Genomic DNA, 288358 nt, shown 5'->3' on the forward strand with positions numbered 1-288358 from the left:
TTACTCACACAGCTACCTCATTGCGCCTCTTTTTTTCTTTGCGTCATGTGCTGTTTGGGGAGGGTTTTTTGGAAGGGACATCCTGCGTGACACTGCAGTGCCACTCCTAGATGGGCCAGGTGTTTGTGTCGGCCACTAGGGTCGCTTAGCTTAGTCATCCAGCGACCTCGGTGCAAATTTTAGGACTAAAAATAATATTGTGAGGTGTGAGGTATTCAGAATAGACTGAAAATGAGTGGAAATTATGGTTTTTGAGGTTAATAATACTTTGGGATTAAAATGACCCCCAAATTCTATGATTTAAGCTGTTTTTTAGGGTTTTTTGAAAAAAACACCCGAATCCAAAACACACCCGAATCCGACAAAAAAAATTCGGTAAGGTTTTGCCAAAACGCGTTCGAACCCAAAACACGGCCGCGGAACCGAACCCAAAACCAAAACACAAAACCCGAAAAATTTCCGGTGTTCATCACTAGTTCAAAGACCTGCTGGTGAGAAAATTGTCAAGTCAAGCGGAACGTGACCCGTCAACAGCTCCTCCTTCACATTCTCTCGCAACTGGGGGTGCGAGGAAAAGGCTAAGAATTCCGAGCCCACCCGCTGGCGGTGATGCAGAGCAGTCTGGAGCGAGTGCTGACATCTGGTCCGGACTGAAGGACCTGCCAACGATTACTGACATGTCGTCTACTGTCACTGCATATGATTCTGTCACCATTGAAAGAATGGTGGAGGATTATATGAGTGACCGCATCCAAGTAGGCACGTCAGACAGTCCGTACGTATACTGGCAGCAAAAAGAGGCAATTTGGAGGCCCTTGCAGAAACTGGCTTTATTCTACCTAAGTTGCCCTCCCTCCAGTGTGTACTCCGAAAGAGTGTTTAGTGCAGCCGCTCACCTTGTCAGCAATCGGCGTACGAGGTTACTTCCAGAAAATGTGGAGAAGATGATGTTCATTAAAATGAATTATAATCAATTCCTCCGTGGAGACATTCACCAGCAGCAATTGCCTCCAGAAAGTACACGGGGACCTGAGATGGTGGATTCCAGTTGTTATGCACACCAGTGCCTGCAGGAAAGTACTAGTGTTTGAACTGTTATGCAAAACAAATGGACTCACAGACAAACTGGGGAATATGACATAACGTACACAGAAGGTGATAGGGTAACAAAATACACACACAGTGAACAGAGAAGCCCAGAGGCTAAGGAACTGGGTATCTCCCTTGTATTAGAACTGCTCAGATGTAAAAAGCAAGATGTTGTGTTTTAATACGTAGAGAACCCGAAATGCTGTTGCTAAGGGCAACAGCAAAACCCTAAAGGGTTACCAACGGGTGTGGCAGTAAACTCCTTGGTCAGAGATGGAATGATAGACACAAGGAGAGCCTCCACAATCCTGATTCTCACTTGCAGTGCACAGGTTTAAGCTTACTGCCACTAAACTGACCCCTGACACCTAGCACAGTGAGACAGGATTAGACAGGCAAGTGTTAGAATACAGCCGCAAACTTGCTAAGTTCACAGAGTAATAACAGAACCCCAGCAAGCTAAACGACTGACTCCAGTCTTACTGCTAGGTCTGGATTGGCAGAGTGTAATACCAAATCCCCAGGCCTATTTGCAGTAAGCAACAAACAAATACAAAGCTACACAGTACTGGCTAACTTTCATGAACTGACTAACCAACAGAGATTCAGCAGCATCTGCTTACCCTGAAAAGAGGCCTTAAAAAGCAGGTGCTGTCCACGCCCCACTCAGACCTCACAGACTGTGAGCACAAAAACCAGCACCGGATCCCCTGCCGTGCACAGAGCCTATAACCACTGCACAGCAAAAGACCCGAACCGGAGTATCAGCTGCGCTCAGGTTACTCCACTAGCACTTGTCTCCCGGTTGCCATGACGACGTGGCAGCACAGGGCAGGAGACCCTAACAGTACCCCCCCTCTGACGAGGGGTCAAAGAACCCCTACCACCGGGTTTATCGGGGAACTGCGAGAAGAAAGAGCGTATCAGTCTGGGGGCATGAAGATCACAACTGCGCACCCACGACCGCTCCTCCGGGCCATACCCCTTCCAGTGCACCAAAAATGACAGCCGACCCCGAACCACCTTGGAGTCAAGAATCCTTTCAACAACAAACTCCCTCTGGCCACGTATCAGAAGAGGGGAAGGTCTTCCACTGGAAGAAGGATTACTAATCGCCCGTTTTAAAAGGGAACAATGAAATGTTTTATTGATACCCAAAGAACGGGGCAGATCTAACTGAAATGCCACCGGATTGATAACCCTGGTGATCTTATAAGGGCCGATGAACCGGGGCCCTAACTTATGAGATGGCTGTCTCAACTTCAAATTCTTGGTAGACAACCAGACGAAGTCTCCTAATTTGAAGCTGCAGGGTCTTTTCCGCTTATCAAAAACCCTTTTGGTCACTAATGACACAGACACAAGGGCTTTCTTCACTTTCCGCCAAATACCTCTAAGGACCGAAACCACAGAGGAACCACCAGGCGTGGAGTCCAGGGGGTCAAAAGAATTGGCCTTAGGATGATGCCCATACACACAAAGGAAGGGAGAGATCCCTGTAGCAGAGTGAGCCGCGTTGTTATAGGCAAACTCCGCCATGGACAGATGAGCAACCCAGTCAGTCTGACACTTGGAGACATAACACCTGAGGAACTGCTCCAAGGACTGGTTCACCCTTTCAGTCTGCCCATTAGACTGCGGATGGTAGCCTGACGACAAGCTGACAGAAATCTGGAGATCGGAACAAAATGCCCTCCAGAATTTGGCCACAAACTGGGATCCGCGGTCAGAGACCACATCAAGTGGCAACCCGTGGAGACGCACAACATGCAGCATAAATAATTCAGACAGGCGTCTGGCTGATGGCAGCCCAACCAGTGGAACGAAGTGCGCCATCTTCGAAAACCTGTCAACGACAACCCAGATGGCTGTCATCCCCGAGGATTTGGGCAAGTCCACCACAAAATCCATTGAAATGTGGGTCCATGGCTTAGATGGGATAGAGAGTGGATGTAATGGGCCAACAGGAACCCCTCTAGGAGTCTTATTTCGGGCACAGATGTCACATGCCCGAACCCACTGATCCACATCCTTAGCCACCGAGGGCCACCACACCGCCCTAGATAGCAACTCCCGAGTTCTGGCAATACCCGGGTGACCTGCCGACTTCTTGGCATGGAATTCCAGGAACACTCGCTGTCTTAACCTAGGAGGCACAAACAAAAGACCTACCGGAAGGTCTGGAGGAGCCTGCTCCTGTGCTCTAAGGACTAATGATAAGAGGTCCTGGGTAATGCCCACTTTAATACATGATGGGGAAACAATGGGCAACGGCTCCTCGGTGGTCTCCTGGATTGGAGCAAAACTCTGCGAGAGCGCATCAGCCTTGATGTTTTTTGACCCAGGGCGATATGTTATCAAAAAATTAAAGCGAGCAAAAAACAAAGCCCATCGTGCCTGCCTGGCATTGAGACGCTTCGCTGACTCTAAATATGCCAGATTCTTATGGTCAGTGAGAATTGAGACCACAAACTTAGCCCCCTCAAGCCAGTGTCTCCACTCCTCGAGTGCATCCTTAATAGCCAACAATTCCCGGTTACCCACGTCATAATTCATCTCGGCAGGCGAAAATTTACGGGAAAAGTAAGCACAGGGATGAAGGCGATTATCAGACACTCCCATCTGAGAAAGCACTGCCCCAATACCCATCTCAGAGGCATCCACCTCCACCACAAAAGGACGCTCTGGATCTGGGTGTCGCAGCACCTTGGCCGAAACAAATGCCCTTTTGAGACGGGCAAAAGCCGCTTTAGCCTCACAAGACCAGTGAGCAACATCCGCCCCTTTCTTAGTGAGTGCCACCAAGGGCGCCACTATAGACGAAAATCCAGTGATAAATCGTCTATAAAAATTCGCAAAGCCCAGGAAACGCTGAAGCGCCTTCAAACTAGTGGGCTGCACCCAATCCAGGACTGCCTGTACCTTGGAACCCTCCATTTGGAAACCTTCTGGGGAGATAATATATCCTAGAAATGCGATTTGCTGAACTTCAAATTCGCACTTCTCCAGCTTCGCCCCAAGCCGGTGGTCTCTGAGTTTCTGGAGGACTAAGCGTACATGCTTCCGATGTTCCTCCAGGGAATGGGAGAAGATTAGGATGTCATCTAAGTATACAACTAAGAATCTATCCAAATATTCCCTGAGCACATCATTCATGAAATCCTGGAAGACTGCCGGGGCATTACAGAGCCCAAAAGGCATCACCAAATATTCATAATGCCCTGAGTGGGTATTAAAGGCAGTCTTCCATTCATCCCCCTCTCTTATTCGGATTAGATTGTACGCACCGCGTAGGTCAATCTTAGAAAAAATGGTGGCAGTACGAAGCTGGTCAAACAAGACCGAAATGAGAGGCAGTGGGTATGAGTTTTTAATCGTGATACGGTTCAATTCCCTGAAGTCGATGCAGGGTCGCAACGAACCGTCCTTTTTACCCACGAAGAAGAACCCCGACCCAACTGGAGACTGTGAAGGTCTGATAAATCCCTTAGCCAAGTTCTCCTGAATGTACTCTGCCATAGCCTGAGTCTCAGGACGTGACAGGGAGTACAACCTGCTCTTGGGAAGCTTAGCATTTGGCAACAAATCAATGGCACAGTCATAGGGGCGATGGGGAGGTAGTACCTCTGCAACTTTTTTGGAGAACACGTCCGCAAAATCTGCATAACACCCTGGCAATCCTGGCAAACTTAGCTGCGAGAGCCTGACTGGAAGGCTCAAGCAACTCCTGAAACAATCAGTACCCCAACTAAGAATCTCCCCAGAGACCCAGTCAAATTGAGGATTGTGGGCCCTTAACCAGGGTAACCCCAACACCAATGGGGCAAAAGTACAGACAGTCACATAAAAGGACAATTTTTCAGAGTGTGTGGCTCCAATAAACAAAGAAATCTGGCTAGTGCAAGAGGTAATTTTACCTTGGGATAATGGTTCCCCGTTTAACCCACAAATCTCAATTTCCGATGCCAAGGGTACTAAGGGAACAGAGTGTTTTAGGGCGAATTGGCGGTCCATAAAAACCCCGTCGGCCCCACTGTCCACAAAGGCCTCAGTCTTGACAGTTTGACCGAGGATCTTCAAGGTCACCGGAATGATAAAAGTCTTCTTGGGAAATTCTGACTTCTGGCCTGACAGGATATTTCCCATCACCCTCAGGCCCTGAAGTTTTCCGGCTTTTCTGGGCATGATACTACCACATGACCTTTATTCCCACAGTACAAACACAACCCCTGCTGTCTCCTCCGCGTCTTCTCACGCGAGGAGAGGCGGGTAGCCCCAATCTGCATAGGCTCCTCAGAAAATTCCTCAGAGTCTGAGGTTCCCTTGGGAAGGAAGGAAATCTCAGTCTCCCTTTCAAGCCTACGCTCTCTCAGCCGTCTATCCACCCGGATGGATAACTGCATGAGCTGATCCAAGCTATCAGGCAAGGGATATTGTACCAGTTGGTCCTTTATCTGGTTAGAAAGACCTCTTCGGTACTGGTGTCTCAGGGCTGGGTCATTCCACTGGGTATCATGGGCCAACCTCCGAAACTCCGTACAGTAAACCTCAACTGGCCTTCGCCCTTGCTTAAGGATCGAAATCTGAGCCTCGGCTGAGGCCGTCTTGTCAGGGTCATCATACAACATGCCCAGTGCCGTAAAAAAAGCATCAACACTTTTAAGCGACGGACAGTCAGGCTGCAACCCATATGCCCAGACCTGTGGGTCTCCTTGTAGCAAGGAAATCACTATGCCCACCCGCTGAATCTCCGACCCAGAAGACTGAGGCCTAAGCCGGAAGTATAGCTTGCAGCTCTCCTTGAAACAAAAGAACTGCGAGCGATCTCCAGAAAAACGATCCGGGAGATTTACTTTCGGCTCCTTAACCCCTGCAGGTGCTGCTGCTGCGGGAGCTCCGCCAGCAGCCTGGGAGGTGTGCATTTTAATGGACAAATCATTAAATTGCCGAGTCAGGACCTGCACCTGATCGACCACCTGTTGCAACGTATTTTGAGGGGTATGCTCCATATTCCCACAAAATTTCAACAGGAGTATTAGGCTGCTGAATATGTTATGCACACCAGTGCCTGCAGGAAAGTACTAGTGTTTGAACTGTTATGCAAAACAAATGGACTCACAGACAAACTGGGGAATATGACATAACGTACACAGAAGGTGATAGGGTAACAAAATACACACACAGTGAACAGAGAAGCCCAGAGGCTAAGGAACTGGGTATCTCCCTTGTATTAGAACTGCTCAGATGTAAAAAGCAAGATGTTGTGTTTTAATACGTAGAGAACCCGAAATGCTGTTGCTAAGGGTAACAGCAAAACCCTAAAGGGTTACCAACGGGTGTGGCAGTAAACTCCTTGGTCAGAGATGGAATGATAGACACAAGGAGAGCCTCCACAATCCTGATTCTCACTTGCAGTGCACAGGTTTAAGCTTACTGCCACTAAACTGACCCCTGACACCTAGCACAGTGAGACAGGATTAGACAGGCAAGTGTTAGAATACAGCCGCAAACTTGCTAAGTTCACAGAGTAATAACAGAACCCCAGCAAGCTAAACGACTGACTCCAGTCTTACTGCTAGGTCTGGATTGGCAGAGTGTAATACCAAATCCCCAGGCCTATTTGCAGTAAGCAACAAACAAATACAAAGCTACACAGTACTGGCTAACTTTCATGAACTGACTAACCAACAGAAATTCAGCAGCATCTGCTTACCCTGAAAAGAGGCCTTAAAAAGCAGGTGCTGTCCACGCCCCACTCAGACCTCACAGACTGTGAGCACAAAAACCAGCACCGGATCCCCTGCCGTGCACAGAGCCTATAACCACTGCACAGCAAAAGACCCGAACCGGAGTATCAGCTGCGCTCAGGTTACTCCACTAGCACTTGTCTCCCGGTTGCCTTGACGACGTGGCAGCACAGGGCAGGAGACCCTAACACCAGTGGGGACGAATTAATAATCTGTGAGGAGGGGGATGTACACAGTGAAAGGGGTGATGAATCGGACGATGATGATGAGGTGGACATCTTGCCTCTGTAGAGCCAGTTTGTGCAAGGAGAGATTGATTGCTTCTTTTTTGGTGGGGGCCCAAACCAACCAGTCATTTCAGTCACAGTCGTGTGGCAGACCCTGCCGCTGAAATGATGGGTTCGTTGTCCTGTTTATACAACATAAGGGTGGGTGGGAGGGCCCAAGGACAATTCCATCTTGCACCTCTTTTTTCTTTCATTTTTCTTTGCATCATGTGCTGTTTGGGGACTATTTTTTTCAAGTGCCATCCTGTCTGACACTGCAGTGCCACTCCTAGATGGGCCAGGTGTTTGTGTCGGCCACTAGGGTCGCTTAGCTTAGTCACACAGCTACCTCATTGCGCCTCTTTTTTTCTTTGCATCATGTGCTGTTTGGGTACTATTTTTTTCAAGTGCCATCCTGTCTGACACTGCAGTGCCACTCCAAAACTCTGCACTGTACTCCTCCTATATAATACTGCTGGTCCCCAGTCCCCACAATAAAGCAGTGTGAGCACAGATATATGCAGCACACTGAGCACAGATATGGAGCGTTTTCAGGCAGAGAACGTATAATACTGGTGGTCACTGGTCAGCAAAACTCTGCACTGTACTCCTCCTATAATACTGCTGGTCCCCAGAATAAAGATATTTGCAGCCCCCTGAAAGTTCTGAAACAAAGTGAGAGGACGCCAGCCACGTCCTCTCACTATCATTTCCAATGCACGAGTGAAAAATGGCGGCGACGCGCGGCTCCTTATATAGAATCCGAATCTCGCGAGAATCCGACAGCGGGATGATGACGTTCGGGCGCGCTCGGGTTAACCGAGCAAGGCGGGAAGATTCGAATCTGCCTCGGACCGGTGTAAAATGGGTGAAGTTCGGGGGGGTTCGGATTCCGAGGAACCGAACCCGCTCATCACTAGTACACACTGGCCGATATATTGGCCGTTCTCTTGAACGGCCGATATATCGCGGGTCCGTCGGCCAGTGTGTACGGCTGATACGTCTGTGAACTCCGTCTTTCACAGACGTATTGAGTCGGCCCCGCAGCACAGCCGACAGCCAATATATCTACCAATATATTGGCGCGTCGCTGTGTGTGTATGGGCGGTCGTCCGACCACCCGTACACATGCTGCGGCGGGCGGCGGTGATTGACAGCTGAACTGGGCGGGCGTGTGTACACGCCCGCCCAGTTCATGACATCAGTCCCCGATGGATCGGGCAGTGTGTATGCTCAAAACACTGCCCGATCCGTGCATAGATATATCAATATCAATTGATCGGCAGATATATCTACCAGTGTGTACCCACCTTAAGAGTCTTTTATTACAAGTTGTGTGGCGTGCCGCCCTGGTGGATCTACTTGTCGGTCAGAGCCCGACATTGGGAGGCACCAGTGCAAGTTTATTACAGTAAAAGGCAGCTGGGAATGCCACCTTACAGTATACATATTTACACACACACACACACACACACACACACACACACACACACACACACACACACACACACACACACGTGTGTGTGTGTGTGTGTGTGTGTGTGTGTGTGTATATATATATATATATATACATACATACACATGTATATATGTATGCATGTTATATATGTATATATATATATATATATATATATATATATGTATATATATGTACATAATACAGCCATACAGCCAGCCTTACATTTTTTTTATGTACTTTTGTTCCTGGCAGGCTGCACAGCCACAGATAATCTTCTGCCTAGGAGAGCTGGCTGAGACTCGGTGCTGGCTGCTGCCTCCACGCGCCGTCCTCCAGTTCTTCCCTGCACCCTGCGCGGCCAGCCAATGACTGAGCCGCAGGCTGCTGCTCCTCAGATTATTGGACAGCTGAGCCGTCGCTCAGCTGTCCTTCTCTTTACAGGCACTCCCTGCGTGAGGTCGCGGCCAGCCTTTTCAATGCAGTGGAGCCGGGAGCCGGAGCCAGAGCCATCAGGGACAGCTGAGCTGTCCTGCGGCTACACGTGGCGCCGGCTCCAGGGAGCGTAGCGCAATACCGCAGATCGGAACACAGATCCGATCTGCGGCGGGGGGCCCTTTTAAAAAAGGGGGCCCGGGGTACTTATCCCCGGGGCCCCCCTCTTAATCCGGCTCTGCCAACAGCCATACTCACCTAAAGTCGGAGGTCCTGCCAGCTTTCCTTACCTGGAGGCTGGGATCCAAATGCTTTTGCTGACATACTCCTTTGAGCTCGGCAGCCATACTCACCTAAAGGCAGGGGTCCTGTGTGCTTTACTTACCTGCAGGTTGGGATCCAAACAGTTTTATTTACCTCCTTGGATCACGGAAGCCATATTCACCTAAAGGTGTGGGTCAGGTCTGCTTTCTTCCCTAAATGCTGGGATCCATGTTGTTTTGCTTACCTATTCCTTGGAGTCCGGCAGCCATACTTACATAAAGGTGGGGGTTCTGTCCGCTTTACTTAGCTGGAGGCTGGGATCCAAACAGTTTTACCTACCTCCTTTGATCCCAGCAGCCATACTCACCTAAAGGCGGGGGTCATGTCAGCTTTTTCTTGTTTTCTAAATGCTGGAAATCAAATGGTTTTACTTACCGCCTTGTAGACGGCAGCCATACTCACCTAAAGGTGAAGAGTCCTGTCCGCTTCACTTACCTGAAGCCTGATCTCCAAGTGCTTTTACTTACCTACTCTTGGAGCCTGGTAGCATACTCAAGTAATGCAAGTGGTCCTGTCCGCTTTATTTACCTGAGTGTTGATATCCTTGCGGTTTTACTTACCAACTTGGAGCAGGTAGCAAAAATCACGTAAAGGAAGAGGTCCTGTCCGCTTCACTTACCTGAAGCCCAAAATCCAAATGCATTTACTTACCTACTAAATGGAGTCTGGCAGCCATACTCACCTAAAGGCGGGGGTCAGGTCTGCGTTTCTTACCTAAATACTGGGATCCAAATAACTTTACTTACCTCCTTGTAGCCTGAAGCAATACTCACCTAAAGTTGGGGATCCTGTTAGCTTTTCTTACCTGGAGGATGGGGTCCAAATAGTTTTACTCACCTTGTTGTAGCTGGCAGCAATACTTCCCTAAAGGCGGAAGCCCTGTCTGCTTTACTAACCTAGGAGCTGGGATCCAAATGCCTTTACTTTAGTGATGAGCGGGTTCGGTTTCTCGGAAACCGAACCCCCCCGAACTTCACCCTTTTTACACGGGTCCGAGCCATACTCGGATTCTCCCGTATGGCTCGGGTAACCCGAGCGCGCCTGAACATCATCATCCCCCTGTCGGATTCTCGCGAGATTCGGATTCTATATAAGCAGCCGCGCGTCGACGCCATTTTCACTCGTGCATTGGAAATGTTAGGGAGAGGACGTGGCTGGCGTCCTCTCCGTTATTGTTGAACTTGATTGTGCACTATTGCTTAATTGTGGGGAGGGCTGGGGAGCAGCTGTATAATATAGGAGTACAGTGCAGAGTTTTGCTGATCAGTGACCACCAGTTTTATCCATTCTCTGCCTGAAAAAAATGCTCCATATCTGTGCTCAGTGTGCTGCATATATCTGTGCTCACACTGCTTAATTGTGGGGAGGGCTGGGGAGCAGCTGTATAATATAGGAGGAGTACAGTGCAGAGTTTTGCTGATCAGTGACCACCAGTTTAATCCGTTCTCTGCCTGAAAAAAACGCTCCATATCTGTGCTCAGTGTGCTGCATATATCTGTGCTCACACTGCTTAATTGTGGGGACTGGGGAGCAGCTGTATTATATAGCAGGAGTACAGTGCAGAGTTTTGCTGACGGTGACCACCAGTATACGTTGTCTGCCTGAAAAATACTCCATATCTGTGCTCAGTGTGCTGCTTTATTGTGGGGACTGGGGACCACCAGTATAATATTATTTAGGAGGAGTACAGTGCAGAGTTTTGCTGACCAGTGACCACCAGTATATAATATATAGCATTACGGTACAGTAGGCAACTGCTGTACCTACCTCTGTGTCTTCATTAAGTATACTATCCATCTACATTCTATACCTGTGGTGCATTTTAGTTTTGCAGTTTGCTGACACAGTGACCACCAGTATACTATATATAGCAGTACGGTACGGAAGGCCACTGCTGTACCTACCTCTGTGTCGTCATTAAGTATACTGTCCATCTACATTCTATACCTGTGGTGCATTTTAGTTTTGCAGTTTGCTGACACAGTGACCACCAGTATACTATATATAGCAGTACGGTACGGAAGGCCACTGCTGTACCTACCTCTGTGTCGTCATTAAGTATACTATCCATCTACATTCTATACCTGTGGTGCATTTTAGTTTTGCAGTTTGCTGACACAGTGACCACCAGTATACTATATATAGCAGTACGGTACGGAAGGCCACTGCTGTACCTACCTCTGTGTCGTCATTAAGTATACTATCCATCTACATTTTATACCTGTGGTGCATTTTAGTTTTGCAGTTTGCTGACACAGTGACCACCAGTATACTATATATAGCAGTACGGTACGGAAGGCCACTGCTGTACCTACCTCTGTGTCGTCATTAAGTATACTATCCATCTACATTCTATACCTGTGGTGCATTTTAGTTTTGCAGTTTGCTGACACAGTGACCACCAGTATACTATATATAGCAGTACGGTATGGAAGGCCACTGCTGTACCTACCTCTGTGTTGTCATTAGGTATACTATCCATCTACATTCTATACCTGTGGTGCATTTTAGTTTTGCAGTTTGCTGACACAGTGACCACCAGTATACTATATATAGCAGTACGGTACGGAAGGCAACTGCTGTACCTACCTCTGTGTCGTCATTAAGTATACTATCCATCTACATTCTATACCTGTGGTGCATTTAAGTTTTGCAGTTTGCTGACACAGTGACCACCAGTATACTATATATAGCAGTACGGTACGGAAGGCCACTGCTCTACCTACCTCTGTGTCGTCATTAAGTATACTATCCATCTACATTCTATACCTGTGGTGCATTTTAGTTTTGCAGTTTGCTGACACAGTGACCACCAGTATACTATATATAGCAGTACGGTACGGAAGGCCACTGCTCTACCTACCTCTGTGTCGTCATTAAGTATACTATCCATCTACATTATGTACCTGTGGTGCATTTTAGTTTTGCAGTTTGCTGACACAGTGACCACCAGTATATATAGCAGTACGGTACGGAAGGCCACTGCTCTACCTACCTCTGTGTCGTCATTAAGTATACTATCCATCTACATTCTATACCTGTGGTGCATTTTAGTTTTGCAGTTTGCTGACACAGTGATCACCAGTATATATAGTAGTACGGTACGGAAGGCCACTGCTCTACCTACCTCTGTGTCCTCAAGTATACTAGCTTAGTCACACAGCGACCTTGGTGCGCCTCTTTTTTTCTTTGCATCATGTGCTGTTTGGGGACAATTTTTTTGAAGTGCCATCCTGCCTGACACTGCAGTGCCACTCCTAGATGGGCCAGGCGTTTGTGTCGGCCACTTGTGTCGCTTAGCTTAGTCACACAGCGACCTTGGTGCGCCTCTTTTTTTCTTTGCATCATGTGCTGTTTGGGGACAATTTTTTTGAAGTGCCATCCTGCCTGACACTGCAGTGCCACTCCTAGATGGGCCAGGTGTTTGTGTCGGCCACTTGTGTCGCTTAGCTTAGTCACACAGCGACCTTGGTGCGCCTCTTTTTTTCTTTGCATCATGTGCTGTTTGGGGACAATTTTTTTTGAAGTGCCATCCTGCCTGACACTGCATTGCCACTCCTAGATGGGCCAGGTGTTTGTGTCGGCCACTTGTGTCGCTTAGCTTAGTCACACAGCGACCTTGGTGCGCCTCTTTTTTTCTTTGCATCATGTGCTATTTGGGGACTATTTTTTTGAAGTGCCATCCTGCCTGACACTGCAGTGCCACTCCTAGATGGGCCAGGCGTTTGTGTCGGCCACTTGTGTCGCTTAGCTTAGTCACACAGCGACCTTGGTGCGCCTCTTTTTTTCTTTGCATCATGTGCTGTTTGGGGACAATTTTTTTGAAGTGCCATCCTGCCTGACACTGCAGTGCCACTCCTAGATGGGCCAGGTGTTTGTGTCGGCCACTTGTGTCGCTTAGCTTAGTCACACAGCGACCTTGGTGCGCCTCTTTTTTTCTTTGCATCATGTGCTGTTTGGGGACAATTTTTTTGAAGTGCCATCCTGCCTGACACTGCAGTGCCACTCCTAGATGGGCCAGGTGTTTGTGTCGGCCACTTGTGTCGCTTAGCTTAGTCACACAGCGACCTTGGTGCGCCTCTTTTTTTCTTTGCATCATGTGCTGTTTGGGGACTATTTTTTTGAAGTGCCATCCTGCCTGACACTGCAGTGCCACTCCTAGATGGGCCAGGTGTTTGTGTCGGCCACTTGTGTCGCTTAGCTTAGCCATCCAGCGACCTCGGTGCAAATTTTAGGATAAAAATAATATTGTGAGGTGTGAGGTGTTCAGAATAGACTGGAAATTATGGTTATTGAGGTTAATAAAACTATGGGATCAAAATGACCCCCAAATTCTATGATTTAAGCTGTTTTTTAGGGTTTTTTGTAAAAAACACCCGAATCCAAAACACACCCGAATCCGACAAAAAAATTTCGGTGAGGTTTTGCCAAAACGCGTCCGAATCCAAAACACGGCCGCGGAACCGAATCCAAAACCAAAACACAAAACCCGAAAAATGTCCGGTGCACATCACTACTTTACTTACCTACTCCATGGAGTCCGGCAGCTATACTTATCTAAGGGGGTCATTCCGACCCATTCACACGCAGCGGTTTTTAGCTGCGGTGCGAATGGGTACGGAATGTGCATGCGCTGTGGCAACAGTGCGCGTGTGCACCGTTGCGGGTTACGTCGCTGCTAATGAAGGAAGCAGTCGCAGAGCCGACCACAAAGAAAATTGACAGGAAGAAGGCGGTCCAGGGTGGATCCGGACCATTTGGAGCCGTTTTCGGGGAGTGGTGAGGAAAATGCAGGCGTGTCAAGGAGAACGAAGGGCGGATGTCGGACGTCAAAGCCAGCTCCAGCATCACAGGGATCGTCGCACAGGGTAAGTAGGTATAGTCCTAGACTGCTTTTGCTTCAATTTTTTTTACCTTAGCAGGGCTGCACAAGCGATCGCAGCCCTGATAAGCTAAAATACACTCCCCCATAGGCGTGTACTAGTTGATCGCAGCAGCAGCAAAAAGTTGCTGGCTGCAATCAACTCGGAATGACCACCTAAATATGGTGGTTGTGTCCACTTTTCTTACCTTGGCGCTGGGATCCAAACAGTTTTACTTACCTCCTTGGAGCCTGCAGCCATACGCACGTAAAGAAGGAGGTCTTGTCTGCTTTACTTAGCTGAAGACTGAGATCTAAATGCTTTTACTTACCTTCTTAGAGCCCTGCTGCCATACTCACCTAAAGTTGGGGGTCCTGTCCGCTTTGCTTACCTGCAGAATGGGATCCAAACAGTTTTATTTACCTCCTTGGAGCCCAGCAGCCATACTTACATAAATGCAGAGCTCCTGTCCACTTTACTTACGTGAAGTCTGGGATACAAACAGTTTTACCTACCCGCATAGAGCCCAGCAGACATACTCACCTAAATGCGGGGGAAGGGGGGTGGTCAGGTCTGCCTTTTCCCCCCTCAATGCTGGGATCCAAAAGGTTTTGCTTACCTCCTACTAAACGGCAGCCATACTCACCTAAAGGTGAGGAGTCTAGTCCGCTTTACTTACCTGAAACCTGATTTCCAAATGCTTTTACTTTCCTATTTTTGGAGCTCAGCAGCCATACTCACCTAAAGGCAGGGGACCTGTCCACTTTTTTTTAACTGAGTATTGATATCCATGCGGTTTTACTTACCTTCTTGGAGCCGGCAGCAATACTCACCTAAAGGCGGAGGTCCAATACGCTTTACTTACCTGAAATCTGAGATCTAAATGCATGTAAATACCTATCCACGAAGTCCGGCAGCCATACTCACCTAAAGGCAGGGGTCAGTTCTGCTTTTTCCCCCTAAACGCTGGGATCCAAAAGGTTTTGCTTACCTCCTACTAGACGGCAGCCATACTCACCTAAAGGTGAGGAGTCCAGTCCGCTTTACTTTCCTGAAGCCTGATTTCCAAATGCTTTTACTTACCTATTGTTGGAGCTCGACAGCCATACTCACCTAAAGGCAGGGGACCTGTCCACTTATTTTAATTGAGTATTGATATCCATGCAGTTTTACTTACCTTCTTGGAGCCCATAGCAATACTCACCTAAAAGCGGAGGTCCTGTCCGCTTTACTTACCTGAACTCTGAGATCCAAATGCTTTTACTTACCTACTCCATGGAGTCCGGCAGCCATACTTACCTAGAGGCAGGACTTCTCTCCACTTTACTTACCTGGAGGCTGGGATGCACACAGTTTTACTTGACTCCTTGGAGCCCAGCAGCCATACTTACCTAAAGGCGGGGGTCAGGTCTGCATTTTTTACATAAATGCTGGGATCCAAACGGTTTTACTTACCTCCTTGTAGATGGCATGCGTACTCACCTAAAGGCATGGAGTCCAGTCTGCTTTACTTACCTGAAGCCTGAATTTCAAATACTTTTGCTTACCTACTCTTGGAGCCCAGCAGACATATTCACCTAAGGCAGTGGTCCTGTCCGCTTGATATACCTGAATGTTGACATCCATGTGGTTTTTACTTACCTCCTTGGAGCCGGCAGCAATACTCACCTAAAGGTGGAGGTCCTATCCGCTTCACTTAACTAAAGCATGAGATCCAAATGCTTTTACTTACCGACTCTATGGAGCCCAGCAGCCATACTCACCTAAACTCGGGGGTCCTGTCAGCTTTTCTTACCTGGAGGCTGGGATCCAAATGCTTTTACTTACATACTCCTTTGAGCCTGGCAGCCATACTCACCTAAAGGCAGAGGTCCTGTGTGCTTTACTTACCTGCAGGTTGGGATCCAAACAGTTTTATTTACCTCCTTGGATCCCGGCAGCAATATTCACCTAAAGGTGTGGGTCAGGTCTGCTTTCTTCCCTATATGCTGGGATCCATGCTGTTTTACTTACCTCCTTGGAGCCAGCAGCCATAATCACGTAAAGGAGGTGGTCCAGTCCGCTTTACTTACCTGAAGGCTGAGATCCAAATTCTTTTACTTACCTACTCCTTGGAGTCCGGCAGCCATACTTACATAAAGGCGGGGGGATCCTGTCCGCTTTACTTACCTGGCAGCTGGGATCCAAACAGTTTTACCTACCTCCTTTGAGCACAGCAGCCATACTCACCTAAAGGCCGGGGTCATGTCAGTTTTTTTGTTTCCTAAATGCTGGAAATCAAACAGTTTTACTTACTGCCTTGTAGACTGCAGCCATACTCACCTAAAGGTGGGGAGTCCAGTACGCTTTACTTACCTGAAGCCTGGCAGCTATATTCATGTAATGCAAGTGGTCCTGTCCGCTTTATTTACCTGAGTGTTGATATCCTTGCAGTTTTACTTACCTACTTGGAGCCGGTAACAATACTCACCTAAAGGAGGAGGTCCTGTCTGCTTTACTTACCTGAAGTCCGAAATCCAAATACATTTACTTATCTACTGAATGGAGTACGGCAGCCATACTCACCTAAAGTCTGGGATCAGGTCTGCTTTTCTTACCTAAATGCTGGGATCCAAGTAGTTTTACTTACCTCCTTGTAGGCGGCAGCAATACTCACCTAAAGTTGGGGATCCTGTTAGCTTTTCTTAACTGGAGGCTGGGATCCAAATAGTTTTACTCACCTCCTTCTAGCTGGCAGCAATACTTCCCTAAAGGCGGGAGTCCTGTCTGCTTTACTTACCTAGGGTTTGGGATCCAAATGCTTTTACTTACCTACTCCATGGAGACCGGCAGCCATACTCACCTAAATGCGATGGTTGTGTCCGCTTTTCTTACCTTGGCGCTGGGATCCAAACAGTTTTACTTACCTCCTTGGAGCCTGCAACCATACGCACGTAAAGAAGGAGGTCCTGTCTGCTTTACTTACCTGAAGACTGAGATCCAAATGCTTTTACTTACCTCTTTAGAGCCCAGCTGCCATACCCACCAAAAGGCGGGGATCCTGTCCGCTTTGCTTACCTGCAGAGTGGGATCCAAACAGTTTTATTTACCTCCTTGGAGCCCAGCAGCCATACTTACATAAATGCAGAGTTCCTGTCCACTTTACTTACGTGAAGTCTGGGATACAAACAGTTTTGCCTACCCGCATAGAGCCCAGCAGACATACTCACCTAAATGCGCGGGGGGGGGGATGGTCTGCATTTCCCCCCCTCAATGCTGGGATCCAAAAGGTTTTGCTTACATCCTACTAGACGGCAGCCATAATCACCTAAAGGTGAGGAGTCCAGTCCGCTTTACTTACCTGAAACCTGATTTCCAAATGCTTTTACTTACCTATTCTTGGAGCTCGGCAGCCATACTCACCTAAAGGCAGGGGACCTGTCCACTTTTTTTTAACTGAGTATTGATATCCATGAGGTTTTACTTACCTTCTTGGAGCCGGCAGCAATACTCACCTAAAGGCGGAGGTCCAATACGTTTTACTTACCTGAAGCCTGAGATCCAAATGCATGTACATACCTATCCACAAAGTCCAGCAGCCATACTCACCTAAATGCAGGGGTAAGGTCTGCTTTTTTCCCCTAAATGCTTGGATCCATGCGGTTTTGCTTACCTCCTACTAGACGGCAGCCATACTCACCTAAAGGTGAGGAGTCCAGTCCGCTTTACTTACCTGAAACCTGATTTCCAAATGCTTTTACTTACCTATTGTTGGAGCTCAGCAACACTCACCTAAAGGCAGGGGACCTGTCCACTTTTTTTACCTGAGTATTGGTATCCATGCGGTTTTACTTACCTTCTTGGAGCCGACAGCAATACTTATCTAAAGTCGGAGATCTAATCCGCTTTACTTACCTGAAGCCTGACATCCAAATGCATGTACTTACCTGTCCACGGAGTCCGTCAGCCATACTCACCTAAAGGCAGGTTTAGGGTCTGCTTTTTCCCCCCTAAATGCTGCGATCCAAAGCTTTTACTTACCTATTCTTGGAGCTCGGCAGTCATACTCACCTAAAGGCAGGGGACCTGTCCACTTTTTTTAACCGAGTATTGATATCCATGCGGTTTTACTTACCTTCTTGGAGCCGGCAGCAATACTCACCTAAAGGCGGAGGTCCAATACGCTTTAACTACCTGAGATCCAAATGCATTTACTTACTGTACCTACTCCATGGAGTCCAGCAGCCATGCTCACCTAAAGCTGGGGTCAGGTATGCTTTTTTACCTACATGCTGGGATCCAAATAGTTTTACTTACCTCTTTTTAGCCGACAACACTACTCACCTAAAGGCGGGGGTCCTGTCTGCTTTACTTACCTGGAGGCTGGGATCCAAATGCTTTTATTTAACTACTCCTTGGAGCTCGGCAGCCATACTCACCTAAAGGTGGTGTTGGAGGGACGGGGGGGTTCTGCATTTCTTACCTGGAGGCTGGAATTCAAACAATTTTACTTAACTGCTAGAAGCCCAGCAGGCATACTTACCTAAATGCAGGAGTCAGGTCTGCTTTCTCACCTATATGCTGCTTTACTTACCTCCTTGGAGCCGACAGCCATACTTACCTAAATGTGGTGTTGGAGGGAGGGTGGGGGGGAAGTTCTGCATTTCTTACCTGGAGTCTGGGATCCAAACAGTTTTACTTACCTCCTAGGAGCCCAGCATCCATATTTACCCATAGGCGGGGGTACTGACCACTTTTCTTACCTGATTGTTGATATCCATGCAGTTTAATTTACCTCCTTGAGCCAGCTGCCATATACACCTAAAGGCGTAAAGTCCTCTTTACTTACCTAAATTCTGAGATCAAATGCTTTCGCACACCATGGAGTCCGACAGCCATACTTACCTAAAGGCAGTGGTTGTGTCTTCTGTACTTACCTGACATCTGAGATCCAAATGCTTTTACTTACCTACTCCATGGAGTCCGGCAGCCAAACTTACCTAAAGGCAGGGGTGAGGAGGGTGGGGAGTGGTTGGAGGGTTAGGTCTGCTTTTCTTACCTGAATGCTGAGATCCAAACAGTTTTACTTACCTCCTAGGAGCCCAGGATCCATATTTACCCATTGTTGATATCAATGCAGTTTTACTTACCTCCTTGTAGACGGCAGCCAAACTCGCATAAAGGCAGGGAGTCCAGTCCGCTTTACTTTCCTGAAGCCTGATTTCCAAATGCTTTTACTTACCTACTCTTGGAGTACGGCAGCCATACTCACCTAATAGCTGGCATCCTGTCCGCTTTATTTACCAGAGTGTTGATATCCATGCGGATTTACTTATCTCCCTGAAGCCGGTAGCAATACTCACCTAAAGCCATGGGTCCTGTCCGCTATACTTACCTGGAGGCTGGGATCCAAATGCTTTTACTTACCTACTTCTTGGAGCTCGAGAGCTATACTCATCTAAAGGCGTTGGTCGTGTCCACTTTTCTTACCTGGATGCTGGGATCCAAACAGTTTAGCTTACCTCCTTGTAGCCCAAGAGCCTACTTACCTAAAGGTGGTGGTGGTCATGGGGGGTGAGGTCTGCTTTTTTTACCTGGAGACTAAGATCCACGCAGTTTTACTTACCACTTAGGAGCTCAGCAGCCATACTGTAAGTAAAATACTTTTACTTACCTACTCTTGGAGCCCGGCAACATACTCTCCTAAAGGCAGGGGTCCCGTCCGCCTTTTAACCTGAGTATTGATGTCCATGCGGTTTTACTTACCTTCTTGGAGCCGGCAGCAATACTCACCTAAAGGCGGAGGTCCAATACGCTTTCCTACCTGAGATCCAAATGCATTTACTTACTGTACCTACTCCATGGAGTCCAGCAGCCATGCTCACCTAAAGCTGGGGTCAGGTATGCTTTTTTACCTACATGCTGGGATCCAAATAGTTTTACTTACCTCTTTTTAGCCGACAACACTACTCACCTAAAGGCGGGGGTCCTGTCTGCTTTACTTACCTGGAGGCTGGGATCCAAATGCTTTTATTTAACTACTCCTTGGAGCTCAACAGCCATACTCACCTAAAGGTGGTGTTGGAGGGACGGGGGGGTTCTGCATTTCTTACCTGGAGGCTGGAATTCAAACAATTTTACTTAACTGCTAGAAGCCCAGCAGGCATACTTACCTAAATGCAGGAGTCAGGTCTGCTTTCTCACCTATATGCTGCTTTACTTACCTCCTTGGAGCCGACAGCCATACTTACCTAAATGTGGTGTTGGAGGGAGGGTGGGGGGGAAGTTCTGCATTTCTTACCTGGAGTCTGGGATCCAAACAGTTTTACTTACCTCCTAGGAGCCCAGCATCCATATTTACCCATAGGCGGGGGTACTGACCACTTTTCTTACCTGATTGTTGATATCCATGCAGTTTAATTTACCTCCTTGAGCCAGCTGCCATATACACCTAAAGGCGTAAAGTCCTCTTTACTTACCTAAATTCTGAGATCAAATGCTTTCGCACACCATGGAGTCCGACAGCCATATTTACCTAAAGGCAGTGGTTGTGTCTTCTGTACTTACCTGACATCTGAGATCCAAATGCTTTTACTTACCTACTCCATGGAGTCCGGCAGCCAAACTTACCTAAAGGCAGGGGTGAGGAGGGTGGGGAGTGGTTGGAGGGTTAGGTCTGCTTTTCTTACCTGAATGCTGAGATCCAAACAGTTTTACTTACCTCCTAGGAGCCCAGGATCCATATTTACCCATTGTTGATATCAATGCAGTTTTACTTACCTCCTTGTAGACGGCAGCCAAACTCGCATAAAGGCAGGGAGTCCAGTCCGCTTTACTTTCCTGAAGCCTGATTTCCAAATGCTTTTACTTACCTACTCCTGGAGTACGGCAGCCATACTCACCTAATAGCTGGCATCCTGTCCGCTTTATTTACCAGAGTGTTGATATCCATGCGGATTTACTTATCTCCCTGAAGCCGGTAGCAATACTAACCTAAAGCCATGGGTCCTGTCCGCTATACTTACCTGGAGGCTGGGATCCAAATGCTTTTACTTACCTACTTCTTGGAGCTCGAGAGCTATACTCATCTAAAGGCGTTGGTCGTGTCCACTTTTCTTACCTGGATGCTGGGATCCAAACAGTTTAGCTTACCTCCTTGTAGCCCAAGAGCCTACTTACCTAAAGGTGGTGGTGGTCATGGGGGGTGAGGTCTGCTTTTTTTACCTGGAGACTAAGATCCACGCAGTTTTACTTACCACTTAGGAGCTCAGCAGCCATACTGTAAGTAAAATACTTTTACTTACCTACTCTTGGAGCCCGGCAACATACTCTCCTAAAGGCAGGGGTCCCGTCCGCCTTTTAACCTGAGTATTGATATCCATGCGGTATTACTTACCTTCTTGGAGCCGGCAGCAATACTCACCTAAAGGCGGAGGTCCAATACGCTTTACCTACCTGAGATCCAAATGCATTTACTTACTGTACCTACTCCATGGAGTCCAGCAGCCATGCTCACCTAAAGCTGGGGTCAGGTATGCTTTTTTACCTACATGCTGGGATCCAAATAGTTTTACTTACCTCTTTTTAGCCGACAACACTACTCACCTAAAGGCGGGGGTCCTGTCTGCTTTACTTACCTGGAGGCTGGGATCCAAATGTTTTTATTTAACTACTCCTTGGAGCTCGGCAGCCATACTCACCTAAAGGTGGTGTTGGAGGGACGGGGGGGGGGTTCTGCATTACTTACCTGGAGGCTGGAATTCAAATCATTTTACTTAACTGCTAGAAGCCCAGCAGGCATACTTACCTAAATGCAGGAGTCAGGTCTGCTTTCTCACCTATATGCTGCTTTACTTACCTCCTTGGAGCCGACAGCCATACTTACCTAAATGTGGTGTTGGAGGGAGGGTGGGGGGGAAGTTCTGCATTTCTTACCTGGAGTCTGGGATCCAAACAGTTTTACTTACCTCCTAGGAGCCCAGCATCCATATTTACCCATAGGCGGGGGTACTGACCACTTTTCTTACCTGATTGTTGATATCCATGCAGTTTAACTTACCTCCTTGAGCCAGCTGCCATATACACCTAAAGGCGTAAAGTCCTCTTTACTTACCTAAATTCTGAGATCAAATGCTTTCGCACACCATGGAGTCCGACAGCCATACTTACCTAAAGGCAGTGGTTGTGTCTTCTGTACTTACCTGACATCTGAGATCCAAATGCTTTTACTTACCTACTCCATGGAGTCCGGCAGCCAAACTTACCTAAAGGCAGGGGTGAGGAGGGTGGGGAGTGGTTGGAGGGTTAGGTCTGCTTTTCTTACCTGAATGCTGAGATCCAAACAGTTTTACTTACCTCCTAGGAGCCCAGGATCCATATTTACCCATTGTTGATATCAATGCAGTTTTACTTACCTCCTTGTAGACGGCAGCCAAACTCGCATAAAGGCAGGGAGTCCAGTCCGCTTTACTTTCCTGAAGCCTGATTTCCAAATGCTTTTACTTACCTACTCTTGGAGTACGGCAGCCATACTCACCTAATAGCTGGCATCCTGTCCGCTTTATTTACCAGAGTGTTGATATCCATGCGGATTTACTTATCTCCCTGAAGCCGGTAGCAATACTAACCTAAAGCCATGGGTCCTGTCCGCTATACTTACCTGGAGGCTGGGATCCAAATGCTTTTACTTACCTACTTCTTGGAGCTCGAGAGCTATACTCATCTAAAGGCGTTGGTCGTGTCCACTTTTCTTACCTGGATGCTGGGATCCAAACAGTTTAGCTTACCTCCTTGTAGCCCAAGAGCCTACTTACCTAAAGGTGGTGGTGGTCATGGGGGGTGAGGTCTGCTTTTTTTACCTGGAGACTAAGATCCACGCAGTTTTACTTACCACTTAGGAGCTCAGCAGCCATACTGTAAGTAAAATACTTTTACTTACCTACTCTTGGTGCCCGGCAACATACTCTCCTAAAGGCAGGGGTCCCGTCCGCCTTTTAACCTGAGTATTGATATCCATGCGGTATTACTTACCTTCTTGGAGCCGGCAGCAATACTCTCCTAAAGGCGGAGGTCCAATACGCTTTACCTACCTGAGATCCAAATGCATTTACTTACTGTACCTACTCCATGGAGTCCAGCAGCCATGCTCACCTAAAGCTGGGGTCAGGTATGCTCTTTTACCTACATGCTGGGATCCAAATAGTTTTACTTACCTCTTTTTAGCCGACAACACTACTCACCTAAAGGCGGGGGTCCTGTCTGCTTTACTTACCTGGAGGCTGGGATCCAAATGTTTTTATTTAACTACTCCTTGGAGCTCGGCAGCCATACTCACCTAAAGGTGGTGTTGGAGGGACGGGGGGGGGGGGGGGGGGTTCTGCATTACTTACCTGGAGGCTGGAATTCAAATAATTTTACTTAACTGCTAGAAGCCCAGCAGGCATACTTACCTAAATGCAGGAGTCAGGTCTGCTTTCTCACCTATATGCTGCTTTACTTACCTCCTTGGAGCCGACAGCCATACTTACCTAAATGTGGTGTTGGAGGGAGGGTGGGGGGGAAGTTCTGCATTTCTTACCTGGAGTCTGGGATCCAAACAGTTTTACTTACCTCCTAGGAGCCCAGCATCCATATTTACCCATAGGCGGGGGTACTGACCACTTTTCTTACCTGATTGTTGATATCCATGCAGTTTAACTTACCTCCTTGAGCCAGCTGCCATATACACCTAAAGGCGTAAAGTCCTCTTTACTTACCTAAATTCTGAGATCAAATGCTTTCGCACACCATGGAGTCCGACAGCCATACTTACCTAAAGGCAGTGGTTGTGTCTTCTGTACTTACCTGACATCTGAGATCCAAATGCTTTTACTTACCTACTCCATGGAGTCCGGCAGCCAAACTTACCTAAAGGCAGGGGTGAGGAGGGTGGGGAGTGGTTGGAGGGTTAGGTCTGCTTTTCTTACCTGAATGCTGAGATCCAAACAGTTTTACTTACCTCCTAGGAGCCCAGGATCCATATTTACCCATTGTTGATATCAATGCAGTTTTACTTACCTCCTTGTAGACGGCAGCCAAACTCGCATAAAGGCAGGGAGTCCAGTCCGCTTTACTTTCCTGAAGCCTGATTTCCAAATGCTTTTACTTACCTACTCTTGGAGTACGGCAGCCATACTCACCTAATAGCTGGCATCCTGTCCGCTTTATTTACCAGAGTGTTGATATCCATGCGGATTTACTTATCTCCCTGAAGCCGGTAGCAATACTCACCTAAAGCCATGGGTCCTGTCCGCTATACTTACCTGGAGGCTGGGATCCAAATGCTTTTACTTACCTACTTCTTGGAGCTCGAGAGCTATACTCATCTAAAGGCGTTGGTCGTGTCCACTTTTCTTACCTGGATGCTGGGATCCAAACAGTTTAGCTTACCTCCTTGTAGCCCAAGAGCCTACTTACCTAAAGGTGGTGGTGGTCATGGGGGGTTAGGTCTGCTTTTTTTACCTGGAGACTGAGATCCACACAGTTTTACTTACCACTTAGGAGCTCAGCAGCCATACTGTAAGTAAAATTCTTTTACTTACCTACTCTTGGAGCCCGGCAACATACTCTCCTAAAGGCAGGGGTCCCGTCCGCCTTTTTACCTGAGTATTGATATCCATGTGGTATTACTTACCTTCTTGGAGCCGGCAGCAATACTCACCTAAAGGCGGAGGTCCAATCCGCTTTAGTTACCTGAAGCCTGAGATCCAAATGCATTTACTTACCTACTCCATGGAGTCCGGCAGCCATGCTCACCTAAAGGTTAGGGTCAGGTATGCTTTTTTTCCCTAAATGCTGGGATCCAAATAGTCTTACTTACCTCCTTTTAGCCGGCAGCCATACACACCTAAAGTTGGGGATCCTGTCTGTTTTACTTACCTGGAGGCTAGAATCCAAATGCATTTATTTACCTACTCATTGGAGCTTGGCAGCCATACTCACCTTTAGCACATCTACAATCTACAATCAGATTCTCTGACATGCGGGGGGATGCCTAGCACAGGGCTAGTCTGCCCCGTCTGTAAGGCCCTACACCCCCGCACAGGTGCGAAAGCATTGCACGATAACGATGCTTTTGCACCTGCCGAGTAGCTCCCTGCCTGCGCAGCCTAGCTGTGCTGTCAGACGGCTACCCACCATGCTTTGGATCGCAGCGACTGCATGTGATGTCACGCAGCCATCACAGCCCGCCCCAGCAACGGTCCGGACACGTTTGCATTGTTCTATGCAGGCCCATAGAAATCTTTTTATGGCAACCCTAGGCCAAAAAAGAGATTTAGTTAGTGGAAAGTTCCCATCACAGTATCATATGGATTATCTGGCAGCAAAAACATGATTGTGTTCAAGGGCATAGCTACCATAGGTGCAGGGAGTGCAGCTGCTATGGGGCCCAGAGCTGAGAGGGGCCCGCCTTCCCTGTCACAGTTATGTGTTATATACATTTATCATTATTGGGTGATACATAGGGACCTTTACATATTTTTCCCTTAGAGGCTACAATATATTTGGACCTGTTCATGTAATGTTGTATAAAATGAACAGGCAGACATTATAATGTTACATAATATGAACTGGGGCACTGTATTGTGGCACAATATTACATGGGGGCACTGTAGTGTGGCATAATATGAACTGGGGACACTGTATTGTGGCACAATATTACATGGGGGCACTGTAGTGTGGCATAATATGAACTGGGGACACTGTATTGTGGCACAATATTACATGGGGGCACTGTAGTGTGGCATAATATGAACTGGGGACACTGTATTGTGGCACAATATTACATGGGGGCACTGTAGTGTGGCATAATATGAACTGGGGACACTGTATTGTGGCACAATATTACATGGGGGCACTGTAGTGTGGCATAATATGAACTGGGGACACTGTATTGTGGCACAATATTACATGGGGGCACTGTAGTGTGGCATAATATGAACTGGGGACACTGTATTGTGGCACAATATTACATGGGGGCACTGTAGTGTGGCATAATATGAACTGGGGACACTGTATGTCATAATGTGTATTAGGGATACTGTGTCACATAATATGTACTGGCAGCCCTACAGTGTGCCATAACTTACTAGGGCACTACTTTGGTTCAGAAAATGAACTAGGGCCACTGGCGTTTCTATAATGGGTGCAGTGTGTGCGGTGCACACGGGCCCCTGAGTCCAGAGGGGTACCCCACCGCACACGCTGCACACATTTTTAAAATACTCACCCCTCCGGAGTCCAGCACCGGCAACCGCAGCGCTGTGAAAACACAGTGAAAATGGCTCAGCTGCCATTTTCATGGAGTTTTGCGCATGCGCAGTAGAGAAATCTCAGGGAAAATGGCCACCGCGCCATTTTACCGGAGATCTGCGCATGCGCAGTAGAGTCTGAGCCCTCTAGTGCTCAGACTCTACAGCACTCCAGGCAGAGAGGAGGAGACCCGAACGGAGGAGGCTGAACACGGGCCTCCTCCTCTCTTAAAGCGCCCCTGACTAGGGCACTACTATGGGGCAAAACATTAACAACTGCTGCGGAGAGGTGCCTCTCTAGAAGCACTGGGACAGGGGCCCCTTCAAAATGTTGCTATGGGGCCTATAAAGTTCTGGCTACGCCCCTGATTGTGTTGACGAGATTTTCCTAACATAACATGCTGAATCTCCAGCCAATGGGATGCGTTCATGATGTTGATAATCAGGAGATAGGCGGGACTATGTCAGCAGCACTATGCAGACAACTAAAAGTATTGTTCTGGTGACTGCAGTATAACTGGAACATGCTGCTTTATCTGTATGTTTAGACTTAGAGTATACTGCCGGCACCATCCGCATATATATAAAATATTGTATATATCCAAAAAGCATCAATCTGTCTAGAAGACCGCAATAAAATCACACATTTGTAAACAATGTCCAAGGTGCGTGACAGAGAAATGTTATTTTCCTTGGTAGCTGTTAGAACACGTGTACTTTCTCTATGGCAAAGGTTAAAAAATATGGTCCCCGAAAGAGCGGAGAAGCTACATTCTAAGCACAGTCGTGTTTTAAGCTCAATTAAGCAGAGGTCAGACCAAGCAAAAGTTTCTGTGGTTTCTGGAATATTAGGCATTAACATCATGGATTTTCTATAGCAAATACTAAGGCAGGGGTATAATCTGTCCTTGCGGGCTCCGCAGCAACATTTGTAAGGGCCCCATGATCCACTGAATGATAAAAAAAAGTCAAATAGAAACATGGGCAGGCCGAGCAACAGGGGGGGGGGGGGGAGTAAAGGGGACACCTGTACAGTACCCCGATGTTCAGGGGGCACCAAGGATCAGGGACAACAAAATACGGGTCCGCAGAGGCAATATTGCTTTTTTGTATGCTCCAACTGCTCAATTTAAGTAAGAAAACAATTAATAGGCCCCAAACCTGACTCTAACCCTGATCCCTAAACTAACCCTAAGGCCTTAAGGCAGACTGGATGGACCATGTGGCTGTTCTCTGCTGTAAAATTCTGTTTCTATGTATATGGTGTATTGCAAGAAAATATCTGTGAATCCAACAGTATTGTCAGTGCGGTATATACTTGCACTTACTCGCAGGGCAAGAACATCTCCCCTAATTGAATTCAGCCCTATGAGGTTGTGTGATCCTTGTACAGCAGTCACAGAAAGGGTATTCTCACCACATGTGGGACTCCCACTCTGGTGACACTGCACTGAAGGAGACATTTATGTGAAACTCTGCATTTTTACTTAATTTTTTTCATTTTCGGACTTACGTTTTTTCAATTATTGTTTTTTATTGTTATTCACTTTTTAAGATGCCTACACCCTAACGGGATAAAACTCAAGATATTTTCGTGTTTCTTACATTTGTCTCATTTTCTCAGAACCTAACACTTCCTCCCTCCCCCACCACAACCCTAATGGGCCCTACACACACAGCGATATGCCGCCGAGGTTCCCAGACGGACGATACGGCGGACCTTTCGGCAGGGGAGTGAAGGGGGGAGTGAAGTTTCTTCACTCCCCCGTCACCCGGCCCCATAGCCCTACATGCTAATATGGACGAGATTCTCCATATTGGAATGCATGTATAAGCGACTCGGCACCAACGATGAACGAGCGCGGGGCCACGCATCGTTCATCCTTAGTGCCTACACACTGAACGATATGAACGAGTTCTCCTTCATTAATGAACGAGAGCGTTCATATCGTTCAGTTAGATCTTTAAGTGTGTAGGGCCCTTTAGAGAAGCACTGTATACCTATCATATCCATAAATTGTTAGTGAATGCAGGGAGCAGCCTGGTTGTGGTATCTTCTCCCCATTTTTGTACCAAGTTTTTAAAGCAAAACAAATACAGCTATACAAATGAAAATATGTAGATAACTAATTTATAGTGATACAACCTCTCTTCTTCAAAGGCTCCGCACCTTTCACACATGGCACTGTACTGTCTATCCTGACTGGTACACCATACACACTGTCATCCGCATTATTCTGCTGTCATTTCTCAGTCTCCAATATTTCTCCACTTATTTCAAAGGCAAACTTGACACCATGCATCACCAAATCTCTTCTCATCATATCTATCCTCTGGGATGCGGTAATGTGACCGGCGGTGGGGAGACCGCCGGTCATTATTACGACGCCGGAATTCCACCCGGTGTAAAGCTCCACAGCCCGCTGTGGCAAAAACCGCAAGCCCACAAGGGGCATTGTTGTGCTGCCCCCCCCCCGACGGTAATCTAAACACCGGGATCCCGGCGTCGGTATGGTGACCGGCGGTATCCCAACCGCCAGTCAGCCATACCCAACCCCATCCTCCCGCCCTCCCTCTCTTCCATACTGTTCTTCCCCTCTTATACTGAGTGCAAGTTAAACTTTCCTCTCTCCTTCTCACATAGCTGTCCTGTCCCCTGTTCCCTCCCACCTCCACTCTAATTGGCCAATGTTTGCTAGCCACTAGCTCACCTCTACAATCAATGGAGCAGATGTATTAACCCTGGGGAATTGATAAAGCAGTGATAAGTGCATGGTGAAAACGCACCAGCCAATCAGCTCCAATATGTAAATTTACAGTTAGGAGATGATTGGCTGGTGCGTTATCACCTTGCACTTATCACTGCTTTATCACTTCTTCAGGCTTAATACATCTGCCCCAATGTCTCCACCAGCGTCCTCTACAGACAAATATGCACTATGGTCCTCATTCAATATTGGTCACTAAATTTAAAAAATAGCAGACGGTAGGGGGCAGCGAAGTTAGGGGGTAGTGGTCTGGACAACGCAGGTGTGTCTGGACCTTTTTAGGGGCAGATGTGTGACGTCACACGCGGGCGCTGCAGGAAGAAACATGGCGCTGGTGCGCCTGCATACACAGCCATGCTGTGTATGCAGAAGGGGGGGCTACTAATATGTCCGGCACCTGCGGGGTGATCACATTTTTAAATGCAATCGCAATGCAGGGAGGAACTTCTCTACTGACACTGAATGTGCATTGTCCACTCCTATTCCTCAATTTATCGGCGTTCACCAAGGCTGTACAACTATCTCCCCTAGCTGGCCCTCACCTAAATTTCCCTTTTAAAACAGATAGTGAATGCATGGGCAGACGTGTGACGTCACACGCGGGCGCTGCAGGAAGAAACATGGCGCTGGTGCGCCTGCATACACAGCCATGCTGTGTATGCAGAAGGGGGAGCTACTGATATGTCCGGCACCTGCGGGGTGATCACATTTTTAAATGCAATCGCAATGCAGGGCGGAACTTCTTTACTGACACTGAATGTGCATTGTCCAATCCTATTCCTCAATTTACTGGCGTTCACCAAGGCTGTACAACTATCTCCCCTAGCTGGCCCTCACCTAAATTTCCCTTTTAAAACAGATAGTGAATGCATGGGCGTGACGTTCTCTTCAACCACGCCTCATCTACTGACCTATTCTGCAAATTCCATCAGTGGTTCTCCATTCCCTCCAGCATGCAATTCAATCTGCTCATCATCACCTCCAGAGCACTCACCAGTGCCTCCCCAGTGGCAAACGCAGGATTTCTAGAGGGTTGTTTCTAAATACAGTCCACAATCTCCCACTCTGTGGAACATTGGAGCAAGTGCATGAGTCTGGGGAAGCAGTATAGGAACCTAGTAATGACCCTGGACCTATAACATTGGTCTTTTTATTAGAGATGAGCGGGTTCGGTTCCTCAGGATCCGAACCCCCACCCGAACTTCACCCATTTTACACAGTTCCGAGGCAGCCTCGGATCTTCCCGCCTTGCTCGGTTTACCAGAACGCGCCCGAACGCCATCATCCCGCTGTCGGATTCTCGCGAGATTCGTATTCTATATAAGGAGCCACGCGTCGCCGCCATTTTCACTCGTGCTTTGGAGATTGAACGGAGAGGACGTGGCAGCGTTCTCTGCCTGAAAAGCTCCGTAATCTGTGCTCAGTGTGCTGAAAATATCTGTGCTCAGTGTGCTGAAAATATCGGTGCTCAGTGTGCTGAAAATATCTACGTTCTCTGCCTGAAAACGCTCCATATCTGTGCTCAGTGTGCTGCAAATATCTGTGCTCAGTGTGCTGAAAATATCTGTGCTCAGTGTGCTGAAAATATCTGTGCTCAGTGTGCTGCAAATAATCTGTGCTCAGTGTGCTGAAAATATCTACGTTCTCTGCCTGAAAACGCTCCATATCTGTGCTCAGTGTGCTGCAAATATCTGATCAGTGTGCTGCATTGTGGGGACTGGGGACCACAGTATATAATATATATACTTTTCTATAGCTTCTATACTGCTTGTCAGGACACACATGGGTCACAGTTACACAGGTCTGTACTGATATATACAATAATATATATACTTTTCTATAGCTTCTATACTGCTTGTCAGGACACATGTGTTACAGTTACACCGCTCTGTATTGATAATGATATACAGTAATATTATATATACTTTTCTATAGCTTCTATACTGCTTGTCAGGACACACATGGGTCACAGTTACACAGGTCTGTACTGATATATACAATAATATATATACTTTTCTATAGCTTCTATACTGCTTGTCAGGACATATGTGTTACAGTTACACCGCTCTGTACTGATATACAGTAATATTATATATACTTTTCTATAGCTTCTATACTGCTTGTGAGGACACACATGGGTCACAGTTACACCGCTCTGTACTGATATACAGTAATATATATACTTTTCTATAGCTTCTATACTGCTTGTCAGGACACACGTGTCACAGTTACACCGCTCTGTACTGATATACAGTAATATTATATATACTTTTCTATAGCTTCTATACTGCTTGTCAGGACACACGTGTCACAGTTACACCGCTCTGTACTGATATACAGTAATATTATATATACTTTTATATAGCTTCTATACTGCTTGTCAGGACACATGGGTCACAGTTACACCGCACTGTACTACTACTGATATACAGTAATATATATACTTTTCTATAGCTTCTATACTGCTTGTCAGGACACACGTGTCACAGTTACACCGCTCTGTACTGATATACAGTAATATTATATATACTTTTCTATAGCTTCTATACTGCTTGTCAGGACACACGTGTCACAGTTACACCGCTCTGTACTGATATACAGTAATATTATATATACTTTTCTATAGCTTCTATACTGCTTGTCAGGACACATGTGTCACAGTTACACCACTCTGTACTGATATACAGTAATATTATATATACTTTTATATAGCTTCTATACTGCTTGTCAGGACACACATGTGTCACAGTTACACCGCTCTGTACTACTACTGATATACAGTAATATATATACTTTTCTATAGCTTCTATACTGCTTGTCAGGACACACATGTGTCACAGTTACACCACTCTGTACTACTACTGATATACAGTAATATATATACTTTTCTATAGCTTCTATACTGCTTGTCAGGACACATGGGTCACAGTTACACTGCTCTGTCTGTACTGATATATACAATAATATATATACTTTTCTTATTTTCTATAGCTTCTATACTGCTTGTCAGGACACATGTGTCACAGTTACACCGCTCTGTCTGTACTGATATATACAATAATATATATACTTTTCTATAGCTTCTAGTATTACAGTGCAGCATTTTGGTGACTAACAGTATATAGTTGTACAGTAGGCCATTGCTGTATCTTGCAGCTCTGTGTCACTGCAAGTATCCATCCATTCCATTTTCTTCCAGAAATTTGGACCAATAATACCATTGATTAGAACGAATAATTCCAGTGATTTTGTCATTTTCTTCCAGTGATTTGGACCAATAATACCATTGATTAGGATGCATAATTCCAGTGATTTTATCATTTTCTTCCAGTGATTTGGACCAATAATACCATTGATTAGAATGAATAATTCCAGTGATTTTGTCATTTTTTTCCAGTGATTTGAACCAATAATACCAATGATTAGAACGAATAATTCCAGTGATTTTGTCATTTTCTTCCAGTGATTTGGACTTATAATACCATTGATTAGAACGAATAATTCCTGTGATATTGAGGTGTTTGTGTCGCTTAGCTTAGACGTCCAGCGACCACAGTTCACCTCTTTTTCTCTTTTCTTTGCATCATGTGCTGTTTGGGGCCAATTTTTTTAAGTGCCATCCTGTCTGACACTGCAGTGCCGCTCCTAGATGGGCCAGGTGTTTGTGCCGCCCTCTTGGGTCGCTTTGCTTAGTCATCCAGCGACCTTGGTGCAAATTTTAGGACTAAAAATAGTATTGTGAGGTATGAGGTGTTCAGAATAGACTGGACATGAGTTGAAATTGTGGTTATTGAGGTTAATAATACTATAGGATCAAAATTACCCCCAAATTCTATGATTTAAGCTGTTTTTGAGGGGTTTTTGGAAAAAAAACACACCCGAATCCAAAACACACCTGAATCCGACAAAAAATTTTCAGGGAGGTTTTGCCAAAACGCGTCCGAATCCAAAACCAAAACACAAAACCCGAAAAATGTCCGGTGCACATCTCTACTTTTTATACACTGGGCAATGTATGGAATACACAGTATTAATATTTAACACAATAGATGGTCTAGGTCATAGGTTCTTAAACTCTATAAATATCTACACAAATATAATAGAACCAGTACTACATTTTCTAAACACACATTCTCCCACCTCATGGTAAGGCTCCTGTCTTTTCTTCCTGGTAGCTACTCTCTGGTCCAGTGTACTGCATGAAAACTCAGATCCACACACACAGCAAACTTGGTAGAAGAAGCTGCTACCACTAGGCATGTGCAGCAGCTCTGCTAGGTCCCTTAAAGTGCACGATGTGGTGGCCGCCCTAGTAATCATATTATATACCATTGCTATTGTTGTCATAATTTGAGCCACATTCCAAGAGGAGGGGGGTTTCTGGGCAACCGGAAACCCCTCCTGCGTATGCCTATACTCCCCATAATACAGCTCTGACCTTCTCATGAGACATGCAAGAACAATTCCCGCCCTGCTGCCCACTTTTAGATCACAGTGCCTCACCTCACACAGGACCTGATTATCACTTGGGGGTAAAGCAACAAAGAGCAAGTGACTGTGCTCCTGGGCAAACCATGTTACAATACAAGGGTGCATATATAGTTTGCATGCAGAGTAAATAATAGCTGATTTTGCATGTAGCCCAGACATATTGGGCAGCTTTATTTCTCCTACGTCCTAGAAGATGCTGGGGTTCCAAAAGGACCATGGGGTATAGACGGAATCCGCAGGAGACATGGGCACACTATAAGACTTTGAATGGGTGTGAACTGGCTCCTCCCTCTATGCCCCTCCTCCAGAGTTCAGTTAGACTTTGTGCCCAGGAGTGACTGGACACACACTAGGGGAGCTCTACTGAGTTTCTCTAAAAGACTTTATGTTAGGTTTTTTATTTTCAGGGAGACCTGCTGGCTACAGGCTCCCTGCATCGTGGGACTGAGGGGAGAGAAGTCAGACCTACTTCTTCTTAGTTCAAGGGCTCTGCTTCTTAGGCTACTGGACACCATTAGCTCCAGAGGGTTCGATCACTTGGTTCGCCTAGCTGCTTGTTCCCCTCACAGAAGCCAGAAGAAAGAAGCCGGGTGAGTATTGGAAGAAAAGAAGACTTCAGTGACGGCAGAAGACTTCAGTAACGGAGGTAACCGCAGCGGTAGCGCTGCGCTCCATGCTCCCACACACATCACCAACGGCACTTGCAGGGTGCAGGGCGCTGGGGGGGAGCGCCCTGGGCAGCATGTTACTGAGGTTCTTTGTTTTACACAGGCATTCTCGGGGCCCGGACACCCGGTACGATACCCGCGTCATTGATCCCGCACACGCCAGCCTTCACTTGGGTGCAGGGCACTGGGGGGGGGGGGGGCGCCCTGGATAGCAATATATATGTGTTTTGTGTAGGTATATAGTGCCTAGACACTATATACGGACCCCTGCCTGCATGTTACACTTATTATAATGAGGCTGAAGCGCGCCAAAAAGGGGGCGGGGCTTAGCCTTCACAGCAGTGTTCAGCGCCATTTTTCTCTCTGTCCCCGCCAAAAAGGTGATGCAGCACAAACGAGGGGGGGCACAGAGTTTTTAGTGGTATATTGAGATATGTATAACACTATTTGTTTAGTAATGGCCATATAATCATTGTTGTGCATATTTCTGTGTGAGTTCCCTGTCAGTTATACCCACTATAGTCCACATGTGTCTACATGAGGGAGTGAACGGTCACAAACCGATATGGGGTCACTGTCGACATCGCCGACGCCTGTTGGTACTTGATAGTCAACAGGTCGGTAGTGGTATGCTTGTCATAAGTACACACTGTATGGGAAACACAGTAGTATGTGGGTGACTCTGTCGGCACCAACTATGATGACTGGGTGTAAAAATATATAAGAAACCTATACCTGTAGGTGTATATATGTATGGTACGTTGCAGTGGGCTGTAGCTCGAGCACAGACGTGATAGTATTTTGTGGGGGCGTCCTAGTGAAATTAGGTATGTGTTTCCCTCAGATCCCTCAGGGTCACTAAAATGTTATTTTGCCCAGTCACTACTCCCTGTCGTCATTATTTTAAATAAAGGAATAATAAAGGTTATATTTTAAACAACTTCTTCTCTTTCCCAATGCGTCAACAATACAGATTCCCTCTCTCTTTTTCCCAAAATTGTGAACAGAATAGAATAGTGACTTGCTCAGGGTCGGACTGGCCCTCCTTTAGGAATCAGGTTCCAGACTGCGCACTTGATTATAAATTATACATGTGTTTAATTATACTGTACAAGACTTTAGTATATTTTCTGCAGTGCATTGCTGTTATTAATCTGGTACATTAGCATGCATGGACTAGCAGTATTTACTATATATATTAATAAAGGGGCCCAAACAATGCACTCTCTAATGTTTAGCTACGCCTCTATGGTAACTGGCCACATGGGCCCCTACCACTGCATTCCCTTGGTGGGCCTTTCATGCCCAAGTCCGACACTGGACCTGCTGTATCACTTCCCCAGCCAATGACATCCTTAGGTCTAGCCTTATGAAATGTTTTCAATCCGTTATGTGAATTATGGAGACTTCCAGTTAAATAATTTGCTGCTGTAGATAAGTCAGAAGCTCAGTCACTCAACTTTTCTTTAATTCCAAGCCAGTTTGCTGACCACCTATTGTGGGTTTTGGTTTTATATTTTGATATTTCTGTGTGTGGTTTTAAAGCCATAATCTTTTCATCTTCCCAACTATTTGCCAAAAAAGCTGCGGTTGATATAAGCTGTAAAGGATGTTTCTGTAGCCCAGTGTAACGCTTGTGTTTTACCTCTGGCACTGTAAGGGTTGTCAGAGCCGACCTTAACCAATATGATGCCCTAGGCAAGATTTTGGCTGGTGCCCCCTAGCACCGCCGCTAGTTCTTCAGGAGATGCCTGGCTTGAATCAGCTGGCAGCTCTGCTAAAGTCGGGCACCTATTGTTTATGAAAATGCATCTTATTTGCATTACTATGTGGCTAGGATGCACAAGCAGCTTCTGCTGATTAAATGATATGCAGCATGCCTATATTCTGTGTGTGACTGCAGCTGTATCTGCATACGAAATGCTACATTTCAGTGACTTCCAGGAATACACTGAAATGTAGCATTTCATATGCAGATACAGCCGCAGTCAGACACAGAATAAAGGCATGCAGCATATCATTTTAATCAGCAGAAGCTGCTGGTGCCCCTAAGCATACCAAATGCCCTAGGCATTTGCCTAGTTTGCCTATGCCTAAGGCCTTCTCTGAGGGTTGTCATACTGCTGAGTTACTGTAAGCCTATTTACTGTATGTGGCCAATGCTGTCAGGGGGCTGTATATGTGCATCCCTTTATTTACCACAAGCTGAGCGGCAACGGGAAATGTACTGTGTGTTGTCATACCATAACAAGGATTTGGTTTTGTCCTTTTTAAAAAAAAATTGCCCTTAATAGCAGCTGTGTTCCCCTATGCTCATGGTCTTTGGTCGCAATGGCAGTGTAGATGGAGTCCAGATCAGACCCCCCTGCCCCTAGAATGGTTGTTATCTAGATCTGCCAGCAAACTGCTATTTGGTCAAGACAGCACCAGACGTGATTTTGTTAGTGCGCAGGGAGATCTGCCAGATTGTGTTCAGGACTTATTAAACATGCTAAAAAGTGATGAAAATTAAATCCCCGATTTCCTGCCTGAGCTACACCTCTGCATCCTGTGTTTGTGTAATACACCTGCACAAATATGTGTAACTGCCTCCATGTCTGTCCTGGCCCCTCAGGTCGCCCTTTATTCACACTTAGAGCGTAGGTACATGGCAGCAATGTGCCAAATTAGCATATTCAGAAAAATATTATCGTCTTTTAAAATACTTCTTGACTATAACATGGATAAATCCATTTAATTTAACCATTTTGTCTGAGCAACAGTGTCCGATTTCCAGCATTTGGGAGTACAGTAAATGGACGATTGTTGTCTGCTGCCATAAATTAACATATCCTGGTCACAAATGGAGTAAAAACCACATATAACCACTATATATTCCTCCACTACATCCCAATCTCCACCAGGATCCAAGTCAGCTCCTCACCTTCTCTGTCTCCACCTGGAGAGGATGGACCATAGGGCTCATCAGGAAGATTCCTGGTAGGCCAACGTGTCTGTGGGATCTGTTTTATGTGTTGTCATGTGACACCCACCTCCCACATGACAGGCAGACCACCGCACTCGGTACACTGCATTGTCCCATTTAATTCTGTTATTACATCCCTGCAGTACAGCAACTCTGCCATCCAGTGATGCTGCCATGGCTACACGCTATGTTATACCTCTTGTGCTGCCCAGGTTGGGCCACTTCTACAAAATTTTACATGGCCAATTTTAGTTCCAATCTGCCCCTGGTCTCTGACACAACTGAAGCAAAAGACACATGGAAGGCCCCAACTGTGTACAATCCAGCCCTATGAGGAGGGATCCCACCCCCCTCAACAGACCCCACCCTCTCATCAGACCACACCCCAATTAGGGCTGCTTCCATAAATTTTTGATTATCGGTTTTCCACTCTAATCCGCCTCGCTGGTTGTTATAATAATGTTGTACTTGACAATCTAATCATTATTAGACATATTGCAAAAAAATACCCATCAAATCTACAGGTAACATACCAACTAGTCATAGTTAATCATAATGAAAAATAAAAGGAGTTAACAGCCTCTGGATGGCTCAATCAGGCCAGTGGCCTTCAGGGGTTCTGATGCAGGGGGCCTGCTGTGCCACTCCAGCAAGTCGCACCCCTAGATATGTCACCCCAGAGATGCATTTTTTAGGACCAAGGACATGACATTTACATTACTCAATACCAAAGGGTGGTTCCTTGCCCACACTAGAGACATTAGTAGTAATAACTGTACCTCTATGGAATTCAGGAAAATGCTGTATCCTTTATAAGGGTTGGTTACGGGAGACCGGCAGTGTGGATGCCAGAGGTAAGAATACAGACACCGTTATCCTGACTACCAAAATCCCGGCAGGTGGGATAAAGTGAATTAACCCATTCTGGCTGTCGGGATTCCGGTGCCGGTATTCTGACATATGTTGGGATTCCGGCATTGGTATTCTGACCGCCATCATCCCGTATGTCGGGATGCCAACTACATCCCCTTTATATACTGTTTAGGCTTATTCTTACAGTGTGATTCCCAAGGACGTCTCTTTAGATCCTTTTAATGCTTGAAGATAATTTCAGTTTATTTTCAAGCGAGGTCCCGCTTGCTGGAGCCGGGTGGACGCTGCCGTGAGGTCTGGCAGCTGTGCCCCATCCTCTGGTCTACGCTGCTGTAGCCGCTGTTCTCCCACGTCTACCCGCTGCTCTTCCCTGTCTCCTCGTCTCAGCACCCTCATCTCAATCCTGTCGGATTTGGCCGTTCATTGGGGTGTGGTTCGTTTTATCGACAGTATCTGGGTCGACAATGTTTAGGTCGACCACTATAGGTCGACAGTCACTAGGTCGACATGGATGGAAGGTCGACAGGGTTTCTAGGTCGACATGTGCTAGGTCGACAGGTCTAAAGGTCGACATGAGGATTTATTTATTTTTTTGTCGTTTTCTTCGTAAAGTGACCGGGATCCCAAATTAGTGCACCGCGTCCCCTCGCATGGCTCGCTTCACTCGCCATGCTTCGGCATGGTGCCTTCGCTCCGCTACCGCTTCGCTCGGCACACTTTACCGTTCCAATCGTAGTCCACGTGCATCGTTAAGTATGAATAAATAAATAAAAAAATGTGAAAAACTCATGTCGACCTTTAGACCTGTCGACCTAGCACATGTCGACCTAGAAACCCTGTCGACCTTCCATCCATGTCGACCTAGTGACTGTCGACCTATAGTGGTCGACCTAAACATTGTCGACCTAGACACTGTCGATCTTCAGACCGGATCCCGTTCATTGAATAGGTCCTGTCGGATCCATTCCGACAAATTCATGTCGGAATGGATCAGACTTTAATTGAATATACCCCATAGAGTGCTAGGACACTTGAGGAGCCTCAATTTTCTCTTTTATTTTTAAAACAAAGGTTTCTTTACAGTATTGCTTAACATCTTTATCAGTTACTGGAAAACAAATAATATACAGATGATGGAAAAGTTAGTTCAAACACAGACTTTGTTCTCCAGCTGTGTACATTCATTGTTATTCTTAGTATATAAGGAAGTTGTTCTAACAACAAGTGATCGTCACTGGCTTGCATTTGTAGCCAATAAAGTTCCAGGCATCCGTCATGACATAAATGCAACACTGCTTATTGCACATCTTCAAGCTTTTTTGCCGACAAAACCACAGAATCCTTCATGAATAATAGTTATAAATCACTTAATCACAAAGCATTTTTACCAGGTATGGCACTTCATTTTTTTTTTTAAATATAATTGTATTTTGTATTCCTAATCCACATTTTAACATAGCATATATTTGTGTTATACAGTTTCATTAAAAAAATAATTAAATGGATAAATCCTCTGAATTGATGGATTGATTTCCCTTCTGGACATTTTATTATTATATTTTATAATAAGTTATAATTTTATCACAGAATACAGCTACAGTATAATACAGTACAGTACTATAATAGCATTAATGATGTCTGGTAAGTACAGATGATTAATGTGGTTGCTTATACAATGTTGCCACATCCCACTTACACCCCAATTTGCTTTTACTTTATTTCTTTTCATTTTATTAAATACTTATGGTAGAACACAACATTGTATAGTCTTGGTGGGAGATTTATCAAAGCTTGGACAGAGATCAAATGGAGAGAGAAAAAGTACCAGCCAATCAGTTTCTGTCATTTTACAGCCCGTGGGAGAGATGTAGTAAGCCTTAGAGAGTGGTATTGTGGACGGAGATAAAGTACCAGACAACCAGCTCTCTAACTGCTATGTTACAGGCTGTGTCCGAAAAACAACAGGAGCTTATTGGTTGGTACTTTATCTCTCGACCATTCATACCGGAACCAGCGAAAACAGTGCATATTTTACGTAGAATTGTTATTGGAGTCATACATACATATGCTCATATAATGGGTAAGATTTATTAAACCTTGGAGAGAGATAAAGTACCAACCAATAAGCTCCTGTTGTTTCTCAGACACAGCCTGTAACATAGCAGGGTTCCGGTATGAATGGTCGACCATGTTATGGTCGACAGTCATTAGGTCGACCACTATTGGTCGACATTGACATGGTCGACATGGACACATGGTTGACACATGAAAATGGTCGACACATGAAAGGTCGACACATGAAAAGGTCGACATGAGTTTTTTTACTTTTTTTGGTGTCGTTTTTTGCGGAATGTGACTGGGAACCCCAATTAGTGCACCGCGTCCCCTCGCATGGCTCGCTTCGCTCGCCATGCTTCGGGCATGGTGCCTTCGCTTCGCTCGGCACAGATTACCGTTCCAATCGTAGTCCACGTGGATCGTAAAGTATGGAAAAGTTCCCCAAAAGAAAAAAAAGTTAAAAAACTCATGTCGACCTTCCCATGTGTCGACCTTTCATGTGTCGACCAGTTTCACGTGTCGACCATGTGTCCATGTCGACCATGTCAATGTCGACCAATAGTGGTCGACCTAATGACTGTCGACCATAACATGGTCGACCATGTGAACGGATACCGTTTTCGCTAGGGCGCCACAAAAATACATAGGTCTGGGAACTTATCCCAGATCCTATGTACTTTCACCCAAAAATGGATAATTTTTCAGGCACAAAAAACAGGGAATAATTGAGTTCTCAGGAGAAAAAAAATTGGCAAAACAGATTTTATTTTTTTTATTTTCAAAATAAATTTTTTACACCTGAAAAAATTACCACGGCTAATTTAATATCTCCCTTTGTGTTAACTGCACTTGCAATTTGTATTAATGTTGTTTTACATAATGCAGATTATACATTTTGTATCTGATGGTAAAAACACCTCAATAAACAGTAACATTTTAGCATAAACAAAGCTACATGTTTTTGTGTGTGATTTCTACTTCAATTCTGTAGTAAACAATTTGTTATTTTCTGGCTAGCCTACAGGTAAGCGGCAAGCCAATTTCACTATATTTATATTAGGAACATTCTATATTATATCGACTAACTTTTTTTCCAATCAGACGTTCCTTACTGTTTAAGTCTGGTCTTATCAAAATAATATAACACTTCGGGAGGAATATACAACTCAGAAGTCCACTACTGGAAGCTAAAATGGCAAACACTTCAACAGCCACCATGTATTTGCCTTTGGTGCTGAGGTATGCTGGGAAAAAAGACAGCCACACGCTGCAGAATATGAACATGCTAAAGGTTATATGGGTTGCTTCGTTAAAGCTGTCAGGTAACTTTCTTGCTAAAAAAGCCATAATAAAACTCAGTGCAGCTAACACTCCCATATAACCCACAACACAGTAAAATGCGATAGCAGACCCTTGATTACATTGCAATATCATATTAACAGATCTTTCACTTGTGTCAAAATAGGGAAATGGCGGATTGAACAGGAACCACGTGAAGCATATTATAACTTCGCCAAGTGCGCAAAGGCACACTACATATACAGAGACTCTGGATCTTATCCATTTCCGTGACTCAGCTCCAGGCTTTGTCGCATTGAACGCTATAACAACCGTTATGGTTTTAGCCAGAACTGAAGAAACGGCAACGGCAAAAATGATCCCAAAAGCGGCTTGCTGGAAAAAGCAAATGACAATGTCTGGGCGGCCAATGAACAACAGAGCGCAAAGAAAGGACAATGTAAGGGAAAGGAGAAGAATGTAACTGAGATTCCTGTTGTTGGCTTTCACGATGGGGGTGTCTTTGTGTTTAATAAAGATTGCCAGAACTCCCACAGTCACAACAGAAAGGAGAACAGTAAGGCCAGATAATGAAATGCCCAGAGTATCTTCATACGAAAGGAAGTCTATGGTCCTGGGAGTGCACTTGTCTTTCTTCTCGTTAGGCCATTGGATTTCAGGGCACTTGATACAGTTCTCCATATCTAACAAGCAAATAGATTTAGAATTAGAAATCAGATATGTTTTTTGTGGTGAAGTATTGCACATAATGATATGAAATCATTGACCGAAGGTATAGATTATGAATAGGTTAGTAGTAGTAGTAGTAGTAGTAGTAGTAGTAATGATAATAATAATAATAATAATAATAATAATAATGGGGATAATTTCTGAAGTAGATATAATGAAAATGTGTACATTCCTCTTTATAATCTATGACTAGGGGGCCATTTATCAACGAGTTTTAGCTATTTAAAACTTGTTGCATGTTATAAATGGTTCTACAGCCAATCAGCTTCCAACTGTTATTTTTCGAACACATGACAGAAGCTGATTGGCTGGAGCACCATTTATTATACTCAACACATTTTAAAATAGCTAATACTCATTGATAAATGGGCCCAGGGGCGGATCCAGAAGAAAATGAAAGTGGGGGCACCATGATAGAGGAACAGTAATAGTTATATTTACATGCACCTAAGGCACGCGTGCTCCCAGATAAGGGGTGTGGTATCACAGGGGGTGTGGCCTCACAGAATACGCCATCGGGTAATGATTGGCTGTAGGAGCGCATCCTGGTTTATTGCCAATGTTTCACCCTGATGAAAAGGCTGATTGGGCCTTGAAATGTTGGTCACCTGTTCCATTAGTTATGGGAGCCTGGAAGGCACCCCAGCACAATATAATTATTATAGTTTTTAGTTGGTGGTGGCAGGTGCAGCATACCTTGTTTTGGGCACTGCAGTGAGACTCAGACTGCAGGACACAAACTGCCCATCTTTGATTAGCAGAAGCAGCCAGCTGGATCTCCAACAAGCAGCATAAGACATCTGCAGGACAGCCCTGTCACAATCACACAGGCTGCCTTCTCAAAGCTGAGGCTGAGTTTGACTGCACCTAGCATGGTGGTAAAGGAAGTGGAGGAGTAAGTGCTGGGAAATGAAGCCTTCTGCACCGTCATAAGTAACAGTCTTACTCGATGCTGGCATTTGAACTCCGCGCCTGGGCTGGGCTCTGGCTGGCTGGCAGTGGGGGAGGTAGGTTGCAGTGTGAGCAGGGGGAGGCTGGAGCTGCAGCTAGAGATGAGCGGGTTCGGTTTCTCTGAATCCGAACCCGCCCGAACTTCATGGTTTTTTTCACGGGTCCGAGCAGACTCGGATCCTCCCGCCTTGCTCGGTTAACCCGAGCGCGCCCGAACGTCATCATGACGCTGTCGGATTCTCGCGAGACTCGGATTCTATATAAGGAGCCGCACGTCGCCGCCATTTTCACACGTGCATTGAGATTGATAGTGAGAGGACGTGGCTGGCGTCCTCTCCATTTAGATTATAAGAGAGAGAGATTTACTGGAGCTTAGGACTAGGAGGAGTACTGTAGAAGTGTAGAGAGTGCAGAGAGTTTACTAGTGAGTGACCACCAGACAGTGCAGTTTATTTAATATATCCGTTCTCTGCCTGAAAAAAGCGATACACACAGTGACTCAGTCACATACCATATCTGTGTGCACTGCTCAGGCTCAGCCCAGTGTGCTGCATCATCTATATATATTATATATCTGTCTGACTGCTCAGCTCACACAGCTTATAATTGTGGGGGAGACTGGGGAGCACTGCAGTGCCAGTTATAGGTTATAGCAGGAGCCAGGAGTACATAATATTATATAGTGAGTGACCACCAGACAGTGCAGTTTATTTAATATATCCGTTCTCTGCCTGAAAAAAGCGATACACACAGTGACTCAGTCACATACCATATCTGTGTGCACTGCTCAGGCTCAGCCCAGTGTGCTGCATCATCTATATATATTATATATCTGTCTGACTGCTCAGCTCACACAGCTTATAATTGTGGGGGAGACTGGGGAGCACTGCAGTGCCAGTTATAGGTTATAGCAGGAGCCAGGAGTACATAATATTATATTAAAATTAAACAGTGCACACTTTTGCTGCAGGAGTGCCACTGCCAGTGTGACTGACCAGTGACCTGACCACACTGACCACCAGTATAGTTAGTAGTATACTTATATTGTGATTGCCTGAAAAAGTTAAACACTCGTCGTGTGACTTCACTTGTGTGTTGTTGTTTTTTTTATTCTATAAAAATAAAACTCATTCTGCTGACAGACAGTGTCCAGCAGGTCCGTCATTATATAATATATAATATATACCTGTCCGGCTGCAGTAGTGATATATGTATATTTTTTATATCATTTATCATCCAGTCGCAGCAGACACAGTACGGTAGTTCACGGCTGTGGCTACCTCTGTGTCTGCACTCGGCAGGCAGTCCGTCCATAATTGTATACCACCTAACCGTGGTTTTTTTTTCTTCTTTATACATACATACTACTACGACATCTCTTTATCAACCAGTCTATATTAGCAGCAGACACAGTACAGTACGGTAGTTCACGGCTGTGGCTACCTCTGTGTCTGCACTCGGCAGGCAGTCCATAATTGTATACTAGTATCCATCTCCATTGTTTACCTGAGGTGCCTTTTAGTTGTGCCTATTAAAATATGGAGAACAAAAATGTTGAGGTTCCAAAATTAGGGAAAGATCAAGATCCACTTCCACCTCGTGCTGAAGCTGCTGCCACTAGTCATGGCCGAGACGATGAAATGCCAGCAACGTCGTCTGCCAAGGCCGATGCCCAATGTCATAGTACAGAGCATGTCAAATCCAAAACACCAAATATCAGAAAAAAAAGGACTCCAAAACCTAAAATAAAATTGTCGGAGGAGAAGCGTAAACTTGCCAATATGCCATTTACGACACGGAGTGGCAAGGAACGGCTGAGGCCCTGGCCTATGTTCATGGCTAGTGGTTCAGCTTCACATGAGGATGGAAGCACTCAGCCTCTCGCTAGAAAAATGAAAAGACTCAAGCTGGCAAAAGCAGCACAGCAAAGAACTGTGCATTCTTCGAAATCCCAAATCCACAAGGAGAGTCCAATTGTGTCGGTTGCGATGCCTGACCTTCCCAACACTGGACGTGAAGAGCATGCGCCTTCCACCATTTGCACGCCCCCTGCAAGTGCTGGAAGGAGCACCCGCAGTCCAGTTCCTGATAGTCAGATTGAAGATGTCAGTGTTGAAGTACACCAGGATGAGGAGGATATGGGTGTTGCTGGCGCTGGGGAGGAAATTGACCAGGAGGATTCTGATGGTGAGGTGGTTTGTTTAAGTCAGGCACCCGGGGAGACACCTGTTGTCCGTGGGAGGAATATGGCCGTTGACATGCCAGGTGAAAATACCAAAAAAATCAGCTCTTCGGTGTGGAGGTATTTCACCAGAAATGCGGACAACAGGTGTCAAGCCGTGTGTTCCCTTTGTCAAGCTGTAATAAGTAGGGGTAAGGACGTTAACCACCTCGGAACATCCTCCCTTATACGTCACCTGCAGCGCATTCATAATAAGTCAGTGACAAGTTCAAAAACTTTGGGTGACAGCGGAAGCAGTCCACTGACCAGTAAATCCCTTCCTCTTGTAACCAAGCTCACGCAAACCACCCCACCAACTCCCTCAGTGTCAATTTCCTCCTTCCCCAGGAATGCCAATAGTCCTGCAGGCCATGTCACTGGCAATTCTGACGATTCCTCTCCTGCCTGGGATTCCTCCGATGCATCCTTGCGTGTAACGCCTACTGCTGCTGGCGCTGCTGTTGTTGCTGCTGGGAGTCGATGGTCATCCCAGAGGGGAAGTCGTAAGACCACTTTTACTACTTCCACCAAGCAATTGACTGTCCAACAGTCCTTTGCGAGGAAGATGAAATATCACAGCAGTCATCCTACTGCAAAGCGGATAACTGAGGCCTTGGCATCCTGGGTGGTGAGAAACGTGGTTCCGGTATCCATCATTACTGCAGAGCCAACTAGAGACTTGTTGGAGGTACTGTGTCCCCGGTACCAAATACCATCTAGGTTCCATTTCTCTAGGCAGGCGATACCGAAAATGTACACAGACCTCAGAAAAAGAGTCACCAGTGTCCTAAAAAATGCAGCTGTACCCAATGTCCACTTAACCACGGACATGTGGACAAGTGGAGCAGGGCAGGGTCAGGACTATATGACTGTGACAGCCCACTGGGTAGATGTATGGACTCCCGCCGCAAGAACAGCAGCGGCGGCACCAGTAGCAGCATCTCGCAAACGCCAACTCTTTCCTAGGCAGGCTACGCTTTGTATCACCGCTTTCCAGAATACGCACACAGCTGAAAACCTCTTACGGCAACTGAGGAAGATCATCGCGGAATGGCTTACCCCAATTGGACTCTCCTGTGGATTTGTGGCATCGGACAACGCCAGCAATATTGTGTGTGCATTAAATATGGGCAAATTCCAGCACGTCCCATGTTTTGCACATACCTTGAATTTGGTGGTGCAGAATTTTTTAAAAAACGACAGGGGCGTGCAAGAGATGCTGTCGGTGGCCAGAAGAATTGCGGGACACTTTCGGCGTACAGGCACCACGTACAGAAGACTGGAGCACCACCAAAAACTACTGAACCTGCCTTGCCATCATCTGAAGCAAGAAGTGGTAACGAGGTGGAATTCAACCCTCTATATGCTTCAGAGGTTGGAGGAGCAGCAAAAGGCCATTCAAGCCTATACAATTGAGCACGATATAGTAGGTGGAATGCACCTGTCTCAAGCGCAGTGGAGAATGATTTCAACGTTGTGCAAGGTTCTGATGCCCTTTGAACTTGCCACACGTGAAGTCAGTTCAGACACTGCCAGCCTGAGTCAGGTCATTCCCCTCATCAGGCTTTTGCAGAAGAAGCTGGAGACATTGAAGGAGGAGCTAACACGGAGCGATTCCGCTAGGCATGTGGGACTTGTGGATGGAGCCCTTAATTCGCTTAACAAGGATTCACGGGTGGTCAATCTGTTGAAATCAGAGCACTACATTTTGGCCACCGTGCTCGATCCTAGATTTAAAGCCTACCTTGGATCTCTCTTTCCGGCAGACACAAGTCTGCTGGGGTTGAAAGACCTGCTGGTGACAAAATTGTCAAGTCAAGCGGAACGCGACCTGTCAACATCTCCTCCTTCACATTCTCCCGCAACTGGGGGTGCGAGGAAAAGGCTCAGAATTCCGAGCCCACCCGCTGGCGGTGATGCAGGGCAGTCTGGAGCGACTGCTGATGCTGACATCTGGTCCGGACTGAAGGACCTGACAACGATTACGGACATGTCGTCTACTGTCACTGCATATGATTCTCTCAACATTGATAGAATGGTGGAGGATTATATGAGTGACCGCATCCAAGTAGGCACGTCACACAGTCCGTACTTATACTGGCAGGAAAAAGAGGCAATTTGGAGGCCCTTGCACAAACTGGCTTTATTCTACCTAAGTTGCCCTCCCACAAGTGTGTACTCCGAAAGAGTGTTTAGTGCCGCCGCTCACCTTGTCAGCAATCGGCGTACGAGGTTACATCCAGAAAATGTGGAGAAGATGATGTTCATTAAAATGAATTATAATCAATTCCTCCGCGGAGACATTGACCAGCAGCAATTGCCTCCACAAAGTACACAGGGAGCTGAGATGGTGGATTCCAGTGGGGACGAATTGATAATCTGTGAGGAGGGGGATGTACACGGTGATATATCGGAGGGTGATGATGAGGTGGACATCTTGCCTCTGTAGAGCCAGTTTGTGCAAGGAGAGATTAATTGCTTCTTTTTGGGGGGGGGTCCAAACCAACCCGTCATATCAGTCACAGTCGTGTGGCAGACCCTGTCACTGAAATGATGGGTTGGTTAAAGTGTGCATGTCCTGTTTTGTTTATACAACATAAGGGTGGGTGGGAGGGCCCAAGGACAATTCCATCTTGTACCTCTTTTTTCTTTTCTTTTTCTTTGCATCATGTGCTGATTGGGGAGGGTTTTTTGGAAGGGACATCCTGCGTGACACTGCAGTGCCACTCCTAAATGGGCCCGGTGTTTGTGTCGGCCACTAGGGTCGCTAATCTTACTCACACAGTCAGCTACCTCATTGCGCCTCTTTTTTTCTTTGCGTCATGTGCTGTTTGGGGAGGGTTTTTTGGAAGGGACATCCTGCGTGACACTGCAGTGCCACTCCTAGATGGGCCCGGTGTTTGTGTCGGCCACTAGGGTCGCTAATCTTACTCACACAGCTACCTCATTGCGCCTCTTTTTTTCTTTGCGTCATGTGCTGTTTGGGGAGGGTTTTTTGGAAGGGACATCCTGCGTGACACTGCAGTGCCACTCCTAGATGGGCCCGGTGTTTGTGTCGGCCACTAGGGTCGCTAATCTTACTCACACAGCTACCTCATTGCGCCTCTTTTTTTCTTTGCGTCATGTGCTGTTTGGGGAGGGTTTTTTGGAAGGGCCATCCTGCGTGACACTGCAGTGCCACTCCTAGATGGGCCCGGTGTTTGTGTCGGCCACTAGGGTCGCTAATCTTACTCACACAGCTACCTCATTGCGCCTCTTTTTTTCTTTGCGTCATGTGCTGTTTGGGGAGGGTTTTTTGGAAGGGACATCCTGCGTGACACTGCAGTGCCACTCCTAGATGGGCCCGGTGTTTGTGTCGGCCACTAGGGTCGCTTATCTTACTCACACAGCGACCTCGGTGCAAATTTTAGGACTAAAAATAATATTGTGAGGTGTGAGGTATTCAGAATAGACTGAAAATGAGTGTAAATTATGGTTTTTGAGGTTAATAATACTTTGGGATCAAAATGACCCCCAAATTCTATGATTTAAGCTGTTTTTTAGTGTTTTTTGAAAAAAACACCCGAATCCAAAACACACCCGAATCCGACAAAAAAAATTCGGTGAGGTTTTGCCAAAACGCGTTCGAACCCAAAACACGGCCGCGGAACCGAACCCAAAACCAAAACACAAAACCCGAAAAATTTCAGGCGCTCATCTCTAGCTGCAGCTCCAGCATCCCCATTGGTTACTACATGGACTTGCTGTTAAAGCCACAGTGGGTCCTAGTGCCTGCTGGCTCTTTTATCAAATCTGACTGACGGAAATAGCAGTAGTGCTGCTGCTGTTCTCCTTTTGAAAAAAAATGAAGTCAGAAACGACAGAGGGGGGCATGGGCCCGAGTGCCCTCCCCCCTGGATCCGCCTATAAATGGGCCCCTAGGTGATGTGCGCACATTGTACATTACACATAGCATAAAAGTACTAGATTTTGACAGGACTTGGAAACATGCATTTATAGGTTCTAACATGTAAGATAATCTTAAAGCACCATGGGGTCTATGTACTAGCCTTGGAGACAGATAAAGGTGACGGAGATAAAGTACCAGCCAGTGAGCTCCTAACAGCCTTTTTTTCAAACACAGCCTGTAATATGGCAGTTAGGAGCTGAGTGACTGTTACTTTATCTCTCTACGCTTTATCTCTCTCTAAAGCTTAGTACATAGACCCCCATGCTCGCTGAAATGGGTCAAATGTCGGTACAGAGTACCTGGGCCCAGACCTGTCCAGAGCTCACCATGCTGCTGGGGAAGCACAGCCACACCCACAAGATGGCATAAACATGCCACAGCATATAAAGAAAGACCTGGCATTCTCAAAGATGTGTCACCACCACACCTACACACACTTGGCTATGCCTGTCACAATCAATGCAGTTCCTTCTCCCTGCCTTTGGGTGTTACCTTCTGCTCTGGTGCTTCTGGCACACTCTGGTTTGTGTCTTGCAGTCTGTAGTAATCAGGCAGCAACTGTGGGTGCACATGTGCTTGCTAATTTAAACCTGCTTCACAAGCATTCCTATGCCAGATCATCTAGTCTGTCTGTGGCTGTTATAACTGGCAGTTTTCCAGTGTAGACTTCTTGTCTTTCCATGTATCCTGCTCTCCCTGCGACTTAATCAGTGTGTTCCTGTGTCAAGTTACCTCTGTGACTCTGCTCCAGGTTCCAGCTTTTCAGTATATCCTCTGCCTGTTTTCTGCTTCCGGCCTGATGCCGACTAGGGGGCGGAACAGGGGATGTAACAGCATGACCACGTCATTGTGGCCCCACCCCTGCAACACAAAGCTGAGATTACCAACGTTGTGAGGCAGGGGCGGGCCACAGTGACACTATTCAGAGCAAATCGCATTATCGGACCCCCACGGATCGCGACAACTGGTGGGGTTGTGTTGCCAGATGCGAGGGGCTGTGAACGGGTGGTGTCCGGCTGGGAGACTTGCCCACTTACACAAGAAGCCATAAGTGCAAACTGAATTTTGGGAGCCTCCCAGACGTTCCAGGAGGGTAGGTAAGTATGTTTCAGGGACGTGCGGTGGGGTGAGGCAGGTGAGGCAGAGCCGTTCCTGTCATACTAACATTTGCATCTGAGTTTTGACTGTATAAAGTATATGAAAAATACAAAGAATAAGTTAGAAATATCATCTTTGTATTATTCTAATCAGTTTTATAGTCAAAACTCTATGGCAGGTGAGGCAGTGCCTATCTTTTCTGCAAATCTCACCAAGTTTCCAGGAGTTTATACTGCTGTACCTTTGTATGATGCCCACATGAACTCTTTGGCTAATATATTGTGTGTAAATCTTGCCCTGGTGCTAGCCAGTGCCTCCTGAGCCATTCACCTCACTGCATGGGCCTGGTATGTTTATATATCCATTCCAGTTTAATTTAGCCTGGTGAATGATGGCATGTACAGACCTCACTCGTGAACATCTTCAATAGGTGTCCTTATATCAGAGTCTGTCAGAGGTGATGCACCTCTCTCATTTCAGCTGCGCTGGCCAATGCCTGCATTGTGGGAGGAAGGAAGTCCCTTCTACCGTCTGTTTCCCTGCCACTGCTGCTTGGTCTGCCTCCCGGCCTGGGCTGCTGTCATTCACAGGGACGATATTCCCAGCAGGTACTGCGTTGCAGCTACCGGCACTCTGGGGACTGATCATACGGTTCAGGTGCTCCTCTTAGCCTCAAGGGCTGGCTCATGAACATCATTGCCTGATTGGTCAGCGGCTCCTATCAACACCTCCAACAGACCTCTGGCGTCTCTCATGGACGGCTGCAGATATGGCTCCCCCGAACCACAGGGGTCATCGGAACTCTCAGCGGTGCAGCTCCTCTCACTTCAGAGTTACCTCAGTCTCCCCTAATAGTCAAAGTCCACTCCTAGTTAGCCTCTCTGACAAAGTTCCCAGATCCTTCCAGGCTGCAGTGTGAGCAGTTACCAGTTCTAATTATAGCTATTGCCTCCTCTGGGTCCTAAGGATTAACCCCTGCAGCAGTCTATAATGTGCCATTTTTATTTATACACAGACTATATTAATTATTTACACATACCTCCGAACATGACCCTTTCCAGGAGGGCAGAATACTCTGTTCATGGGCTTCCCTCTTAATTTGTGAGACCTGTGATGAAACCATACCTCCCAACATCACCCTATCCAGGAGGGACAGAATGCTCTGCTTCTGGACTTCCCTCTTAATTTATGATTGCCATCACCTGTGTTGAAACATCTTTCTTATCCATTAACCTGTTCAACACAGGTGCCGGCAATCATAGAGAAAGGGAAAAGTCCAGAAGTAGAGCACTGTGTCCCTCCTGGAGAGGGTCATGTTGGGAGGTATGTTGAAACATCCTTCTGACAGATCATCTGCCAGATCTGGCTGGTTGGAATGACAATCTGGTAATGGATGCGAGGAAATGACAATTGACCATTTGCTCCCAAACACTGGAAAACTGTCAAAAACTGTTGTTCAGACCAATTGGTTAAATCTGTGATTTTGTCCATTTTTCATTGTTTGGGAGCAAATGTGCAATTGTCATTTGCTTACATCCATTACCAGATTTTCATTCTAACCAGACAGATTGGGCAGATAATTGTATAGTGTATGCCAAACTTTAGTAATTAACCTGTTCAAAACAGGTGAAGGCAATCATAAATGAAGAGGGAATGCCAGGAGCGCAGCATTTTGTCCCTCCTGGAACGGATCTTGTTGGGAGGTATGCTTACATGACATAAATGTCTCTGCAAACTTTGGTGGGGTGCCCCACCAGCCAATCTGCTCCTAACTGCCATGTCACAGGCTGTGGTTGAAAAAGGACACTTAGAAGCTGGTTGGTTGGTACTTTATCTCTCTCTCCAAGGCTTAGTACATAAACCCCTGTTTGTTAAGAATCATCAGCATACATCTTGAGAGGCAATAGATTTGCTGCAGGGGTGTATTAAGAGAGGAGGGGGCGTGTGCAGTCTCTATCTGGACCACTTCATCTCTAGCCGGTAGCACAGTAGTTTATGAGCATTGCTGCACTAGGGTAACTAATACCCCTTTCACACCACACAAATAATCCGGTATCAATCCGGAATATTGCCGGGTCGACACGGGTCAGCGTGCGGTGTGAAAGGGGCATAGCCGAAATCCTGGGTCGCCTGACCCGGCAATTCAACCTGGGAATAAAGCAGTGTTATTCCCGGGTTGAATACCGGGTCAATGGCAGCGTAAACGGGCTCCCGCCTGTTCACTACAACAGGGAGAGGCGGCACAGAGATGATCTCATCTCCCAGCTCCGCCTCCACCCCGGATGCTGGCTCCACCCCCATCGCTATGGCAACTCGCCCGGCATATTGCCGGGTCAGGGAAGCCAGCAGCAGCGCCCAATGCAGACTCCCACCCGGGAAGGACCTGTTTCCAATTCCCGGGTGGGATCTGGCATTGGCAGTGTGATAAGAGACCTTAGCACTGTGCCAGAAACTGTGCGCATGTGCAGGACACTGGGAAAAAGGCACAGGGGCCGCTTTCCCAGTGATTTTCCTACAACGCACGTACAAAACGCTGGGAAAACGGCCCATGCATCATTTTCTCTGTGACTTGTGCAGCACAGCTGCCGATGACACCGGTGCAGCACTCAGGAGGGGTAAATACTCAAGAAATGGGTGCAGGGTGTGTTGTGTAGTCCCCCCTTCCCCCTTCCCAGACCCATGGGCCCTTTGCACTGCACACTTTGCACCCATTATAGATATACCACTGATATGCCGCATCAGCAGGCTCTTCACTCTACATCTCTCATAAGCTACATGACCTTACTGTACTCAGGCTACGTCATTTCACCACTTCCCTACCCCACACTGCCTCTGTAGGTGCAAACAGTTGCAAAGGGGAGATATGTTTCTGACAGATATTGTACGCCGGTAGATTGGTACATGGTCTCTGTAGGTGCTGTTTTGTATTATACTTAGGTAAGTATGCAGCAGCAGGAGAGGGAGAGTAGAGAGCAGGATGGGACACAGTGGGGGGAGGGGGGGGGGGACAGAGCCAGACAGAGGGGGATGGCATGGGGAACATCACCATACAGAGCATAGGACGAGCAGAGCAGCCAATGAGAATACTGCTTAACTAGCCATTTAGTCCAATCATGCGTCACAGTTTTTACAATGTGGTGTGCACAAAGGACCTCATTCAGCATCAGTAGCAGTTTTGCTAAGTTTGCAAAAGTGCTACAGATAAAATCGCATGCTGGGGACCCTGTCAATTACATTGCGATCGCATCCTTCCTGGAGGCGATCACATAGTGAAAGCCCGCGCGGTGCATTTGCAGATGGCCAATACAGACCCATTTGCGATTTTATCAGTTCTACAACTGATACTGAATAAGGCCCAAAATTCTGAAATTCTCAGTTACACTCACCAATAGTCACTCACTGTAACAAGACTCACCTGTGCTATTAGAAATCTCCCCATCTGAACAAGCGATGCAGTAATAGCAACATTTTTGCATTGATTTGCTGTATGCCATTCTATATCCAGGAAGACAGGTCTCACTGCATACTGAACGGGGAGTCTAAGAAATAAATCAAAACAATATTTTTTTGGCTAACTAATAAACTAAAGTTTTTATTTTCAAGATCTAAAGTCCCCCACACATCTGAGATATATTGAGGCAATGCCCGATCCTTCAACGGCCGGGTCGGGGAATCAGGAATATTAAACATGTTCCATTTCTGCCCGAGATTGACAAATCAGGCATTTTTAACATGGTTATTATCTCTGACTCCCTGGTGGATCGACAATCATGGTTCATCGGTCATGACGGATCCGGTCAGTGGAATCGCCTCATAGATGTATTGTGGCCTGAACTCTTGAGTGATTATGAGATTTCATTTTATTTTTCCCTAAAATAAAGTGGACTGGGGTTAAGCAAGGTACACACTATACAATGATTGGATCCTGTGGATAAATGACTGATTCAGCCTATGGTCAATAAACTGGGGAGATTATTATGGCCACAGACGCTCTCTGCATTTGGCACGTGTATATGTGTTTCACCTAATTTTGGAATGCTGAATTCAGTGAAAAAATCAGATTTTCTCTATCATGTCACATTTATTAGATACACACAAATAACATGTGGTAATAACTATATCTGGAAAAAGGACATAATTCAAGGTTGATTGCAAAACAACATTTTCCTCTAATGGGCAAAACCATGGGCACAGCAGGTGGGGGAGATAGAACATGTGCAGAGAGAGTTACAGTTGCAATCCACCTTGAATTAGGCCCACAATCAGAGACTTTGGGGGCCGTTCCGACCTGATTGTAGCTGTGCTAAATTTAGCACAGCTACGATCACTTACACTGACATGCAGGGGGACGCCCAGCATGTCAGGCCGCCCCCTTCCCGCACAAGTACAAAAGCATCACACAGCGGCAATGCTTTTGTACTTGTAGAGTAACTCCCAGCCAGCGCAGCTTCTGCGGCTGTCCGGGAGTTACTTGTCGTTGCCCTGGGTCGCAGCGGCTGCGTGTGACGTCACGCAGCCGCTGCGGCCCGCCCCCACACGCCTGCGTTGGCCGGACCTCGCCCACATAACGGCGTCCAAATGCCGCCATGCCGCCCCCTCCCAGCGACCGCCTCTGCCTGTCAATCAGGCAGAGGCAATCGCTAAGCAATGACAGCCGTCGGCGCATGCGCAGTTCTGACCTGAACGCTGTGCTGCGACGAACTACAGCGAGCGTTCAGGTCAGGATGACCTCCTTTGACTCAGTTAAAAAAATTCTATTTTTTTATTCACTTTGCCAAGGACAGCGCTATATTATAGAATTACTCCCCTAGTGCATCCAGATTCCTATTCACTGTTCAATGTCTTTCTGGTTCTTCACACAAATAAAGGGAGAAAAAGAACATACAAACAATAGTGTAATACTGTTTCAACTTTTTATAGTCCACAATAGTGTGTGCCACCAATACTAGCTGTTATGTTGTATATGGTGTCCCCCACCTTAGGATATATGATTATTGGGGTAGCCCCCCACACATTCCACTCACAGCTTTACGTTTAAAATTAGACACCCAAAGGTTTCTTTCAATCAACAAATAAGTATCACCAAATTTAGAATGAGATCGGGGAGCCCTCTGTAAAAGTTGACAATATTTAAAAACCAGTGCAATTATTAATGTAACCGGACACAACTCTGATGAGGAGAAGTGCGGCAGTTTACCTTAAATAAACGACGTTACAAGTGTACTGCGCTCCAACGCGCAAACATTTAATAACGTGAAAAGGGCAAAACAGATACAGATCGCACTAATAATTGATCAAACAATAAACACAAATATGCAGAGAAATGCAAGTACAGTATAATACACTAATAAGGGCTTACAGGTAACAGATCAAATACATACGCTGGCACCACTGGATCCAGGTCTCAGTCGTCTAACAAGATGACCTCTGAGAAAGGTGACTGACTCCTGGGCCAGGTGTGTGTCTTATTATAAAATGTTCCAAAAACAGTACAATGGGGAATGTAAGATCTTCCATTGGTCCAGGGGCGGGACATATTCAGTACACCGTGGGTCGTTGGTCAGTTTGAACACTGGGCGATGCCTAATCTTGGGATGTGATTACAGTTGTTTACCTCTGGGCTCTTGCCTAAAGACCAGTTTAACCCGACCACAGTATAATACAAGAATATACATGAATCCGGTATCGCTAATAACTTGTTGACGCGATATGTGACAATATCCTCACAAACACCGGATTATTATTATGCGACCCTGAACAATTTGATCCCACACACGGTGACCTTATGCAGTTCCATTCCTGTACTACACGTACGGCTGGATATCTAATGAAACAATACCTATATATATATATATATATATATATATATATGCAGTCAAAGAGAGAGTTTCATTGAGGCCGCTGGGAACAACCGTGTTTAGCCGGTGTATCCAGCGAGCCTTTTTTTGCAACAAAATCCTATGTCTATTGCCACCCCGTTTGGAAAACGGAACCTGCTCCAACATTTTATAACGCAAAGTGGATAAACCATGATTGCGTAACTTAAAATGTTTGGCTACAGGTTGATCCACACTTTTGCCTTCCAATATTTGTTTAATAGCACTCCTATGCTGGGACATGCGTTCTTTAAATTGGCAGGTAGTTTTCCCTATATAATACAATCCACATGGGCATCTTATACAGTAAACAACAAACTTGCTGGTGCAGGTGAGAACCTGATGGATCCCAATTTTTTCACCTGTATGGGGATGCATTATATAATCGCCAGTTTCTAAGTATAGGCACGTAGTGCAACCTGTACACTTATAATTGCCCGGTTTCCTTTTCAAAAAAGTACCAATGTCGGGAGAGGTCAACTGGGAGATGTCATTATGTACCACCATGTCACGTATACTGCTCCCCCTCTTATAACTGGGCATAAACCTGCTAGTTTTTAAACTTGAGAGATCGGGATCTGTCTGTATGACAGGCCAGATCCTCTTGGCAGTGTTGGTAAGTTTCTGACTCGAAGTAGTATATTTGGTGACACAGACTACTGCATTATCCAATTTATTCTTATGGGTAGATGTTGTTACAGGTATTTTGGGCTCACGTAGAGCTCGTGCCCTGGCTACCTGCAGTAATCTGCTACTGTATCCTCTTTCTAAAAACTTCTGAGTCATCAAATCCATCTGGTTGGATTCATCTTCCAAATTACTACAAATTCTATGTACACGAAGGTACTGTGAATATGGAAGACCATTTTTTAGGGGTCTAGGATGGTGACTAGATGACATCAGTAGACTATTGACGTCAGTGGGTTTATGATAAATGGAGGTGACAAACTCACCATTGGCCTTACTGATGGTGACATCAAGAAAATGAATACTAGATGCTTGTATGTCATATGTGAATTTAATGGCCTCATCCAACTCATTTACATGCTGCATCATCTCGATGAAACTTTCCTTGGTGCCTGTCCATAATATGAACACGTCATCGATGTAACGTGTGTACAGTGCAATGCATGATGTATATATGGGATTACTCAAAATTAACTTGTTTTCAATTGTAAACATAAATGAATTGGCATACGCCGGTGCGGCACAAGACCCCATGGCACAGCCCTGTGTCTGCTGGAAGAATTCATTGTTAAACAAGAAATAATTCCTATGCAATGTAAGATATAATAGTGATATAAAGAAATCCACTGCTGGACCAGTATAATGGGGATTATCATCTATAAGCGTCTGTACTGCTTCCAATCCTCGTTTATGAGGAATGCTGGTATAGAGGCTGACTACATCAGCCGTACATAACCAGCAGGACTCTGGATCGACATTAATTTCACGCAATTTTTGCAAAAAAGTAGGCGTATCCTTTAAATAAGAAGCCTCATTCTGTATTACCGGCTGCAGAAAAAAATCAATGTACATAGCCACATTGGAATACAAAGATTCCCTAGCTGCTATTATAGGCCGCCCTGGAGGGCAAACACGGTCTTTATGCAGCTTGGGAATCGTGTAAAAAACAGGTACGGACGGAGCCGACAACATCAAAGCCTTATGCGTGTTACTGGATATGATACCATTAGTTACCGCCGTCTCAAGCAACAAATTCAACTCATTTGAGTATTTAACTGTGGGATCAGCGGCCAATCTTATATACACAGTGTTATCCTCTAATTGCCTGTACGCTTCCAGCTTATAATCCACCAAATCCTGAATCACTATACCACCCCCCTTGTCGGCGGGGCGTATAGTGATATCAGGATAGGAGGATAAATTACGTAAAGCAGTTCGTTCCTCAATTGTGAGGTTAGAAACATGTAAATTATTGCTTGCCGTGCAGTTTTCAATACAATCAGTCATAATGTTCGTATAGGATTTTATAGCCGAGTTGGTCGAATATGGATCAAATGTAGATTTGACTTTTATTGGACAGTCAGTATTCTGAGTCAAGTTATCAGATTTAGCTTTGAAGTATTCCTTGAGACGAAGTTGTCTATTAAATCTGGATAAATCAACCTTACTTTCAAATGGTCTATGCAGATTAGTAGGTACAAAATTCAGACCTTTTGATAACACCCTATTTTCCACATCCGTGAGTGTTCGTGAGGATAAATTATAAATTATTTCTTTGGTTTTGCCCCTCTTTTTGCCTTCTCTTTGGCACTGCTTGCCGCGTCTGGTTCGTGTTCGATGGGGCTCTCTCGCTGTGCTCGTGTCTTGACCCCTAAAGGGGCACGTTGAGCCCGCGGACGTTGTCGACCAGATGCCATTTCAGGTTCACTGTTTGAGGTACCACTAGAGGTGTCACCCTCCAGAGGAAACCGACGCCCTCTTCTGTGGGATCTTGGCCGGAAAGATTGGGGTTTGAATGACGGGTTATTTACCCAAAGATATACTTTGTTCTCTGTGTAGTCCTTGGTAACCGTGGTAAGTTTTTTGGACTTAAACTTAACCAGATCTGCCTTATATTTATCCACTTGTAGTGTTAATTTAGATATCCAGTCATTACTCGTGTCAGCCGTGAGAATCGGCAAGATAGTAGTCTCAAGTTCCTTGATTTTATCCCGGATCATGCTCAGTTCTCTCTTCGCTTCCTCCACTACAAGCAGTATTAAATCGAAGGAAGCTTTATTCAGTACTGCTGCCCATTTACGGCAGAATTCCGGATTATATCTGCCAATCGTAGGGGTTTTGCGAATTCTAAAACCCCTAGGCAGCATCCTATCACGGTAATAGTCTGATAAACAGACTCCATGCAAGTAAAAGTCTGTTTCACGGTTTTTAAGTCTTAATAATTGCAGATATAGTTGCTCAGTAGAAACTGCTTCAGCAGCTGAAGAGAATTTTTCTTTAATAAGAATGCGTTCAGCATCAATGTCTGATAGAGAGAGAAATTCCCCCTGTGGTAAATGAGTATGTCTGTATCCAGCAACTTCCTCATGTAAAGTATCCATGTTGTAAGCCAAATCTGTTACTTCCAAAAGATTCCAATAATAGATATGGAAAGTATCAATGAAGTGTTACTGAAGTAGGTGCCATAATCAAATGCAACGTTGTAGCAAACGTGCTATAGAATATATGCAGTTTATATTCGGCACTCTGTAGGAATGAGCAATGTAATCAGCTTACCGGGTGCCCTCCACATGCAAGCGGCAATGTAGAAAATTCAATCAGGCGGCACTCACGGAATTTCAAATAAACAAGAACAGAGATCACTCCATCTTGTGCAGACTTAACGTTTCGGTTTATTAACCTTCGTCAGAAGTAGCAATAACAATATACAAACATTCTTACCTTTAAATACTATACATCCACCACGTGTACTTCCCTTGGATCCCAAAGGATTGATTTCCGGCCACGTCATCTGTTAGAGACAGAACTGCCAATAAGGATGACGTGCGTCGGTGTGAAAAACCATCACCATGACAACATAACAACATAATGGAGCGTTACATGAGGAAAATTCGATCGCATGACTTTATCATGCTATGCGGGATCATATACTTCCCGAACAGATTACCAATTATAATAAAAAAAAGTACTGTGGTTGTACACATTCTTTTGTGAGGGGACGCATCCTTGAGGTGTCCTATATTTATATACGTTAACTCTATGAAATATCTGGACATAAATTCTAACCGTATATATAATGTATTAATTACGTCTGCATAATCAAGTAGTTTGACTCTTCATTTAAGGAATATACATTTTATTATAATTGGTAATCTGTTCGGGAAGTATATGATCCCGCATAGCATGATAAAGTCATGCGATCGAATTTTCCTCATGTAACGCTCCATTATGTTGTTATGTTGTCATGGTGATGGTTTTTCACACCGACGCACGTCATCCTTATTGGCAGTTCTGTCTCTAACAGATGACGTGGCCGGAAATCAATCCTTTGGGATCCAAGGGAAGTACACGTGGTGGATGTATAGTATTTAAAGGTAAGAATGTTTGTATATTGTTATTGCTACTTCTGACGAAGGTTAATAAACCGAAACGTTAAGTCTGCACAAGATGGAGTGATCTCTGTTCTTGTTTATTTGAAATTCCGTGAGTGCCGCCTGATTGAATTTTCTATATATATATATATATATATACTGCACTGTTGGGTCCGGCACTCCTCGTCCCTGCTGGGTACCTGCTCCGGTGCCCTCCTTAAGCGTTGAAAGCTCAATATATAAACCATGGGAGGCGGCACTCGGAGACTTGCATCAGTTCAAAAATAACGTGCTTTAATCGACGTTTCGGGAGTTGAACTCCCTTCCTCAAGACACAGCAACCAAGTGTGCAAACAACACAAAACAACATTTAAATAGCTTACCAGCCCCTGGCTAACCAGTTCCCGCCGCAGGCAGCAGCGTCCCGATCCACGGCGCCCGCACTTCCGGGATCAGATAACTCCGCCCCTCGGAAGGTGACGTCCTTCCGTGGACGGGTGATGCCGCTGCTGCAGGGGTAAACACAGCTAGTAACAACGCGTTACCTTGGGGATATGGCTAAACAGTAACAACACTTATCGAACAAATAAATAATATCTGTAAAATCTGACCACATATGTGGAATCAAGTGGTTAAAACATTAATAAATCCCCACGTGCACGTTAAGACACACACTGCATAATGCTAGGGTGTGATGACAAAAAGTGAAAATATATCTAAAATTCAATTAAAAATTCTCTAAAAAATGTGAAAAATACGTCATCATCGTTAAGTCATGACCCCTATACCCAAGGATACATCACCTGGCTACTGTTTAGCCATATCCCTATGGTAACGCGTTGTTACTAGCTGTGTTTACCCCTGCAGCAGCGGTATCACCCGTCCACGGAAGGACGTCACTGCCGAGGGGATGAGTTATCTGAACCCGGAAGTGCGGGCGCCGTGGATCGGGACGCTGCTGCCTGCGGCGGGAACGGGCGAGCCAGGGGCTGGTAAGCTATTTAAATGTTGTTTTGTGTTGTTTGCACACTTGGTTGCTGTGTCTTGAGGAAGGGAGTTCGACTCCCGAAACGTCGATTAAAGCACGTTATTTTTGAACTGATGAAAGTCTCCGAGTGCCGCCTTCCATGGTTTATATATATATATAGATATATATATATATATATATATACATACATACATACATACAGTTGACCAGCTGTGTAAAGACTATGTGTAACTCATTGTGTAGGGGACAGGTCAGTACTGTGTAAGCCATAAAGCCAGAATACATAATACATTTGACATATCACTATTAATTCAAATATCAATGTCTGGTCTGTATTATATTGAATATCACTTAAGATGCCTGGCTTAGATCACTTAAAAAAAAAAGCACACAGGATTCTGGTATGTGCCGGGGTGTGTTAGAGCACACATTCAGAAATCTGCATTTCCTTAGCAATTTCTATGGTATCTGGTTATATTGCAATTTAGAGACAATGACAGCACAGAATCAATGGGATCATCCCCAAGTCCCAATTGTTCATGCTAACAATTGAGGCAAACAACGGTATTTGCACATCCAATCAGTCAAAGGTCTATCTTCCATGAATAAAATATTTTGGATAAACGGATTCACAAAAATTTTTCTTTATATGTATGTCTGTATCTTTTTTTCTTTCCCTTGTATTTAGATGGACTATAATAAATAAGGAAAGCCTCATATGTTTGATATGAAAAAAATGGATTTGATTACCCACTGGAGGCTTTAAACTAAGAAAAGAATTGATTTGGATTGGACTTTTTTCAATGAACATGCCTTATGTATGAGAATAATGGAACAATGGGGGTGATTCCGAGTTGTTCGCTCGCTAGCTGCTTTTAGCAGCATTGCACACGCTAAGCCACCGCCCTCTGGGAGTGTATCTTAGTTTAGCAGAAGTGCGAACGAAAGATTAGCAGAATTGCGAATAGAAATTTCTTAGCAATTTCTGAGTAGCTCCAGACTTACTCAGCCATTGCGACCAGCTCAGTCCTTTTCGTTCCTGGTTTGACGTCACAAACACACCCAGCGTTCACCCAGACACTCCCTCGTTTCTCCAGCCACTCCCGCGTTTTTCCCAGAAACGGCAGCGTTTTTTCGCACACACCCATAAAACGGCCAGTTTCCGCCCAGAAACACCCACTTCCTGTCAATCACACTACGATCAGCACAGCGATGAAAAGCTTTGTTATGCCATGAGTAAAATACCTAACTTTTGTGTAAAATAACTAAGCGCATGCGCAGTAAGCGACTAATCGCAGTATAACGAAAATCGGCAATGAGCGAACAACTCGGAATGACCCCCATTGTCTCTGGATTGTGCACTTCAAGAAAATAGCCACAGTCCCACTTCCGTCTGCGTCACTTCCGGCGGGAGATCCGTCGAGGCGTGGCATACACATCAAAAGCCAGGTAGAGAATCCCGGTGCCTGGATGATGACTTCCGTGGATGATGCGACCAGAAGTTCGGACACTTCCGGCGTGGTTGACCGAAGCATGCGGCTGGTGAATATGCCCGCCATCCAGATGAATCACTCCTATAAGCAGTCCCGTTTTGGCAGGAAAATGGAAGAGCCAGGAATATGTATATATTAATACTATATCCATCTAGATAAATTAAATGTATGTTGAATACTTGTTACAGGGAAATATAAAATACACCCATTGGTTGAGAATTAAGAGAAGGAGGTATAATTATGGGATTAGGGCCAGGATCCCCTAACAGCTTGAAAAAGATATCGGAAGCCGGGTAGAGAATCCCGGCGCCTGGATGATGACTTCCGGGGATGACGCGACCGGAAGTGCGGGCACTTATGATAGTGGTTGGCCGAAGCATGTGGCTGGTAAATATGCCTGGCATCCAGATGAATCACGCCTATAAGCAGTCCCATTTTGGCGGGAAAATGGAAGAGCCGGGAATATGTATATATTAATACTATATCCATCTAGATAAATGAAATGTATGTTGAATACTTGTTACAGGGAGATTTAAAGTACACCCATTGGTTGAGAATTAAGAGAAGGAGATATAAATATGGGATTAGGGCTAGGATCCCCTTACACCTTGAAAAGAGCCCAAAAAGGATCGAAACGCGTTGGTGGGCATACCTGACATCTGGAGGTGGACACTGAAGGAGTTCCTCTTGCTGTTGGATCCAAGCAAACATCTACAAGTGGACTCTTTTTTGGTTCTTGGTATGAAACCCACCTATCTTTTATATATTCGTTTAAAAAAAATTTTTTTATCTGGAGATACATGTTTTTGTTTGAGGAATAAACTAGAAATGTGCGGCGGGCACTTTTCGTGTTTTGGTTTTGGTTCTAATTCCCTGCTCGTGTTTTGGTTTGGTTTTGCCAAAACCACCCTTTCGTGTTTTGGTTTTGGATCTGGATGATTTTTGAAAAAAACATAAAAACAGCCAATATCAAGAATTTGGGGGTAATTTTGATCCTACGGTATTATTAATCTCAATAACACGCGACACAAATGTGCGGCACAAACAACTTGGGACGTGCTGGAATTTGCCCAAATGTAATACATGCACAATACTGGTGGCACAGGATAGCGTACCCCAAAACCAAACACACATGGCAAAGCCTGTAAAATTAATTTGGATAATAATAACCCTTTTATTTGAAGCTATTATAATAATATGCAGCACAGGTGAGCGTACCCCTACACCACACAGCAAACCCTGTAAAAATTATTTGGATTAAATATTAATAACCCCTTTATTTGGAGTAAATAATATACAGCACAGGACAGCACCACTGAACTTATAAGGCAGCACCACTGGACTGGACTTATACAGAATTCTATGCATTTATATGGAATTATACGGCAGGATCACTTGAATTATATGGCAGGATCACTGGACTTATACGCCAGTACCACTGCAATTATAAAGCAGGATCACTGACTTATACGGCAGTACCACTGGAATTATACGGTAGGATCACTGGAATTATACGGCAGGATCACTGGATTTATATGGCAGTACCGCTGGACATATACGGCAGTACCGCTGGACATATACGGCAGTATCAATGGACATATATGGCAGTATCACTGGACATATACGGCAGGATCAATGGACATATACACGGCAGGATCACTGGACATATACACGGCAGGATCACTGGACATTTACGGCAGGATCACTGGACATATACGGCAGTATCAATGGACATATACGGCAGGATCACTGGACTTATACGGCAGGATCACTGGAATTATACAGCAGGATCACTGGATTTATACGACAGTACCGCTGAACATATACGGCAGTACCGCCGGACATATACGGCAGGATCACTGGACATATACGGCAGTACCACTGAACATATACAGCAGTACCAACGGAGATATATGGCAGCACAGGGACACCACCACTGGACTGATGCAGGACAACACAGCACCACTGCAATGGACTGGACTTATACAGCAGCACTGGACATATGGCAGCAGAGGACACCACTGTGACTGGTCACTGGACTGACTGATGCACAGGACACTACCACTGGTCTGATGCAGGACAACACAGCAACACTGTAAGGGACTTACTATACAGCAGCACTGGACATATGGCAGCAGAGGACACCACCACTGTGACTGGACTGATGCAGCACAAGACACCACCACTGGACTGATGAAGCACAACACAGCACTCTATACAGCAGCACTGGACATATGGCAGCAGAGGACACAAGCACTGTGACTGGACAGATGCAGCACAAGACACGGACACTGAGGACACTGAGAGAACGAAGACACGTCCTCTCTCTGCACTCTCCAATGCCGGAGTGAAAATGGCGGCGACGCGCGGCTCCTTATATGGAATCCAAAGCCCGCGAGAATCCGACAGCGGGATGATGACGTTTTGCCTCGTTCTGGTTTCTGAGTCAGGTGGAATCCGGGCTCGGTTCTCTGAGAACCGACCCCGCTCATCTCTAGAATAAACCCCTTTTTTTGTATAAAGTATTACCACTGGTCATGTTTAAATAAACATCATCGCTTTGGAATTACGAGAACGCAGTTGTGGAGTTTTATGTGCAAAGATCCAAGTGGACAGCAGTGAGTTATATGCATAGGGGGGCTCCCCGATCTCATTCTACATTTGGTGACACTTATATGAAGATTGAAAGAAACCTTTGGGTGTCTAATTTTAGACGTAAAGCTGTGAGTGGAATGTCTGCGGGGGCTACCCCAATAATCATATATCCTAAGGTGGCAGACCCCATATACAACATAACAGCTAGCATTGGTGGCACACACTAGTGTGGACTATAAAAAGTTTAAACAGTATTACACTATTGGTTGTATGTTCTTTTTCTCCCTTTATATGTGTGAAGAACCAGAAAGACATTGAACAGTGAATAGGAATCTGGATGCACTAGGGGAGTAATTCTATAATATAGCGCTGTCTATTTCCAATATTTCTTTTGTATGCATTCCGATTTTTGAGTTGTGGTGTCAACTCACTTTATTGGTTTTGGTAAGCTGCTGTAACTTGAGCACAGTTTGCAATCATCATATTTTGACTTTGCCAAGAACACCTAGACGTTTAGTTACGGCATTATTCCTGAAGAACGAATATGAGAACTACTGATATACTGTAGATCATCACAGGCCTGTGTGAACTGAGGCCTTGTGTGACTTATACACTCTGAGGATGAATTTGATACATATGTATAGAGGTCTATAAAACCTTTACTAGCAATGTAAAATATACCACAATTTAATTAATAAGAACCTCTCACACTGTCTGTGTTACACCTGGAGCTCCTACCAGTAGAACCACTGGTCAGCAGAAGTAGTCACAGAGCAATTTGTTTTTAATAGTAAGATAGCTAATCAAAAATGGAGCTTAAACATATAAAAATTAAATAACAATATGATTTCTTCATTAATTATTGAAATAATACACAATACAGCTTTTTAGTTATTAAAAATACATTTTTGTCAACTACAGATATATTTCGTGCTAAAAAAAAACAACTTTCATGTGTACAGTAGGTGGCAATTGGACTGCTAAAAATGTATCTGGACAACAGAATTATTACAGAATAGAGAACCACTCCATGATAAAGATGGAGTCTGATGTACATTATCTGAATGGCGGTATCCGTTCACATGGTCGACCATGTTATGGTCGACAGTCATTAGGTCGACCACTATTGGTCGACATTGACATGGTCGACATGGACACATGGTCGACACATGATAGGTCGACACGTGAAAAGGTCGACATGAGTTTTTTAACTTTTTTTTCTTTTGGGGAACTTTGCCATACTTTACTATCCACGTGGACTACGATTGGAACGGAAATCTGTGCCGAGCGAAGCGGTAGCGGAGCGAAGGTACCATGCCCGAAGCATGGCGAGCGAAGCGAGCCATGCAAGGGGACGCGGTGCACTAATTGGGGTTCCCAGTCACTTTACGCAAAAAACGACACCAAAAAAGTAAAAAAACTCATGTCGACCTTTTTCACATGTCGACCTTTCATGTGTTGACCATTTTCATGTGTCGACCATGTGTCCATGTCGACCATGTCAATGTCGACCAATAGTGGTCGACCTAATGACTGTCGACCATAACATGGTCGACCATTCATACCGGAACCCTGAATGGCCACATGTGTAAGGTAATGATGACTGATAATGTATAATGCAAATATCTTGTATTGATCAATCTGAATTGCCACAAATATTTTTATAAAATAATATAACAAAACAGTTCAACTCTATTTAATTTTATATCAATAATGCTTTAGATATAGCTAGAAGAAGAGTAAACAATGGTATAATACTGTTTTATACTTCTTAATAATGCCATCACCACCACCATCAGGGGCGCCAGATGTTTTGAGGTTGGGGGGGATGGGGCACCGAAAAAAATTACATATTGGCGCTCCCCCAATCCCAATTGGTGCTTACCCCCAGATCCCTGCGGTGACTTCTCTTTTAAAAAGTGTGCTGCCGCAGCATGCTATACCATGATCTGCTGTCCTTGCTGGCTCTTCATAGATGCATTACTGGGAGGAGGCGTGGCCATGCTGAGCCTGCTGGGACATCTCCACTTCCTCCCAGTAATTCATCTGCAAAGAGCCGGCAAGGACAGCAGATCATGGTATAGCACGCTGCGGCAGCACACTTTTTAAAGGAGAAGTCACTGCAGGGATCCGGGGGTAAGCACACCCCCTCTCCAGTGCCTTCCCCCCTCTCCCCGTTCCAACGCCACTGACCACCACCCATACATTCTATAGGTAAATGGGGATGTAGTTACTTTGCCGGCAGTCGGGATCCCAGCAGTCAGGATACCGATGCTGGAATCCCGACCACTGACAATGCCCCCATAGAGTGGGAATAGAACCTGTTTGCGCTCACCCCCTGCCGGCATTCTAGTGGCCGGAATCCCAGCATCGGTATGCTGACAGCCGGGATCCCAGCCGCCGTCATCCCATACCCATTGAAGGCATTTCTGACTTCATGCAAATGCAGCTTCAAACGCAAGAATTGAGATGCCACCATTAGTCGCATCATCGTAACTTAATAATAATTTTATTTAAATAGTGCTCTTTCTCCCATAGAACTCAAGACGCTTTACAGACATCAAAGACATAGCATATGGTACAAAGGATAAAGTATTACAACAAGTAGAAAAACAACACATAAATAAAAATAAAAATAAACCAAGAGAGCCCAATAGCTATAATGCAGTGTTAGAGCGGTCATTTTGCGTAATAACTGCCACGGGCAGTGGCAAAACTACCGCCAGTGCAGGCAGTGCCTTGCACTGGAGTCCGCCACTGTCCAGGGGCCCAAAGCCAGAGCGGCATGTAATGAGTCAAACTGACTCATTACATGCCGCCTGGCTGCCGCTGTGTGCCGCCGCCGAGGAGAGGAGCGCACCGATTACGGGGGACGGGGGGGTTAAGTAGGAGGAGGGAGGTGGAGGAGGGAGCCGCAGCAACGCTGTGTAATTGGTGGAGGCGCTGCTGCTGCCGGCCCTCTCCTTCACCATAGGCTTCCCTCTGCCGCTGTGAATGCTGGGATGCGCTTTCCAGCATTCACAGCGGCGGAGGGCAGCCAATGGTGAAGGAGTGGGCCAGCAGTGCCTCCACCAATTACAGTGCGCTGCTGCGGCTCCTGAGTCCCCCTCCCTCCTCCTTCTCCCTGGCTGCCCGGGATCTGTCAGAAGCTGCACGAGGAGCCTGAGCCAGTGGAAACAGTAAGTCAGTCTATCTATCTATCTATCTATCTATCTATCTATCTATCTATCTATCTATCTATCTATCTATCTATCCTTATATATTTATTTATTATCTATCTATCTATCTATCTATCTATCTATCTATCTATCTATCTATTCTGTTTGCCGTAATGTGTAAAAAAGGGGATGCTGTCTGCCTAAATGTGTAAAAAAGGGGACGCTGTCTGCCGTAATGTGTAAAAAAGGAGACGCTGTCTGCCGTAATGTGTAAAAAAGGGGGACTGTCTGCCGTAATGTGTAAAAAGGGGAACGCTGTTATGATTCCAGCACTCTGGTCTGAGGAGATCTTATAGCAAGGACCTGAGCACTGGAACGTAATGCTGGGAAAGGGAGCGGGAATGGAAAATAGCCCCTGGCGCCCTAACTCCGTTGTCTCGCCCGTGCTGTCAGAAATCCCTTGCGAGACAATGGTTGCTTGAGCCCATGGCAGCCGCGTTTGAAGGGCAGATTACGTCTGCCCAACTCCGATGCCCCCTCAGGTCTTAATGGGAGACAAAGAGAAATCCGAGACAGGGTGATAACAAGGGGCCCTCTAACTAAGCAACAAGGCCAGGGGCTAAACTAACTTAAAACTAGAATATGTGCGGAAAAACCGCCAGGGAAAAGGACAACCAAAATACCCACTTGTCCTCTCTCCTACCCGGCACCGCGAGTTCCGTAGAGGACTTGTGGAAGCGGAACCCTCCGCGAATGCTCCGAAACAGAATACAAAATAAAGTGGGCTGAGCCGCAGCACACGGCAGAGCCGCAACTCACGAACACCACACGAGATTCTCTGGCGACCGTTGCGGACAAAAGGGGACCAGAAGGCTTCTTGGGATGAGATGACAACTCCAAGATTCAGGAACTCTGAGGAGAGGAATGACCGGACACAGCAGGACTGGAACAGACGTTCAGCAAACCTAAGCAGCATGCAGGAAGCTATTACCGGCGTCTGTGTGAAGCACTGAGAAGGTATTTAGCAAGGAGTCCTCCAATCAGATGTTCAGAGTCTGATTACCCTAAATGCTGTGCAGCTGCCCTGCTGCACGCCCAGAAGACCAGTGTGTGTGTATTAAATTGACCCTGCAACGGGCTAGGGAGCCGGCGGCTACGCGCGCACGGCGTCCCAGCGTTACTAGGGACCCGGCGGCTAGCACGCGCGGCGTCCCTAGTTGCTAGGCGCCGGGCCGCGAGGACATCGCGGACCACGGCGCCTAACAGTACCCCCCCCTTGAGGAGGGGTCAAGGAACCCCTAAAGCCAAGTTTCTGAGGAAATTCCCGAAAAAAATGCCCTCTTGAGCCTAGGGGCATGAAGATCCTTATCCAGGACCCAAGACCTTTCCTCCGGACCATAGCCTTTCCAGTGAACTAAAAAATAAAGCCGACCCCGGGACAATTTAGAATCAAGAACTTTCTCTACAAAGAACTCCTGTTGTCCCTGTACATCCACTGGAGATCTACCCTGAGAGATCCTCCGAGGAAATCTACTGGAAGAAACGTATTGTTTCAACAGGGAACAGTGAAAAGTATTTCCAATCTTGAGAGATCTTGGTAAACATAGCCGAAAGGCAACTGGGTTGACCTTCTCAATAATAAGAAACGGTCCAATAAATTTGGGTCCCAGTCTAGCTGAGGATTGTCGAAGCCTGATGTTGCGAGTTGACAACCACACCTTATCTCCCACCTTAAAAGTGCAAGGACGTCGGAGCCTGTCAGAAAATTTCTTCTCTCGGAAGGCCGCTTTTCTGAGAGCAAGGTGCACTTTTTTCCAAATTGCTCTGAGATGGGAGGTCAAGGTTAGCGAGGAGACTGGAGAATGATGAAAAAAAGAATTGGCTCTGGGGTGAAAACCAAAAACTGAAAAGAATGGAGACTCTTTGGTGGAGGAATGACAAGAGTTATTGTAAGCAAATTCAGCCAAAGGGAGAAACTCGGACCAATCATTCTGGAGTTTGGCTGAATACAAACGCAAATATTGTTTTAATGACTGGTTGACTCGTTCGGTTTGCCCGTTAGACTGTGGGTGGTAACCAGATGTTAAAGACAGTTTCATCTTCAATGAGGCACAAAAACATTTCCAGAATTGTGCGATGAATTGTGGACCCCGATCAGAAACAATATCAGTGGGCAACCCATGAAGCCTGAACACATGGCGGAGGAACAAAACTGCCAACCTTTGAGCAGAAGGCAATCGGGGAAGAGCAATAAAATGAGCCATTTTACTAAAACGGTCCACTACCACCCATATGACTCGGAATCCGGCTGAAAGGGGAAGGTCAACCACAAAATCCATGGAAATATGAGACCATGGCCTGAGAGGAACAGCTAAAGGCATGTGTTGCCCGATAGGCAACGAACGAGGAACCTTATGCTGTGCACAAATCTGACATGAATGGACGAATTCCTTAATGTCTTTAGAAAGACTAGGCCACCACACTGAGCGAGAGACTAACTCCAATGTCTTAGTGATTCCCGGATGCCCTGAGACTTTGTTGTCATGAAATTCAGTTAAAACAGTGGCTCTCAAAAATTCAGGGACATAAAGACGACCAGCAGGAGTAAGTCTAGGAGCTTGGTGTTGAAGCTGGTTTAACTGGGTAAATAAATCCTGTGTGAGGCCTGCCCGGATGACCGAAGATGGAACTATGGGGGTAACAACAGGATTGCTATTATGAACCGGAAGAAAGCTACGTGACAGGGCATCAGCTTTTGTATTCTTGGAACCAGGCCTGAAAGTGATTATAAACCTGAAACGAGTAAAAAATAATGCCCAACGTGCCTGCCGAGCATTAAGCCGTTTAGCTGATTCAATATATTGCAGGTTCTTATGGTCAGTCAAAACCGAAATAGTATGTTTAGCTCCCTCCAGCCAATGCCTCCACTCCTCGAAAGCCCACTTCACCGCCAGTAACTCCCGATTACCAACGTCATAGTTGGATTCAGCGGAGGAGAATTTCCTGGACATAAAGGCACAAGGATGTAACTCCAGAGACTCTGGATCCTCTTGAGAAAGGACAGCCCCCACTCCAACCTCTGAGGCATCAACCTCCACAACAAAGGGCAATTCCGGATTAGGATGTCTGAGGACTGGAGCCGAGACAAAGGCTTGTTTCAAGGCCTGGAAGGACAATTCAGCTGCATGCGACCAGTTGGTAGGATCCGCTCCATTTTTTGTCAGAGCTACTATGGGAGCAACCAGGTCAGAAAAAGAATGAATGAACCTCCTATAATAATTCGCAAACCCTAAAAAGCGCTGAATTGCTTTTAAATTAGTGGGTTGCGCCCAATTAAGGATGGCCTGGAGCTTCTTTGGTTCCATGGAAAATCCCTGAGGAGAAATTATGTACCCTAAAAAAGATACTTCTGTGACGTGAAAATCACACTTCTCCAGCTTGGCATATAAATGATTCTCACGTAACTTCTGAAGAACCAGACGCACCTGGGTAACATGTTGTTCCATCGATTCAGAAAAAATCAAGATGTCGTCTAAATAAACGACCACGAATTTCCCTAGGAAGTCACGGAGAACATCATTAATGAGGTCTTGAAAAACTGCCGGAGCATTAGACAGGCCGAACGGCATCACCAGGTATTCGTAGTGACCCGACTGAGTGCTGAAAGCCGTCTTCCACTCATCCCCAGATTTAATTCGGATGAGGTTGTAAGCTCCTCTAAGGTCAATTTTAGAAAAAACCACAGCAGAACGTAACTGATCAAAAAGTACAGAAATTAACGGCAAAGGATAGGTGTTTTTAACGGAGATCTTATTCAGGGCCCTAAAATCAATGCATGGTCTAAGCGAGCCATCTTTTTTCTCCACAAAGAAAAAACCTGCACTTAAAGGAGATTTTGATGGTCTAATAAATCCCTTCTTTAGGCTTTCCTGAATATAATTATTCATGGCCGTAGTTTCTGGCCCGGACAAGGCATATAATCTCCCCTTAGGCAAAGTGGCACCTGGAACTAGCTCAATTGCACAATCATAAGGCCGATGGCGAGGCAGAATGTCCGCCTTGCCTTTGGAGAAGACATCGGCAAACTCCTGGTATTCCACAGGAATGAGCTCTGGAACGATTGCTGCAACTCTGACTGGATACGAAATACATTCCTTAGCACAAAATGTACCCCATTGGGAAATCTCCCCGGACCGCCAATCAATGGTGGGATTATGAAAGGCAAGCCAAGGGTGACCCAGAACAACAGGAACTGCCGGGCAATGTGTAAGGTAGAATTCAATATCTTCAGAATGTAAGGCTCCTACTGTAAGTACTACTGGAGGTGTACGGTGAGTAATTACCCCATTAGAAAGCGGACCCCCATCTAAGCCGTGCATGGTGATACATCTATCTAATGGTAACTGCGGAATGCCTAAGGCCTTAGCCCAAGTTAAATCCATAAAGTTTCCTGCAGCTCCACTGTCGACAAAAGCCGACACCAAAGAACTGAGGCTGCCAAAGGAAACCTTAACAGGGACTAAAAGAGAGTTGTCCGAGGAGATAAGCTGCAGACCTAAGTGAACCCCCTCACAATTCACCTGGTCAGAGCGTTTCCCGACTTGTTCGGGCAGTTACGAGCAAAATGTCCCTTACCACCACAGTATAAACAAAGACCGGAATTTTGTCTTCTGGTTTTTTCCTCAGGAGACAGCCGGGAGAGACCCATCTGCATGGGCTCCTCGACGTCCTCTGGGAAGGAATATACACAAGGACTAGACCTTACAGATGTTCCTCTTTCAGCCCTCCGCTCTCGGAGACGACGATCAATCTTTATAGCAAGCTCCATGAGTTTATCGAGAGTCTCAGGAGCGGGGTACTGGAGGACACTGTCTTTAATAAATTCAGATAAACCGAGGCGAAACTGACTGCGCAGGGCCGGGTCATTCCAGCCACAGTCGTTCGACCAACGGCGAAACTCGGTACAATATACCTCCGCAGGATGTCTACCTTGTTTGAGAGCGCGCAGCTGACTCTCAGCGGACGCCTCTCTATCTGGGTCATCATACAAGAGCCCTAAAGACTTAAAAAAGGCGTCTACAGATGACAACGCAGGATCCTCTGCTCTTAAACCAAATGCCCAGGTCTGGGAATCCCCCTGGAGTAAAGAAATAATAATCCCAACCTGCTGAGATTCATTACCAGAGGATGTAGGTCTTAAACGAAAATAAAGTTTACAGGATTCTTTAAAATTAAAAAATTCTTTCCTATCACCGGAAAAACGGTCGGGCAAATGCATCTTTGGTTCAGGGACTACCTTCGGGGAGGCTCGCAAAAGATCTTCCTGCGATCTCACCCGAAGCGAAAGATCCTGAACCATCTGAGTAAGTTCTTGAATCTGGTTGACTAAGAGCTGACCGGGATTTGGCCCTAAACCTGTCGGATTCATGAGGCCGATAAACTCTCACAAAAAAACAGAATGAGAAAAAATTAAACCCCGTTTAATTTTAAGTTTTGGTATGGCCGGTAATAAATAATGTTATGATTCCAGCACTCTGGTCTGAGGAGATCTTATAGCAAGGACCTGAGCACTGGAACGTAATGCTGGGAAAGGGAGCGGGAATGGAAAATAGCCCCTGGCGCCCTAACTCCGTTGTCTCGCCCGTGCTGTCAGAAATCCCTTGCAAGACTATGGTTGCTTGAGCCCATGGCAGCCGCATTTGAAGGGCAGATTACGTCTGCCCAACTCCGATGCCCCCTCAGGTCTTAATGGGAGACAAAGAGAAATCCGAGACAGGGTGATAACAAGGGGCCCTCTAACTAAGCAACAAGGCCAGGGGCTAAGCTAACTTAAAACTAGAATATGTGCGGAAAAACTGCCAGGGAAAAGGACAACCAAAATACCCACTTGTCCACTCTCCTACCTGGCACCGCCGAGTTCCGGACAGGACTTGTGGAAGCGGAACCCTCCGCGAATGCTCCGAAACAGAATACAAAATAAAGCGGGCTGAGCCGCAGCACACGGCAGAGCCGCAACTCACGAACACCACACGAGATTCTCTGGCGACCGTTGCGGACAAAAGGGGACCAGAAGACTTCTTGGGATGAGATGACAACTCCAAGATTCAGGAACTCTGAAGAGAGGAATGACCGGACACAGCAGGACTGGAACAGATGTTCAGCAAACCTAAGCAGCATGCAGGAAGCTATTACCGGCGTCTTTGTGAAGCACTGAGAAGGTATTTAGCAAGGAGTCCTCCAATCAGATGTTCAGAGTCTGATTACCCTAAATGCTGTGCAGCTGCCCTGCTGCACGCCCAGAAGACCAGTGTGGAACGCGGTCCGCCCGTGGCGTCCCCGTTGCTAGGGTCCAGGCGGCTCAGCGCGCCTGGCGTCCCTGCGTTGCTAGGGAGCCGGCGGCTACGCGCGCACGGCGTCCCAGCGTTGCTAGGGACCCGGCGGCTAGCACGCTCGGCGTCCCTAGTTGCTAGGCGCCGGGCCACGAGGACATCGCGGACCACGGCGCCTAACAAACGCTGTCTGCCGTAATGTGTAAAAAAAGGGGACTCTGTCTGCCGTAATGTGTAAAAATGGAATGCTGTCTGCCGTAATGTGTAAAAATGGGGCGCTGTCTGCCGTAATGTGTAAAAAAGGGGACGCTGTCTGGCATAATGTGTAAAAGGTTGACGCTGTCTGCCGTAATGTGTAAAAAGGGGAATCTGTCCGCCGTAAGGTGTAAAAGAGGCTGTAACTGGTGTAGTGGTGCTACCGTGCGGCGTAATTTAAATAATGGAGAGCAGCTGTGCACCGTTATATGAATTGGTATTATTTTGTGGCCACACTCCTTCCCCACGAAGCCATGCCCCTATTTTTTTGCGCACAGTGGGGGGGGGGGGGGGGGGGCTCCGATGCCGTTTCTTGCACACAGCGCTAAAATGTCTAATTACGGCACTGTTGCTAAGTATGCATTTCCCTGGCCCTGAGCAGGTCCCCCTCACCAGATCCTCTCCAGGGGTGAGGGGTGGACTTGGATGGGATGAGGGGGGAGGGGGGGGGGGCAAAGCATTTTGTCGCACATGGGCACACCGCTCGCTAGTTCCGCCACTGGCCACGGGTTATATATTCCAACCACAAAAGGTACCAGGTGAGGCAGCCATGTTAGCCACACTACGTAGGATTTCCCTGGGTGGAATAGGTCATGCCTACGAGAGATGACACAAAATGTGAGGTTATATGCTATAGGTAGTGTCCCAACATAGCCATTAGGTCCATGTATTTTTCATCCCATCCACGAGCATACCAGGTGAGGCAGCCTTGTTGTGTGTACTACGGAGGTTACACTGTGAGAAATTAGATACAAGGACCCAGGCATATATGGTGAAGGGCCCACCAGGGGAATGCATTTGTAGGAGCCTATGTCTAGGGGTGTGGCCAGTCTCCAGTGGTTTGCTAACCATTAAAGATGCCATGGTCTGGGTTCCTCGATAAAGATATTTCTGCAGCAAATTCCACTGGGATACCACAGGGAATACATCGGGGTGTAGAGTTGGATCTTGATCCGAGGCACCAACAGGCTAAAGCTTTGACTGTTCCCAGGATGCATTGCACCGCCACCTCTATAACCCCGCCTCTGGACACTGGAGCTCAGTTTGTAAGTTGGTGCCTGCAGAGCAGGTCACTAACAGGTGGGGCTGCAGCCCTGAAAAGTATCCGCATGGCAATGATGGAAGTGTAAAAAATCCTTTGTTGGGCAGAACGCCATCTGTCAGCAATATCGGCAGTGTTCATTCCGGGAGTCCTGGACTGGGAAGCGGATTTCCTCAGTCGTCAGGACGTGCACGCCGGAGAGTAGAGTCTTCATCAGGAAATCTTTCAACTACTAGTGGACAAGTGGGGCCTACCAGATGTAGACCTGATGGCAATTCGACACAATCACAAGGTTCCGGTCTTCGGATTAAGGACAAGGGATCCTCAAGCAGCGTTCGTGGACGCACTGGCAATTCCATGGAACTTTCGGCTGCCCTACATGTTCCCACCAGTGTCACTCCTGCCCAGGGTTCTGCGGAAGTTCAAGCAAGAAGGAGGAATACTACTTTTAGTTGCTCCAGCGTGGCCCAGACAGCATTGGTTCTCAGACCTGCAGGGTCTCTTGATAGAGCGTCCTCTTCTGTTCAACGCCCAGACCTCCTCGTTCAGGGCCCTTGTGTCTACCCAGACCTGGCCGGACTGGCTTTGACGGCGTGGCTCTTAAGCTTCACTCCTGAGGGACAAAGGATTTTCCGAGGCGGTTATCCAAACTATGCTAAAGGGCCGCAAACCAGCTTCTGCAAGGATTTATTATAGGGTCTGGAATTCTTACTTCACCTGGTGTGCTGCTAAGAATTACGATGCTTACAAGTTTAGTACTTCCAGGCTCCTGGCTTTTTTGCAACAGGGCCTGGACTTAGGACTTCGTCTGGCCTCCCTCAGGGTTCATATAGCTGCCTTGTCGGTGTGGTTTCAGGGGAAAATTGCATCTATTCCTGACGTTCATACATTCACTCAGGGCGTATTGCAAATTCAACCTCCCTATGTCCCTCCTGTGGCTCCATAGGATTTGTCTGTTATCCTGCATGCCCTGCAAGAGTCTCCATTTGAACCTCTTGAGATGGTGGACCTTAAATGGCTCACTGCCAAGGTCCTCTTTTTGCTGGCTATTGCCTCTGCTAGAAGGGTTTTGGACTTAGGCGCATTGTCCTGCCGCCCACCCTTTCTGATTTTTCACCGTGACCGGGCGGTTCTTAGAACTTGACCAGGTTATCTGCCTAAGGTGGTGTCATCTTTTCACCTTAACCGAGATTGTGGTTCCGGCCTTTATCTCTTCTGACTTGTCCTCCAAACAGCGGTCTTTGGATGTGGTTGGGCTCCCTGCTCCTGCTGCTATTAAGGCCCATTCTACTCAGGTCTGTTGGACCTTCTTGGGCGACCCGCCGTGGCGCGTCCGCAGAACAATTGTGCAAGGCGGCTACGTGGTCCTCTGTGAACACGTTCATTTGGTTCTATGCCTTTGATACTTCCGCCTCCCAGGATGCTTCCTTTGGACGCCTGGTTTTCATACCCGCTAAGGTGCATCCCCTCCTTTGAGGAACTGCTTTAGGACATCCCCAATGTATTCCATGTGGAATCCCAATGTACCCCGCTGCAGAAAAGGAGATTTATGGTAGACTTACCATGATCAAATCTCTTTCTGCAAGGTACACTGGATTCCACAGGGCGCCCAACCCTGACGCACTTAGCTTCTTTCGGTGTGTATGGCATTAGCCGCTTGTCCCTTCTCCTGTCGTGAGAATGTGGCTCTATGTGACTAACATCTGCCGTCTCTTTTACCTGCTACTGCATTGGACTGGTTAACGAAACTGAGCTCCAGTGTCCAGAGGCGGGGTTATAGAGGAGGCGGTGCAATGCATCCTGGGAACAGTCAAAGCTTTAGCCTGTTGGTGCCTCAAATCAAGATCAAACTCTACACCCCAATGTATTCCCTGTGGAATCCAGTGTACCTCGCAGAAAGAGATTTAACCATGGTAAGTCTACCATAAATCTTCTTATTTAGTAACTATTGCTAGTGCAAACATGAGAATGCACCAGACTAATAACAGCAATGCACTGTAGAAAATATGCCATGGTCATATGCAGTATAAGGTACCACATGAATAATGTATAATTCAAGTGCACATTCTGGAGCCTGATCTCTAGAGGAGGATGTAAGCCCTCAGGTAGTAGGACCCACTGGGGTTTTTCCCTGTACCCTTGTGGGCCAGTTCAACACTGGTCACAAAAGCAGGACAGCGGCTGGGCAGGGTTCGGGGGGATGGGCGATAAGATGGTGGCCACTCAGCAGCAGGGCAGCATTTGAGGCAGCAAGGTGGCGGCTGAAGCCTGATTCCTACACTCTCCCATCTCAGCTCCCTGCTCACCTGGAGGGGAATGTCCACACCTGAGGATGTGGCCGTATATAAATCGCCGTGGACAACCCTGCAAAGGTATATAATACTCTGGATTTTGGCTTTCAGTTCCACTTAGGGAGTAAGGCCGGAAGTGACTGATCCCAATCTTGATGGTCTCTGCTGGAGCGGTAGGCACAATCCTCGTTCTCTGCTCTCTCCTTGGATGATCTGGCAGGTGGAGCCAGGCCTGGATTTCCCACAAGGCAACTAAGGCGCCCGCCTAGGGCCCTGTGGGTCCCAAGGGAGCCCTTGGACAGGCCCCACAAACAAATTTGGCGTGTCCAAAACGTTTCCATAGTAGCACTACACAACTACCGCATGACGTCATTCGTCATAACATCACGCTGCCTTGCCCATACCCCCATAGTCTCATTGTCTGAACTGTGCATGAAAATTACTTGTAATATACGTGTAATATAAGGCAGTCCTGTCCCTCTCCCACCTACCATAAAAACTAAATCCTATAGTGTACTTGCAGTACTTGCAAAACTTGCAACAAAAAAAAGGTGTGTGTGTGTGGGGCGGTGGCCGTCTCACTGTATTCTTACACCGACATCTATTAAATGCAGGGTTGGGTAGTCAGTGTCTAGCGTGTGAAATTGCCCTGACACCCCAGTAGTGTCACTGTTATATTAGGCAGGCACCCAGCGCTTGCAGTGTGAAAATGCAAATATAAGCCCTGGCCACACAGCCCGGGAGAGATGATGACTCATCACCATCGTTATATATAATTGACATTAAGTTGGGCACAGTCAGAGGCGTCGGAACCGGGGGGGGGGGGGGGGGGGGCAAGGGGGCAGCTCGCCCCCCCCAAACATAGAGAGGCGCCGATCAGGGTAGAGGAGGAGCGGAGGAGCGATGTGCGGTCAGGTGATAGACCGCACATTACATTCTCCGCTCCGTGTAGTAAACGTTTTCCCCGTCATTTTCAGGCATTGTTTTGTTTGTTATTGCAGCCGCTGCGCTGCTAGTTACACAGCAGCAGCAGCATCCTTGCAGCCAGAGGATCTCCGCCTCCTTGAATTCTGCTCTGCGAGGTGCGAGCATCCTGGCCGTCAGCTTGAGGGAGGAGGGGATCTCTCCGCGCGCGATGGATGCAGACGACGGCGGACCTACTGAGCCTGGAGTCGGACAGGTGAGCGGGAACGGAGAGGGTGAGGAGCCTGGCTGTGGACTGTGCGGCTGGAGGCATCCCCGGGGACAGCGTGGGGAGAGAGGTAAGAGGCAGCTGGAGGCATCATCCCCTGTGACAGCGGGGGAGGGGGAGGTAGCTGCCTAAGATGCCGCTGGAAGCATCCCCTGTGACTAGGGTTAGAGGAGGCTGGCTGTGCCACTGGAGGCATCCTCTGTGCTCTGTGAAAGGGGGGGTGGGGGAGGAGGCTGTCAGTACTGTTGGGAGGCAACCCCTGCCCCTGTCACCGTGCAGTGGGGGGGAGGGTTAGGAGGCTGGCTGTGCCCTATCATCCACCATCCCCCTGTCACCCTCACCATGTCACCCACTATCCACCTGTCACCCTCACCATGTCACCCACTATCCACCTGTCACCCTCACCATGTCACCCACTATCCACCTGTCACCCTCACCATGTCACCCACTATCCCCGTCACCCTCACCATGTCACCCACTATCCCCCTGTCACCCACTATCCCCCTGTCACCCTCACCATGTCACCCACTATCCACCTGTCACCCTCACTGTCACCCACTATCCCCCCGTCACCCTCACCATGTCACCCACTATCCCCCCGTCACCCTCACCATGTCACCCACTATCCCCCTGTCACCCTCACCATGTCACCCATTATCTCCCTGTAACTCTCTCTTCCTGTCACCGTCTCTACCTGTCACCCACTGTCTCCATCACCTAGTATCTCCCTGTCTCCCTCACCATGTCACCCACTATTTTTTTGTCACCCACTATTTCCCTGACACTTTCTATCTCCCTGTCACACCTCCTTGCTGAGAAGTGCTGCTGTTGCTGCCGGCTGCCAGCGCTTGTCACTCTGACAGGCATCAGCTGCGCTGGCAGCATGAAAAGCCGCTCCCCCCTCTCTGCGTCCTTACTGAGGGAGCCGCACTGTCCTGCCTGTTGCTGCCGCTGCTGCCAGAGCCTGTCTCACTTACCACAGGCAGCGCAGCAGTGGCGATGGCGGCATGAAGAGATGTGCCGCTCACCCGCCCAGGAGGACCACACTATCTCTGTCAGCTCTGAGTCCCGAGCTCCGCCTCCCCAGTGGGCTGCTCTAAATCAAAGGGATAGCCGCAGCACACAGACAGAATCCCACGTGTGACAGGCTGGTGCTTTTTCCTAAAGAAAAGAGGAGGCGCTACTTACACTCCAAATATATGGTAATCAGCAGTCGGGTGGGGGGATGGGGGTGGCTCTCCGTATGTTATACTCTGTATATGAATGTTTAATCCACACTTGGATTTAGAGTATTTTATTTATTCTAATAAAGCTTTTTTTATATGCCCCTTCCCTCACTCTCCCTGTAAGTCCACCCTCGGTGCCCCTGCCCTCGCCCTCCCTGTAACTCCCCCCTCAGTGCCCCTGCCTTCACCCTCCCTTTAACACCCCATCAGCACCCATGCCCTCACCCTCCCTGTAACTCCCCGTCAGCATCCCTGCCCTCACCCTCCATGTAGCTCCCCCCTCAGTGTGCACTCACCCTCCTTCTAACTCCCCCCTCAGCATCCCTACTCTCACCCTCCCTGTAACTCTCCCCTCAGCGTCCCAGCCCTCATCCTTCCTGTAACTCGACCCTCAGTGCTCCTCACGCACCTTCTAACTCCCTGTCAGCGCCCAAGCCCTCACCCTCCCTGTAACTCCCCATCTGTGTCCCTGCCCTCACCCGCCATGTAACTCCCCATCAGTGTCCCTGCCTCACCCACCATGTTACGTCCCGTCAGCGTCTCTGCCCTCACCCTCCCTGTAACTCTCCCCTCAGTGCTCCTCACGCTCCTTCTAACTCCCTGTCAGCGCCCATGCCCTCACCCTCCCTGTAACTTCTCGTCTGTGTCCCTGCCCTCACCCGCCATGTAACTCCCCATAGGTGTCCCTGCCTTACCCGCCATGTAACACCCCCTCAGCATCCCTGCCCTCACCCTCCCTGTAACTCCCCCTCAGCATCCCTGCCCTCACCCTCTCTGTAACTCCCCCCTCAGCGTCCCAGCCCTCACCCTCCCTGTAACTCCCCCCTCGGCATCCCTGCCCTCACCCTCTCTGTAACTCCCCCCTCAGCGTCCCAGCCCTCATCCTTCCTGTAACTCCACCCTCAGTGCTCCTCATGCTCCTTCTAACTCCCTGTCAGCATCCCAGCCCTCACCCTCCCTGTAACTCCTCCTCAGCATCCCTGCCCTCACCCTCCCTGTAACTCCCACGGCCACTACTATCAGTCACCATGACGCCAGCACTGCATTGGTCACTGATAGTGCTTGACCTACTCTCCCTGCTACATGGGGCACATGGTGGGAAACTAGAGTGACATGGGAGAGCTGAAGTGCTTATTTTGCTGTTCTGTGTTCAAATAGTCGCCACCTCCAAGGGGAGTGTATATTTGCCGTGCAAGTGTGCAACTGCATGTGTACGCCGAGCTGCTAAAATCCACTAAAATCCACTTTGTGCAGTCTCTGCGCTGCCTAGGACTTACTCCTACAGTGCGATCACATCAGGCTGATCGGGGCCGGAGCTGACGTCAGACACCTTCCCTGAAAATGCTTGGGCAAACCTGCGATTTTCCGGACACTCCCAGTAAACGGTCAGTTTCCACCCACAAACGACCACTTCCTGTCAATCACCTTGCGAACGCCCATGCCAACGGATTTTTCGCATCATCCTCTCGCTGACCAGCGACACCCTTTGTTGCTGTCCAACGCGCGTGCGCCGTTAATACCTGATTGCCCACTGTGCGAAAACATACAGCAGCGTTCAGATCTGAATGACCCCCTTAGTGTGGATCTGGCCTTCTCAATGTATTTCAGGTGGATCAGGCCTTTAGCGATTCAGCAATTTAGGGGCGACAAAATGAGACTATATCTTGCCCCCCCCCCAACCTAAAAACGTTCTGACGCCCCTGGGCACAGTCACACACATTACTGTGCATGTACCCTAACCCACCACACCACCAGCTCTTTGTGTTCACACCACAGCCCCCACTGCAGATGACTTTATAATCCGTAGCATTCTTTCAGATCAGCATTGTGTGTAGTATTTAAGGATTAATGGGGAGAGGGTCGGTATCCGGTCTCTAGGTCGACGACACTTAGGTCGACGGTCATTAGGTCGACCACTATTGGTCGACAGTCATTAGCTCGACCACTATTGGTCGACATGCATTAGGTCGACAGGGTTTCTAGGTCAACATGGTCCCTAGGTCGACACGTTCATGACAAAAGGTCGACATTAGTTCTTCACAATTTTCATTTTTTGAACTTTTTCATACTTTACGATCCACGTGGACTACAATTGGGAACGGTGACCTGTACTGAGCGCAGCGGTAGTGGAGCGAGGCATCTTGCCCAAAACATGGCGAGCGAAGTGAGCCATGCGAGGGAACACGGTGTACTAATTGGGGTTCCCGGTCACTCTACGAAGAAAATTACACATTTTATTTTACAAAAACCTCATACCGACATTTTGTCATGTCGACCTAATGCTTGTGTCGACCTATTTTGGGTGTCAACTTAGTTAGTGTCGACCAATAGTGGTTGACCTAGACACTGTCGACCTAAGTGTGGTCGACCCTATGAACCACACCCGACAGGGCCATCCAGCTTTATAGTACTAAGAGGGAAAATCTTAGGGTTAGGGTATTAGGGTTAATTTAAAGGTTTGGGTTAGGGGATTAGGGATAAAGTACTAGGGTTGGTGTAGTGGTTTAGGGTATAAAGGTTAGGTTAGGGTATTAGGGTTGGTGTAGCGGTTTGGGTTACGGTATTACGGTTAGTTGAGGGATAGATTATTAGGGTTGTGTAGGGTTTAGTGGAATGGGTTTGGGATAGGGTATCTGGGATATGGTTAGGGTGAGGTTTGGGGTTAGGGATGAGTTAGGGTCAGGATTAGGGTAGGGATGATATGTGTCCAGGATTTACAGTTCTAAATATCTTTGAGTAGATTCAGACCCAAGACTACAGTATACAGTTTTCAACTGCTGTGTAAGGTGGAATTGCAGTCTCCCTTACACACTCATCCATACACCTAGATCCCGTCCAGTCCAAGAAATGCTCGGTCCTGAACCAATAATCTTGAGAATGCAGCCTATCAATTTATATCGACTAGTGACAATTTTGTTAAGCAATGTTCTTTGATAAGATGAGAATGTTTGGAGACACAAAATGGTTTCATCCACTGTATGAGGGCAGTAGGTTTACTTTAAATTTGACACAGGTTTCAAATCTACCTTCAAAAGACCTAGGGCTCGATTTAGATTTGTACGCAACTGAGCAATTATTGGTAGTCTGTGCACGTTGCAAGATCGCACTACATATTCACCAAGGTACTTTTGTGATGCCGCTCACAACCAGGAATGAATATATAGTGCTATGGATTGTTGAAGGAGGAGGCCCCAAACCGGTATCTTGCCTACGGCCCCATGAGGTCTAAATCCGGCTCTGGGCGGAGCGGTTCTAGAACAGGGAGGTGGGAGGAAGTCGCAGCCCAGGAACGTCCATCACTATTTGCACAACATTTCTGATATTGGCACTCATTCAGATGTAGTTGGAGTTGCTATCACTGCTACTTACATAGAACCAGCAGTGAAACACTAATATGATAATGTAGCAGGGGGTGTCACGACTCCTGCATGCATCATTGATCCAGACTGCATCCTAGGACGCAGTATCGGATCATCTCTGACCCCATCGTCTGATTGTGGGACCCATGGGGTGGTGCAAGTCAGCCGCTGCAGTTGTTAGCTAGAGGCCAGGAAATCTCCATCCTCTGACGGAGATCCTGGCCTCTTCCCTCCCCTGCAACGGCGGTGACATGCCTTTGTTTGGAGAAACGAAGGCCATTGCCAACAGCTCCCCACCTGATACCCTTATATCGTCCTGTGTCCGTCGTCACAGGACCCGTTTGCGCATGAGCAGAAGGATCCTACACATGCGGAAAGTACCGATAATCAGTACTTTGCGACAGACAAAGCTACTCCAACCACATCTGAATTACCCCCACCAGGGAAGTAGCCAGAACTTTGTGGGCCCCATAGCAACATTTTGAAGGGGCTCCTGTCCTAATGCTTCTAGAGACACCTATACACAGAAATTGTTAATTTTAAGCCCCATAAATAGTGCCCTAGTTAATTTTCTGAACCATAGTAGTGCCCTAGTTTATTTTCTGAACCATAGTAGTGCCCTAGTTTATTTTATGAACCATAGTAGTGCCCTAGTTCATTGTAGGGCCACCAGTACACATTAACCAACACAATGACCCCAATTCACATGATGACATGCTGTGTGCTCTGTTGGTATTATGGCACATTACAGATTCCCAGTTCAGATTATGAAACATTATAATGCCCTCCAATTCATTTTATACCACATTACAATGAACAAGTCAAGGGGCATAACTAAGCTATATTCAATGCCCCAAGGCCAGGCATGTCCAAACTGCGGCCCTCCAGCTGTTGAGAAACTACACAACCCAGCATGCCCTGACACAGTTTTGCTGTCAGAGAATGCTAAAGCTGTGTCAGGGCATGCTGGGATGTGTAGTTTCTCAACAGCTGGAGGGCCGCAGTTTGGACATGCCTGCCCAAGGCAAAGGTTTGTAAGGGCCCCTCTCAGCTCTGGGCCCCATAGCAGCTGCACTCCCTGCACCTATGGTAGCTACGCCCTTGACCCCCACTGTGCTTCTCGATTGCAACAGCACCTTTGTGTATACACTTTGTGTAAAGCATACGCTGTAGGTTTGGAATTTTCACGCATATGCAGTTCCAAAAAACGCTCAACTACGTGAACCTCTGCAATGCGTGTGGCTCTGAACCAGGTGTGTTTTGGAATTGAGATAAGATTTCCCTTAATACTTGGGGCATGGCCACATCATGTTCAGCACTTATTTAGATAGAACCTAATTGTAAATAATGTAGCTCATATTTACACTAAAACTATAGTAACATCACATCATTACGTCACTAAAAGAAATGTACAGTATTTGTACTAAAAAAGAAATTGGACAGATTATAGGACTCTGTTAGTTACCTCTTTGAACTTTTGATTCCACTGAATCAGCTTGTCATTAATAATCAGCTGTTGCCCTGGAGGGGCAAAACTGGCGTAGCTTCCAATCTGAGTATACTGAATTTTTTTATTGGGAGTGATTATCCAGTTCATGATATCATATTGGCTTGCTGCAGTCTCTCCGTTTTCAAAATAAAACTTCTCACCAGATGTTGATTTGAAATTAACATTTCTGAGATATCGATTTAGCTGGAAAAAAAAGTCTTTTAAAATTGTACTTACACATACAGTACAGTACATACAGTAGCGTTATCTAATACAATTAAGTATGAAAACAACATTTTGCATGATCCTACATTTATCCAGGGAATTATCCCCGCCCCTGATCTGTGCAAAATGAGCCTCACCCCCAATTTACTAAGGTGTAATTAGTGCAATAATTCCTACCTGAAAAAGATGAATTCATTTCACCGGAAGAAAAGTTCCCAGGATGCAATACAAGATTCAAATATTTTTTTAAATACTACGGGCCTAACTCAGACCAAATTTGCAGAGGTCTGCGATCAGATAGTCGCTGCCCTGAAAGAATGAAAACCCACCCCGTCCAAGTGCGCGATTGCATGTGTACGCCGTGTGAAAACTTCGCCTGTCAGCGGACAGCTGCAAATCCGTTCGCAACGCACTCATCATCAAATTATTTTTCCAATCTGTACAGTTTCTGCATAGCCCAGGACTTACTCCTACAGTGCGATACAAACAGGCTGATCGGGTCCGGAGCTGACGTCACACACCCTCCCTGAAAACGCTTAGGCGGGCCTGCGTTTTTCCCGACACTCCCAGAAAACGATCAGTTACCACCCACAAACATCTCCTTCCTGTCAATCACCTTACGTACGCCTAGTGATCAAAATTTTCACACCATCCTGTCGCTGTTTGTCCTCCCGCCTGCGCTTTGTGGTGCATACACATGTGCAGTCATTTGATAATCGTCTGCTCTGCGATTTCGCACAGCAGCGATCAGGTCTGAATTAGGCCCTATATTCTTTGAATAAAGAACAGTCAATAAATAAAGTTGTTTTATTTATTTTTATATTTTTTTTACATTTTTATCATCAATTTAATCTTTTTTTTTTTTTTTTTAAAACATACAGGGGTATATGCAATTGCGGTCGAATTCCGAAATTGTCGAAAAACTGGACTTTTTCGCCAAAAATAAATAAATCGACAATGCAATTCAGTACTTTCCGTCAAAAAAACGGACTTTCAAAATTCGACTTTTTGAAATTAGACATTTGTCAAATTCGACATTTCTGCAATGGTACAAATGCAGCAATTCGCCAAAAGTATATTCAATTGAAGTTTGGAAATTCGACAACAGTGCTTTTAGACAGTAAATTCGTCATTTTCAATCCGCAACACTTTGGTGGGGGAATCTAATAAAAAAAATTAAAACATGTTTTTTTTGGTGTTTTTTTTATTGGTAATAGCATATCTATTTATATTAGAAGGGATTAGGTACTTGGTTTGTCTATTTTGGAGGCACAAGTATTATTTATATATTTTAAAAAATATTATTTTTTTTTATTTTTTATTTTTTTTAAGTGGAATGGTAAAATCCCGAAAAAAAATGGCGTGGGGTCCCCCCTCCAAAGCATAACCAGCCTCGGGCTCTTCGAGCCGGTCCTGGTTCTAAAAATCCGGGGGGGAAAATGACAGGGGATCCCCCATATTATTAAAACCAGCACCGGGCTCTGCGCCTGGTGCTGGTGCAAAAAATACGGGGGACAAAAAGAGTAGGGGTCCCCCGTATTTTTTACACCAGCATCGGGCTCCACTAGCTGGACAGATAATGCCACAGCCGGGGGTCACTTTTATACAGTGCCCTGCGGCCGTGGCATTAAATATCCAACTAGTCACCCCTGGCCGGGGTACCCTGGGGGAGTGGGGATCCCTTCAATCAAGGGGTCCCCCCCCCCAGCCACCCAAGGGCCAGGGGTGAAGCCCGAGGCTGTCCCCCCCCATCCAAGGGCTGCGGATGGGGGGCTGATAGCCTTTGGAAAAATGAAAGAATATTGTTTTTTCCAGTAGTACTACAAGTCCCAGCAAGCCTCCCCCGCAAGCTGGTACTTGGAGAACCACAAGTACCAGCATGCGGGAGAAAAACGGGCCCGCTGGTACCTGTAGTTCTACTGGAAAAAAAATACCCAAATAAAAACAGGACACGCACACCTTGAAAGTACAACTTTATTTCACACCTGCCAACACACACATACTTACCTATGTTGACACGACGTTCGGTCCACTTGTCCAAGTAGAATCCGGGGTACCTGTGAATAAAATTATACTCACCTCAATCCAGTGTCCAGGTTATAATCCACGTACTTGGCAAAACAACAAAACGGCAACCCCGGACCAAACGGACTGAAAGGGGTCCCATGTTTACACATGGGACCCCTTTCCACGAATGCCGGGACCCCACGTGACTGCTGTCACAGAAGGTCCCTTCAGCCAATCAGGAAGCGCTACTTCGTGGCACTCACCTGATTGGCTGTATGCGCGTCTGCTGTCAGACAGCGCATCGCAAAGCCTCTCCATTATATTCAATGGTGGGAACTTTGCGTCAGCGGTGAGGTCACCCGCGGTCAGCGGCTGACCGCGGGTAACCCCACCGCTACCCGCAAAGTTCCCACCATTGAAACTAATGGAGGGAGCTGTGCGATGCGCTGTCTGACAGCAGACGCGCATACAGCTAATCAGGTGAGTGCCACGAAGTAGCGCTTCCTGATTGGCTGAAGGGACCTTCTGTGACAGCAGTCACGTGGGGTCCCGACATTCGTGGAAAGGGGTCCCATGTGTAAACATGGGACCCCTTTCAGTCCGTTTGGTCCGGGTTGCCGTTTTGTTGTTTTGCCAAGTACGTGGATTATAACCTGGACACTGGATTGAGGTGAGTATAATTTTATTCACAGGTACCCCGGATTCTACTTGGACAAGTGGACCGAACGTCGTGTCAACATAGGTAAGTATGTGTGTGTCGGCAGGTGTGAAATAAAGTTGTACTTTCAAGGTGTGCGTGTCCTGTTTTTATTTGGGTATTTTTTTTCGAGTAGAACTACAGGTACCAGCGGGCCCGTTTTTCTCCCACATACTGGTACTTGTGGTTCTCCAAGTACCAGCTTGCGGGGAGGCTTGCTGGGACTTGTAGTACTACTGCAAAAAACAATATTCTTTCATTTTTCCAAAGGCTATCAGCCCCCCATCCGCAGCCCTTGGATGGGGGGACAGCCTCGGGCTTCACCCCTGGCCCTTGGGTGGCTGGGGGGGGACCCCTTGATTGAAGGGGACCCACTCCCCCAGGGTACCCCGGCCAGGGGTGACTAGTTGGATATATAATGCCACGGCCGCAGGGCGCTGTATAAAAGTGACCCCCGGCTGTGGCATTATCTGTCCAGCTAGTGGAGCCCGATGCTGGTGTAAAAAATACGGGGGACCCCTACTCTTTTTGTCCCCCGTATTTTTTGCACCAGCACCAGGCACAGAGCCCGGTGCTGGTTTTAAAAATACAGGGGATCCCATGACATTTTTTCCCCCGGATTTTTATAACCAGGACCGACTCGAAGAGCCCGAGGCTGGTTATGCTTTGGAGGGGGGACCCCACGCCATTTTTTTTCGGGTTTTTTACCGTTTTTTCAAGTTTTTAAAAAATCGGATCAAAATCCATCAAATCGGCCGTTTTTCGTCAGCGGGACTGTCGAATCCGTTTTTTATTGAATATGGTCAATTTCGGCACCCACTTGCCGAAATTAGACGGTCGAATTGTGTCGAATTAAAAAACGGGCGAAAAATTGCCGCGATTCGCCGCTAATTGCATATACCCCACAGTATTTTATTGAAATGTTTGGCATACTGTAGGGTAATAGAAAAATGCACACTATAGTGGTTCCCAAACTTTGTCCTCATGGGACCGTCCTGTCTATTAGGATATCCTTGCTTGAACACAGCTAAGCTAACTTAATTAACTTAATATATAGATTAAATTGATGATAAAAATGTAAAAAAATCTAAAAATACATTTAAAAAACTTTATTTATTGACTGTTCTTTATTCAAAGAATATAGGGCCTAATTCAGGCCCTACATTCGCCCTATGATCGCTGTTGTACGAAATTTCACAGTAGACTATTATCAAATGACTGCACATGCGTATGCACCGCAATGCGCAGGCAGGAGGCCAAACAGAGAGAGGATGGTGCGAAAATTTCGATCGCTAGGCGTATGCAAGGTGATTGACAGGAAGCAGACATTTGTGGGTGGTAACTGATCGTTTTCTGGGAGTGTCAGGAAAAACGCAGGCCTGCCTAAGCGTTTTCAGGGAGGGTGTGTGACGGCAGCTCCGGATCCGATCAGCCTGTTTGTATCGCACTGTAGGAGTAAGTCCTAGCCTACGCAGAGACTGTACAGATTGGAAAAATAATTCGATGATGAGTACCTTATTTATTTTGATTAAACCATAACTTAATTAGTAGTGATGAGCGGGTTCGGTTTCTCGGAAACCGAACCCCCCCGAACTTCACCCATTTTACACGGGTCCGAGGCATACTCGGATTCTCCCGTATGGCTCGGTTAACCCGAGCGCGCCCGAACGTCATCATCCCGCTGTCGGATTCTCGCGAGATTCGGATTCTATATAAGCAGCCGCGCGTCGCCGCCATTTTCACTCGTGCATTGGAAATGTTAGGGAGAGGACGTGGCTGGCGTCCTCTCCGTTATTGTTGAACTTGATTGTGCACTATTGCTTAATTGTGGGGAGGGCTGGGGAGCAGCTGTATAATATAGGAGGAGTACAGTGCAGAGTTTTGCTGATCAGTGACCACCAGTTATCCGTTCTCTGCCTGAAAAAAACGCTCCATATCTTTGCTCAGTGTGCTGGATATATCTGTGCTCACACTGCTTAATTGTGGGGACGGGGGAGCAGCTGTATTATATAGCAGGAGTACAGTGCAGAGTTTTGCTGACAGTGACCACCAGTATACGTTGTCTGCCTGAAAAACACTCCATATCTGTGCTCAGTGTGCTGCTTTATTGTGGGGACTGGGGACCACCAGTATAATATTATATAGGAGGAGTACAGTGCAGAGTTTTGCTGACCAGTGACCACCAGTATATAATATATAGCATTACGGTACAGTAGGCCACTGCTGTACCTACCTCTGTGTCGTCATTAAGTATACTATCCATCTAGATTCTATACCTGTGGTGCATTTCAGTTGTGCAGTTTGCTGACACAGTGACCACCAGTATATATAGCAGTACGGTACGGAAGGCCACTGCTGTACCTACCTCTGTGTCGTCATTAAGTATACTATCCATCTACATTCTATACCTGTGGTGCATTTTAGTTTTGCAGTTTGCTGACACAGTGACCACCAGTATACTATATATAGCAGTACGGTACGGAAGGCCACTGCTGTACCTACCTCTGTGTCGTCATTAAGTATACTATCCACCTACATTCTATACCTGTGGTGCATTTTAGTTTTGCAGTTTGTTGACACAGTGACCACCAGTATACTATATATAGCAGTACGGTACGGAAGGCCACTGCTGTACCTACCTCTGTGTCGTCATTAAGTATACTATCCATCTACATTCTATACCTGTGGTGCATTTTAGTTTTGCAGTTTGCTGACACAGTGACCACCAGTATACTATATATAGCAGTACGGTACGGAAGGCCACTGCTGTACCTACCTCTGTGTCGTCATTAAGTATACTATCCATCTACATTCTATACCTGTGGTGCATTTCAGTTGTGCAGTTTGCTGACACAGTGACCACCAGTATACTATATATAGCAGTACGGTACGGAAGGCCACTGCTGTACCTACCTCTGTGTCGTCATTAAGTATACTATCCATCTACATTCTATACCTGTGGTGCATTTTAGTTTTGCAGTTTGCTGACACAGTGACCACCAGTATACTATATATAGCAGTATGAAAGGCCACTGCTGTACCTACCTCTGTGTCGTCATTAAGTATACTATCCATCTACATTCTATACCTGTGGTGCATTTTAGTTTTGCAGTTTGCTGACACAGTGACCACCAGTATACTATATATAGCAGTACGGTACGGAAGGCCACTGCTGTACCTACCTCTGTGTCGTCATTAAGTATACTATCCATCTACATTCTATACCTGTGGTGCATTTTAGTTTTGCAGTTTGCTGACACAGTGACCACCAGTATACTATATATAGCAGTACGGAAGGCCACTGCTGTACCTACCTCTGTGTCGTCATTAAGTATACTATCCATCTACATTCTATACCTGTGGTGCATTTTAGTTTTGCAGTTTGCTGACACAGTGACCACCAGTATACTATATATAGCAGTACGGTACGGAAGGCCACTGCTGTACCTACCTCTGTGTCGTCATTAAGTATACTATCCATCTACATTCTATACCTGTGGTGCATTTTAGTTTTGCAGATTGCTGACAGTGACCACCAGTATATATAGCAGTACGGTACGGAAGGCCACTGCTCTACCTACCTCTGTGTCGTCAAGTATACTATCCATCCATACCTGTGGTGCATTTCAGTTGTGCGCAGTATATATAGTAGTAGGCCATTGCTATTGATAGTTACTGGCACATAATTCCACACATTAAAAAATGGAGAACAAAAATGTGGAGGTTAAAATAGGGAAAGATCAAGATCCACTTCCACCTCGTGCTGAAGCTGCTGCCACTAGTCATAGCCGAGACGATGAAATGCCATCAATGTCGTCTGCCAAGGCCGATGCCCAATGTCATAGTAGAGAGCATGTAAAATCCAAAAAACAAAAGTTCAGTAAAATGACCCAAAAATCAAAATTAAAAGCGTCTGAGGAGAAGCGTAAACTTGCCAATATGCCATTTACGACACGGAGTGGCAAGGAACGGCCGAGGCCCTGGCCTATGTTCATGGCTAGTGGTTCAGCTTCACATGAGGATGGAAGCACTCATCCTCTCGCTAGAAAAATGAAAAGATTTAAGCTGGCAAAAGCACAGCAAAGAACTGTGCGTTCTTCTAAATCACAAATCCCCAAGGAGAGTCCAATTGTGTCGGTTGCGATGCTTGACCTTCCCAACACTGGACGGGAAGAGCTTGCGCCTTCCACCATTTGCACGCCCCCTGCAAGTGCTGGAAGGAGCACCCGCAGTCCAGTTCCTGATAGTCAAATTGAAGATGTCACTGTTGAAGTACACCAGGATGAGGATATGGGTGTTGCTGGCGCTGGGGAGGAAATTGACAAGGAGGATTCTGATGGTGAGGTGGTTTGTTTAAGTCAGGCACCCGGGGAGACACCTGTTGTCCGTGGGACGAATATGGCCATTAACATGCCTGATCAAAATACAAAAAAAATCAGCTCTTCGGTGTGGAATTATTTCAACACAAATGCGGACAACAGGTGTCAAGCCGTGTGTTGCCTTTGTCAAGCTGTAATAAGTAGGGGTAAGGACGTTAACCACCTCGGAACATCCTCCCTTATACGTCACCTGCAGCGCATTCATCATGTCAGTGACAAGTTCAAAAACTTTGGGTGACAGCGGAAGCAGTCCACTGACCACTAAATCCCTTCCTCTTGTAACCAAGCTCCTACAAACCACACCACCAACTCCCTCAGTGTCAATTTCCTCCTTACCCAGGAAAGCCAATAGTCCTGCAGGCCATGTCACTGGCAAGTCTGACGAGTCCTCTCCTGCCTGGGATTCCTCTGATGCATCCTTCAGTGTAACGCCTACTGCTGCTGGCGCTGCTGTTGTAGCTGCTGGGAGTCGATCGTCATCCCAGAGGGGAAGTCGGAAGACCACTTGTACTACTTCCAGTAAGCAATTGACTGTCCAACAGTCCTTTGCGAGGAAGATGAAATATCACAGCAGTCATCCTGCTGCAAAGCAGATAACTCAGGCCTTGGCAGCCTGGGCGGTGAGAAACGTGGTTCCGGTATCCACCGTTAATTCTGAGCCAACTAGAGACTTGATTGAGGTACTGTGTCCCCGGTACCAAATACCATCTAGGTTCCATTTCTCTAGGCAGGCGATACCGAAAATGTACACAGACCTCAGAAAAAGACTCACCAGTGTCCTAAAAAATGCAGTTGTACCCAATGTCCACTTAACCACGGACATGTGGACAAGTGGAGCAGGGCAGACTCAGGACTATATGACTGTGACAGCCCACTGGGTAGATGTATTGCCTCCCGCAGCAAGAACAGCATCGGCGGCACCAGTAGCAGCATCTCGCAAACGCCAACTCGTTCCTAGGCAGGCTACGCTTTGTATCACCGCTTTCCAGAAGAGGCAAACAGCTGACAACCTCTTACGGAAACTGAGGAAGATCATCGCAGAATGGCTTACCCCAATTGGACTCTCCTGGGGATTTGTGACATCGGACAACGCCAGCAATATTGTGCGTGCATTACATCTGGGCAAATTCCAGCACGTCCCATGTTTTGCACATACATTGAATTTGGTGGTGCAGAATTATTTAAAAAATGACAGGGGCGTGCAAGAGATGCTGTCGGTGGCCCGAAGAATTGCGGGCCACTTTCGGCATTCAGCCACTGCGTACAGAAGACTGGAGCACCACCAAACATTCCTGAACCTGCCCTGCCATCATCTGAAGCAAGAGGTGGTAACGAGGTGGAATTCAACCCTCTATATGCTTCAGAGGATGGAGGAGCAGCAAAAGGCCATTCAAGCCTATACATCTGCCCACGATATAGGCAAAGGAGGGGGAATGCACCTGACTCAAGCGCAGTGGAGAATGATTTCAACGTTGTGCAAGGTTCTGCAACCCTTTGAACTTGCCACACGTAAAGTCAGTTCAGACACTGCCAGCCTGAATCAGGTCATTCCCCTCATCAGGCTTTTGCAGAAGAAGCTGGAGACATTGAAGGAGGAGCTAAAACAGAGCGATTCCGCTAAGCATGTGGGACTTGTGGATGGAGCCCTTAATTCGCTTAACCAGGATTCACGGGTGGTCAATCTGTTGAAATCAGAGCACTACATTTTGGCCACCGTGCTCGATCCTAGATTTAAAACCTACGTTGTATCTCTCTTTCCGGCAGACACAAGTCTGCAGAGGTTCAAAGACCTGCTGGTGAGAAAATTGTCAAGTCAAGTGGAACGTGACCCGTCAACATCTCCTCCTTCACATTCTCCCGCAACTGGGGGTGCGAGGAAAAGGCTAAGAATTCCGAGCCCACCCGCTGGCGGTGATGCAGGGCAGTCTGGAGCGAGTGCTGACATCTGGTCCGGACTGAAGGACCTGCCAACGATTACTGACATGTCGTCTACTGTCACTTCATATGATTCTCTCACCATTGAAAGAATGGTGGAGGATTATATGAGTGACCGCATCCAAGTAGGCACGTCAGACAGTCCGTACGTATACTGGCAGGAAAAAGAGGCAATTTGGAGGCCCTTGCACAAACTGGCTTTATTCTACCTAAGTTGCCCTCCCTCCAGTGTGTACTCCGAAAGAGTGTTTAGTGCAGCCGCTCACCTTGTCAGCAATCGGCGTACGAGGTTACTTCCAGAAAATGTGGAGAAGATGATGTTCATCAAAATGAATTATAATCAGTTCCTCCGTGGAGACATTCACCAGCAGCAATTGCCTCCACAAAGTACACAGGGACCTGAGATGGTGGATTCCAGTGAGGACGAATTAATAATCTGTGAGGAGGGGGATCTACACAGTGAAAGGGGTGAGGAATCGGACGATGATGATGAGGTGGACATCTTGCCTCTGTAGAGACAGTTTGTGCAAGGAGAGATTGATTGCTTCTTTTTTTGGTGGGGGCCCAAACCAACCAGTCATTTCAGTCACAGTCGTGTGGCAGACCCTGTCGATGAAATGATGGGTTCGTTAAAGTGTGCATGTCCTGTTTATACAACATAAGGGTGGGTGGGAGGGCCCAAGGACAATTCCATCTTGCACCTCTTTTTTCTTTAATTTTTCTTTGCATCATGTGCTGTTTGGGGACAATTTTTTTGAAGTGCCATCCTGCCTGACACTGCAGTGCCACTCCTAGATGGGCCAGGTGTTTGTGTCGGCCACTTGTGTCGCTTAGCTTAGTCACACAGCGATCTTGGTGCGCCTCTTTTTTTCTTTGCATCATGTGCTGTTTGGGGACAATTTTTTAGAAGTGCCATCCTGCCTGACACTGCAGTGCCACTCCTAGATGGGCCAGGTGTTTGTGTCGGCCACTTGTGTCGCTTAGCTTAGTCACACAGCGACCTTGGTGCGCCTCTTTTTTTCTTTGCATCATGTGCTCTTTGGGGACTATTTTTTTGAAGTGCCATCTTGCCTGACACTGCAGTGCCACTCCTAGATGGGCCAGGTGTTTGTGTCGGCCACTTGTGTCGCTTAGCTTAGCCATCCAGCGACCTCGGTGCAAATTTTAGGACTAAAAATAATATTGTGAGGTGTGAGGTGTTCAGAATAGACTGGAAATGAGTGGAAATTATGGTTATTGAGGTTAATAAAACTATGGGATTAAAATGACCCCCAAATTCTATGATTTAAGCTGTTTTTTAGGGTTTTTTGTAAAAAAACACCCGAATCCAAAACACACCCGAATCCGACAAAAAAATTTCGGTGAGGTTTTGCCAAAACGCGTCCGAATCCAAAACACGGCCGCGGAACCGAATCCAAAACCAAAACAAAAAACCCGAAAAATGTCCGGTGCACATCATAGTACCTTATTCATTTTGATTAAACTGTCTGTGCTCAAACAAGGATATCCTTAAAACCTGGACTGTTAGAGTGCCTTGAGGACTGAGCTTGGGAACCACTAGCACAATACACAATTCAGAAGTGACAAGAAACAGACATAACTTGAGTCAAGAGGCACTCAAGTCGAAGAAAAAAGCAAATCAGAGTCTATAATCATCAATCATAAAACATAATGGATATTTAGGAGAAATCCACGGTAAACCAGCAAAGCAATACAAGCATTGCAATCTAAATACAGAAAAGTAACAAATCAAATTATAACGATATATCAGCCTGAACGATATATCACGCGATTGTGCATTCACGTTCATGCAGTCATTGCCAGAATTGTCCCACTGGGTGTCCAGTGCGCCTGACAGGATGACACAGCAAACAAACCACGGAAGCGTGCTATCGCCGGTGCACACTAGACAATATGTCCGATTTATCGTTCTGATGTGCATCGGAATGATATATCAGATGATATATCTTATCATGTGTACGCAGCCTTAAACTCTTTATTTACTATCACTGCTATAAGCAGGTAAAAGATCAGCCTTGTAGCTGCGGTCAGGTCTCTTTTGATAGATAGGCCTAAAAGTGCCAAGCCTAGTGCACAGATTTGCCAAAACGCAGACACTGCTGCTGTGTATATCCTGTACATTTTAATTATTATTATTTATTACCAGTTATTTAAATAGCGCACATATATTCAGAGAATTTTTGACCATTCCCTGCTACAGTTAAGCTTACAATTCTTTACCACATGTACACAAACATACATTCACGCTAGGGTTAATTTTGTTGGGGGCCAATTAACCTACCAGTATATTTTTGGATTGTGGGAGGAAACCAGAGTACCCAGAGGCAACCCACACAAGTTCGGGGAGAATATATAAACTCCACACAGTTAGGGTCATGGTTGGAATCAAACCCATGACCTCAGTGCTGTGAGGCTGTAATGCTAAATATGACATCATCGGTACTACTCATAATGTACATACTGCATTAACCAAGTTATCATCTGAGTTGCTTGATATCCATCCATATACATTGCTGATATGATACTATCCAATAAGTCATAGGCCTAATGAATGTGGGAGAAGCGATTAATGCCAGAAAGCAGCTTGAGGAGAAATGAACAGAATTAAACTGAGTACAGAGTTTTGTTAACCTGGCAGGATCAGAAATTTATGCCGCATGGAAGTTTGCCATGAAGATTCAACTTAAACAGTCGAAGCTACAGAAGGTTACAAACAATCCTGGTGACAACTCCAATAAAGATGATGTAGGTAGAGCTAGGGGATCCATTGGTTTTGCTGTAGAACAGCATGTTTATTCTATCATTCATGGGAAAACATTAGCACATTAAATTGGATAAGTTTGCAGACCTCTTATGAAGCCAAAGCGAAGAATCAACCTGAGGTGCACTTTGTATAGTACCAAATTGAGAGCATGTAAAGGCAGTGCCACAGAGGTTGGGACAATAATTGTTCCGTTGAGTCATTGGATGCCAATGACACATGGACTATTGTATACAGACCAAGTAATCGTAAAACTATTAAAACAAATTTGTTTTTTTTGCAAGAATCTCAATACAAATATGTCTCTAGCCCATTAAAAGCCCAACTTGTTGTCAAGGGATACACACAGAGATCCAGCAGTGGTTACAGAGAAATCTTGTTACCTGTTGCGTGAATAACTTGTTGCTTGCAGTACAAGAAAGTCAAATATCCAATGTAAAGTAATTGCTAAGAAAAAAGTTCAAATAAAAAAAAACCTTGGACTAGTGCACTGACTGCTAGGTCTGAGAATTCTGCAAGATCGGCAAGCTGGAATCATTTCAGTTGACCAATAATAATATATTGAAGTGAATCGCGATGCTTGTAAAGTTCATAATGGCAGTGGGTAAACCGTTCAGTATATCCACTGACAAAAGTCCCAAATCCGCAAAGCAATGTTCCCAACCACAGAAGTGAAGATAAAGGAAATTAAAGGAGTTCCATATCTGTTGGGACTTTAGAGTACGCAAGCCAGGAAGGCAGTTTGCAAATAATCCAGGAAGACAATTTTGGATTGTTGCTAAGCATATCCTGAAATATTTAAAAGGGACTAGTTCCTTAAAATTAAACTTTTCATTGAGTGCAAATTTAGTGATGGTGATTTTGGGACTGATGAAGATAATAGATCCTCGTACACTAGATATTTGTTCTCAATGGCAGGTGCAACTGTCAGTTGGGCAAGTAGGAAGCAGGCCACAGTTGCCAAATCACAGCCGAAGCAGCTGTATACAGAGACTGCTAAAGAGTCTATATGGATCAAATAGACTTTGGGGCAAATGTAATAGCTATTAGCCTGCAACATGTTTTCACGATTATTATCTCACTTGACTTATCTTGCTCTTTTGATAGTGCCGTTAGGCTTAGAATACACACTCCTCCTCCCACATCATTAATATATATGCACACTAGGCGGAAGCTAGACCTCGCTAACCTAACATTAATATATATGCACACTAGACGGAGGCTAGACCTCGCTAACGGGGATGGATAAATGGCGAGACACCATTCCAGGGATGGAGTTAAAGATAGTTATTGGGTTCTGTGTTAAAGTAAACAACTAGTTTCTTCTAATTATGCAGAAATGCACTATAATTTACTTCAGAGAGCATATTATACTCCCAAAATTAGATTTTTAATGAGCGTATCTGACAACTCTAAAGGCCCTCACACATGGAACGATATGTCCTCCAGTGAAACGACCCAGCACACACACTTATTATTATTATTAGGTATTTCAGTACTGTATTGAATGTATACTATGCCATATCTTTTGTTATTGTCTTGTGTGACTACCTCAATAAAAATCTTTTGGGGAAAAAAAAAGTAATTTGTTTTTTATCATTTTTTTTAATTCAAGTGGCCTCAAATTAACCCCAAATTACCATTTTTCTACTCTGTTTTGCATTTTTCATATAATTCCTTTGTAATTAAATGCAGTTCATAAGCTTTTCACATTTTTTTTACTTCAAAAAAATGAACAAATCAGCCATTTGACCCCTTTAAAAGGCATGCGGTACTTTTCTTATGTCCACTAACAGCCTTATGTGTGGTCCTGCTAACGAAGTTGTCATTTTTTTGTTGAGATATTATTGTTGGCAGAGTGTACTGGGCTATCTGGTGCAGTGACATCAGTCGACACACTCTGTGACTTAAACAGCAATGCAGGTTTATTTAGTGTACACAGGTGACTCAGATGTAACACTGATAGCGGTAATCAGGAGCCCATATATCACACAAGGTAACAGCATTAGGTAGTGGTACTTATCAGGAAATGTCAGTGGTGGTGAAGCATGGAGGACTGCACAGCTGTGCAGTCTGACTCCTACTGTAGAGAAGATGAAGCATGCACTGGAACACTGTGAGTCTGTGTAGCTGAGATCTGCTCCCAGTCTCAGCTCTGCACACTTGTACAGCAGGACTCTGTCTCTCAGTCTCTGTATGTCACACTCTCCTCACTCTGTCTGAGATGGAGGAATAGGAACTTACATCATATAACTCAGTCTCCGAGGGACTCCTGGCACTACAGTTCAAACACTAGGGGATGCACCCATAGACTAATACACAGAAGGAGACAGGTACAGAGTGCAAAATATCCTAACAATTACAACAGACTGAGATTTTATCAGTGTTGAGTAATTACACTGGAGGGACAGCAGGTAGATCTGATGTTTATGTGTTGATATGTTAACAGTCTGTGATACATATGTGTACTTGTTTGTTATAGGAATCTTCCTGAAGCAGGAAAAGAAGCATGCAGTAATGTTAGTTTGGTTTATGATCTATCAGTTTCATTATAAATAAATTATACCTTTCCAGTGTGTGCCTACTGATTGAATATGTAACAAGAGTTCCTATCTGTGAAGAAACTCTTCTGCTAACATTCTTTTCCCATTTTGATTTTTGGACAAAATTTCACGCGTCCTGTCCCCGTGCTGCGAGTAGTGCAAATTGTCATTTCTAATTGAATTACGCATTTCTCAGGTAAACGCATGAAGGCAAAGTATGCAAGTTTAACAATGCGAGTTTACCTTTTGCAAACTCACACCTTATTGAATCCCCTCCTATGTATAAAAACAGCACAGAAAACACGTGTATTCCACAAAGATTTTGGCCTAAAGTCTATTAATCAGTGTTCCTTCCTTTACCTTAGATGGTTGGAAAGTTATCTTGAAATAAGATTTGTCATCAGATGACGGCTTGTCTTTTGAGAAAAGCATATCATGCAAGCCATGTGCCAAAGCGTATGTAGCGCTATAAATAGCATATGTTAGTCTGAAGTTGTTTACATCAAAAAATGCTTCAAACTTTTGTAGTGTTTCCTCCCCAGTACAATTTTCGGTTTCTCTGACCTTTTTCCTAAATGTGCTTTCGTTTGCAGGTAAGCAGCGAAATGCGTTATGCCACACTACTGCAGTAAAGATGTCATCTGGAAGAGTGAAGGGATTAGCACCGTAAATAAATTCTTTCAGTCCTGGTAACTCTCCTCTATGAAGTGCGAACATGAGGGAGCCATTAAGTGCGCTTAAATAAGACTCCTGAACGACCACAGAAAATGTTGACGGTATAATCCAGACTTTTCCAGCCATAGAGTATTTCTGAATGTGATACATTAGGTGATAAAATGTATCTAAACCACAGAAAATGAAAACAACATTAGTAGATGACTGTACAGTGGTTTTAATCACCGCTCCCAAATTCTTTAATTTTGCGCTTAAAATAATATTAGTGAATGCAATGCATATTCCACTTTTAAGGAGTTGGTTTTTAATCTCATCGCTAGCTTTAATATTGTTCTCATCATCAGAAGAAATAATTCCGACCCATGTCCAGCCAAAGCGCTTGAGGAGCTGTATGAAAGCGTTGTACTGGAAGCGCACATTTGGAACGGTACGGAATAAAGATGGGAACAGTGAGGTATCTTTTAAATCTGGATCCTGAGCTCCGTAACTTACCTGAGAAATGTAAACAGTAATGAGGAAGGTAAAAACAGCTGCAAAAAATAAATAAAAAAAATACAATAGATGGCTCAATTGCGCAACCCTCCTGTGCAGCCTGTGTAAAATACTATGGTCTCCCCGAGACCAAAAAGGATATTGGTAGAAATAGGTAAGTATATACCACTTTGCGCTGGAGTGTTTCTGATTAAAATAATTATTTAATGGCAAAACAACAAAAATATATCAAAAACATTCAATAGATGATGTGGAATATGATGTATATATAAGACAATGAGATAATTATCCCAGAATCAGAATAAAGATAAAAAAGATAAAAATATTGTTCAATAATATTAGTTCCTCCTTGAGATACCATGCAAGGTATATTCATTCCATAGTGCTTTTAGATGCAAAGGGGACCAAGAGTGATCTTACCCAAGTTCCAAGATTGGAGCCGCTGGTGGTAAGGCAGTGTGTCTTCCGGAATGTACACACCGCTGGGCACCAAGGCTTGACAAAGGACCCAAGGAGGTCTGAAACGCGTTGGCACTTGACTGCTGAGGACTATTGAGGACCACCAGCATCCACCCAGTTGTAAGCCTTGGAGCCCAGCGATGTGTACATTCCGGAAGACACACTGCCTTACCACCAGCACCTCCAATCTTGGAACTTGGGTAAGATCACTCTTACATCACATACATACAGTACACTCATATTGATGCCAACTGGATGATAAATGCTCATGTAAAATGAACATACTTGCCATTCACAGTGATGGAATTTGCCCATTACAGTACCCATTAAGTAATGACAACTACATGATATACGAGAAGGAACACTTACAGACTTTGCATAGTGCTAGCAGCAGGTATTAAAGAGTGGACTAGCATTAATAGAAGGACAATTATAAATGAGGTCAAAAAGGTTGTGCCACCTCCTTCAGAACAAGATATACTTACCCCTGAATGGGTGCCAAGAGATTGGGAGATGGCCCTCTGTACAGGTCCAGTATTACTAGGGATGTGCAAGCACCCCCCCCCCCCCCCCCCTGTTATACCCCTTCCCATATAATAATGTATATGAGTGGTGTAGTCGCACCTCATTCAGCTGCCGCAGAGCTCCAGCTCCTCGGCCCACCTGAAGTCTCAGCAGCCCAGAATTCACCATCTCACATTTTTATCTTATTTAAGTAATTTCACAAAACAAAATACAATTTTCCTGTGGCTGCAGGCAGAAAGAAGGAGCAGACAGAGCGAAGGCGCTCTAAGTGGGGTACAGAGTAGGTTCTTCCATTTGTGCAGTGGTGCAGAGTGGGACTATAGAAATGAGATAAGGGTGGAGCAGGAACATTGTCAGAGAATCCCATCTCAGCTCCATAGAACAGCTTATGGTTTGCACCAGGTCAGTTCTGAAAGGCATAGCTACAGGCCCACCGCTAGCAGTGTGATAACATACATCACACACAAAATTGCTGGGGTTGGGTATGGTAAGCCAGCATACGGGATCCCGGCGGTCAGCATAGCAGCATACCAATGCCAGGATCCCGGCCGCCAGAATGCCGGCAGTGGGGCAAGAGCAACAAAGCCCCTTGCGAGATCGCTGCGCTCGCCACACTGCAGGCTCGGTGGTTCGCTGTGCTCGCCACAGGTTCTATTCCCACTCTATGGGTGTCGTGGACACCCACGAGTGTGAATAGCCCCTGTGAGCCGGGATTCCGGCCGTCGGCATTGTCAGTGATCCTGGATTCCTGTGTCGATGTCCTGACCACCGGGATCCTGACTGCTGGCAAAGTAACCGCATCCCAGTTGCTCACTATAATAAAGACAGTCCCCATGCCAGCTGCACTGTTTAAAAACAATAATTAAATAATTGAAGTAAAGACAGTGGGGCTGATGCAGTGTTGCACAGTATTGCGTTTTGCTTATGAATCCTGTGATTTATTATACGCAACTCCCCATTTGGGGCTGAATAGGTATAATTGGGCAGCAATGGGTTTTTCACACATGGGATAAGTTTGGTGAGGACTTAGAAACATAAAAACATAGAATTTGATGGCAGATAAGAACCACTTGGCCCATTTAGTCTGCCCCTTTTTTCTTTTTTTTTTTACCATATTTTTATCTCAAACCTTATTTGACCCTTAATTCTTTGTAAGGATATCCTTATGTCTATCCCATGCATCTTTAAATTGCTCTACTGTCTTGGCCTCTACCACCTCTGATGGGAGGATATTCCACTTGTCCACTACCCTTTCTGTGAAGTAAGTTTTCCTCAAATTTCCCCTGAACCTCCCCCCCTCCAGTCTCAGTGCATGTCCTCATGTCCTATTGCTTCTCTTCATTTGGAGAATGTTTCCCTCCTGGACTTTGTTAAAATCCTTGATATATTTGAAAGTTTCTATCATGTCCCCCCTTTCCCTTCTCTGCTCCAAACTATACATATTGAGATTTCTTAGTCTTTCTGTGTACATTTTGTGATGTAGGCCATGCACCATTTTAGTTGCCCATCTTTGTACAGTCTCTAATGTATTAATATCCTTTTGAAGATATGGCCTCCAGAATTGAACACAGTATTCTAGATGAGGCCGTACCAATGACCTATACAGTGGCATTATTACTTCTTTCTTTCTGCTGCTGATTCCTCTCCCAATGCAGCCAAGCATCTGACTAGCCTTCCTCATTGCTTTGTTACATTGCTTACCTGCCTTTAAGTCACCTGAAATAGTGACTCCTAGATCCCTTTCCTCCTCAGTAGTTTCCAGTATAGTGCCATTAATACTATATTTAGCCTTTGGATTTTTGAGACCCAAGTGCATGATTTTGCATTTTTTGGCATTAAACTGTAATTGCCACACTCTTGACCATTCCTCTAGTCTACCTAGATCCTCAATCATTTGTTTTACCCCACCTGGTGTGTCTACCCTGTTGCATACCTTTGTGTCATCTGCAAAAAGGCATACTTTCCCTTTATTGGTGACATTGCAAATGGCATTAAAGATATTAAAAAGCACTGGTCCAAGTACAGATCCCTGGGGTACTCCATTGGTAACATTTCCCTCCTGTGAATGCACTCCATTTACCACAGCTCAATGTTTTCTATCTAGCAACCAAGATCTTATCCATTCATTAATCCTAGTATCCAATCTCAAGCTTTTAAGTTTATTTAGCAGTCTGCGATGTGGAACAGTGTCAAAAGCCTTACTAAAGTCTAGATAAGCTATATCCATGGCTCCACCTTTATCCATCACTTTAGTCACACAGTCAAAAAAGTCAATAAGATTTGTTTTACATGATCTACCCCCCCGTGAATCCATGCTGTTTGGGATCATGTATATTGCTGTATTTGAGATAATCTACAACTCTTTCTTTTTAGAGTGTTTCCATCAATTTCCCTACTACTGATGTAAGACTCACTGGTCTGTAGTTGTTTGCCTCTTCCTTGCTTCCACTTTTGTGCAGTGGAACTACGTTTGCTCTTTTCCAGCACTCTGAATTACTCCTGTAGCTAATGACTGGTTGAATATGTCTGTCAATGGTGCTACCAGCACCTCTTTAAGTTCTTTTAGTATCCTTGGATGTATCCCATCTGGCCCCATAGATTTGTCTCTTTCAGCTTTGAGAGTTCTGTTAGGATCTTCTCCTCTGTAAATGTACTTGTTTCACTTTCCTGAATATCCCTGAAACTTAACTGTGGCTCCTTCCCCTCTCTTTCAGCAGTGAATACGGAGCAAAAATAATTATTAAGATGATCTGCTATTACATTGTCTCCATCAACAAGACTCCCAGTCTCTGTCTTTAGTTTTATTATTCCACCTTTTGCTTTTCTCCTTTCGCTTATATACCTAAAAAAAAGTTTTGCCTCCTTTACCCACTGACTGGGCCATTTTCTCCTCAGCTTGTTCCTTTGCACAACTGATTACCTTCTAAGGGGGACCTGTACTAAGCAGTGGCAAACGCAGGATTTGCATGGGGGGGTTTCCAGAACTGGGTGGAGCCAATCACGGGGGTGGGGACTGAGGTGACCCAGTATATGCTGGGTCCGTAAAACCAGTGTGTCTGTGTGTGTGTGTGTGTGTGTATGTATATATATATATATATATATATATACACATACACATATCTACACATATATATACCGTATATACACACACACACACACATATATATATATATATATACTGTATATATATATATATATATATATACACATACATATACATAGCATATTAAACATGCATACATATATATATATATATATATATATTCATACAGTACACATATATATACACATGTATATATATCACGTGTGTGTGTGTGTGTGTGTGTGTGTGTGTGTGTTTATATATATGTATGTATGTATGTATGTATATACATGTGTATATATGTATGCACATAGATTTATATGTACTATAATTAAAAGAAAGTAAACTTTTATTAAGCACTTACAAGTGCCACCAGGAAGACAGCAGGCTGCAGAGGACGCTAGACAGCCATTAAAAATACGCATGCAGAAAAAAATAATATTTTTTTTTTGGTGGAGGGGGGTTTCTGGGTGCATTTGCCTATTGTAGCCCATGGGTTACTATAGCAACAGTTTTTCCAGTGAGGGATCCTCCCGACACCTCTCCGTTGCCCCTGATGATGTATGCTTCGGCCGACAGCCACGCATGCTCAGTAGGCACGGAGGTACCACACCAGGAAGTAAAGTGATAGTGTAACTCTGCTATGTAGTAAGGCACCTAACTGTAATTTTTCAAACACAGACAAAGGGAGGTCTACTAAGCCCTGGAGAGTGATAAACTGCAGAGAGATAAAGTACCAGCCATTCAGCTCCGAAATGCCATGTTACAGGCTGTGTTTGAAAAATGACAGTTAGGAGCTCATTGGTTGGTAGTTTATCTCACTCCACTTTATCACTCTCTGAGGCAGATGTAATAGGCATTGGAGAGTAATAAAGTGGTGAGAGATAAACTACCAACCAATCAGCTCCTGTCATTTTTCAAACACAGCCTGTAACATGGAAGTTAGGAACTGATTGGCTGGTACTTTATCTCTCTCCACTGTATCAATCTCCAAGGCATAGTACCCCCCCCCCCCCCCAAGACTTAGTACATCTCCCCCTATTAACATGAAAGTTAGGAGCTGAGGTCCTTGGGTCCTGAGAACCTGCGCAACTGCCCTCTGACTGTGAGGGGTGGTACGCATGGAACAGTGAGCTAATATAGAACTCTTTTATGTCTATGGGGTATAAGGAAGTGATAAAGCAGAAATAAGTGCAAGGTGATAAACGCACAAGCCAATCAGCTCCTAACTGTTAATTTACATATTGGAGCTGATTGGCAAGTGCATTTATCACCTTGCACTTATCACTGATTTATCACTTCCTTATGCCTACTCCAGGTTAATACATCTGACCCTATGTCTGGGGTGTGTGCCGAGCAGGGCATATTGGGGGAGGGCCTGTGAGGTGGCAGACCAGGGCCAATCAGGTAGCACTTTAGCACTTGTACCAACATAGGTCCGATGATGACAGTAAAAGTGCTCCCAGATTGGTAATTTTTGCTCATAGTAGGTGGCGCTTCCATAAATAAGTGAAATTCTGAGAAGAAATAAAGCTGGATACTGACTCCAGGAACCCATAATCTAATTTGACACATATGCAGTGCCCCATCATTTCATACTACAGTGACATATAGGACTCCTGACCCATCCGTCACTTACAGCTATGATAAACAGCATTTGTTATATCTAGAAAATAGAACACATTATATTAGTAGTGTGAACATCTTACCTAAAACATTTTATTATAAAAAACCTTCATTTTATACTAAGATATAATATGTTTCATCAAATTACAGATATTCTGCTTTACATTCCGTACTCACTTGGGGGTATCTATAGATTCCTAAAAGCCTTGCCATGCTTTTAGTTGATGAGGACATCAAGTGTCCAATGATGCCAGCTGGGATTCCTCTGTTTGTACACTGGTAGTTTGGGACAGCATCCTGCAAACCCGTCAGTAACTTCATAGTGCTTTCTAGTGCTTTACTTTCATATGAACAAGAATCAATAATCTCAAATCCCAGTGTGATGTTAGGAAGAAGCACCTGGCTCCGGTTTATTTCCTCAATGGCGAAATGAATGGCCAGGATATGCCTGTAGTAGTGTAGTGTTACTCTGGAAGTACAATGAAATGGTTGTGTTAGAGACAGAGAATAGACCAGAACAGAAAGCAGCACATCCTATTTTTTATCGGTATCCGGTCTCTAGGTCGACCACACTTAGGTCGACAATGTCTAGGTCAACCACTGTTGGTCAACAGTAACTAGGTTGACAGGGTTTCTAAGTCGACATGTTCTAGGTCGACAGGTCAAAAGTTCATCATGAGTTTTCACAATTTTTTTTCTTTTTTTGAACTTTTTCATACTTAACGATCTGCGTGGACTATGATTGGGAATAGTAACCTTGCCCAAAGCATGGCGAGAGAAGCAAGCCATGCGAGGGGACATGGTGCGCTAATTGGGGTTTCCCGGTCACTGTACGGAGAAAATGACACAAACCCCCCCAAAAAACTCATGTCGACCTTTTGACCTGTCGACCTAGAACATGTCGACCTAGAAACCCTGTTGACCTAGAATCCCTGTTGACCTAGTTACTGTCGACCAATAGTGGTCGACATAGACACTGTCGACCTAAGTGTAGTCGACCCTCCATAGCACACCCCTTTTATCTTGCTGTATGTCCTCCACCCTATACACTAACAATATCACATATACTATTAAGCCTCACATATTTCTTTATGTCAAACACTAATATATACACACCATGACACCTCACTTATTATACGATGGACAAAAACTGCCAACAGTGAAATGTTTGCTGCCCCTAAATCCCACACTTTCCACCTTGATCCCCCAACAGTATTAGACAGCCCAAACCCAGTCATTTGGTTATACCCCATCTCATTATTACACTATAGTAATAGTAACCTCAGTTGCCTTCTTGACCACTTGCCACTTGCCTGGCCTGGCCGCATCTTTTGCGACCACACAAGGCAGTGCAATCAGTAAGATACACAGCTTGGGTGGCTGCAGGAAGAGAATCTTCCCACAGCTGCTGCTCTCAGAGGGACCACCCGGTCCCTCTGCTTCCTTGCACCCTCCCCCCAGTGTTTGCCATGCTGCCAATTACTGCTGATCGGCCTGCATAGCAGAACACCCCACCCAGCAGCTGCAGGTAAATTAACCACCCCCCAGCCGCCCCAGTGTGTACTTGGTGGCTGCTCAGATGAGCAGCCGCCGGGAAAATTAAAGCCGCAATTGATGTTCCTAATGTTCCAATGGTGATTATCTGTTGTTCCGATGTTTGGGGGGGAAAACTTTTTTTTGGCAATTTCTTTTCTTTTTTTATAAAATCGCTTTGGATAAATGTAAATACATGTTCTTCACATAATTCACTTAAAATTTCTGAGTTGTTTTTAGAAAAATATTTGTCAGTTAAGTGGTTAATACTCCACACATTTTGCTTCACTTCACATATTATACTGAATACCTACAGTACATTAAAACCTTTATATACAGTACAGTATAGGCACAGCTAAGCACTTACACATTACAATGTCATCCATTCTCTGCACTATTATTGCTAAATACCGTTTAACAATTCTACACACATTCTAAATCCTCCTGTTTAGTATAGCCACCTCATGTACACTTTTAAAACCAACCTCTACCACATACATGCTCACAGTGAGATACAATGGGCCTAATTTAGATCTGGTCGCAGCAGCAAATTTGTTAGCTAATGGGCAGGGCCGGCTCCAGGCCTACTAGCACCCTGAGCGAGAAAATGTATAAAATGTAAGCACCCGCACCCCCCCCCCCCCCAACCCCTATGCGCGTGCTCCAGGAAAAGTGGGTGTGGCCTCTGGAAAATTGGGCGTGGCCTCATAACTTCATATTATTAGACTATAAATAACTATCTTTTCACACCCTCTCTACGCACACAATTAGCAGCCTTACACATAACAGCCACAGTAGTGTTCCTTACACACAATGGGCAATATTTACTAATATTCGTGTTTGAGTCGGTTTGTGTAGTGTTTAAACTTGTTTTGTATCGGGTGCATTTTCATGCAACTTTTTGAATCCATATACGCAAAGTTACGAAGCAGTCGACTTTATGGTTGTCGTGTTTTCCGATGTCGATGGCAGTCGGTTTTTTTTGGCACATTTACGGCCGTCATTGTCGTTTGCGTACGTGTTTTTGTTGTAATTGCTGTTTTTTTTCCTAAGTTAAACGCGGCAGGGTTTTTTTTTCCCCGCGACTGCATTTTCACTTTCAGTTTCGATTTTCATCCCCGTTCGTGATTGGTTGTGTTTCAGATGGTAGGAGTGTCTGTGTGCAACCATATAACTACGCCCCAAACCGTCCGCACCTCGTGGGTTTAGTTAGTGGTGAGGAGGAGGGAGGTTGTGCTGTGGAGGTAGGTGAATTTGTGGTTTGGTGAGGAGTGTTGGTAGCGATTTCTGAGTGTGGTATTGTGTTTGAAAGTCGTCTTGTCATTCTTGTTGTCTTGTGTTTTGTGGTTTTGTCTCATTTTTAGTCCAAGTTATTTTTCTTTATAGTCCCTTGTCAGTGTGTGTGTGTGTGTGTGTGTGTGTGTGTGTGTGTGTGTGTGTGTGTGAGTTGTGTAGTGTTAGTGGAGGAGTGTGTTGTTTGTCTTTTTTTTCCCCTGTGTTAACTGTTTAGACACACAATTATGTGCGACTCAGAGGTGGGTGAGGTGGAGGGTGTGAGTGAGGGGGAGGAGGTTGGTCAGGTGGAGGAGGTGAGTGTTAGTGAGGTTAGTGAGGTGGAGGAGGTGGGTGAGGTTGCTGCAGCAGCCTCAAGTGATAGTGACAGTCAGAGTGCTCCGCAGCCACGCACCACTACTAAGACTGGGCGGAAAGTAAAGTTTAGTTTTGCTGAAAATGTGGCATTGGTGCGTGAGCTGATGAAGTATCAGAGGCAGCTATTTGGCCCTGAGTCCGCCAAGGTGCCAACACGGAGGTAGACGGTGTTGTGGGCGAAAGTTGTTGCTGCGGTCAATAGTGAGGGGGTGGTCAAGCGGACGGAGTACACGTGCCGCAAACGGTACTATGACATAAAGCGACATGTCAAGTCCAAAATGGCCAAGGAGGCCAAGTCGGCTCGGAAAACCGGTGGTGGGGAGCCCTATATTGCAAGATATCTGGAGTATGAGGAGCCCATGCGGAGTGTAATACCTCCAGAAGTTGTCTCTGCAACCCATGTCCGGGATTCAGATAGGCCCAGGAAGAATGGTGAGCATGTGTATTTGTATTTACATTCTATGTTGTTGTTTTTTTTTTAAATGTGTGTCATGTGGCGTTGCATATTGCTCCCATCTTCAAGTGTGTGTCAGCAAATACATTGTTTTGGTTAATGTTTTATACAAAAGCCAATGTAACATCTTACTTTATTGTATGTCATGTGTTTTTCTGACAGATATTTTGCATATGTAGTTTGGACTTGGTGTGTCTCTGAATTGTCCTGCAATAATGTTTTCCTTTTGGGCGTTTTTTAATTAAAAATTGTGACTATGTTTTATATTTAAGTGATCCATGTGCAATGTTTAAAAAACAGTGGTTGTCATGTTAGAGGCTGGAGTACTGGAAAGTGGTTTGGAAACCACTTACATGTGTAATGTCATTATTAGATAATGTTAATTATTAAATTAAAATAACACTATTTTTTTGATAATTTTTTTGCTTGTATTTGTACCGTGACACCACACTGCAGTGTAATTTTTTTTTAAATTGCTACATTTTGTTTTGGCTCATATAGTGGTAATGTGTCTTTGGAGTGCCACATCACAGAGCAATTTATATATTGCATCTGTAATATTTATCCTTTCAATACAAAATGAAGATGTGTGTGTTTTTTTTCTTTAACTTGTGGCCTATGTCAGTGTCCTGTACATGTTTTCCTGTGTTGATGTTGCCATAGTGCATATGTGTATTGGACAATGTTTTTAGTTTTTTGTTTTTTATTTTTGTATTTCCGGGCCTTATGTTTTTTATAAATAAAAACCAAGCATTTCTAAAAGAATAAATGTTTATAAGCATAATGGGTGGATGTATACGCAATAGCATGAAAAAAATGTTTTATTTAATTTTATACAGTGTTAGAAAAAGCAGAACTACTCGTCGGCCAGTAACTCCTATCACATCTGATGATGATGACGCTGCGGAAGCAGGTAAAGTGTCCATTGTAGTATAGGGTATGCTTGTAAAGGAATGGCCATAACAAAATTGCACTTTCATTAAAAGGTCCATCAAAAGAAGTATGGAGCAGCAGAAGTGGCACTTCTGTAAGACATCACCACAAAAAACCTGTGGCCGAAAAGAAAGCAAGGTCGTATGTCCCGGCCCAAACACAGCAGGCTACCCCGCTACAAAGATTATCGTCCGTATGTTCTGTCCCCCCACTCCAAATTTTGGACACACCTCTAAGACGTCATCCACACTCCCCTCATCTTGATTGTGAGTATCAAACTGAAATAAATGTGAAAAATTTCAGAACGTAATCAAAATATTTCATAACCGCATTAAGTCAAAACACATCAAAAACTTAAATACTTACTGCAGTAAGTAAAAGCTGAAATGGAATCCAAGCTAAATGGCCTTGTCCACATCCAGTAAAGATCTGTATGTCCACTTGAGCCATACAGTATGACATTGTGTGTAAGATGCTGCAACAAAAAAGCATGTTGGTTTTATTGCAAAAAGTAAGGTTGTTTTTCCACATTTCACATGTGTGTTTGAGGTAACATTGCAAAATACATATAAAAACATTACTATGTTTGTTTAAACAAAGCTATAAGGTAACACATTATGTATTCCAATGTGTTTTTATGGTGGAGTATGTGTGAGCTACAATAAAACTAAAGTGTTTGCTTTCACAATTAAGTAACCAGACACATTTGCCCCAAACAGGCATATGTATGTATTTAAGCTATGAGTGATGATGTTGCTAGGCAGAATAGTTGAATGCAACAGTGAATGACATGTGTTCCATGTGTAGTGATTTGTTTACATTTCTCAAACATATGGATAGCTAACGGAGATTTGTTTAACATTTCAGCTTCTAGTCCTGGGAACAGCATCCCTCCGCAACAACAGCAACACAGTGACATGGAGGAGACAAACATCTTAGAAATGCAGCCATTAATGCAAGGAATGAGCTCCCCAGCACCTGTGAGTACACTACCACAGCAAAGCACACCACCACCACAACACAGCCCAACAACACCAGGAACACAAGGCCCTGATCAGGTGTTTTGGTCCATTTGGGCTAGACAGCAGGCCACTAATGAAGATTGCCTGCGTAAGCAGACACAAATGTTTGCAAGCCTACCATCTCACCTCAGAAGAATATCAAGAAATCTGAGTAGACAAAATGAACAAACAACCAGAATAGGCAATACCATGGAACTCATGCGTACAGACATTACACAGGTCATGGGCAACTTACATCGCATAATGGTAGAACAGCACAGACAACAGCAAAGTTATATGAGCATTTTTCAAAACAATCAAAAGATTAATGAAAGTTTATTCCGAATAGTAGACAATCAAAATGCTGCTACACATGAACTCAATGCCACCTTCACTAACCTGAATGAAACACTCAGATGCATGCAGCAACAGCAAACAAGCAGCAGTTCTGGTACGACTACTCCAAATATCACGCCAGTCTCATCACCAACAAGACGCTCCACCAGAGCACGACAACATGACAGTGCTAGAGGCAAAGGGCAGGACAAGCAACCACCAAAAAAAACGTAAAAAAAATACAAGTTAGACATTGGTGATAAGTAACTCAAAATAGTTAGTAAGTGTATTTTTGGCAAAAAATATATAACACTTAGCTCCTTGACAATTTTTACAACATCATTAATTATAAGTGGTACAAACAAAAACATAAAAATTTGTACGCACATTTATTCTTGACCATTTTTTATTGGTATTGGAGGAGGGAAATGTTGATGTAGCCACACATACATGTTAGCAGGAAGTAAACTGACCACTTGATTTTTTTCTAATCATTACTCTTTCTAGATTCCAATCATTCTCTTTTCCTGCAGACACAATTATTGCCAGCCAGGCAGAATGTCTTTAGCAGGAAGTAAACTGACCACTTGATTTTTTTCTAATCATTACTCTTTCTAGATTCCAATCATTCTCTTTTCCTGCAGACACAATAATTGCCAGCCAGGCAGAATGTCTTTAGCAGAAAGTAAACTGACCACTTGATTTTTTTCTAATCATTACTCTTTCTAGATTCCAATCATTCTCTTTTCCTGCAGACAATCCAAATTACAATGTTATTGATACATATTTTAGCTTTCTTCTCTATACAACATTACAAGAAGAACACAATTGAGTTGCGTAAAAAGCTTGTAATATGTTGGCTTTGTTTTGTTTTAAAAACATTGACAAAATGAATGTCAGTATTGTTGGGACATGTTTGTGTGTGTTAAAAATTAGTAAGAATGTTTTTACACATGATGCTGAAACAAACAAATATGTACTTTTACAACAAAAATCAAAGAATGTGTATAATAATGTATATGTGTGGCAAACTGTATTTACTTACACATCATCAAGTTTACAGCATCAAACATTAGGAAATAAATTATTCCTGATTACAGTAAGTTTGTGTGTCTTAACTATGATGGTGCATCACACATAGGGACACATATATTCCTCAAGGCTAACATATTATATGTTGAGGAGTGTTTTTTTGGGATCACAGGTTCTCAAACTCGGCCCTCAGGAACCCACACAGTGCATGTTTTGCAGGTCTCCTCACAGAATCACAAGTGACATAATTAGCTCCACCTGTGAATCTTTTAACATATGTCTGTGAGTAATTCATACACCTGTGCTTCTACTGGGTTACGTGAAAAACATGCACTGTGTGGTCCTGAGGGCCGAGTTTGTGAACCTGTGCATTAGGACGTTACACACAATGATAAAGTGAAATACTAAATGGATTATGTGGGCTTGTAAGAAATTAGCACTGCAAGTTTACGATCACTTATCCAGACTTAATGCATGCCACTCATAATCTGTTGTTTTGAGTATAAAAATACACACAATACACATGCGACATTTGTTTTTCATAAAGCGAGGGTATGTTTGTATGTGTCAAGAAGACAGATACATTCTGAGTAATGGTTTTGGGGGGAAAAAGGCAAAACATCTATTTATGATTACACAACAAATGAAATAAGCAAACCAAACTTACCTTAGAAATAGCGATTGATGATCTCTTGCCTAACCTGCCTCCCTACATCTGTACTCCAAGTATCACCAGATGTCTCTAATTCCTCTGCTTGCTGGCTGCTTTCTTCCTCCTCCTCCTCAACATGTGCCAGATGTTGTTGCAAACACATGTTACGAAGAAAGCAGCAGCAGAACACAATTTGAGTCACCTTGGAGGGACTATACAACAAAAGGCCACCAGACTTATCCAGACACCGAAACCTAGATTTCAGCACACCAAAACATCTTTCTATCACATTCCGCGTGGACTTATGTGCATGATTGTAATTGTGTTCAGCAGGGGTATCAGGTCGGGACAATGGAGTTAGAAGCCAAGAGAAACAGCCATATCCTCCATCACCTAAAACACAGATATAGTAACGTGATTCATGTTAAGATACAACAACACATAAGTAACACACTGTGGGGCAGATGTATTAACCTGTAGAAGGCATAAGGAAGTGAAAAACCAGTGATATGTGCAAGGTAATAAAGGCAGCAGACAATCTGTTCCTAAATGTTCATTTACATATTGGAGCTGATTGGCTGGTGCCTTTATCACCTTGCACAGATCACTGGTTTCTCACTTCCTTATGCCTTCTACAGGTTAATACATCTGCACCTGTATTTGGACAAAGTATACGCAGGCCTACACATATCAAATTACATAACCAGCAGCCATCCATCTTGCATTTGTTCGTCCTTAAACTTATCAAAGAGGGATGACTGACTGAGGATGAAGGAGTCATGGCAGCCCCCAGGGTAACCAGCAACAACACTCATTATTTTGAGATTTGCATCACAAACCACCTGCACATTTGTGGAGTGTTCGAAATGGCGATTTGTATATATGTGCTGCCTGCCCCTAGGTGGTCTCAGCTGAATGTGTGTGCAATCTATGGCTCCAAGCACATTGGGCATGCCAGCCAGCTCATAGAAATCTACCCTGATGGCATGCCACTGAGACTCCTGGGTAGGGAAGCAGATTGAGGCCTCGATGTGGGGCTGCAAAACAGCCAACACCTGTGTGTATATTTTAAAGAACAATAAACATGGAATTTTAGGACAGAACTGGCCACCGAGAAATTAAAACAAACACAAAACAGAAGAGGTAGTTAGGTATACATCACCTGGGTTAAGATTCTGGAAAATGAGGGCTGTGAGATTCCTATGACATCCCTAGACACAGCCTGAAAGCTGCCAGTAGCCAGAAAGTGCAACACAGCCAGGAGTTTGTGCAGGCCTGAGACAGAGCAAGAGCGTGCTGTCTCAGGGTCTAGGCCCAGTTTGACAAGGTCATACAGACGGAAAATGTTGTTACGATTTAGACGGAACATCTGTATGACCTTATCATCGGACAATGCGTTCAAGTTTAAACGCCCCCTAAAAAAACGAGGCCTGTGCAGCCTCCGCGGAACCTGTACAACCTGCTGACCATGTTCAGTTTCTTGGCCCTGGTTACTTACAGGCTGATGTCTGAGTCTGAGGAATCCCACACCACACAAAAGATCACTGGCCCACAGTCCTGCTGCCATTTCTGAGTGTAGGTGTATTGAAATGGGCCTAACATCCTTTTATAGGCATCCTAATTCAGGTGTGAGTGATTTTTTATTTGCAACACATGTAAACACGACTGAAAAAAATAAGAATTTACTCACCGGTAATTCTATTTCTCGTAGTCCGTAGTGGATGCTGGGTACTCCGTAAGGACCATGGGGTATAGACGGGCTCCGCAGGAGACTGGGCACTCTTAAAAGAAAGATTAGGTACTATATCTGGTGTGCACTGGCTCCTCCCTCTATGCCCCTCCTCCAGACCTCAGTTAGGGAAACTGTGCCCGGAAGAGCTTACATTACTAGGAAAGGATTTGGAATCCAGGGTAAGACTCATACCAGCCACACCAATCACACCGTACAACTCGTGATAACTATACCCAGTTAACAGTATGAACAATAACTGAGCCTCTCTCAACAGATGGCTCATACAATAACCCTTTAGTTAAGCAATAACCATATACATGTATTGCAGAGAGTCCGCACTTGGGACGGGCTCCCAGCATCCACTACGGACTACGAGAAATAGAATTACCGGTGAGTAAATTCTTATTTTCTCTGACGTCCTAGTGGATGCTGAGTACTCCGTAAGGACCATGGGGATTATACCAAAGCTCCCAAACGGGCAGGAGAGTGCGGATGACTCTGCAGCACCGAATGAGCAAACTCAAGGTCCTCCTCAGCCAGGGTATCAAACTTGTAGAATTTTGCAAAAGTGTTTGAACCCGACCAAGTAGCAGCTCGGCAAAGTTGTAAAGCCGAGACCCCTCGGGCAGCCGCCCAAGAAGAGCCCACCTTCCTCGTGGAATGGGCTTTTACTGATTTAGGATGCGGCAGTCCAGGCGCAGAATGTGCAAGCTGAATCGCGCTACAGATCCAGCGAGCAATAGTCTGCTTTGAAGCAGGAGCACCCAGCTTGTTGGGTGCATGCAGGATAAATAGCGAGTCAGTTTTTCTGACTCTAGTCGTCCTGGAAACATAAAGTTTCAGGGCCCGGACTACGTCCAGCAACTTGGAATCCTCCAAGTCCCTAGTAGCCGCAGGCACCACAATAGGTTGGATCAAATGAAACGATGATACCACCTTAGGGAGAAATTGGGGACGAGTCCTCCATTCTACCCTTTCCATATGGAAGATCAGATATGGGCTTTTACATGACAAAGCCGCCAATTCTGACACACGCCTAGTCCAAGCTAAGGCCAAAAGCATGACCACTTTCCACGTGAGATATTTTAGCTCCACGGTCTTAAGTGGCTCAAACCAGTGGGATTTTAGGAATCCAACACACGTTAAGATCTCAAGGTGCCACTGGAGGCACAAAAGGGGCTGAATATGCAGCACCCCTGTAACAACGTCCGAACTTCAGGCAGTGAAGCCAGTTCTTTTGAGAGAAAAAGGGATAGGGCCAAAATCTTGGCCTTTATGGATCCTAATTTTAGGCCCATAGTCACTCCTGACTGTAGGAAGTGCAGGAATCGACCCCCCTGGAATTCCTCTGTAGGGCCTTCCCGGCCACACACCAAGCAACCTATTTTCGCCATGTACAGTGAACAAGTCTTGCTGTCACGTCTTTCCTAGCCTTTATCAGCGTAGGAATAACTGCATCCGGAATGCCCTTTTCCGCTAGGATCCGGCGTTCAACCGCCATGCCATCCAACGCAGCCGCGGTAAGTCTTAGATCAGACAGGGTCCCTTTTGCAACATGTCCTGACTGAGAGGCAGAGGCTATGGGTCCTCTGAGAGCATTTCTTGCAGTTCCGGGTACCGAGTCCTTCTTGGCCAATCCGGAGCAAAGAATATTGTTCACACTCCTCCGTTTATTACAATTCTCAGCCCTTGGGTCTGACAGGAAGAGGAGGGAATATATAGACCGACTGGAACACCCACGGTGTTACTAGTGCGACCACAGCTATCGCCTGAGAGTCCCTTGACCCAGCGTAAAACCTTTTTTATCTTTTTATTGAGGTGGGACGCCATGTAGTCCACCTGAGGCAGTTTCCATCAATTTGCAAAACTGCGTGTAGACTTCCTGATGAAGTCACCACTTTCCCGGGTGGAGGTCGTGTCCACTCCCGGAATGAACACTGCTGACAGTGCGCTTACTTGATTCTCCGCCCAGCGAAGAATTCTGGTGGCTTCTAACCTCGCCACCCTGCTCCTTGTGCCGCCCTGGCGGTTTACATGAGCCCCTGCGGTCATGAGCCCCTGCAGTTGGTCGCGAAGCAGGAACTCCGCTTGACTTAGGGCGTTGTATATGGCCATTAGTTCCAGGATATTGATGTGAAGGCAAGTCTGTTGGCTTGACCACAAACCTTGGAATTTTCTTCCCTGTGTAACTGCCCCCCACCCTCGGAGGCTTGCATCCGTGGTCACCAGGACCCAGTCCTGAATGCCGAATCTGCGGCCCTCGAGAAGGTGAGCACTCCGCAGCCACCACAGGAGAGACACCCTGGCCCTGGGGGATAGGGTGATTAACCAATGCATCTGAAGATGTGATCCGGACCACTTGTCCAGTAAGTTCCATTGTCCTTGCATGGAACCAGCCGAAGGGGATGGCCTCGTATGATGCCATCATCCTTCCCAGGACTCGAGTGCAGTGATGCACTGACACCTGTTTTGGTTTTCAATAGATTCCTGACCTGTGTCATGAGCTCCTGAGCTCTCTCTATCGGGAGATAAACCCTCTTCTGGTCTGTGTCTAGGATCATGCCTAGGCGAGGCAGATGAGCTGTAGGAACCAACTGCGACTTCGGAATATATAGAATCCAGTCTTGTTGCCGTTTCACTTCCAGAGAAGGTGATACGCTGTCCAGCACCTGCTCTCTTGATCTCGTTTTTATGAGGAGATCATCCAAGTATGTGATAATAGTGACACCTTGCTTCCTCAGGAGCACCATCATATCCGCCATTACCTTGGTGAAATTGGTAATGACAATCCCTTATGTCCCGATTCATTTCAGGCTTGCAATGACCGCTCTTAGCGATTCCACCTTGAACCTGAACCTTTTCAGGTATATGTTCAGGAATTTTAAATGAATATGGGTCTAACCGAACTGTCTGGTTTCGGGATTATAACATGGTCGAATAATAACACCCTCTTGTTGAAGGAGGGGACCCTTGACCACCACCTGTTGAAGATACAATTTACGAATTGCAGTTAACACTGGCTCCCTCTCTTGGGGGGAAGCCCGCCGGGTCCTCGGTGAGGGGGCATCTTCTCACAGTCCAGCCTGTATCCCTGCGATACAATTTCTATTGCCCAGGGATCTAACAGGGAGTGAATCCACTTGTGGCTGAACTTACGAAGGCGTGTCCCCACCGGGCCTAGCTCCGCCTGTGGAGCCCCAGCGACATGCGGTGGATTTTTGTAGAGGCCGGGGAGGACTTCTGTTCCTGGGGACTAGCTGTGTTGTACAGCTTCTTTCCTCTGCCCCCGGCTCTGACAAGAAAGGACGCACCTCAGACTTTCTTGTTTCTTTATTCGAAAAGCTGCATTTAATAATGTTGTGCTTTCCTAGGCTGTGCAGGAATATAAGGCAAAATATCAGAATTACCAGCTATAGCTGTGGAGACCAGGCCCGAGAACCTTTCTCCACACAATCCTCAGCCTTCCATATGCCTCTTAAGTCGGCATCATCTGTCCAATGTATATTCTACAGGACACATCAAGCAGAAATCGACATAGCTTTTGTCTCTAGGACCCAGTATACTCATGTCCCTTTGGGCATGCTTTATAATTATATATCTATCACTTAAGACAGCATCTTAAAATATTTATATGCATACTAGGGTCTCAATCTCTGCTGATAAGGTACCTGTCCACGCTGCCACAGCGCTATAATCCCATGCCGACACAATCGCCGGTCTGGGTAGTATACTAGAATGTGCACACTATCTGCAGGATCCCTGAGAATCGCTAGTGCAAACAGGACACCCAAGGGGAAGATTCTCAACACATCCTGGCCCTAGTGGGGAAAGGATACAGCCTGAGAATTCTCTTGTGGGAAGCTGCCGTCTCTTGTCTGGAGATTCCCGCTCTTTTTCCTCATGAGAGGAGGGAAATTTACCTCAGCATTCTTCCCCTTAACATGTGTACTCTCGTGTCAGGGACAGATGAGTCATCAGTGATATGCAAATCATCTTTTATTCCAAAAATCATATATTGAATATCTTTTAGCCCTCTTGGCTGTAACTTTGCATTATCGTAGTCGACAGTGGAGTTAAACTCCGTGTCGATACTTTGTTATTTTGGATAGTGAGCATAGAGAGACTCTGAAGGAATCTGTGACATAGGGACAGACCAGGGTAGATTTCCTTTCTGTTCCCTAACCTTTTGTGCAATAATTTTACCTCAGCACTTACACATATCCAAACAGGTGTCGGCGTTGTTGACGGAGACACCCTCCCACACACTTATCCGCTCTATCACCTCCTTAGAGGAGCCTTTTACCTCAGACATGTCGACACACGCGTACCGACACACCACACACACAGGGGCTGCTCTATTTGAAGACAGTTCCCCCACCAGGCCCTTTGGAGAGACAGAGAGAGAGTATGCCAGCACACACCACAGCGCTATATAATACAGGGATGTACACTATACTGAGTGATTTTTCCCCTATAGCAGCTTATATACACAGTTTTGCGCCTAAATTTATGTGCCTCCCCTCTCTTTTTTACCCTTTGTGTACCAGGATACTGCAGGGGAGAGCCTGGGGAGCTTCCTTCCAGCTGAGCTGTGAAGAGAAAATGGCGCCGGTGTGCTGAGGAAGAAGGCCCGGCCCCCTCAGCGGCGGGCTTCTGTCCTTTTATGTACTTTAATGGCGGGGGTTAATGCACATATACAGTTTATCAGACTGTATTATGTGCTTTTCGCCAAGTAAGGTAATCTAATTGCTGCCCAGGGCGCCCCCCCCCCAGCGCCCTGCACCCATCAGTGACCGGAGTGTGTGGTGTGCTAAGGGAGCAATGGCGCACAGCTGCAGTGCTGTGCGCTACCTTAATGAAGACCGGAGTCTTCAGCCGCCGATTTTCAACTTCTCTTCGTTCTTCTGGCTCTGCAAGGGGGACGGCGGTGCGGCTCCGGGACCAGACGACCGAGGACTGGGCCTGTGTTCGATCCCTCTGGAGCTAATGGTGTCCAGTAGCCTTAGAAGCCCAAGCTAGCTGCAAGCAGGTAGGTTCGCTTCTCTCCCCTGTCCCACGTAGCAGTGAGTCTGTTGCCAGCAGATCTCGCTGAAAATAAAAAACCTAACAAATACTTTCTTTTCTAGGAAGCTCAGGAGAGCCCCTAGGGTGCATTCAGCTCTGGCCGGGCACAGATACTAACTGAGGTCTGGAGGAGGGGCATAGAGGGAGGAGCCAGTGCACACCAGATATAGTACCTAATCTTTCTTTTAAGAGTGCCCAGTCTCCTGCGGAGCCCGTCTATACCCCATGGTCCTTATGGAGTACCCAGCATCCACTAGGACGTCAGAGAAAGCAGGTCTATTTTTTTGCCGCTTTTTTTAACGAATCGCAAAAAAATACGACCGCATTTGAGCACTCAGAGACTAACACCCAAATACGAATGAATGGTGAATTCCCGTATTCTATGTAATAACAGCCGCGTTTGACCGATGGTCTATTCATTCGTATTTGTGAACGTTGTCATTCAAACCATTACGAATAGTCCAAACACTGCCGAGATTTGTGCTTAGTGAATTCCCGGATTGGGACTTAGAAAAAAAAACACAAATCGGACAAACTCGGATTCTTAGTAAATACTGGCCAATGTCTCCAGTATAGAGTCAGATACACATAAGGGCCCTCATTCCGAGTTGTTCGCTCGGTAATTTTCTTCGCATCGCAGCGATTTTCCGCTAATTGCGCATGCGCAATGTTCGCACTGCGACTGCGCCAAGTAAATTTGCTAAGAAGTTTGGTATTTTACTCACGGCATTACGAGGTTTTTTCTTCGTTCTGGTGATCGTAGTGTGATTGACAGGAAGTGGGTGTTGCTGGGCGGAAACTGGACGTTTTATGGGTGTGTGTGTAAACTAAAAACGCTGCCGTTTCTGGGAAAAACGCGGGAGTGGCTGGAGAAACGGGGGAGTGTCTGGACGAACGCTGGGTGTGTTTGTGACGTCAAACCAGGAACAAAACTGACTGAACTGATCGCAGTGGCGGCGGCTTAGCGTGTGCAATGCTGCTAAAAGCAGCTTGCGAGCGAACAACTCGGAATGAGGGCCAATGTCTCCAGTATAGTGCCAGATACACATAATGTGCAGTGCCAGATAGACATGATATGCCCCCCAGCAGTGCCAGCTACACATGACATGCCCCCCAGCAATGCCAGCTACACACAATATGCCCCCCAGTAGTGCCAGCTACACATGATAGTGTTCACTTTTTAGGGCAGGGTGCTGATCACAGGGAGGGCACATTTTTAAGTTAGGAGGGCAAAATGATGTACATACTGTAATGTTTGGTGCTCATCTAACTACATGCCAAAGCATGGACAGTGCGCGCCAAAAGCGCGGCGCAAAAAGTTAGGGGCGTTGCTTCGTGGGGAAGGTGCGTGGCCACATAATAGTGGCAATTCGCATTGCACCACACAGTAGTGCAGCTAATACACATTGCACCAGGTAGAACCTCCTATACACTTTGCGCCAGGCACAGCATGTTAGACACTTTGCGCCAGGCAGAGCACGTTAGACACTTTGCGCCACGCAGAGCACGTAAGACACTTTGCGCCAGGCAGAGCACTGAGACATATTGCGCCAGGTAGAGCACTGAGACACATTGTGCCAGGCAGAGCACGTTAGACACATTGCGCCAGGAAGAGCACTGAGACATATTGCGCCAGGTAGAGCACTGAGACACATTGCGCCAGGTAGAGCACTAAGACACATTGCGCCAGGTAGAGCACTGAGACACATTGCGGCAGGTAGAGCACTGAGACACATTGCCTAGCCACAGACGCCTAGCGGGAACACTACATGATATGCTCCCCAGCCGTGCCAGCTACACATGACATGCCCCCCAGCAGTGCCAGCAACACGTGACATGCCCCCCAGCAGTGCCAGAAACACATGATATGCCCCCAAGCAGTGCCAGCAACACATGACATGCCCCCCAGCAGTGCCAGATACATAAATGGCCACACAGTGCCAGACATGTCCCCACAGTTCCAGATACATAAATGCCCCTACAGTGCCAGATACATAAATGCCCCCCCCCCAGTGCCAGATATGCCCCACAGTACCAGATTTGCCCCCACAGTGCCAGATATGCCTCCACAGTGCCGGATACATAAATGCCCCCACAGTGCCAGATAAATAAATGCCCCCACAGTGCAGATATGCCTCCACAGTGCCAAATACATAAATGCCCCCACAGTGCAGATATGCCCCCACAGTGCCAGATACATAAATGCCCCCACAGTGCAGATGAATGCCCCAGGGCCGTAACTAGGTGTGTGCGGAGGGGGCACCGCACATAGCGCTGCAGGGTAGGGGGCGCAGTTGGTGGTACAGTACTTGTCAATTATCTGTTTTAATTACTTTCACTTTGAGCTTCCCCACTTTTTGAAGCCCAGTATCTCCTGACCACCACTGTCTCCTACCCTGACCCCTTCTGTCGCTAATACCTATACAACATTCATGAACTCATCTTGAGATTTCTTTGTTATTCAGTCACATTGTCCTTTATTACATTTGAAGATGCTGACATACCCCGGATTTGAGCCCATTGCCTGTGGCATTGCAGTCAGACACTCTATTCATTGAGCTGTCTGCCCTTACATAGAAAGCTAGAGAATTTTAAGCTAGAGAATTCTATTTGAAGCTTACCTTGTACTTTGTGAAAAAATGATCAGCATTGCTGCTGAGAAGATCTATTTATTGTGTGACTGCAAGAGATTGGATGTGTGGCTGCACACCACATAGATCTGCTCAATTGCAATACTGATTATTTTTTATACAAAGTACCAGTAGCTTCATATAGTGTCCATAGTATTTATGCAGGATCAGATAGCTCAATAAGTAAGGTGTTTGGTTACAGTTCAACAGGTTATAGGTCTGAATCCCGGGTATGGCAGTATATTGTAACCAAATATTAATGACAGGGCCGTAACTAGGTGTCTGCAGAAGGTGCATTGCCCACAGCGCACTTGCCCTGTTGGATGCAACTTCTACATACACCCTGAGTGGCCGCATATCCCTCCCGCTGACGGCAGCCCTCCCGCTCCCCTGTGCCTGGCATCCGCAGCAGCCCCAAGCACCGACCAGCTGGAGCCGCTGATCACTGTGTAAAGTCAGCATCCGTGCTGGACAGGATATCCCCCCTGTGCTGCTGCGCTCCCGCGGCCTGCCCCCTCTCTGCATGTGAAGTGTACAGACTCTGCAGAGGAGTCGGTTCTGTACAGGAGCCGGCAACAGTGCAGGAAGAACGTAAACCTCACGTAAGTGCCTACACAGACACTACACTCTACACTATATTACACTTCACTACACTACACTACACTACACTCTACTACACTCTAAGGGCAGGGGGGGGGGGGGTGTAAGGAGAATCTGCCTGCCGTAATGTGTAAAAAGGGGACTCTGCCTGCTGTACTGCATAAAAGGGGGAATCTGCCTGCCGTAATGTGTAAAAGGGGGACCTAGCCTGCCGTAATGTTAAAAGAGGACTCTGTCTGCCGGAATGTGTAAAAGGGGGACTCTGCCTGCCGGAATATGTGTAAGTGGCGCTACTGTGTGGCATATTATGAATTGGTATTATTTTGTGGCCACGCTTCTCCCCCATGAAGCCACACCCCTATATTTTTGGCACACGCCTATGGCGCGCACTGGCCCTATTTTAAATATGATGTGGGAGGGAGGGCGCCAATGCGGTTTCTTGCACACAGCGCTAAAATGTCTAGTTACGGCACTGGAATGCCCCCACAGTGCCAGATAAATAAATGCCCCCACAGTGCCAGATACATAAATGCCCCCACAGTGCAGATATGCCCCCACAGTGCCAGATACAAAAATGCCCCCACAGTGCAGATATGTCCCCACAGTACAGATATGTCCCCACAGTGCAGATATGACCCCACAGTGCAGATATGACCCCACAGTGCAGATATGACCCCACAGTGCAGATATGACCCCACAGTGCAATCCATAAATGGCCCCAATACCTGCGGCGCTGGGAGGGAAAGGACGGCTGCTGTCTGAGGGCGCGGGCGGTCTCCAAAATGGTTGTGTGCGCTATGCACGCTGCGCGGCGCTAGCGCCTCACGTCAGACGCCGGTGCCGCACAGCGCGCACTGGCACACAACAGTTTAAGGCCGGGTAGCGCTGCACACGGCCGGCTACAGGTACGAATATGGCGGCGCCCATTAAGGGTGGCGCCCTGCGCAGCCGCTCTATTCGAACATGCCTGGAGCCGGCCCTGCTAATGGGTAAACTCATTTGCACTGCAGTGGGGGGCAGATATAACAAGTGCAGAGAGTTAGATTTGGGTGGGGTGTGTTCAAACTGAAATCTAAATTGCAGTGTAAAAGTAGAGCTGTCTGACATTTGTGGGTTACATGCAAAAGCAGCCAGTATTTACCCTGCACATAAAAATTATAAATGTATTTCCTCCAGTTATGTGCTTTTGCTGTCTTGCTTCCAAATCCGAAACAGGCCCACAGTTCTTTAGAAAATGTAGCCAAATCCATACAGCAACCCCTGGCTGATTAAATTGCAAAAAAAAACATTGCTTTCTTGCTGGGAAATATCTATTTTAATATTACATTGAATAAAATAATCACATACATATAAGACACACACACACGACACACACACACACACACACACACACACATATATATTCTATATAATAAAGGGCTAATGCTGCGCCTCACCTCTATGGCAGGAATTCAAGTGTTTTGCACATCGGTGGGCACTAGATGGCACCAGACAGAGTAATTCAAGTGTTTGATGGGCTTGTAACCAGTGTGTGTATATATATATATATATATATATATATATATATACATACATACACACACACACACACACTGCTCAAAAAAATAAAGGGAACACTCAAACAACACAATGTAACTCCAAGTCAATCACACTTCTGTGAAATCAAACTGTCCACTTAGGAAGCAACACTGATTGACAATGAATTTCACATGCTGTTGTGCAAATGGAATAGACAACAGGTGGAAATTATAGGCAATTAGCAAGACACCCCCAATAAAGGAGTTGTTCTGCAGGTGGTGACCACAGAATACTTCTCAGCTCCTATGCTTTCTGGCTGATGTTTTGGTCACTTTTGAAAGCTGGCGGTGCTTTCACTCTAGTGGTAGCATGAGAAGGAGTCTACAACCCACACAAGTGGCTCAGGTAGTGCAGCTCATCCAGGATGGCACACCAATGCGAGCTGTGGCAAGAAGGTTTGCTGTGTCTGTCAGCGTAGTGTCCAGAGCATGGAGGCGCTACCAGGAGACAGGCCAGTACATCAGGTGATGTGGAGGAGGCCGTAGGAGGGCAACAACCCAGCAGCAGGACCGCTACCTCCGCCTTTGTGCAAGGAGGAACAGGAGAAGCACTGCCAGAGCCCTGCAAAATGACCTCCAGCAAGCCACAAATGTGCATGTGTCTACTCAAACAATCAGAAACAGACTCCATGAGGGTGGTATGAGGGCCCGACGTCCACAGGAGGGGGTTGTGCTTACAGCCCAACACCGTGCAGGACGTTTGGCATTTGCCAGAGAACACCAAGATTGGCAAATTCGCCACTGGCGCCCTGTGCTCTTCACAGATGAAAGCAGGTTCTCACTGAGCACATGTGACAGACGTGACAGAGTCTGGAGACGCCAAGGAGAATGTTCTGCTGCTTGCAACATCCTCCAGCATGACCGGTTTGGCAGTGGATCAGTAATGGTGTGGGGTGGCATTTCTTTGGGGGGCCGCACAGCCCTCCATGTGCTCGCCAGAGGTAGCCTGACTGCCAGTAGGTACCGAGATGAGATCCTCAGACCCCTTGTGAGACCATGTGCTGGTGCGGTTAGCCCTGGGTTCCTCCTAAGGCAAGACAATGCTAGACCTCATGTGGCTGGAGTGTGTCAGCAGTTCCTGCAAGACAAAGGCATTGATGCTATGGACTGGCCCGCCCGTTCCCCAGACCTGAATCCAATTGAGCACATCTGGGACATCATGTCTCGCTTCATCCACCAATGCCACGTTGCACCACAGACTGTCCAGGAGTTGGCGGATGCTTTAGTCCAGGTCTGGGAGGAGATCCCTCAGGAGACCATCCGCCACCTCATCAGGAGCATGCCCAGGCGTTGTAGGGAGGTGATACAGGCACGTGGAGGCCATACACACTACTGAGCCTCATTTCGACTTGTTTTAAGGACATTACATCAAAGTTGGATCAGCCTGTAGTGTGTTTTTCCACTTTAATTTTGAGTGTGACTCCAAATCCAGACCTCCATGGGTTAATAAATTTGATTTCCATTGATAATTTTTGTGTGATTTTGTTGTCAGCACATTCAACTATGTAAAGAACAAAGTAGTTAATAATAATATTTCATTCATTCAGATCTAGGATGTGTTATTATTTTAGTGTTCCCTTTATTTTTTTGAGCAGTGTATATATATATATATATATATATATATATATATGCACATACATTTACACACACAACATGGGAAGGTCCCGGGTTATGGGACTGCGGTTTGAAAGGGTTAAAAACAGAGTTATATTCCAGCAGAAAAGACACAGTTCTATGGTGGGCACAATAGTGTCAGGCGAACCAAACTGACTCCAATTGTCAGTACTGAGCTGTATACTGGGGGTCATTCAGAGTTGATCGCACGTAGCAACTTTTTGCTGCCCGTGCGATCAACTAGATACTGCCTATGGGGATGGGTTTTTTGCATAGCAAGGCTGCGATCGATTGTACAGCCCTGCTATGCAAAAAAAGTTTTGTGTAGAAGTAGACCAGGGTATGAATTACTTACCCTGTGCGATCTATCCAGCGATGCAGAATTGACGTCAGACATCCGCCCTCCAAACGCCTGGACATGCCTGCATTCGCCGAACCACTGACAGAAAACGGTCAGTTGATGCCCCAGAACGCCTTCCTCCTGTCAATCTTCTTGCGGTCGCCGCTACGGCCGCTTTTGTCGTTAGAGGCATCACTGCCCGGCTTTTATATTGTGTATTATTATATACTATATGCAATCCAACATATAATTTGTTTTATGCACACATTCCCGAGTGTGTTGATTGACATATATATGTTTTATAATAAATTAATATATTTCATATCCATTGGTAAGTGAACCTCTGTGTGCCTCCCACCTACCATTTTTCCGTCTTCCCCTGATTATTTATGAGAGCAGTGGCAATTCTCTCAGCAGGTGTGCAGCAGCAGCATTTGTTCAGAAGTGCTTACTGGGATCACATTGTTATTGGTGCCAGAATAATTTTTGCTATGATTTCTTTCACTTGTGTTTTTGTGGTCTGCTCCCTTTTCACAGCTGCCTTCCACATTACCATCCAAATACACTCCTGGGGTGTATTTTATTTCTAGTTACTGAACCACTGCACTCTCCTCTACCACATACTTGCTTACCTGACCCTCTCCATGAGGGAGAAAATGCTCTGTTCCTGGACTTTCCTGGTAATGTATGATTGCCATCACCTGTGGTGAGCTAGTTAATTGATAAGAAAGGTGTTTCACCACAGGTGTTGGCAATCATACATTACCAGTGATAGAGTCAGATACCTACCTTTTAACATTAGCTATACATTAATATCGTGTAGCCGTAATGGCTGCTTAACCATGTGCACATGCTACGCACTCCGTACGCTATTTGCGTATGAAGACCTCGCACGTGGTACGCAAATTAAGTACACACGCTGTGCTGGGTGTACGGAAATACCCACAGCGAGCATACACACAAATAGTAACCTTTATAAACCTTAACCACAGAATATGATTATACTGTATACCTTTAGTATTGTAACACTGTAATGATATACCACTGCTTGACCTGGATATTTAAGCAAGGCTGTTTGTAATTGAGATACACTGAACCCTTTGTACTAGCTAGAGAGACACAGACACCCTGCTGAGGTTCTAACACCTTTACTAACGAGGATTTAGATATATCAAAAGGGGTACACAGTTACAGCTTATACTCTACATACTAACATATAATACTAACAGAATATCTAGACAGAAATATACAATAACGTTACAATCTTATACTAAAACAGAAAGAGAGAGAATTTGGCCAATACAATCAAGGAGCGAGAATCATTACAGAGAATTACTTACACACACTGGGAACGATCGCTGCGCATATTCCTGGTACCAAGCTCCCAGTTAATCAAGTTGAAAACAGTTTGTGGAGTGAGAGAGACTGAGCTGCCCAGGATGGCTGATCTTATATACCCTGCATACAGTATACTACAACGGGACCTATAATCTCATTGTTCATTGGACATAGGAATTCGTCTCCGCATTATAACAAAAGGTCATAGGTTGGTTCATACAGGTGGGCTGTGACTATTTCAAACTGCTCAGGTGGAAGGGAATCTCAGGTTTCCCGCCGCATGGGTAATAAAGTGCAAACATAGTATATGTCCATAAACTTCTTATGGTCATAACTATTCGCACGAGCGATTAATCTGTTTCTAACCAACACCGGAATATGGCTAATTAAATACTCTTCCGATGGATACTAAACACCACTGTGTAACCCCTGTCTGACCCTTCGTATCAAACAAAGAGGGATCTCTTTGTCCATGAACATGCTACATTAACTAAACTTTCAGATTCTATCAAAGGGACCATAATCTACAAAATACATTATATGACTAAAATATGTAACGATCGAGTCGCCCGCCAGACGCACACAAACTCCACCGTAAATGCGCATACCGTGCGCCCGCAAGTGCACGTGACAGCGAGTATACGCACGCACGGAAGGGCTCATGCACGCGCAGCAGGGACACGCATGAGGTGCAAATATGGCAGTGTGCATCATGATATTTTTCTGACTTTGACAGTCCACCCTTTGGCAGTCACCAATAACTGCCACTTTCTAAAACATTTCAAAAAGAGAAAAATATATGTCATGTGTAAATACATTTCTATGATTGGGTAAGGGAGGAGAGAAGAAGGTGGGAAAAGGGTATGACCTAGTGAGATAGCAGAAGCATGTGTGTATGAATCCATGTTTGGGGGGTCATGTATCATCGTGCCGTACGTGTTTTAAATCAAGCTTCGAGGTATTGCGAAGTATACATTTGAATTCCTTCTTATCCCGTATTAAGGGTCTGTGGATGGGCTGTCAAACTTTACCGAGCTCTTTTCGGCTTTTAGTTGCAACAAAATGGGGGAGCACATTTTAGTTGATGATACATGAATGGGGGAATATGTGAGTGCTGATATTTGTGCCTGTATTCCCTATCGACTATGTGTGTTATTACCTGAAGGCTGTAGAAATGAAGATAAAGAGCAATTATGGTAAATGCAGTCATATTCTATGTGAGGTTAATGTACATTTGCCGATTGAGGTCTTGTCTTGTCTTGTCTCGATGTACATGTTGACTGTAGTCTCTTTGGGCTTTTGCCAACAATGCGAGCAAAGCCTTCTCAATGTCCATAGACTTACAAAAAGTGTTGGGCTAGCGTAAAATTAAAGTCACTAGGGATATGGGGGGTCTATGGCATAGTCCATCAGTTGTCTGTGTAAAAGGTTGTCAAATTCTTCTTCCAAGCGGATGTCTTTTTACCTTGGAGGAAAACAAAGGAGAAACGGGTGAAAGAAACGGACCGTGGAATCACATTTTCATCACTACATTGGCCCTCATTCCGAGTCGTTCGCTCGGTAATTTTCTTCGCATCGCAGTGAAATTCCGCTTAGTACGCATGCGCAATATTCGCACTGCGACTGCGCCAAGTAATTTTACAATGAAGATAGTATTTTTACTCACGGCTTTTTCTTCGCTCTGGCGAACGTAGTGTGATTGACAGGAAATGGGTGTTACTGGGCGGAAACACGGCGTTTTCGGGGCGTGTGGATAAAAACGCTACCGTTTCCGGAAAAAACGCAGGAGTGGCCGGAGAAACGGGGGAGTGTCTGGGCGAACGCTTGGTGTGTTTATGACGTCAAACCAGGAACGACAAGCACTGAACTGAACGCAGATGCCGAGTAAGTCTGAAGCTACTCTGAAACTGCTAAGTAGTTTGTAATCGCAATATTGCGAATACATCGGTCGCAATTTTAAGAAGCTAAGATACACTCCCAGTAGGCGTAGGCTTAGCGCGAGCAACTCTGCTAAATTCGCCTTGCGAGCGATCAACTCGGAATGAGGGCCATTGTCTCTATCGTTGGGTCATAAATCAAATCCATTGGAATTACAATGTCCTCACTCCTTGGACTCATCACCTTTGTACTTCGTTTACACTTCATTAAAGCCTGAACGCATCTAAATATCAGACCAATCGATATGACGATACCCAAGATACACAGAAGAAATTTCCCTACATCCATTATAATTCCTTGGGCCCATTCTCCTAAACCAGAGAACCAATTTCGCGGGTTCAACCATGACACCCAACCGGTCAGCTCATTACCCACAGCAGCAAGGGTGAGATTGTGTCTCCTGCGGAATTCCCACTTTAATTGGAGAATGTCGTCCATCTTTTGGTCTATGACCTCGACTGGGTCCTCGGTGCTATTCATAATATAAGTGCAGCATTTTACGCCGTACTGCATTGCCAGTGTGACACAATATCCGCCTGTCACTGCTGTGAGATAATTAAGAACCATCCTATGCTGAACCAGTTCTGTTTTATAAGCTTGGAGCTCCCTTCCGGTATACCTAAAAGTGTCGTCATACATTTCAGTGATATTGTCTATCAAATTCGCGAGCACGTTTATGTATTTGAAATTTATCACCCCCCTGGCGGTACGAGTGATATCTATTGCGAGGAGAAACTGAATCCCGGTGGATTCATAGATCAGGTCAGAGGCATGATGCTCTGTCCTTTCTACCAGGTGCCTTTAAACTACGTGCTCGTAATGAGTGTGAGTATAAGGAGCTGGGGCACTGCGGTGGATGTCTTTCATTTTGGTATGTGATACAGTCATTACCTCAGGCAATACTTTTCCAATATAACATAATCCCTCTGAGTTTGGGGCAAGCCACTTATACGCCTTTCTCCCGCATATGAAATATGCATCATCGGGGAGAACATATGGGACTGAATATGTTAGAACCATGTTACACATCTTCCATGTGAACCCTCCTAACCATAATTCTCCCATCTGTCTAGTACACGTATCTGACTGTATGATATGTGCACAGTATCCTGGTGATACTTCTCCAACTCTCATGGTCCTACTTCCTAGGGTATACCTATATCGGAAATATTTTCCACTACCGGCTATATGGCGTATAAGTTCTGTATCTGTAGGCATTCTATCGGCTCTATATGAAAAGGTCATGGTTTTGTTATTCCATGACACTTCCCAATTTCCCGGCTTTCGGGGATTGGAGATGTTAAAACACACTAAGGACCTATCCACATGGTATTGGTGGAGCTTCAAACTAGGGGGACTAGAGATATTAAACCTCTTGTCCACCGGCCTCCCACCACTTAACTCAAGTACCTCCCCTATCGTTAAAGGAAATGGTACTAGTCCTGACTTGCTGTGACCTTGAGGTACTTGAGAGCATACCCAACAGTCTGTTTGGTTTAACACCTTACCCACTAATGAGTGATAGTCACCCAATGGATGCCGGTCCATGTTAATGTTAAAACTGGACTGACATTTCTTGATGCACCCATCCTCAACTAAGTTATCACAATGCCTACAGATGCAATTTTCTTCAGCTAACAATCCTTCACAATTCCTTCTATGGTCAATGCTACCAGATCGTTTTCTGATACTCGCCTTTGCTCGGTGATTGTGTTGTTATTGGAAATTTACACCTCCGTCTCAGTCATCAGAAATCCATTCTGGATCCTTTCTCGACCTCACTGGTACTCTCACCGAAACAGACTGCTCTGGTCAACATCAGGGTCAACATGAAAACACGGATCACAGTCTCTTGAGGCGAGTCCATCTTACAGGAGGAGAAAGGAGAAATTTGTAATGGGGGTACAGGAAAACAGTTTGAGGGGGAGAGAATCTTGTTACGATGATTAGTTCTCTAGTCTTGTTGTTCTTCTTGTTCTGCTGTCATCTCAAAGGTGCTGTCTCTTAGTCTTCTAAACATTCTGGTGATACAATATTTCTTCTAGCTCAGCGCTCTTTCTGTAAGGAGAATAAATCTTGCATTACCATTTGTCCAACTAATGTGTGACATACCATCTGTAACGTTATGAGAACATGAGAAAGAAGAGAGAGAGAGAGAAACAATAAGGGAGAGAGAACCGTTCATATATATATGCGTCACATAAATCAACAATAAACGACAACAGAAAAAAAACATTTTTCAAACATTTTTCAGGAGAGAAAAAAAACATTGTCAGTTCTTCCGTACATCATCAGGCTGTCACACCTACATGTCCAATGGTATCTTTGCGCAGTCCCTCCCACCAGCATTTCCAAACTCCACCCTTTGTATCTGGCTAGGATACATTGATGCGGGTAGGTCATGCTGGGGTTTGGTAGACTTCTGCAAAGACCAAGTAGCTATGTAATGTTTGAGTCCTACCGATAATCGTCAGAGATGGGGAGAGAGAAAAAAACATTTTCAGATAAATTTACAAAGTTTCACCCGGTCATTCCTGTGTCTTCAGGGAATGACCTCCCAATTTATTAACTGTTACCTCAGGCTTACCATCAGTTCTAATGCTCACCTTTCCTGACTACATATCATGGGTGTGGCCCATAATTCTTCCTATCTGATCCCTGATTACAATTTGGTGTGTCATAACTTTTGCTCATTTTTTGTGTCTAGGGGGTCTGACTTTATGTGGGCTGTTGCTGGCATAATGCCCTTCTCTTTTACAACGATAACAAATCCTTGATTTCCTCCATGTGCCAATGGCCTGGGGTTTTGGTTGATTTGATGTCTCCTCTAATGCTTGGATGCCCATCGCCATCAACCGCTCTTCCTGTGTTTCCCTGGTTCTTTGACTATTATGGTCATGTCGTTGTCTAGGGGGTGTATATACCTTGTGTGTGTTTTTAGACCTACAATCTCGTGCAACATGACCTTCCCTTAAGCAGTTGTAACAGCTTTTCACCTTTGACTTACCCTCAGGAATCTGGGGCTTCTTTGTTTCCCTGTGCTTGATGATGCTTTGCTCATGCCCAACGGCAGAGTCCCTTAATGCAGTTACTGATTTATCTCTCCAGTATGGATTGGTGATCTGTATCCTTGCTCTCAACACTTCCTTTAAACCATCCATTAGCACAGATACTGCTACTTCTCTGTGCGGTGCACTTGTTTCAATGTTTTCTATACCTGTATACCTAGTCATGTCGTGCAATGCCCGGTGGAAATAATTAGAAGTACTTTCCCCTTCGTTTTGTCTTATGGGGAAAATTTCGTTCCACTTGACAACGGCAGGGAAATATACTCCCAACTGTCGGTTGATCTGCTTAATACATTCCTGATTGTGTTCCTCCGTTTGAGGTACTTCTGTGTCTAATTGACAATCAGTAATAAATTTCGCAGAGTCAACACTGGAGGGCAAACATGCCTTCAGCACTATCCGCCAATCTTTGTTGGTGGGTTCTGTGGAGTTTCCTAGTTCTTTAATAAACCTTTGACATGCGACTAGATTTTTCCTAGGATCAGGAAATTCAGACATAATTGATCTCAATTCGGTCCGGGACCAGGGACTGCGATCACCCTGACAGGACTAAACTCAATTACATCATCTTGTGTTGGTCTTACAATATGAGGTACATTTGTTTGTGCGTGATATATAACACCGTACGTACCTGTGGACACGACCTCACCTGACCCTCCGTTAGGGGGTTTGATTACTGCCTTTACCGATTTGGTCGCGTCCACCTGGATGTCTTGTGGGATGGCTGCTGGAAAAGGTGCCGACATCGTGCAGGGCTCACTTTCTTGCTGGTAATCCTGAGGGAAGTTTAACATGGGGTGCAACTTGCATGGGTTAATAGTTGTACATTTAACAGTATTACAATTATCATCGTTACGTTTATTACAATTATTCTTATCATCTATAATACAGTTGCTAAGTGCATTTTTATCATACACCAGTGTGCCATTCTCTGTAACAATCCTCTCCTTTGTTGCCATTTTTCTCTTCCCAAGATGAGAGTCAGATATGCAAGTTAAATTTCTTTGCATTTCACTTTCCTGTTGCCACAATTTTAAATCATCATAATGTCTAATATGCCTTTTTGAAGATTTAACCAGGCAAACTCTTCTCTTTAAATTTTGTAACACTTCTGGGTTAAAAGTACCTACCCGGGAAAACTTCTCCCCGTCATGCACAGTCATCCCTTCCCATTCATTGCATAACATTTCTGTGTGATGACCATCCTGGTCTGATTTCTCACACTTGACCTTGCCGACCTGATTGATCGGTTTCAAATCAACCTGAACCAGGGTTGATCGCCCCTTACCTGAACAAGCGGCCCCCATCTCTGCAGGCGTTGCTTTCACTACCTCTGACTTCCAATCAGGGTCTCCGGCAACCCTCACAGAAAACCAAAATGTCCGGGGTAAGGCTGCGGTGGGGGTTTTGCAACGAGGTCCGCCCACTTAACTCCGCCCACGCTGGCCAATACGGCGACCAAAGTTCCCAGAGGTTCCGTACCCAACCTAGGGCACCTAAGTACGTCTACTTGCTCGGGCGTGTGGGAGTGTCTTACCCTCCCCAGCAAGTGTCAGTCGCTGGAATGTCCCTGAGTGATCAGGCTACTTCCCTTAAAATAAAAAAATTACACAAATCACGTTAACAATGTGCAAGTAGCGTTCTTCTGAATTCAAGACACGCTAATGCACACAATCACATGCGGTACAATCGTATCTGCACACAAGCAACTAATCTTATGTGCGGAACGATCAGCGGAATTGAAAATTTCTGCTGCAAATTCCTTCAGCGATGAGCTTCTTTGGCCTATATGGGTCTCGCACCAACCCCTCTTCGGTTGTGCTTCTCTACTTCTAGTCTGCTGTACCTGAACCTCTTGTTCCGTGACCTCCTGGTCCGTGACCTCCTGGTCTGTGCTGTGACCTCCTGGTCTGTGACCTCCTGGTCTGTTATGTACAGCAGACTCTACTGCTCATTAATGTGTCGAGTCTAACAAGGGACGCCTCCCAAGCCACCCCACGATATCACTCTCGCTGGTGTATCTCTTTCTACTGGCCTATGGTTCCCGCTTCCGTAATAAAAGAGAATTCTTATATATACACACACTCTTACCACATGTACACTTTAATTTTTATTTATGCGCAGAAATCCTTTCATTCAGTATTAGCCTAACCCAGAAGAATTGCAATAGAGAAGGGTTTTTTTCTTTTAACTTTAAACTTTTGGATTTGAGATAGATTTGTGTTATTTTTTCGCGTTACTTCCTTTTCGCCTATTTAAAATAATACTATCGTGTGATTTGTATTATGTGGGCGTACCCAGACGCTCCGTTGCGTAATATACGCTCCGTGCGTCGGCCCTTGTGTTGCGTACACTAGTCTCACCCTTTTGTTAGAGACACGTGTATGCCAGCCGGATATGTCCACAGAAATACAATTAACACGCTTATATCAATGTAGATGATCTTTAACTGTAATCATCTACCGAGCACCACACAGGTCTTTCCTTATGTCTTTAGGCAAAGCTGTGTGCGTGTTTTACAAATTACCCCTTAATGTATTATTTTTACTCTTTAACTACCAATAGCAACAAATCTTTCTTAGCACGTTATCAATTATGAAATGGCAAACAGGAAAGTGAGATGCGAAAATACACAGATGAAAATGCAATTCTAAATTTAATCTAATAACATACATTGATGTAAGCACATACATATAGATATTACATATATGTACCAATCACTATTTCTTATGTGAGACCTTATTCAGTGCTTCTAATTTGCATATGAATTGCTTTTTAACTAACTCTGTAAAGGCGATTTCTTTCACTGCTGGGAGAGAAAAAAAAAAAAAACAAAGGTTAATTTGCACTTCAATGGTTATCCTACACCCAGCAGAGTTAAAGCTCTTGAAGAGAGACAGTGACAAAACAAAACAACAACAAAAAAAAACCTATGTTTTATTTGCATATTTCCTAAATCAAATATTTAATTTATTATTAACTTTTATTAAACTGTATCTGAACCACTTATGATTGACTATGATATAGATTAAATAAATGCATAAAAATAACTCATTAAATGACTATTTCTTTTTGACAATGGATGGCTGATTATTTCCCGAGTCAACTGAAAATCAGCCGCTTAGGGGGGAAAAAAAATGTGACCTTCCCAAATTGGCCGCTGCTCCTCCCCCTTTCCACCTCCATGAGGGTTACACAAAATGGTGGACAGACCATGCTGTTCTTTTTTTTTTTTTTTGTCACAAAGAAAATCATCATGCCAGCCCCTTTTAGTTATCACGCTATGCAGAGCGATTAAAAATAATTTTAAACCTATTTAAACAGACAAACCATCCAATCTGCGTGTGTAGTTGGCACCAAATAGAAATAAAAACCAGATTTACAAAGACAATAGCTTAATGTTCCTACCTCTGGTTCCGGATTCCACCAGCACTCCTACAACGTAGCGAAACAGACGCTTATCTAGCCAGAACTACTGCCTTCCCGCCCTTGCTGACAGATAACGTCTGTTTTCGTTAGTGCGGATATGTGGAGGACGGATGAGCCCGCAATTGATAGAGTCAGATATCTACCTTTTAACATTAGCTATACATTAATACCGTGTAGCCGTAATGGCTGCTAAACCATGTGCACATGCTACGCACTCCGTACGCTATTTGCGTATGAAGACCTCGCACGTGGTACGCAAATTAAGTACACACGCTGTGCTGGGTGTACGGAAATACCCACAGCGAGCATACACACAAATAGTAACCTTTATAAACCTTAACCACAGAATATGATTATACTGTATACCTTTAGTATTGTAACACTGTAATGATATACCACTGCTTGACCTGGATATTTAAGCAAGGCTGTTTGTAATTGAGATACACTGAACCCTTTGTACTAGCTAGAGAGACACAGACACCCTGCTGAGGTTCTAACACCTTTACTAACGAGGATTTAGATATATCAAAAGGGGTACACAGTTACAGCTTATACTCTACATACTAACATATAATACTAACAGAATATCTAGACAGAAATATACAATAACGTTACAATCTTATACTAAAACAGAGAGAGAGAGAATTTGGCCAATACAATCAAGGAGCGAGAATCATTACAGAGAATTACTTACACACACTGGGAACGATCGCTGCGCATATTCCTGGTACCAAGCTCCCAGTTAATCAAGTTGAAAACAGTTTGTGGAGTGAGAGAGACTGAGCTGCCCAGGATGGCTGATCTTATATACCCTGCATACAGTATACTACAAAGGGACCTATAATCTCATTGTTCATTGGACATAGGAATTCGTCTCCGCATTATAACAAAAGGTCATAGGTTGGTTCATACAGGTGGGCTGTGACTATTTCAAACTGCTCAGGTGGGAGGGAATCTCAGGTTTCCCGCTGCATGGGTAATAAAGTGCAAACATAGTATATGTCCATAAACTTCTTATGGTCATAACTATTCGCACGAGCGATTAATCTGTTTCTAACCAACACCGGAATATGGCTAAATACTGTTCCGATGGATACTAAACACCACTGTGTAACCCCTGTCTGACCCTTCGTATCAAACAAAGAGGGATCTCTTTGTCCATGAACATGCTACATTAACTAAACTTTCAGATTCTATCAAAGGGACCATAATCTACAAAATACATTATATGACTAAAATATGTAACGATCGAGTCGCCCGCCAGACGCACACAAACTCCACCGTAAATGCGCATACCGTGCGCCCGCAAGTGCACGTGACAGCGAGTATACGCACGCACGGAAGGGCTCATGCACGCGCAGCGGGGACACGCATGAGGTGCAAATATGGCAGTGTGCATCATGATATTTTTCTGACTTTGACACCAGGAAAGTCCAGGAACAGAGCATTTTCTCCCCCATGGAGAGGGTCAGGTAGGTAAGTATGCTCTATCCCAGTGGTTCTCAAACTCGGTCCTCAGGACCCCACACAGTGCATGTTTTGCAGGTAACCCAGCAAGTGCACAGGTGTATTAATTACTCACTGACACATTTTATATGGTCCACAGGTGGAGCTAATTATTTCACTTGCGATTCTGTGAGGAGACCTGCAAAACATGCACTGTGTGGGGTCCTGAGAACCGAGTTTGAGAACCTGTGCTCTATCCAATATATAGAACTAACATTGCCTGTTTTACATAGGACAGCTTGAAGTGTTGATGATGTAGTTGGTAGGTGCTGACAATTTACATATATATGTACTGTGGCAATTGTTAAGTTATAGGCTATATGTACAGATGTATAGAGCTCTGCCTGGTTTAGACTGATATTTAAAGATAAATGGGATGCCGTTCAAATTAGGAATAAGAAATTATGGAGGCCATTCCGAGTTGATCGCACGTAGCAACTTTTTGCTGCCCGTGCGATGAACTAGACGTGTATTTCTGCATAGCAGGGCTGTGAACGCTTGTGCAGCCCTGCTATGCCAAAAAAAGTTTCCTGTAAAAGAAGACCAGGGTAATATATATATATATATATATACATACATTTACACACACAACATGGGAAGGTCCCGGGTTATGGGACTGCGGTTTGAAAGGGTTAAAAACAGAGCTATATTCCAGCAGAAAAGACACAGTTCTATCATGAGCACAATAGTGTCGGGCGAACCAAACTGACTCCAATTGTCAATACTGAGCTGTATACAGGGTATCATTCCGAGTTGATCGCACATAGCAACTTTTTGCTGCCCGTGCGATCAACTAGACGCCACCTATGGGGATGGGATTTTTTGCATAGCAAGGCTGCGATCGTTTGTACAGCTCTGCTATGCAAAAAAGTTTAATGTAGAAGTAGACCAGGGTATGAGTTACTTACCCTGTGCGATCTATCCAGTGATGCAGGTCCCGGAATTGACGTCAGACATTCGCCCTCCAAACCCCTGGACACGCCTGCATTGGACTCATCACTCCCCGTAAACGGGGAGTTGCCACCCTGATCCGCCTTCCTCCTGTCAATCTTCTTGCGGTCGCCGCTGCGACCGCTTACTTTGCTAGCAGCATCGCTGCCTGGCGACGGCCATTGCCAGGCAGCGTTGCGCCTGCACAATGCGGCCACTGCACATGTGCAGTTCCGACCCGATCGCAACGGCTGCGAAGAAGCAAAAAGAAAAAACAACAAATAAAGCGCTGTACTACCAGAATCTTTTGATTAAAATAAATTTATTTATCCCACCATATCCTATAGCAAAAATACATACAATTAAAACAAAAAGAAGCGCAGCGTGCAATCGGCTCGGAATGACCCCCTATATTCTTATATTTAATTATACATATTGTGAATCAGAGGCATAATCAGAACTTTGTGGGCCCCATAGCAACATATTGAAGGGGCCCCGTGGCACAATACACTACTATCTCTAGGGGGGCCATCCTCTATCCCCCTCACACACACATGCCTCACCCCAACCCTCCTCTCACACATCCCTCCTATACATGTTATAAATAAATGAAATATATAAGAAAAATACACTGTGACTTCACTTACCCCAGCAGTTAGTGCAGGCTCAGGATGCTGCCAGTCAGTGTTGTCAGTCACTCTGCCTGCCTCATCATTATGGGTGGGACAGTGGACTGCCAGGCCAGCCAGAGAGGGAGTTTGTAGGTATAAGGGTTGGATAGCGTTGGTGCTGCAGCTACTCTGTGTCTGGCAGGCAGTGGTTCTTAATGCTGGGCTGCTCCTCTGCTGAGGTGGCTTGGGCCGCAGCGGCTGGGACAAACATGGAAGAGTCGGCGCAGCATATTGTGTAATGATGTCGCTGTGTTGCGACGTCATTCATACTATGCACAACACAAGGCAGCATGGACCACCCGGACCGGATTAAATGACGGCAGTATCCGGGGGGAGGGGGATAAGGGTTGTTTTGCCGACTTACTTAAGTTGCGTGCTGGCAGCTGGAGCAGATATTTCAAAAGTACTGTTGCTCCATTTTTGTACCCCCCTAAATCTCAGGGCCCTGCTGAAACTCGGGCCTGGTATGGAAGTACCCTTTGAACCACCCTGTCGCCGGGCCTGAGTTAACCCAGCGTGCACCAGGATGCCATACAAACTCACGCACACAGGACTCTGGCCAGAATTGAAAATGACCCTAGCACTGTGATGCAGCAATGCTAACTACTGTGCCACTGCAATGAAATAATGAAGCTTTGTTGGCAAATCTGCCCTGCGTTAACTTCTGTGAGCCAATGGAACCGAGTGATGAACTTCTTGTTGCTGATTATATTCACTGCAACAAAAATAATTGAAGCCTCACTATTCCATGGTCCAGCAACCGGGATGTCAAAATCAGACCTGCTTGTGTGACACTTGCTATCCTCTTTCCTCTCATTATTATTAGCTATCTAAGTATGTACTTTAAATATCAGCCATGTAGTCTCAGAAAAGTAAGACTACCATTATATAACAGCACAAGAGTGAAGAGTGGTATCCGGATGATAGACAGTGTCTAGTTAGACAGCCAATAGATAGACACCATGGGGTGAATGTAATAAGGTGTGATAATCAGGAAGTGAGAGATTTTGGGAGAATTTTCCTGTTTTTTTAAAGTTGCAATCATTTATATGGCAAAATCAACCTGGTTTTGCCATCTAAATGATTGCCACTTTAAAAAAAAAAAAAAACTGGAGAATTCTGCCAAAATCTCTCACTTTCTGATTCTCACAACCTATTACATTTCCTCCCAATGTTAGACAGACATTAGGTCAACAGGGTCAAAAGGTCGACATGAAAAATGTAGACAGTACAAAAGGTTGACAGGGTCAAAAGGTCCCCCAGCGAGGGTATGCCTTTCTACAATTGGGGGTCCCAGATGACAAAACTATCCACACAAACCACAAAAATGAAAAAATGAAAAAAAATGGTGTCTACCTTTTTTATGTCGACCATTTTCATGTCAACCTTTCAACCCTGTCTACCTTTTGACCCTGTCAACCTTTTGTACTGACTACTTTTTTCATGTCTACCTTTTGACCCTGTCGAGCCTTTGACTGTCTAACATGTGGTGTCTATCTATTGACTGTCTAACTAGACACTGTCTATCTATCATCCCACACCCTGAAGAGTGACTTTCCAATTTCACAGGTGCTGTAAAATGCTGGGGAAGCACAGAACTCATCGCATTTCATTCCCTGTTCAGAAATCGCTACAAAGCTGACATTGCACCTCGGGAATTTGTCTTACATTTTATGTTAATGTTTTCTATATACGCCGTATGGGTAAAGTATATATAATTCAGTTTACCAGTAACATCTGTAATACATGCCCTAGTGAATTATTTACTTCAGAGAATAGTTGTGTAATGTTTTAGAAACAGAAGTTTTATTGCTCTTTTATGCTTTCTTAACACTTATATTTATTAAACGTCATTTTCCATCGATTTTTATCAATTTTAAATTGACGGAAATCGATCTGAATCAATGTTGAGTTTCAGGGGCTAAAACACACATTTACTAACATTTATAAGCGTATGTAAAAAAATGTCTGTTTTAGTCTCTGAAACTCAGCATCTATTTAGTTAGATTTCCATCACTTTAAAATTTATAAAAATCGATTAAAAAAAAAACTCCCTTTAGTAAATATACCCCTTACACACTACAACAACAAATCTATCCGGAGCAAATTAATGCTTACCCGAAGCATAGCTGGTGTACAGGTGGTTCAGAAAAGGTGTATTTGTCTTGAGGAGCAAAAGTGTTCAGCGTCACTACAGATCCCAGGATGATATCACCGTCTCTAAAGTAACTGTACAAGGTTGTATTACTCAAAACGCAGCTTGAGTCAGATTTAGTGTAATCTGTGGCATCAGAAAAAGTCTGAAAATGTGACAATAGCAGCACAATAACAAGAGACTCCACATAAAAAATCATGTTATGACATATTATAATAAGATCTGATGAGTATGGTCTCAGAAAAATGTTAACACTGACTAAAGTTTGCATTTGGAAACATTGGGATCTATATTTGCTGTATAGAAATCCCAGTAACAGAATCATTAAGTTAACAAATACCCAAATATATTTTTAGCGTTCACAATAAGCAACATGTGCTGTAGTTTTAACAAATGACAGAAACAATATTGGCATTTAGTTCAATGTCAGAAATCATGTTTTTCTCAAATGATCTCCAATGTTCCCAATTAATCTATCAAGCTTTCAATAACGCTAACTTTCCTACACTCATTTACAATGTAAGATATATACGAGGTCAAACCTAATGAAGACCCGATGACTCGCTAAGACATACTGTATATATAGATATATTTATATATTTATCTATATGTCTACATATATTTTGTTAACTCTCGGAAGACGTTTCGCAAATAAATTACTAGTTTTGGAGAAATAATTATGGGGTAGTCTTATTAACCTGGCTATTCTCTGAAGGAAGTACAAGGAGAAAACATCTTATTAAAAAAAAGCAAAGGTTTGTTGTTTGACACTAGCAGCTGGTGCTCAGTCCTTCACATATAGACATATGCATTATATTGCACTCTTACTATTTCCATTACATTTGCAAAAGGGCTATTTAGGCAAGGACGTGTAAAAAAATGAATTGGATTTCAAATGTCTTCAAATAGTATATTTGTACTGGACGTGCAATCACAATTTCCATAACAAGTGTCAAAATGATAGTAAGGTGCAACACAATGGGGGTTACTCTGAGATTCATAAATTTGTGATTTTCTATTGCTAATATTTATTTTATTTATAAAAAGCCTTATATTGGGCAAAACACACAGACATATAAAAGTTACTGTTTGATATATTTATTTTAGTAATAACATGGCTGTTAATGGGTTCTATAAATAAAGATCAACATTTTTTCTAGAAAAATAAACTATTAAACCAGTTCATACTATATAGAGAAGGCCAATTGTTATGCTGCCAAATAATCTCTTTCTGCATTGTGGTTATGTCTGGTACAGCCGATTTCACCTTTTCTAGTTCTTATTCATTAACAGTTGTGTATATAATGACCTGTTTTCGGCCAAATCCAGGAATCACTTCTCACTTATCCTCCTGGACCTCTCTTCTGCCTTTGACACTGTGGATCATCCTCTTCTTCTCCCCTCCCTCCAGACTATTGGCCTCTCTAGTCCTTGCCTTGTTCACCTCTTAAGTCGCTAGCTGCCCCTTCTCTGTGTCTGCCTCCGGCTCCAGCTACCTCCTTCCATCCTCCCCGTTGGTGTCCCCCAGGGTTCTGTCCTAGGCCACCTTCTCTTCTCCCTCTGCACCTCTTCCCTGGTGGCGCTCATAAGCTCCTTCGGCCTTCAATACCACCTTCATGCTGACGATACGCAACTATACCTCTCCTCTTTTGACCTCTCCCCTCTGTATTCTCTCAGGTATCCACCTGCATCTCCGTCATCTCCTCGGGGATGTCTGAGTACTCCCTGAATCTCATCATGGACAAAACAACCAAACTCATCATCTTCCCTCCATCCAGAGTCTCCACCCCCCCAATAACTATCACTGTTGACAACACCATCATATCCCCTGTTCCCCAACTCCGCTGCTTGGGCGTCACTTTTGACTCCTCCCTATTCTTTGCCTCCCTATATCCAATCTCTGGCTCAATCCTGTTGGTTCCAGCTACGCAACATCACTTGTATCAGGCCGTTCCTTTCCCAGAGTGCGAATAAACATAGTATCCACTCAGTAGTCATCTCATGGCTTGACTATTGCACCATTCTCCTCACTGACCTCCCACTCTCCCATCTCGCTCCACTCCGATCTTTTCTCAATTCCACAGCTAGACTTATCTTCCTCTCTTAGCCCCTACAGAATCCTCTTCAAACTCCACCCTCACATACAATGCCCTCTTAACTCCACTGCTCCATACATCTTCAACCTCATCTCGATACATACTCCCTCTTGCCCTCTCTGGTTGGCATCCCATGCGCAAATCCAAGATTTGGCAGCTCTGCCCCCTTCACTAGAATGTGCACCCTCGTTCTATTGAACTCTCCCCAACCTTACAAAGCTTCAAAAAGGCACTGAAAACGCACCTGTTCATCAAAGTGTACCCTTCCACATAACCTAGTCTCGAGGCCACTCTCTTATCCTCATGCCTTGGCCATCTCAGCCTCGCTTGCTTCCTGTCACCAGACCACCTCCTGCTTGCTTGTGCTTCATGTCATCTGTCTTCTCCTTCCCCATAGATTGTAAGTTCCTTGGAGCAGGGCCCTTTTCACTCCTGTTCTCACAACCCTCTTCTCTTGTACTTCAATTACAGCTCTCTCCTAATCAGTGACTATCTATACCTGCATTTCCTCTTGCTCGTGACTGTTCCAACGGCTGCCCGCCCTAAGTAGTAAACCAAATTCTCCTTGAACTCTTCTTGTTATCTGTGCTCTGTTTTAGTTTTTCTGTAATGTTAAGTTATGAGTACCCTGTATTGTTCTAATGTGTCACATGTAAAGAACTGCAAAACACTTGTGGCGCCTTATAAATAAAATGTTATAATAATAATAATAATAATAATAATAATAATATAGCACACACATATTCTGCAGCATCCACTATGTACCTTTCTAGGTAACATGAAAACTCCTAGAAGTTACCTAGTGGCATTGGCAGATTTGGTGAATGCCCACATCACCCAGTTCCCCTCCTGTGGCACTGGTGGTGGAATAAGGCGATGTGGTGAAGTCATTGTCTCGTGTCTGTCCTGATGAGGAAAGGGGGGCTGCTGGCGTCCCATGAAGAGTTAGAGCCCCTGAAGATGCCAATAAGGGATATCAGTGACAGAGCAAGGAGCAAGTGGGGGATGATCCAGACTACACGAGGAGCAAGAGAGATAAGAAAGAGCTGAAGGGATACGGTTATTAGGTCGACACAGCCTAGGTCGACAGTCATAAGGTCAACCACTGAAGGTCGACATGCATTAGATCGGCATGGTCAATAGGTCGACATGTTCATCAGGTCAACATATACTAGGTCGACAGGTCAAAAGGTCGACAAGAGTTTTTTTTAAATATGTATATATATATTTGGGATTTTTCCATACTTGATGATCCACGTGGACTACGATTGGAAAGGTAACCTGTGCCAAGTGAAGTGGTAGTGGAGCAAGGCACCTTGCCTGAAGCATGGCGAGCGAAGCGAGCCATACGAGGGGACATGGTGCACTAATTGGGGTTCCCCATCACTTTACAAAGAAAACGACACCAAAAACAGTCCAAAAAATCATGTCAACCTTTTCACCTGTCGACCTAATTCCCATGTTGACCTAGTGCATGTCGACCTAATGTCCATGTTGACCTTTAGTGGTCAAACTAATGACTGTAACCTAAGTTGAGTTGACCCAACAACCCATACCCGAGCTGAAGGAGGAGGGAGAGCTGCATGAGCAGAGATAAGCTGTGTAAAGAATAAGCTGTGTCAGGGGGAAAAGCTGTCAACCTTTGCCTCTCCCCATCACCCACTGCCTTACCATTTGTCTCTTCCCTGCATCACTATCTCCCCATCACTCTCTCCTGTCACCCTCTGCCTCTCCAATGCATCACCATCTTGCTGTCGCCCGTTGCTGTTCCCTATCACTCACTGCCTCTCCCCATTACCTTCTCCTGCCTCTCTCTGTCACCCTTTTCTGTCACAAGGGCCTCTCCATCACCCACTACCTCTTCCATCACATCTCTCCCTTTCACCCACTGTCTGTCCCTGTAAACCACTGCCTTGCCTCATCATCCTCTATGTTAACCACTGCCTTTCCCTGTCACCCATTCCCTACACTACCCACTGCCTCTCCCTGGTGTCACCCACTGCCTCTCCCTGCCACTGAAAAGCAGTCTGAGTTTGAGATGAGGAGTTGAGCAGTGCAGTGTGTGGGAAGAGGGTCCAGGAGGGGCAAGAAAGTACTGTCACTTGGAGGACAGAGCCTGAGAAGAGGAGCCTGGCTATGTTTGTTGAGGGGAGTGGGCGAGGATTGATGAGGCAAAGGTTGGCATAAGCTAGGCAGTGGGTAAGGAAGCTGAAATAGGGAGGGTAGGTTGTGTGGCCTAGTTTCCAGTTGCACAGTCAGTAGAGCCCATCACTGTTCTGCTCTGTCAGATGCCTGTCAGCCAGCACCATTGGAAGCAGTGGGATCCCCACAGGAGGTTGGCATTACTGATGGGCTGCTGCAATGAAGATCTCCGGTCACCGGGAATAGAATCTGGCTTTTTATAAGCTGTACAGCACTCCTGTCACACACCAGCAGCTGCCTCTGCTCCAAGTTGCTGCTCTGAGTCCTCCTAAAATGGCTGCTGCCCAACTGCCTACTGTCTCTGAAGACGGCTACAACTGCCACTGCACAAGCTGTTTCTCTCTCTCTCTGGGATCAATATGCCTGTTGCTTATTGGTCAGTGTCCCCATACTAGACACAGCACTCAAGGAACAGGTAGCCCTATCCCTGCTGTAAGTTTAATAGTGTCCAGTCAGGGATGCATTCAGCAGGGGAAGGGGCACAAAAGTCACACTACAGCTCATGGCAGCTATGATGGGGTGCCACATTCTTCACACGTGATAGCTACACTGGGTGTTCAGGGGGTCATTCCGACCCGATCGCACGCTGCAGTTGTTCGCAGCGCATCGATCGTGTTGGAACTGTGCATGTGCCGGCACCGCAGTGCGCTGGCGCATGCCAGATGGCCAAAGGCCGTCATTACCTAGCGATCGCCTCTGCCTGATTGACAGGCAGAGGTGTTCGCTGGGCGGGAGGGGGCAGCATGGCGGCATGTAGCCACCGTTTTTGGGCGCGGTCCGGCCAGTGCAGGCGTGGCAGGACCATGCGGGGGGTGGGCCGCAGCGGCTGCGTGACATCACTGAGCTCTGTGCTGGGCATCCTCCCGCTTTTCTGGGAAGATGATCGAAGCTGTGCTAAATTTAGCACAGCTACGATCAACTCGGAATAATCCCCTTAGTCCCTTATACACTGACACAAATGCATGTTGTGGTCTCAGGATGGCGGTAATATAATGCAGTCTCTATTCGACACACCTACTGGATTCTCTCTATATCTATGGAACAATTCAGAACTCTTCACTTGAATCGATCACTATAGTACATATACCGATCTGGCTGATTCAATCTCTGTACTGTAGAGGTAATGTGCTTCTAGTACTGCATTCTGACCTTCTTATGCCCGGGGTAGTAACCTCCCCCCCAACCTGGGCATAATCAACACCAAGGTGTTCACCATGTTCTATGGGCATCAGTTCCATGGGCACAGGGGCCGTTCATTTTAATGAGCTCTGCGGGACTGCACCACTCATGAACGTCAAGAGCTCTATGGGGTTATGCCATGGAATTCCCTCCGGGGTCTCCCACTGTTCCGACACAGATAAGTCCCATCCTTCCTCGGGAATTTGAGCTGTACAGCGTTTAAGTTGGTCTTTTGACACAACACTGACTGTTTCCCCAGACTCTCTACAGATTTCGTAGGTATATCATACACCTTCTGGAACACTAGTCACAATGTAAGGGATAGTTTCCCACATGGTATCCAATTTGCTATAATGATGATTCTGCTTCCTCCAAATTGTATCCCTCACTTGTAGAGGCACAGACCGAATATGGGCATTAAAGTCTCTCTCTTGATGCTGGTGGACAATTTCCACTCTCTTTTTGATGATGGCTTGGGCGGTTTTGATCCTCCGTTGATGCTCATGGACCCAGTCAGTTTTAAGCTTGTCAGGATAAGTCACTGCGGGATTCAACTCCAAGTCTTGGGGTAGTTTGCCCTGTCGGCTGAAACTTGAGGTAATAAGGCATAAATCCTGCGGAGCAGTGTTCCGTATTATTATACAGGTAGGTGAGTTCAGGTAATAGAGTCGGTAACTTGGCCCGATCTTCCTGTGATAGACTTCTTAACATTCCAATAATAGTTTGATTAGCTCGCTCACACAGTCCATTCCCCTGTGGATGGTAAGCCATGGTTCTAGCTTTTCGGCAGCCGTAATAAGAGCAAAGTTCATGGAATAGTTGTGACTCGTAGGCAGCGCCTTGGTCAGTGAGAATACAGTCTGGATACCCATAGGGTCTGGCAAAGTGTTTGAGAAACAGTTCAGTGGTGGTCTTCATGGTGAGATCTTTGGCTGGTACCACCACCAGGGAGTTACTGTAATGATCAGCCATAGTCAGAACATGTTGATATCCGCTGGTACTGGGCTCAAGTTTAACATGGTCTAGAGCGACAATCTGCAGTGGATATTGACTCCTGATCAGGTGTAAAGGGTCTTTCTGATTAAGATCAGGATGTCTCTTGAGGTTACATGGCACACAGTTGCGACACCATTCCTCAATGTCATAGTAACATAGTATCTAAGGTTGAAAAAAGACAATTGTCCGTCGAGTTCAACCTATTTGTGGTCTATGCAGGATTATTTGGTATGAAATTTTGACTGATGCTGATGTCTGCCGTTACGTTTTATCCCTCTTTTTTTTTATAATAACTGTAGTGTGTGACTATTCACCATAACCCTGGATATCCTTATCCATTAGGAATTTATCTAACCCATTCTTAAAATTGTTGACTGAGTCCGCCATTACAACTCCCTCAGGCAGGGCATTCCAAACACGTATCGTCCTTACCGTGAAAAAGCCTTTACGCCGTATTGTGCGGAATCTCCTCTAACCTGAGCGAGTGTCCACAAGTTCTCTGTGTTGATCTAACCAAAAACAGGTCCTGCGCAAGATCTGAGTATTGTCCTCTTATATATTTGTGCTATGATGATGTTGATCATGTCCCCTCTTAGGGGTATATTTACTAAAATTCGTATTTATATCGATTTGGTGGGAGATGAATCACGATTGGCATCGAATGTGTGAATTTGCAACTTTTTGCATTTTTTACGCCTCATTTACTATGCTGTCGTATTGTGATTATTTTCATTTTTCGATGTCGATGTCATTCGTGTTTTTCAAAGGTAGAATGCAGCCGATTTTGTGTTTTTGCGGCCGTGTTGTTTTTTTTTTTTGTATAATCTGTTTTTATTTAGGTACAACATAGCAATATAAAGATTGCAGCACATTTTAACAGATGAGGAAGAAAGACATCAGGGCACAAACGAAGGTCTAATACATCATAGCCTTGAAAAGTAGAGAGGCATAACATCCCCATTGCTGGGGGGTTAGTATAGGCATTAGCGTAAGTAAGTGTTTACATAACATTCGTCTGGTATCCTTTCGTCCCCTGTCCATACTATATTATAATTGCAATCTCCAATAGCATTGTATAGAAACTATAGAGAAAGGAGAGGGAAGAAATGAGAGGAATAGTAGAGAGAAAACAGAGTGTGACCAAACTAGGGGGGACAATTGAGTTGAGGAGGGGGTGGGGTGCAGACTATTCGTCCGATCAATTGTGCGTTGAGATCATTTGGCAGCGTAGACATAGTCCTTATAGTCCATGGAGGACACATACTCTATCCAGGGCATCCACATGGTCATAAACTCTGTTAGTTTGTCTCTAGAGACCAGGAGAATGTTTTCCATATTCATGTAATGGTTGATTCTGTTAAACCACAGTTTCCTGGTGGGTGGGAGTTGTGATCTCCATAATGTGGGGATGATCGCCCTCGCTGCATTAGACAGGTGCCGAAGTAACGACGTGTTGTGTTGAGCCAGTGAGATAGAAGAATGGGAGAGTAGCCAGAATGCTGGGTCTGTGGGGACGGGTGTATGAAGTATAGCTTGGGAAGTGGATATAATATCCTTCCAGAATGGTTTTAGTAGGGGACAATCCCACCAGATGTGCATCAGGGTGCCTGTAGCGCTGAGACATCTCCAGCATCTGTCAGTCACTCCAGGGTACATGAAGTAGAGGAGAGAGGGATGCCTATACCATCTCATTAAGAGCTTGTTCTGGGTTTCCCTAACTTGTATGCAGACTGAGCTTTTGTGGGATTTGATAAATATCGCCTGCCAGTCTTTATCTGTCAGGGAGATCCCGAGATCTCTTTCCCAGGCCAGCTTGAAGGGTATGGGTGTCTGGGCGTTTGGGGTCTGTAGTAGTTTATAAAGTGAGGAAATAGTATGCTGGGGGGGGCATGCGGCGACACACATCCTCTCAAACTGTGTTAACTCGCGTGAGGCTCGGAGGTACCTACGCTCTGAATGCAAAAAGTGTCTAAGCTGTAGGTATTTCCAAAAGTCACGTTGTGGAACTTCCCATTTTAATCGTATGTCTGAGAATTGTTTGACTCCTGTGGAGGTTGTCATCTGACCCACTCTAAAGAGGCCCTCAAGGGCCCATTCACGGAAGTGGGAGGGAGTCAAACCGGGCTGAAAATCGGGGTTTGCTAAAAAAGAGGTCAATGGGCCAAAATCGGAAGAGAGAAAGGGCCAGCGGCGCGCCTTTTTCCAAAACGATAGGGTCGCCGTGATAGTTGGGTGGGGGGAAGGGGGTTTAGGCAGGGATGGGAGCCAGGGAAAGATCTCTGGGAATTGTTGCATATATAGCCCCTCTATATCCACCCATTGCTTCATTTCCCGACTCCTCGTCCAGTCCAGAATCCTATTGAGCATTATTGCCCAATAGTAGCCTCTTATGTCAGGCAATTGGAAACCACCGTTTCGGGTAGAGCGGATCATGATGGATCGGCTTATTCTTGGCCTTCTCCGTGACCAGATAAATTGTTGTATTAACAGTTGGATGGATCTGAACCAGGAGTCCGGAATCTGTATGGGAAGGGTCTGTAATTTGTAGAGTAGTTTGGGGAGGGTATTCATCTTTACAACGTTCACCCTTCCTAACCAAGAGAGTGGTTTGAGGTACCATCTGCTGTAGTCAGCTCTAAGTGTTCTAAGGAGGGGGGTAAAGTTTAAGGTGTATAAGTGAGATAGGTCATTTGGCAACTGTATTCCAAGGTAAGACAGATGAGAAGTGTTCCAATTAAAGGGGAAGGATCTTTTAAGTTCGGCTACGGTTTCGGGGGGAGAGGAGATATTCAAGGCGCATGATTTGGACATGTTGATTTTAAAGTTGGAGAGTGAACCGAAGTGGGAGAGCTCCCGCATAAAGTGGGGGAGGGAGGAGATCGGGTGCGTTATTGTGGCTAGCAGGTCGTCCGCGAATAGGGAAAGTTTGTGTTCTGTATCGCCAATCTTCAAGCCCGTAATACCGTTATTGGCCCTAATGGCTCTGGCGAAAGCCTCGATACAGAGAACAAACAATAGAGGGGATAGTGGGCATCCTTGTCGTGTCCCATTACCTATGGGAAAAGGATCAGACAATGATCCGGTTACTCGTACCCGTGCTGTGGGGGATCTATAAAGGCTCATTATCCTGTTGAACATCTGGGGACCCAATCCAATATGCTCCAGCACAGACCTCATAAAGCCCCAGCCAACTCGATCAAAAGCCTTTTCGGCGTCAGTGGACAACAACACTGTGGGCTGGCCGCCCCGGGACGCGATATGAATCAAGCTCAACACCTTGGTGGTATTATCTTTGGCCTCGCGACCCGGGACGAACCCCACCTGATCGCTGTGGATCAAGGAAGGCAGGAATGCGTTCAGTCTGTTTGCCATTAATTTTGCAAAGAGCTTGACATCGACATTTAGGAGTGATATGGGTCTGTAGCTGGAGCACAACGAGGGGTCCTTGCCGGGCTTAGGCAGCACGGAGATATGCGCCTCCAAGGATTGGTTGGAGAAGTGGGTGCTTGCGGATATTGAATTAAAGGCCTGGAGGAGATAAGGGGATGTGAGGTCCCTGAATTGTTTATAGTAGGTGAGGGTGAAGCCATCCGGTCCTGGGCTCTTGCCAGACGGGGTCATGGCCAGGACATTCTCCAGTTCTTGTTGGGTGAAAGGTAATTCCAGAGCCTCCCTATCCGAAGGGGACAGGACAGGGTAGGACACCTTTTCTAGGTACGCCTTTGCCCGCGATAAGTCGCACAGAGAGGCGGTTTTATCCGGTCGATTTTCTAGATTATATAAAAGGGAGTAGTATTGTTTGAAGCTTGCCGCTATTTCTGGGGTTTTGAATCGGAGAATGTTCCCATGATCTTTGACGTTGTTAATAAACAGGGAGGTACGCTGGGCCTTAAGGGCTTGGGCCAATAGGCGACCAGGTTTATTACCCCACTGGTAGTATTTAGAGTTACATTTTCGGACGGATAATTGGATACTATCAGTAAGGGTTTTCTTTATTTGGGCCCGCGTTTCTAGGAGAGCTAGGTAATCAGACTCCGAAAGGGACGATTTATGTAGGGACTCAAGGTGGTGTAGCTTAGCTAGTAATTTGGTGAGTAGTGCGGATTTCTGTTTCTTCACAAATGTCCCCAACTGTATAAGTTTACCTCGTATGGTACATTTGTGTGCTTCCCATAGGGTAATTTTTGAGACATCTGCTGTGTCGTTAATGGTGAAGAATTCGGTCAGGGCTTTTTCTATTTCGCCCCTGCAATACTGGTCTTGCAGCAGTGATTCATTGAGACGCCAGGTCCATTGACCTGGGGTCGTCTGTGGGGTTGAGAGTGTCAGGTATACAGGGGCATGGTCGGACCAGGTTATCGGGCCTATAGAGGAGTCTATCAATAAGGGAAGATGTCTGTGATCTAGAAATAAATAATCGAGGCGGGAATATACTTTGTGTGGGGGGGAGTAGAAGGAGTAGTCTCTAGTTGAGGGGTGAAGAACCCGCCAGGAGTCAGCTAGTTGGAGGTCATGAAACAGTCGTCTAACCTGTTGGTATTGGCACTGGGAGGTCCGGGGGGCGTTGGAAGATGAGTCCAATGATGGATCCATTATCCAGTTCAGGTCTCCTCTGAGGACGGTCACACCTGAAAGGAGTGGTTCAATTCGGGAGAGTGCATTGCGGAAGAATGGGACCTGATCTTTGTTTGGGGCGTAAATTGCAATAAATGTGTATGGACAGGAGCCTATTTTACAACGCACCATCAGAAGACGGCCCGGGATCAGTTTATGGACTGACACATCTGACAGCTGGAGGGTCCTGGAGAACACTATCGCCACACCCTTTGATTTAGAGTCTGGGTTGTTATTGTAAAAAGCCTGGGGATACCGGTAGTTAGTCAAAGGGGGGTTCTTAGCTGAGATTTTAAAATGCGTCTCCTGGACCATTGCAACATCTACTCTATCAGCCCATAGGGACCTTAAAAAGGATGATCTTTTCTCCGGTACATTGAGGCCCTTCGCATTGATTGAGGCCACTTTAAGTTTGCCTGCGGACGTCATGGGGGATAAGTGCTACGGTGGAATGCGTTGAGTCCAGAATGGTCAGGGAAAGGGAAGAGAGAGGGAAAGGAAAGAAGAAAAGGAGGACAGGGCATGGAAAAAAAGAGATCAATGAGAACATTCAAAAAACATTAAAAAAAAACCGCGTTGGGATAACCATTCCGTCTAAGGGTTGGGTATCCAAAAGGCTAACAGCCAGGGGCGGGTGTGGGGCGAGCAAGGGAGCCGCCGCCAAAGGCATGAGAAATATGAGAGAAGACATCTTATTAAGCAAAATACTTATATAAGCTGAACTGAGTGTACATGATAAACTGTAAACCTTATACCTCGTCAACAAGAGGAAATTTTCAAATAGTGAAAACTGTAATAAATCTCGCATTAATTGAACAGAGAATAATAACAATAGTCAAATGACCCAAGACGTGTGGGGGAAGTGAGGCCGGAACCTCTGTTACAGCCGGAGGTCACGTGTAGGATCTTCAGTGGCGTGTAATGAGAATGCGCTGTAATCTATGAACAGTAACACTGTGTGACCTGTAATGGCATCTAAAGTAGGACTCGGACAAACAGAGGGTCTAGGTTAACCATTCAGGGGACAGGTGGTTCCTTGTTGGGGGAAGGACTTTTAGCGTTCTTCCCTCCACCTCTCCGCACCTCCTGCCAAGGCGGTCCCAGGTTCAGGGGTTGGAAGGATGGTAACTCTGGAATGGGGAAGTCCCAATCGCGTAGATCGGGTTTTGGTATGCCAAGTCCCGTGCAGAACTCTGGTAGGTCCGAGTAGGAGTTGAGAGTGTGGGTTTTTCCAGAAGAGGAGACCTGTAGGCTGAAGGGGAAGCCCCACCGGTATTTCAACTGACGTTTGCGGAATTCTTCCGTCAGGGGTTTGAGGGCTTTCCGTTGTTGTAGTGTGTGCCAGGACAAGTCTTGGTAAATTTGTATCACAGAGCCATTGAAGTCCACCCCATCAAGTTGACGGACTTTGCGCATGATATCCTCTTTTTGGGAGAAATAATGCAACCTGCATATGACATCGCGTGGTCTATCCGCGGAGAGGCCTCTTGGTTTCAGGGCACGGTGGGCCCTGTCAAAGGTGATGTTATCATTGGGATCGTTACCCAGGATCTCGTTGAAGATCTTCGTAAGGGCGTCGATCAGCCCCGTTGGAGGGACTTCTTCCGGTAAGCCTCGTACGCGGATATTGTTTCACCTCCCTCTGTTGTCCAAATCTGTCAACCGCAGCTGTAGGGAGCGGATCTCCGATGATTGGGTTTCGATAACAGTCGTCAGTGATTGCAGGAATGTATCTGAGGAGGTTTGGTGATCTTCCAGGCTCGATACTCGTTCAGATATGTGTGTGATGTCCTATCTCATGGCAGCTAGTTCGCGTCTCACCGTATCTTGTAAATCTTGTTTAGTGGGTAGGGTCTTCATGTAAGCCAATATATCTTGCAGATCTTTGCTACCCGATGAAAGAGCTTGCGGTGCATCTGCGTTTAGGGGAGATGGGTGAGGGGCTGGTGAGAGAGATGGGGGAGTTGCTGCAGGGGGGTTATCAGTTGGAGCGGGAGAGGTTGTTGTAGAAAGGGTCTCATTGCAGATTGCGACATGTTCCCCCGGAGAGTTGGTTTGCTTGTCTTCTGAGAAGATTTCTTTTTCTTGGGCATCGCTTAAATAGCTTAATTTCCCTGTGTCGAGTTGACGAGGTAACGCTTGATCACATGTTCAATAGGAGAGTGCCTTCAGCGGTATGGCTCCCCGTGTGTTGGCTTCAACAGCACATTACGGCATTAATGGCCACGGCAGCTGGTTCAGGCGCATATCTTATAACATCATAGGCTCTGAAATATCGAGGTGGGACCATGTAATATCTTTTATGTAGATAGAGATATTTTCCACCATTGAATTATCTCAGGTTAACCACTAGGGGGAGCCCTTGGCTGGAGTTTTGCTGTGGAGCCTGTGGTTTGATGAGCCCTGATGTCTGCCGGGCAATGTGTCCGAAGGGAGTCCCTGGACCCTAGATGTGAACTAGGCCGTAGCCTGCAGGAAGGGGGTGGGGGTCTCTTCTAGCTCCAAGAATCCGACCCCAGAAGCAGAGGTGTGGTTAAATCCCCCCTAGCAGGTAAGCAGAAGTGAGGTGGTGGGGAGAGAGTGTGTACTCTCGTTTGTCCGGCGGGGCCGCGAGGCAGCGATCTCCGGCCAGAGCAGGCGCCTGGGGGTGCAGCGGGTCCCGAGGCCCCGCTCGGTGTGTGGCAAGAGGAGGTGACGCGTCTCCTCCTAATGATGGTCCGGCGGCCTGGCGGTCCGGGCGGGTGAGGCCTACGCGTCTCGGAGCTGCGAGCGGGAGGCGGCGGGTCAGTGTGAGCGGCCGGGGTGACGACCGCAGGGCTGGCTCCGGCTATGGAGCAAACTCACCGCTGCAGGTAGGATCCGTCTCTAGGTCCTGTAAGCTGATCCCGATGGATGCGGGGAGGGATGTCCGGTCTCAACAGGATGCCGTGTGCGACGGGCGGGTCTGTCCGGCCTCCGCTCCACTCCAGGCCCTGGCTTCTGTTGGGGAGGTAGGCCGCAATCCGCAGGAGCGCTTATAAGCGCTCCCCGACTCCGCGGGCTCCCCAGGTGTCAGCAGCAGGGTCAGGCAAGCCTATGGGGTGATTTTTGGCTAGATGGAGATGCCGAAATAGGGGGTAAGAAGGCTTTATAAGTGCCGTTCAGGGAGAGCTGAGGTGCTGCACTTCTCCTCAGGTTGCCAGCCAAGCCACGCCCTGGTTTTTTTTTTTTAACAAATTCGTCATTTGAATGTTGCGGCAGTGTTTTTCCGTTCCCGGACGCGATTTTTTTCTAACTTTCGTTTTTGTCACTCGTCTGTGATTGGTTGGTTTTTTGATGGAGGAGTGTCTGTGCTCATTACTATAAAACCGCCCCATACCGACCGAATCTCGTGGGTTTAGCTAGTGGAGAGGTGAGAGGAAGTGGTGTTTGGTGTTGGAGAGTTGTTTGGAGTTTTTGGAGGTTTTGAGGTGTGTTTTTTGCGATTGCTGAGTGCTGTACTGTGTGTGTAAGTAGTCTAGTCATACTTGTGTAGTTATTTAAAAGTTTGTTTAGTTTTTTGTCTTTGTCATTTATTTTTTCAGTCTATTGTCATTGTTTGTGTGTGTGTGTGTGTGTGTGTGTGTGTGTGTGTGTGTGTGTGTGTGTGTGTATGTGTGTGTGTGTGTGTGTGTGTGTGTGGTGTATAGTGGGAGTGTGTTTTGTGTTTTATTTTTATCAGTGTTATTTGTTGTTTGTCCAGGACATGTCCCAGTCAGAGGTGAGTGAGGTGGAGGAGGTGAGTGAGAGGGAGGAGGAGGGGGAGGTTGGTGCTGCGGCCTCGAGTGAGAGTGACAGTGATGGTGCTGTGGCTCCCCAGCCATGCACCACTACAAAGACGGGGCGCAATGTGAAGTTCAGCTATGCAGAGAATGTTGCATTGGTGCGGGAGCTGATGAGCCATCATCGTCAGCTGTTTATGCCTGATGCTGCCAAGGTTCCTTCACGCAGGAAGAGTGTTCTGCGGGGGAAAGTAGTAGCAGCAGTTAACAGTGAGGGTGTGGTGAGGAGGACCGAGGACACGTGTCGTAAGCGATTCTACGACATCAAGCGCCGTGTCAAGGCTAAGATGGCCAAGAGGCAAAGTCAGCCAGACAAACAGGGGATGGCCATCCCTTCAGAGCGTCGTATCGGGAGTGGGAGGAGCCTGTGCGGTCCCTTATTCCACCAGAAGTGGTTGGTGCGACTAATGTCCGGGATTCGGATCGTCCAAGGCAGGATGGGGAGTTTGTTGTACAATATTTACATTGGCCCTCATTCCGAGTTGTTCGCTCGCTAGCCGCTTTTCGCAGCAGTGCACACGCTAAGCCGCCGCCCTCTGGGAGTGAATCTTAGCTTAGCAGAATTGCGAACGAAAGATTCGCAATATTGCGAAAAGATTTTTCTGTGCAGTTTCTGAGTAGCTCGAGACTTACTCTTCCAGTGCAATCAGTTCAGTGCTTGTCATTCCTGGTTTGACGGCACAAACACACCCAGCGTTCGCCCAGACACTCCCCCGTTTCTCCAGCCACTCCCGCGTTTTTCCCAGAAACGGCAGCGTTTTTTCACATACACCCATAAAACGGCCAGTTTCCGCCCAGAAACACCCACTTCCTGTCAATCACACTACGATCACCAGAACGAAGAAAAAACCTCGTAATGCCGTGAGTAAAATACCAAACTTCTTAGCAAATTTACTTGGCGCAGCCGCAGTGCGAACATTGCGCATGCGCAGTTAGCGGAAAATCGATGCGATGCGAAGAAAATTAACGAGCAAACAACTCGTAATGAGGGCCATTGTTTTAACATATGTGCTTTGTCCTTAGTTGTCTGAAATGTATTGTAGCTAATTGTGATTGTAAGTTGGTTCATTGTTCGAATGTGTTGGTGATGTAGTTTTGTACATAAATAGTTATGTTTTTTTCCTTTGTATTGTGAAGTTAGCAGTAGAGATGAGCGGGTTCGGTTTCTCTGAATCCGAACCCACCAGAACTTCATGGTTTTTTTCACGGGTCCGAGCAGACTCGGATCTTCCCGCCTTGCTCGGTTAACCCGAGCGCGCCCGAACGTCATCATGACGCTGTCGGATTCTCGCGAGACTCGGATTCTATATAAGGAGCCGCGCGTCGCCGCCATTTTCACACGTGCATTGAGATTGATAGGGAGAGGACGTGGCTGGCGTCCTCTCCATTTAGATTATAAGAGACTGAGAGAGATTTACTGGAGCTGACTAGGAGGAGTACTGTTACTGTAGAAGTGTAGAGACTGAGTGGAGAGAGTTTACTAGTGAGGACAGTGCAGTTTACTTTATAATCCGTTCTCTGCCTGAAAAAAGCGATACACAGCACACAGTGACTCAGTCACATACCATATCTGTGTGCACTGCTCAGGCTCAGGCCAGTGTGCTGCATCATCTATTATCTATATATAATATTATATATATCTGTCTGACTGCTCAGCTCACACAGCTTATAATTGTGGGGGAGACTGGGGAGCACTACTGCAGTGCCAGTTATAGGTTATAGCAGGAGCCAGGAGTACATAATATATTATATAGTGAGTGACCACCAGACACACAGTGCAGTTTATTTAATATATCCGTTCTCTGCCTGAAAAAAGCGATACACACAGTGACTCAGTCAGTCACATACCATATCTGTGTGCACTGCTCAGGCTCAGGCCAGTGTGCTGCATCATCTATTATCTATATATAATATTATATATATCTGTCTGACTGCTCAGCTCACACAGCTTATAATTGTGGGGGAGACTGGGGAGCACTACTGCAGTGCCAGTTATAGGTTATAGCAGGAGCCAGGAGTACATAATATATTATATAGTGAGTGACCACCAGACACACAGTGCAGTTTATTTAATATATCCGTTCTCTGCCTGAAAAAAGCGATACACACAGTGACTCAGTCAGTCACATACCATATCTGTGTGCACTGTGCAGTGCACTGCTCAGGCTCAGGCCAGTGTGCTGCATCATCTATATATATTATATATCTGTCTGACTGCTCAGCTCACACAGCTTATAATTGTGGGGGAGACTGGGGAGCACTACTGCAGTGCCAGTTATAGGTTATAGCAGGAGCCAGGAGTACATATTATATTAAAATTAAACAGTGCACACTTTTGCTGCAGGAGTGCCACTGCCAGTGTGACTGACCAGTGACCTGACCACACTGACCACCAGTATAGTTAGTAGTATACTTATATTGTGATTGCCTGAAAAAGTTAAACACTCGTCGTGTGACTTCACTTGTGTGTTTTTTTTTTTTTTATTCTATAAAAATAAAACTCATTCTGCTGACAGACAGTGTCCAGCAGGTCCGTCATTATATAATATATAATATATACCTGTCCGGCTGCAGTAGTGATATATATATATTTTTTATATCATTTATCATCCAGTCGCAGCAGACACAGTACGGTAGTTCACGGCTGTGGCTACCTCTGTGTCTCTGCACTCGGCAGGCAGTCCGTCCATAATTGTAATACCACCTAACCGTGGATTTTTTTCATTCTTCTTTATACATACATAGTTACATAGACATCTTCTCTTTATCAACCAGTCTATATTAGCTGCAGACACAGTACAGTACGGTAGTTCACGGCTGTGGCTACCTCTGTGTCTGCACTCGGCAGGCAGTCCGTCCATAATTGTATACCACCTAACCGTGGTTTTTTTTCATTCTTCTTTATACATACATAGTTACATAGACATCTTCTCTTTATCAACCAGTCTATATTAGCTGCAGACACAGTACAGTACGGTAGTTCACGGCTGTGGCTACCTCTGTGTCTGCACTCGGCAGGCAGTCCGTCCATAATTGTATACCACCTAACCGTGGATTTTTTTCATTCTTCTTTATACATACATAGTTACATAGACATCTTCTCTTTATCAACCAGTCTATATTAGCTGCAGACACAGTACAGTACGGTAGTTCACGGCTGTGGCTACCTCTGTGTCTGCACTCGGCAGGCAGTCCGTCCATAATTGTATACCACCTAACCGTGGATTTTTTTCATTCTTCTTTATACATACATAGTTACATAGACATCTTCTCTTTATCAACCAGTCTATATTAGCTGCAGACACAGTACAGTACGGTAGTTCACGGCTGTGGCTACCTCTGTGTCTGCACTCGGCAGGCAGTCCGTCCATAATTGTATACCACCTAACCGTGGATTTTTTTCATTCTTCTTTATACATACATAGTTACATAGACATCTTCTCTTTATCAACCAGTCTATATTAGCAGCAGACACAGTACAGTGCGGTAGTTCACGGCTGTGGCTACCTCTGTGTCGGCACTCGGCAGCCCGTCCATAATTGAATATACCACCTAACCGTGTTTTTTTTTTCTTTCTTTATAGTCATACTAGTTACGAGTATACTATCTCTTTATCAACCAGTCTATATTAGCAGCAGACACAGTACAGTGCGGTAGTTCACGGCTGTGGCTACCTCTGTGTCGGCACTCGGCAGCCCGTCCATAATTGTATATACCACCTAACCGTGGTTTTTTTTTCTTTCTTTATACATACATACTAGTTACGAGTATACTATCTCTTTATCAACCAGTCTATATATTAGCAGCAGACACAGTACAGTGCGGTAGTTCACGGCTGTGGCTACCTCTGTGTCAGCACTCGGCAGCCCGTCCATAATTGTATATACCACCTAACCGTGGTTTTTTTTTCTTTCTTTATACATACATACTAGGTACGAGTATACTATCTCTTTATCAACCAGTCTATATATTAGCAGCAGACACAGTACAGTGCGGTAGTTCACGGCTGTGGCTACCTCTGTGTCGGCACTCGGCAGCCCGTCCATAATTGTATATACCACCTAACCGTGGTTTTTTTTTCTTTCTTTATACATACATACTAGTTACGAGTATACTATCTCTTTATCAACCAGTCTATATTAGCAGCAGACACAGTACAGTGCGGTAGTTCACGGCTGTGGCTACCTCTGTGTCGGCACTCGGCAGTCCGTCCATAATTGTATACTAGTATCCAATCCATCCATCTCCATTGTTTACCTGAGGTGCCTTTTAGTTGTGCCTATTAAAATATGGAGAACAAAAATGTTGAGGTTCCAAAATTAGGGAAAGATCAAGATCCACTTCCACCTCGTGCTGAAGCTGCTGCCACTAGTCATGGCCGAGACGATGAAATGCCAGCAACGTCGTCTGCCAAGGCCGATGCCCAATGTCATAGTACAGAGCATGTCAAATCCAAAACACCAAATATCAGTAAAAAAAGGACTCCAAAACCTAAAATAAAATTGTCGGAGGAGAAGCGTAAACTTGCCAATATGCCATTTACCACACGGAGTGGCAAGGAACGGCTGAGGCCCTGGCCTATGTTCATGGCTAGTGGTTCAGCTTCACATGAGGATGGAAGCACTCAGCCTCTCGCTAGAAAAATGAAAAGACTAAAGCTGGCAAAAGCAGTAGCACCGCAAAGAACTGTGCGTTCTTCGAAATCCCAAATCCACAAGGAGAGTCCGACTCCAATTGTGTCGGTTGCGATGCCTGACCTTCCCAACACTGGACGTGAAGAGCATGCGCCTTCCACCATTTGCACGCCCCCTGCAAGTGATGGAAGGAGCACCCGCAGTCCAGTTCCTGATAGTCAGATTGAAGATGTCAGTGTTGAAGTACACCAGGATGAGGAGGATATGGGTGTTGCTGGCGCTGGGGAGGAAATTGACCAGGAGGATTCTGATGGTGAGGTGGTTTGTTTAAGTCAGGCACCCGGGGAGACACCTGTTGTCCGTGGTAGGAATATGGCCGTTGACATGCCTGGTGAAAATACCAAAAAAATCAGCTCTTCGGTGTGGAAGTATTTCACCAGAAATGCGGACAACAGGTGTCAAGCCGTGTGTTCCCTTTGTCAAGCTGTAATAAGTAGGGGTAAGGACGTTAACCACCTCGGAACATCCTCCCTTATACGTCACCTGCAGCGCATTCATAATAAGTCAGTGACAAGTTCAAAAACTTGGGCCGACAGCGGAAGCAGTCCACTGACCAGTAAATCCCTTCCTCTTGTAACCAAGCTCACGCAAACCACCCCACCAACTCCCTCAGTGTCAATTTCCTCCTTCCCCAGGAATGCCAATAGTCCTGCAGGCCATGTCACTGGCAATTCTGACGAGTCCTCTCCTGCCTGGGATTCCTCCGATGCATCCTTGCGTGTAACGCCTACTGCTGCTGGCGCTGCTGTTGTTGCTGCTGGGAGTCGATGGTCATCCCAGAGGGGAAGTCGTAAGACCACTTTTACTACTTCCACCAAGCAATTGACTGTCCAACAGTCCTTTGCGAGGAAGATGAAATATCACAGCAGTCATCCTACTGCAAAGCGGATAACTGAGGCCTTGACATCCTGGGTGGTGAGAAACGTGGTTCCGGTATCCATCATTACTGCAGAGCCAACTAGAGACTTGTTGGAGGTACTGTGTCCCCGGTACCAAATACCATCTAGGTTCCATTTCTCTAGGCAGGCGATACCGAAAATGTACACAGACCTCAGAAAAAGAGTCACCAGTGTCCTAAAAAATGCAGCTGTACCCAATGTCCACTTAACCACGGACATGTGGACAAGTGGAGCAGGGCAGGGTCAGGACTATATGACTGTGACAGCCCACTGGGTAGATGTATGGACTCCCGCCGCAAGAACAGCAGCGGCGGCACCAGTAGCAGCATCTCGCAAACGCCAACTCTTTCCTAGGCAGGCAACGCTTTGTATCACCGCTTTCCAGAATACGCACACAGCTGAAAACCTCTTATGGCAACTGAGGAAGATCATCGCAGAATGGCTTACCCCAATTGGACTCTCCTGTGGATTTGTGGCATCGGACAACGCCAGCAATATTGTGTGTGCATTAAATATGGGAAAATTCCAGCACGTCCCATGTTTTGCACATACCTTGAATTTGGTGGTGCAGAATTTTTTAAAAAACGACAGGGGCGTGCAAGAGATGCTGTCGGTGGCCAGAAGAATTGCGGGACACTTTCGGCGTACAGGCACCACGTACAGAAAACTGGAGCACCACCAAAAACTACTGAACCTGCCCTGCCATCATCTGAAGCAAGAAGTGGTAACGAGGTGGAATTCAACCCTGTATATGCTTCAGAGGTTGGAGGAGCAGCAAAAGGCCATTCAAGCCTATACAATTGAGCACGATATAGGAGGTGGGATGCACCTGTCTCAAGCGCAGTGGAGAATGATTTCAACGTTGTGCAAGGTTCTGATGCCCTTTGAACTTGCCACACGTGAAGTCAGTTCAGACACTGCCAGCCTGAGTCAGGTCATTCCCCTCATCAGGCTTTTGCAGAAGAAGCTGGAGACATTGAAGGAGGAGCTAACACGGAGCGATTCCGCTAGGCATGTGGGACTTGTGGATGGAGCCCTTAATTCGCTTAACAAGGATTCACGGGTGGTCAATCTGTTGAAATCAGAGCACTACATTTTGGCCACCGTGCTCGATCCTAGATTTAAAGCCTACCTTGGATCTCTCTTTCCGGCAGACACAAGTCTGCTGGGGTTCAAACACCTGCTGGTGAGTAAATTGTCAAGTCAAGCGGAACGCGACCTGTCAACAACATCTCCTCCTTCACATTCTCCCGCAACTGGGGGTGCGAGGAAAAGGCTCAGAATTCCGAGCCCACCCGCTGGCGGTGATGCAGGGCAGTCTGGAGCGACTGCTGATGCTGACATCTGGTCCGGACTGAAGGACCTGACAACGATTACGGACATGTCGTCTACTGTCACTGCATATGATTCTCTCACCATTGAAAGAATGGTGGAGGATTATATGAGTGACCGCATCCAAGTAGGCACGTCACACAGTCCGTACTTATACTGGCAGGAAAAAGAGGCAATTTGGAGGCCCTTGCACAAACTGGCTTTATTCTACCTAAGTTGCCCTCCCACAAGTGTGTACTCCGAAAGAGTGTTTAGTGCCGCCGCTCACCTTGTCAGCAATCGGCGTACGAGGTTACATCCAGAAAATGTGGAGAAGATGATGTTCATTAAAATGAATTATAATCAATTCCTCCGTGGAGACATTGACCAGCAGCAATTGCCTCCACAAAGTACACAGGGAGCTGAGATGGTGGATTCCAGTGGGGACGAATTGATAATCTGTGAGGAGGGGGATGTACACGGTGATATATCGGAGGATGATGATGAGGTGGACATCTTGCCTCTGTAGAGCCAGTTTGTGCAAGGAGAGATTAATTGCTTCTTTTTTGGTGGGGGTCCAAACCAACCCGTCATATCAGTCACAGTCGTGTGGCAGACCCTGTCACTGAAATGATGGGTTGGTTAAAGTGTGCATGTCCTGTTTATACAACATAAGGGTGGGTGGGAGGGCCCAAGGACAATTCCATCTTGCACCTCTTTTTTCTTTTCTTTTTCTTTGCGTCATGTGCTGTTTGGGGAGGGTTTTTTGGAAGGGACATCCTGCGTGACACTGCAGTGCCACTCCTAGATGGGCCCGGTGTTTGTGTCGGCCACTAGGGTCGCTTATCTTACTCACACAGTCAGCTACCTCATTGCGCCTCTTTTTTTCTTTGCGTCATGTGCTGTTTGGGGAGGGTTTTTTGGAAGGGACATCCTGCGTGACACTGCAGTGCCACTCCTAGATGGGCCCGGTGTTTGTGTCGGCCACTAGGGTCGCTTATCTTACTCACACAGTCAGCTACCTCATTGCGACTCTTTTTTTCTTTGCGTCATGTGCTGTTTGGGGAGGGTTTTTTGGAAGGGACATCCTGCGTGACACTGCAGTGCCACTCCTAGATGGGCCCGGTGTTTGTGTCGGCCACTAGGGTCGCTTATCTTACTCACACAGCTACCTCATTGCGCCTCTTTTTTTCTTTGCGTCATGTGCTGTTTGGGGAGGGTTTTTTGGAAGGGACATCCTGCGTGACACTGCAGTGCCACTCCTAGATGGGCCCGGTGTTTGTGTCGGCCACTAGGGTCGCTAATCTTACTCACACAGCTACCTCATTGCGCCTCTTTTTTTCTTTGCGTCATGTGCTGTTTGGGGAGGGTTTTTTGGAAGGGACATCCTGCGTGACACTGCAGTGCCACTCCTAGATGGGCCCGGTGTTTGTGTCGGCCACTAGGGTCGCTAATCTTACTCACACAGCTACCTCATTGCGCCTCTTTTTTTCTTTGCGTCATGTGCTGTTTGGGGAGGGTTTTTTGGAAGGGCCATCCTGCGTGACACTGCAGTGCCACTCCTAGATGGGCCCGGTGTTTGTGTCGGCCACTAGGGTCGCTTATCTTACTCACCCAGCGACCTCGGTGCAAATTTTAGGACTAAAAATAATATTGTGAGGTGTGAGGTATTCAGAATAGACTGAAAATGAGTGGAAATTATGGTTTTTGAGGTTAATAATACTTTGGGATCAAAATGACCGCCAAATTCTATGATTTAAGCTGTTTTTTAGAAAAAAACACCCGAATCCAAAACACACCCGAATCCGACAAAAAAAATTCGGTGAGGTTTTGCCAAAACGCGGTCGAACCCAAAACACGGCCGCGGAACCGAACCCAAAACCAAAACACAAAACCCGAAAAATTTCCGGCGCTCATCTCTAGTTAGCAGTTGTCCTGGCCCTTTTGCTGCATCAATTTATTCTGTTCTGGTTTTTCTTTGTTTTTTTTGTTTTTGGCATTTTTGGGGGGAAACTTTAAATGAAGAGTGACTCATGTGTTTTCATGAATGTTTAGTCCATTTTGTTGAATGTATTTATGGTTATTGTATGTTGTTCTGGGTAGGTCTTTTTGTGCATGATGTGATTATTGCCGCTGAATCATTTTTGTTTTAAATAATATATTTGGTTGTTGTGAGTTATTTTTGTCAGAAATAAATTATTTTGTTAGAGACTAATATTCTTTTTGTGTTAAACATCCACGGTTGGTTTTGTAGTTGTATAATATTGTTAATTCTGCACCTTAGGGTATGGATTGGTTGGGTAATTGGTTCATAATTAAAGTATGCACACCCAATGAAGTCAGCCAGAAAAGCATAACCAAAGTTTTGTTTAATTTTTCATAATGTTCTTCATATGTCCACATCACAATAAGGTTTTTGATTAAATATCTAATCACAATATAATGATCATAAGGTCAAACTTCATATTTCTACAGTACGAAAGAGCCAGCACAGCCAGGACACAAACCACACTGCCAAGAGATGCGGATGCTGGCGATGCAGGTAAGAATTTTGTGTATACACATATTCTGCAAACACATAGAAAGACAGAATTATAATGTCTATTTTATCCCATAGGAACTTCATCATCGCACCACACTCCACTAAGACGACATTCACAGGGGTCTGCCAGTCTCCAGAAGATGGGTAGCAAGAGACGCCGTCTTGAGGCGGTAACTACACCCGCATCCTCACCACCACAACGGCGCATCTCCACTGTGTTGGCTCAGCCACCAGAAGCCATTTTGGCCAGTCCACAAACCGAGGAACCACAATCCCCTCAGCTGTCTGGTGAGTAAACATAAAAAATAAAACAAAGTGCATTTTACACAGTGTTTTTGCACACAAAAAAACATGACCAAAAGCACACACTCATCCTTGTACTAATCCACATCAGCAAACACATGGGGGTAACGTTACTAAGATGGGAGTTCTATTTAAGATGTGATGTTGCCCATAGCAACCAATCCTATTCTACGTTACATTAATACAGCACCTTCTCGAATATAATCCCTGCAATGTGATTGGTTGCTATGGACAACATCCCATCTTAAAACGAACTTCCATCTTAGTCATTTGACCCCATGGTAAGCATTATTTTGTGGTTCACATCTCAACTTAACAATATGCGCAAAATAGGTGTGCCCACTTCTGCCAACCATATTTTTTAACATATGTTTTTTCACTATAATTGAAAAAGTTTACTGGGCAAGACTGACAGACTTTTTTTTTTATATAGTCTGTTTTTATTGAAACAATGAAAAAATGAAAAGTTACAAATGAAAAGTTACACACCATTTCAGCTTCAGTAAAGCATACATTGGAGCAACAGATATGAAAAATAAATGAATATACATTCCTTGCAAGCAAAGCCGATAAGTCTAACATAATACTGCAAGTCACAACTCCATTAGTCTATCAAAAAAGAGAAATTGAGACTCAATATCGGGTCTAGTCGAAACGGTGCACATTCCAATATAAAGAACAACTTAATTAAAAGATAAAGAAGGGGGACTTAAGTATAAAGGAGGGTAAAAGGCGTTAAAAAGAGTAAGATGAAAGAGAGGAAAGAGTAGGGTAGAGAAGTCAAATCTGTATCAAGGTATCCTACTTAGAGCACATCCCATTTACAATTGTGGAGAAGAGACGAAAAACAAGAGAACCCACTTTCTTCTACTGCATTAAAAATAAATAGTCTTTGTATAAGGCTGAGGTTTTATAGGTCAACCAGGGAAGCCATATAGAATTGAAGTCAACAATCTTGTCTCTAGAAGCAAAAAACGTTTCCTCCATTGTCATATAATACAGGTTGAGTATCCCATATCCAAATATTCCGAAATACGGAATTTTTGGAGTGAGACTGAGATAGTGAAACCTTTGTTTTCTGATGGCTCAATGTACACAAACTTTGTTTAATACACAAATTTATTAAAAATATTGTATTAAATGACCTTCAGGCTGTGTGTATAAGCTGTATATGAAACATAAATGAATTGTGTGAATGTACACACACTTTGTTTAATGCACAAAGTTAAAAAAAATATTGGCTAAAATGACCTTCAGGCTGTGTGTATAAGGTGTATATGAAACATAAATGCATTCTGTGCTTAGATTTAGGTCCCATCACCATGATAGAAAAACAGAGGCGGTCTCCCAGCGATGCTACTATATGTTCCAAGTCCGTATGTGTTCCTGTTCCTCAAACAGAGAACATAATATGTGACATGTCCATTAGCAAATGTCCAATATTTTCACAGATGACTTCTAGGGTCACTCTCTTTCAGTGACTGACCTGTACTATATGCGATGCATTCCCATAAAGGTTTCTTTCACACTTCATATAACAAAATTCTTCTAACACACGGTCTATTGGTACCAGGCTTACCTTTATGATAAGCCCTATATGCGCTGAAAGGTATCTTTTTCCAGTCCCAGTTGATATCTGGACTTCCGCTACCTCCACAGAAAATGGCTCCAAATGACAGCAGACGGTGAAAAAAAGTCTATTTAATTCCAAAGAACATTATCCCGCAACAATGCAGGGATAAGAGATGAAAACAAAACAAAAATAATAATAAAATACAAGAGTACCCTATATTACGAATAGCAGGACCACTTCCAATGATACTGGTAGGATGGATTTAGGTAAAAAGTTCCCAACTATAAGGGGTTTAAAAAGGGAAAAACCGATTACCCACAAAGTGTTGCCAACCACCATGGAAGAATATGGCCCAAAGTTCTCCTTAAAATACCAACGCGTTTCGGATAAAATCCTTCCTCAGGGTATACAGTGGAAGTGACCCCCCTAGTCCATTTATACCTATCTGGCTATGTCACATGTCTGCCTTAGCCAATCCGGTTCCACTGTTCCTTAAAGTGCATATAATCCCCACATTTTCATACAAAAAATAATAGAGACTTTTACATATATACATATCACCACATTCAGCTGTCAATCTGGTTTTGTACCTAAACATATTTCATATAAACTCCTAATTTCATTTAATTGGTTAAAAATATAGTCCGAAATGGATCCTTAGATCAGTCCTTTAACATAGGTTAATCTCCCGTATCCAGGGTGTTTATATCCATAGTTTGCTGGAGTCCATTAGTCATGTGATCCCGCGTGTTTCCGCCTGAGAGCCTCTTTCATAGTTGTTTATGTCAGTCTCCTTGGAGATCGCACGTCTCCTCTCCCCGCCGTCTCCGGAGACGGCGGGGAGAGGAGACGTGCGATCTCCAAGGAGACTGACATAAACAACTATGAAAGAGGCTCTCAGGCGGAAACACGCGGGATCACATGACTAATGGACTCCAACAAACTATGGATATAAACACCCTGGATACGGGAGATTAACCTATGTTAAAGGACTGATCTAAGGATCCATTTCGGACTATATTTTTAACCAATTAAATGAAATTAGGAGTTTATATGAAATATGTTTAGGTACAAAACCAGATTGACAGCTGAATGTGGTGATATGTATATATGTAAAAGTCTCTATTATTTTTTGTATGAAAATGTGGGGATTATATGCACTTTAAGGAACAGTGGAAACGGATTGGCTAAGGCAGACATGTGACATAGCCAGATAGGTATAAATGGACTAGGGGGGTCACTTCCACTGTATACCCTGAGGAAGGATTTTATCCGAAACGCGTTGGTATTTTAAGGAGAACTTTGGGCCATATTCTTCCATGGTGGTTGGCAACACTTTGTGGGTAATCGGTTTTTCCCTTTTTAAACCCCTTATAGTTGGGAACTTTTTACCTAAATCCATCCTACCAGTATCATTGGAAGTGGTCCTGCTATTCGTAATATAGGGTACTCTTGTATTTTATTGTTATTTTTGTTTTGTTTTTATCTCTTATCCCTGCATTGTTGCGGGATAATGTTCTTTGGAATTAAATAGACTTTTTTTCACCGTCTGCTGTCATTTGGAGCCATTTTCTGTGGAGGTAGCGGAAGTCCAGATATCAACTGGGACTGGAAAAAGATACCTTTCAGCGCATATAGGGCTTATCATAAAGGTAAGCCTGGTACCAATAGACCGTGTGTTAGAAGAATTTTGTTATATGAAGTGTGAAAGAAACCTTTATGGGAATGCATCGCATTTAGTACAGGTCAGTCACTGAAAGAGAGTGACCCTAGAAGTCATCTGTGAAAATATTGGACATTTGCTAATGGACATGTCACATATTATGTTCTCTGTTTGAGGAACAGGAACACATACGGACTTGGAACATATAGTAGCATCGCTGGGAGATCGCCTCTGTTTTTCTATTGTGTCTATAAAGGAGTGGTGCTCTTTTTTGGTGATCTGCCGAGCTGAAGCTAGGGCGCAAGTTACTTTTTATATATTTTTTATTCCATCACCATGATATCTCATTATGGTATGCAATTATTCCAAAATACGGAAAAATCCGATATCCAAAATACCTCTGGTCCCAAGCATTTTGGATAAGGGATACTCAACCTGTAATCTTTTCTAGAGAACCAAGTTTTACGTGTAGGGGGAGTGGTAGATCTCCACAGAGTCAGTATCGGCGCTCTGGGTGCATTACATAGATGTCGCTGTAATGAAGATTTATAGTCAGATAGGGCCATAGAGGAGTGATTCAACAACCAAAAGGCTGGGGTGGAGGGGACATCTATATGGAGAATATCTTGGGAAGTAGTTATAACATCATTTCAGTAAGAGGTTAACAGAGGGCAACTCCACCATATGTGCAATAGTGTACCTAGAGCTTTATAGCATCTCCAACAGTTGGCAGAAGCCGAGGGAGAGATGGTATGTAAAATGGTGGGGTGTCTATACCACCGCATTAGGATTTTGTATTGTGTTTCTCTGATCTGGATACAGACAGAGCTATTTTGTGTTTTGAGAAAAATAGCCTCCCATTCCCTGTCAGAAAACCTCAAACCTAAGTCTCTCTCCCACTTTGAAGTGACAGATGGAAGGGTGAGGGTGTCGGGCATTTGTAATAGTTTGTATAGGACAGAAATCATGTGAGTCGGGTTAAGTGGAGCGATGCATAGTCTTTCAAATTTTGTTAATTCTCTAGCAGCTCGCGGGAGTCTATTACCCGAATTTAGGTAGTGTCTAACCTGAAGATATTTCCAAAAATCGGTTTGTGGGATGTTGAATTTAGTTCGGATATCCGCAAACTGTTTGACTCCAGTTTTTTGTACCAGTTGTCCCACTCTAAAAAGTCCCTCTAGCGCCCATGTACGGAAGTGAGAGAGAGAAATACCTGGTGCAAAGTCTGAGTTACCTAAAAAAGAGGTTAAGGGGCCAAAGTCCAAGGAAATATACGGACAACGACGTATACTTTTCCAGAAGGATAATGTGGGGGAGATAGTAGGATGAGAAATATCTAGTTTGGGTATGGTGGGAAGCCATGGAAAAATTTCAGGATATTGTCGTGTATAAAGGCCCTCCAGACCAACCCATTGCTTGTCGTCCAGACTCCTGGTCCAGTCCAAAATTCTGTTGAGTAGAATCGCATTATAATAGGTCCTAATATCCGGTAATTGAAACCCCCCTCGTGTAGCTGATCTCATCATAACGGACTTACTTATTCTCGGTCTCTTACGGGACCATACGAATTGTTGTATAAGGAGCTGGATGGATTTGAACCAAGAGTCTGGAATCTGTATTGGCAGCGTCTGAAGAGTGTAGAGTAATTTAGGCAATGTATTCATCTTAACCACGCCCACCCTACCTAGCCAGGTCAGATGTCGTAGATGCCATCTACAGTAATCGTTTCTCACCGCTCAAAGAGCGGGAGAAAATTTAAAGATAGCAATCGTGATAAGTCCTGTGGCAATTGGACTCCTAAATAGGTGATATGGGAGGATTTCCAAAGGAATGGGAATGAGTGTTTCAAAGTAGTTATTGTGGAGGGTGTTGCAGAGATGTTCAGGGCACTGGACTTGGAAGCATTGACCTTAAAGTTAGAAAGGACACTAAAAGTGTCTAGTTCTCTCATGAGGTGGGGTAGGGAATGTAAGGGATGTGTAATCAAAGCTAGGATGTCATCAGCAAATAGCGCTAGTTTGTATTCCCCTTCTCCCAAATGTAGGCCCGCTATACCCTTGTTGGCTCTGATAGCCCTGGCTAACACTTCTATACAGAGGACAAAAATTATAGGAGATAGAGGACACCCCAGCCTAGTCCCGTTACTAATTAAAAAGGAATCTGAAAGCGAGTCATTGATACGGACTCGCGCTGATGGTGATGTGTAGAGAGCCATAATCCTGCCCATCGCCCGCGGACCTAGTCCGATATGCTCCAGAACCGACCTCATAAAACTCCAACTTACCCTGTCAAAAGCCTTCTCGGCATCCATTGACAGTAGAACGGCAGGAATCCGTCCGTGCGAAGCATAATGAATAAGATTCAGAATTTTAGTTGTGTTGTCTTTAGCTTCGCGACCTGGAACGAATCCCACCAGGTCGCTGTGTATGAGATAGGGGAGGAACTCGTTGAGTCTAGTCGCCATCAATTTTGCAAATAGTTTTATATCAACATTTAACAGAGATATGGGTCGGTAGCTGGAGCACACCGAAGGATCCTTCCCCTGCTTAGGGATGACTGTTATTTGAGCTTCCAGGGATTGTTTGGAGAAATGTGTGTCTGCTGAGACAGAATTAAAAGCTTGAAGAAGATGGGGTGCTAGCTTGTCTCTAAATATCTTATAATATGCGGATGGAAAATAGTCAGGGCCAGGGCTTTTGCCCTGGGGCATGGACGTTATGGCAAGCTCCACTTCTTGTAGGGTGAAGGGCCGTTCTAACCGAAGTATCTCGGATGGTGTCAAAGTAGGATACGCAACCCTCTCCAGGTAACCTCTGGATTGAATGGCACTCAAGAGAGGGTCTGCATCCAGGGAAGGTTTAGTCAAATTATAAAGCTGTTCGTAATAGTTTTTAAAACAGTCTGCTATTTCGGGGGTTTTGAAACAGTGGACACCCTTGTCAGTTTTCATTGTATTAATAAACAGGGATGAACGTTGCGCTCTAAGAGCTTGTGCTAAAAGGCGTCCTGGTTTGTTGCCCCATTGGTAAAACTTGGCCCTACACTTACGTATGGAAAGTTGGGTACTAGCGTTGAGGAGCTTATTTAAATTTATTCGCGCTTCCGTTAGCTCACTAAATTCTTCCTGTGACAAGGATGATTTATGTAACATTTCTAATTAATTAATTTGTTGTAATAGCTTGTTTATTTGTGCAGATTTTAGTTTTTTCCTTAAGGAACCTAGCTGAATAAGTTTACCTCTCAAAGTACATTTATGCGCTTCCCATATAGTTATTTTGGAGACCTCATCGGTAACATTATTCTCAAAGTATTCAGTAAGTGCTAAGTTAAGTTCATCTTTGCAATAGGTGTCGTGTAGAAGAGTTTCATTAAGACGCCATGTCCACGGACCTAGTGAATGTGAGGGTAATAAGAGCACCATAGAAACCGGGGCGTGGTCAGACCAGGTTATCGAACCAATAGCTATGTCGACTAATAGATGTAGATGTCTGTGACTCACAAATAGATAGTCCTGGCGAGAATAAACTCGATGTGGGTTAGAGTAAAACGAGTAGTTTCTACCAGTCGGATTCATAACCCTCCAGGAGTCTACGACCTGTAAGTTATGAAAAATCTTTTTGACCTTGCGGTGTTTAAGCTTAGAGAAATTAGGGGAACCCGAGGAGATGTCAAGGGACGGGTCTATGGACCAGTTCAGATCACCCCCCAGAACTACCAATCCCGATGCAATAGAGTCTAGGTGCATGAGATGAGATTGAAAGAAGGACAACTGACCTTGATTGGGCACATACAATACAATAAATGTATAAACCTGAGTAAATATCTTACAGTTTACAACGAGTATTCTCCCTGGTACCGGCCTACGCACTGATATATCCGAAATTTGCTAATTTTTTTAAAAGAGTATCGCTACACCCTTTGATTTGCCCTCTGGGTTATTGCAATAGTAGGCAATAGGAAACCTACGGTCAACCAGTGAGGGGTTACGTGCCGAAATCTTAAAATGTGTCTCTTGAATAAGGGCGACATCGACTCTGTCCGACCACAAAGAGTGAAGCAGGTTGGATCTCTTTTCTGGGAGAGTCAGGCCTTTAGCATTAATTGATAATACTTTCAATTTACCCGGTACTGTCATTCACTATATAAGACAATAGGACATGCATTGTCAATCTACCCAAGAGAAAAGAAAGGAGGAGAAGGACAGAAATGAAAGGAGGGGAATGGGAGAGCAAAACCGGGGAAACATGAACAATAACAATATGTAAATACCCGCTATGGGAGACCCGGTGCGTTACCACCAGGGGCCCAGAAGGCGCATTGGCCATATGCGGGTAAGGGGCATGGGAGTCACCACCAGGGACTTAGTAGTGAAATTATGAGTAATATAAGCATTTATCATAAGTATTATCATAAACTGTAGACATAACATAGAAAATAAAAAGATACGAGTTGTACTTGGATAATAACAGCAAATATAAAGAGCAACACATCGTGTAGGGCTGACAGGTGTGAACTCGAGTCAGTCAACTAGTAACTGAGAAGCAAAAATTGTAATCTATAACTCAAGTAAAAGATAAACTTCAGCAATATCATCAGTCAGTGCAGGAGTAGCGTTTAACATCAAAGGATATTGCGGACAGAAGGTTTATATCCGTAGAGATAGGCAGAGTCTGATCAGGTGGTAGAGTAATCATGATGAGGTGTTCTTAGGATAGGGCTCTTCTTTCTGGAATGATGAACCTCCGCCCAAGAAGTATTGTTTCCAAGCGACTGCGGCGGTTGAAGATCAGGCACAGTAATCTCCCAGGGGGAGATATCGAGCTTCGGGAGACCTAAGCCGGCACAGAATGACGAAAGTTCTGAGTGAGTGGATAGGGTATGCAGTCTCCCAGCCGAAGAAACCTGGAGGCTAAAGGGAAAGCCCCACCGATATTTCAGTTGGCGTTTACGAAGTTCGTCTGTGAGAGGTTTCAGAGATCTTCTATGTTGGAGAGTGTGCCATGACAAGTCTTGGAAGATGTGTATCGTTGTGCCATTGAAATCGACCCAGTCTAGTTGTTGCACTTTACGCATGATATCATCTTTTTCGGAATAATAGTGCAGGCGGCAAATGACATCACGTGGACGATCAGCAGATAAGCTCTTTGATTTGAGCGCGCGATGAGCCCTGTCAAATGTGATGATATTGGTGGGATCTGCTCCCAGTATTTCGTTGAAGATTTTTGTAAGGGCATCAATCAGATTAGTTTGGGGGACATCCTCTGGAAGACCTCGAATCCAGATGTTGTTTCTCCTCCCTCTGTTGTCCAGGTCCAGCATCAGTGACCTTAGAGCACGGATCTCGACTGAATGGGCAACAATGGTGTCTGTAAGGGATTTCAGAAAACTATCGGAGGTATCCTGCCGAGTTTCAACCGAAGACACTCGGTCAGAGAGTTGTGAGATATCCTGTCGGACCGTTGCTAACTCTCTACGTATAGTGTCCTGAAGATCTTGTTTGGTTGGAAGGGTTCTCATGAAGGCAAGAATATCGTGGAGGTCCGAATCACCACTATGTTGAGGGCGAGGGGATTCCACAGTGGGAGATAATTTTGGAGAAGCCGAGGGGGTAGAGGAAGGGCTAGATACAGATTGATCGTCAGTGAGTTTAGATGGTGTGGGTCTCAAGAACGGTCTCATATCTGCCTGCGACATGGTTTCTGTGAAAGAACAAACAATTCCTTTTTGAGCAGATTTTTTGCGCCTGATCATAATGCAATCAGAGAAGAAGAGCCGAAAATATCATCCGTATGGACATGAAACAACTGGATGTCTACATAACGCTTAGAGAGGTGTCCCTAGTATCGTGACTCCCAGTGGGTTAGCATTAGTAAGGCATCAGGCCAAGATTAGTTCACATGTAGCGTAGTGGAGCCAAACATCAGTGCCTTAATTACAGAAAAACACAAGCCAAGAGAGTGACCGTTGCAGCATGTCGACACTATATAATTTCCATATGACGCAGGGGATTGGAACCACCATATAGAAACAAACAGAAATTCCAAACCATAAGAGTAGCCACTAGAGGGAGCTTCGGTATCACTCATGTAAAAAGCCTGCCAGTGAGGACATGCAGCTTATCAGTTAATATTGACTTCGGAATAAGTGATCTGAAAGACCTTGGGTACCACACATTTCACTGCCAGGGAGTGAGGCACAAACACTTCTATTATAACAGTGTGGGTGTATATGCAGATATGAGGGACTGATGCATATAGTTCTGCTTTCTGCCACAGTGCATAGATCAGCTGAGTGGAGATGTAGGGAGAGATGCAGCAGGACTTGTCCCGCTTCAGCCACTGCCACTACTCGCTCCAAACAGTGGTGTGGTGTAGTTGGGGCTCTGAAGGGTGTGCGGGGTGTGACGGACGCACTCCCAGCCGCTCTTCTGTGTGTGCGGCGTCTCACCTCTTCAATCCCCACCGGGAGTCAATATGGCCGCCGTCCGCCTCAGCACAAGCAGGCTGCAGTCCGGGGGGAGCCGCGTCCCGCGCTCTGGTGTGCCGAACCGCGTCTCTGAGCCCGGAAGCAGGGCACAGGTGTGGTCTCTCTCCACGGATGGCGGTTGTATCAGGTAGGCGAGGGTCCCGTCTTCACTGCGATATTTCCGGCGGCGCTGGGCAGGGTCTCCTAATCAAGGTCCTGGCTTTGGTGGGCGTGCAGGCCACAACCCGCAGGGACCCAGGAACGTAGTCCCCCGGCTCCGTGGCCCGCAGCTCTGTAGGGCAGGGACTCAGGCTGGGCTGGAGGCTAAATAAGGGCCGTCGAGCAGCTAATTAAAAGCTTAAAACAGCTTTCTCTGCAGGATCCTCTCTTGGCACGTCTGCCTGAGCTGCTTGCCAAGCCACGCCCCCGACTGACAGCCTTTAACAATGTATGAGTGTATTGTTGAACACATTTAATGTATTGTGTTTGTTTGGCAAAAGGAAGCTTTAAACATAATATGTCAATGGTGGAATTTTTAATTTTTATAGTTCTACGTGTTTGGCCATTAGGTAAGGCTCATAGTCCAACCTTCACCTTAAAAATTGTTGTAATGAGTAGGGTACCTAAGAAGCCAAGTTTCTAAAATAATGTACAATAATATTTTAAGTTTAGCCCACACTCTATTTATAATTTACAACATGCATATTAAGAAGTAATGCATGTTGACGTAAAGCTGAAACCAACCAGAAGCCCAACGGTAACTAAATTGTGACTGTCTTCAACCCCATACAGATCCAGACATCATGCCCCAGGATACCCAGCAGGAAACTGACTTGCAGCAAACGTTCACACTCTACCTGCAAGCAATTGATAATAACCAGCCAACCACACCGGCTGACATAACTCCACCACCCCAACCAACCCCCACCCACCAATTGAGCCCAACACCACCCCAGCCACAAATGGGACCAGAGTTTTGGTCCAGTTGGGCCACACAACAGGCACAAAACTATGCCTGTCTCAACACACACAGCCAATATCTTGCCAGTCTGCCCCATCATCTACCTAGACTCAGTAGAAACTCAGGCAGACTGATTATGCAACTTAGCAGAGTGGCCAATACCATGGAGCAGATGAGAGCAGACAACAGCCAACTGATAGCAAGTTTTCAGTGCATAATGGACGAACAACACCATCAACAAGCCCTCATTCAAATCATTCAGAACAATCAGTTAATCACCGAAAGCCTGTCCAGAATCATCTCCAACAACACAGCCGCAACCACACAACTCACAGCAAGCCTCAACAACCTGAGCCAAAACATAAATGTGTTGGCATCCCAGCAACAAGGCTCAAGCTCAGGGACAACCACACCTAGCCAGACCCCAGTTACGTCCCAGCAGAACACGGTCCAATGTGCCATCACAATCCTCTGCAGCCAGCAAAAAAAAACCTAGGAAATGAGCAAGCCTGCAACAAAATATACAGTATTTACAAAGATATTTAAAGATTATAGAATTGTGGCCAACCAAATTCAAGTGTTTAAAGTAATAAGTTACTCAAACGCTATATGTGTAATGTTTAATTTGTTATTGACTGACAGTGTAAGACGAAAATGTTATTGACTAACTGTAAACAACATGCCTAATATCAAACAATAACGCATCACAAACAGAATTCATAACTACATATATTTTAGGATTGGGGTTAGCCAATGTTGATTAAGAAAAATTCAGACTTACCGGTAAAATGACGCAGAATCAGTTCTTGCCTTATCTGCCTCCCTACATCTGTACTCACACTGTCACCAGATGTTTCTATCTCCTTTACTTGCTGATGTCAGGCTGTCAGGATTCTGATGTAGTCTGTTCCCGGAGGGGGCACTAGTGGGTCAGTGTTGGAATGACGTATGAAATGTGGAGACTGAAAAAAGTCCTGCGCATATGCGCTGATGTTTAATAAACACAAAAGTCACAGAACAATAATAGAATAATAGATGGTACGTAGCATTGGTAGTAGCAGAAATGAAATTATAAACGGTAACTGAATCCAAGGTAATGATAAAAAAAGTCTTTGGCAACACAGATATATCTTCGTGATAAGTTGATGGCTGAATGCAGAAGGTTTAAAGCAAATAAAGTCTCTGACAACAAAACGTGAAAATAACTTGATAACTGGATGCAAATGGTTTTAAGCAAAATAAAGTCACTGGTAACACAAATGAGAAATAACCTGGTAGCTGGATGTAAACGGATTTGTAAATAATAATTGAAACAAAGCAAAACTCCGGTAATACTTGCAAAAGCACACAGTCTCTGTAACATAAAAGTTCTTTAGCCAAGCAAGGCCCAGGCAGGAGAGAGTCCTAACTCAGCATGCTTGTTAAGTGCTGGATGCAATGCACAGAATGGAATGCTGGTAATAAGGTGCACAAGTTAGGCAATGAATAACACCTGAGGAGAGTCTCTTACTGCTGATGAACTGTGGCAGGCTGTGGCTGGAGTCTGGAACAAGCAGGAGAAATGCAGAATGATGAATGGAATGAAATGATGAGAGGAACCACTGGAGACAGGAACACGGGGAACCACTGGAGACTGGAACACGGGGAACCACTGGAGACTTGACACACCAAATGTGACTCATTGTCCGAGGCGATGAGAATGAGCCAGGAACTGGAGTTTATACCCCTTGCTCTGTGATGATTGGATGAATCTCTGTGAGAACACACCCTCCTGGATTGGGTGCCCAGATCAACTGAGAGTTAACTAGAGCTGGTGATTAACCTAGAGAATAATTCTGTAGACAGTTAATGCAATGCACTGCTGGTTGCTGGCTGGGATCAGTAGTGCACCAGGAGTTAATGCTGTTTAACTAGAAGCACTGTGTACTCCAGGCTGCTGGCTGAAACCAGTGGTTACCAAAAGATAGAACTGGTTAGGTGGAGCACAGTGAGCTGTAGGCTGCAGGAGACTGAAGACTGGAAATGGAACTGCTGGGACCTGTAGTTCCACAGGTCCAATTCACAGGGGATACTCTGAGGAGAGAGGACTGAAGCCAGGAGACACCGGTTCACTAAAAGTGATGCGATGGAGAATGTAGATTCCTGACAGCTGACTTTTCTTCATCACCAACATCATACTTCTCCTCCTCAACATGTGCCAGATGTTGACACAAACACATGTTATGAAGAAAACAGCAGCAGAACACAATCCTAGTCACCTTTGAGGGACTATACAACAAAAGTCCTGCAGACTTATCCAGACACCGAAACCTAGATTTCAGCACACCAAAACATCTTTCTATCACATTCCGCGTGGACTTATGTGCATTATTGTAATTGTTTTCAGCAGGGGAATCAGGTTGGGACAATGGAGTAAGAAGCCAAGAGAAGCAGCTATATCCCCCATCACCTGAAAGACAGATATAGCCAACATTAGGACATGTGGTTTAGGTAAATAAATAAAAGCATAATGACGATGTTGAGGTTAACACACATACACACAACAAATTTGGAACATACCCAGCAGCCATCCATCAGGCATTTGTCCGGCCTCAAATTTCTCAAAGAGTGAGGGATGACTGACTGAGGATGAAGGAGTCATGGCAGCCACCAGGGTAACCTGCAACAACACTCATCATTTTTAGATTTGCAACACAAACCACCTGGACATTAGTGGAGTGGGCCAGATGTCTATTGGTATAAATGCATTGCCTGCCCCTAGGTGGTCTCAGCTCAACGTGTGTGCAATCTATGGCACCCAGCACATTGGGCATGCCAGCAAGCTCATAGAAATATACCCTGACTGCATGCCACTGCGACTCCTGGGTAGGGAAGCAGATAGAGGCATCTATGTGTGGATACAAAGCATCCAAAACCTGAGTGGACATTACAAAATATAAGGTGAGTGTCATGACCTGTAAAAAATACAATACTGTGTTATATTACATAACAGAAGCACAACTTAGACATAGAGGAGTATGTATGTGTTAACTCACCTGATTTAAATATTTAGAAAAGGTGGGCTGTGAGATACCAATTACATCGCCAGTCACAGCCTGAAAGCTGCCAGTAGCCATAAAGTGAAACACAGCCAGGAGTTTGTCCAGGCCTGAGACAGAGCGAGAGCGTGCTGTCTCAGGGTTTAGGTCCAGTTTGACAAGGTCATACAGACGGAAAATTATGTTTGTATTTAGCCGGAACATCTGTATGACCTGGTCATCGGCCAATGCGTTTAAGTTTAAACGCCCCCTAAAAAAACGAGGCCTGCGCAGCCTCCGCGGAACCTGGACAACCTGCTGACCATGTTTAGTTTCCTGGTCCTGGTTTATTGTAGCCTGATGAAGCACTCTCAGGTATCCCACAGCAAACAAGAAATCAGTACTACACATGGCAGCAGCCATTTCAGAGTGAGAGATGTGAAAAATGTGCTTGGGTCCCTTTTAAAGGACCAAAAATGCAGGTGTGATTAATGTAGACTTTGAAACACATGTAAACACGCTTCTCAAAAGCAGGTCTATTTTTTTCCTGCATTTTTTTACGATTCGCTTTTTTTTCACAGCCGCTAATGCACTTTCACGGTAGAGATTTCAAATACGAATGCATAGTAAATTACCGAGTTGTATACCTAAACAGCCGCGTTTGACCGATGGTGTATTCATTCGTATTTTTTTTCTTTGACCTCCAAAAAAATACGAGTACCCTCATCACTGCCGAGATTTGAGTTTAGTAAATTCCCGAGATGACACTTTGAAGAAAAAACACCAAATCGGTCAAAATCGTGAGCTTAGTAAATATACCCCTTAGTCTCCTCTTTTCCAGTGTAAACATGCCTAGTCTTGCAAGCCTTTCCTCGTATTCCAGCATCTCCATCCTTAATTAGTTTGGTCCCCCGCCACTGAACCTTTTCTAGCTCCAGGATATCCTTTTTGTAGTATGGTGCCCAGAATTGTACACAGTATTCAAGGTGTGGCCTCACTAGTGATTTATATGATGGGAGTATAACACTCTCATCCCTAGCATCAATTCCTCATTTTATGCATGCTAATATCTTATTAGCCTTCTTTGCTGCAATCCTACTTTGGGTACTACTGCTTAGTTTGCTATCTATGAGGACACCTAAGTCCTTTTCCAGTACAGAATCCCCATTTAGTATGTAGGTGTTATTTTTGTTCTTGTTACCACAGTGCATTACCTTACACTTGTCTGTATTGAAGTGCATTCTCCATTTCGCTGCCCATGCTTCTAAATTAACTAAGTCATTCTGAAGCGACTCAGCATCCCCCTCCGCATTTATAACTTTACACAATTTGGTATCATCTGCAAAAATTGACACCATGCTCTCTAGACCTTCTGTTAGGTCGTTAATGAAAATATTGAACAATAGCGGTTCTAATACTGAGCCTTGTGGCACACCACTTAGCACTTCAGTCCAATTTTAAAAAGATCCATTAACCACAACGCGCTGCTCCCTATTATCTAACCAATTTTTGATCAAAGTGCATATTGTGCTTCCTAGCCCTATTTCTTGTAGCTTGTAGATAAGTCTCATGTGCGGTACAGTGTCGAAAGCTTTGGCAAAGTCTAAAAAGATTACATCCACCTCTTTACCCTGATCTAGGTTTGCACTTACTGTTTCATAAAAGCCAAGTAAGTTGGTTTGACAGGATCTGTCCTTCACAAACCCATGTTGATTCCTTTTAATGACCTTATTGACTTCAAGGAACTTCTGAATACTATCTCTTAGAATACCTTCCAATACCTTCCCCACTATAGATGTAAGACTAACTGGTCTATAGTTACCTGGTTCAGCTTTACTTCCCTTTTTGAATATAGGCACTACTTCCGCTATACGCCAGTCTTTGGGAACCATACCTGATATTACTGAATCTTTAAAGCTCAAAAATAGCGGTTTTGCAAGTTCAGAGTGAAGCTCCATTAGAACCCTTGGGTGAATACCATCGGGACCCGGTGACTTATTAATCTTTAAATGTTTTAATCAGTCACAGACTACTTCGTCGCTTAAATAAGTACCTATCAGTGGGATATTCTCATTATTGAGATTATGTGTTAGTCCCTGAATTGGGTCCTCTCTAGTAAATACTGTTGAAAAAAACTCATTTAGTGTGTCCGCTATGTCATTATCATTTTTACTTATTACTCCCAACTTGTCTTTTAAAGAGCCTATACTCTCCTTCTTTAATCTCTTGCTATTAATGTATTTAAAGAATTTTTGGGGATTCGCTTTGCTTTCTTTTGCTACGAGTTTTTCAGTTTCTACTTTAGCCGCTCTTATTTCCTTTTTGCATATTTTGTTACAGTCCTTATAGTGCTGAAATGACCCCGCTTCCCCGTCAGATTTGTATTTTTTAAATGCTCGCCTTTTCTTGCCCATAAGTTCCATTATCTTTTTGTTAAGCCACATCGGTTTATGATTTTTATTCCTTTTTTTTGCTGCTCGTAGGAATAAATTTGAGAGAATTTTTAGCTAGCAGGAATTTTAGTACATCCCATTTCTCCATAGTATTTTCTCCTAGAAACAAACCTTCTCAATCAATATCTCTGAAAAATACCCTAATCTTTTCAAAATTCGCTTTGCTAAAGTTTAGAGTCCTAGTTGAGCCAGTATAGGACTGTTTATGAATACTGATATTGAATGTGACCATATTGTCGTCACTGTTTCCTATGGATTCCCCTACTATAATACCTGATACCAAATCCCCATTGGGGTCGATTCAATTCGGCAATTTATGAATAGCGTCGGGAATTAGCTCCCGACGCTATTCAATTCAGCTCCAGTTAAGTCGGCGATGGCCCGTTCTCGCCGACTAAACAGGTTGAATTGTCGGGAGAACGGGCATTCTCCGACTTAACTCCGTGGCGCGAGGCAGCACTTTTGTCGGGTTTCTTCTCTCATCCCCCGGGGATGAGAGAAGAATTCCCGACAATTGCGGGTAACTAGCAGCTGAATTGAATAACATCGGGAGCTAATTCCTGGCGCTATTCATAAGTTGCCGAATTGAATCGACCCCATTGTTTGTTAATACCAGGTCTAAGATTGCATTGTACCTGGTAGGTTCCTCAATTAGTTGAACTAAGAAGTTATCATTTAGTGTGTTTAAAAACATATTGCCCCTAGCAGTGTCACATGAATCGTGTTTCTAGTTTATCTCTGGATAGTTAAAATCTCCCATCACTACTATGTCACCTACTCCTGCTGCTCTTTCAATTTGCTTTAGTAACAATTCCTCATCAGATACATTAATACCAGGTGGCCTATAGCATACACCCAATACCAACATTTTAATTCCTTTATCCCCGCATGCAATTTCTACCCATAACATCTCGACAGTGTCTACAGTCCCCTCCTGAATATCTTCCCGTATATCAGGTTTTAAAAACGGCTTTACGTAAAGACACACCCCTCCACCATTTTTTTTTAGTCTGTCTCTCGTAAACAGCGTATAGCCCCCTAGATTGACTGTCCAATCATGAGATTCATCCCACCAAGTTTCAGTAATGCCTATAATATCATACTATTTGCTTGCTGCAAGTATTTCTAGTTCACCCTGTTTACTTACCAGTAATGCCTCTAGCGTTTACATACATACAACTAAGATAAGTATTTCCCCTTGTGTTAGGGACATCTTTCACCTTATGTAGCAATGATGACCTGTAATAGTCATTGGTTAGTGCTTTGGTAAAATCTTTTTTAGTACCCATGTTAGTAACCTTACCGGCTGCTCTTACCCTCCCCCTAACTTCTCCCCCATTTCGTTTACTACCTCCATTTCCACTATTATCACTGCATGACCCGTAGTTTATAGCTAAACCCTCCCCCCAGGCTCCTAGTTTAAAATCTCCTCCAACCTTCTAACCATCCTTCCCCCCAGCACCGCTGCCCTCTCCTCATTCAGGTGCAATCCATCACAACAAAAGAGATGGCGCCTGACTGAGAAGTCCGCCCAGTGTTCCAGGAACACAAACCCATCTTTCCTGAACCAATCCCTAAGCCACGCATTTACCTCCCTAATCTCCCTGTGCCTCCCTGGACTAGCGCATGGCACGGGTAATATTTCAGAGAATATTACCTTAGATGTCCTTGCCTTAAGTTTCTTTCCTAAGTCCCTATAGTCTTTCTTAAGGACATCCCACCTTCCGCTAACTTTGTCATTGGTGCCAACGTGCACCAAGACCGCCGGGTCTTTCCCAGCCCCTCCCAACAATCTATCTACCCGGTCCGCGATGTGCCGTACCCGAGCACCCGGGAGACAACAGACTGTACGGCGATCACGGTCCCAGTAGCAGATTGCCCTATCTGCCTTTCTGATGATAGAATCCCCTACCACCAAAATCTGACTAGGTACCTCACTATCTTTTATCCCAACTGCGCCAGAGGGACCGCACCTCTGGATGTTAGAGGGAGCAGTCCCCTCCGGCACCGTCATTTCCTCGCTATCATCCTCCGATTCCTCGTCCAGTCGGGCAAATTTGTTCGGGTTTGATAGATCAGAGATGTCGAGCCGCCCCCTCTTTTTCTTCCTTCTAACTGTGACCCAGCTAGCTACCTGATCATCATCCTCTTCTACCAGTGATCCCTCCCGCAACTCCTCCACCATTCTATCTAAACTTCATTTGAGATTGTGAATCTCCCTCAGTCGCGTAACGGTTTGCTCTAGATCAGTTACCTGGGCTTCCAGGGCAACCGTTCGCACACACCTTGTGCAGATGTAATCATCCCTCATGCCGATCCAGAAATATCTTCTCTATAAGATCGCTTCCGTCTTTTGGGTGCCAAAGTGCCCAGATTTACCATGATAGGCTTCCAGCAGGAGAGTAGCCTGATCTCTTGGAACTATAACTGAGTGATAGTCTGATGAGTTCTGGGGTCGAAGCAAATGCGTACTAGAAGGCCACGGTTCAGTTGAATGCAGTCTCGATGCCTCAACAATTTCACTAACTCCGGATCCGCTTTGGCTCATTGGCTGTTGTGTTCAACTGGCGCTGCTGTCGTACTAAGGCCATAAGTTCTTTCAACACTGGACTTTGCTGCTGGATTCCTGCCCAGTCAACAGTGGAGGCGTCAGGTCGCAGGTCGGTTGAAACAGACAAAGGTTCCAAAGTGACAGTCCTCTCTGCTTCCCAGGGTTTGAACATGGGAATCTCGATGTCTTCATTTATGTCTCTAGTTTTCTCTGCTACATCTGTAGTGGGTAGCCGGGACAGGGCGTCAGCATTACCGTTTGACTTTCCACTTCTATAGGACACAGTGTAGCTGAAATTGGCCAGACGGGATACCCATCTCTGTTCAAGGGCTCCGAGTCGAGCAGTATCTAGATGAGCCAAAGGATTATTATCCGTCATGATGATAAATGTCGTGGCAGCTAGGTAACCTTTACATTTTTCTGTGATGGCCCAGACGAGAGCGAGCAATTCCAGCTTAAATACACTGTAATTATCACCATTCCACTCGGTCCTGGGAAGGCCCCTGCTGGTGTATGCAATAACTCTCTCTTGCCTTTCCTGCCTCTTAGACAGCACAGCCCTCAGTCCCCGATGACTGGCATGGGTATACACCTGAAAGGGCTTGTCATAATCGGGGTAGGCAAGTAAAGGAGCTTCGGTCACCAAAGTCTTCAGCTTGTCAAAGCCTGTTGTTGTTCTTTGCCCCAATTAACAACAGATGACCCTTTTCTTTCTATCCCGGATCTGCCTCTTAAGAGTTCATGTAATGGGGCAGCCACTTCGGCAAAGTGCTCTATGAAGCGTCGGTAGTAGCCAACAAATCCCAGAAAGCTTTGAACAACTTGGACAGTACTGGGTACTGGCCAACACTGAACAACTTGGATTTTTTCCGGGTCAGGCATTACTCCTTCAGCGCTGAAAACATGACCAAGGTATCTTACTTGTGGCTTGAGTTGGTGACATTTTGCCGGTTTGGGTTTCAGCCCGGATTTGGCCAACAATCTAAACACTTCCTCCACATGCTGCAAGTTCTCTTCATAATTTTTTAAAAAGATGATTACATCATCAAGATACAGCAATACTGTTTCAAAATTGCGGTGTCCAAGGCAGTGTTCCATAACCTGTTGGAACATAGCCGGTGCATTACAGAGCCCGAAGGGCATTCTCTCAATTTCAAATAATCCCATTGGGGTCGTGAATGCTGTTTTCTCCCTATCCTCGGGGGCCATTTGAATCTGCCAGTATCCACTGGTTCGATCTAGTGTGGAGAAGAATGCTGCCGTCTTTAGGGCTATCAAGGACTCCTCAATTCGAGGAAGTTGGTAGGAATCTTTGTACGTCGCGGCATTTGATTTGTGATAGTCTACGCAAAATCGAAGACTAACATCTTTCTTTTTCACTATCACCACTGGTGCAGCCCACGGACTGTGTCTTTCTTGAATAACTCCAGCGTTCTTCATCTCTGTGATCATGTTTTGTACAGGCTGGTACAAAGCTGGAGGTAATGGCCAGTGTCGCTCCGTGATCGGTGGAGTTGTTCCCGTGGCCTTACCGAAATCATAAGGATACTGACTAAAAGCTGCAGTGTTTTGATGTACCACCTGCAGCACACCTTCTCTCTTGTTGTTGGGCTAGCCACATCACCAATTTGTATCTCGGCCCACCATGAAGCCTCTTCAGTTATCTCCGGCAGTTCTCCTGCTACTGCCCCACTCTGGGCTTTAGTCACACTCTGTCCCACGGTGTCCTGAAAATCTACTTGACTTACTCTTGCCACTGGATGCTTGTAAAGTCATATAGGATAATTGTGCGGATTCAGGAGGTGCACAGGTACCCTTCCATGTTTTATGGCCACTAACGTTCTTGCCACAGCAAACAGCTGTTGTCCATCATAGTCGCAGGATTCCCGCAGGGCCTCATAGTCCAACCCAAGGGGGCCAATCTTCGTTTTACACCAGACCACATGCTCAGAGCTGGGCTTTAACAGGACAGGCTGCCAATCTGGGATTCTAGCCTTCCCGATCTCCCCCCAGACATTAGTAAATATCTTCTGTTTCTCTAGCATCCGTACTGTCTGCTGTAAGGCCTTTCGCTCCCTAGGAGCAGTGTTCCTCATTTCACTTTGGAGAGCTTCGACCAACTGGTCGGGGCAATTCTTCAGGATGTTCATGCCCAAGATCACCGGAGGTAGATGAACATTAGACATAGTAGTGACTAGACACCCCTGTTTGTACAACTTGGCTTTCCCTATCATCAGATCTGGTTCCCAATATCCTCGATATTCGATTGGCTCTCTGTTACTGGCCAGTAGATGGAGCCAGGTAACTGGTGGAGTCACAATGGCAGTTTCATCCCAATGCTGGAGAAACTTGGTGAGTCGAATGGTTGACACTTGAGAGCCAGTGTCCAAAAGCGCTGTTATTTCCACTCCATTGACCTGATTCTTAAGATGTGGACATTCACCAACATACCTGGGCCACCACTCCTGTGATGATGGACCTACTAATGATCTTCCCCCCTTGCCTCGGGGTCTCTCAGTTTAAATTAACATTAGGACAATTTCTCTCAATATGTCCACTCTGATGACAACCTCTGCAAATTGGCCTCCCCTGAGAATCAAATTGATCGGTCATCCGTCGGCCCGACTCCCTGGGTACATCCTTTCACTGCGCCCTTGGCACCACTCCCAGCGTCAGCCTTGATCTTGTCCTCGGCCAAGCTCTTCCAACCTCTGATCCATCCGAGTCAGCTTTAGTGTTAGTTCTGTAAGCTTGCCTCCAAGAAGACTTACAGGATCCGACCCAGTTGGTATTTGGGCCTGTTGGAGGACTGCTCCTCTCTTTGTCAGGGTTTCAAGCCTGATGCACAGTTTAATGTCATTGGGACCTTCATCCTCAAGTTTTTCAGATAATGTGTCATCCTCGGCATCCTCACTTTTATTCAATATGAGTATTTGCAAAACGTTTTCTTCAAACTCGGAGAAGTAGCTATTTGGCCATTTCCACGTTCACAGTTGTGAATGAATCGCTTCCCCCTGTGCTCCTTCTATAAACAGGTTGATTAGAGTCTCATCGGCCTGCCCAACCTCCCGGGTGTCGAGAGCTTGAACTATTTTCATGGCCTCCTGCAGCCCAAGAGCAAACTGCTGCAAAGATTTGTTGGGTTTCTGTTTCCTGGCATAAAGGCGACTTTTCAACTCCGCCTCCATCTTTGAATTGAATATGCCCGCCAGTTTCTTGAAGATGCACTCTACTGTCTCCTTTTCCCTGTCTTCCCAGGCCTTGACCTCACGTAATGCAGGGCCCTTCAATTGTCCCATTAAAATCTCAACTTGCTGTTTCTCACTCAGTGGGTATAAATGAAACATTGAGTGCATTTTATCCTTAAACTCTTTAAAGGTGGTTGTGCCAGAAAAGCGTGTGTTTCCAGAATATGTAGGTAACCATGGGGCCCCAAAATAATACGGCATGGTGACAGGTGATACCGTCATGGTAGTAGTCATGCTTTCCCACCTGGGAGATGTGGGCAGAAGCCCCCAGCCTGACGTTGATGCAGGAGTCTGTGGGTCAGACATCTTGTACATACCCTGTTCGTGGACGCCAATTGTGACACTTGGAAAGTTACAATTTACAGGTAAGTATTAGGAGTAAGTTTCCCTGGAAATTCACAATATAGTTCAAATTACAGTTGGCACAGACATAAATTACACAGTTGCTCCTCAGTAGTTTTTATTCAGCTGGAATGCTTCTGGGTAACCTTTTCTCTACTGTAAAGCTTAGAAGTAGTTATCACAATTTCTAATAACACGTTGTGCATGCAATACACATTACCACAAAACATTACAGAATGTATTATCCACCACCAACAATCTTAACGAACTAATAAAAGAAACAAAAGTAATATCATAGATATTGCATTACTAGTGGGGCCCCGTGTACTTGTTTATGCCTATTAAATAGTTCATGTTGCAGAACTCAGTCCTTATTCAGTGATCACAGTTTTGAAAGTTCACAGTCTTATATAAAATATGTAGTGCTTTCAGGACTAGACTGACTGAAATACAAAGAGCAAGGCCACAGTCAGACAGCCTTGCTACCCTGTAACTACCTCCGTATAACTTCTGTGACAAAAGTATCTGTCCTTAGCTGACAGTTTCCCTGTATAGCTCCATGCAATGCTCCTTTAACTGCAGATTAACAACTGTAGTCAATTAATTGTGTCCTTCAATAAAACTAGCTGCTGATTGGAATTGTATTTATAAAGTACTTATGCAGCTTTATGTTCCAAAACTATGCTTGCCTGTAGCATTTGAGCTACTGTAAGATACAATGTAAGCAGCTAAACTGTCTTTTGTCCCTGAGGAAGCTTGTGATGTGTGGCTAGTGCAGCAGTGTTACCGACCTGTGTTACAAGGGTTAGGTTGGCCTCAATTAACCATCATAAGCTGACCTCTGTCTGCAGCAAGACACTGTCTCTGCTCTTCCACCTATCTGTTACTCCAAAGCAGGACTACCTCCAGGGCTGTCCTTCAAAACGGAGGGTAGGTGGTGTGGCCTAGTTTCCAGCTACACAGTCAGTAGAGCCTATCACTGTTCTGCTCTGTCAGATGCCTGTCAGCCAGCACCATTGGAAGCAGTGGGATCCCCACAGGAGGCTGGTATTACTGATTGGCTGTTACAATGAAGATCTCCGGTCACCGGGAATAGAATCTGGCTTTTTATAAGCTGTACAGCACTCCTGTCACACACCAGCAGCTGCCTCTGCTCCAAGTTGCTGCTCTGAGTCCTCCTAAGATGGCTGCTGCCCAACTGCCAACTGTCTCTGAAGACGGCTGCAACTGCCACTGCACAAGCTGTCTCTCTCTCTGGGATCAATACGCCTGTTGCTTATTGGTCAGTGTCCCCATGCCAGACACAGCACTCAAGGCACAGGTAGCCATGTCCCTGCTGTAAGTTTAATAGTGTTCAGTCAGGGATGCATTCAGCATGGGAAGGGGCGCAAAAGTCACACTACAGCTCGTGGCAGCTATGATAGGAGGCCACATTCTCCACATGTGATGTCTTCACTGGGTGCTTAGTCCCTTCTTATACACTGACACCAATGCATGTTGTGGCCCCAGGATGGCTGACGACATACCCCACTGTCACCAATCAGGGGCAAACGCAGGATTTGCAAGAGGGGGTTTCCAGAGAGAGGTGGAGCCAAGTACGGGGGTGGAGACTGAGGTGACCCAGTATTTTCTGGGTCTGTTAAACTAGTGTAGATAGATAGACCTACATGACATGAGAAGATAGATAGATAGATAGATAGATAGATAGATAGATAGATAGATAGATACCAAATGTATTTTATAATAGTCATAGAACAATCTCCAGTCTAAAGATGTATTAGAAAATCACCACTGTATGGAAAATGACAATGTTAGGTGGTACACCTTAAGGGGGTTAACTAAAAGCCAGACTAATATATATATATATATATATATATATAGTTGCCCGTGATGCGTTCGCATGGTGGGCTGTAAGTGGTGGCATCCCATTTCATTACACGTTTCCGCTACCAACACAGTCTAATGAGCGGGGGGGAGCTGTAGCACGTAATAGGCAGCTGTGCGTTGTCAAAGTCGAAAAATATTGTTATACATATCCATTGTACTAACCCCTCATGCACATGCACACTGCTCGTGCACCCGGTCCCCCGTGCGTACACATACCCGCAAGTTGCATAAGAGACGCTCCAGCGACTCGTGCGCATGATATGTGTATCTACGGCGGAGTTTGTGAGCGTGTAGCGTGCGACTCGAACGTAGCATATTTAACCCAAATAGTGCATTTTGTAGATATAGTTCCCTTAGATCATGTCAGCGAGTAATGTTAGTTTAAACAGTTCCTGGACAGAGAGATTCATCTTTGCATGATAGGAAGGGTCAGACAAAGGTTGGTAGGTGATGTCTGGTATCCAGCTGTAGGGTATTTTTAGGGTAACATTCCGGTGTTAGCTAGGAAAAGATCGCTTGCTCCTGCGCATAGTTATGTACAAAAGTAGATTATGAACATTAACTGTATTTGCTGTAAATTACACATGCGGCGGGAATCCAGAGGATACCTCCCACCAGAGCAGTTGGGGAAGGACATCGCCTACCTGTTCAAATCCACCTATGACCTTTGCTGTAATGTAGGGACACATCCCTGTGTCCAATGAACAATGAGATTACAGGGACCATTGTATTGTATATGCATGTTGTGTATAAAAAGACCACTGTTGCCTGGCCAGCACACAAGACTCTGAAGGCTTTCTCCCTGATAGCTGAGGACTGGTCCAGGACGCGCTTGCGAACGATTCCCCACGTATGTATATTCTCTGTAGCCATTATTCTCTATTATTCTGTTTAGATTTCCTTGTTAGCCTGTAGTGTATAACTTGTATCTGTTTACCCCTTTTCTCTGAATAATCCGCTGCGGTGTTAGAGCCCAGTGGTTTACCACAAACCGGTGTTGTGTTTTCACTTTCCTGCAATGGGCTTTCTTAGCGTCTCAATCGCTATAAGGTGTATATGCATTGTTACGGTTTTAAGGTATTACATCGTTGCAGTACTAGACTGCTAAGATTTAAAGTATAAGCACATTCTTACACTGTTTCATTACTTAAGGTTTACTGTATATCACTCTGTGTGCGTCCGCGCCGCGTGTACGTTGTACCCACTGCACGGCGTCTGATACGCTAAGAGCGTATCAACACGGTACTCAGTATGCCAATAGCGTGCTTAGTACGGAGCGTGAATGCGTGTACGTATGTGCCGCTCGTGCGTCGCGCCCACGGCACAGCGTCTGATACGCTAAGTGCGTATCCATACGGTACTCAGTACGCAAATAGCGTACTTAGTCGGTAGTGTGTGTAATAAGTCTAGCGGCCATAGCGGCTCCACGGTAATAGTGTATAGCTTTATGTTTTAAGGTAATATTTGACATTATCAATTGGGGGCATCGTCCGGTCCTCCTCATATCCGCAGCCTAGCAGGACAAGGCAGACTTTATCTATCAGCAAAGGGCGGGAAGGTAGTATCCCCTGTTAGCCTTTTCTTGGTCGGGGATACACTGGTGCTGATTAGATAAGCGTCTGCTCCGCATGGTTTGTAGGGATGCTGGTGGATCCGAAAGGTAAGAACGTAAAGCTATTGTTTTTTTAAAATCTGTTAAATTTCTGTTTGGTGCCAACTGCGCACACAACACACGTAACACACGCACACACCTGTATTTTATTTGTGTATTTTGCATATCTACTCACTTGTTGCCATTAGCATTGATTACGTGCTGAGAAATTTGTTGCTATTTAGTTAAAAATATAGAGTAATATTCAAGGGAGTACGTGTAAAACACACACGCAGCCTGACCTAGTTATAAAGGTTTATACAGGAGATACTGTGTGGTGTTGGTAAGCGATTATAGTTAAATATCGTTTACATTTATAGAAGTGTGGTATTTGTATTACTGCGGACGTATATGGCCATTGTACACGTGTCTCGGACAGCGTGCGAGACTGCGTACGCAACACAAAGGCCTACACACGTGGCGTATTTTACGCAACGTGCGTACAGATACGCCCACTTAATACAAATCACACGATAGCATTGTTTTAGTTTAGGCGATACGGTAGCCACGCGATAATAGCACAAATTTGTTTCCAAAATTTAGTTTAAAAGAACCTTCTCTTATTGCATCACCTCTGGGACTAGGCTGTTTCACCTGAATGAAAGTTAATTTTCTGTACAGAAAAATCAAAGTGTATATGAGTGAACGGGCGTGAGTGTGCAAATAAAGGTTTTGTGAACCCAGAAGTCGGGATCCCGTAGGAGACCACATCAGGTGGGTGGACACTTGGTGGCGTGGGAGTGGCTTTCTCACGTTAACATTGTATAAGGTATAAAGGAGCAATTAGTTTAACAGCAGACCAAGAGGTCAGCGAAGTCAGAAATCCGCTGACTAAGTCAAGCGAAGCTCTGAAAACCGTGGCCTGAGAAAGGTCAGCGGTGAGAGCGCAGCCCCGGGGGTTTGCGTAGTACCCATATAGGCCCGTTCAGATACGCTCCGGCTGAGGTTTCGCAGCCTAAACAATCGATTCCGTTGGTCGTCCGGCGGATAAGTAATAGTTACTTATACGCAGTGCAACTGTACCGCGCGTTAGTGTGTGCAATAGTTGGTTCAACTTGATACCCATTACGCCATTTGCGTAAAATTACGGGATCATAGACGCTAATTGTACATACAGACGTGATTTGTGTAACAGGTTTTTTTTTATTTTAAGGGAGTTTCGCTGTTTACTCAGGAAATCTCCAACAACTGATATTTACTGGGAGGGGTAGCACACTCCCACACGCTCTCAGTAAATAGCGGTTACGCAGGGCCCTAGGTTGGGTACGACCAGCTTTGGGCACAGTGTGTGGGTCTACTGGCCAACGTGGGCGTGAGTGGGTGAAAGCGCTCGGAGAACTTTCACCGTCGCCTTACCTCTGAGTAATTTGGTTTTTGTAGGAATTAGCTGAGGAGGCAATATCTGCAAAGAATGGGGGACAGTTGCTCAAGTAAGGGACGATCAACCAGGGTTCAGGTTGATAATCGGCGGCCCAAAGGGTCGGCGAGGTACATAATGTGTGAGAAATATGGATCACACGCAGAGGTCTTATGCAATGAATGGGAATGTATGACTGTGGAAGATAGGGAACCGTTCCCTAGGGTAGGCAGTTTTAGTCCTGAGGTGTTGCAAAATTTAAGGAGAAGGATATGTCTGATAAAATCCAGGAAACAAAGGATTAGACATTATGATTGTTTACAGTTATGGCAACAGGAGGGTGAGATACAACGGGGATTAGCTCAAGCAGCTGGTTCCAACTCTAGCAGGAAACTGATAGCAACTGCACCACCACCACCGTACATTACAGGGGAGAAAATGACTACAGAGAATGGCATACTGATATACGATAAGAGTGCACTTAATAAATGTATTAATGACGATAAGAGTAAAGTAGATAAATGTATTAATGCTAATGCTAACCCGTGCAAGTTGTATCCCATCTTAAACTTCCCTCAGGACTGCGACCAAGAAGATGAGCCCAGCACGATATCGGCACTCTCCCTAGCAGCCACCATACAAGATACTCAAGTGGGCACGGCCCAACCAGTAAGAGCAGTAGCAAAGGCCTCTAGTGGAGGGACAGGTGAGGTCGTGTCCACATGTAAGTACGGTACTGTACATTATACAGAAACAATTGCACCTCACATTGTAGCACATTGTAGAGTCAACACAAAGTGATGTAATTGAACTGAATCCTGTCAGGGTGATCGCAGTCCCCAATGGGAAGACTGACGCTCTGGGAATCACTCCCGTCAGGAACATTGCTATGCATTGCCCCTGGTCCCGGACAGAATTGAGAACAATTATGTCTGAATTTCCCGATCCCAGGAAAGATCTAGCCGCATGTCAGAAGTTTATTAGAGAACTAGGTAACGCCACCGAACCCAATAACAAAGATTGGCGAACAGTGCTACGGGCATGTTTGCCCTCCAATATTGACCCCGTGAAATTCATTGCTGACCGTAAATTAGATGCAGAGGTACCTCTCACTGATGAGTACAATCAGGAGAATGTAAAACAGATCAATCTGCAGTTAGGAGTATATTTCCCAACTGTTGTCAAGTGGAATAAAATTTTCTCCATTAGACAAAAGGAAGGTGAAACTGCCTCTGACTATTTCCATCGAGCACTGCAGGAAATGGCTAGATTTACTGGGATCGAAGACATTAAGGATAATGTGCACCATAGGGAGGTAGCGGTGTCCGTATTAATGGACGGATTAAAGGAAGTGTTGAGAACCAGGGTACAAACCATTCAACCAAGTTGGAGAGGTATCTCGGTGGCTGCGTTAAGAGAGTCCGCTATTGAGCATGATCGGAACATCATTAGGCACAGGGAGTCACAGGGGGATAAGCTGATGACAGTAAGTATCAAAGCCCTAACAACGAAGCCACATCAGCCTAAACCCCAGACCCCTGTTGGTTAGTCGTATATGGTAAAATGTTTTAACTGTCAGAGAGAAGGGCATTACGCATGAAACTGTAATTTTAAAGACCCACATAAGGTATATCGACCCCCTAGACCAGAACATGACACACAGTATGACGCACGTAATTGGGATCAGGGACCGCAGAGGAGAAGTTATGAACCGCATGCAGGGGAAACAGAGAGGTACCCACCAAAGAGAGACTGGCAGGTCTCTGAAAATTCTCAGTTACCCCCCTCACATATTGTTGCTGCCAGCGCGCTGCGGGGGGGACACCACACACCATAGGGGGGGCCACACCTGTAGTCTGCAGCCAGTGAAATTAATTGCGAGCCTTGGAAGTGAACCTGAGGTCACAATTGATGTAGCTGGTAGATCACTACCTTTCCTTGTAGATACGGGGGCGGCCAAGTCAGTGTTAAATTCAACGGTGGGTATGAAAACCACGGGTAAAACAATTCCAGCAATGGGAGTAACAGGAGTAGTACAACACTATCCTTTAAGTAAACCAGCAGAGATTACGATAGGGCCTTTGCAGACCAAGCACTCCTTTTTGCTAGCTGCATCGGCTCCGACTAATCTACTTGGGAGAGATTTACTGTGTAAGATGGGGTGTGTCATATATTGTACTCCTGAAGGTGTTTTCTTAGATATACCCGAGAATCACGCTCAGGAAGTGCAGGATATGTTAGACTCCCCACAAAGGTTAATGTCACACACTGCTGTTACAGACAGGTGTCCATCCAAGGTAGAGGAAATGATCTCCCAGATACCGGAGTCCCTCTGGACCAAAGATGGACAAGACACTGGATTGATGGCAAATGTAGCTCCTGTAGTAGTGCAAGTAAAAGATGGTAGGATAGCTCCAAAAATCCCACAGAATCCTCTGAAGCCAGAGGTGGAGTTAGGAGTGTACTCAATCATAGAGCGCTTGCTGCAACAGGGCATCCTAGTTAGGATGTCCAGCACTGCCAATAGTCCCATCTTCCCTGTGAAAAAGAGTGGGGGGAGGGGTTACAGGCTAGTGCAGGATCTAAGGGGGATAAACAAAATAGTTGAGAGCCAATTCCCCGTAGTGCCAAATCCAGCTGTCATCCTTATGCAAATCCCTCCTGCTGCAAAATTTTTCACTGTTATTGACCTCTGCTCTGCCTTTTTCTCGGTCCCTCTGCACCCTGACAGCCAATACTTGTTTGCATTTACATACAGAGGAGTACAGTACACCTGGACTCGCTTACCACAAGGTTTCATTGACAGCCCAAGTATTTTCTCACAGGCTTTGCATGACTGTTTACAATCCTTTCAACCTGAGAGCGTATCAGTATTAATACAGTATGTAGATGACTTACTGCTGTGTTCTGATTCACTCGAATCGTCCTTGAGAGACACGAAACAGCTCTTGTTTCATCGTTCTGATACGGGACAGAAGGTTTCAAAGGACAAGTTGCAGCTATGCCAGACCAAGGTAAAATATTTGGGACATTGCTTAACACAAGGACTGAGACACCTCACCGCTGATAGAATACAGGCGATTCGCGACATGACTCTGCCACAAACCCAGCAACAGATCCGCACTTTCCTAGGAATGTGTGGGTATTGCCGAAACTGGATCCCAGGGTTTTCCATACTAGCCTTACCTTTGCAAGAGATGGTCTCGTCAAACAAACCAGATCGGATTTCGCACACAGATGAGTCCGAACTGGCATTTGAGAGACTCAAACAGTGCCTATCACAGGCACCAGCATTAGGTATGCCAGATTATGGGAAACCCTTTGAATTATACGGTACGGAGAGTGCTGGGTGTGCGGCAGGTGTTTTAACCAAGAGACATGGTGATGCCAGCAGGCCGGTAGCTTACTACAGTGCACAATTGGACACCGTAGCACGGTCTCTCCCCACATGCTTGCGAAGTGTTGCAGCGATAGCATTGCTAGTGAGTAAAAGCGAAGATGTAGTGTTAGGACACAACCTGACCATCCATACACCTCATGCAGTGTCAGCCTTACTGAATTCTGCCCAAACCAGACACATCTCATCAGCACGGTTTACAAGGTGGGAATTAGCACTAATGGCTCCTGTAAACATCACCATAAGGAGATGCAGCGCACTAAATCCTGCAACGTATCTCCCAGGTGTGCCTGGACAGGCACAAAGGGTGGCGGATGAGAGTGATGGTGAAGGAGGATTTAGTACAGACACTGACACACATGATTGTATGGAATATTTGAACCAAACTTTCACTGCAAGGCCCGACATTAGTGACCAGAGGCGTAACTAGGGTTTTCGGAGCCCAGGGGCAAGATGGAAAATGGCGCCCCCCCCCCCAGAAAAAAAAACATACAAAAAGAATCATGTGCGCGCGCCGAAGGGGTGTGGCCACGCTCCAGAAGGGGTGTGGCCACTGAAAATGGCCCACAGTGCCAGTTACATTGCCCCACTGTGCCAGTTACATTGCCCCACAGTGCCGGATACATTGCCCCACAGTGCCGGATACATTGCCCCACTCAGTGCCAGTTACATTGCCCCACAGTGCCAGTTACATTGCCCCACAGTGCCAGTTACATTGCCCCACAGTGCCAGTTACATTGCCCCACAGTGCCGGATACATTGCCCCACAGTGCCGGATACATTGCCCCACTCAGTGCCAGTTACATTGCCCCACAGTGCCAGTTACATTGCCCCACAGTGTCAGTTACATTGCCCCACAGTGCCGGTTACATTGCCCCACAGTGCCGGATACATTGCCCCACAGTGCCGGATACATTGTCCCACTCAGTGCCAGTTACATTGCCCCACAGTGCCAGTTACATTGCCCCACAGTGCCAGTTACATTGCCCAACAGTGCCAGATACCTGCCCCACAGTGCCAGATACATTGCCCCACAGTGCCAGATACATGCCCCACTCAGTGCCAGATACATGCCCCACAGTGCCAGTTACATTGCCCCACAGTGCCGGATACAATGCCCCACAGTGCCAGATACATGCCCCACAGTGCCAGATACATTGCCCCACAGTGACAGTTAAATGCCCCACAGTGCCAGGCCCCACTCAGTGCCAGTTACATGCCCCACAGTGCCAGGCCCCACTCAGTGCCAGTTACATGCCCCGTTTGGTGCCAGTTACATGCCCCACAGTGCCAGATACATTGCCCCACAGTGCCAGATATATGCCCCACAGTGCCAGGCCCCACTCAGTGCCAGTTACATGCCCCATTTGGTGCCAGTTACATGCCCCACAGTGCCAAATACATTGCCCCACAGTGCCAGATATATGCCCCACAGTGCCAGGCCCTACTCAGTGCCAGTTACATGCCCCATTTGGTGCCAGTTACATGCCCCACAGTGCCAGATACATTGCCCCACAGTGCCAGTTACATGCCCCACAGTGCCAGTTACATTGCCCCACAGTGCCAGTTACATTGCCCCACAGACAGTGCCAGATACATGCCCCACAGTGCCAGGCCCCACTTGGTGCCAGATACATGCCACCCCGTGCCGCCGGACCGCCCCCCCGTGCCGCCGGACCCCGCCCCCCGTCACTTACCGGCCGGTGGCTTCTTGTTGCTATGTGAGGGGAGGAGAGCGCAGCGCCGCGCCTCTCCTTCCCCTCGCCGCTCCAGGTCTCCGGCGGCTGTCTGGCGCCGGTTGGCCAGCCAATCAGAGCTCGCGGACCGGCAGCCAATCAGGAGTCGGTCCGCAAGCTCTGATTGGCTAGCGCCGGAGACCGGACACAGCAGCGCTGCTAGTGCTGGCAGCGGCGGTGAGGGGAGGGAGAGACGCTGCGCTCTCCTCCCCTCACATTTAGGGTTGACAGGGGCGAGTGGGGCATGATGTCCTGGACGCCGGCGGCGCCCCCTCTCCTGGGCCTGCCAAGGCGCCCAGGGCACGTGCCCCACTCGCCCTACCCTAGATACGCCTCTGTTAGTGACAACCCACTGGAAGGCGTAGATTTTACTTTTTACACTGACGGTAGTTGCCACAGACAGACAGACAGACATCACACAACTGATGGTATTCAATACCGTCAACACACAAAAATTGAGTGATATGCAAAATTTGTGTTCCCCACAGGAAAAGGCAGTCTGGAGGTCAAAAGGATATGGCCAGGAGTCCTCAGGACTCTGGACAGATGGGCAGGGTAAGCCAGTGGCTCCCAGAGCATACCTTCCAAGTTTAGCTGAGGCGGCACATGGTCTGACTCATCTGGGCAAAGAAGGTATGTGCAAGTTGGTAAGAGCCTACTGGTGCACGCCAAGATTCTCTTCTCATGCAGGTAAAAGAGCAATGACATGCCTTACCTGCTTGAGGAAGAATATTGGAAAGTCAATACCAACAGAACCATCCCATATCCCGCCAACAGACGGCCCTTTTCAGGTAATACAGATTGATTTCATACAATTGCCACCCTGTAGAAATTTAAAGTATGTGTTGGTTTGTATTGATGTGTTTTCAAATTGGGTAGAAGCGTTCCCCGCTGCCACAAATACTGCTGTGTTTACTGCAAAGAAAATTGTGCAGGAATTTGTGTGCAGATATGGTATCCCTAGGATAATTGAAAGTGACAGGGGTACCCATTTTACAGGTGAAGTCTTTCAGGTAATATGCAAATTAATGGGAATTAATAGTAAGCTGCATACTCCGTACTGCCCACAGGCGAGTGCGAAAGTGGAAAGAGTAAACAGCACTATTAAGAACAAGCTGAGCAAAGTGATGGCTGAAACTGGATTGTTGTGGCCAGAAGCTTTGCCACTTGTATTGTACAGCATCAGAACCACTCCCAGGTCCCCTCTTAACCTATCACCCTTTAAGATTCTTTTTGGTCGACAACCCCATGTAATGATTGACCCCCAGGATGATTTGAAATGCAATAATGAAGTGACTGTAAAGTATTTGGTTAAGATGAGCAAGCAGTTGAGGAATCAAAACAGCAATCTAAAGCTGGTGATTCCTGATCTGCCAGACAGTAATTGTCATGACATTGAACCTGGGGATTATGTAATGATTCGAAATTTTCTACGCTCAGGTTGCCTGATTGACCGGTGGGAAGGACCGTACCAAGTCTTACTGACCAGCACGACAGCATTGAAGGTTGCCGAAAGAGAGACTTGGGTCCACTCGTCCCACTGTAAGAAGGTCGCTGACCCAGAGAAAGCCCGTGACAAAGAGCAGAGTGTAGAGGAAACCATATCACTGGAGTGCCTGTTCCGGGAAGGTTGAGAGGCAGGACTGTTGTCACGGCACCTGAGCACAGAGAACTACAAGATCAGAGGCGGTTGTCGCACCAGTTTTCTTTCCCTTCTATTATTTTCTTTACCTCCCATTACCACTCTTTCTTTCTCCTCCTGCAAGATGGACTTACCCCAAGAGACTGCGTTCCGGGTTTTCCTGTTGACCCTGTTGTTGACCAGAACAGTCTATTTCGGTGAGAGTACCCGAGAGGTCGAGAAAGGATCTGGAATGGGTTCTGATGACAAGGACGGATTAGTAGAATTCCAAGAGCAACACAGTCACCGAGCAAAGGCGAGTATCAGAAAACGATCTAGTAGTCATTACACTAGGAGACATTGTGAAGGATTGTTAGCTGAGGAGAATTTTATCTGTAGAAATTGTGAAAACATAGTTGAGGACGGGTGCATCCAGAGATGTCAGTCCAGCCTTAATATCAACATGGACCGTCACCCATTGAGTGATTATCACTCATTAGTGGGTAAGGTTTTAAACCAAACGGAATGCTGGGTGTGCTCACAAGTACCTCAAGGTCAGAGCAAGTCAGGATTAGTACCGTACCCTTTAACACTAGATGAGGTACTTGAATTAAGGGGTGGGAGACCGGTGGACAAGACATTTAATATTTCTAGGCCTCCTAGTTTGAAGCTCCACCAATATCATGTGGATAGGTCCTTAATATGTTCTAACATTTCCAATCCCCGAAAGCCGGGAAATTGGGAAGTGACATGGAACAACCAAACCATGGCATTTTCACACAGAGCCGATAGAATGCCCGTAGACCCAGAACTTATACGCCAAATAGCCGACGGTGGGAGATATTTTCGGTACAGGTATACTCTAGGAAGTAGGACCATGCGGGTTGGAGAAGTATCACCAGGATACTGTGCGCATATCATACAGCCTGATACGTGTACTGAACAAATGAGAGAGTTAGGGATAGGATTTTTCACCTGGAAGGTTTGCAATATGGTGATGTCATATTCTGTCCCATATGTTCTCCCCGATGATGCATATTTCATATGCGGGAGGAAGGCGTATAAGTGGCTTGCCCCAAACTCAGAGGGATTGTGTTACATTGGAAGAGTGTTGCCAGAAGTAATGACCATTACCCATAATAAGATGAAAGACGCTCACCGCAATGCTCAAGCTCCTTACACTCACACTCATTACGAACACATCGTTAAGAGACACCTTATAGATAGGACAGAGCACGCAGCCTCTGATTTGATCCACGAATCCACCGGGATTCAATTCCTACTCGCGCTAGATATCACCCGTACCGCCAGAGGAATTATAAATTTTAGGTATATTCATGCGCTAGCGAACCTGATAGACAATATCACCGAGCTGTATGATGACACCTTCAGGTATACTGGGAGGGAATTGCAAGCTTACAAAACGGAACTGATCCAGCACAGGATGGTTCTTAATTACCTCACAGCGGTGACAGGCGGGTATTGTGTCACCCTAGCAACTCAGTATGGTGTGAAATGCTGTACGTATATTACAAACAGCACTGATGACCCCACCGAGGTCATAGATCAAAAGATGGACGATATCTTGCAGTTGAAGTGGGAGTTCCGAAGGAGACACAACCTTACCCTGACTGCTGTGAGTAATGAACTGACCGGCTGGGTTTCATGGTTGAACCCACGCAATTGGTTCTCAGGTTTAGGAGAATGGGCCCAAAATGTTATCGTAAATGTAGGAAAGTTTCTCCTTTGTATCCTGGGAGTTGTCATAATGATTGGTTTGATATTTAGATGTGTTCGGATTTTAATGCAGTGCAAGCGCAGTACCAAAGTGATGAGTTTAAGGAGCGAGGGCATTGTTACAACAACTGGTTTAATTTATGACCCATCAATAGAGACAATGTTGTGATAAGACGTGATTCCACAGTCCGTTTCTTTCACCCGTTTCTCCTTTGTTTTTCTCCAAGGCAAAAAGACATCCATTCGGAAGAAGACTAAAGACTTTGATGGAAAAGACTACAGACCTTTGATGGACATTTCTACAGACTTTGAGAGACACTTTAGAGACTTTAAAGACTTTTTATTGACACTTGAAAGACTTTGATTATCACCCACAGCAAGGATACACCTATCCGGACAAGAATTCAACAGACACCCAAGGACAATTGCACACATTATCATATGAATGTATTTGTGACATGTTTCTTATCTTCATCTCTACAATCTTCAGGTAGTGACACACATAGTCGACAGGTGATATAGGTACATATATTAGCATTCACATGTTATTCCCCCTCCATGTATCATCAACTAATGTGCACCCCATTTGTTGGAACAAGAAGCCGAAAAGAGCTCGGTAGTGTTTGTTGGCCCACTTACAGACCCTTAATACGGGATAAGAAGGATTTAATGTATACTTCGCAATACCTCGAAGCTTATCTAGAACATGTACGGCACGATGATACATGCCCCTCAGACATGAATTTCATACATACATGCTTTTACTATCCCACTAGGCCATACATTTCTCGCCTACTCCTCTCCTCCCTCCACCCAATCATTTATAGGTATTTCATATGTATTGTATATTTTTCTGCTTAAATGTTTAGATTGTGGCAGTTATTGTTGACTGCCATAGGGTCGACTGTCAAAGTCGAAAAATATTGTTATACATATCCATTGTACTAACCCCTCATGCACATGCACGCTGCTCGTGCACCCGGTCCCCCGTGCGTACACATACCCGCAAGTTGCGTAAGAGACGTTCCGGCGACTCGTGCGCATGATATGTGTATCTACGGCGGAGTTTGTGAGCGTGTAGCGTGCGACTCGAACGTAGCATATTTAACCCAAATAGTGCATTTTGTAGATATAGTTCCCTTAGATCATGTCAGCGAGTAATGTTAGTTTAAACAGTTCCTGGACAGAGAGATTCGTCTTTGCATGATAGGAACGGTCAGACAAAGGTTGGTAGGTGATGTCTGGTATCCAGCTGTAGGGTATTTTTAGGGTAACATTCCGGTGTTAGCTAGGAAAAGATCGCTTGCTCCTGCGCATAGTTATGTACAAAAGTAGATTATGAACATTAACTGTATTTGCTGTAAATAACACATGCGGCGGGAATCCAGAGGATACCTCCCACCAGAGCAGTTGGGGAAGGACATCGCCTACCTGTTCAAATCCACCTATGACCTTTGCTGTAATGTAGGGACACATCCCTGTGTCCAATGAACAATGAGATTACAGTGACCATTGTATTGTGAATGTATGTTGTGTTTAAAAAGACCACTGTTGCCTGGCCAGCACACAAGACTCTGAAGGCTTTCTCCCTGATAGCTGAGGACTGGTCCAGGACGCGCTTGCGAATGATTCCCCACGTATGTATATTCTCTGTAGCCATTATTCTCTATTATTCTGTTTAGATTTCCTTGTTAGCCTGTAGTGTATAACTTGTATCTGTTTACCCCTTTTCTTTGAATAATCCGCTGCGGTGTTAGAGCCCAGTGGTTTACCACAAACCGGTGTTGTGTTTTCACTTTCCTGCAATGGGCTTTCTTAGCGTCTCAATCGCTATAAGGTGTATATGCAGTGTTAAGGTTTTAAGGTATTACATCGTTGCAGTACTAGACAGCTAAGATTTAAAGTAGAAGCACATCCTTACACTGTTTCATTACTTAAGGTTTACTGTATATCACTCTGTGTGCGTCCGCGCCGCGTGTACGTTGTACCCACGACACGGCGTCTGATACGCTAAGAGCGTATCAATACGGTACTCAGTACGCCAATAGCGTGCTTAGTACGGAGCGTGAATCCGTGTACGTACGTGCCGCTCGTGCGTCGTGCCCACGGCACAGCGTCTGATACGCTAAGTGCATATCTATACGGTACTCAGTACGCAAATAGCGTACTTAGTCCGTAGTGTGTGTAATAAGTCTAGCGGCCATAGCGGCTCCACGGTAATAGTGTATAGCTTTATGTTTTAAGGTAATATTTGACATTATCAGCGTATATAAAGGGAGCCAGCACAGGGTAATAAATGTGAGCTCATTACTTGCGTAGCGGGAAGGCAACAGTACGTTCTATGACAGACTATGGGAAAAAAAGCTGCGGGCGGCTGCGCTATGTTGTGATGAGTATGCATCACAGCAACACCACAATGTGCAGCCTCCTGCAGCAAGGATGTTAGAGGACACATTTGTGTATGTAGTGTATATATATATATATATATATACACACACACACACACACACATATATACAGTATATATATATATATACGCCAGTAGGTGTCCAGCACTCCTGCAACACGTGCACCGTGCGCTGGTGCCCCGATTCTCACATACAGACCTCCAAATGGTATCTGGCACCCAGGGACAAATAAAGCAGGCTACAGACCATGATGTAACCGTTTGATCTGTAGCCTGCTTTATTTGTCCCTGAGTGCCAGATACCATTTAGATATATATATATATATATATATATATACACACACACACACACATATATATATATATATATATATATATACTGTATATATATATATATATATAGTGTGTGTGTGTGTGTGTGTGTGTGTGTGTGTGTGTGTGTGTGTGTGTGTGTGTGTGTGTGTGTGTGTGTATATAATTGAAATTATTTTGCAGGAGTAACTAGATATAGAGGTATTTTGGAAGAATCTAAACTTGAAGTACCTGGCTTTATTTAGCACTTACAAGGGCATCCAGGAAGAGGATCTGTCACTCAGATAGGAAGCAGCAGCAAGTGGAGGGACTGAGGCAGAGTGGAGATAGGAGCAGCTGTCCAGCTGCCAAGACACACAACAAACCTGAATAGTGCACAACCCGCGATTTGCGGGTCTTTGGAAAGGGGTGGACCCAAATCTGGGTGGGCGGGGCTTAAATTGTGGGCCGCGGCAATGGCTTAGTTACCTTGAAAAATCAGTTTGGTCTTTCAGGAGGGGTTTCTGGGTACTCAGAAACCCCCCCTGCGTGCGCTAGTGCCAATATATAAGGGGCATAACATACAGGGCATCTTACGCGTTTATATCTATATATACTATTACAATAGATCAGGATTCCAATATATATATATATATATATATATATATATAAGCATGGGATTCAGGCGGCACTCACGTGAGTGCCGCCTGAATCCCATGCTTATTCATTCAACAAGAGGAGGGCACCCGGCGTTTTTGCTTTTGCTGTGTGAGAGGAGTGCCGGACACTGCATGACATATATATATATATATATATATATATATAGAGTATAAATATAAATAAGGCACTCCACAGTAAATGTACAAGGGGCGAAGGTTCTTTTGGTGTGGTGCCACCGATCCGCCCATGCTTAGTGGATAGCTCCATTAGCCCCACATATTCTGTGAAACTTCTTTGCTAAAGGACTGCATACATCCAATGTTACACCATTCAGTACTGAACATTGAGTAATTATTCTATTGAATTCATATGGACCTATTACCTATGCAGCTGGTCTGTTCAATAATTTACAACAAACTGTGAATCCAATAGGAGTATGGACTGTACGCCATTTTAATTTTTGGCATAAATTAATTTATTTATGTTGGACATATATTGTCTTTTTTAACTGTTTATGTATGTATGCTTATTACATTTATTATAATTTATAAGTCATCTACAGGGATAACCTCCTCCCCCAGTGCAGCAGCACATCATACAGGGAGAGAGAGATTTGAGTTGTTCACCCTTCAGATCCTCTTGGGAATGATGTCTTACAAGTGTTTTTGTTGAGTTATATAGGCACACACCAGGGGATGACTCAAGCTGTGAACAGCCCAGTTACTTAAAAATTAGCGTTGGTTTATTGAAATATAACAGGTTCAGCGGTACACACTGGTTCTCATGGATTAAAGATTAAGCAAAGTGGGGTCTTAAACAGCTGGTCAGTGTATGCTGCTTGCAGTTAGTGGTGCAGGGTTTTTGGTAGAGATGAGCGCCTGAAATTTTTCGGGTTTTGTGTTTTGGTTTTGGGTTCGGTTCCGCGGCCGTGTTTTGGGTTCGAACGCGTTTTGGCAAAACCTCACCGAATTATTTTTGTCGGATTCGGGTGTGTTTTGGATTCGGGTGTTTTTTTCCAAAAACACTAAAAAACAGCTTAAATCATAGAATTTGGGGGTCATTTTGATCCCAAAGTATTATTAACCTCAAAAACCATAATTTCCACTCATTTTCAGTCTATTCTGAATACCTCACACCTCACAATATTATTTTTAGTCCTAAAATTTGCACCGAGGTCGCTGTGTGAGTAAGATAAGCGACCCTAGTGGCCGACACAAACACCGGGCCCATCTAGGAGTGGCACTGCAGTGTCACGCAGGATGTCCCTTCCAAAAAACCCTCCCCAAACAGCACATGACGCAAAGAAAAAAAGAGGCGCAATGAGGTAGCTGTGTGAGTAAGATTAGCGACCCTAGTGGCCGACACAAACACCGGGCCCATCTAGGAGTGGCACTGCAGTGTCACGCAGGATGGCCCTTCCAAAAAACCCTCCCCAAACAGCACATGACGCAAAGAAAAAAAGAGGCGCAATGAGGTAGCTGTGTGAGTAAGATTAGCGACCCTAGTGGCCGACACAAACACCGGGCCCATCTAGGAGTGGCACTGCAGTGTCACGCAGGATGGCCCTTCCAAAAAACCCTCCCCAAACAGCACATGACGCAAAGAAAAAAAGAGGCGCAATGAGGTAGCTGACTGTGTGAGTAAGATTAGCGACCCTAGTGGCCGACACAAACACCGGGCCCATCTAGGAGTGGCACTGCAGTGTCACGCAGGATGTCCCTTCCAAAAAACCCTCCCCAAACAGCACATGACGCAAAGAAAAAAAGAGGCGCAATGAGGTAGCTGTGTGAGTAAGATTAGCGACCCTAGTGGCCGACACAAACACCGGGCCCATCTAGGAGTGGCACTGCAGTGTCACGCAGGATGTCCCTTCCAAAAAACCCTCCCCAATCAGCACATGATGCAAAGAAAAAGAAAAGAAAAAAGAGGTGCAAGATGGAATTATCCTTGGGCCCTCCCACCCACCCTTATGTTGTATAAACAAAACAGGACATGCACACTTTAACCAACCCATCATTTCAGTGACAGGGTCTGCCACACGACTGTGACTGATATGACGGGTTGGTTTGGACCCCCCCCCAAAAAAGAAGCAATTAATCTCTCCTTGCACAAACTGGCTCTACAGAGGCAAGATGTCCACCTCATCTTCACCCTCCGATATATCACCGTGTACATCCCCCTCCTCACAGATTATCAATTCGTCCCCACTGGAATCCACCATCTCAGCTCCCTGTGTACTTTGTGGAGGCAATTGCTGCTGGTCAATGTCTCCGCGGAGGAATTGATTATAATTCATTTTAATGAACATCATCTTCTCCACATTTTCTGGATGTAACCTCGTACGCCGATTGCTGACAAGGTGAGCGGCGGCACTAAACACTCTTTCGGAGTACACACTTGTGGGAGGGCAACTTAGGTAGAATAAAGCCAGTTTGTGCAAGGGCCTCCAAATTGCCTCTTTTTCCTGCCAGTATAAGTACGGACTGTGTGACGTGCCTACTTGGATGCGGTCACTCATATAATCCTCCACCATTCTATCAATGTTGAGAGAATCATATGCAGTGACAGTAGACGACATGTCCGTAATCGTTGGCAGGTCCTTCAGTCCGGACCAGATGTCAGCATCAGCAGTCGCTCCAGACTGCCCTGCATCACCGCCAGCGGGTGGGCTCGGAATTCTGAGCCTTTTCCTCGCACCCCCAGTTGCGGGAGAATGTGAAGGAGGAGATGTTGACAGGTCGCGTTCCGCTTGACTTGACAATTTTGTCACCAGCAGGTCTTTCAACCCCAGCAGACCTGTGTCTGCCGGAAAGAGAGATCCAAGGTAGGCTTTAAATCTAGGATCGAGCACGGTGGCCAAAATGTAGTGCTCTGATTTCAACAGATTGACCACCCGTGAATCCTTGTTAAGCGAATTAAGGGCTGCATCCACAAGTCCCACATGCCTAGCGGAATCGCTCCGTGTTAGCTCCTTCTTCAATGCCTCCAGCTTCTTCTGCAAAAGCCTGATGAGGGGAATGACCTGACTCAGGCTGGCAGTGTCTGAACTGACTTCACGTGTGGCAAGTTCAAAGGGCATCAGAACCTTGCACAACGTTGAAATCATTCTCCACTGCACTTGAGACAGGTGCATTCCATCTCCTATATCGTGCTCAATTGTATAGGCTTGAATGGCCTTTTGCTGCTCCTCCAACCTCTGAAGCATATAGAGGGTTGAATTCCACCTCGTTACCACTTCTTGCTTCAGATGATGGCAGGGCAGGTTCAGTAGTTTTTGGTGGTGCTCCAGTCTTCTGTACGTGGTGCCTGTACGCCGAAAGTGTCCCGCAATTTTTCTGGCCACCGACAGCATCTCTTGCACGCCCCTGTCGTTTTTTAAAAAATTCTGCACCACCAAATTCAAGGTATGTGCAAAACATGGGACGTGCTGGAATTTGCCCATATTTAATGCACACACAATATTGCTGGCGTTGTCCGATGCCACAAATCCACAGGAGAGTCCAATTGGGGTAAGCCATTCCGCGATGATCTTCCACAGTTGCCGTAAGAGGTTTTCAGCTGTGTGCGTATTCTGGAAAGCGGTGATACAAAGCGTAGCCTGCCTAGGAAAGAGTTGGCGTTTGCGAGATGCTGCTACTGGTGCCGCCGCTGCTGTTCTTGCGGCGGGAGTCCATACATCTACCCAGTGGGCTGTCACAGTCATATAGTCCTGACCCTGCCCTGCTCCACTTGTCCACATGTCCGTGGTTAAGTGGACATTGGGTACAACTGCATTTTTTAGGAGACTGGTGAGTCTTTTTCTGACGTCCGTGTACATTCTCGGTATCGCCTGCCTAGAGAAGTGGAACCTAGATGGTATTTGGTAACGGGGGCACACTGCCTCAATAAATTGTCTAGTTCCCTGTGAACTAACGGCGGATACCGGACGCACGTCTAACACCAACATAGTTGTCAAGGACTCAGTTATCCGCTTTGCAGTAGGATGACTGCTGTGATATTTCATCTTCCTCGCAAAGGACTGTTGAACAGTCAATTGCTTACTGGAAGTAGTACAAGTGGGCTTACGACTTCCCCTCTGGGATGACCATCGACTCCCAGCGGCAACAACAGCAGCGCCAGCAGCAGTAGGCGTTACACGCAAGGATGCATCGGAGGAATCCCAGGCAGGAGAGGACTCGTCAGACTTGCCAGTGACATGGCCTGCAGGACTATTGGCATTCCTGGGGAAGGAGGAAATTGACACTGAGGGAGTTGGTGGGGTGGTTTGCGTGAGCTTGGTTACAAGAGGAAGGGATTTACTGGTCAGTGGACTGCTTCCGCTGTCACCCAAAGTTTTTGAACTTGTCACTGACTTATTATGAATGCGCTGCAGGTGACGTATAAGGGAGGATGTTCCGAGGTGGTTAACGTCCTTACCCCTACTTATTACAGCTTGACAAAGGGAACACACGGCTTGACACCTGTTGTCCGCATTTCTGGTGAAATACCTCCACACCGAAGAGCTGATTTTTTTGGTATTTTCACCTGGCATGTCAACGGCCATATTCCTCCCACGGACAACAGGTGTCTCCCCGGGTGCCTGACTTAAACAAACCACCTCACCATCAGAATCCTCCTGGTCAATTTCCTCCCCAGCGCCAGCAACACCCATATCCTCCTCATCCTGGTGTACTTCAACACTGACATCTTCAATCTGACTATCAGGAACTGGACTGCGGGTGCTCCTTCCAGCACTTGCAGGGGGCATGCAAATAGTGGAAGGCGCATGCTCTTCACGTCCAGTGTTGGGAAGGTCAGGCATCGCAAACGACACAATTGGACTCTCCTTGTGGATTTGGGATTTCAAAGAACGCACAGTTCTTTGCGGTGCTTTTGCCAGCTTGAGTCTTTTCAGTTTTCTAGCGAGAGGCTGAGTGCTTCCATCCTCATGTGAAGCTGAACCACTAGCCATGAACATAGGCCAGGGCCTCAGCCGTTCCTTGCCACTCCGTGTGGTAAATGGCATATTGGCAAGTTTACGCTTCTCCTCCGACAATTTTATTTTAGGTTTTGGAGTCCTTTTTTTTCTGATATTTGGTGTTTTGGATTTGACATGCTCTGTACTATGACATTGGGCATCGGCCTTGGCAGACGACGTTGCTGGCATTTCATCGTCTCGGCCATGACTAGTGGCAGCAGCTTCAGCACGAGGTGGAAGTGGATCTTGATCTTTCCCTAATTTTGGAACCTCAACTTTTTTGTTCTCCATATTTTATAGGCAGAACTAAAAGGCACCTCAGGTAAACAATGGAGATGGATGGATTGGATACTAGTATACAATTATGGACGGACTGCCACGGTTAGGTGGTATAAAAAAACCACGGTTAGGTGGTATATATTATAATAATAATACAATTATGGATGGACGGACTGCCTGCCGACTGCCGACACAGAGGTAGCCACAGCCGTGAACTACCGCACTGTACACTGGTTGATAAAGAGATAGTAGTATACTCGTAACAACTAGTATGACACTATGACGACGGTATAAAGAATGAAAAAAAAACCACGGTTAGGTGGTATATATTATAATAATAATACAATTATGGATGGACGGACTGCCTGCCGACTGCCGACACAGAGGTAGCCACAGCCGTGAACTACCGCACTGTACACTGGTTGATAAAGAGATAGTAGTATACTCGTAACAACTAGTATGACACTATGACGACGGTATAAAGAATGAAAAAAAAACCACGGTTAGGTGGTATATATTATAATAATAATACAATTATGGATGGACGGACTGCCTGCCGACTGCCGACACAGAGGTAGCCACAGCCGTGAACTACCGCACTGTACACTGGTTGATAAAGAGATAGTAGTATACTCGTAACAACTAGTATGACACTATGACGACGGTATAAAGAATGAAAAAAAAACCACGGTTAGGTGGTATATATTATAATAATAATACAATTATGGATGGACGGACTGCCTGCCGACTGCCGACACAGAGGTAGCCACAGCCGTGAACTACCGCACTGTACACTGGTTGATAAAGAGATAGTAGTATACTCGTAACAACTAGTATGACACTATGACGACGGTATAAAGAATGCAAAAAAAACCACAGTTAGGTGGTATATATTATAATAATAATACAATTATGGATGGACGGACTGCCTGCCGACTGCCGACACAGAGGTAGCCACAGCCGTGAACTACCGCACTGTACACTGGTTGATAAAGAGATAGTAGTATACTCGTAACAACTAGTATGACACTATGACGGTATAAAGAATGAAAAAAAAACCACGGTTAGGTGGTATATATTATAATAATAATACAATTATGGATGGACGGACTGCCTGCCGACTGCCGACACAGAGGTAGCCACAGCCGTGAACTACCGCACTGTACACTGGTTGATAAAGAGATAGTAGTATACTCGTAACAATTAGGATGACACTATGACGGTATAAAGAATGAAAAAAAAACCACGGTTAGGTGGTAGGTATATAATAATAAATAATACAATTCTGGTCGGACGGACTGCCTGCCGTGTGCCGACACAGAGGTAGCCACAGCCGTGAACTACCGCACTGTACACTGGTTGATAAAGAGATAGTAGTATACTCGTAACAATTAGGATGACACTATGACGGTATAAAGAATGAAAAAAAAACCACGGTTAGGTGGTAGGTATATAATAATAAATAATACAATTCTGGTCGGACGGACTGCCTGCCGTGTGCCGACACAGAGGTAGCCACAGCCGTGAACTACCGCACTGTACACTGGTTGATAAAGAGATAGTAGTATACTCGTAACAATTAGGATGACACTATGACGGTATAAAGAATGAAAAAAAAACCACGGTTAGGTGGTAGGTATATAATAATAAATAATACAATTCTGGTCGGACGGACTGCCTGCCGTGTGCCGACACAGAGGTAGCCACAGCCGTGAACTACCGCACTGTACACTGGTTGATAAAGAGATAGTAGTATACTCGTAACAATTAGGATGACACTATGACGGTATAAAGAATGAAAAAAAAACCACGGTTAGGTGGTAGGTATATAATAATAAATAATACAATTCTGGTCGGACGGACTGCCTGCCGTGTGCCGACACAGAGGTAGCCACAGCCGTGAACTACCGCACTGTACTGTGTCTGCTGCTAATATAGACTGGTTGATATTTAAAGAGATATTAGTAGTATACAACAATACTATACTGGTGGTCAGGCACTGGTCACCACTCCTGCAGCAAAAGTGTGCACTGTTAATTAATATAATTGTACTCCTGGCTCCTGCTAACAACCTGCAGTGCTCCCCAGTCTCCCCCACAATTAATTATAAGCTTTTAATTTATACATTGATGACTGTGCAGCACACTGGGCTGAGCTGAGTGCACACAGACTGAGTCACACTGTGTGACTGACTGTGCTGTGTATCGTTTTTTTTTTCAGGCAGAGAACGGATATAGCAGAGAGAAGTGAACGGATATATTATATTAAATAAAAGTTAACTAGCAACTGCACTGGTCACTGACTGTGGTAAACTAACTCTGTCTGCGACTCTGCACAATCTCTCTCTATCTAATCTATCTATCTCTATTCTAATGGAGAGGACGCCAGACACGTCCTCTCCCTATCAATCTCAATGCACGAGTGAAAATGGCGGCGACGCGCGGCTCCTTATATAGAATCCGAGTCTCGCGATAGAATCCGAGCCTCGCGAGAATCCGACAGCGTCATGATGACGTTCGGGCGCGCTCGGGTTAACCGAGCAAGGCGGGAAGATCCGAGTCGCTCGGACCCGTGGAAAAAAAAGTGAAGTTCGTGCGGGTTCGGATTCAAAGAAACCGAACCCGCTCATCTCTAGTTTTTGGAACTGCTTTATATTGCAGGTCTCCCTGAAGCTCAGGGAAAGACTTGTGTCTCAATCATGTCTCTTCTCACACAGTACTAAGTAAGGATCTGTAAGATGGCTGAAGTTGCATGGTGCAGCAGTGCAACAGATTGGAGGACAGACCTTCCAAGGTTGTAGTGCCCAGCATGTATGCACAGTAAAGAGACAGTAGCACTGCTTTTGAACAGATCGACAGTGGCTGAGCAGCATGCGGTGCCTTGACAGTACCTCTTAGGGATTTGTGAGCCAACACCTCCTCCACCTCACCTGACAGCAGCTGAGGGTGTCAGAACACATAACATCATGGACCATGAGTACCCTGAAGAAGCACCTATTGGGGTGCAGAACAGTCCTATGCCCTTGCCTAATAGTGAGTCCAGTCAGTCACCGGTTACACCACTAGTCCCTTTCTTTATCACCAGGTCTGGAAGATTTTCCAGGACTAATACAAAATTCCAGGACTCTGTTACTTAATCTAGCATTTTTCAGTTTGTTTATTTGTTGCACTCTGTCCCTGCATCCAACACCCATCACAATGTTTTACACCCACACAACTGTTTATTGTTTATTTATGTTTGAAAAGGTTGATGTAGATCAGTGGTTCTCAAACTCGGTCCTCAGGACCCCACACAGTGCATGTTTTGCAGGTAACCCAGCAAGTGCGCAGGTGTATTAATTACTGACTGACACATTTTAAAAGGTCCACAGGTGGAGCTAATTACTTCACTTGTGATTTTGTGAGGAGACTTGCAAAACATGCACCGTGTGGGGTCCTGAGGACCGAATTTGAGAACCTGTGATGTAGATGTATGCCATGTTGCTTTAATGTGGATGGTGATAGTTGCATTACTGACATCCAATTGTTATTGAGAAAGTGCAGCCATTGTTCAGCATACTTGCAGCTAGTAAAGTCACACTTCTACAGCTCTCCAGAGTTCTATGGTGATTTGTACACAAACCACTTCACAGCATACATCAAGTGCTGTCTCCATCTTTTCCTGTGTTTTGAGCCTCAGGCTTGGAGTGCTGACAACCTCCTTGAGAGCTGGTTATTGACAGCACCCAAGGATTTCTTGTGTATATCTAATACTTGATCTGTCAAGCCTTAAGCTGAAATGGGAACATCTGAATCCATAGCATCAGGCTGAAATTCCTTTATGGCTGGCAGGGCCGAACGGTCTATTGGACACATTACACAGGTGCATACGGCTCCAAGCTGTAAGAACGCCGTAATGATCTGACACACCCGTCACAACTCCCACCACCACTGCCAGACACTGACCAGTGCTCGCTACCCCACCTCCTACCGCCCGCCCTCCAGGCAGCCAGTGCCTCCCGCCTCCTGTCACCTACATTTCTTCCTGTATCCTTGGGGAGTACTATTGATTGACCATGTCCCTTCTTTGTGAGACCACACATTTTTGCAGTACTCCGCTGTCCCTTTATAAAGCTTATCCCATCAAGGGGTACCAAAATATTTATTCGCTTACCAAAAAATTAAGCTCGGGCCGGCCCTGATGGCTGGTGATAATGATATGGAGCTCACCAGATTGTTAACTTCTGAAGTGGCCAGTCTGGTTTGATGCTAGTTAGCCCAAAGATGCAGAGCCTAAAGAGGATCAGGTTTTTATCAGCAAAACTCCACAACGAGTTTTGGTCTTTAATGCTGACACCCCACCAGAGGCGTTTTAACAAAGGAGGGGGCCCCTGTGCAGACTCCGGGTGGGTGTCCTCCTCTGTACGGCGCAGCAGTCTACGGCATCCTGCCAGAGTCTATTGCGCAGGTCTCCAGAAACATGGCGTTCACCATGTTCCGGAGACCAAAAGCACTACTGCGCATGCACAGCGGACATTTTGGCAACGATTTTTGCTGCAGTTTCAGCGCCCGACGCTGGACACCGGAGACGTAAGTATTAAAATATGGATTCAATGTGTGTGGTGTGGGCCCCCCCTTTGACCCAGGGACCATGTGCACTGCACACATTGCACCCATTATAGAAAGGCCAATGCACCCCACCCTGGGTAAGAACCAACGTGGTAGGTGAAATGAGCAGGAGACTGATAGTTGAGTAAGATGATAACCATTTTAACTAGGAAGACCAGGGTCAAGCTAGGGCAAAATGCATGGCCAGGCAAGTTGTAAGGGCAGTATGCAGAGTAATCAATAAGAGGCCGAGGTCACGAGAACAGGAAATCAGGAAAGTCAAAGCAGTCTGAGTCAGCAACTAGAATCCATCCAAGAATCAGGGACAAACAGACTTCCTGAGGAGCAGGCAAATATCACTAGTCTGAGATGCTTAACTTCCTGCTGTATATACTCACGGCCTGCAGGAGATTGGTTGTGGCCAGCTTAGATGGTTCAAGCATTTCAAAATGATAAGCCACTGCTGTGGCTCAAGTAGCAGGAATACAGACCTACACTTCATAAGGTCCGAGCTTAAAATCACATCAAACTTACCAATTGCTTTTATTGCAGTACCTATGTAACCCTGATTCTAACATTCCCCTCCTCCCCCTTTGAGAAGGGGTCAGATGTGCTAAATTTAGCACAACTACAATCAGTTACTCTGACATGCGAGATAACACCCAGCACAGGGCTAGTCCACCCCGCATTTCAGCACCTACCCCCCCCCCCCCCCCACAAGGGTGCAAAAGCATCGCACAGCGGCGCTGCTTTTGCACCCGCTGAGTAGCTACCTGGCATGTGGCTACCCACTGCATCCCGGTTTGCAGCGGACCGTCTGGGTCGGCGCGGCCCGCCACCGCAACGGTCTGGACATGCCTGCATCGTTATTAATTCATTATTCTCTTGTCTTGTTCTTGTCTTTTGGCATTCTTGGTCTTGTCCTTGTTGTCTTTCCTACTGGCATTGATTCAGGTCACTTGAGGGTTGAGCTCATACTACCGCCAGTGGCGTAAGTCCTGGTGGGCATCCCAGCACCGGTAGGCGCATAAAGCCTTATTGGAAAAGCGGCCCTTATAGGCAAGAAGACCTTCTGAGTGCGTTCTACGAGTCTCAACCCCGGGTATAATGGGGTCACTGTAAGAAGATTATCAGAGTTCTCACAAGAAACCAAAGGAAGACTCTCTAGTCGTAACAGTCCTGCAAAGAACCTCAGTTACATTCATAACACAATATAGGCTAGGTGGACTGGAGTACAACCAAGTGCTGGCAGAACACAAGTAAACAAGTGTTCCCTCTAAGGAACCAAGACTGATCCGATAACCACAGCAAAGAGCATAGTAAAAAGCAGCCTCTAGGAGTAATGACTTGTTGCACTGGCGTTTCCCCTCTGGGCTGGTAAGGCTGTATAGGCACCATCATGCACCGATAGTCCAGGAATACCCTCTGGCCAGCCATTGGTTACTGGCAGTTATCTGATGGTCATGGTCTCCAACATGGAGGCACCCAATATGCAGACACACAGGAATGCCAGTCACCTGGAAGACACACCAAACACCCCAAACACAGACGACCTTTACACAACCAGTGCTACCCATCCTCATGGCTGAAACCTCCACTGTCTCACCTGCCATCCATGAGAAACTTTCATGCCACTCCACCACCTTACCAGTGCCCAGATAGGTGAGTCCGGCAGACTACCATCCAACACCCGCACAGTCCTGGCATACAGCTTTCAACAGAGAACAGTAAAAACTGTTAGGAATTCTTTAAGAAAGTGGCAGATATACATGAAATCTTCCTAATTATCTTAAAAGAGGCAATATACATGTGCCCAAATTTATACTGTAAGATAGTTGTTTCAGCTAAATATTGCAGGTGGAAATCCAAACCCTGCCTCCTAGTTTAAAGTTACAGATTCTTTTGTGTCAATCTAGGGGGGAAAATTGCAGATCTTGCTGCATGAGTCAGGGTTGTTTAATCCGACCTCCAGATTCAGTTGAGGTGGACAGAAGTTTCTTTAATTCCGGTCAATTCCTCATGAGGAACACAGGATGAACAGGCTTTTGGGTGTCAATCATAAATGTAGTTACACAAAGATGTCCCACACAGTGGCACAACTAGCACAGGGCGAGCAGGGTATGAGCCCTGGGCGCCATGGCAGGCCCAGCAGAGGGGGGTGCCAAAGGCACCTGCATGGCCCGCTTGCCCCACTGTGCCACCATTGCCGGAGCTCCGCCAGTCCTCCCTGCCCTCCACCATCGCGCCCTCAAGCTGTCCTCCCACCCTCCACCAGCTCTTGCAGGTGTGTCCATTGCTTATGGAAGTAACACCCCTGCAATGCATTTTTCTCAATTTACTTCTTTCTGGATTTATTTGCTATCTCTTAACCTGGGTATACACTGGCTGATATATCGGCTGTTCAACTGAACGGCTGAGATATCGTGGGCACGTCACTCGTCAGTGGGTGTGTACCAGTGAAAAGCTGTCAACAACTTTATTCACAGATATTGCATCAGCTGTGCAGCACAGATGGCCGAAATATCTGCAGATATATTGGTGCATAGTACTGTATGTATGGGCAGTAACTTGCTGCAGAGGATACCTGTGACTGACATCACAACTGGGCGGGCACATGTAAATGCTGTGTCGTTTTCTCCATACAGTGACCGGGAACCCCAATTAGTGCACTGTGTCCCCTCGCATGGCTCACTTTGCTCACCATGCTTTGAGTAAGGTGCCTCGCTCTGCTTCTGCTGCACTCAGCACAGGTTACCATTCCCAATTGTAGTTCATGTGGATCATAAAGTATGAAAAAGTTCAAAAAACTCATGTTGACCTTTTGTCATGTTGACCTAGAAACCATGTCGACATAATGCATATCGACCAATAGTGGTCGACCTAATGACTGTTGACCTAGAGACTGGATACCATATTATTAACGTCAATAACATTAATTTCCAGTCATTTCCAGTCAATTCTGGCCACCTCACAGCTCACAATTTCTCTAACGTCCTAAGTGGATGCTGGGGACTCCGTAAGGACCATGGGGAATAGCGGCTCCGCAGGAGACTGGGCACAAAAGTAAAGCTTTAGAACTACCTGGTGTGCACTGGCTCCTCCCCCTATGACCCTCCTCCAAGCCTCAGTTAGATTTTTGTGCCCGAACGAGAAGGGTGCACACTAGGTGGCTCTCCTGAGCTGCTTAGTGAAAAGTTTAGTTTTAGGTTTTTTATTTTCAGTGAGACCTGCTGGCAACAGGCTCACTGCATCGAGGGACTAAGGGGAGAAGAAGCGAACTCACCTGCGTGCAGAGTGGATTGGGCTTCTTAGGCTACTGGACATTAGCTCCAGAGGGACGATCACAGGCCCAGCCATGGATGGGTCCCAGAGCCGCGCCGCCGGCCCCCTTACAGAGCCAGAAGACAGAAGAGGTCCGGGAAATCGGCGGCAGAAGACGTCCTGTCTTCAATAAGGTAGCGCACAGCACCGCAGCTGTGCGCCATTGCTCTCAGCACACTTCACACTCCGGTCACTGAGGGTGCAGGGCGCTGGGGGGGGGCGCCCTGAGACGCAATAAAAACACCTTAGATGGCGAAAAATACATCACATATAGCTCCTGGGCTATATGGATGAATTTAACCCCTGCCAAAATACACAAAAAAACGGGAGATAAGGCCGCCGAGAAGGGGGCGGAGCCTATCTCCTCAGCACACTGGCGCCATTTTCCCTCACAGCTCCGTTGGAGGGAAGCTCCCTGGCTCTCCCCTGCAGTCACCACACTACAGAAAGGGTTAAAAAAGAGAGGGGGGCACTAATTACGCGCAGTATTAAAAAATACAGCAGCTATAAGGGGAAAAAACACTTATATAAGGTTATCCCTGTATATATATATAGCGCTCTGGTGTGTGCTGGCAAACTCTCCCTCTGTCTCCCCAAAGGGCTAGTGGGGTCCTGTCCTCTATCAGAGCATTCCCTGTGTGTGTGCTGTGTGTCGGTACGTTTGTGTCGACATGTATGAGGAGAAAAATGATGTGGAGACGGAGCAGATTGCCTGTAATAGTGATGTCACCCCCTAGGGGGTCGACACCTGAGTGGATGAACTGTTGGAAGGAATTACGTGACAGTGTCAGCTCTGTATAAAAGACAGTGGTTGACATGAGACAGCCGGCTACTCAGCTTGTGCCTGTCCAGACGTCTCATAGGCCGTCAGGGGCTCTAAAGCGCCCGTTACCTCAGATGGCAGATATAGACGCCGACATGGATACTGACTCCAGTGTCGACGGTGAAGAGACAAATGTGACTTCCAGTAGGGCCACACGTTACATGATTGAGGCAATGAAAAATGTTTTACACATTTCTGATAATACGAGTACCACCAAAAAGGGGTATTATGTTCGGTGAGGAAAAACTACCTGTAGTTTTCCTGAATCTGAGAAATTAAATGAGGTGTGTGATGATGCGTGGGTTTCCCCCGATAACAACTGATAATTTCTAAAATGTTATTGGCATTATATCCTTTCCCGCCAGAGGTTAGGGTGCGTTGGGAAACACCCCCTAGGGTGGATAAAGCGCTCACACGCTTGTAAGAAAAGGGCTCTACCCTCTCCTGAGATGGCCGCCCTTAAGGATCCTGCTAATAGAAAGCAGGAGGGTATCCTAAAATGTATTTACACACATACTGGTGTTATACTGCGACCAGCAATCGCCTCAGCCTGGATGTGCAGTGCTGGGTTGGCGTGGTCGGATTCCCTGACTGAAAATATTGATACCCTAGATAGGGACAGTATATTATTGCCTATAGAGCATTTAAAAGATGCATTTCTATATATGCGTGATGCACAGCGGAATATTTGCCGACTGGCATCAAGTCTAAGTGCGTTGTCCATTTCTGCCAGTAGAGGGTTATGGACACGACAGTGGTCAGGTGATGCGGATTCCAAACGGCATTTGGAAGTATTGCCTTATTAAGGGGAGGAGTTATTTGGGGTCGGTCTTTCAGACCTGGTGGCCACGGCAACAGCTGGGAAATCCACGTTTGTACCCCAGGTCGCCTCTCAACTTAAGAAGACGCCGTATTATCAGGCGCAGTCTTTTCGTGGGCAAGCGGGCAAAAGGTTCCTCATTTCTGCCCCGTGACAGAGGGAGAGGAAAAAGGCTGCAGAAATCAGCCAGTTCCCAGGAACAGAAGCCCTCTCCCGCCTCTGCCAAGCCCTCAGTATGACGCTGGGGCTTTACAAGCAGAATCAGGCACGGTGGGGGCCCGTCTCAATGAATTTCAGCGCGCAGTGGGCTCACTCGCAAGTAGACCCCTGGATCCTTCAGGTGATATCTCAGGGGTACAAATTGGAATTCGAGACGTCTCCCCCTCGCCGTTTCCTAAAGTCGGCTTTACCGATGTCTCCTTCTGACAGGGAGGCAGTTTTGGAAGCCATTCACAAGCTGTATTCCCAGCAGGTGATAATCAAGGTACCCCTCCTGCAACAGGGAACGGGGTATTATTCCACACTGTTGTGGTACCGAAGCCGGACGGCTTGGTGAGACCGATTCTAAATCTAAAATCTTGAACACTTACATACGGAGGTTCAAATTCAAGATTGAGTCACTCAGAGCAGTGATTGCGAACCTGGAAGAAGGGGACTACATGATGTCTCGGGACATCAAGGATGCTTACCTTCATGTCCCAATTTACCCTTCTCACCAAGGGTACCTCAGGTTTATGGTACAGAACTGTCACTATCAGTTTCAGACGCTGCCGTATGGATGGTCCACGGCACCCCGGGTCTTTACCAAGGTAATGGCCGAAATGATGATACTCCTTCGAAGGAAGGGAATTTTAGTTATCCCTTACTTGGACGATTCCCTGATAAGGGTAAGATCCAGGGAACAGTTGGAGGTCGGTGTAGCACTATCTCAGGTAGTGTTGCGGCAGCACGATTGGATTCTCAATATTCCAAAATCGCAGCTGATTCCGACGACTCGTCGTCTGTTCCTAGGGATGATCCTGGACACAGTCCAGAAAAAGGTGTTTCTCCCGGAGGAGAAAGTCAGGGAGTTATCCGAGCTAGTCGGGAACCTCCTATAACCGAGCCAAGTCTCAGTACATCAATGAAAGGGTTCTGGGAAAAATGGTGGCTTCCTACGAAGCAATCCCATTCGGCAGATTCCACGCAAGAACTTTCCAGTGGGACCTGCTGGACAAATGGTCCGGGTCGCATCTTCAGATGCATCAGCGGATAACCCTGTCACCAAGCACAAGGGTGTCTCTCCTGTGGTGGTTGCAGAGTGCTCATCTTCTAGAGGGCCGCACATTCAGGACTGGGTCCTGGTGACCACGGATGCCAGCCTGCGAGGCTGGGGAGCAGTCACACAGGGAAGGAATTTCCAGAGCTTATGGTCAAGCTTGGAGACATCACTTCACATAAATATCCTGAAGCTAAGGGCCATTTACAATGCTCTAAGCTCAGCAAGACCTCTGCTTCAAGGTCACCCGGAGTTGATCCATTCGGACAACATCACGGCAGTCACCCACGTAAACAGACAGGGTGACACAAGAAGCAGGGGGGGCAATGGCAGAAGCTGCAAGGATTCTTCGCTGGGCGGAAAATCATGTGATAGCACTGTCAGCAGTATTCATTCCGGGAGTGGACAACTGGGAAGCAGACTTCCTCAGCAGACACGACCTCCACCCGGGAGAGTGGGGACTTCACCCAGAAGTCTTCCACATGTTTATAAAACTCGACAAGTATTGCGCCAGGTCAAGGGACCCTCAGGCAATAGCTGTGGACGCTCTGGTAACACAGTGGGTGTACCAGTCAGTGTATGTGTTCCCTCCTCTGCCTCTCATACCCAAGGTACTGAGAATTATAAGATGGAGAGGAGTAAGCACTATATTCGTGGCTCCGGATTGGCCAAGAAGGACTTGGTAACCGGAACTTCAAGAGATGCTCACGGAGGATCCGTGGCCTCTACCTCTAAGAAGGGACCTGCTCCAGCAAGGACCCTGTCTGTTCCAAGACTTACCGCGGCTGCGTTTGACGGCATGGCGGTTGAACGCCGGATCCTGAAGGAGAAAGGCATTCCGGATGAAGTCATTCCTATCCTAATCAAAGCCAGGAAAGATATAACCGCAAAACATTATCACCGCATTTGGCGAAAATATGTTGCGTGGTGCGAGGCCAGTAAGGCCCCGACGGAGGAATTTTTCAACTAGGTCGATTCCAACATTTCCTGCAAACAGGAGTGTCTATGGGCCTGAAATGGGAGTCCATTAAGGTTAAAATTTCGGCCCTGTCAATTTTCTTCCAAAAAGAACTAGCTTCAGTCCCTGAAGTTCAGACGTTTGTGAAAGGGGTACTGTATATACAGCCTCCTTTTGTGCCTCCAGTGGCACCTTGGGATCTAAATGTAGTTTTTGGGTTCCAAAAGTCACATTGGTTTGAACCACCTAAATATGTGGACTTAAAATATCTCACATGGAAAGTGGTCATGCTGTTGGCCCTGGCCTGGGCCAGGTGCGTGTCAGAATTGGCGGCTTTATCCTGTAAAAGCCCTCATCTGATTTTCCATTCGGACAGGGCGGAATTGAGGACTTGTCCTCAGTTTCTCCCTAAGGTGGTTTTCAGCGTTTCACCTGAATAAACCCATTGTGGTGCCTGCGGCTACTAGGGACTTGGAGGACTCCAAGTTGCTAGACGTTGTCAGAGCCCTGGAAATATAGGTTTCCAGGACGGCTGGAGTCAGAAAATCTGACTCGTTGTTTATTCTGTATGCACCCAACAAGCTGGGTGCTCCTGCTTCTAAGCAGACTATTGCTTGTTGGATTTGTAGTACAATTCAGCTTGCACATTCTGTGGCAGGCCTGCCACAGCCAAAATCTGTAAAAGCCCATTCCACAAGGAAGGTGGGCTCATCTTGGGCGGCTGCCCGAGGGGTCTCGGCTTTACAACTTTGCAGAGCAGCTACTTGGTCAGGGGCAAATACGTTTGCAAAATTCTACAAATTTGATACCCTGGCTGAGGAGGACCTGGAGTTCTCTCATTCGGTGCTGCAGAGTCATCCGCACTCTCCCGCCCGTTTGGGAGCTTTGGTATAATCCCCATGGTCCTTACGGAGTCCCCAGCATCCACTTAGGACGTTAGAGAAAATAAGAATTTACTTACCGATAATTCTATTTCTCGTAGTCCGTAGTGGATGCTGGGCGCCCATCCCAAGTGCGGATTGTCTGCAATACTGGTACATAGTTATTGTTACCAAAAAATCGGGTTATTGCTGTAGTGAGCCATCTTTTCTAGAGGCTCCTCTGTTATCATGCTGTTAACTGGGTTTAGATCACAAGTTATATGGTGTGATTGGTGTGGCTGGTATGAGTCTTACCCGGGATTCAAAAATCCTTCCTTATTGTGTACGCTCGTCCGGGCACAGTATCCTAACTGAGGCTTGGAGGAGGGTCATAGGGGGAGGAGCCAGTGCACACCAGGTAGTTCTAAAGCTTTACTTTTGTGCCCAGTCTCCTGCGGAGCCGCTATTCCCCATGGTCCTTACGGAGTCCCCAGCATCCACTACGGACTACGAGAAATAGAATTATCGGTAAGTAAATTCTTATTATTGTTTTCATCCATTTAGGGCCAAAGGCTGCAGCGAGTCACCTGGTTACAATCCGACACAGCAGCGGCACAAAAACACAGCAGTTTATAGTACATCTATGAAACATTGCCACACAGCAGTGGAGAAATGAAAAGTGGTGCAAGACGGAATCATCCTTGGGCCCTCCCTCCCACTTTTATGTTGGATATTAAAAAGTACATGCACCGTTTAACAAACCAAACACTTCAGTGACAGAGACTGACACTTTTGTGGCTGAAGTGCTTGCTTTGTTTGGGCCCCCACAAAACAATTTTTTGGGAGGACTACCTCCTTTCAATAATGAGGAGGTTGATGATGAGGGTTTTCGTTACATTATAATCTTGTACAATAATTTTCATGAACTCATGAACTAGATGGCTAACGTCCCTATCTCTACTAACTCTGGCCTCACAAATGAAGCTAATGCCTAGACAAACATTGTCAGGCAGGGGAGTATCTACCCCTTGGCCAGAATGGCACTCACCAGGGGCTCTGGCCAATGGGAGGCGCCTCCCGCTGCCAAGGGGTAGATTTACAGAAGTACCTGGCTGCCTCACAAAGCCGCAGAAGTCCAGAGAATAGGCGCCTACACAGTGGTGTAGTGCACCCGTGATTTCAGCGGCATGTGCAGACAGAGAGCACAACAAGAGGACCCATCAGCTGGTCCACTCTTGTCCCCGATGCCGCAGTGGCTGATGAGGTGGAGCTAGCAAGCTGGACAGGGGAAGCAGCAGGTCAGCCTCTGCCGTGGTACCTGTAGGGCCGGAGGCAAGGTGGTGCCAGGAGCCCCTAAACTGCGGCAGCATGATTTCCTAGACTGGCCAGCTCGGCCTCGACCTTCCAGCAGCAGAGCCGCAAATCACGGGTGTTTAGGGGTCGGGGCCTGATGCCGCGAGTGCCCACCCTGTCAGAGACCTGTGTTTAGCCAGGTAGTGTCTCTCCCCCTCTATCTTTCTCTCTGCATGACACTCTCCCTCCTCTTGACACTTTCTCTGTCTCTCCTTGACACTCTCACTATCTCTCTCTCTCTCTCTCTTTCTCTCTCCCTGACACTGTTTCTCTATCCATCTCTCCCTGACACTGTCTCCCCCCTCTTTCTCCCTGACACACACACTCTCTCTATCTCTCACTGACTCTCTCTCCCTCTCCCTCCCTGACACTGTCTCTCTCCCCCCTTCACTCTCTCCCTGACAATGCCTTTCTCTCGCTAACCTTGTCACTGGGCCTTATTCAAACATGGACACAGCCACTGCGTTCGCACGCACAACTGCGTCCAGAAGGTCTGCGCGTGCAACTCTTCACTATGTGATCGCATCCTGGAAAGATCTTGGTCACAAATCACAGAACTTTTTATCTCAAACCAAACACAGAAAGAACACAAAATCAAAGAAATGATAATGTACAATACAGCGGAAGTAATATACCTACTAGAATGTCCCTGTGGGAAACAATATATTAGTCAGACCAACAGGAAATCAAAAATAAGAATATCTGAACATCTGTATAACATTAAAAGAGATCTGGAATCCCACAGTGTCTCTGCTCATTTCCTGAAGATCCACAATAGAAATCCGATAGGTCTAAAATTCATGGGAATACAGAAAGTATGCGCAAATTGGAGAAATGATGATATCATGACCTCTTTGAAGAAACAAGAAACATAGTGGATTTATCAAATGGACACACTGAAACCAAAAGGAATGAATATTGATATTGACTTTGAATTTTTTCTCTAAACATATAAGTACATTGACACTTTTATTTAATTTAATTTATTTAATACATATTTATCTTTCATAATACATACGTTTACATTATATATATATATATACATTAAAAACATAGGATAGATTAAGAAAATAAAAGAGCAGTAGAGACAAATTTAAAAAAACGTTTATTAGTTTACTTAATAAAGGATTTTTTATATATAAAGTAAAGGACATGTGCTCCCGCCTTTTTTGGATCCAATTCCGGTTCCGGTGGTGGCTTTATGACAGACTGCTACTCATTATAAAAAGATCCTAGGTGAAGTGACCCCACATCCTTAAAAAAGCACCCCGTTGTGGTGTGAAACGCGTTGGTTAAAACCGGGAGAGACTCCAATTGAGCATTTGAACTTTTACCCTCCACGCTCCATCGGCCAGTGACGTCATCATGGACCGCCGTGGCCACCGCACGGCTTTCTACACAGCGCCCAGCCGAAGGAGCGAGGGACTACCGTGGGAGCTCCGGGCACCGCCAAAAGCTACAACAGATTCCATGCAGTGCTGGCAGGAGGACGATCGCCTGTGAAGCATACTGCTGGTTAGGATAAGATTAGGGTTAGCGGCCACCAGCGCTCCCCTTTAACAACTTGTTCACTGCCTCAATTAAGATCGATCCCTACAAAATTAGCCTAAAAGAGCTGCAAACATATTGTTTGGTTTATTGTTTTTATTGAATGTCTTATGTTCATTTATTATTCTTCGATCTACTACACATAGTTTCAATAGCGCTTGTTTTAGACTAATTATCCATCTATATTAATTTTTGCATACAAGCTGCTTATATTCACTAGCGCTAGATGTAATTCCAAAATTCAATAAGTTGTTATAGGATTATTGATTAATTGTTATACCATTTACATCTTGCTGCTTATTGCACTTAATTCATATGGCTAATTTTACAACTAAACACTTAATACATACACATAGGAATAGAAGCGTATCAGATATATTTTCCTCCACTCATACTAATGTACAACTAAAAGAGGAGGATGAAAGATTTTGCACGCAGTTTTTAGAACTGGAAAAATTGTATACACAAAAAACCCGCCTATGGTGGGAAATAACCACACTTAATAAATATTTGGAACAAAACCTGATTCCTAAAGGTCTAAGGATTCAGAAAAATCCAACCTTTGAACCAGTGTGCCTTGTTTTTTGAACAACAAACGAATAAAAATGACGAATGAAAAAAATGAGAAATTGGAAGAAGGTATAATGAATCAGAAACAGAGAAAATACACAAGGGACATTAATGAAATAGAAAAATTAGGGGTCGTGGCCTGGCTACCTAATGGTGAGGTCCATGCTAAACTGAGCTCCTGCTAAGGTGGCTCTTATCTCACCTTTCCCTGCACATCCAACCTCCCAGTTCTCTCACCCAACCACCGGAGACACTCCTGCTGACCTGTCTTCTGTTTGGGGAGCGGTGGGACCCGCTGGCTGCAGCCCGCGGACCGGGGCTTACCTCTGCCGGTGAAGCCGCGGCCTCCAGTGACAGGCCGCTCCCGGAGGCGCTGCGTGGCTGGCGCGGAGCTCCGGAGCTCGGACGAATTCAGCGGCGGCTGCGGGGATACGTCACCCGCCTTCAGCGCTCCCTGGTGACCGGGGCTCCCCCCTACCTACCTCTCCTCTTCCTCGATCCTGGACGCATCAGCCGGTCGTGGCCTACATGCTCCCTGAAGCCGGGGACTAGATTTGTGGGCGGACCCGGGCCGGACTTCCGGAAGTGGTGCGGACGATCCACGGGGCCTCTGGCTGTCTGCCTCATCCTGCTGCCGCCTCCTGACCGCCTCTGGGGCCCCTATAGGGCTGAATGTTACAGGTACCTCCCCACATGCCAGCCTGAGGCTACTGTATACTGCCCTGCATTAGTTACAGTCAGTGGCCACCTTTGATTTACTCAGGGATATGACTCTAGGTGGACTGAGGCTTGTGGTCCCCCCTCCTCAATCCTGACTCTGTACTCCCCCCACTGCAGCTACCCTGCAGCACTAAAGGGCCTGCTATACCCCCCCCGCAAGTACCCACTGGATGCTGCGATCAGATTGATCTGGGGTCTGACCAAGTTCGGGGATCTGCTGTATGGGAAACCTCATCCTCTCTCCCCCACACCTTCTATTTGCCATCCGCAAAAGGTCCCCCGCTACCCACGAGCTGTTACGCTCTCACCTGCTGAAAGTCCACGAATGGTTGTTACCCTATACTAGGGGGCATGACAGTTGTATCCTTGTCTCTCCACAGCGTACTCTGAAATAATGCCCCTGCTTGGATTCTGCTGATTCATTTTTATAACACTGACCCCCCCAGTGGTTGCTGCTACCCACGGCTACGATATTACCTTTCCTGCCTATACAGTCTGGCCCTGGTGTTCCTCGTGGCTGCGATGGTCTCTGGATGAATAACACCCCATTGTCGGCCTGACCGCCTCATAACTAGTGATGTGCACCGGAAATTTTTTGGGTTTTGGTTTTGGATTCGGTTCCGCGGCCGTGTTTTGGATTCGGACGCGTTTTGCCAAAACCTCCCTGAAAATTTTTTGTCGGATTCGGGTATGTTCAAAAACAGCTTAAATCATAGAATTTGAGGGTCATTTTGATACCATAGTATTATTAACCTCAATAACCATAATTTCCACTCATTTCCAGTCTATTCTGAACACCTCACACCTCACAATATTATTTTTAGTCCTAAAATTTGCACTGAGGTCGCTGGATAACTAAGCTAAGCGACCCAAGTGGGTGGCACAAACACCTGGCCCATCTAGTAGTGGCACTGCAGTGTCAGACAGGATGGCACTTAAAAAATTGGCCCCAAACATCACATGATGCAAAGAAAAATAAAAAATAAAAAAGAGGTGCAAGATGGAATTGTCCTTGGGCCCTCCCACCCACCCTTATGTTGTATAAACAGGACATGCACACTTTCATAAACCCATCATTTCAGCGTCAGGGTCTGCCACACGACTGTGGCTGAAATGACTGGTTGGTTTGGGCCCCCACCAAAAAAAGAAGCAATCAATCTCTCCTTGCTCAAACTGGCTCTACAGAGGCAAGATGTCCACCTCATCATCATCCACCGATTCCTCACCCCTTTCACTGTGTACATCCCCCTCCTCACAGAGTATTAATTCGTCCCCACTGGAATCCACCATCACAGGTCCCTGTGTACTTTCTGGAGGCAATTGCTGGTAAATGTCTCCACGGTGGAATTGATTATAATTAATTTTGATGAACATCATCTTCTCCACATTTTGTGGAAGTAACCTCGTACGCCGATCGCTGACAAGATGACCGGCTTCACTAAACACTCTTTCGGAGTACACACTGGAGGGGGGGCAACTTAGGTAAAATAAAGCCAGTTTGTGCAAGGGCCTCCAAATTGCCTCTTTTTCCTGCCAGTATACGTACGGACTGTCTGACGTGCCTACTTGGATGCTGTCACTCATATAATCCTCCACCATTCTTTCAATGGTGACAGAATCATATGCAGTGACAGTAGACGACATGTCAGTAATCGTTGGCAGGTACTTCAATCCGGACCAGATGTCAGCACTCGCTCCAGACTGCCCTGCATCACCACCAGCGGGTGGGATCGGAATTCTTAGCCTTTTCCTCGCAGCCCCAGTTGCGGGAGAATGTGAAGGAGGAGCTGTTGACGGGTCACGTTCCGCTTGACTTGACAAGTGTCTCAACAGCAGGTCTTTGCACCTCTGCAGACTTGTGTCTGCCGGAAAGAGAGATACAACGTAGGCTTTAAACCTAGGATCGAGCACGGTGGCCAAAATTTAGTGCTCTGATTTCAACAGATTGACCACCCGTGAATCCTGCTTAAGCGATTTAAGGGCTCCATCCACAAGTCCCCCATGCCTAGCGGAATCGCTCTGTTTTAGCTCCTCCTTCAATCTCTCCAGCTTCTTCTGCAAAAGCCTGATGAGGGGATTGACCTGACTCAGGCTGGCAGTGTCTGAACTGACTTCACGTGTGGCAAGTTCAAAGGGTTGCAGAACCTTGCACAACATTGAAATCATTCTCCACTGCGCTTGAGTCAGGTGCATTCCCCCTCCTTTGCCTATATTGTAGGCAGATGTATAGGCTTGAATGGCTTTTTGCTGCTCCTCCATCCTCTGAAGCATATAGAGGGTTGAATTCCACCTCGTTACCACCTCTTGCTTCAGATGATGGCGGGGCAGGTTCAGGAGTGTTTACTGGTGCTACAGTCTTCGGCACGCAGTGGCTGAATGCCGAAAGTGGCCCGCAATTCTTCGGGCCACTGACAGCATCTCTTGCACGCCACTGTAATTTTAAAAAAAATTCTGCACCACCAAATTCAATGTATGTGCAAAACATGGGACGTGCTGGAATTTGCCCACATGTAATGCACGCACAATATTGGTGGCGTTGTCCGATGTCACAAATCCCCAGGAGAGTCCAATTGGGGTAAGCCATTCTGCGATGATGTTCCTCAGTTTCCATAAGAGGTTGTCAGCTGTGTGCCTCTTATGGAAAGCGGTGATACAAGGCGTAGCCTGCCTAGGAACGAGTTGGCGTTTGCGATATGCTGCAACTGGTGCCGCCGCTGCTGTTCTTGCTGCGGGAGGCAATACATCTACCCCGTGGGCTGTCACAGTCATATAGCCCTACTCCACTTGTCCACATGTCCGTGGTTAAGTGGACATTGGGTACAACTGCATTTTTTTAGGACACTGGTGACTCTTTTTCTGAGGTCTGTGTACATTCTCGGTATCGCCTGCCTAGAGAAATGGAACCTAGATGGTATTTGGTACCGGGGACACAATACCTCAATCAATTCTCTAATTCCCTGTGAATTAACGGTGGATACCGGACACACGTTTAACACCACCGCAGCTGCCAAGGCCTGAGTTATCCGCTTTGCAGCATGATGACTGCTGTGATACTTCATCTTCCTCGCAAAGGACTGCTGGACAGTCAATTGCTTACTGGAAGTAGTACAAGTGGTCTTCCGACTTCCCCTCTGGGATGACGATCGACTCCCAGCAGCAACAACAGCAGCGCCAGCAGCAGTAGGCGTTACACTCAAGGATACATCGGAGGAATCCCAGGCAGGAGAGGACTCGTCAGACTTGCCAGTCACATGGCCTGCAGGACTATTGGCTTTCCTGTCTAAGGAGGAAATTGACACTGAGGGAGTTGGTGGTGTGGTGTGCAGGAGCTTGGTTACAAGAGGAAGGGATTTAGTTGTCAGTGGACTGATTCCGCTGTCACCCAAAGTTTTTGAACTTGTCAATGACTTCTGATAAATGCGCTCCAGGTGATGTATAAGGGAGGATGTTCCTAGGTGGTTAACGTCCTTACCCCTTCTTATTACAGCTTGACAAAGGCAACACACGGCTTGACAAATGTTGTCCGCATTTCTGTTAAAATAATTCCACACCGACGAGGTGATTTTTTTTTGTAATTTGACCAGGCATGTCAATGGCCATATTCATCCCACGGACAACAGGTGTCTCCCCGGGTACCTGACTAAAACAAACCACCTCACCATCAGAATCCTCCTTGTCAATTTCCTCCTCAGCGCCAGCAACACCCATATCCTCATCCTGGTGTACTTCAACAGTGACATCTTCAATTTGACTATCAGGAACTGGACTGCGGGTGCTCCTTCCAGCACTTGCAGGGGGCGTGCAAATGGAGGAAGGCGCCACCTCTTCCCATCCAGTGTTGGGAAGGTCAGGCATCGCAACTGACACAATTGGACTCTTCTTGGGGATTTTTGATTTAGAAGAACGCACAATTCTTTGCTGTGCTTTTGCCAGCTTAAGTCTTTTAATTTTTCTAGCGAGAGGATGAGTGCTTCCATCGTCATGTGAAGCTAAACCACTAGCCATGAACATAGGCCAGGGCCTCAGCCATTCCTTGCCACTCCGTGTCGTAAATAGCATATTGGCAAGTTTACGCTTCTCATCAGACGCTGTTAATTTCGATTTTTGGGTAATTTTACTGAACTTTTGTTTTTTGGATTTAACATGTCTCTCTACTATGACATTGGGCATTTGCCTTGGCAGACGACGTTGATGGCATTTCATCGTCTCGGCCATGACTAGTGGCAGCAGCTTCAGCACGAGGTGGAAGTGGATCTTGATATTCCCCTATTTTACCCTCCACATTTTTGTTCTCCATTTTTTAATGTGTGGAATTATATGCCAGTAATATAGCAATAGCAATGGCCTACTGTACCGTACTGCTATATATATATACTGGTGGTCAGCAAAATTCTGCACTGTCCTCCTACTATATACTGCGCACAACTAAATTGCAGCACAGGTATGGATGGATAGTATACTTGACGACACAGAGGTAGAGCAATGGACTACTGTACCGTACTGCTATATATATACTGGTGGTCAGCAAAATTCTGCACTGTCCTCCTACTATATACTGTGCACAACTACAATGCAGCACAGGTATGGATGGATAGTATACTTGATGACACAGAGGTAGAGCAATGGACTACTGTACCGTACTGCTATATATATACTGGTGGTCAGCAAATTTCTGCACTGTCCTCCTACTATATACTGCGCACAACTAAAATGCAGCACAGGTATGGATGGATAGTAAACTTGACGACACAGAGGTAGAGCAATGGACTAATGTACCTTACTGCTATATATATACTGGTGGTCAGCAAAATTCTGCACTGTCCTCCTACTATATACTGCTCACAACTAAAATGCAGCATAGGTATGGGTGGATAGTATACTTGACGACACAGAGGTAGAGCAATGGACTACTGTACCGTACTGCTATATATATATATATACTGGTGGTCAGCAAAATTCTGCACTGTCCTCCTACTATATACTGTGCACAACTACAATGCAGCACAGGTATGGATGGATAGTATACTTGACGACACAGAGGTAGAGCAATGGACTACTGTACTGTACTGCTATATATATACTGGTGGTCAGCCAAATTCTGCACTGTCCTCCTACTATATACTGCGCACAACTAAAATGCAGCATAGGTATGGATGGATAGTATACTTGACGACACAGAGGTAGAGCAATGGACTACTGTACCGTACTGCTATATATATATACTGGTGGTCAGCAAAATTCTGCACTGTCCTCCTACTATATACTGTGCACAACTACAATGCAGCACAGGTATGGATGGATAGAATACTTGACGACACAGAGGTAGAGCAATGGACTACTGTACTGTACTGCTATATATATACTGGTGGTCAGCAAAATTCTGCACTGTCCTCCTACAATATACTGCGCACAACTAAAATGCAGCACAGGTATGGATGGATAGTATACTTGATGACACAGAGGTAGAGCAATGGACTACTGTACCGTACTGCTATATATATATACTGGTGGTCAGCAAAATTCTGCACTGTCCTCCTACTATATACTACAATGCAGCACAGATATGGAGCGTTTTTCAGGCAGAGAACGTAGATATTTGCAGCACACTGAGCACAGATATTTGCAGCACACTGAGCACAGATATTTGCAGCACACTGAACACAGAAACTGAGAGAACGCAGCCACGTCCTCTCGCTATCATCTCCAATGCAAAAGTGAAAATGGCGGCGACGCGCGGCTCCTTATAGAGAATACGAATCTCGCAAGAATCCGACAGAGGGATGATGATGTTCGGGCGCGCTCAGGTTAACCGAGCAAGGCGGGAAGATCCGAGGCTGCCTCGGAACCGTGTAAAATGGGTGAAGTTCGAAGGGGTTCGGATCCCGAGGAACCGAACCCGCTCATCTCTACTCATAACCCACCTGTGTCAATTCCTATTTTCCACCCCACCGCTCCTTCCCTCCTCTCTATTGCAACTTTACTGGAGAAGATAGTTTTCCCCTCGGCTGGCATCCATTATGTCACAAAGGAACAAGAAAGCTCCCCAGGCCTCCGCAAACTTCTTCGGCAGCAAGGCTAAAGGTCCCCAGAATATGGCGCCTTCCCCGGAGTCCCAATCGTCACCACGCTCTTCAGAGTTGGGTATCGACCCTCAGATACAAGCAGTGATGTCCGGCCTCCTGGAAGGCATGCAAACAGCCATAAGCAGGAACTATCCAAAGCTGTCTTGGATTTCAAAACGGAGATTGCCTCGCTTGGAAATCGTACGGATGCCTTGGAGATGAAGACTGACGACTTATGTCGCTCGCAACAGCGTCTATACCACAAACTATCGAGGCTCCATGCTGAGGTTGAGACCCTGAAGGAGCGCCAAGAGGACCAAGAGAATCAATCCCGTCGCAATAACTTGTGCATACGTAATGTGGCGGAATCAGTCCAGAGCTCTACGTTGCCCTCCTTCTTGAAAGACCTCTTCCAGCATTTAGTCCCGGACATATCTGATGAGGATTGCCTCTTTGATAGGGCACACAGGGCCCTGCGGGCCAAACCTTCAACATCACAACCCCCTCGGGACATTATAGCCCGTCTCCATTATTACTGCTTGAAGGAGAAAATAATTGCTTCAGTCCGGGATTCCTCTGATATAGCCTTCTGGGGCATGCAACTGCAGATTTACCTGGACTTGGCTCCCTCGACCATCCAGAAAAGATGTGACCTCCTACCGATTACTAGGCTTCTACGCCAACACCAAATTCGATATCGCTGGGGATTCCACTTTCAGTTGCAGTTTTCTTTTAATGGCATCAACTATACACTGACCCTGGCACAAGGGGAGGAACTGCTTCGCAAGCTTGATCTCCCAGAATCGTCGTCCTCTTCTATCGACCCATCTGCCTCACCGAAATCACAACGACCCCGTCCGCCTCAGCCAGACTGGACGAGACTGTCTCGTCATAGAGGTGAAGATGATGCTCCCCCCTGATTGCCTGCCCTCTTTTCTACTATTGGTTTCACTATGCCATTGTTCCAGTTTGCTGGAGGTTCCCCCTGGACTGGACTGACCTTCCCCGGTTCTTTGGACCTCCTTTGTTTCTTTCTATACGTTGCTGGATATCTTGCCTTTAATGTTCTATATCCAATGACAATAGTTGTTTGTCTGGTTTTTTTTTGTGGTACTGGGGGCCCTCCATGAAGCGGGTTGACCTGGTCCCTGCTTCATGGTCCCCCTAGTTTATCTCAGGCACTATATATGATGGTTCTTTAAGCGTTTCACCTGTTATGTCTGCTATTGTACATTTTGCTTTCAGGTTCATGGTCACAGGATGACCGGTTGTTTTGGTGGTTCGGTCCTACGATGCCTACCCTACCATGTGGACCACATGTTGTTGCCATACTATTCTCCTTGATGCCCTCCTTCCCTCTCCTTCCTTCCCGGTTCTCTCCCCCCCCTCTCCTTTTTTCCTCACCCCCCCCCTCCTCCCTCCCTCCCCTCCCTTCCTCTCCTGACACAGGTTTTATCTTCGTATGTTATACTTTTTTTGGCCTCGGCCATTCTGATCTCGGTCAGGCCGCACAGCCTGATATGGTGGTTCGTGCCACTACCCCCATGCTCCATTGCTACAGGGTTTTTGCCCAAATGGGCTTTTTCTCCTTTCTTCTTGCTCTTCTTTACTTTTCTTCCGAGGCCTTCTTTTCTCTCATTTCCCTTTTCACCCCTTGTCCTTGTGGTGGGTTCTGGGTACCCATTCTACTTGCTCTTATTCCTTTATGGGTTGTTGGGTCCTGGGAAGCCTTTGTTTTCGTGCCCCCTTTTTTTATGGCTCTCAATGAGATGTTGTTACTCAGGCTACCATGCCCCTAAAGATATTATCCGTTAATGCAAATGGCCTCAACTCCCCAAAAACACGGATGGTGCTCCTGGGCGCCTGTAGACATGAGAAAGCTGACGTAGTTTTTCTTCAGGAAACTCACCTTACGGGCTCCCATACACAACTCCGCGGTAGGCAATTTACGCAGACTTTTTTTGCCTCAGCAGATTGTAAGAAACGTGGGGTTGCAATTTTAATTAATCGCCACGTTCCATTTACACATAGCAAAACTGTGGCGGATCCAGACGGTCGGTACTTGATGGTTATTGGTACCCTCCGTTCTGAAGTCCTGACACTTATTTTTGTATAAGCTCCTAACCAGGATCAGCCTCAGTTTTTCCACTCCCTTTTCCGTCACATTGGCAAGGTTGCACAGGGCCACATTGTGTTGGGTGGGGATTTTAACACCATTCTTGACCCCAGTTTAGACAGGACTGGTTCCCCCCCCCCCCCCCCCCCATGCCTCTAGAGCTTCATGCATGCTTGCAGCCTCCCTTAAGTTTCACGACCTGCGGGACTCGTCTCTGCCACTCTGGAGCCAGAGACTATACCCACTATTCAACCCCGCATCAACACTACACCCGGATTGATATGTTACATATTTCGTCATCCATTGCCTCTAGAATTACTGACGCAGGAATAACCCCTTTCACTTGGACTGACCACTCCGGTGTTTATGTTCTCATGGATCTGTATCATTCCGCACACACTGTTCGCAAATGGCGATTTGATGAATCCCTGTTGCTTAATTCATCAGCCTCCTCGGAAATACAAATGGCGATAGAACAATATTTTACTGAGAACACCACGCCTGATGTCTCTTCTAGTATAATTTGGGAGGCTCATAAGGCCACCTTGAGAGGTCTCCTTATGGCATGGACCTCCTTGCTGCGCAAGAAAGCGACGCAGGAGATACACTTGTTAGAATCTCAAATAGCTACCTTAACCGCCCAGCATCAACTAACTTCCTGCCCTGCCTTACTTGCACAAATCGCTAACTTGCAAGGCCAACTGAACGTGCATTTGTCCCATCGTGCGGCGCTCATTCTGCGGAAATTAAATCAGAAATTCTATGACAAGGCGGACAAGTTAGATTCCCTGCTGGCGAATAAATTGCGACATAAACAGGCGACAGGCACAATTGACAAATTGTATTCCCGAACTCTGGGTGGGCCTACTTACGACCCTAAACAAATGGTTGATGAGTTTAAGGACTACTATAGCTCTCTTTATAACTTGACGACCCCGACGCATTCCCCTTCCCTCGACCCGGAGAGGTTACGTTCCTACCTGTCCTCAACCCCTCTGCCGGGCATATCCACGGCTCAATTAGACACACTAAACCAGGATATCTTAGTAGAGGAGACGTTAACAGCTGTGAAATCCATGCGGTCCTCAGCCGCTCCCGGCCCTGACGGTTTCACGGCACCCTACTATAAACACTTTGCTCAGTCCTCCAACGCATGGGCTTTTCTGGTAAGTTTTATGATGGTGTCTCAGCATTGTATCGCAACTCCTCAGCGCGGGTCTCTGTCAATGGGGTCACTTCTTCATGCTTTGAGATATCTAACGGTACCAGACAGGAATGCCCGCTCTCGCCCTTGATTTTTGCCCTTGTCATGGAGCCTTTAGCGGCCAGGGTTCGTCTCAATCCGAATATTACAAGGATTCGAATTGGCCGCATGGAACACAAAATTGCACTTTATGCTGATGATGTACTGGTTTTTCTTTCAAACCCGACATCATTACTCACTCCTCTCCTCTCTGAGATTGACCTCTATTCGCAATACTCGGGTTATAAGATTAACGCTACTAAAACATAAGTTCTCGATTTTTACATTAACCCTGCGTCTAGGTTGCAACTTGAATCAACATTTCCATTCTCCTGGCATAACCGAAAACTCAAATACCTAGGTATTTATCTAACCCACAGACATCATCAACTCTTTCAGGCGAATTTCCCACGTCTTTTAGACCGAATTCGCTCTGACCTCCAAACTTGGTACTCATATTTCATTTCATGGATTGGACGTGCCAGTTCTGTAAAGATTAACGTTTTCCAGATGCTCCCGATCTATATCCCCCCCTACGTTTTTAAATTCTTGCAGCATCAAACTTCCCGTTTTATTTGGGCCAATAAACATCCTAGAATTAAACTTTCGCTGCTACAACGGCCTTCCTGGGGCGGAGGTTTAGGCATACCCAATTTCAAATATTATTACCACGCAGCCCAGATGGCATCCTGTGTTCAATGATGTGTCCCGGGGGCCGACAAAGTGTGGATAGCTATCGAAGCCGGCGAGCTGGGACTCTCCACGCTTTCTTCCCTCTTGTGGCTTTCGAGAACCGCCCGCCCTCGTGCCACCTCATCTCACCCAGTGGTGGCCCGTTGTTTATACATTTGGGATTTTGTTGTGAGGAAACATCAATTGGCCCCTAACCCATCCCCCCTCATACCTCTGTTCCATAACCCTGCCTTCCCTCCGGGAATGGTTAAATCTGCTTTCTCACTCTGGAAACAGGGAAACGTTGCCTTTCTTAACGACATTGCCTCTACTACACCCTTTGCTTCATTTACCCAGATTCAGACACAATACTCTCTACCTCATAGTGAATTTTTCCGCTACCTCCAACTTAGACACTTTCACTCCGGGGTTCACACCACTCTCTCTTCTAGGCCTCTCACCACTCATGAAAATATATGTTGGCGACGCTCTTCTACGAAAGGTCTTATATCAGATCTCTATACTTTGCTATTGCAGGGCTCTGCTACTGATTTAAAAGGAAAGGGAAGAATTGGACTTTAGGTGGCGCACTCAGACAAAATATGTTTAGTAAAATTTAACTTTTATTAGTATTATTGGTTAAAAAGCCAAGTACTGTGAAATATTAAAATGTTGAAGACAAATGTGAGACAAAGTGTAACATGTAACATTAAAAACCCACACTCTCTAAACCCACTGTGCTATGCTATGTCTTGTATCTATATATAATTGTTTTGACTATATTCCAGGTTCTATGACCTTTTCTATTAAAGCTTTGAAACTGTCAGAATGTGATCTCTTTATTAAATTGACCGTAAATTGAGCCTGAATTGTATGTCAGAAATACAATATTTGTTGGTATCTGTAAAACCAGTGTACCAGAACAGATCTGCCGGATACCACTTGAGATCCGTAATACCACCTTTGTAATCCTTAAGTCCTTATTACAGGGTGGTTAAATCCTGCCGTGTATGTATTAATGGTATATCGTCTGATGAAATCACCGTACACTACTTCCTAGTAGACAGGACTCCTCGCTCTCAGTCTCAGCTGTCAGCGTAACTGTATTCAGTCAATAATCCACAAATATCCACTTTGCGCTCTCAGTCTAAGCTGTCAGCATTGGTGAATAATTTTTATATCTATTGTGTTTGCTTAACTGCAAATATTCATATCAAGTTTGTGATTTTTTACATAGGAGCCTGTTTCACACTAATGCACTTGTGTAGTGATGTTCAGAAAACTTCCTGGAAATTTTCTAGTGTCTTTTTTAGGCTTGTGCTCTCAGTTCTATGCTGTCAGCACACCGATTAGCATCAAAGGATATAATGTATTCACAAATGGTATATCATACACTTTTGGGATTGATTTTATTTATCTCAAGCAGATCAGTATTAGTCGTGTATTATACTTCAGGCAGGTCCACATAACCCATTGTTCGCACTATGTTAATTCAAATACCCCTATAAGCCTTGTCTAATGTGCAAATTCTTTGTGCTGCCTGCCAGTGGGTGTAGTACTATTCCACCCAAGATTGGGGTCTCTATTAGAATTTAATTAGCAATGGCAGTCTTATTTCAGTATGTATTATAACTGGGAATTATATATGATTTCCAGATATAATTTGCATTGTATTATCCTTCTCAGGCACCAAGGAAACTAAGTGCTACCTTATAAAGGACACAGTTGCTAAAATGTTGCAAAAGATTGCTTCTTATTGCATTGAAGCTACCGTGCTGTGAGTTCTTGTCAGAGCCTGGTAGTTGTACTATTGCTACAGATCTGAGTGAATCATATGTTTCCCTAAAGTTGATACAATTATCTACTATGGCACATTGATATTGTTGCACTTCAGCTGTTTATCTAAATGTAACAATAATCAATAGGTTGGGTAACACTCAGATTTGGCTTCCAACTGGTAGTGTAATTATATTATATGCATAAATTGCTTCTTATTGCATTGAAGCTACCGTGCTATAAGTTCTTGTCAGAGCCTGGTGGCTGTGCTATTGCTACAAATCTGAGTGAATCATATATTTCCCTGAAGTTGTTACAATTATCTACTATGGCACATTGATTTTGTTACACTTCAGCTGTTTATCTAAATGTAACAGTAGTAAATAGGCTGGGTATCACTCAGATTTTGCTTTCAGCTGGTAGTGTGATTATATTATATGCACACCTGGGGATTTAAACATGCAAATTATTGACTGCAAATTGGTCTATAAACTTGAAAGGTTGTAAGCTGTTAATGTATTGCTATCTGCCGGCTAGTCTACACAAATTACTAACTAACAGCCATTAGTATTGCTAACTAAGCTAATCTATACACATTTCTAACATGCTGGTCTAACTTTTTCAGTGTGATTGACTAGCTACAGGCTAATGGGTACGTGTTGTTGGCTGCAGGTTGCTAAGCACACATAGCTGGTTTCGTTTGAGCCCTGACGAAACCTAAACTGTGAAACGCGCGTCGGCGTATCACGCTCTCCCCATGTGCTAAACCTATGTGCGTGTCTTAGTTAGAAACAATAGTCAGATTGTGGAATGATTAGTTTAGAATGAGGAGAATGTACAGCTTCAATCAGTATGTGTAATGAGAAGTCCGCAGCCAGCTATGTGTGCTTAGCAACCTGCAGCCAACAACACGTACCCATTAGCCTGTAGCTAGTCAATCACACTGAAAAAGTTAGACCAGCATGTTAGAAATGTGTATAGATTAGCTTAGTTAGCAATACTAATGGCTGTTAGTTAGTAATTTGTGTAGACTAGCCGGCAGATAGCAATACATTAACAGCTTACAACCTTTCAAGTTTATAGACCAATTTGCAGTCAATAATTTGCATGTTTAAATCCCCAGGTGTGCATATAATATAATCACACTACCAGCTGAAAGCAAAATCTGAGTGATACCCAGCCTATTTACTACTGTTACATTTAGATAAACAGCTGAAGTGTAACAAAATCAATGTGCCATAGTAGATAATTGTAACAACTTCAGGGAAATATATGATTCACTCAGATTTGTAGCAATAGCACAGCCACCAGGCTCTGACAAGAACTTATAGCACGGTAGCTTCAATGCAATAAGAAGCAATTTATGCATATAATATAATTACACTACCAGTTGGAAGCCAAATCTGAGTGTTACCCAACCTATTGATTATTGTTACATTTAGATAAACAGCTGAAGTGCAACAATATCAATGTGCCATAGTAGATAATTGTATCAACTTTAGGGAAACATATGATTCACTCAGATCTGTAGCAATAGTACAACTACCAGGCTCTGACAAGAACTCACAGCACGGTAGCTTCAATGCAATAAGAAGCAATCTTTTGCAACATTTTAGCAACTGTGTCCTTTATAAGGTAGCACTTAGTTTCCTTGGTGCCTGAGAAGGATAATACAATGCAAATTATATCTGGAAATCATATATAATTCCCAGTTATAATACATACTGAAATAAGACTGCCATTGCTAATTAAATTCTAATAGAGACCCCAATCTTGGGTGGAATAGTACTACACCCACTGGCAGGCAGCACAAAGAATTTGCACATTAGACAAGGCTTATAGGGGTATTTGAATTAACATAGTGCGAACAATGGGTTATGTGGACCTGCCTGAAGTATAATACACGACTAATACTGATCTGCTTGAGATAAATAAAATCAATCCCAAAAGTGTATGATATACCATTTGTGAATACATTATATCCTTTGATGCTAATCGGTGTGCTGACAGCATAGAACTGAGAGCACAAGCCTAAAAAAGACACTAGAAAATTTCCAGGAAGTTTTCTGAACATCACTACACAAGTGCATTAGTGTGAAACAGGCTCCTATGTAAAAAATCACAAACTTGATATGAATATTTGCAGTTAAGCAAACACAATAGATATAAAAATTATTCACCAATGCTGACAGCTTAGACTGAGAGCGCAAAGTGGATATTTGTGGATTATTGACTGAATACAGTTACGCTGACAGCTGAGACTGAGAGCGAGGAGTCCTGTCTACTAGGAAGTAGTGTACGGTGATTTCATCAGACGATATACCATTAATACATACACGGCAGGATTTAACCACCCTGTAATAAGGACTTAAGGATTACAAAGGTGGTATTACGGATCTCAAGTGGTATCCGGCAGATCTGTTCTGGTACACTGGTTTTACAGATACCAACAAATATTGTATTTCTGACATACAATTCAGGCTCAATTTACGGTCAATTTAATAAAGAGATCACATTCTGACAGTTTCAAAGCTTTAATAGAAAAGGTCATAGAACCTGGAATATAGTCAAAACAATTATATATAGATACAAGACATAGCATAGCACAGTGGGTTTAGAGAGTGTGGGTTTTTAATGTTACATGTTACACTTTGTCTCACATTTGTCTTCAACATTTTAATATTTCACAGTACTTGGCTTTTTAACCAATAATACTAATAAAAGTTAAATTTTACTAAACATATTTTGTCTGAGTGCGCCACCTAAAGTCCAATTCTTCCCTTTCCTTTTAAATCAGTTTCTTATATTGGCAACAATATAATCAGTGGCAGCACCCCCCTAGATTGACCAGTTATTAGGCATTACATCATATGATGGGGTATTCTATAATAATATTGAACTAATTTCTATACTAGTGCAGTAGTTCTCCCACTTCCTTTTCCCCCACAATTAAGGGCTCTGCTACTCCCAGAGATCACAGAGAATTGGCCTGGGAGAGAGACTTAGGTGTCACTTTGGATGAGGAGGAATGGGGTGAAATATGGAGTAATGCATCCTCTAGCTCTATCTGTGTTAGGATTAGTGATGTGCACTGGAAATTTTTCGGGTTTTGGTTTTGGATTCGGTTCCACTGCAGTGTTTTGGATTCGGACGCGTTTTGGCAAAACCTCCCTGAAAAGTTTTTGCCGGATTCGGGTGTGTTTTGGATTCAGGTGTTTTTTTACAAAAACCCCTCAAAAACAGCTTAAATCATAGAATTTTTGGGTCATTTTGATCCCATAGTATTATTAACCTCAATAACCATAATTTCCACTCATTTCCAGTCTATTCTGAACACCTCACACCTCACAATATTATTTTTAGTCCTAAAATTTGCACCGAGGTCGCTGGATGGCTAAGCTAAGCGACCCAAGTGGCCGACACAAACACCTGGACCATCTAGGAGTGGCACTGCAGTGTCAGACAGGATGGCAGATTTAAAAAATAGTCCCCAAACAGCATATGATGCAAAGAAAAAAAGAGGTGCAATGAGGTAGCTGTGTGACTAAGCTAAGCGACACAAGTGGCCGACACAAACACCTGGCCCATCTAGGAGTGGCACTGCAGTGTCAGACAGGATGGCAGATTTAAAAAATAGTGCTCAAACAGCACATGATGCAATGAAAAAAAGTGGTGCAATGAGGTAGCTGTGTGACTAAGCTAAGCGACACAAGTGGCCGACACAAACACCTGGCCCATCTAGGAGTGGCACTGCAGTGTCAGACAGGATGACAGATTTAAAAAATAGTCCCCAAACAGCACATGATTCAAAGAAAAAAAGAGGTGCAATGAGGTAGCTGTGTGGCTAAGCTAAGCGACCCAAGTGGTCGACACAAACACCTGGCCCATCTAGGAGTGGCACTGCAGTTTCCTAGCGAGAGGATGAGTGCTTCCATCCTCATGTGAATCTGAACCACTAGCCATGAACATAGGCCAGGGCCTCAGCCGTTCCTTGCCACTCCGTGTCGTAAATGGCATATTGGCAAGTTTACGCTTCTCATCAGACGCTTTTAATTTTGATTTTTGAGTCATTTTAAGGAACTTTTGTAGTATACTTGACGACACAGCGGTAGAGCAATGGACTACTGTACCGTACTGCTATATATATACTGGTGGTCACAAACAAAGGGATGCTCTGCTCTGAAATCTCTTGTGTTTAGTTAATCAATTAATTAGTTAATTAGGTGCAGTCTAGCAGGGTGAATAATTGACTCAATGCTGTTCAATTTAAATAGCAGATACTTTTATCACAAAATGTATACACAGTTTAAAAAAAACCCAATAGATACATAGAAACAATTAAAAAAAAGAAAAGAAAAAAACAAATGTTGCAACTTCTTATAAGCACACTGATTAATGATATTATACTTATCTCAGAGATATAGTAATAAGAGCAGTATGTAATCCAAGTAAATATTAATTTAAATAAGAACAAAGCTCTCACTGGAATTAATTAAATAATGGACAGACACTGGCGTCCCAGTGTGTCTTTAATTAATGTTGGTCCGCAAAAATATTATTTGTAGTAAATGGGCCGTAATAGTTACCACCGTGCTGGTTCCTGAGAATTATTGCAGGGTCCTGTGTAATTGCACAGTCACTCCAATTTTTTATCACTTACCAAAAATACATAAAGATTTATCACATCCACCAGGTAGACCTATTATTTCGGGAGTGGAATCACTTGCTTCTAATTTATCACATTTTGTAGATTATCATTTACAAAGTCACGTCGTTACCCTAAAATCACATGTCAAAGATACTCAACATATTTTACAACAGACAGTGGGTAAAGAATGGACAAAAGATTGGGGTTTTCTTACCCTTGATGTCCAATCTCTGTATACCAACATACCCCACATTAAAGGAATTGAATCCGTTAAATATTATCTTGACAGAGACTTGGACATCTCTCAGGGACGACGTGACTTTATTTTAGAAGCTATATTGTTTATTCTTACGCACAATTATTTTTTATTTGATGAGCACTATTATTTACAGCGTCTTGGGACGGCCATGGGGACCAGGTTTGCACCTAGTTTTGCCAACCTCTATATGGGCCGCTTTGAAGAAGAATACATCTGGAGCGGCCCGTATAGAGAGAACCTGGTCCTCTATGGCCGTTACATTGACGATTTGTTTATTATTTGGAATGGGGGTTATCAAAGAGCACTTGATTTTGTCAATTTTTTAAATAACAACACTTTTAATTTAAAATTTACGTTTAATTTTGATTTGTCAGTAGTAAATTTTCTTGACGTCACCTTTTCAATAGCCGATGACAAAATTATTTCCACAAATTATATGAAACCTGTAGGAGCAGGCAATTTCCTACATTATTCAAGTGGTCACTACAAACCATGGGTTAAAAATATTCCAAAAAACCAAATAATCAGATTAAGGCGGAATTGCTCATTAGATTCGGCATTCCTTTCACAAGTAAAAATTTTATTGAATCAGTTTCAGGAAAGAGGCTATCCCCCTCACTTATTAGAAGAATCATGGCTTTATGCAAATACTCTTACTGCTAATCATACTTTGACATCACGATGCACCAAAAGCTTAAAGCCCAAGAATAATCAACCAAAACATGTAGATGCTGATGTTTCTATGGAAAGCTCAGTTAAGTTTATCTCAAAATTTAATAAAGAATCTAATACCATAAGAAAAATAATACAAATAAATTATCAGTTAATCAAACAAGACCCAGTTTTAAATAAATGTTTATCTGATAAACCTGTAGTGATCTTTAGAAGAAATACCAATTTAAAAGAAATGATAGCACCGAGTTTTCTCAAACCAGAGATTTCAGTAAGTAGTTCGACTTGGCTACCAAAGAGACACCTGGGTAATTATTGTTGTAATAAACATATCTGTTTAACTTGTAAATATATGAGGAATAACATTTCATCCATTATATCAACTTCTAATGGGAATTCTTTTCAAATTAAACAATTCATAAATTGTGATTCAGAATACTGTATTTATGTACTACAGTGTCCTTGCTCTCTTCAATATATAGGGAGAACTACTCGCTCTTTAAAATCAAGATTTAGAGAACACAGACTCAATATTATAAAAAAAACTTCAAACTCACAGTGTCTCACGCCATTTTTCCAGAGTACATAATGGTGATCCATCTACTTTAACAATAACAGGTATAGAACAAATTTTAAGTACAAAAAGAGGAGGAGACAGATTCCATAAATTATGTATAGGAGAATCATCATGGATCTTTAAGTTGGACACTTTATATCCTAAAGGTCTAAATGAAGCCTTAGATTATACATGCTTAGTTTAGTCCCACTAAGTATATGGGTGTGTATTACATACACATATATATATATATATATATATATATGTGGGCTCTAAATGTAGCTATAATTTGCACATATTAAATAAAGCTATGGACTATTACTTGCATTTTCGCTTCTAGTTTTTTATATTTAATATCTAAGTAGTTATACGTGTAGGTATGTATATCTTTATTTTTAGATGAATTTATAGGACAGTTTTTTTTTATATATATTTTTTTATATATTTTCTAAGATAAATACTTTATAGAAATAATGGAACAAACTCATTTTATGGGTACATCAAATATATAAAGAATTATTTAGATATTTCTTTATGACATAGTAAAATATTTGTAAGTCAACCGTATCGGGCAGGATTAGGTGTAAGATATTATGTGAATCTTTATGTAAAATATTAGAGATAGAACTTTACTATTTTTAATAATATTTAATTGTTGTGGAATATAGAGGGTTAAGGTCCCACCACCCTCTGTCTTCTGCTCTCTTTCACTCAGAAGTTTTCTAATTAATGTTTAATTAACAAAATTATACAATTTAGTGTCTTATTTGACTACTAAAGAATATAGCTTCATTGACTCAATGTTCTTTTAATTATTATATATTTTATGTAAAGGTTATAGACCGTAAAAGTGTTTATTTTAAGTTATTTGAATATGAATATTATTAAATGATTTTGTGGTTTCAGATTGACACACTGGATTTCATTCAATCAATTAGTTGGGTATAAATAACACAGCTCCCAACAGAAGGGTATTCGTCTTGAGGAAGTCTCCGGTTGCTAGGAGACGAAACGCGTTGACGCCCCTTTTTCTCATTCAAAGTTCTCCTGAAGGAATACTATACAGCACGGACTTGGTCTCCAGCTTATTAGTGCCGTACTCTGCTGATATCCAAACTACAGCCGTCAGATCATACCCAGTTTGTTCTATACAGTGCGGTAAGATTGCTGCAATATACAACTTCACTGTCTCTGGGAAACATCTCCGTGAACTAGACGGTCACGGTCCTCCGCCGCGAGGATAGGTGAGACAGTGTCGGCTGGCCGCAGCTACACCGCCAGTTATACGGATTACGTCCTCCGCTGTGAGGATCCTCATTTAAACACCTTGCATGTGACTGACGGCTTTCCATACCAGCAATCCTAATAACATCAGTGGGACTGCTTCACATTCATTGAAAAGTGGCAACATTACATCATATTTACCACGTGCAATTACACAGGACCCTGCAATAATTCTCAGGAACCAGCACGGTGGTAACTATTACGGCCCATTTACTACAAATAATATTTTTGCGGACCAACATTAATTAAAGACACACTGGGACGCCAGTGTCTGTCCATTATTTAATTAATTCCAGTGAGAGCTTTGTTCTTATTTAAATTAATATTTACTTGGATTACATACTGCTCTTATTACTATATCTCTGAGATAAGTATAATATCATTAATCAGTGTGCTTATAAGAAGTTGCAACATTTGTTTTTTTCTTTTCTTTTTTTTTAATTGTTTCTATGTATCTATTGGGTTTTTTTAAACTGTGTATACATTTTGTGATAAAAGTATCTGCTATTTAAATTGAACTGCATTGAGTCAATTATTCACCCTGCTAGACTGCACCTAATTAACTAATTAATTGATTAACTAAACACAAGAGATTTCAGAGCGCAGAGCATCCCTTTGTTTGTTTTCAATCCAATTAATTTCAGTCTAACCAACTGCTTTTGCTCAGCAGCTCTATAGTGCAATATTCATGTTTTGTGATTATTTTTGCTTAATACATATATTATTCATAGCGCCGAGGTTTACAGTTTGAGCCTAGTCTCTAACTGTATTCATAGATACTGGTGGTCACAGCAACATTCTGCACTGTCCCCTCCTACTATATACTGCGCACAACTAAAATGCAGCACAGGTATGGATGCATATTATACTTGACGACACAGAGGTAGAGCAGTGGACTACTGTACCGTACTGCTATATATATACTGGTGGTCACAGCAACATTCTGCACTGTCCCCTCCTACTATATACTGCGCACAACTAAAATGCAGCACAGGTATGGATGCATAGTATACTTGACGACACAGAGGTAGAGCAATGGACTACTGTACCGTACTGCTATATATATACTGGTGGTCACAGCAACATTCTGCACTGTCCTCCTACTATATACTACAATGCAGCACAGATATGGAGCGTTTTTTCAGGCAGAGAACGTAGATATTTTCAGCACACTGAGCACAGATATTTGCAAGCACACGGAGCACAGATATTTGCAGCACACTGAGCAGATATTTGCAGCACACTGAACACAGAAACTGAGAGAACGCAGCCACGTCCTCTCACTATCATCTCCAAAGCACGAGTGAAAATGTCGGCGACGCGCGGCTCCTTATATAGAATACGAATCTCGCGAGAATCCGACAGCGGGATGATGACGTTCGGGCGCGCTCGGGTTAACCGAGCAAGGCGGGAAGATCCGAGGCTGCCTTGGAACCGTGTAAAATGGGTGAAGTTTGGGGGGGTTCGTATCTTGATGAACCGAACCCGCTCATCTCTAGTTAGGATAAAGGAAAATGTATATAAACTGGTATATCGTTGGTATTATGAACCTTCGCGTTTGAAGGCGATGTTCCCTGATGTTACGGACGGCTGTTGGAGCGGTTGTGCTTCTGAGGGGACATATATATGCATATTTGGTGGACCTGCCTGAAACTAGTACCTCTATGGATGGAAGTTGTCCGACTTCTTTCATCCCTATTCTCCACCCCAATCCCCCTGGACCCTAAATACTTTCTACTGCCTCTAGACCTTCTGACTTTAACTACACATCAGAACAAGTTATTACGTCATGTGGCTACTGCCACGACATGTCAAATAGCGAAGGCTTGGAGGTTGCCCTCCCCACCGTCCCTACAATCCGTTGTCACTTACATTTGGTACGTTTATAAGATGGAATATATGACCAGTGTCATTAGACAATCTGCCAGGGCATTCGATAAAATCCGTGCACCCTGGGTCACTTCTCAAAATGCCCCCTCCCCATTCGGTAGCTGATTAAGCTACGCACCCTTATTTTTATGTTGGCTGCCCGGATCCCACCACTCGGACCTCCCCTCCTCTTCTTTCTACTTCCCTTTTGCCCACAATCTTGTTTCTTCCTTTTCCTGTCTCTTTTCTTCCCGTTCTCTCACTCCCCTGGGCTGGTTGGCCACATCATGGACCTAGAGGACTCTTTCCTTTCTCGCACTATCTCTGTCGTCTAACTTAAAAAAAAAAAAGGATTTACTCACTTGATTACTGTTATTTCCTAGTTGTGTACATCTTAGTACTATAATGTTTTTCTATGCTTATGAAACACACCGTTTATATGTATTACTGTGAATCGACCAATAAAAGTCTTCTAAAAAAAAAAGAAAAAGAAAAATTAGACATCATGTTCAGTCAGAGAAGAGTCCCTACATTATTCAGAAATGATACACGGAAGACCAACTATACAGATGCCAGACAGGAGAGGAATGACACAAGATATCAAAACCCACAACCTAAACCACAAATATTACAATACTCAAGAAACAGAAGAAACTATACAAGAAACTCAAACAAACCACTATTACTCAATCCAAGTACAACTGAATCACATAGGCATTATCAACCATACAACCCTAACAATTTTGCATACCAACAAAGGAACCAACAAAAATTGGCGACAAATGCATTCAGAGAGGGCACTCAAGCAGCACATCAGGAAGAAAGCAAAAACTACAGGACATTGAACAATACAATTGAAACTTCTCATCAAGACAGCCTAACACACAAAAAGAAATCAGAGAAAAGGAATTATCTGGAAGATTATGATACAGATGACGAAGAATTTTTTTTAGATGTGGCCAAGCGACACCAGCGACCACTGGAATAACGGCATTCCACACAGAAAAGGTCAAGAAACAATTCCCCAAATGCCCAAGGGGAACCTGAGGGGGAAAAAGAAAACAGAAAATGAAGAAATATGAGCAAATACAAAATGAAAAACCCTCAAATTTTAACCCGAGTTCAAAAGTCCTGACAAAAGAAGAAGAAGCGGTCCTCACCAAAGGTTTAAAATTTGCACCACAATATAATATTAACAAATTCAATCTATATATTAATATTCAAAGATTCGTGAGAAAGCTATGTATCAAAAAGTACTATTTGAAAGACCCACTAATGCGATAAATCACAAATCAACCATCAGAATATAGTCATTCAGACTTCAAACCCAAATCAACTTTCTTCCCAGCACACATAAAAGGACCCCATATTACTACTTTTCAGAAGTTAGTGGAAGAGGAAATAAAGAAACTGCCAGAGATAGTGAACATCAAATACAACTTCACAGAGAGAGAGAGAGAGAGAGAGAGAGAGAGAGAGAGAGAGAGAGAAAAGCAGTGGATGCCCTAAAGAAGGATACTTCTATTGTAATTAAAGCAGCTGATAAGGGAGGCAGAGTTGATAATGAGTGAACATCAATACAAGCAGGAAGCCATCAGACTACTGTCAGATGAAACAACATATGAGAAATTAAAAAAAGATCCGACACAAGAACTAAAACGGTTAAAAGAACATCTGGAGAAAGGACGTGAAATGGGAATACTTTCTTCAAAAGAATTTGACTTCATTTATCAAGACCATCCAAATATCCCTACATTCTACCACCTTCCAAAAATTCATGAACATCTAACAGAACCACCTGGACAACCCATTATCGCCGACATAGGATCAATCACCAGTAATCTCTCCAAATACATAGATTTCTTTCTGCAACCTCTCGTAGCTCAAAAAAGTCATCTCAAAGACACAATCAGCATACTATAGACACTCCAAGGTTTAATCTGGAAGGAAACATACATACTCTGCACGAGTGGCGTCAAGTCACTATACACCTGTATTGACCACAACAAGGGAAGTGAAGCAACCCATTTTTTTCTTTCAAATATAACAGATTTAAAGAACCAACAGGTCAATTTCATTATGGACAGTATTGATTACATTCTCAGGAACAATTATTTTTGGTATAACGAGGAATTTTTTATCCAAAAATAAGGAACTGCGATGGGGACTTCCTTCGCACCAAACGACGCAAACCTTTTTGTGGCTTGGTGGGAGGAGTCCTGCATCTGGAATAATAACAGTTATGGAAAACACATAAAATGTTGGAAAATATATATAGATGACCTCCTCTTCGTATGGGAAGGACCAGAGGATCTATTAGAGGAGTTCAAACTCTATATGAGCAGTAATGATTTAAACCTGGAATTTACCACAACCCACAGTAAAGAAATTATAATTTTTCTTGATCTTGAAATATACATCAAGGATAATAATTTAAAGACGAAAACTCACACAAAAGAAGTGAATGGGAATACTGCCCTCTCTGTCTCAAGCAACCACCATCGATAATGGATAAGAAATATCACCCGTGGACAATTTAGATGGTTGAAACGAAATTGCACTGATTATGAAGTTTACATTGAACAAAGTACCAAAATGAAACAAAACTTTCTGGAAAAAGGATATGAGGAAACCTTTTTACAAAAAGAAATCGCATACATTTCAAAACTATCACATGTAGAACTGTTAAAATATAAAGTGAAACCAACTCAGCAAACATCAGGAGTGAACTTTATAACACAATATACCAGTAACTTCAAGGAGGTAGAAACAATTCTACGTAAGCATTGGCACGTGTTACATTTGGACGTGACACTTAGGGGGTCATTCCGAGTTGATCGCTCACTGCTGATTTACGCAGCGCAGCGATCAGGTGAAAAAATGGCATTTATGCGCATGCATATGGCCCGCAATGCGCACATGCGACGTATGGGTACAAAGCTCTTTGTGGTTGTGCTCAGGTTCTAGCAAAGTTTTCCTTCGCACCGGTGGCCGCAAGAAGATTGACAGGAAGGGGGCATTTCTGGGTGTCAACTGACCGTTTTCAGGGAGTGTTTGCAAAAACGCAGGCGTGTCTGAAAAAATGCAGACGTGGCTGGGCTTTCGCTGGGCGGGTGTATGACGTCAAATCCGGACACGAATAGGCTGAAGTAATCGCAAGCGCTGAGTAGGTTCAGAGCTACTCAGAAACTGCACAAACTGTTTTTGCAGAGCTCGGCTGCACATGTGTTCGCATTTCTGATAAGCTAAAATACACTCCCCAGTGGGCGGCGGCATAGCGTTTGCATGTCTGCTAAAAACTGCTAGCGAGCGATCAGCTCGGAATGACCCCCTTAGTTCAGAATTATCACAGCAACCTAAAGTGATTTATAGAAAAGCAAACAACGTAAAGAAAGAGCTCACGAAAAGCTATCAGAGATGCACCAAAAAGGGATCGTTCAAATGGCTTCCATTTTTGTTTAGACTGTAATGGCTGCAAGAATCAAAAATCTGGGTCACAATGCACAGAACTTTTTTCTCAAACCAAATAAAGAAAGAACACAAAAACAAAGAAATTACAATGTGCAATACAGTGGGAGTAATATACCTGCTAGAATGTTCCTGTGGGAAACAATATTAGTCAGACCAAGAAGAAATTAAAAATAAGACTATCCAAACAATTGTATAACATTAAACGAGATCTGGAATCCCACACTGTCTCTGCTCATTTCCTGAAGTTCCACAATAGAAATCCGATAGGTCTAAAATTCATGGGAATACAGAAAGTATGCGCAAATTGGAGAAATGGTGATATTGTGACCTCTTTGAAGAAACAAGAAACAAAGTGGATTTATAAAATGGACACACTGGAAGTAAAAGGAATGAATATTGATATTGAGTTTGCAGTTTTCCTTTAACCATATAAGTACATTGACACTTTTATTTAATTTATTTAATACATATATATCTTTCATAATATATCCTTTTACATTTTTTATATATATATATATATATATATATATACATACATACATTAAAAACATAGGAAAGATTAAGAAAATAAATGAACAGTAGAGACAAATTTTAAAAACATTTATTAGTTTTCTTAATTAAGAATTTTTTTTATACATAAAGTAAAGAATGCCTTTTCTTTCCCACCTTTTTTGGATCCAATTCTAGTTCCGGTGGTGGCTTTATGACAGACTGCTACTCACTATAAAAAGACCCTGGGTGAAGTGACCCCCCCATCCTTGAAAAAGCACCCCATTGTGGTGTGAAATGCGTTGGTTAAAAGACAAATCGGGAGAGACTCCAAACAAGCGTTTGAACTTTTCCCCGCCAAGCTCCATCGGCCAGTGACGTCATCACGGAGCGCCGCAGCTGCCACGCGGCTTTTTACACAGCACCTGGCCGAAGGAGCGCGTGACTACCGTGGGAGCTCCAGACACCGCCAAAAGCCGCAATAGATTCCATGCAGCGCTGGCAGGAGGATGATCGCCTGTAGAGCATACCACTGGTTAGGGTAAGATTAGGGTTAGCGCCCACCAATGCTCCCCTTTAACAACTTGTTCACTGCCTCAATTAAGATCGATCCCTACAAAATTAGCCTAAGAGAGCTGCAAACATATTGTTTGGTTTATTGTTTTTATTGAATGTCTTATGTTCATTTATTATTCTTTGATCTACTACACATAGTTTCAATAGCACTTGTTTTAGACTAATTATGCTACATGGAAGTTTGCCATGGAGATGCAGCTTAAGCGGGAAAAGTTGCGGAAGGTTACTATAGACCCAGGAGCAAGTCCAAACCCAGATGACGTAGACAGAGCCATCGGGACGATAGGTTTAGCTGTGAAGCAGCATGTCTATTCAATAGTCAGTGTCAGCTAAGGATATGTGGACAGCCCTGCAAAATGCATATGAAGATAAAGGTCTAATGAGAAGGACAAGTTTAAGATGCATGCTATATGGAATGAAACTGAATGTCTGCTGCAAGGACATGAACAATTACATTGATAAGTTATTGTTGATAGCTCAGCAGTTGGCATCTGTGGGGGCACAGGTGGTCAATGTTACAGAATCTGATGCCAGAATTTGATTTTTTGGGTGGTTGCATTAGAGTCAAACGACACTAAACTGACAACGGAGATTGTAAGAGCCAAGTTGCAATAAGAATTGGTTCAATTCTTTAACACCGTGTGTTCCCACTTCAGCTACAAGGATTGGAAATAAGGCCCTAATTGAATTACAAGCTGGGACAATCACAGTACGTTTAAGAATTGGAGGTGAGACAGTTGTTACAGATATCCAAGATATGTTGTACATGCCTGATTTAGAAAGTAATCTCATTGCTATCAGCGTCCCAGAGAAAAAAAGGCTACAAAGTCCAATTTCAGAAAGGCAAGTGTATGGTGCAGAATAAAAGAGAGAGTGTTATTGCTTCAGCAACCCGGTGCAACCAACTATATGTCCTGGACACTGAGGAGTGTACTGCAATGATAGCTACTGAGGAGAAACAGTCAATGGAGCTGTGGCACAAATGCTTGGGTCATCTGGGTTATGACAATGTCCAGAAACTGCTAGATGGAATGGTAACAGAAATCACCGTGAGCAAACTCGCAACCTATTTCCACAGTCAGTTAATAGAGCAGAGACACCGTTAGCTCTAGTGCACACAGACGTGTGTGGTCCAATGGAGAAAAAATCAATCCGAGGCTACAGGTATTTCATGACTCTCATTGAAGAATGACATACGTGCACTTTCTTAAAGTGAAGAGTGAAGTTGTCAACAAATTTGTGGGGTACAAAAACTTGGTGGAGAATCAGACAGGTCTGAAACTAAAGATCCTGAGATCAGACAATGGGGGTCATTCCGAGTTGTTCGCTCGCTAGCAGTTTTTAGCAGCCGTGCAAACGCTATGCTTCTGCCCACTGGGAGTGTATTTTAGCTTAGCAGAAGTGCGAACAAATGTATCGCAGAGTGGCTACAAAGTTTTTTTGTGCAGTTTCAGAGTAGCTCAAAACCTACTCAGCGCTTGCGATCACTTCAGACTGTTCAGTTCCTGTTTTGACGTCACAAACCCGCCCAGCGTTCGCCCAGCCACGTCTGCGTTTTTCCTGGCACCCCTGCATTTTTCCGAACACTCCCTGAAAACGGTCAGTTGACACCCAGAAACGCCCATTTCATGTCAATCACTCTGCGGCCATCATTGCGACTGAAATGCTTCGCTGGACCCTGTGCAAAACTACATTGTTGTGCCCATACGACGCGTGTGTGCATTGCGTTGCATACGCATGCGCAGAACTGCCGTTTTTTATCCTGAACGCTGTGCTGCGAACAAATGCAGCTAGCGATCAACTCGGAATGACCCCCAATGGTGGAGAGTATGATAACAAAGCCTTAGCCACATCTCTTAGGAAATATGGCATAAAGCATCAGCTAACAATTGCCTGCACGATGGAACAGAATGGCGTGATTGAGCGGGCAAACCGCACAATTGTTGAGAGAGCACGGACTATGCTAAGTGATGCTGGCCTGGAAAATAAGTTTTGGGCAAAAGCAGTATCTACTGCAGTATACCTAAAGAATCGTGCACCTACAGTGACCGTCAAAGGTAAAACGCCACTGGAGGCGTGGTCCAGGAAAAAGCCAAGTATCAGTCATCTTCGTGTTTTCGGGAGCAAAGCTTTTGCACATATACCAAAGGAGAAAAGGAGAAAGCTAGATCCAAAATCCATAGAATGTATAATGCTTGGATACTGCGACGAAAGCAAAGGATACAGACTTTGGGATGTTACAAGTAAACATCTTCTTAAATCCAGAGATGTGGTATTCTACGAGACAGCATCACTAACTGGAGCAATGAAGCAACAACAAAATGTATTATTTTATGTACAGGCAGCAGAAAGCGTGTCTGAGTCTGAGAGTGTCAAAGCACACAACAAGTCAGAGAACAGAAGTCCACGAGGAGCAGAAAAGGTATTCCGGCCAAGAAATACAGTGAGGAGTATGCAAACATAGCTTACTGTGAACCTCAAAACATACAGGAAGCAAAGTCAAGCAGTGATTGGACAGAGTGGAAGTCAGCAATTGATACAGAGCTGTCAGCACTAAATGATAACAGTACATGGACTGGTTGATAGACCAAGTGACCATAAAATGATTAAAAACAAGTGGGTTTTCGGCAAGAAGTTGAATGCAGATGGGACAGTAGCTCATTACATAGCCTGCCTTATTGCCAAGGGATATACCCAGACATATGGAATCGATTACGGAGAGACCTACTCACCAGTCGCAAGGTACAGCACCTTAAGGTTAGTGATTTCTGTTGCTACACTACATGATCTACTGTTATATCAACTAAATTGAGGAAATTTATATGGAACCACCTGAACATTATTATATGGACATATTCCAAATTGGGAACGTTTGTCTGTTAAAGAAGTCGCTATATGGCCTCAAGCAAAGTGGTCGTTGCTGGTATGTAAAGTTGGATGCAGCATTACTAGAAATGAACTTTGTTAGGTCAGAGACTGCCCATACCACAAAACCATCAAAGAAAAGCTGTTCATCATAGCTGTCTATGTGGATGATTTACTTTTGGCAGATCAAGAAGATCACATCACTGATGTCAAGCAGCAGCTTAAACAAAGATTCAAGTTGAAAGATCTAGGCCCTGCAAATCATCTATTAGGTATGAAAATTGTACAAAACCTGCAAAAGCAAACTGTCACAATTGACCAACAAACATACATTGAGGCAATAATTTCCAAGTACAGAATGACAGATGCAAAACCAGTAAGTACTCCCATTGATAAAAGTACAAAGATGGTCAAGGCCATGTCAACAAGCAGCAAAGGGGAGATAGAGGAAATGCAAGAAATCCCTTATCAAAATGTCATTGGTAGTTTGATGTATGCAAGCATCGGGACACGTCCAGACATCACACATGTAGTGAATCGGGCAAGCCAATTCGCAAATAATCCTGGGAGACAACACTGGATTGCAGTAAAGAGAATACTAAGGTACCTCAAAGGTACAAGTTCACTAAAGCTGAAATTTACAAGATCATCAGATACCAGCTTAAAAGTATTCTATGACGCTGACTTGGGGTCAGATGAGGATGATAGAAGTTCTTATACTAGATACCTGTTTGCACTAGCAGGTGCAGCCATAAGCTGGGCAAGTAGGAAACAACCCACAGTTGCTCTTTCTACAATAGAGTCAGAGTACATGGCGCTCACAGAAACTTCAGAAGAAGTGCTTTGGATAAGAGAGACATTACGCAAATTAGGTCTTTTTTTGACCACAGTGAGATCATCAACATGAAGTGTGATAACAAGGGAGCAATTGATCTTTTTTGTAGCACAAAGCATCATGGACGGTCAAAGCACATTGCTATAAGACATCAATTCATTCGTGAGTTGGTGGAAAACAAGTCCGTCAATGTGGAATATGTTGCAAATAAAGAAAATATTGCCGACATGTTGACAAAAGGACTGTCATCACACTTGCTACTTGCATTCCTGATGGAATGTGGACTAGAATATGGTTAATGTTGATTTGTTCTCACTGTTTTTTGCTTCACGTTATGTTTCCGGTTACAGGAGTGACTTTATTGATTTGTTTGATAAAATGTCATGTTCTTTAAACTTGTGCCCAGAGACAGTCTTGAGTGAGGGGGAGTGTTAAGATATGGTAAGCTCTGTACCTGTCTCCTTCTGTGTATTAGTCTATGAGTGCATCCCCTAGTGTTAGACCTCTAGTGCCAGGAGTCACTCGGAGGCAGAGAAGAATGATGTAAGTTCCTGTTCCTCCATCTCAGAGGAGAGTGAGGAGAGTGTGACACACAGAGACTAAGAGACAGAGTCCTGGTGTACAAATGTGCAGAGCTGAGACTTGGAGCAGATCTCAGCTACAGAGACTCACAGTGTTTCCAGTGCATGCATCATCTTCTCTACAGTGGGAGTCAAACTGCACAGCTGTGCAGTCCTCCATGCATCACCATCACAGACATCTCCTGATAAGTACCACTACATAATGCTGTTACCTTGTGTGATATATGGGCTCCTGATTACAGCTATCAGTGTTACATCTGATTCACCTGTGTACACTAAATAAACCTGCGTTACTGTTTAAGTCACTCAGTGTGTGGACTGACATCACTGCACCAGATAGCCCATAACACCCTGCTAACACTATGCATCTGTGGAGTCATTACTCATATACTGAAGTACAGGAGCCCACTCCTGGTTTGGAGATCCTGTTTAGATCTCCAACAGGTTAACTGGCTGCTGACAACAATGGACTTCAGACCATTCAGTAGGCAAATCAGATAAAGCACCACTGCTGAAAGGATTCATTGACTTAAAATGCTCTATACAGCCCCGCATAATATGGTGGTGCTATATAAAATAATTATAATAATTATGGACACTGACCTGTTTGAGTCCCACCTCTGTGGGTAACTGTAGGTTTCCAGAGCCAAGGACAATGTTTTCTCAAAGAGGGGTTTCAATTCACCATCATCGGTATGATGGCAGTGGCAAATGCAGGATTTGCATGGGGGGGTTTCCAGAACTGGGTGGAGCCAATCACAGGGGTGGGGACTGAGGTGACCCAGTATATGCTGGGTCCATAAAACTAGTGTGTGTGTGTGTGTGTGTATATATATATATATACATATATACCGTGTGTGTGTGTGTGTGTGTGTGTGTGTGTGTGTGTGTGTGTGTGTATATATATATATGTATATACAAACAAATATAGAAAACCACAGCACTCGCCACCCCAGAAGCGGGGTGCAGTGTCTGCACTCACCACTCATAGGGTGGGGTGCATGCAGCCCATGGCCACCTACCCAAATACATACAAAAGAGAGAATTCAGCACTCACCATAGCAAGCTCACTTGTCCTCACAACATCAATAAATAAATAAATGATGGGGGTTTAGTTGGTGGATTGGCCAATGCACGGAAGCCTGCATACCGATTTTCAAGGTACCCCACCTTCATGCAGGTCCTACACTATCACAAAGCCTAAAGAATTAAAACCTGGCAACTGTATCACATATAATATAACTGCAAATATGCCCACTAGGTTTAATGTATGCCTGCCACATTATTAACCATGGTCACAGGCCTTTTCATGCACCCCTGTGTAATCTTAATTGTTCTAAACCTGTGTCAGCTGCTCCTTAGTAATTTATCGGCTGTGTCAGGTGACTAGTATGCCTTTAAAAGCCACTAGATATGTGGCAGGCATACATTAAACCTAGTGGGCATATTTGCAGTTATATTATATGTGATACAGTTGCCAGGTTTTAATTCTTTAGGCTTTGTGATAGTGTAGGACCTGCATGAAGGTGGGGTACCTTGAAAATCGGTATGCAGGCTTCCGTGCATTGGCCAATCCACCAACTAAACCCCCATCATTTATTTATTTATTGATGTTGTGAGGACAAGTGAGCTTGCTATGGTGAGTGCTGAATTCTCTATTTTGTATGTATTTGGGTAGGTGGCCATGGGCTGCATGCACCCCACCCTATGAGTGGTGAGTGCAGACACTGCACCCCGCTTCTGGGGTGGCGAGTGCTGTGGTTTTCTATATTTGTTTGTATATTTTGGGGTTAATCTTTGGTTAACTCTCGGTATGCAGGCTTCCGTGCATTGGCCAATCCACCAACTAAACCCCCATCATTTATTTATTTATTGATGTTGTGAGGACAAGTGAGCTTGCTATGGTGAGTGCTGAATTCTCTATTTTGTATATATGTATATATATACAAATAAAAGTCCAAAGAGGGGCGGCACTCAGCGGGTCTTCCGTATGCACTAGATAATAAAGGACGGCGGAGTGACGCCTGGCAGAGGTTTACGTTTCAGTTTAATAAATAAACTTTCGTCAGAACAAGGAAACAATGAAAATTACATACCTTTATACCTGTAGATCACCATGTGAGACAGACAGCGTGGACGCTGGCTGCGGCGCCTCCCGGTGACGTCACGTGAGTGCGACGTGCGCTCTGCAGCGCTGCATCCGGCCGGGCCGTATCTAGGCAACAGAAAAAACAATACAGCACCATCACCATAACAACAAGGCAGATCGAGTTTTGTAATCCTGGAATAGGAAACGGCTCAATATCGCAATAAACATAATCATACATCATATTAATACTTGTTGCTGGGTAATCTACTGTTTCATCGCCACACTAGGTATATATTATACTAGACAAAGATGTTGTTACCCAGGCAATAAAAATTAACTCAAACTAAAGAAAACAATTCCAGTTCAATTGTTCATTCAAACCCCTGGGAACTACAGTGTCCAGGGAATGAATCCAGCGCGCCTCCAGCTGGAGAAGTTTCCTGGCTCTGTCCCCTCCTCTGACACATGCTGGCACCTGATCTATTATTTTATATTTGAGAGTGGCCAGACTATGATGCATCATTTTGAAGTGTCTGGCTACTGGTTGTTCCAAATCAGATCCTTCAAGTGCATGTCTGATGGACATTCTATGTGTGGCCATCCTTTCTTTAAAACTACAGGTGGTTTTACCCACGTATAGAAGTCCGCATGGACAGCGTATGAAGTAGACCACAAATTTACTGGAACAAGTCAAAACATGCTTAATAGTTAGACGTTTTCCCGTATGTGGGTGAGCAAACGAGGATCCTGTCTCCATGTAACTACATGTGATGCAACCTGTGCATTTGTAGCATCCTGGCTTACGTGTAAGGAACGTTGCACTCGGAGCAGGCGCTAGTCTACCAATGTCATTCACCACTAACAGATCTTTTAGGTTGCGTCCACGTTTGTAACTTGGTAGTATGGTCATATCTTTAAAGCCACCTAGATCAGTATCATTAGTGATGATGGGCCACAATTCTCTAGATCTCTTCACGTTGAAGGAGCTATTAGAGTGGTATTGTTGAACAAATACCATTTTGTTCTTAATAGATTTCTTTGGAGCTGGACTTAATAATTTCTCTCTTGGTATTGAGAGAGCCTTACATTTGGCCTTCATCAGATCCTCGTGTTGGTACCCTTTATTAAGGAAACGTAATATCAGGTCATCGATTGCCAATGAAGCTTTGACCACTGTGTCTGAGATGCGACATACCCGGATAAATTGGGACAAAGGAAGACTCCTCACACATGCTGGAGGGTGCTGGCTTGATGCATGAAGATAGGTATTTCGATCTGTAACCTTACGATAGACCTCCGTATGTAGCTGTCCATCTTTCAGGGAAACTGAGACGTCCAGGAAGTTCACGCCCACTTGACTAATATTATAGGTGAATTTGATGTGCTCATCCACATTATTAATCATGTTAATGGCATTAACAAGTACTGACTCTTGACCTCTCCAAATGAGGAAGAGGTCATCTATGTATCTTGTTATCCATATGATACCGTCTGCAAAAACCTGATTTGAAAACAACAGCTGGCGCTCTTTAGTGAACATAAAGGAGTTGGCGAACGCTGGGGCCACACAAGACCCCATCGCACAACCCCTTTGTTGTTGATACCATTTGCCATCAAACAGAAAATAATTTCGTTTGAGGGTCAATTCAAGTAATTGCATGAAGAAGTCCTGATCTGGGCCCGTGTATGTGTTGTTCTGGGAAATTAAGTCACGGACAGCATTCAGCCCTTCTTCATGCTGTATATTCGTGTATAAAGATACCACATCCATAGTGCATAGGATGCATCCTTCAGGAAGATTGGAAAACTCCTGAATTTTATTAAGGAACATAGTGGTGTCCCTGAGATACATCTCTTGTTGCTGCACTATTGGTTGTAGGTAAATGTCCAAGTATTGCGAAATTTTATAATACAGAGAGTCCCTGGCAGCAATAATGGGCCTTCCTGGAGGGTGTGTACTGCTCTTGTGTATTTTGGGGATGGAATACAGGATAGGAGCTATTGGAAAGTCTTGTATAAGGCTGTTACATAATTCCTCTGATATAATATGGGCATGCTTTGCCTCATGTAGAATGGAATCTAACTCAGCCTTGTACACAGTGGTAGGATCCCTGTCAATGGGCAGATATACAGAAATGTCAGCTAGTTGCGAATACATCTCTGTTTTATAGTCACTGAGATTCATGACGACAACTCCTCCCCCCTTGTCTGCTGGACGTATGACAATGTCCTTACATTTACGTAAATTGTTTAGAGCCAAGCGTTCTTGTTTGGAGATGTTATTGTATGCTTCTTTAGGTGTTCTAGAATTACGCAGTACTTCTTTGTCTAAAGTTCTGGAGAAACATTTGAGAGAAATGTTATTAGAATATGGGTCAAATTTTGATTTGGTCTTAATTTGGGGGGGAATGACTGCCCGTCCTGTGTCTAATTGAACTGGAGATTTATCAAAGAATTCTTTCAGCCGTAAATTCCTGGCAAATCTGTAAGAATCTGTGTGCCATTGGATCTCATCAAATTTTCCAGTAGGAATGAAGGAAAGTCCTTTGTTAAGAATACTTATTTCAGATGGGGTCAGGATCCGGTCCGATAAATTAAAGACTGTGCTCACTTCCGTTTCTTTGGCTGTTTTTTTGTGGTTCCTCCTCCACTGTCCCCCACGCCTCGTGTAGGTTTTCCTGGGGTTCCCCGCTGAGTGCGGGTGCGAACCCCTAAAGGGGGCTTAGATGTACTTGGCTTTACGGTTTCTTCTCGTTCACTATGTGAAGAATGATCAGGACTTGATGTATCTGTTTCAAAAGTCCTAGGGGCCCTCCTTCTTTCTCTAAATCTCTGTTGGCGTGTACTGTTGGGGTTCTGAACCCAAGCATATACTTTCCCCTCCTGGTAATCCCTTTGTACCGCTGACAGTTTGTCCCTTTTATATTTGATTAAATTTTGTTTGTAGGAATCTACTTGCACTTTAAGTTTATCCAGCCAGTCATTTTGTTTGTCAGTTTTAAGTGACTCCATATGTACAGATTCAAAAGCTGTGATCTCAGTTTTGATAAGGCCGAGTTCTCGGGCTGACTCCTCGATCACCAGGAGAATTAAATCATAGCTGCACTTATTAAGTACAGCTACCCATCTCCTGCAAAAATCATGATTGTATTTCCCTATGGTGGGGGTATTTTTTATCCTGAATCCTCTAGGGATATGTTTACTTTTATGATAATCCGAGAGTGTCACCCCATGCATAAAAAAGTCCAATTCCTTTTTCTTCAGCCTCAGGATTTTATAATAAAGTTGTTCATTGGAGAGTGAACCTCCTGTAGTCTCAAAGTCCTCATTGAAATAAATGTCACTAGCTTCAGCTTCTGAGAAGCTTAACGTCTCTCCCACAGGGAGTACAATGTTACGGTAACCTCTGCCTTCTTGCGTCATGTTGTTAATAGATTGGTGCACACTCACCACACACCCGTGTTACTATGTACAGGTGAAACACCATATAAACTCCACACCAATGTCGGTTCACAGTGAAAGAATAAATGACCGGTTGCCTTGCTTGATGACTGGTACAAAGTGAGGTACAATCCCCACAGGATACCGGACACCTTCTATATGGATAAAGAAGCTGGCACTCCGGATTGATAATGGTATTTGCCCTGGTGCCTTCACTTATCTGTATAGCAACAGACAATATAAAAGTCCAAAGAGGGGCGGCACTCAGCGGGTCTTCCGTATGCACTAGATAATAAAGGACGGCGGAGTGACGCCTGGCAGAGGTTTACGTTTCAGTTTAATAAATAAACTTTCGTCAGAACAAGGAAACAATGAAAATTACATACCTTTATACCTGTAGATCACCATGTGAGACAGACAGCGTGGACGCTGGCTGCGGCGCCTCCCGGTGACGTCACGTGAGTGCGACGTGCGCTCTGCAGCGCTGCATCCGGCCGGGCCGTATCTAGGCAACAGAAAAAACAATACAGCACCATCACCATAACAACAAGGCAGATCGAGTTTTGTAATCCTGGAATAGGAAACGGCTCAATATCGCAATAAACATAATCATACATCATATTAATACTTGTTGCTGGGTAATCTACTGTTTCATCGCCACACTAGGTATATATTATACTAGACAAAGATGTTGTTACCCAGGCAATAAAAATTAACTCAAACTAAAGAAAACAATTCCAGTTCAATTGTTCATTCAAACCCCTGGGAACTACAGTGTCCAGGGAATGAATCCAGCGCGCCTCCAGCTGGAGAAGTTTCCTGGCTCTGTCCCCTCCTCTGACACATGCTGGCACCTGATCTATTATTTTATATTTGAGAGTGGCCAGACTATGATGCATCATTTTGAAGTGTCTGGCTACTGGTTGTTCCAAATCAGATCCTTCAAGTGCATGTCTGATGGACATTCTATGTGTGGCCATCCTTTCTTTAAAACTACAGGTGGTTTTACCCACGTATAGAAGTCCGCATGGACAGCGTATGAAGTAGACCACAAATTTACTGGAACAAGTCAAAACATGCTTAATAGTTAGACGTTTTCCCGTATGTGGGTGAGCAAACGAGGATCCTGTCTCCATGTAACTACATGTGATGCAACCTGTGCATTTGTAGCATCCTGGCTTACGTGTAAGGAACGTTGCACTCGGAGCAGGCGCTAGTCTACCAATGTCATTCACCACTAACAGATCTTTTAGGTTGCGTCCACGTTTGTAACTTGGTAGTATGGTCATATCTTTAAAGCCACCTAGATCAGTATCATTAGTGATGATGGGCCACAATTCTCTAGATCTCTTCACGTTGAAGGAGCTATTAGAGTGGTATTGTTGAACAAATACCATTTTGTTCTTAATAGATTTCTTTGGAGCTGGACTTAATAATTTCTCTCTTGGTATTGAGAGAGCCTTACATTTGGCCTTCATCAGATCCTCGTGTTGGTACCCTTTATTAAGGAAACGTAATATCAGGTCATCGATTGCCAATGAAGCTTTGACCACTGTGTCTGAGATGCGACATACCCGGATAAATTGGGACAAAGGAAGACTCCTCACACATGCTGGAGGGTGCTGGCTTGATGCATGAAGATAGGTATTTCGATCTGTAACCTTACGATAGACCTCCGTATGTAGCTGTCCATCTTTCAGGGAAACTGAGACGTCCAGGAAGTTCACGCCCACTTGACTAATATTATAGGTGAATTTGATGTGCTCATCCACATTATTAATCATGTTAATGGCATTAACAAGTACTGACTCTTGACCTCTCCAAATGAGGAAGAGGTCAAAATAATAGATCAGGTGCCAGCATGTGTCAGAGGAGGGGACAGAGCCAGGAAACTTCTCCAGCTGGAGGCGCGCTGGATTCATTCCCTGGACACTGTAGTTCCCAGGGGTTTGAATGAACAATTGAACTGGAATTGTTTTCTTTAGTTTGAGTTAATTTTTATTGCCTGGGTAACAACATCTTTGTCTAGTATAATATATACCTAGTGTGGCGATGAAACAGTAGATTACCCAGCAACAAGTATTAATATGATGTATGATTATGTTTATTGCGATATTGAGCCGTTTCCTATTCCAGGATTACAAAACTCGATCTGCCTTGTTGTTATGGTGATGGTGCTGTATTGTTTTTTCTGTTGCCTAGATACGGCCCGGCCGGATGCAGCGCTGCAGAGCGCACGTCGCACTCACGTGACGTCACCGGGAGGCGCCGCAGCCAGCGTCCACGCTGTCTGTCTCACATGGTGATCTACAGGTATAAAGGTATGTAATTTTCATTGTTTCCTTGTTCTGACGAAAGTTTATTTATTAAACTGAAACGTAAACCTCTGCCAGGCGTCACTCCGCCGTCCTTTATTATCTAGTGCATACGGAAGACCCGCTGAGTGCCGCCCCTCTTTGGACTTTTATATTGTCTGTTGCTATACAGATAAGTGAAGGCACCAGGGCAAATACCATTATCAATCCGGAGTGCCAGCTTCTTTATCCATATAGAAGGTGTCCGGTATCCTGTGGGGATTGTACCTCACTTTGTACCAGTCATCAAGCAAGGCAACCGGTCATTTATTCTTTCACTGTGAACCGACATTGGTGTGGAATTTATATGGTGTTTCACCTGTACATAGTAACACGGGTGTGTGGTGAGTGTGCACCAATCTATTAACAACATGACGCAAGAAGGCAGAGGTTACCGTAACATTGTACTCCCTGTGGGAGAGACGTTAAGCTTCTCAGAAGCTGAAGCTAGTGACATTTATTTCAATGAGGACTTTGAGACTACAGGAGGTTCACTCTCCAATGAACAACTTTATTATAAAATCCTGAGGCTGAAGAAAAAGGAATTGGACTTTTTTATGCATGGGGTGACACTCTCGGATTATCATAAAAGTAAACATATCCCTAGAGGATTCAGGATAAAAAATACCCCCACCATAGGGAAATACAATCATGATTTTTGCAGGAGATGGGTAGCTGTACTTAATAAGTGCAGCTATGATTTAATTCTCCTGGTGATCGAGGAGTCAGCCCGAGAACTCGGCCTTATCAAAACTGAGATCACAGCTTTTGAATCTGTACATATGGAGTCACTTAAAACTGACAAACAAAATGACTGGCTGGATAAACTTAAAGTGCAAGTAGATTCCTACAAACAAAATTTAATCAAATATAAAAGGGACAAACTGTCAGCGGTACAAAGGGATTACCAGGAGGGGAAAGTATATGCTTGGGTTCAGAACCCCAACAGTACACGCCAACAGAGATTTAGAGAAAGAAGGAGGGCCCCTAGGACTTTTGAAACAGATACATCAAGTCCTGATCATTCTTCACATAGTGAACGAGAAGAAACCGTAAAGCCAAGTACATCTAAGCCCCCTTTAGGGGTTCGCACCCGCACTCAGCGGGGAACCCCAGGAAAACCTACACGAGGCGTGGGGGACAGTGGAGGAGGAACCACAAAAAAACAGCCAAAGAAACGGAAGTGAGCACAGTCTTTAATTTATCGGACCGGATCCTGACCCCATCTGAAATAAGTATTCTTAACAAAGGACTTTCCTTCATTCCTACTGGAAAATTTGATGAGATCCAATGGCACACAGATTCTTACAGATTTGCCAGGAATTTACGGCTGAAAGAATTCTTTGATAAATCTCCAGTTCAATTAGACACAGGACGGGCAGTCATTCCCCCCCAAATTAAGACCAAATCAAAATTTGACCCATATTCTAATAACATTTCTCTCAAATGTTTCTCCAGAACTTTAGACAAAGAAGTACTGCGTAATTCTAGAACACCTAAAGAAGCATACAATAACATCTCCAAACAAGAACGCTTGGCTCTAAACAATTTACGTAAATGTAAGGACATTGTCATACGTCCAGCAGACAAGGGGGGAGGAGTTGTCGTCATGAATCTCAGTGACTATAAAACAGAGATGTATTCGCAACTAGCTGACATTTCTGTATATCTGCCCATTGACAGGGATCCTACCACTGTGTACAAGGCTGAGTTAGATTCCATTCTACATGAGGCAAAGCATGCCCATATTATATCAGAGGAATTATGTAACAGCCTTATACAAGACTTTCCAATAGCTCCTATCCTGTATTCCATCCCCAAAATACACAAGAGCAGTACACACCCTCCAGGAAGGCCCATTATTGCTGCCAGGGACTCTCTGTATTATAAAATTTCGCAATACTTGGACATTTACCTACAACCAATAGTGCAGCAACAAGAGATGTATCTCAGGGACACCACTATGTTCCTTAATAAAATTCAGGAGTTTTCCAATCTTCCTGAAGGATGCATCCTATGCACTATGGATGTGGTATCTTTATACACGAATATACAGCATGAAGAAGGGCTGAATGCTGTCCGTGACTTAATTTCCCAGAACAACACATACACGGGCCCAGATCAGGACTTCTTCATGCAATTACTTGAATTGACCCTCAAACGAAATTATTTTCTGTTTGATGGCAAATGGTATCAACAACAAAGGGGTTGTGCGATGGGGTCTTGTGTGGCCCCAGCGTTCGCCAACTCCTTTATGTTCACTAAAGAGCGCCAGCTGTTGTTTTCAAATCAGGTTTTTGCAGACGGTATCATATGGATAACAAGATACATAGATGACCTCTTCCTCATTTGGAGAGGTCAAGAGTCAGTACTTGTTAATGCCATTAACATGATTAATAATGTGGATGAGCACATCAAATTCACCTATAATATTAGTCAAGTGGGCGTGAACTTCCTGGACGTCTCAGTTTCCCTGAAAGATGGACAGCTACATACGGAGGTCTATCGTAAGGTTACAGATCGAAATACCTATCTTCATGCATCAAGCCAGCACCCTCCAGCATGTGTGAGGAGTCTTCCTTTGTCCCAATTTATCCGGGTATGTCGCATCTCAGACACAGTGGTCAAAGCTTCATTGGCAATCGATGACCTGATATTACGTTTCCTTAATAAAGGGTACCAACACGAGGATCTGATGAAGGCCAAATGTAAGGCTCTCTCAATACCAAGAGAGAAATTATTAAGTCCAGCTCCAAAGAAATCTATTAAGAACAAAATGGTATTTGTTCAACAATACCACTCTAATAGCTCCTTCAACGTGAAGAGATCTAGAGAATTGTGGCCCATCATCACTAATGATACTGATCTAGGTGGCTTTAAAGATATGACCATACTACCAAGTTACAAACGTGGACGCAACCTAAAAGATCTGTTAGTGGTGAATGACATTGGTAGACTAGCGCCTGCTCCGAGTGCAACGTTCCTTACACGTAAGCCAGGATGCTACAAATGCACAGGTTGCATCACATGTAGTTACATGGAGACAGGATCCTCGTTTGCTCACCCACATACGGGAAAACGTCTAACTATTAAGCATGTTTTGACTTGTTCCAGTAAATTTGTGGTCTACTTCATACGCTGTCCATGCGGACTTCTATACGTGGGTAAAACCACCTGTAGTTTTAAAGAAAGGATGGCCACACATAGAATGTCCATCAGACATGCACTTGAAGGATCTGATTTGGAACAACCAGTAGCCAGACACTTCAAAATGATGCATCATAGTCTGGCCACTCTCAAATATAAAATAATAGATCAGGTGCCAGCATGTGTCAGAGGAGGGGACAGAGCCAGGAAACTTCTCCAGCTGGAGGCGCGCTGGATTCATTCCCTGGACACTGTAGTTCCCAGGGGTTTGAATGAACAATTGAACTGGAATTGTTTTCTTTAGTTTGAGTTAATTTTTATTGCCTGGGTAACAACATCTTTGTCTAGTATAATATATACCTAGTGTGGCGATGAAACAGTAGATTACCCAGCAACAAGTATTAATATGATGTATGATTATGTTTATTGCGATATTGAGCCGTTTCCTATTCCAGGATTACAAAACTCGATCTGCCTTGTTGTTATGGTGATGGTGCTGTATTGTTTTTTCTGTTGCCTAGATACGGCCCGGCCGGATGCAGCGCTGCAGAGCGCACGTCGCACTCACGTGACGTCACCGGGAGGCGCCGCAGCCAGCGTCCACGCTGTCTGTCTCACATGGTGATCTACAGGTATAAAGGTATGTAATTTTCATTGTTTCCTTGTTCTGACGAAAGTTTATTTATTAAACTGAAACGTAAACCTCTGCCAGGCGTCACTCCGCCGTCCTTTATTATCTAGTGCATACGGAAGACCCGCTGAGTGCCGCCCCTCTTTGGACTTTTATATTGTCTGTTGCTATACAGATAAGTGAAGGCACCAGGGCAAATACCATTATCAATCCGGAGTGCCAGCTTCTTTATCCATATAGAAGGTGTCCGGTATCCTGTGGGGATTGTACCTCACTTTGTACCAGTCATCAAGCAAGGCAACCGGTCATTTATTCTTTCACTGTGAACCGACATTGGTGTGGAGTTTATATGGTGTTTCACCTGTACATAGTAACACGGGTGTGTGGTGAGTGTGCACCAATCTATTAACAACATGACGCAAGAAGGCAGAGGTTACCGTAACATTGTACTCCCTGTGGGAGAGACGTTAAGCTTCTCAGAAGCTGAAGCTAGTGACATTTATTTCAATGAGGACTTTGAGACTACAGGAGGTTCACTCTCCAATGAACAACTTTATTATAAAATCCTGAGGCTGAAGAAAAAGGAATTGGACTTTTTTATGCATGGGGTGACACTCTCGGATTATCATAAAAGTAAACATATCCCTAGAGGATTCAGGATAAAAAATACCCCCACCATAGGGAAATACAATCATGATTTTTGCAGGAGATGGGTAGCTGTACTTAATAAGTGCAGCTATGATTTAATTCTCCTGGTGATCGAGGAGTCAGCCCGAGAACTCGGCCTTATCAAAACTGAGATCACAGCTTTTGAATCTGTACATATGGAGTCACTTAAAACTGACAAACAAAATGACTGGCTGGATAAACTTAAAGTGCAAGTAGATTCCTACAAACAAAATTTAATCAAATATAAAAGGGACAAACTGTCAGCGGTACAAAGGGATTACCAGGAGGGGAAAGTATATGCTTGGGTTCAGAACCCCAACAGTACACGCCAACAGAGATTTAGAGAAAGAAGGAGGGCCCCTAGGACTTTTGAAACAGATACATCAAGTCCTGATCATTCTTCACATAGTGAACGAGAAGAAACCGTAAAGCCAAGTACATCTAAGCCCCCTTTAGGGGTTCGCACCCGCACTCAGCGGGGAACCCCAGGAAAACCTACACGAGGCGTGGGGGACAGTGGAGGAGGAACCACAAAAAAACAGCCAAAGAAACGGAAGTGAGCACAGTCTTTAATTTATCGGACCGGATCCTGACCCCATCTGAAATAAGTATTCTTAACAAAGGACTTTCCTTCATTCCTACTGGAAAATTTGATGAGATCCAATGGCACACAGATTCTTACAGATTTGCCAGGAATTTACGGCTGAAAGAATTCTTTGATAAATCTCCAGTTCAATTAGACACAGGACGGGCAGTCATTCCCCCCCAAATTAAGACCAAATCAAAATTTGACCCATATTCTAATAACATTTCTCTCAAATGTTTCTCCAGAACTTTAGACAAAGAAGTACTGCGTAATTCTAGAACACCTAAAGAAGCATACAATAACATCTCCAAACAAGAACGCTTGGCTCTAAACAATTTACGTAAATGTAAGGACATTGTCATACGTCCAGCAGACAAGGGGGGAGGAGTTGTCGTCATGAATCTCAGTGACTATAAAACAGAGATGTATTCGCAACTAGCTGACATTTCTGTATATCTGCCCATTGACAGGGATCCTACCACTGTGTACAAGGCTGAGTTAGATTCCATTCTACATGAGGCAAAGCATGCCCATATTATATCAGAGGAATTATGTAACAGCCTTATACAAGACTTTCCAATAGCTCCTATCCTGTATTCCATCCCCAAAATACACAAGAGCAGTACACACCCTCCAGGAAGGCCCATTATTGCTGCCAGGGACTCTCTGTATTATAAAATTTCGCAATACTTGGACATTTACCTACAACCAATAGTGCAGCAACAAGAGATGTATCTCAGGGACACCACTATGTTCCTTAATAAAATTCAGGAGTTTTCCAATCTTCCTGAAGGATGCATCCTATGCACTATGGATGTGGTATCTTTATACACGAATATACAGCATGAAGAAGGGCTGAATGCTGTCCGTGACTTAATTTCCCAGAACAACACATACACGGGCCCAGATCAGGACTTCTTCATGCAATTACTTGAATTGACCCTCAAACGAAATTATTTTCTGTTTGATGGCAAATGGTATCAACAACAAAGGGGTTGTGCGATGGGGTCTTGTGTGGCCCCAGCGTTCGCCAACTCCTTTATGTTCACTAAAGAGCGCCAGCTGTTGTTTTCAAATCAGGTTTTTGCAGACGGTATCATATGGATAACAAGATACATAGATGACCTCTTCCTCATTTGGAGAGGTCAAGAGTCAGTACTTGTTAATGCCATTAACATGATTAATAATGTGGATGAGCACATCAAATTCACCTATAATATTAGTCAAGTGGGCGTGAACTTCCTGGACGTCTCAGTTTCCCTGAAAGATGGACAGCTACATACGGAGGTCTATCGTAAGGTTACAGATCGAAATACCTATCTTCATGCATCAAGCCAGCACCCTCCAGCATGTGTGAGGAGTCTTCCTTTGTCCCAATTTATCCGGGTATGTCGCATCTCAGACACAGTGGTCAAAGCTTCATTGGCAATCGATGACCTGATATTACGTTTCCTTAATAAAGGGTACCAACACGAGGATCTGATGAAGGCCAAATGTAAGGCTCTCTCAATACCAAGAGAGAAATTATTAAGTCCAGCTCCAAAGAAATCTATTAAGAACAAAATGGTATTTGTTCAACAATACCACTCTAATAGCTCCTTCAACGTGAAGAGATCTAGAGAATTGTGGCCCATCATCACTAATGATACTGATCTAGGTGGCTTTAAAGATATGACCATACTACCAAGTTACAAACGTGGACGCAACCTAAAAGATCTGTTAGTGGTGAATGACATTGGTAGACTAGCGCCTGCTCCGAGTGCAACGTTCCTTACACGTAAGCCAGGATGCTACAAATGCACAGGTTGCATCACATGTAGTTACATGGAGACAGGATCCTCGTTTGCTCACCCACATACGGGAAAACGTCTAACTATTAAGCATGTTTTGACTTGTTCCAGTAAATTTGTGGTCTACTTCATACGCTGTCCATGCGGACTTCTATACGTGGGTAAAACCACCTGTAGTTTTAAAGAAAGGATGGCCACACATAGAATGTCCATCAGACATGCACTTGAAGGATCTGATTTGGAACAACCAGTAGCCAGACACTTCAAAATGATGCATCATAGTCTGGCCACTCTCAAATATAAAATAATAGATCAGGTGCCAGCATGTGTCAGAGGAGGGGACAGAGCCAGGAAACTTCTCCAGCTGGAGGCGCGCTGGATTCATTCCCTGGACACTGTAGTTCCCAGGGGTTTGAATGAACAATTGAACTGGAATTGTTTTCTTTAGTTTGAGTTAATTTTTATTGCCTGGGTAACAACATCTTTGTCTAGTATAATATATACCTAGTGTGGCGATGAAACAGTAGATTACCCAGCAACAAGTATTAATATGATGTATGATTATGTTTATTGCGATATTGAGCCGTTTCCTATTCCAGGATTACAAAACTCGATCTGCCTTGTTGTTATGGTGATGGTGCTGTATTGTTTTTTCTGTTGCCTAGATACGGCCCGGCCGGATGCAGCGCTGCAGAGCGCACGTCGCACTCACGTGACGTCACCGGGAGGCGCCGCAGCCAGCGTCCACGCTGTCTGTCTCACATGGTGATCTACAGGTATAAAGGTATGTAATTTTCATTGTTTCCTTGTTCTGACGAAAGTTTATTTATTAAACTGAAACGTAAACCTCTGCCAGGCGTCACTCCGCCGTCCTTTATTATCTAGTGCATACGGAAGACCCGCTGAGTGCCGCCCCTCTTTGGACTTTTATATTGTCTGTTGCTATACAGATAAGTGAAGGCACCAGGGCAAATACCATTATCAATCCGGAGTGCCAGCTTCTTTATCCATATATATACAAATACATATATACATATACATAGCATATTAAACATGCATACATATATATATACTAGGTGCTTCATCGCGCCCTACGGGCGCTCTTCACACCGTCGCAAGGGGCTACGCCCCCTTAACCCTTGCATGCCTTTCTGGGGTTCAATATTTGTATTATATAAAGTATTACCTGCATTCCTTTGTTAGTGGTTAAATATTGCACAATGAAAGGGCGTGCAATGGTGAAGGAGGCGCAGCCCCTTGCGACGGCGTGAACAGCACCTGCAGGGCACGATGTACAGAATGTAGCGGGTGCGGGGGGGACTGCGGATGGTGTCTGTAGATGCTGCAGGAGGAGGGGGGGCAGAAGTGGGGGTGGGGCCCGGATGGGGAAGAGTCGGGAGGTGCTGCGGGTGGGGGAGGGGCAGAGGAGTGGGGGATGCAGATTGGGGAGGGGTCCGGAGGCACTGCAGGTGAGGGAGGGGCAGGGGTGCCATGGGTGGGAGAGGGGCAGGTGTGGGGATGTTGTGGATGGGTGAAGGGTTCCGGAGGTGCTGTGGGATGGGAAGGGGCGGGAGTGTCGGGGGTGGGGTAGGGGTCCGCAGGCGCCATGGGTAGGGGAGGGATAGGTACGGGTGGTGCGGCGCATAGGGAAGGAGGTCCGGAGGTGCTGCTGGTGGTGGAGGGGCAGGTGCTGTGGTGCCATTGGTGGGGGAGGGGTTGGTGAGGGGGGGACCACGGGTGGAGGAGGGTGTCTGCAGATGCTGCGGGTGGAGGGGGGCAGGTGTGGGGGGAGACATATAAAGGGGGTGGATGGTGGAGGGGGCCTGGAGGTGCTGTGGGTGGTGAAGGGGCGAGAAGTGGGAGCCACGGGTGGTGTAGGGGGTCTGGAGACACAGCATGTGGGGGAGGGGTGGAGGGGTAGGTGCGGAGGTGTGGTGCATTGGGGAGAGGTCTGGAGGCGCTGCGGGTACTGTACCTGCCAAAAAGGTAGTTGGAGGGATGCAGTAACAGGGCCAGGACAGGGGTGACAGGGTCAGAACAGGGTTGACGGGGCCAGGACAGGGGTGACAGGGCCAGAAAAGGGGTGACGGGGCCAGGACAGAAATGACAGGGACAGGATAGGGGTGACAGGCCAGGGTAGGGGTGGCAGGAACAGGACAGGGGTGACAGGGCCAGTATAGGGTTGACAGGGCAAGCACAGGGGTAACAGGGCCAGGATAGGGGTAACAGGGCCAGCATAAGGGTAACAGGGCCAGCATAAGGGTGACAGGGCCAGCATAAGGGTGACAGGGCCAGCATAAGGGTGAAAGGGCCAGGATAAGGGTGACAGGGCCAGGATAAGGGTGACAGGGCCAGGATAAGGGTGAAAGGGCCAGGATAAGGGTGGCAGGGCAAGGCCAGGGGTGACAGGGACATGACAGAACACAGGGCACGGGAGAGATTGGTATTAGGGACAAAACAGTGGTGACAGACAGATGTGTCTTACCGGAGTCACTGCTGCTGGCTGCTGCTGTTCCACTCCAACCTGTTGGGATCTGCTGCTGGTGGAGACTTGGCATGGCTGACTCTCTTAGGCTGGAGTCCTGCTTCCTCTGCCCGTCCGCATCCCTCCCCCCCTCCTCAGTCACACACCGCAGACCTCGCGCAGCTGCCGGGCACTGTGGTAAGGGGAGACTGGGAGTGACTGGTTAGCCCCCAGGAGATGCTGCGGCTGGAGGGAGGAGGGGGTCGGAGCCTGCAAGCAGCTCGGACTTCTGCAGCGTTACCCGCCGGCTAAAGTGCTGAAGGAGCTGGGCGCACCTCACTGCGGGTGGCAGCGCTGCAGCTAGCGGTGGGGTTGCCGGGGCTGGAGATAACAGAGGCAGTACGGAACCTGCACAGCGGCAGGTGCCCCACAAAACTGCAGCTAAGAAGCGTGGAGTGTGCCAGAAAGTGACGCTCCTCCGCGCCAGAGAGGGGGGGGTCAAGCACACAGTGAGCCGGTGCCCGTCTGTCTGTACGGCATACCCCCTCACACACCCCCATACCTCCCAAATGTCCCGATTTTCGCGGGACAGTCCCATTTTTTGGGTTTGTCCCGCTGTCCCACCCGCGGGTCGCAGTGTCCCGCGGTAACGGGGGGGTCAGTTGGAAAGCTCCTGTACTCGCTGTTCTGCTTAGCAGAGCAGCAGTGAATAGTGGAGACAGAGGGAGAGGGGGCATCAGGGGGTATGGATTAAGGGGGGGTTCCAGCAGCAGAGCCGGATTAAGGGGGGGGGCAGGGGGTATGTACCGTTGGCCCCACAGTTTTAGGGGGCCCCCCGGCTCGAGTAGCTCTGTCCCAGCTCAGAAGCCCCCCCCCCCCCGTCCTGCCAGCAACAACGGCAGCATTGAGCTACTGTCAGCACACGCTGCCGCGTGTTGGCAGGTCTGTGGTGTTGCAGGGAGGCAGCAGTCTCCCTGCTTTCTTCTGCCTGTGCGGGTGTGTAGGGGGGAGCCACCACCTCCTCTGGATGTAGCCCTAGCTGCTAGCTGAGGGGCCAAAATTCCATTTAAAAAAAACACGGAATTTGCGTAAGGGGGCGTGGCCTCGCGTCACGCGATTAGGCCACGCCCCCAACCCATAGCAGGCACAGCAATGAGATAGGGCTCCCCTGTCTCAAGTGCCCTGGTCCCCCCGGACTCATAATCAGCCCCTGGGGGCATGCCATTGCCAGCAGCTCACAGAGCACTGGGCATGCCCCCTCATTGACGAAAACGGGGCCCTCCCGTGAAGCCACGCCCCCTTTTCGCCGAGTGTGTGTCCCTCCTTCTGTCTGCAGAAAGCTCCTGCAGAAAGCTGGGAGGTGTGCACCCCTGCCTGTGCCATGCCCATACTATCTGCTTCTGCTCCTAGTCTCCTGTAGATTTGGCCAGATCTGTGACTCATTTGACTAACTCCGCCCACTGTTGTGACTCCGCCCAGTGTTAGCAAATGAATCACAAAGTCACAGATCTGGGCTATTATATAGGAGATATATATATATATATATATATATATACACATACAGTACACGTATATATACACATGTATATATATCATATGTGCGTGTGTGTTTATATGTATGTATATACATGTGTATATATGTATGGACATGGATATATATGTACTATAATTAAAATAAAGTAAACTTTTATTAAGCACTTACAAGTGCCACCAGGAAGACAGCAGGCTGCAGAGGACGCTAGACAGCCATTAATAATACTCATGCAGCTAAAAAAACAAAAAAATATATTATTTTTTTAGTGGAGGGGGGTTTCTGGGTGCTCGGAACCCCCCCCCCCCCCCCCCCTGGGTGCTCCACTGATGCGCCATTCCTCAATGGCACATTGCACCACAAGCAAAGTCCTGTATAAACTGGTGTTTGCAAAATGTTTATCACAGGTTAAATCAAAAATGTTTAAAGATAAAAGATAGGGGGCGTGGCCTGGACACTGACGTGAGTGGCAGCAGCTTGTAGGAGCTCCATAAACCATAGCTTTTTGGAAGGCTTTCTGGCACTCACACCCAGGCTGTCCTGTCTGACTACCACCTTTGAGACCCCCTGCCCACCGCTGACTAGAACCTGGATCCCACCCACACTCCGCCAGCCCGTCATCCGTCCACACCAGGAGAAGCTGGTCTCTCCTGGACTTGTGGTGCGGCTACTGACAGCCTTCCTGCCATCGGAGGATTAATGAGGCTTTGATTGTCTGGACCCTGCCAGAAGGTATTGTGACTGTCTCCTTCAGCTGTACTACACTGCACTCAGACAACCCTGCTAGGCACATCTGCTTTGCTTTTACACCCCTTCTGGATCCTATCTGTTACATATGGTGTGTGTCTCTGCAACTAGGGGCCATGCATGCTGATATATGATGCCCTGCATGGGATCCCAGCCTCCAATGCTGATTCCTGATTTTTCTGACTTTTTTTTCTGTTATTTTTTTGCTAATGGATAATGCTGCCTATATATAATTGCATTTCTCTCCGGCATCTCTCCCTTCCCACACATTTACCCTGATGTTCCTGGCTGCGTGATTTATTCTGCCATCCCTTTTTGATTCTGACAAGTTTCCTGGGGGTCTGATTGTACCTGTTTTTCCATATATTTCCATCATACGAGACTACAGTTTGTGTCATTTGCTGTGATCACTATGGAGAAGTTTATAACACCTGCCACTCCAGCTAGACCTGCACGTGGCAAGCTGGGGGGAAAAGGGGACGCTGTTACTGCATCCTATGCATCCAAATCGGAACAGGGAGGTCCTGATTCATCTCATGTCTGCACCTCTTTGAGTTATGAGGATGTGGTTAGAGCTATCACTGCGACTATTTCACCCCTCTTGGATAAACAAGCTGCAAAATTTTCAGATGTTATCAAAGATATAAAATCTCAATTGGACTCCATTGATCTGCAAATTGTGGAGAACCAAAATAAGATAGAGGAACATGACCAAGCACTTTGTGATTTACAGCAACAACTTGAAGATGAACGGAAACATACTCTCCACCTCATAAATAAAGCAGATGACTTGGAAAATCGTTCCAAGCGGAATCATTTACGGATCGTGGGCCTACTGGAATCTGTTAAGGGGCTAGACCTATACAAATTTCGGTCTACAGATCTTCTGCAAATGTTGGATCTCCAGGATGCCTTGAAAGATTTTGCGGTTGAGCGGGCTCATCGTCTTGGCCCTGTCAGGGATACCAGACACCCCAGAGTCGTTATCTTCAAATTTTTTAGTTTCGCTCATAAATCGCTGATCTGAACTGCTGGACGTAAGCTCAAGTCCTTGGAATGGCAGGACAATTGTCTACATATATTTCACGATTACTCAGCCGAAGTCTCCAAAGCTCGTAAAGATATGTCACCGGTTTGCTCCAGGCTGGTTCAGTCTCACCATAAATTCACCCTTCTCTTTCCTGCGAGACTGCGTATTTTTACGGGTCAAACTTCAATGACTTTAAAGATTTTATGGAACCGGCTGACGCCATGGCGTACTTAGATGAAGATTCATCCACTGTCTTCTTTTTCTATTATGCTACTACTCTCTGAGTAGTTTTAGCCCTTTGGCCTAATGTGCTGCATTTACTTTTCAGATACAAGGTTCAATTTAAGATACTTGCAATAATGTTGTTCCTTATTATATAATGCAGTTGCTCACAATATGTTATTTCTTATATGATATGTAATATGTATATCCAGTAAGATACTCTGGTTTGTTTATTATTTTGTTTGATAAGGAGGCTGGGATTACCTGGCTTGGGATCTGAGCGATTCTGCTTGTTCAGTTGGGTAATATTTTGATGGCAAAACGGTTCTACTTGTTGCGCTGTGCTTTATTACCACTTACTGGCATAGGTCTTGTCTTCGGCAGTTATTTCTTGTTTTCTCTTTCTTTTTCTTGTTTTCCTCCCCCTCTCTCGTGTTTTCCTCTTCTTTCCACTCTCCTCTTCCCCTTTATATATATCAGTACGAATGTTTTCTATGTGGCTACATATTTTTGTGTTATTTCCAGGCTGCTCCTGGAGTCTGTATTTTACTTCTGCTGTTTGGACTCTGATCTCTGCAAATTTATTCTGGGATTTTTTCTATAATGAATGACCTTAAGATATGTTCCTGGAATGTACAGGGTATCCATTCCCCGGCAAAACGGTGCATGCTTTTCTGCAGGAGATGCACTTGACTGACCCAGAACATCAGAAATTAGCAATGTTGGGATTTAGAAAGGCTGCTTTTGCTTCCTATAACTCGAAATCCAGAGGTGTCGCCATACTGGTGAAAAAAGGTATGCCTATGCATATTTCTTTGCAGAGATCGGATCCGAATGGACGTTATGTGTTAATTCAGGCTGAGATTCATGGTATACAATATGTTTATTGTAACTTATATGCACCCACGTCGTATGATAAGAAATTCCTTATTACTATTGTCAATTTGCTGTGCCCCTATTTGGATTCCCATTTAATTCTAGGTGGGGACTTAAATATGGTCACAGATCCTTATATGGATAGGCAGTCTAATGCTTCCTCACCATACCCGTTTCTTAAGTTTGGCATTCAATATTTAACACGAAAATTACATCTCGTCGATATTTGGCGGGTGCAGTATCTTATTGATAGGGGATTTACTTATTATTCAGCCCCTCATACTATGTATTCTAGTATTGACTACTACCGGCCTCAGATTTGGCTGTTAGGCTAGATAGATCAGGTATAGAGACACTAGAACTGACGGACCATGCTCTCATTTGGTTTCTTTTGTCTCCCTTGACCCCTTCAGTCAGTTACAAACTTTGGCGATTTCCATCCTTTATAGCATTCTCCACCCCGTTTAAAGATATGCTCCAGTCTACCTGGAATTACTATATGTTTGCGAATTCTGCACACATTTCAGACCCAGCCTTATACTGGCAAACTGCCAAAGCGGTTCTCCGCGGCCAAATTTTATCCCATGCTTCACACCATAAAAAAAATAGGCAATCTCTAATTCTTGATTCTCAAAAGACTTTGGCGCAGGCTTACCGTACGCTGAGACTAGATCCATCCCCCGCTCATAGGTCACAATATGAAGAATATAAACTGGCTTTTGATACTTTAATGCAACAAGTGGGTGATGCTGGAGTTAGGTCGAATAGATTTTTATTTCACAAATACAGCAATAAAAACAGTAAACTGCTTTCTAATCTTTTGCGGTGTAAGAGGACTAGTTCTGCTATTTTAGCCCTGAAAGATTCTGCGGGGAGATTCAAACGACGAGGCCATCCATCATTAACGTCTTACACTCTTTTTATACTGACTTGTATTCTCAAGACCCGATAGATGTCACTAACAAAAATATTTATAAAATTTCCCTTCCTACATTGACAGAGTTACAAGGTGCAGCTTTGACTTGTCCTGTTTTGGAGGTTGAGGTGTTATCTGTCATTAAGTCCCTTAAACTTGGTAAATCCCCGGGTCCGGACAGGTATACTGTGGAATTCGATCAAATCCACACATCTTAACTCTCCCAAATACTTAGCAACCTTTTTAACTATTTTTTATGGATAATAAGCTTCCACCCTACTTCAATGATGCTATAAATAAGGTTTTACCGAAACCAGGCAGGGATCCCACTCTTCCGGGTTTCTATCGCTCCATATCATTATTGAATGTGGATTACAAGCTTTTTACCAAGATTTTGGCGGAGAGATTCAAATGGGTGGTCCCATCCCTGGTACACCATGATCAAACAAGCTTTGTTTGGGGCCGCAATGCGGTCACTAACATCCGAAAGGTCCTGGCTGTCCTCCAACATTTAGATGATATCCATATAAATGATCTTCACCTTCTACTATTGCTTGATGCTGAGAAAGCGTTTGACCTTGTGGTCTGGAATCACCTGTATGAAACTTTGCGCAATTTTGCCCCCCCCCCCCCCTCCCCCCGAATCGTCTTACTTATTCCAATGTTAAATTCGGCCTCTACCTCAAAGATACTAGCTAATAATTTTATATCAGAGCCCATATGTGTCCCTAGGGGTACCAGGCAAGGTTGTCCCCTCTCTCCCCTCCTATTCACGCTTGCCCTAGAACCCTTAGCTATCGCTTTACGAGCGAACCCTTTGTTCAAAGTTAATTGGGTAAAGAGGACCTTAGAGTGTCACTGTTCACAGATGACATGTTATTGTTTATGTCTCAATCTTCCATTTCAATTCCTGCTATTTTGCTTGAAACATCCACATTTAGCTCTTTTGCCGGCTACAGAGTCAATACAGCTAAATCGGAAGTACTAGACCTAATAGTATTTTCCAAAAATTTATATGGCATGACAAAAAAAATATGAGAATTGCTCAAGCTAGATTACTCTTACCCAAAGAGAAAGGTGGGCTTGGCCTTCCCGATATTTATACTTTTTCTTGTTCGGCCACGTTCCGATACATATCTGATTGGTGTCTAACCCGATCGCTATTTACTAATTTACCTTTAGAAGAAACATTGTTTGCCCCTTATGCCCCGACTGCACTGCTGCATTTACCGAGGAATAAACTGCCTGAGGGGGTCAAACAGAATATTTTTTTTAGATATTTATAGCGCATGGTCAGTTATTCACAAACGTTTGGGGACAAATCCCTTCTTGACTAAATATTTACCTCTCTGGTGTAACCCGGATTTCCCACCTTCTCTAATGACGCCACACCTACTCTGCTGGAAGTCTAAAGGAATAGCCATGATCCAGAATGTCTTTGACCCAGGGGGTGTCTCTTATTACTTCCAACTAATTAAAGATCTATATGGTATTCCCAACTCCTAATTATTTTTATTTCTGCAAGTGAGGCATTACATTAACTGCAAGAAAGTCTCTGGCTCTTATGACTCCTTTATAGACTCCCTCAACCGATCAGTCATGTCCTCCCTTTTTACTTTGATCTCTCAATGTAAATTTAAGATAAAGTATCTCTATAATGATTTCATGACTTCATCTTCCCATGTGTCCTGGCAGAAAGTCTGGAGCGGGTGGTCTCATGACTTCCCAGAGTTTATTACCTCTGCCCGTATTGTGAAACAGCTCCCATATGTTTATAAATGGTTGGGTTTGGCCAACCTGCAGGATATACATTTTAAATTCCTCAATAGGGAATGTATCTTTCAGGCACAAAGGAGCCATATGCACCCTGATATACAAAGTACTTGTCCGAAATGTTCTGCCTCAGTTGCTAATTTTATACACAATGGGGCAAATTCAGTAAAGATTGCACAAATTACAAATTAGCAAAAATTGCGAGCAAAAGCAAAATTGCGAAAGCACGCCCAAACAGAAAAACTGCAACACTAATTTCATTTAACTAAAAGAAGGTGGCCTTGTGAAATGTGCAAATATTGCGAAAACCATCCTAATAATCGCAATTTTTGCGTACATGTTTCTGATGTGCATTTTTTGCTAACAACAGTGTTTTTCCCTTAAAAATTGCACAACCTACTTTCCTGCACCCAAAGTAAAGAAACTACTCAACAATTGTAAATCAATTCAATCATCACTTCATTGGTCAAATGATCTTGTGGTAATTTAGCAATTATTATCTTAAAGACACCATAGTGTTTTTCTTCAAACATTGACTAATGCCCATAACTGTGTTCAAATATATTCAACTAGAGAGAGTGTGAATTCTAGCCTCTAAACCCTACACAACAGCAATTATTGGTATATGTTTTAACAAACACACTGTTTTTGGAGTCAAAAGATTTTAATTCGGAAACAACAGTAACATTTTTTTTTTTAAACTCTTTATTTGTACTAGGAGAGCCAAACAGGTGCACAGAATACAATCAGATATACAACAAAAAGTACAGAACGTTCTCCTAGACGATTTTCAAGTATAAATTTTACAGTTAAGAAGCAGGGGAGTCCCAGAAGAGGGGACAACAAACGGGGAGGAAGGAAACGAAGAGGAACAGAGGAAGGGGAAAAGGAAGAGATGGGGAGGGGAGAAGAGAAAAGAGAAAAAAACAGACTTGAGACAGACCAGGCCGATCTAAGCCATCGGGAGGGAGTTATACCAAACGTAACAATGTGCATTGTATAAACATAGCAGTATACATATACGCATGTAGACAAATTACTACTCCATAACCAAGAGACTGCTAGGAGAGGCAGTAGGGCGTCCGGAGGGAGGATCCAGGAACAGTGTGGTGAATAGTACCAGAAGGCCTGAACAGGGGGTCAGTTAGAGTATCAAGTAGAGGGGGACATCTTAAGCAGCCAGGGACTCCAGACATGTTCAAATTTGTGGGGACAGTCATGCAGATAATAAGTGATCCTTTCCATATTAGCAACGAACAAGATGTAATTATTTAGTGGCGAGACAGTAGGGGCAGCAGGGGACTCCCAGTTCCTGGCTATCAAGGATTTATCGGCCACCGCAATATGGGAAAACAGTTTATTCAGGAGCGGGTCAAGATCTGGATACGGACGTGCCAACAAAAATACCCAACACTAAGGGAAGGCCAGAGAGGGATTTCAATAAATCGAGCACCTTATTCCAGAAGTGAGCTATATGGGGACAGGTCCACCATATATGAAGGAGAGTTCCCCGATGTCCACATCCTCACCAGCAAACCGGGGTGGTCGAATGGAACATCCTAGACAATTTATTCGGGGTGTAATACCATCTATTATACAGTTTATAGGATGTTTCCTTGAGTCGAGATAGAACTTTTAGCTATGCCCTCTTGCACCTCTTCCCAACAGGCATCGTCCGACGGGGGGCCCAAGTCCCTCTCCCACTCCCATTCATGGCGAGTCTGCGGACCCGAGGAAGCCCCAACTAGCATGGAGTATATTAATGAAATTAGCCCTCTACAGATAGGTTTTTTGATGCATAGAGATTCAAAGGGGGTAGGATCCCGCTGAGTGTCAGATTGAGGTAAGGAGAATAGGAAATGTCGGATCCTGTAGTATTCAAAAAAGGGGGGGGGGAGTGGAGAACTTACAGTTGATGTCATCTAATGTCATCCAGTGATCTCGGAGATAGAGATCATGTACCACCTGAATCCCAGCGCCATACCAAGGAGTGAAACGAAGGTGTGAAACCCCAGCGGGAAATGCAGGGTTATCCCAGAGAGGGGTGAGGGGAGAGCAGGGGGAGGACAATTTATATTTCATGAGGGAGTGAAGCCAGATAGAAAGATGGAATTTGAGAGGAGAGGAATTCGTCAGAGTGAGCTGGTTCGGTTTGCCCAGGCCCCAAAGCGAAGCCAATGACCGGATCCCCAAGGAAAGGGTCGCCATGTCCACCCAGGTAATAGAGCCTCGGGGTACAAAGGAAGTCACTATTTGGCTCAGGTGGCTAGCCAAGTAATAAAATTTAACGTCAGGGAAACCCCCGGCCACCCTCAGAACGAGGGAGCCGAAGCACTGTAAAGCAGTGGCGGATTTGCCGCTAGGCAAACTAAGCGGTTGCCTAGGGCCCGCCGGGTCAGGGGGGCCTGAAGCGGGCCCCCCCTTGTGTCACTGAGACACGCTGCCGCTCAGTCCGGCGGCAGCGTGTCTCAGCTGTCAACCTGTCAGGAGAGGAGAGCGCGCCAGCGCGGCTGTGTCTGGCGCAGCGGCGTATAGCAGACTTTAAACCAGCCGCCGGTTCGTGAGCCAATCGGAGCTCGCGGACCGGCAGCCAATCAGGAGCCGCCGGTCCGCAAGCTCTGATTGGCTCATGAACCGGCGGCTGGTTTGAAGTCCGCTACATGCCGCCAGCGCCAGACATAGCCGCGCTGGCGGGCGCTCTCCTCTCCTGACTGACACTGTCACACCGTCACCCTGCCTCACTCACAGCCGGCCGGAGGAGCAGCAGCAGCAGTGGTAAGCAGCTGCAGCACTGGCTGCTGTGGGGGCAATTGTATACCTGGCACTATGGGGGCAATTGGCTGGCACTGTGGGGCATTTGTATGTATACCTGGCACTGTGGGGGCAATTGGCTGGCACTGTGGGGCATTTGTATGTATACCTGGCACTGTGGGGGCAATTGGCTGGCACTGTGGGGCATTTGTATGTATACCTGGCACTGTGGGGGCAATTGGCTGGCACTGTGGGGCATTTGTATGTATACCTGGCACTGTGGGGGCAATTGACTGGCACTGTGGGGCATTTGTATGTATACCTGGCACTGTAGGGGCAATTGGCTGGCACTGTGGGGCATTTGTATGTATACCTGGCACTGTGGGGGCAATTGGCTGGCACTGTGAGGCATTTGTATGTATACCTGGCACTGTGGGGGCAATTGTTTACCTGGCACTGTGGGGGCTTTTGTATACCTGGCACTGTGTGGGCATTTGTATACCTGTCAGGTATACAATTGCCCCCACGGTGCCAGATCCACAATTGCCCCCACAGTGTCAGGTATCACCTGACACTGTGGGGGCAATTGTGGATCTGGCACTGTGGGGGCATTTGTGGATCTGGCACTGTGGGGGCATTTGTGGATCTGGCACTGTGGGGGCATTTGTATACCTGGCACTGTGGGGGCATTTGTATACCTGGCCACTGTGGGGGCAATTGTGGATCTGGCACTATGGGGGCAATTGTGGATCTGGCACTGCACTATTGGGGGCATATGTCTGTGTATCACGTCCCATTTTAATTGGCCACACCCATTTTTTTGACACACAGTGCCTTTGTGGGGCACTCTCTGTCTGATTGGTCACCACTTAGCCCCGCCGGGAGTGCACACAGACGCTCTCATTCTAGTGAATGGGGCGCGTGCGTGTCACGGACTTGTGCACGCCCCAGACGCGGTGATAGGCCCAGGCACAGATGGAACTCCATCTGTAATGTAAGTAAGTAAGTCAGAACAAAAATATAGTGCTATGGATTGTGTGAGGTAGGGGGGCCCCAAATCGGTATTTCGCTTAGGGCCCCTTGAGGTCTAAATCCGCCTCTGCTGTAAAGGCTATTCTTGGAGGTTTATCATTCCAGACAAACTTCACAAATGAGGCCTGGGCATCCCTAAGAACCTTCTCTGGAACCTTGACAGGTAAAGTTTGAAAGAGGTAGAGAAGTTGCGGCATGACTGTCATTTTAAGAACAACGATCCTACCGAGCCAGGATATGATATGGGACTTCCAACTCGCCAGGTCAGACTTAATCTTAGTGAACATACGAGGGAAATTTTCTGAATATAGGGAGCTATAGTGAGCTGTAATATAGACTCCTAAATACTTAATCTTGTTTGATTGCCAGCGAAGGTCATAGTTAGACTGCAAGGTGCATCTGCATTCCCCCGATACGTGTAATAACATAGCTTCAGATTTGATAAAATTAATTTTATACCCCGATAGGGAACCATAGTTCTCTATAATCTGATACAAGGTGTCAGATTGTGTTTGGGCTGTGTCCCCGGAGGGGGCGCTAGTGGGTCAGTGGAGGTAGATGGGAGAAAACGAGGAGGCTGGATAACGTTCCTGCGCATGAGCGCAATGGTATTTTATTTGGCAGATGATATAACACAGAATGGTAGCAGAAACAATAATAACAGATGAATAAAGTCAATCACTCAGTATGATAACTGAAAGTCTATGGCAATGGATGACAGATGACTTGAGAAAATAATATCCGGTAATATATAAACAGAAGAACAAGTGCTTGTGAAATGGTTCTGGTTTGGAAACCAGTGCAGGTTTTAAAACAGGAAACTTAGGCAGCAAGGTGTAGAATGGCAAACCTGAGCAGAGGCAGGAGTCTGACTTCACAGTGCAGGTGATGAGGCACTGGCAGCAGCAAGCTGTATCACAGGTGGAGGAATGAAACACACCTGGAGTCAGTCTTCAACTGCAGGCTGAAGCACACAAGGTGGTGATGAGTGTGAAGCCTTATTTGCAGGTTGCAGGTATTGCTGGGCCTTGAAGTTCCACGGAGCTGTGCAGAGTAACCAGGAGTACAAGTTCTTAAGCAGAGAACCAGGAACACAGGAGGAACAGGAACAGATCCTTTCACATGGGTCGCTGGAGAGACACAAAGTCCA

General features: G+C 45.2%; 1 protein-coding gene across 1 annotated transcript; it reads left to right on the forward strand.

Moving 5' to 3' along the window:
- Positions 1-258101: 258101 nt before the first annotated feature.
- LOC134965222 (uncharacterized) lies at positions 258102-258650 on the forward strand. The gene has a single exon (XM_063941727.1). It carries the CDS (start codon positions 258102-258104, stop codon positions 258648-258650), a length of 549 nt encoding a protein of 182 aa, XP_063797797.1.
- Positions 258651-288358: the final 29708 nt, after the last annotated feature.

Source organism: Pseudophryne corroboree, chromosome 10 (assembly GCF_028390025.1).
Source record: "Pseudophryne corroboree isolate aPseCor3 chromosome 10, aPseCor3.hap2, whole genome shotgun sequence".
Classification (NCBI taxonomy): domain Eukaryota; kingdom Metazoa; phylum Chordata; class Amphibia; order Anura; family Myobatrachidae; genus Pseudophryne; species Pseudophryne corroboree.

What these genes read in the sequence shown, in the direction of transcription:
- LOC134965222 (XM_063941727.1), top strand. Translation starts at nt 258,102, where the DNA reads ATGACAGATGCAAAACCAGTAAGTACTCCCATTGATAAAAGTACAAAG.